At 44.6% G+C, this 287,299-nt stretch overlaps 6 protein-coding genes, 1 non-coding gene and 1 pseudogene across 22 annotated transcripts; 4 read left to right on the forward strand and 4 right to left on the reverse strand.

The window, feature by feature from the left end:
* Nucleotides 1–17,931: 17,931 nt before the first annotated feature.
* On the forward strand, nt 17,932–18,038 carry LOC115900857. The gene has a single exon (XR_004060510.1). It is a non-coding gene; the product is annotated as a U6 spliceosomal RNA (small nuclear RNA).
* Nucleotides 18,039–53,311: 35,273 nt separating this feature from the next.
* Nucleotides 53,312–100,455, forward strand: WDR48 (WD repeat domain 48). 2 transcript variants are annotated; one of them, XM_010371508.2, is made up of 19 exons: nt 53,312–53,393; nt 66,097–66,237; nt 68,840–68,918; nt 69,571–69,653; nt 69,769–69,898; nt 71,822–71,910; nt 72,688–72,789; nt 78,887–79,111; nt 81,274–81,348; nt 82,269–82,371; nt 83,519–83,616; nt 87,952–88,059; nt 88,439–88,535; nt 89,005–89,100; nt 91,927–92,032; nt 93,035–93,122; nt 95,398–95,474; nt 97,651–97,843; nt 98,430–100,455. In XM_010371508.2, the coding sequence occupies exons 1-19, from the start codon at nt 53,346–53,348 to the stop codon at nt 98,523–98,525; spliced, it is 2,034 nt and encodes a 677-aa protein (XP_010369810.2). In that variant the 5' UTR covers nt 53,312–53,345; the 3' UTR covers nt 98,526–100,455. The 2 variants fall into 2 exon arrangements, with proteins under 2 accessions (XP_010369810.2, XP_030790832.1); XM_030934972.1 differs by lacking the exon at nt 72,688–72,789 and having other exon boundaries at nt 98,430–100,451.
* GORASP1 (golgi reassembly stacking protein 1) lies at nt 100,449–111,181 on the reverse strand. 3 transcript variants are annotated; one of them, XM_010371505.2, is made up of 9 exons: nt 110,992–111,181; nt 107,540–107,620; nt 106,754–106,957; nt 105,085–105,171; nt 104,816–104,946; nt 104,374–104,572; nt 103,431–103,581; nt 102,817–102,969; nt 100,449–102,565 (listed from the first exon to the last, which is right to left on the reverse strand). In XM_010371505.2, the coding sequence occupies exons 1-9, from the start codon at nt 111,073–111,075 to the stop codon at nt 102,312–102,314; spliced, it is 1,344 nt and encodes a 447-aa protein (XP_010369807.2). In that variant the 5' UTR covers nt 111,076–111,181; the 3' UTR covers nt 100,449–102,311. The 3 variants fall into 3 exon arrangements, with proteins under 3 accessions (XP_010369807.2, XP_030790859.1, XP_030790855.1); XM_030934999.1 differs by having other exon boundaries at nt 106,754–107,027; nt 110,992–111,140; XM_030934995.1 differs by lacking the exon at nt 102,817–102,969.
* An 11-nt stretch (nt 111,182–111,192) lies between these two features.
* TTC21A (tetratricopeptide repeat domain 21A) lies at nt 111,193–142,605 on the forward strand. Of its 6 annotated transcripts, none has more exons than XM_030934949.1 (29): nt 111,193–111,376; nt 112,595–112,724; nt 113,550–113,660; nt 114,364–114,530; nt 115,972–116,094; nt 118,075–118,232; nt 121,888–121,972; nt 123,733–123,831; nt 124,823–125,015; nt 128,893–128,990; nt 129,162–129,362; nt 130,088–130,217; nt 132,049–132,206; nt 132,435–132,650; nt 132,790–133,028; nt 133,839–133,911; nt 134,008–134,118; nt 134,467–134,605; nt 134,758–134,861; nt 136,799–136,987; nt 137,962–138,072; nt 138,844–138,925; nt 140,064–140,241; nt 140,626–140,787; nt 140,922–141,114; nt 141,214–141,438; nt 141,977–142,097; nt 142,266–142,333; nt 142,417–142,605. In XM_030934949.1, the coding sequence occupies exons 1-29, from the start codon at nt 111,350–111,352 to the stop codon at nt 142,492–142,494; spliced, it is 3,969 nt and encodes a 1,322-aa protein (XP_030790809.1). In that variant the 5' UTR covers nt 111,193–111,349; the 3' UTR covers nt 142,495–142,605. The 6 variants fall into 6 exon arrangements, 5 of the variants coding, with proteins under 5 accessions (XP_030790809.1, XP_010369804.1, XP_030790815.1 ...); XM_010371502.2 differs by having other exon boundaries at nt 140,091–140,241; XM_030934955.1 differs by lacking the exon at nt 140,626–140,787.
* A 2,968-nt stretch (nt 142,606–145,573) lies between these two features.
* CSRNP1 (cysteine and serine rich nuclear protein 1) lies at nt 145,574–157,292 on the reverse strand. 3 transcript variants are annotated; one of them, XM_010371509.2, is made up of 5 exons: nt 157,124–157,292; nt 150,201–150,457; nt 148,722–148,981; nt 147,858–148,172; nt 145,574–147,761 (listed from the first exon to the last, which is right to left on the reverse strand). In XM_010371509.2, exons 2-5 carry the CDS (start codon nt 150,415–150,417, stop codon nt 146,772–146,774), a joined length of 1,782 nt encoding a protein of 593 aa, XP_010369811.1. In that variant the 5' UTR covers nt 150,418–150,457; nt 157,124–157,292; the 3' UTR covers nt 145,574–146,771. The 3 variants fall into 3 exon arrangements, with proteins under 3 accessions (XP_010369811.1, XP_010369812.1, XP_030790847.1); XM_010371510.2 differs by having other exon boundaries at nt 150,201–150,442; nt 157,124–157,256; XM_030934987.1 differs by lacking the exon at nt 150,201–150,457 and having other exon boundaries at nt 157,124–157,248.
* A 29,581-nt stretch (nt 157,293–186,873) lies between these two features.
* XIRP1 (xin actin binding repeat containing 1) lies at nt 186,874–196,246 on the reverse strand. Of its 6 annotated transcripts, none has more exons than XM_030935023.1 (3): nt 196,085–196,246; nt 189,754–193,117; nt 186,874–189,326 (listed from the first exon to the last, which is right to left on the reverse strand). In XM_030935023.1, exons 2-3 carry the CDS (start codon nt 193,111–193,113, stop codon nt 189,318–189,320), a joined length of 3,369 nt encoding a protein of 1,122 aa, XP_030790883.1. In that variant the 5' UTR covers nt 193,114–193,117; nt 196,085–196,246; the 3' UTR covers nt 186,874–189,317. The 6 variants fall into 6 exon arrangements, with proteins under 6 accessions (XP_030790883.1, XP_030790890.1, XP_010369814.1 ...); XM_030935030.1 differs by having other exon boundaries at nt 189,754–193,193; XM_010371512.2 differs by having other exon boundaries at nt 186,874–193,114.
* A 22,321-nt stretch (nt 196,247–218,567) lies between these two features.
* On the forward strand, nt 218,568–219,134 carry LOC115899023 (annotated as a pseudogene).
* Nucleotides 219,135–264,769: 45,635 nt separating this feature from the next.
* Nucleotides 264,770–281,404, reverse strand: CX3CR1 (C-X3-C motif chemokine receptor 1). Its single transcript, XM_010371514.2, has 2 exons — nt 281,296–281,404; nt 264,770–267,780 (listed from the first exon to the last, which is right to left on the reverse strand). Exon 2 carries the CDS (start codon nt 267,769–267,771, stop codon nt 266,704–266,706), a length of 1,068 nt encoding a protein of 355 aa, XP_010369816.2. The 5' UTR covers nt 267,772–267,780; nt 281,296–281,404; the 3' UTR covers nt 264,770–266,703.
* Between the last annotated feature and the right edge of the window lie 5,895 nt (nt 281,405–287,299).

Genomic DNA, 287,299 nt, shown 5'->3' on the forward strand with positions numbered 1-287,299 from the left:
GTTGGAGAGAGATGTGGATGCCCTAAACACCCAATACTTGCAACTGGCATCTGAAATTGGGGGCAGTCTTATGGGACTGAGCCCTTAATCTGTGGGGTCTGCATTAACTCTGGACAGTTAGTGTCAGAAGTGAATTAAATTGTAGGACACCCAGTTGGTGTCCAGAGAGAACTGGAGAATTGCTCGGTATGGGAAACCTACACATTTGGTGTCAAAAGTGTTTTGAGTAGAGGAACCAGTTTTTATTTTAATACTCAAAGTTCTCTGAGTGTAGAGTAACAGGATCAGTAATCACAATGGCTTTTGACTTCTCAACGGCAACATTGGAGTCTAAAAGATAATGGAGTAATGCATTCAAAATAATAATGGGAAATCATTTCCAAATTATTATATTAATTCAGCCAAACTCTCAATCAAGTATGAGAGTAGAATAAAGTCATTTTCAGACATGCAAGGTCTGAAAAAATGTGTCCCCATGCATCATTTCACAGAAAACTACTGCAGGATAAATTCCACCAGAACAAGAGAGAGGAAGCCTTAGGATATGGGAAGAGTATATAGCATAGAACAGAAATCAAGAGAATCCTCTGGATTTTGGTGAAAGGAGACACCGGGATAATTGCTGAGCACCAGATATAGAGGGAAAGTATTCCAAATGGAGCAGTCAGAAAGATCTAGAAGGAAGTCCTTTTTAAAAGATTAAATGATTAGAACATCAAATGCATCTAAATATATTTGGAGCTGGGCACCCTGGCTCATGCCAGTAATCCCAGCACTTTGGGAGGCTGAGGTGGGTGGATCTCCTGAGGTCAGAAGTTTGAGACCTGCCTGGCCAACATAGTGAAACCCCATCTCTACTAAAATACAAAAATTAGCCAGGTGTGGTGGCACGTGCCTGTAGTCCCAGCTACTCAGAAGGCTGAGGCAGGAGAATAGCTTGAACCCAGGAGGCGGAGGTTGCAGTGAGCTGAGATTGTGCCATTGCACTCCAACCTGGGCAACAGAGCAAGACTCGATCTCAAAAAAAAAAAAAAAAAAAAAAAGTGTATATATATATTTGGACCAGTAATTCCCAAAGTGAGGTCCAGTGGCCCTAGGGGTCCCTGAAACCTTATTAGATAATTTGAAAGGTCAAAGCTATTTATGTAATAATACTAGATATTATTGTTCTTTTTCAATCTCCTTCTCTCATAAGCATACAAAAAAGTTTTCCAGAAGCTACATGGCACGTGGTATCACAACAGACTGAATGAAAAAGCAGACATGAGAAGTCAGCTGTCTTCCAAGAAGCCAAACATTAAAGAGATTTGAAAATATGTAAAATAATATCATTCTTATTGTATTTGTTTTGTTTTAGAAAACATAGTTATATTTTGTGAAAAATGTTATTTATGTTAACATAAAATAGGTTTGGTATTTTAATGTATTAATAAACAGATATTTTTATTTGTAAGCTTTAATTTCAAATATGAAAAATATAGTGGATATGACCCATATAATCAAAAGCTCTTTGGTCCTCTGATCCTGCTCATGCAAAAATAAAAAGTACATATATACATATATATATATAAGCTCTTTAGGATTCTCCATCATATTAAGAGTGGAAAGGGCTCTTGAGATGAGAAAGTTTGAGAATTGCTGATTTAGACAACTAATGGAGAGTTTAGGTTGAATTTTTGTTAGGTAGACCAAAGCAAACAAACAATTACGAATTCCAGAAAAAACAGAAAGTTGAATAGAAAAGGAAAACTAAGCATAGCATACTAGATGACTCAGCTAAGAAGAGCATCTACACAGTCTTTTAAAAATATTTTTTATTTTTATTTTTTGAGACAGGGTCTTATTTTGTCACCCAGGCTGGAGTGTAGTAGCATGATTATAGCTCACTGCAGTCTTGACCTCTAGAACTCAAGTGATTCTCCCACCTCAGTCTCCTGAGTAGCTGGTACTACAGGTTTGCACCATCATGCTCAACTGATTTTTTTTTTTTTTTTTGTAAAGATAGGTATCTCATTATGTTGCCCAGGCTGATCTCAAACTCCTGGGCTCAAGCTATCCTCCTACCTCAGCATCTCAAAGTGCTGGAATTACAGGTATGAGTCACTGTGCCCAGCCAGGGCATGTACATAGCCATATTAATGTAAAATGATATTGTCTAATCAAAAGTATGACATAACTATATTAGATACTAGGGGCAAGTCTAGCTAAAGGGAAGTTGTCCAAAAAAGAGCTAAATTCTCGTCTTCCATAGTAAGAACTCAACAGGTAATAACTAATTCTAAAAAGATTTTAAAAATAAGCATGTCATTTAGAGATATAAAAATAAATCCTAAAAAACCCACAAATAAAAGTAGAAGTAGTGACCTCTAGAAGGGGGAAATGAAGAGGGAGATGGTATTTTCCCAACAAGTCCTATGGAATTATTTGATTCTAATTCTGTATAATTTTGTTAAAGATAAAAGCTGAAAATAGAAAAAAATTAGTACAAACAGAAGTTTTAGTATTTCTTTCTTTTTTTTTTTTTTGGGGGGACAGAGTCTTGCTTTGTTCCCCAGGCTGGAGTGCAGTGGCGCGATCTCTGCTCCACTATAAGCTCCGCCTCCCGGGTTCATGCCATTCTCTTGCCTCAGCCTCCCGAGTAGCTGGGACTACAGGCGCCCGTCACCACGCCCAGCTAATTTTTTGTATTTTTAGTAGAGACGGGGTTTCACCGTGTTAGCCAGGATGGTCTCTATCTCCTGACCTCATGATCCACCCGCCTCAGCCTCCCAAAGTGCTGGATTACAGGTGTGAGCCACCGCGCCCAGCCCGTGAGCCACCCTGCCCAGCCTAGTATTTCTTTTTTCTTGACTTTGCAATAGATAAATTCATGAGATAGCAGCTAAATTTTTTGATTCAGAGACCACTGCAGTAAATTTGGAATTTTAAATTTTGATTTGCGAAATGGAAGATTGTAATACATGTTTCCCAACTGGGGAATGAAACATAAGAGAATCGCAAGGGTGGGATTGCTGAGGAGGGGCGTGTGTGGTTTGAAGAAAAACTGCTGTTCATTGAGGAACCATTAATATTTATAGGAAACAGTGAATTCAGAGTCAAGAGAGCAGACTGTGGTTCCAGCTCTGCCACTTATTCCCCTTGTTTCCGAACCAAACCTAGGCCTGCTTGCCTGGCGCAGCATAGTCAAACATTCACACTGAGGTTTTGCAGCAAAAGAAAGGAGGGCATTTATTTGCAGGGTGCCAAGCAAGGAGACTCAGGCAGCTCTGCTTAAGACCTGACCTCCCTGATGGTTTACAGGAAGGGTTTTTAAAGGCAGGGGAGGAGTAAATTTCAGGAAAGTAGAAGTTACAGACAAAATTATAAATTGATACATGAAGGTTATACACTGGGTTGGCCTAAAAAGGTGGGATATCTTTAAGCCAGGGTTAAAGGCCATAGATGGATTCAAAGATTCTCTGATTTGCAATTGGTTAAGGAAGTAAAGCTTTGCCTAAAAACGGGGTTAGTAGAAAGGAATGTTAAATTCTGGCCTGTAGGCATGACCCTCTCCAGGGACCTCAGGAAGAAATTTAGAACAAAGAACAGTGGTCAGAGTTTGGTCCTCAGTTCCCTTTTCTCTGAGGTCTACGTGCCAGCAGATGGCATTTTCCATTTGGTGGGGGTCCAGGTTTCTGAAAAGCAACTGTAGGACATATGATATCATCTTTAGTTTCTATAGGGAACCAAATATCTTGTGGCTCTAACTTCCTTGGCTACTGTTTTAAGCTACCTTTTCGCTTATCAGGTTGCTCATTTATTTCTCAAGGCTAGCTAGGTGTCTGGAATTCCCCTTGAAGGAGCTCAAGATTTTCCTTTATTTCCACGCTTGGGGACGGGAGGGTCCTAAAAATGGTCCCTGCTCTGTCTCATCCTAACCAAGTCACTTGGTCTCAATTTCTTGTTAAATAAGAGGAGTGCACTTGATAGTCACTTGGATTACAATTAAGTCAAAAAATTATTGAATGTTCTACCAATAATATTCTGAATTACAAAAAACGGGTCAGACTGATCTGAACAAGGAAACTCTCTTACCTTTAAAATAGAGATAAAAACATTTTAGAAAAGAAAAATAATATTTGATTTGGGCCTTGAGATTTACAAATTAAATAATATGAAATTCTGGGGCCGGGAGCAGTGGCTTGTGCCTGTAATCCCAGCACTTTGGGAGGCCGAGGCGGGTGGATCACCTGAGGTCAGAAGTTCGAGACCAGCCTGACCAACATGGAGAAAACCCTGTCTCTACTAAAAATACAAAATTAGCCGGGCATGGTGGCTCATGCCTGTAATCCCAGCTACTCGGGAGGCTGGGGCAGGAGAATCATTTGAACCTGGGAGGCAGAGGTTGCAGTGAGTCGTGATTGCACCATTGCACTCTAGCCTAGGCAACAAGAGTGAAACTCCGTCTCAAAAAGAAAAAAAAAAAAAAAGAAAAGAAAGAAATTCTGTTGATTGAATAAACTTGGTGTACTGGATTAGCCCCTTCCCTCCCTCCCTCCCTCCGTCCCTCCCTTCCTTCCTTCCTTCCTTCCTTCCTTCCTTCCTTTCTCTCTTTCTTTCTCTTTCTTTCTCTTTCTTTCTCTTTCTTTCTCTTTCTTTCTCTTTCTTTCTCTTTCTTTCTTTCTTTCTTTCTTTCTTTCTTTCTTTTCTTTTCTTTTCTTTCTTTCTTCTCTCTTTCTCTCTTTCTTTCTCTCTTTTTTTTTTTTGACAGAATCTTGCTCTGTTGCCCAGGCTGGAGAGCTGTGATGCTATCTTGGCTTACTGAAGCCTCCACCTCCGAGGTTCAAGCAATTCTCCTGCCTCAGCCTCCCAAGCAGCTGAGACTATAGGCACGTGCCACGACACCCAGCTAATTTTTGTATTAGAAACAGGGTTTCACCATGTTGGCCAGGCTGGTCTCAAACTCCTGACTTCAAGTGATCCACCTGCCCTGGCCTCCCAAAGTGCTGGGATTACAGGCGTGAACTACTGTGCTCGGCCTGGATCATTTTCTTTACATGAAAACTCCATAGCAATTTTTCTTTGAGCTCCTTTCCAATAACTTCCTTGCTTCATAAATTCTAGTTAAGATGTTGTTTTCTCTTCCTGATCTCTATGTGGGCAGAAAAAAGGTAGCAATGCTTAAGTAATAACTGATTATGCTCATCTTTTACTTTTTCTTATGTTCATTTCTACAGTTTCTACTGCAATTATTTTTTTTAACTGAGGATGACTAAAAATGTACCTCCAGCTAGAGCTTGTAAATGCAAGATAAATGCTTGATGAACTGCTATTAGAGGTTCCTGAAAATAAATACCAGGCGATAGTTTGCACTATTCATCAAAGAGCATTAAGAGAAGTGAGAGGGTGGCATACTTTTTTATTTTAAAAACTGCCAAATGAAAAAAAGTCATCAATAATGCTACCACTTAGAGATAACAATCTTCAGCAGATTGCATCATTAATAGTGTCTTCCAATCCTTTTTCTTGGCAGAGATAACAAACTAAGTGATCCTGAGACACATTTTACAGACTTAGTTCACACAAACTTTTACATACATAAAATTTGTGTATGCCGTAGTTGGAGTTATGCAGGAGATTCGGTCCCTGCTGGAGATGATGCTAGGACAGAAAAAAAGAGGAAGAAATTCCCTAGCTTCTTCCATTCTTTTTTTTTCCAGTCTCCCAGTAATGCCTCCCATTGGCTGAACCCAGCCAGAAGTCAGCTGACAAAAGATCCTGGAAAAAGCAGCCCACAGCAGGGAAGCCCCAGAAAGTCACAGGAAGAAAGGGAGAGGCACAAACAAGCACGGGATCAGCATAGCCCACCCTTTTTGCTACTCAGCATCCATTCTAATCTTTCTGCCCATACTTAACTCTCATAAAACAACCTCACACTTCTACCTAACATAAAATGTTAGGCAGAAGATCTGTCCTACAAATAAGAATGTTCTTGCTCTCTCCCCAACAAGGGGAAACACAAAATCTCATCTGTCATGTTGTCCACATCAAACCTAAGATCTCCAAGGGATATGCAGCACCAGCAGGTCTGGTTGTATCTTCTCATACCTTGTTGTCATTGAATTAAAGTTGAGCACCATTGAAAGTCTTTGTGCAAAATCACAGGGGAAAGGTGAGGGGCAGAGGCTTGGAATTACTGGTTTAAATACACATAACACTGCAGCCTTAGTCCTCAGCTTCGTATCTGATCATGAAGCCATAGTTGATATTTATCACATCCTTTTTCCATTACCCATTTCATTAATACTCCTGCCTTCGATCAGAACCTTGGCCGGTTAGAATTCTTTACACAGTGAGGTGACCCACACCTTCATTCTTTATGGGTTTTAGTCCTTAATCGTCCTGAATTTTTGTGGTCACTCTTACCCTCCTCTTCCACACTGACCTTTTCTAGTGAACATGCTAGTATTAAGAGGTGCCCCAGGGAATTTCTGATTCCAGACATGGTCTTCTCAGTCTTCACTGAGTAGAAATGTCTCCAATTCAATGGAACTATTGTGTCTCCTGATGTAAGCATTCTTCTCTGGGGAGTTAGGACTTCTAGACCAGAAGTCAAAGTTACAGACAAAGTCAACAAACTCTTGCAAACTGGTTATTAATTGTAAAAAGGAGGCCCTCCCATTTCCATCACTTGGTTTCCAAACTGTGTGCTCTTGCCAGGAGAGAAAATGAAACATATATAAATTATTGGCTCAGAACACATCCTATAAGACAATATTCCAACTTGGTAAAGTATTGTCTTCCAATTATGTCTGCCATAATTGAGTCCTTAGCAGACCATTCTACCATTTTATCGGGCCAGCTGCTTCTAGATGGTGGGACACATAGTAAGACCAGTTGAATTCCTTGCTGTACTTATTTATGGTAAAATGACTTCTTTGGTTGGAAGTGATGTTGTGTGGGCTACCTTGGGAGTGAACAGAAATCTCATAAATCCATGGATAGTGCTGTTAGTTAAAGCAAATTCAACAGAAGCAATTATTCATATTCAGAAAAAAATTCAGAGAGATAAAAATGCTGCCCACTTAATGATGGAAGGGCTTCTGTGTAATTGATCTACCATCAGGTGGCTGGCTGGTCTCCCAAGGAAATGATATAATATGAGGGGCTCATCATCGGCCTTTGTTGTTGGCATATTGTGCTTTCAACAGCAGCAGCAGCCAAATCAGTCTTGGTGTGGGGAAGTCCATGCTGTTGAACTGAGACATGGCCTGCATTTCTCATGTCATGGCCACTGCTATGGTTTGAATATTTGTTACTCTCCACAACTCATGTTAAAATGTAATTGCCATTGTAACAATATTAAGAGGTGGAGCCTTTAAGAAGAGAGAGACTTTAAGAATCAGGACACTAGGTCTCCACCCTCATGGGTGTGATTGGTACTGTTATAAAAGGGCAAATTTAGTCTCTTCTAGGTCTTTGCTTGCCCTTCTACTTTCTGCCATGTGATAGCATAGTAAGAAAGCCCTTGACAGGTACCAGCTTCTTGATCTTGGACTTTCAGCCTCCAGAACAGTGAGCCAAATTCCACTCATTATAAATTACTCAGTCTCAGGTATTCTGTTATAGGAGCACAAATGGACTAAGACAACCACTTTGGGTTTCTATACACAAGCCCACTGAGTAAGCAACAGAACAACTGAAAAAAGAGACTGACTTATATCCACAGGATGATCATCTTGTAGCTTGGTTATTGTGAGGCTCCACTGATGTTAATGCCATCTGCTCAGTATTTACATTGGATACATTTTTATACTCTGTGCCTCTCCTAATTCAGGTTTTCCAGAAGCTGAGCCTGAAACACGGGTTCATACATACGCAAAATTTTTTTCCAGGGGTTTAAACAAATAGATGTTTATTTATTTCTCAGAGACAGTGACTACACTGAAAAGGGTTACTAAGCGCTGGATTGTTCTGGTCATCATGGGAAAGATGTAACATATATATTTTTTGAGACAGTCTTGCTCTGTCGCCCAGGCTGGAGTGCAGTAGCATGATCTTGGATCACTGTAAACTCCACCTCCAGGGCTTAAGTGATTCTCCTGCCTCAGCCTCGCAAGTAGCTGGGATTACAGGCGCTCGCCACCATGCCCAGCTAATTTTTGTATTTTTAATAGAGACAGGGTTTCGCCATTTTGGCCAGGCTGGTCTCGAACTTCTGACCTCAAGTGATCAGCCCAACTCAGCCTCCAAAGTGCTGGGATTACAGGAGTGAGCCACCAGATGTGATATATTTTTAAGGCAGTCTCAGGAGAAACTGGTAAGGGAATGAGAGAGGCAGGGTAGGGAAGGAAAAGGAGCTACATAAGAATGTGGGTTAAGGTGAAGTGTAGCTTCACATGATCCCACAGAGAACTTTGAAGTACAAATTGTGCCACAGAAACTGTCCCACTTTGAGGCTAGGAAAGGGGCTTTAGCATCCCTATCGCAGGTGGTCATTGGCCATAGGCTGCCAGGGTAGGGAAGGCAGTAAAATTCTCAGATATCTGGGGTAAGATGGCTTCAGTTGTTCAGGGGTAGTCCCCCAGAGAAAGTTGCAAGTATGAGGTATTGCCTGAAATACCTGTCGGCTCAAGCATGTGTATACAAAACTAAGGCACTGAAATTCAATTTCTGATGTTTATTCCTTTGTGTAGATCCATATTTCCATCTGGCATCATTTTCCTGCGGTCTGAAAGATATCCTTTAATAGTTCTTATAGTGCATCATGTAGTAGTGATAAATGTTTTCAGCCTTTGTTAAGTTTGGAGCATATTTATTTTGCTTTCATTTTTATTTATTTATTTAACTTTATTTCTTTATTTTTTGAGATGGAGTCTCACTCTGTCACCCAGGCTGGAGTGCAGTGGTGTGATCTTAGCTCACTGCAACCTCCGCCTCCTGGGTTCAAACAATTCTTCTGCCTCAGCCTCCCGAGTAGCTGGGATTACAGGCACCCACCAACATGCCAGGCTAATTTTTGTATTTTTTGGTAGAGATAGGGTTTCACCATGTTGGCCAGGCTGGTCTCAAACTCCTGACCTCAGGTGATCTGCCCATTTCAGCCTTTCAAAGTGTTGGGATTACAGGTGTGAGCCACTGCGCCCAGCCAGCCTTCATTTTTAAAAGATATTTTTATTGGTTATAAAATTATAGGTTGATAATATTTTTATTTTAGCACTTTAAAAATATTGCTTCACTAGTGCTATGAACTGACTGTGTTCCCCTCACATTCATATGTTGAAATCCTAACACCCAGTGTTGATGATATTGGGACGTGGGGCTTTTGGGAGGTAATTATATCATGAGAGTAAAGCCCTCAGGAATGAAATTAGTGTTCTTATAAAAATACACAAGAGAGCTTGCCTTTTCTCTCTCTGCTCTCTGCCATGTGAGAACACAATAAAAAAGATGGCCTTCTGCAAACCAGAAAGTGAGCTCTCATCAGACGTCAAGTCTTGCTCTTGAACTTTCTTGCTCTCATCAGACTGCATCTTGCTCTTGAACTTTCCAGTCTCTAGAACCGTGAAAAATGAATGTTTGTTGTTTATATCACCTAGTCTATGGTAATTTGTTATAGCAGCCCAAGCTGACTAAGATAACTATTTTCTCACTTACATTGTATTGAACAAGAAATCTAAAGTCATCCTCATCCTTGCTTTTCTGTAATGCCTTTTATTCTCTCTGGCTGCTTTTAAGAGCTTCTCTGTATCACCAGTTTTATGATGTGCCTTAGAGTTGTTTTCTTTATGTTTATGTACTTGAGTATTTTCTGAGGTTCTTGGATCTATAGATTTATAGTTCCATCAAATTTGGGAAAATTTCAACCATTATTTTTTTCAAGTATTTTTTCTGTCTCTCTCTCTCTTTCCTCTGTTTTGGAAGCTCCAACTGTATTGTTTGAAGTTATCCTACAGTTCACTTTTATTATAGTTTTCATTTAAAAGTTTTATGTCTTTTTTCTTTTACATCTTTTATATCTCTACTCAACTTTGTGAACATATGCACATATGCATATAGTTACAACTGTTTTAATGTCCTACTAATTATAATATCTGTGTCAGTTCTGCATGATTTCGATTGAACAATTTATCTCCTTATTATGGGTCGTATTTTCTTACTTCTTTGCATGCCTGGCAATTTTTGTTGGATGGCAGATATAGTGAAATTTACTTGTTAGGTGTGGGTATTTTTGTATTCCTATAAATATTCTTAAACTTTATTTTGGAACACTATTAAGTTGTTTGGAAAGAGTTTGTTTCTTTTGGGTCTTAAAGATTTGTTAGGTAGACCTACAACAGGATTTATTTGGGGGCTAATTATTTCCCATTATTAAGGCAAGACTCTTCCACAGGGACTACCCAGTGCCCTAGCTGGTGAGATTGGGCCACTATTCCTGGCTTTTTGTGAACCCTGGGCACTGCTACTTCTAATCTTTTTAGAAACTTATTTTCCTGACCTCAGGTTGGCTCCTCACACACATGTGCATGTGCACTGTGTGTACTCTGCCAAATACTAGAAAACAACTCTCTACAGATCTCTGGATTTCTTTCTGTGTGCAATTCTTTGCTTGTTGGCAGTCTGTTCTGAAAACTCCAGATGCTTTTTTTCTCCTTCAGACTCTCAGCTCCTTCTCCTCAACTCAAGGAAAGTACTGTACTCTGCTGGGTTCCCCTTCCTGTTCCAAGAACTGGAAACTCTCTAAGATAGGGTTCACCTCCTTTGTTTCCTGTGAAGGAATCTGTCTTTTGTTGTTTGATTTCGAGTGTCTTAAAAAAAAATCATTGTTTTGAAACTGCATTTACAAAAATTATGTAACAGTGATAAAATTATGGCAGTAGAGGAGATCTGATCTAGCCAACTTCTCTTGCCTTTAGCCTTCAAGCTGCCCTCCTAGGTTTAAGTAAGCTAACTTTGGGAGAAATATAGTTTATAGTTTACATGATAATAGCCCTTCCCCTAAACTCAATCACCTTTGTAACACTAATGAGAGACCACCAGGCTAGGAGGATAGAGGACCCTAAATTCTGCTAAGGTGTAGACATAGACAATTGACAGCCATTATTCTGGAGGTCACAAGATATGCAACTTCCCCAGTTATTCCTGCAGATAACATTAATATTATAGAACCTAAGACTGGCCTTTTGAGATATCTTCTCAGTTTTTTTGCGTGTCCAATAATGGATGGCTCTGCCTGGACTCACCAACCACTCCTGTGACCCCACCCAGAAGTGACTCAGCACTCAGGAGAATCATTTCCCACACCCTTTTGATTGCACCTCCAACCAATCACCAATGAGCACTCCTACTCTTTTCCCCAAACTACCTTTGAAAAACCCCGAACCTGTGAGCCTTCAGCAAGATTGACTTGAGTAATAACTCTGTCTCCTGTGTGATGTGGCCAGCCTTACATCAATTAAACTCTCTTTACTGCAATGCCATGGTCTCCATGAATTGATTTGGTTTGTGCAGTGGGCAGGAAGAGTCCATTGAGCAGTTACAGTTTCACATGTTTTGTCTATTTTTTCGTTGTTTCAGCAGGAGGATCAATCCAGTTTCTGTTATTCCATCTTTACCTGAAGTGAAAGTCCAGATTTAGTTCTGCTGTCATTTTTATGAATCCCTCACTTCCATTTTCCAAAGCTTAATTTATTCTTTTCATAACCTTTTGAGTAGAATGTTTAATTCATGTCACTCTTTCATATTTATAATGATATTCCCTTTTATCACAATTTTAACCATAACCCATACGTTTTACTTTATAGGGTTTTTCTTATCATTGCTTTCATTGTCTCATCAGATAAATTTTTTAAATCTCCAAATGGTTGGCATATTTATTGTTTGATCATTTTGTACCATTGTTATTATAAACTTCTTGGTTTTCCACATTATGAGTAAAGGCTTTGGTGAAGCATACCACATAGTGGTTAATAGTTTGAACGCTTGAGTCAGAAGGCTGGGATTTACATCCCTGCCCTGTCTTTTTCTGACTATATGTTCTTGGGCAAATTATTTAACCTAAGGCTCAATTTCTTCATTTGTACAATGGAGATGATAACAATACCGATCTCAAATGGTTGCCACAAGAGTTAAATAAAGATAATAAATACCTGGGAAGCCTTAGCGCATAGTAAGCATTCAACAAATCTTAGTTAAAGTTTCTATTTGGGAAAATGTATAGACTTCTTTGTGGTCAAATTTTGATACTCACTGATACTTGAAAGAATTAAAAAGGATATTCTCAATAGGTGTGAAGTTCAATGTTGCAGCGGATGTTACTGACCTCCAACTCCATATTCCTTTGGCCCCCCCCAGAGTTTGCCTGAAGCTGCATTGGACAATGTGCCGACGGGACAGTTCCCCTCAATAACCTGTACATTTCTCTGCTTGTCTACCTGAAGTTGCTCCAGGGACAGTCCAGCAGTGTTTGAGATTTGAAACTCTCAGAGACAATTCTCAATCAGTGAGGAACAGGAAAAACAGGATACAAACCCCAGCTTTGCTGTCCCTTGAGAGAGAAAATCTAAGGTGTGTTCTATATATTCTTCCTAGAATCCCTAGAAAGAGTGAGCTTCAGTCACCCACAGAAGAAACCCACTCATTTTTTATGCACCCTGGATGGGCTTTTTCCTCTTCCTGTCTCACAGTTCCTGCTCTTTCTCTTGAGCTTCTTGAGATTACCTCCTAAATCTCCTTTCTGGAGGAACACACACTAACACAGATATGCATATGTATTAGGTTGTCCTAGTAAATGCATTGTTCACATCCTCTAAGCAGTGGCTCTCAATTCTCATTTCATATTATAATCAACTGGTGAATGCATCAAAATTTCTGGGAATTGTGAAATAAAAAACAAATCCAGATTTAGTGATGTAAGACTTCATTAAAAAAAAATATTGCAAAGGGGAATGGGAGGAACTATTGCAATAGTGAGAGAAGAGCTGTTACAACAGGGAGAACCTTCTGACCATAAGATCTGTTTAAAAAAAAAATAAGCTTATGCACATTAAAATTTTAATAAGTTTATTTGAGCATTCAGCTATTTATGGATGGGGCAGTACCAGACCACAAGCAGTTTAGCGCTCCACCAAGAAGGTAAGGGGAAACTTTTTAAAGGTGTTCATAGCAGTAAGGCAAATTAAATATTTGCTTGGTTGAAATGGAAAATCCCTAGTTAGAGGTTAGTTGGGCATTTCTGATTGGTAAATTCTCTAGTTAGAGGTTAGTTGGCAGTTTCTGATTGGTTAAGCTTAAGTTTTGCTTTATTGTTTACATTGAGTTGGGTTTTAGTTTGCTTAGGAACTCAAGGTGCTGGAGCTGTATTAGCCTAATGGCCTCCCTATTAATGATTTTGACAGTTCTCAAGGCCAAAAAGGGATTTCTTTTATACAGAGGAGTAAACAAGACAAGAAAGACCCTGGTATGGTGACCTGGGATGAAAAGGTGGCCTGATGGAATAACAGATCAGAGAATGGTTTGCTCTGAGGCCAGCCTATTCTTGAGGGGCTGCTAAGAAGATGTTGTGGGGACCTGAGTGAAGGAGAGAATCTTAACCAAAGTTTGGTTAACAGGCATTTGTTCTGAGTCCCACCTAAGTCATATGGGAAAAGATGGTCCTTTGCAATGGGCCTTTTCCAGAACACAAAACGGGTGGGCATAGGAAGGATTCTTAGCTGTTTCTTTATTCCACAATCATAGGACTCAGGTAAAATTCTATGTTGTCTGGATGGAGCCTGAACAACAAAATTTTCTAGAAGCTTCTGTAAACTAAAAATAAAATTCTAAGCCCCTCAACTGACCGCTTGGCCAAGGAGCCCCCAGCATAACCTTGAAAACTGAGTTCTTGGCTATGATGGGATGGAGGGGTCAGACACACCTTGTTATACCCCCTCCCTGACTAACCATGATTAGGCTTTCTTCCCTCAGGGCTTTGCAGAAACTAGCCCTTTCAAAAGACTCCACCACTGATATCAATCAACCAAGTGCCTAAGGCAGTCACTCCTTTTTTGCCTGATAAGAGATCACCACTGAAGTAGTTCTGGCCAGTCTAAGGAGAAGGCACAGTAAGGGTTTGTGTGTCCTCTGCTTCATCTTTTGATATCAGAGGGCCAAAAACTCTGCCCTCAGATCATACTAACTTTGCTATGTTTTGTCCCTGGGACTCATGGAGAGGCATGAAGCTCAATTGTGCATGCACATGTTTCTCCTTTCATAAATATTCATGACTCTTCCTATAGCTTAATAAATATGTATATTTGGCCACTGTGCTCCGCATAAATTTCTGCTCCCTTTGCCCCTACCTTGAAGTGTCTGTTTCTGGCTTCTTACTGGAGGCTGTGCTTCCCAGTCTGTCAGAATGGCCATCCTGCAGGCTGCAACCCTTTATGAGACATAAAGCTTTCCTTCCCACATTTATGAACTTTGTCTTTCTTCATTTGACACTTCCTAGGTATAGATTACAATAAGAGACTTGCGAGACACACCAACTAATCAAAATGTATAGACCTTACTCAGATCCTGAGTTAAACACAGCTTTTCTCGCCAGGGGCAGTGGTTCACATGTGTAATCCCAGCACTTTGGGAAACGAGGCTGGTGGATTGCTTGATTCCAGGAGTTCGAGACCAGTCTGGGCAATATGGCAAAACCCTGTCCCTACAAGAAAAATACAACAAAAGGCCAGGCATGGTGGTGCATGCCTGTAGTCCCAGCTACTTGGGAGGCTGAGGCAAAAAGATTTTGAGCCCAGGATGCAGAGGTTGCAGTGAGCCCTGATCATGCCATTGCACTCCAGCCTGGGTGACAGAGCAAAACTCTGTCTCAAAAAACTAAAATGAAATAAACTAAAATAAAATAAACATAGCTTTTTAATAATGGCATTTGTGCAACAATTGGAAACTTTAACACTACATTTTTGATGAAGTTAAGGAATTACTGTTATTTTTAAGTGTGATAATGATACTACACTTACAAATTTTTAATTTTTAAAAAGTGATAAACGTATTGTGGTTATGCTTTTTAAAACGAGTCCTTACATTTTAGAGATACTGACTGGAGAAAATAGTTATAGATTAAGCAATATGATTTCTGCGATTTGCTTCAGTATAATTTGGAAAGGGGGAAAGTGGATGGGGACACAGTTGGCCATGAATTGATGATGGTTGATGCTGGGTGGTGGACCATGTGGGCTCATTTGGTTAGTCTATTACTTTTGCATATGTTTGAAGTTTCCATAACAAAAAAGCATTTAAAAAGAAACTTCTAAATTGTTCTTCATATACAGCCTATATCGAGAACTGCTATTCATACCCTTACTTATTTTTTGTCTGCTCAATTGTCAAAACTTGAAAGGGGTTTTTGAGAGTTCTCCTCTCATGACTTTTATATTTCTATTCATTTTTCCTGGTATTTTCTGCAATGCTTCCTTTATATCTTTTATTGCTTTATTATTTGTCACAGTAGGTTTATAAAAGATACCTTTTTTTCTTTAAAAATAATATATGCTTATGGCAAAAGCAAAGAAAAAAATCAAGCAGAATATGAAGGTAGATGATGAAAAATAGACTTGCCTTTCACCTCAGATCCCCAACTTTCCCTTTTTTTTTTTTTTTTTTTTTGAGATGGAGTCTTGCTCTGTCATCCAGGCTGGAGTGCAGTGGCAGGATCTCAGCTCACTGCAACCTCTGCCTCCCGGGTTCAAGCAATTCTCCTGCCTCAGCCTCTCGAGTAGCTGGGACTACAGGCATCTGCCACCACGCCTGGGTAATTTTTGTATTTTTAGTAGAGGCAGGGTTTCACCATGTTGGCCAGGCTGGTGTCAGACTCCTGAGCTCAGGTGATCCGCCCACCTTGGTCTCCCAAAGTTCTGGGATTACAGGCATGAGCCACCGTGCCTGGCCAAGATCCCCAACTTTCAGTCCCGCTTCCCAATCACCAGTTTTTTCTGTCTCCATGGAGAAGTATTGACTATGTTTATAAACTGTAGGGACAGAAAGGTGTGATACCTTTCCTCCCCATCACAAGTGTCACTGCAGAAACTCCTACAACAAAAGACAGGTTAACAAGAGAAGAGCATACAGATTCATTTAATCAAAGTTTTACATGACCCAGAATGCTTCAGAAATGAAGACCCAGGGACCCAGGGAAAATAGTTTGTTTTTATGCTTAGGTTCGATGAAACATGGATAGCCATGTAGAAATGTGATTAGACAAAAGGGTATGACCTAATAGTAATAGATAGACTGGGGAAGCCCAGAAAGGCCTGTCTGCTCAGAATCTTCTTGGCCTCTCTGTTGTAGCATTTATTGCTCCTGGGTACGGGGCAGGACCCTTTGGAATGAGGTAAGGTCTTATGACCTACTATTAGGCAAGAGCAGATCAGAGAACATCTTTATGACCAGTGTTGGGGCTCAGAAAACAGTACCCCAAAATGAAGGCCTCAGAAGCAGCCTTAGGAGCAAAAGTTTCTCCCCTGAGACTAGTCATACAAACTAGAATCCCTCTTCCCCAAGGCAGGTCACAGAAACCAGAACCCCTTTCCCCTAAAGCCAGCCATGAAACCTGAACATAATACTCCAACTTTTCCTCTACCTTTCTGTGTAAAACTGGCCATAAATTAAAAAGTTATCTGATCTTCCTTGTTTGACTGTAAGTCATAAGACTCCCATTTCAGAAAGCGTCCTGCCCCATACCCAGAAGGAAGGAATGCAGGCTCAGAGAGGGACAGACAGGCCTTGCTGGATTTCCCCATTTAGTCTATTAGCATTAGATCATACCCTTCTGTCTAATCACATTTCTACATGGCTGTCCATACTTTTTTGAACCTAAGCATGAAAATGGACAATTTCCCCTGTATCTCTGGGTCTTCCTTCTGAAGGTTCCTGTATATACACATTACATCAATTTATATGCCTTTTCTCCAGTTAATCTACCTTTTCCAAGTTGGTTTTTCAGCAACCCTCAAAGTGCCAAGTGGAACCCCCTGGCCTCTGCACGAGCTCTTAGACAGAAAGGTTGGAGGAACTTTGGAATAATAGCTTGCTTTGGGTAAAGGGAGTTCCAGCTTCTAAGAGCCCCCCTTCACCCTTGGGGAAGAGAAATTCTTGTTCCTGACTTATTTCAGGAGAGAAGGAGGGGTGGGAGACAGGAGGGCAGGAGGTCAGAGAGACCTTGGTTCTGAGGCTGCTTCTGAGACCTTCCAGTCTCCTTTAGTTCAAAGTACTCAGCATGCCAAAGTGCCCTCAGAGAGGGTTCTTGATCTCACATAAGAAAGGATTTGGAGCAAGTCCATAGAGTGAAGTGAAAGCAAGTTTATTAAGAAAGTAAAGGAATAAAAGAATGGCTACTCCATAGACAGAGGAGCGGCACAGGATGCTCAGCTGGCTATACGTATTGTTACTTCTTGATTATATACTAAACAAGGGGTGGATTATTCATGAGTTTTCCTGGAAAGGGATGGGAAATTCCTGGAATTAAGGGTTCCTCCCCTTTTTAGACCATATAAGGTAACTTCCTGGCATTGCCATGGCATTTGTAAACTGTCGTGGTGCTGGTGGGAGTGTCTTCTAGCATGCTAATGCATTATAATTAGTGTGTAAGGAGCAGTGAGGACAACCAGAGGTCACTTTCATCGCCACCTTAGTTTTGGTGGGTTTTGGCTGGCTTCATTACCGCAGCCTGTTTTATCAGCATGGACTTTATGACCTGTCTGTTGTGCCAACCTCCTGTCTCATCCTGTGACACAGAATGCTTAACCTCTTGGGAGTGCAGCCTAGTAGGTCTCAGCCTTATTTTACCCCTCCCCAATTCAAGATGAAGTTGCTGTGGTTCAAACGCCTCTGATAGTTCTATTGCTATTATTTCTTCTTTTATACCTAAAGCTCTAAAAAACCTTGTTGACAAAAGTACATAGAAGGGTACTTGCTTCAGCAGCACATATATTAAAATTAGAATGATACAGAGAAGATTAACATGGGCCCTACACAAGAATAACATGCGAATTCACGAAGTGTTCCATATTTTTATTACATTATGTGTCAATTAAAACTAAAACAAAACTTTAAAAAAATACATAGAAGAAAATCCTTTCAACCTTAAATATCACATTCTGATCTGTCCTTAGAGATTGTCTGCAATGATTTCTCAGCTGACAAGTCATTATACAAGGCAGATATTTATCTTTAAAATAATCCTCTGTTCTTTTTTATGTGTGAAGGTTCACTTTCTGAAAGTTCATTAAGCTCTATACTTAAGACGTGTTCACGGTTCTCTACTTGGGATATAACTTAAAAGTGTCTTCTAAACAACTCATTTGCTCACCACAAATTACCTGAACTACAACCTCACTGGGTCGTGGGGGGTCTCCCTCCTCCCATCATGATGAGTACCTTTAAGTCCAACTTCCTATGATACCAATGGTTTCCTCAGGTGAAGGGCCTTTAACATCCTGCAGACCCCTGTCAAAGAAAACCAGAGCCAGACAGAAGTTAAAGCAGTGAAGATAAATTTTATTCAGGAGCTATTGCAGTAGGGAAAGAGAGACCTCAGTTTATAATGGGCTCCCTTCTGAATACAAGGACAAGTGGGAAATTATGGCCAAGGTGCAGGGTGGGGTCAGTGGATGGAAATTACTAAAAGGGAACATCAGCAATAAGACGGATTCTAAACTGTCTCAGCGTCTAGCTGAAGGCAGCCAGGATAGTAAGATACTGAGGGAGAGGGGTTGAGAAATTTCATCAGATATCAAGGGTGGTCAGACACCAATGGTGGGGGATTCTAATGACACTAACTCAGCAGGATTCTTTCTGAAAGCAGAATAAGCAAGCCAAGGATGGAGCCCAAGGTCTGGGTCTTCAGGGCTTAAAAGAGCCTGATTAGTGTTAGGTCAAAGAGAGTCTGTTGCTACAGATGTCCCTAAAGCCCCCAGGAGTTGGAGAGCTAACTTTCCTAGGCAACTTCTGAAAACAGCTGGCACTCCAAATCAAGACTGCCTGATGCCACTTCCTCCCATGGAGGCCACTTCTAGGAATGGGTCACTTTACTAAAAAAAAAAAAAAAGTGTCCAGCAGAAGCCCTGGCCCTAGAAACAACTCACATGGAAAGATGGGTAGAATGAGGGACACTGAAGATCCCTGTCTTGTTTAAAATCCCCCTTGGCCTGGGGAGTTTTCCTTTACTCAATAAAGTCTATTCCTTAAGTCATGCTTGCAAAGCCAGTGGCAACCATAAAGGGCCTCATCTGGCAGGATAGATCCTCCTTCAATTTTATTAAACCATGAGATTTGCAAAAGGATTGTTACTGGGTTTTGGAGGTCATTCATTTACTCAAGGTTGACACCAGTTTTTCAAAAATCCCTGCTTGTTGCCCAGGGGTCAGTGCATGATAGTGAGATTCAGAACACATGACTTTCTCTTGTAAATTGGAAGGTGAGCTCGAAAGGGTAGGTAAGAAAAGAAGGACCAGCACTGGCACTCAGCTGTGGGCAAATTTCTCAAACAAATGAACTTTAGGAATAAACACTTGGCTCTGAAAGTTTAGCCCCTTAAAACTATCACTGCCCCTATCCCTTAAAACATCTCACAAACCCAACTGGGGAGGCTGTTTACCCCCATTGACAGCGGCTATTTCAGACCTTGCTACCAAAGTTGAAGCAAGGGTTTGAGAAGTAAGGAGGTAGGACAGTTCTTCCTTAGCTGGTGGCTTCTCTGGAACTAGCAGATGATTGAAGCTGGCATTTTACCTTCTAGAGCTTTCTTGGGCACTTCTGAGAGACCCAGCTCTGTGACCCAGCTTCAAGTCTCCTGAAGAGGTGACATATTCTGCTCCTTGGCCTAGCTGCATCCCTCTCGGCCCTGGGTCATGGTGATGCACCCACACATTTTTCATAGTTGAAGATTTCTCTCTCATCTCCCAGGTGGTCCTCTTGAGTTGGACTTAATACAGTTCAGCCTAGATTTTTCTCCCATCTGCCACACATCCATCTAGTCTACAGAAAACCCTCATCAAACCCTTACCCCCTCCCAAATAACTGTGGGAGTACAGTCTGTTAACTAGCACTCTTGTGGCTCTACCAGCAAAGCAACTAGTTGGCCCATCTCTAGCCCTCTAGATTTGGGAGGGTTACACCCCAGACCACCCAACTGGTCACTTACCAAGCTCTCAGATGCTCTCACTGAAGATCTACCTCATTATATTTGGGATCACAGGATACATCCCCTTGGGGGAGAAGGGATAGAGTTCACAGCACAGATTTTTTCCAAAGAAATCTTTTAATCCCTCTTCCCATGCTCCGACACTGTTAATATCCTTAAATCTTCTAGATGCTTGTAACCAGTTCTCAAGGATATTTCATTTGTCAATTGGCACATAGGATCCATCTTAAACCGATTTGAGATTTCATATTAATTATATTTCTACCTCAGGTCAAACCGAAACAATAAACACTTATGCCGTACCATTCTTTAACTGCTGTCTTGGCCTGTTTTCTGTTGTTATAACAGAATGCCTGGGACTGGGTAATTTATAAAGGAAGTTGATTTGGTTCACAGTTCTGGAGACTGGGAAGTCCAAGGGCATGATGACAGCTTCTGGTAAGGGCTTTGTACTGCATCATAACTTGGCAAAGGGCATCACATGGCGAGAGAGCAAGAGTGTGCAAAAAAGACAAAACATGAGGGGTGGCCTTGCTTTATAGCAATCCACTCTCGTGGTAACTAATTCAGTCCCGTTAGAGCAAGAACTCACTGACCCCCTGGAGAACTAACCCAGTCCCATGAAAGCAGCATTAATCCCTTCATGAAGGCAAAGCCGTCATGACCCAAACACTTCATAAAGGTCCCACGACTTTTCAGCATCATTATATTGGGAATCAAATTGCAACATGAGTTTTATAGGGGACAAGTCATATTCAAACCATTAGTAACTGCCTATGTGTGGCAGTATCAGTAACTGTCTGGATGCATCTTTATGGATGTATCAATAATTCATTTCATCTGTCATGGTCATTTGCTTCAACAATGCTTTAATCAATATCCCTTTACCTGTGTTTTTAAGTCAACTGTTAGTATACCGGTAGGATAAATTTCTAGAAAAGGAGCTAAGTCACTCTCTAAAGAGGTTATACCAATTTACCCTCCCAATCTAAGTGTAAAAAAAGATGGTTTTCCACATCCTCTGAACACAGTACCTTTTAAACTTTTAAATCTTTTCCAATGTAATAGATAAACAATTATATCCTATTTAAATATGTATTTTCTTGATTATAGATGAGGTTAAATATATTTTTATGCAATTTAAAACCACTTATTTTATTTTACTATGAGATGCCTGTGCATATCCTTTGCCCATTTTTTCCTATTGTGTTTTGGTATTTTTTCATATTAACTTGTAAACACTTCTTGTAATATTAAGGAAATTGGCCCACTGTCACGTGTGTTCCAAACAGATTTTCCCATAGTGGGAAAGGGCATAGTGGGCAGGGGCACCCATGAAGAGGTGGTTCAAGGCAAACATAGTACAACTCAGTGCATTTAGAATGTAGCTACATTTGGAACAGCATCTCTCACATCTTCTCCTGTCTTCCAGATGTTACTGAGTTGTTACCTTCTCATTCATAGCAGTTCAGCAATGAAGATCTAATTGAAGTGTAAGAAAAAGGGTCCATTGGACAGTCACCATGGCAACTGCCCCTCCCACAGTATTTACCATTCAAAGGCTTCTGCAGGCATTCATGTACAACAAATTAGCAAAGAAAGAGTTCCAGATTCACAACCCTAATTTTGAATGCAGTTTGAAGGTGCTTAGAGACATAAAGAATGCCTGTGGTTTCTACAAGATTACTATGAAAAGAATTGTCTTCAGTTCCAGCTTCTGTGGCAGGATGATTTGTTCAGACATTAGAGTATATTTTGTTTCTGGTGTAATTTTTCTTCCATTTCCACCATCTGCTGAGGGTTGCCAGCCCACAGTGCTTGCTGGTCTCAGGAGTGGTTTATATTCCTGGGCATAAAGCAGAAGCTGCTTAAAGATCATCTCTGATCTTGCCCTTAGTGAAAGCTCAAGCTTACTGAAGAGGTAAAACTATAAATCTAGGTGGGGAGGGGCATGGTGGGGACAAACCAATTCTCTTTGGAGGCAGGAAGAGGAGTGAGGGAAAGCAGGAGAGGCTCTGCAAAGATGGCAGACCTGTGACCACTGCTGAAAACATCTAACCTGGTGATAGAACCTGGTCATGATGGCTAGAGGTCTTAGGGAAGTGGAGCCCTAGGCACTGGGATTCCTGGTCCTAACAAAAAATTCCAGTCCCAATGGCAGAAAAGATCAGTGGCCCGCCCACTTCCAAGGGACCATATTTCTGATACTCTAAAGCATCTAAGCGGGGGCGGAGCAAGATGGCCGAATAGGAACAGCTCCAGTCTCCAACTCCCAGCGCGAGCGACACAGAAGACCAGTGATTTCTGCATTTTCAACTGAGGTACTGGGGTCATCTCACTAGGGAGTGCCGGACAATCGGTGCTGGTCAGCTGCTGCAGCCTGACCAGCGAGAGCTGAAGCAGGGCGAGGCATCGCCTCACCTGAGAAGCACAAGGGGGAAGGGAATCCCTTTTCCTAGCCAGGGGAACTGAGACACACAACACCTGGAAAATCGGGTAACTCCCACCCCAATACTGCGCTTTAAGCCAATTGGCACACCAGGAGAATATATCCCACACATGGCCGGGAGGGTCCCACGCCCACGGAGCCTCCCTCATTGCTAACACAGCAGTCTGCGGCGATCTATCCGCAAGGCAGCAGGGAGGCTGGGGGAGGGGCGCCCGCCATTGCTGAGGCTTAAGTAGGTAAACAAAGCCGCTGGGAAGCTCGAACTGGGTGGAGTTCACAGCAGCTCAAGGAAACCTGCCTGTCTCTGTAGACTCCACCTCTGGGGACAGGGCACAACAGGGGAAGCAGCAGAGGCCTGTGCAGATGCGAACGACTCTGTCTGACAGCTTTGAAGAGAGCAGTGGATCTCCCAACACGGAGGTTGAGATCTAAGAATGGACAGACTGCCTGCTCAAGTGGGTCCCTCACCCCTGAGTAGCCTAACTGGGAGACATCCCCCACTAGGGGCAGTCTGACACCCCACACCTCACAGGGTGGAGTACACCCCTGAGAGGAAGCTTCCAAAGTAAGAATCAGACAGGTACACTCGCTGTTCAGCAATATTCTATCTTCTGCAACCTCTGCTGCTGATACCCAGGCAAACAGGGTCGGGAGTGAACCTCAAGCAATCTCCAACAGACCTATAGCTGAGGGTCCTGACTGTCACAAGGAAAACTATCAAACAGGAAGGACACCTATACCAAAACCCCATCAGTACGTCACCATCATCAACGACCAGAGACAGATAAAACCACAAAGATGGGGAAAAAGCAGGGCAGAAAAGCTGGAAATTCAAAAAATAAGAGTGCATCTCCCCCTGCAAAGGAGCGCAGCCCATCGCCAGCAACGGATCGAAGCTGGTCAGAGAATGACTTTGACGAGATGAGAGAAGAAGGCTTCAGCCCATCAAACTTCTCAGAGCTAAAGGAGGAATTACGTACCCAGCTCAAAGAAACTAAAAATCTTGAAAAAAGAGTGGAAGAATTGACAGCTAGATTAATTAATGCAGAGAAGGTCATAAATGAAATGACAGAGATGAAAACCATGACACGAGAAATACGTGACAAATGCACAAGCTTCAGTAACCGACTCGATCAACTGGAAGAAAGAGTATCAGCGATTGAGGATCAAATGAATGAAATGAAGTGAGAAGAGAAACCAAAAGAAAAAAGAAGAAAAAGAAATGAACAAAGCCTGCAAGAAGTATGGGATTATGTAAAAAGACCAAATCTACGTCTGATTGGGGTGCCTGAAAGTGAGGGGGAAAATGGAACCAAGTTGGAAAACACTCTTCAGGATATCATCCAGGAGAACTTCCCCAACCTAGTAGGGCAGGCCAACATTCAAATTCAGGAAATACAGAGAACGCCACAAAGATACTCCTCCAGAAGAGCAACTCCAAGACACATAATAGCCAGATTCACCAAAGTTGAAATGAAGGAAAAAATCTTAAGGGCAGCCAGAGAGAAAGGTCGGGTTACCCACAAAAGGAAGCCCATCAGACTAACAGCAGATCTCTCAGCAGAAACTCTACAAGCCAGAAGAGAGTGGGGGCCAATATTCAACGTTCTTAAAGAAAAGAATTTTCAACCCAGAATTTCATATCCAGCCAAACTAAGTTTCATAAGTGAAGGAGAAATAAAAACCTTTACAGATAAGCAAATGCTTAGAGATTTTGTCACCACCAGGCCCGCCTTACAAGAGACCCTGAAGGAAGCCCTAAACATGGAAAGGAACAACCGGTACCAGCCATTGCAAAAACATGCCAAAATGTAAAGACCATCGAGGCTAGGAAGAAACTGCATCAACTAACGAGCAAAATAACCAGTTAATATCATAATGACAGGATCAAGTTCACACATAACCATATTAACCTTAAATGTTAATGGACTAAATGCTCCAATTAAAAGACACAGACTGGCAAACTGGATCAAGAGTCAAGACCCATCAGTCTGCTGTATTCAGGAGACCCATCTCACATGCAGAGACATATATAGGCTCAAAATAAAGGGATGGAGGAAGATCTACCAAGCAAATGGAGAACAAAAAACAGCAGGGGTTGCAATCCTAGTCTCTGATAAAACAGACTTTAAACCATCAAAGATCAAAAGAGACAAAGAAGGCCATTACATAATGGTAAAGGGATCAATTCAACAGGAAGAGCTAACTCTCCTAAATATATATGCACCCAATACAGGAGCACCCAGATTCATAAAGCAAGTCCTTAGAGACTTACAAAGGGACTTAGACTCCCATACAATAATAATGGGAGACTTCAACACTCCACTGTCAACATTAGACAGATCAACGAGACAGAAAGTTAACAAAGATATCCAGGAATTGAACTCATCTCTGCACCAAGCGGACCTAATAGACATCGATAGAACTCTCCACCCCAAATCAACAGAATATACATTCTTCTCAGCACCACATCGCACTTATTCCAAAATTGACCACATAATTGGAAATAAAGCACTCCTCAGCAAATGTAAAAGAACAGAAATTATAACAAACTGTCTCTCAGACCACAGTGCAATCAAACTAGAACTCAGGACTAAGAAACTCAATCAAAACCGCTTAACTACATGGAAACTGAACAACCTGCTCCTGAATGACTACTGGGTACATAACGAAATGAAAGCAGAAATAAAGATGTTCTTTGAAACCAATGAGAACAAAGATACAACATACCAGAATCTCTGGGACACATTCAAACCAGTGTGTAAAGGGAAATTTATAGCACTAAATGCCCACAAGAGAAAGCTGGAAAGATCTAAAATGGACACTCTAACATCACAATGAAAAGAACTAGAGAGGCAAGAGCAAACACATTCAAAAGCTAGCAGAAGGCAAGAAATAACTAAGATCAGAGCAGAACTGAAGGAGATAGAGACACAAAAAACCCTCCAAAAAATCAATGAATCCAGGAGTTGGTTTTTTGAAAAGATCAACAAAATTGACAGACCGCTAGCAAGACTAATAAAGAAGAAAAGAGAGAGGAATCAAATAGACGCAATAAAAAATGATAAAGGGGATATCACCACCGACCCCACAGAAATACAAACTACCATCAGAGAATACTATAAACACCTCTACGCAAATCAACTAGAAAATCTAGAAGAAATGGATAATTTCCTGGACACTTACACTCTTCCAAGACTAAACCAGGAAGAAGTTGAATCCCTGAATAGACCAATAGTAGGCTCTGAAATTGAGGCAACAATTAATAGCCTACCCACCAAAAAAAGTCCAGGACCAGATGGATTCACAGCTGAATTCTACCAGAGGTACAAGGAGGAGCTGGTACCATTCCTTCTGAAACTATTCCAATCAATTGAAAAAGAGGGAATCCTCCCTAACTCATTTTATGAGGCCAACATCATCCTGATACCAAAGCCTGGCAGAGACACAACAAAAAAAGAGAATTTTAGACCAATATCCCTGATGAACATCGATGCAAAAATTCTCAATAAAATACTGGCAAACCGAATTCAGCAGCACATCAAAAAGCTTATCCACCATGATCAAGTGGGCTTCATCCCTGGGATGCAAGGCTGGTTCAACATTCACAAATCAATAAACGTAATCCAGCATATAAACAGAACCAAAGACAAGAACCACATGATTATCTCAATAGATGCAGAAAAGGCTTTTGACAAAATTCAACAGCCCTTCATGCTAAAAATGCTCAATAAATTCGGTATTGATGGAACGTACCTCAAAATAATAAGAGCTATTTATGACAAACCCACAGCTAATATCATACTGAATGGGCAAAAACTGGAAAAATTCCCTTTGAAAACTGGCACAAGACAGGGATGCCCTCTCTCACCACTCCTATTCAACATAGTGTTGGAAGTTCTGGCTAGGGCAATCAGGCAAGAGAAAGAAATAAAGGGTATCCAGTTAGGAAAAGAAGAAGTCAAATTGTCCCTGTTTGCAGATGACATGATTGTATATTTAGAAAACCCCATTGTCTCAGCCCAAAGTCTCCTTAAGCTGATAAGCAACTTCAGCAGTCTCAGGATACAAAATTAATGTGCAAAAATCACAAGCATTCTTATATACCAGTAACAGACAAGCAGAGAGCCAAATCAGGAATGAACTTCCATTCACAATTGCTTCAAAGAGAATAAAATACCTAGGAATCCAACTTACAAGGGATGTAAAGGACCTCTTCAAGGAGAACTACAAACCACTGCTCAGTGAAATAAAAGAGGACACAAACAAATGGAAGAACATACCATGCTCATGGATAGGAAGAATCAATATCGTGAAAATGGCCATACTGCCCAAGGTTATTTATAGATTCAATGCCATCCCCATCAAGCTCCCAATGAGTTTCTTCACAGAATTGGAAAAAACTGCTTTAAAGTTCATATGGAACCAAAAAAGAGCCCGCATTGCCAGGAGAATCCTAAGTCAAAAGGACAAAGCTGGAGGCGTCATGCTACCTGACTTCAAACTATACTACAAGGCTACAGTAACCAAAACAGCATGGTACTGGTACCAAAACAGAGATATAGACCAATGGAACAGAACAGAGTCCTCGGAAATAATACCACACGTCTACAGCCATCTGATCTTTGACAAACCTGAGAGAAACAAGAAATGGGGAAAGGATTCCCTATTTAATAAATGGTGCTGGGAAAATTGGCTAGCCATAAGTAGAAAGCTGAAACTGGATCCTTTCCTTACTCCTTATACGAAGATTAATTCAAGATGGATTAGAGACTTCAATGTTAGACCTAATACCATAAAAACCCTAGAAGAAAATCTAGGTAGTACCATTCAGGACATAGGCATGGGCAAGGACTTCATGTCCAAAACACCAAAAGCAACGGCAGCAAAAGCCAAAATTGACAAATGGGATCTCATTAAACTAAAGAGCTTCTGCACAGCAAAAGAAACTACCATCAGAATGAACAGGCAACCTACAGAATGGGAGAAAATTTTTGCAACCTACTCATCTGACAAAGGGCTAATATCCAGAATCTACAAAGAACTCAAACAAATATACAAGAAAAAAACAAACAACCCCATCAAAAAGTGGGCAAAGGATATGAACAGACATTTCTCAAAAGAAGACATTCATACAGCCAACAGACACATGAAAAAATGCTCATCGTCACTCGCCATCAGAGAAATGCAAATCAAAACCACAATGAGATACCATCTCACACCAGTTAGAATGGCAATCATTACAGGAAACAACAGGTGTTGGAGAGGATGTGGAGAAATAGGAACACTTTTGCACTGTTGGTGGGATTGTAAACTAGTTCAACCATTATGGAAAACAGTATGGCAATTCCTCAAGGATCTAGAACTAGATGTACCATATGACCCAGTCATCCCACTACTGGGTATATACCCAAAGGATTATAAATTATTCTACTACAAAGACACATGCACACGTATGTTTATCGCGGCACTATTCACAATAGCAAAGACTTGGAATCAACCCAAATGTCCATCTGTGACAGACTGGATTAAGAAAATGTGGCACATATACATCATGGAATACTATGCAGCCATAAAAAAGGATGAGTTTGCGTCCTTTGTAGGGACATGGATGCAGCTGGAAACCATCATTCTTAGCAAACTATCACAAGAACAGAAAACCAAACACCGCATGTTCTCACTCATAGGTGGGAACTGAACAATGAGGAAACTTGGACTCGGGAAGAGGAACATCACACATTGGGGCCTATCATGGGGAGCGGGGAGGGGGGAGGGATTGCATTGGGGAGTTATACATGATATAAACGATGACTTGATGGGTGCTGACGAGTTGATGGGTGCAGCACACCAACATGGCACAAGTATACATATGTAACAAACCTGCACGTTATGCACATGTACCCTAGAACTTAAAGTATAATAAAAATAAATAAATAAATAAACAGCAGGCATATACAATAAAAAAAAAAAAAAAAAAAAAAAAAAAAAGCATCTAAGCCCTAACCACTGTGGCCTGAAGATTGTTGGTGCTTCCAGGCATATAACCTCTGGGATATATGAGTGACTTTATGGTCAATTAGAGTGTCAGAAGAATCTTAACAGTAACTGAAGTTACATTTTCCATCATTTTAGCTGGCCAAGAGCTTGAAATTATTTTTATTTTTAATAATGAGACATCAATTTGACACATCAGTTTATGGAGTAAAATTTACATCCAGTGCACCTTTTTAGACTAGTATTGTAAGAAGCCTCAGCCAGTTCAGCTTCTGACAAAAATCCTACCACACACACACACACACACACACAAAGCACATTTGTGACATGGTTTTTATATTGTTTTTATTTTGTCCACTTAATACTTTACAAACACTTACATTTTGCTTTATTTCTTTTAATGTATTTTCATGATCAATTATAGCACTTTTATGGGAGAAAATAGGTTTCCTGAAAAGATACTTTGGTTATGACTTTTCATCGGTGGGCAATAAGTGTTAAGTATTTTGAAGTCTGACTTGTCACATTAGCCAGTTAGCTCAAATTAGGGATGGCCTGGATGGTTCTCTACTGCCCTCCAGTGGGAAAGCTAGATGGAGGTCAAAACATTTTTGAAATGGAAAATGGATTGGTTTACGTGTCTCTAATATTGGGATGTAAAATATATGGACAGAAGGAGATAAAAGAACTGAAGGATGTTTTCTTCTCAGTGTGTTCAGAAATAAGTGAACTGTTGAACAATGAGCCATTCAGCACCATGACTTCTTACAACTTGAAAAGGATATTGTAAAGACTGTATTTAAAACTGAGGTCTTGGCCAGGCACGGAGGTTCTTGCTCACCAATAATCCCAACACTTTGGCGGGCCAAAGCAGGAGGATCACTTGAGGTCAGAAGTTGGATACCAGCCTGGCCAACATGGTGAAACCCCATCTCTACTAAAAATACAAAAATTAGCTGGGCGTGGTGGTATGTGACTGTAATCCCAGCTACCTGGGAGGCTTAGGCAGAAGAATAGCTTGAACCTGGGAGGCAGAGGTTGCAATGAGCCAAGATTGCACCACTGCATTCCAGCCTGGGTGACAGAGCGAGATTTTGTCTAAAAAAAAAAGAAAAAAGGAAGGAAAAAGAAAAAGAAAGACAAAACGGAGGTCTTTCTGCCAGGACAAAAATAGTACACAACTTTGGACATAAACATTTTAAGCATTCTGAGTCTCTATGTATACTTATATAATCTTGCTTTACTTCTGCATAATTATTTAATTATGATCTTGTAGTCTATTATATATCATAACACCCTTATTTCTTCAAAGAAGATTATTAAAGGGCTATGAAGAAATTATGCAGCTTCTCAGTTTCTCCATGAATCTGATTAATATCTGTGATAGCCTTGCATTAAAAACTTTATTAAGTTTACAGAAAAAGTTTGCCAATCCCTGCTAAGTCACAATTCCCACCACATTTGCATCCTGCTTTAACCAACTGATAGATATTTTTATAGTGAAGGAAAAACTTAGAAAAAGTACATTTTACTAACATAAAAACAAAAAAACTACAACAAACCAAACAAAAATGGTTATACAAAAGGTGTGGATTAATCTCTGAATACTGACTGACTCTTACATGCTCATTTCCTCCTATACTTCTAAAGATACTTCTAGAACTGATGTGTTTAAAACAGATTGATGTCTGTGTCCGGAGCAGGGTAATAAAATAAACTCAGTTGCTCAAAAAAAAAATAGTTTATTTAGCATCTCTGCATTATTTAAATGAGTCTTATTCTATTCTTTTAAAAATCTGTCTTTAAAATATCCAAATTAATATATTAATCACTAATACACAGTGGTGGTTATAAATAAAGGCTCTAATTATGTTGTGTTTTTAAATATATTTTCAAAATATATTAATTCCTCTTGAACAAACAAACAAAAAACATGAAAACATTCACCTCTCCCCTCTGGTAAACAAGATGCCAACTGTGGGGTATGGTGGAAAGACATACTGGATACTTTCATGGTGTTCAGCAAATGGATCGAACATGGAGCCAGAAACAGAAACACCAGGACAATCTGAAAACAACAACAACAACAAAAAAGAAAAAATAAGCTTTATCATTTCCCAAGACCTTTTCCAGGTTATAAAAGCAAGAGAGGAGGCAAGAAAAACAGAAAATTTCAAACTGACTTGAAAATTTTTAAGAAGTGATAGAGCCTATATTACATAAAACTTATGAGACAGTTGACCCTAGGAAATTATAACACTTTGCCAATGTTTCCTGGGCAAGCTGATCATTAAAATTAATATCTAATATATATTGAATATTTCCTGCATACTAAGTGCTATGCTAAGATCATCTCATTTGAATTCAGAAGACCCATATGAGGTGGGTACCATTTTCATTCCCATTTTACAGATAAAGAAACTGAAGATGAGAGAAACTGACCAGGCATGGTGGCTCATGCCTGCAATCCCAACACTTTGGGAGGCTGAGGTGGGCAGATCACTTGAGGTCAGGAGTTTGAGACCAGCCTGGCGAACATGACAAAACCCTGACTCTACTAAAAATACAAAAATCAGGCAAGCCAAGGTGGCGGGCGCCTGTAATCCCAGCTACTGGAGAGGCTGAGGCAGAAGAATTGCTTGAACCTGGTAGGTGGAGGTTGCAGTGAGCTGAGATTGTGCCACTGCACTCCAGCCTGGGTAACAGAAGGAGATTGCATCTCGAAAAAAAAGAAAAGAGAGAGAGAAAAAAAAACTAAATTAACTTGCTCAGGTAATTGGCAGAAGAAAGATCAAACTTCAGAAATGATTTAACAATAACAAGTCTGGTTTATCTGGAAGCAGAAGCCTTCCAAAACTCTTATTTACTTTTTATATTTACTACATTTTTGCTTATTATACATGTGAGGTTTCTTTCCGGATGTCAAACTTTTTTCATGTACAATCTATATTTTATTGCACAAAAATGCTTAAAACGAAGATTTGAGACTCAAAGATAACAGAACTACAATATACCTCAGAAGTACCTTGTGAGAAAAGCATTGTTATTACTATTTTACAGATTAGTTAAGACCTTGGGGGCTTGGAGAAATAATGTGAATTCTCAAATGGCAAAGGTTGACCTAGGACTCGACCCGTATTATGTGAATAACTTCAGGTGTGTAAGATTGACTTGAGAATATTCCTTAGGCCATGGCACATTGCTATCATTAGGCATTCACAGGGAATCTGAGAGATTATATGAACACAACACAGTACAATTGGCCCTCAATATCCATGGGTTCCACATCTGTGGATTCAAGCAACTGCAAATAAAAAATATTTGAAAAAAATCGCATCTGTACTGAACATGTAGAGTTTTTTCTTGTTATTGCCTAAACAATATAGTAGAACTACTATTTACATAGCATTTACATTGTATTGGGTATAAGTAATCTAGAGATGATTAAAAATATAGGCCGGGCATGGTGGCTCACACCTGTAATCCCAGCACTTTGGGAGGCCAAGGTGGGCAGATCACAAGGTCAGGAGTTTGAGATCAGCCTGGCCAACATAGTGAAATACCATTTCTACTAAAAATACAAAAATTAGCGGGCATGGTGGTGTGCACCTGCAATCCCAGCTACTTGGGAGGCTGAAGCAGGAGAATTGCTTGAACCCAGGAAGCGAAGGTTGCAGTGAGCTGAGATTGCACCAGTGCATTCAAGCCTGGGTGACAGAACGAGATTCCATCTCAAAAACAAAACAAAACAAAACAAACAAACAAAACACAAAACAAAAAAAAAACTATACAGGAGGCAACAAAATACCAGCAAATAGAATTCATCAACACATTAAAAAGATCATGCATTACGACCAAGTGGAATTCAGCCCAGAGATGCAAGGACGGTTCAATATATACAAATTAATTTAAGTGCTACAACATATTAACAGAACAAAGGACAAAAATCATATGATCATTTCAATTGATGCTGAGAAAGCATTTGATAAAATCCAACATCCCTTCATGATAAAAAAAAATCCTCAAAGAACTGGGCATAGAAGGAACATATCTCAACAAAAGCCATATACAACAGACCCACGGCAGTATCAGACTAATGCAGAGGAACTGAAAGTCTTTCCTCTAAGATCTGGAACACAACAAAGATGTCCACTTTCATCAGTTACTGAACATTTTAATAGTAGTCAGTGTCCTAGCTAGAGCAACCCAGTAAGAGAAATAAATAAAAGGCATACAAATTGGAAAGGAATAAGTCAAATTATCCTTGTTTGCAGATATGATCTCATATTGGGAAAAACTTAAAGATTCTATCAAAAAACTATTAGAACTGATAAAGTCAGTAGAGTTGCAGAATATATAAAATCAATATAAAAAATCAGTAGCATTCCTATATGTCAATAGTGAACAATCTGAAAACGAAATCAGGAAGGTAATTCCATTTACAATAACAACAAATCAAATAAAAACCAAGGAATAAACTTAATCAAAAAGTAAAAGATCTCTACAATAAAAAGTATAAAATGTTGAAAAGAAATTGAAGCGGACACACACAAAAAAGAAAGATATTCCATGTTCATGGATTGGAAGAATTAATATTGTTAAAATGTCTGTATCACCCAAAGCAATCTACAGACTCAATGCAATCACTACCAAAATAATAATAATATTCTTCACAGAAATAAAAAAAAAATCCTAAAATTTATATGGAACCATGAAAGGCCCAGAATAGCCAAAGCCATCCTAAGCAGAAAGAACAAAACTGAAGAAATCACATTACCTGACTTCAAATTATATTACAGAGCCATAGTAACCAAAATAGCATGGTACTGGCACAAAAACAGACACACCAACCAAGGGAACAGAATAGAGAACCCAGAAATAAATCCATACATCTACAATGAACTCACTTTTGACAAAGGTGCCAATTATACACACTGGGGAAAGGACAGTCTCTTCAGTAAATGGTGCTGGGAAAACTGAATATCCATATGCAAAAGAATGAAACTAGGCCCCTATCTCTTGCTGTATATAAAAATCAAATCAAAATGGATTAAAGCCTTAAATCTAAGCCCTCAAACTATGAAACAACTAAAGGAAAACACTGAGGAAACTCTCCAGGACATCAGTCTGGGCAAAATTTTTTCTTTTTCCTTTTTTTAGAGATGGGATCTCACTATGTTGCTCCAGCTGAAGTGCAGTGGCTATTCACAGGTGTGATCCTGGTACTGATCAACATGGAAGTTTTGGCTTGCTACATTTCTGACCTGGGCCAGTCCACTCCTCCTTAGGCAACCAAGTGGTCTGGTCCCCTGCTCCTGGGAGGTCACCGCATTGATGCCAAATTTAGTGCAGATGCCTGATTGCCATAGTGCATTATAGCCCAGAACTCCTGGACTTAAGCAATCCTCCTGCGTCAGCATTCTGAATTCAGCAGATTTCTTTTTCTTTTTTTTTTTTTTTTTGAGGCGGAGTCTCGCTCTGTCGCCCGGGCTGGAGTGCAGTGGCCAGATCTCAGCTCACTGCAAGCTCCGCCTCCCGGGTTCAAGTGATTCTCCTGCCTCAGCCTCCCGAGTAGCTGGGACTACAGGCGCCCACCACTCGCCCAGCTAGTTTTCTGTATTTTTTAGTAGAGACGGGGTTTCATTGTGTTAGCCAGGATGGTCTCGATCTCCTGACCTCGTGATCCGCCCGTCTCGGCCTCCCAAAGTGCTGGGATTACAGGCTTGAGCCACCGCGCCCGGCCTCTTTTTTTTTTTTTAAGAGACACCGTCTCGCTCCGTAGCCCAGGCTGGAGTGCAATGGCACAATATCGACTCACTGCAACCTCTGCCTCCTAGGTTCAAGAGATTCTCATGCCTCAGGCCCCCCAAGTAGCTGGGATTACAGGCATGCCCCACCACACCTGGCTAATTTATGTATTTTTAGAAGAGATGGGGTTTTGCCATGTTGGCCAGGCTGATCTTAAACTCCTGGCCTCAAGTGATCCGCCTGCCTCAGCCTCCCAAAGTGCTGAGATTACAGGCATGAGCCACCACGCCTGGCCAAGCAGATTTCTTGAGTAATACCCCAAAAGCACAGACAATCAAAGAAAATGGATAAGTGGGATCATCAGTTAAAAAGCTTCTGCACAGCAAAGGAAATAATCAACAAAGTGAAGAGACAACACATAGAATGGGAAAAAATATTTGTAAACTATCCATCTGTCAAGTGGTTAATAACCAGAATATATAACAAGCACAAACAACTCTGTAAGAAAATATCTAATAATCCAATTAAAAATGGGCAAAAGATCTGAATAGATATTTCTCAAAAGAAGACATATGAATGGCAAACAGGTATATGAAAAGGTGCCCAACATCACTGATCATCAAAGAAATGCATATCAAAACTATATTATCTCACCCCAGTTAAAATGGCTTTTATCCAAAAGACAGGCAATAACAAATGCTAGTGGGGATGTGGAGAAAAGGGAACCCTCATATACTGTTGGTGGGAATGTGAATTAGTACAGCCACTCTGGAGGACAGAAGTTCCCTCAAGAAACTGAAAATAGAACTACTATATGATCTAGCAATCCCACAGCTACGTATATACCCAAAAGAAAGGAAATCAATATATTGAAGAGATATCCGTACTCTCATGTTTATTGCAGCTCTACTCAACAATAGCCAAGATTTGGACCTAAGTGTTCATCAACAGACAAATGGATAAAGTAAATGTGGCACGTGTACATGATGGAGTACTATTTAACTACAAAAAGGAATGAGATAGTGTCATTTGCAACAACATGGATGGAACTGGAGGACGTTATGTTAAGTGAAATAAGCCAGGCATGGAAAAACAAACCTTGCATGTTATTACCAATTTGTGGGAACTAAAAATTAAAACAATTGAACTCATGGAGATAGAGTAAAATGATGGTTACTAAAAGCTGTGAAGGGTAGTGGTGGGGGTGGGGGAAGTGGGTGTCAAAACGGGTACAAAAATATAGTTAGATAGAATGAATAAGACCTAGTATTTGATAGCACAAGAAGGTGACTACAGTCAGTTATAATTTGTTGTATGTTTTAGAATAACTAAAGGAGTACAATTGGAATGTTTGTAACACACAGAAATATGAATGTTTCAGGTAATAGATACCCCATATACACTGATGTGATTATTGCACATTGTATGCCTCTATCAAAGTATCTCATGTACCTCATAAATATATATACACCTACTCTGTACCCATAAATTTAAAAATAAAAAAATTAAAGTGTACGGGAGGATGTGCGTAGGTTATATGCAAACACTATCCCATTTTATATCAGAGACTTGAGCATACTTACATTTTGGTATCAGAGGAGGTCCTGGAACAAATCCCCCATAGATATTGAGGGATGACTGTACTTATAATGGGGGATACAAATGAGAATGGGAGTCAAAAATAAAGAAGGATGTTACACTTTTCATATTATCTAGGAGTTTTGGCAGAAGTCTTAAGAGCTGAAAACAATATAATAGGTGTCAAGGTTTCTTACATTTTGAATAAAGAAACCAATCTTTTCATACAGAAAATGCTTAAAAAGATTGTTGAAGGAATTCTGCCAGGACAAGCCTCCTAGCAATTTTGCAAGAGAGGGCAAAGAATTAAATGGTAGATTGAAGAGGGTGATGGTAAGAATATCTTTGTGAGAGTTGTGAAGGCGCTGTGACATTTCCACTCCCCATGAAGAAGAGAAGGTGTAGGAAGAATCAATATCGTGAAAATTGCCATACTGCCCAAGGTAATTTATAGATTCAATGCCATCCCCATCAAGCTCCCAATGAGTTTCTTCACAGAATTGGAAAAAACTGCTTTAAAGTTCATATGGAACCAAAAAAGAGCCTGCATTTCCAAGACAATCCTAAGTCAAAAGAACAAAGCTGGAAGCATCACAATACCTGACTTCAAACTATACTACAAGGCTACAGTAACCAAAACAGCATGGTACTGGTACCAAAACAGAGATATAGACCAATGGAACAGAACAGAGTCCTCAGAAAAAATACCACACATCTACAGCCATCTGATCTTTGATAAACCTGAGAAAAACAAGAAATGGGGAAAGGATTCCCTATTTAATAAATGGTGCTGGGAAAACTGGCTAGCCATAAGCAGAAAGCTGAAACTGGATCCTTTCCTTACCCCTTATACGAAAATTAATTCAAGATGGATTAGAGACTTCAATGTTAGACCTAATACCATAAAAACCCTAGAAGAAAATCTAGGTAATACCATTCAGGACATAGGCATGGGCAAGGACTTCATGTCCAAAACACCAAAAGCAACGGCAGCAAAAGCCAAAATTGACAAATGGGATCTAATTAAACTAAAGAGCTTCTGCACAGCAAAAGAAACTACCATCAGAGTGAACAGGCAACCTACAGAATGGGAGAAAATTTTTGCAATCTACTCATCTGACAAAGGGCTAATATCCAGAACCTACAAAGAACTCAAATAAATTTACAAGAAAAAAACAAACAACCCCATCAAAAAGTGGGCAAAGGATATGAACAGACATTTCTCAAAAGAAGACATTCATACAGCCAACAGACACATGAAAACATGCTCATCATCACTGGCCATCAGAGAAATGCAAATCAAAACCACAATGAGATACCATCTCACACCAGTTAGAATGGCAATCATTAAAAAGTCAGGAAACAACAGGTGCTGGAGAGGATGTGGAGAAATAGGAACACTTTTACACAGTTGGTGGGATTGTAAACTAGTTCAACCATTATGGAAAACAGTATGGCAATTCCTAAAGGATCTAGAACTAGAAGTACCATATGACCCAGCCATCCCATTACTGGGTATATACCCAAAGGATTATAAATCATGCTGCTATAAAGACACATGCACACGTATGTTTATTGCGGCACTATTCACAATAGCAAAGACTTGGAATCGACCCAAATGTCCATCTGTGACAGACTGGATTAAGAAAATGTGGCACATATACATCATGGAATACTATGCAGCCATAAAAAAGGATGAGTTTGAGTCCTTTGTAGGGACATGGATGCAGCTGCAAACCATCATTCTCAGCAAACTATCGCAAGAACAGAAAACCAAACACCGCATGTTCTCACTCATAGGTGGGAACTGAACAATGAGATCACTTGGACTCGGGAAGGGGAACATCACACACCGGGGCCTATCATGGGGAGGGGGGAGGGGGGAGGGATTGCATTGGGAGTTATAACTGATGTAAATGACGAGTTGATGGGTGCTGACGAGTTGATGGGTGCAGCACACAAACATGGCACAAGTATACATATGTAACAAACCTGCACGTTATGCACATGTACCCTAGAACTTAAAGTATAATAAAAAAAAAAAAGAAGAAGAGAAGGTGTATTCATTATCTATTGTTGCATTGCAAATTATCCCACAACTTAGCCACTTAAAACAATAATAAACATATATTGTTTCACACAGTTTCTGTAGTTCAGGAATTCAGGAGCAGTTTAGGTAGTTGGTTGTATCTCAGAGTTTCATGAGATTGCAGTCAAGATGTTATCTGATTAGTCAAGCTGAGGTTACATGCACATACTTTAACTACAAAAGTGAGTAACTATCCTCATTTTCTATAGTGGGAGTATTGCTCACCACAACCAAGACACATACAGTGAGGAATTCCACACACATAGAAAGAGGGCTCAGATGATAGACAGCAGAAAATAAACCCACAAAAATGTCAAACACAAAGCCATCCCTTTTGTTGCCCAACACCAATATAACCGTTGCTTCCAATGTTTATATTTCAAAAAAGTGTTGCCACTTAATATATTGCGATGTTCCTTTATACAATCAAAGACGCACTCACATTATCACTCTCCAAGGAAGCCAATCCAATGTGTCATCAGTTACCACATCCATCAACCCAATTCCAAAGCTAGAACCATCCATCACCAAGTCTAGTTGGTGGCCATTTCTCTTCAGGTTCTGTACTGATATCACATCCACATTCTGATACTTATGGACTAAATGATGAAGTTTACAACAGTATCACACCCTATATACAATAGTGAAGTATAAAGGCTAAAGAAAGAAAAGTGAAAACACATAAAAGAATACATGAAACATTAAAAAATACATAAATAAGATGACAGCTCTCATTTCTTCCCCTGATCATAAGGCCTTCCCTCCATTTATGACTTATTTTCTCTACCAGCGATTCCATGCTCCTTTTCCTTTCAGCCAGTACCTTCATTTCTAAGGGATCCAAGCATTTGGTAGATCTATCTGTTTAAAGGTATTATATGAGCTAAACTATTTTTTTGCCTGATGATAAGTTTAATCACATCAAACAATACCATACTTTTTTCCTCTCTTTCACTTTCCTCTTCTCTTGCTTATCCAATGACAGATGACTTGGAAAATGGTCAGATGGCAGTCTCAGCTCCAAATCAAGGGAATCATTGTTTAGTTCTTGCTGGAGGAACTCCTTTCCTTAGAAACAAATCTCTAAACCACCAAAGCCCAGAATTTCAGAGAATGGAAGTCTAAAAAATTGTTTTAAGTGGGGGGTCATTAGGTATAATATCCCTTTGTTTCTAAATCTACTTATTTTGCCTATGGCAGTGTGGTGGTTTTAAAATACATCCACTATCGGAGGAACCCACCCCCAATATTTCAACGTAGGTTCTTTCTATTTTCCTTAAGTGTTGACCAGTCTGAGAAATAAAGAGAAAGAGTACAAAGCGAGGAATTTTACAGCTGGGCCTCTGGGGGTGACATCACATATCGGAAGGACCGTAATGCCCACATGAGCTGCAAAACCAAAAGGTTTTTATTAAGGACTTCAAAAGGGAAGGGGGTGTATGAACACGGAGTAGGTCACAAAGGTCACATGCTTCAAAGGGCAAAAAGGAGAACAAAGATGACATGCTTCTAAGGCCAATAAAGATCACAAGGCAAAGGCAAATCAAAAACTCCTGATAAGGGTCTACATTCAGCTGTGTACGTATTGTCTTGATAGACATCTTAAACAACAGAAAACAAGATTCGAGAGCAGAGAACCAGTCTGACCTCAAATTTAGGAAGGAACCAGGGTATGGTTCCTTCCCCACCCTAATAAGCCTGAGGGTACTACAGGAGACCAGGGCGTATTTTAGTCCTTATCTCAACCACGTAAGACAGATACTCCCAGAGCTGCAGTTTATAGACCTCCCCCCAGGAATGCATTCCTTTTCCAGGGTATTAATTATTAATATTCCTTGCTGGGAAAAAGAACTCAGCAATATCTTCCCTACTTGCATGTCTATTTATAGGCTCTCTGCAAGAAGAAAAATATGGCTGTATTCTGCCCAACCCCTCAGGCAGTTAGACCTTATGGTTGTCTTCCCTTGTTTCCTGAAAATCACTGTTATTCTGTTCGTTTCCAAGGTGCATCGATTTCATATTGTTCAAACACACCTGTTTTACAATCAATTTGTATAGTTAATGCAATCATCACAGTGGACCTGAGGTGACGTACATCCTCAGCTTACGAAGATAACAGGATTAAGAGATTAAAGTAAGACAGGCATAAGAAATTATAAGAGTATGAATTTTGGGAACTGATATATGTCCATACTAAAATGAAATCTTCACAATGTATGTTCCTCTGCTGTGGCTCCAGCCGGTTCCTGCATTCAGGGTCCCTGACTTCCTGCAACAATCCACAAACACACGATGAGCCCTCTCCCGCACACTCCCTGGGACCTAAGCTGTCATGGCATGGTACCATTTTGGGAAAGAAGCCACTGCTGAAGTATATCCTGCCCCAGGACCTAATGGCCCCTATATCTCCAATATCCCTGGGGCCCTGTGGTCATTCCACCATGCCCATACAGAAGACTCAGTGCCAACATCCCAGCCAGACCTAGCAGTAGAGCCATGACTCCAGCACTAAAGCCCACATAGCACTCTGTGATCCAAGAAGGAGATAGTCCAGCACAGTAAGGAGATCACACTCAGGAGTGAGGGAGCCAATGTGTATGCCCAGCCACCTGGTACCCACTGCTGCCAGTAACCCTATCCCCTCCAGTGATGAGGCTGCCTTATGCATGGGCACCCCTAGAGACCAAAGATCAGCCCACCTAGAGGCTGTCACCACTGGAGACCCTGCCCCCTCCAGCAGTAGAGCTACCATGTACCTCAAGCAGTCCCCAGGGGACCAAGGACCTGCCCATTTAGCACCCACTGTTGCCAGCAACCCTGCCCCATCCAGGAGTGGAGATATAGCATGTGTATGTGTCCCCCAAAGACTGAGGACTGGTTTACCTAGCACACACCACCTCTGCTAATCCCACCCCCTCCAGAGGTAGAGACATCACATGCTGTGTTCCTCAGGGACTAGTGCCCACCTGGTGCCCACGACAGCTGGCAATGGCACTCCTGTAATCAGTAAAGCTGTTGTTCCAGGTAAGCACCCTCCCATAATCCGAGAACTGACCACCAGTGGACACTTACCACCAGCAAAACTACACTACTGCCTCCACAAATGTCCACAGTCTATGCCACTGTGGCACTCAAATACTGCTGATGCTGTCAAAAATCACACAGAGACTACATAACTGTTATTGCTTCTCAGCCTTTTGTCTAAGATCGAGTGTGGAGACTATACTACTGCACCCACTCAGAACCAAAGCCAAAGCACCTTACACAGTCAACACTATAGGTCACAACTACAGGAAAAAAGTCTTTCCCAATGAAAGCTACTCCATAAAATTGGGAGAGGTGACTGTTTCATCAGATGCACAGATATCAACCTAGGAACACAAGAAACATAAGAAAACAAGGAAACACAACACTACCAAAGGAACACAATAATTCTCCAATAACACATTGCCCAAAATGAGAGCTATCAGATGCCTAAAAAGGAACTGAAACTAATGAGCCTAAGGAATCTCAGCAAGATACAGGATAAATACAGACAATTAAATGAAATCAGGTAAACATTAACACTCTGAATGAGAATTTCAACAAAGAAATACATATTAATTTTTTTAAAGAACCAAACAGAAATCTTGAAGCTAAAAAATTCCACAAAAGAAATAAAAAGTACAATAGAGAGCTTCAACAACAAACTAGATAAAGAAGAAGAAAATAATTTCTAAACTTGGAGACAGGTCTTCTGAAATAACGCAGTCAGACTAAAAAAAGAAAAAAGAATTCAAAAAGAATAAAGAAAGCCTATGGTACTTACAGGACACCATTAAGCAAACAAATATTCACATTCTGAATGTTTAAGAAGGAAATGAGATGAAAAAGGAATAGAAAACCTATTTGATGAAATAATCACTGAAACCTTTCTAAGACTTTGGAGAAATATGGACATTTATATCCAGGACACTAAAAAAATCTTCAAATACAGTCATCTCAAAAAGGTCCTCTCTGAAGCACATTATAATCAAACTGTCAAAAGTCAAACACAAGGAGAGAATTTTTAAAACAGCAAGAAAAAAGTGTCAAGTCACATGTATGAAAATCCCCATTAGACTAACAGTATTTTTCTCAGCAGAAACCTTACAGGCCAGGAGAGAATGGGATGATATATTCAAAGTGCTGTAAGAAAAAAAATTGCCAAGTAAGAATATCAAACCCAATAAAACTATCCTTCAGAAATGAAGAAGAAATAAAATTTTCCCCAAACTAAAACTGAGGAAATTCATTGCCACTAGACCATCCTTACAAGAAATACTTAAAGGAGTCCTACCCCTGGAAGCAAAAGGATGATAGCTACCATCATGAAAACACAAAAGTACAAAATTAACTGGTTGAAAAGATACACAAATGAGAAAGAAAAATAAATCAAACCTTATCACTGCAAAGATAAATGATTAGAGGAAGAAAAAAACAAAGAATTTCAAAACAACTAGAAAACAATTAACAATATGACAGGAAAAAATATCATATTTCAATAATAACCTTGAATGTAAATAGATTAAATTTCCCAATTAAATAATATAGACTGGCTGAATGGATTAAAAAAACAAGACCCAGGCCAGGCACAGTGGCTCATGCCTGTAATCCCAGCACTTTGGGAGGCTGAGGCGGGAGGATCACTTAAAGTCAGGAGTTTGAGACCAGCCTGGCCAACATGGTGAAACCTGTCCCTACCAAAAATATAAAAATTAGCTGGGCGTGGTGGTAGGCATCTGTAGTCCCAGGTACTCAGGAGGCCAAGGCAGGAAAATCAATTGAACCAGCAGATAGAGGTTGCAGTGAGCCAAGATTGTGCCACTGCACTCCAGCCTGAGAGACAGAGCAAGACTCCATCTCCAAGAAAACCCCAAACAAACCAGGAGCCACTGTATGCTGCCTATTAGAAACTCACTTCACTTGTAAAGACACACATAGACTGAAAGTGAAAAAATATAAAAAAGAAATCTCAATGAAATTTCTGCAAGAAAACATTGGGTAAACACTCCAGTACATTAATCTGGGCAAAAATTTATTGAGTAATACGTCACAAGCACAAGCAACCAAAGCAAAAATGAACAAATGGGATCACAGCAAGTTAAAAAGCTTCTGCACAGCAAAGGAAACAATCATCAAAGTGAAGAGACAACACAAAGAGTGGGAGAAAATATTAGAAAACTATCCACATAACAAGAAGTTAATAACCAGAACATATAAGGAGCTCAAACACTTCTATAGGGAAAAAATCTAATAATCTGATCAAGAAATGAGCAAAAGGTCCAGGTGCAGTGGCTCACGCCTGTAATCCCAGCACTTTGGGAGGCCGAGGCAGGACGATCACCTGAGGTCAGAAGTTCGAGACCAGCCTGACCAACATGGAGCAACCCTGTCTCTACTAAAAGTACAAAATTAGCCGGGCTTGGTGGCACATGCCTGTAATCCCAACTACTCAGGAGGCTGAGGCAGAAGAATCACTTGAACCTGGAAGGCAGAGTTTGTGGTGAGCTGAGACCATGCCATTGCACTCTATCCTGGGCAACAAGAGCAAAACTCCATCTCAGAAAAAAAAAGAAAAAAGAAAAAAGAAATGAGCAAAAGGTCTGACTAGACATTTCTCAAAACAAGACATACAAATGGCAAACAGGCATGTGAAAAAGTGCTCAACATCATTAATTATCAGAGAAATGCAAATCAAAACTACAATGAGATATTATCTCACCCCCAGTTAAAATGGCTTTTATCCAAAAGTCAGGCAATAACAAATGCTAGCAAGGATGAAGAGAAGGGAGAACCCTCGTACACTGTTGGTAAGAAGGCACATTTGTACAACCTTTATGGAGAATCATTTAGCAATCTCAAAAAACTAAAAATAGAGCTACCATATGATCCAGCAATCCCACTGGTGGGTATATATCCAAAAGAAAAGAAATCAGTATATCAAAGAGACATTTGCACTCCCATGTTTGTTGCAGCACTGTTCACAATAGCCAAGATTTGGAAGTAACCTAAGTGTCCATCAACAGATGAATGGATAAAGAAAATGTGATACTTACACACAATGAAGTACTATACAGCCCCCCCACAAAAAAAAAACAAAAAAACAAACAAACAAAAAACCCAGAATCCTGTCATTTGCAACAACATGGAACTGGAGGTCGTGATATTAAGCGAAACAAGCCAGGCACAGAAAGACAAACATCACATGTTCCCACTTACTTGTGGGATCTAAAAATCAAAGCAATCGAACTCATGGATATAGAGAATAGAAGAATGGTTACCAGAAACCGGGAAGGGTAGTTGGGGGTGAGGGGAGGCAGAGAGGGCTAATAAGTACAAAAAAAAATTAGAAAGAATGAATAAGACAGTCAGTATTTGATAGCACAATAGGGGGGCTATAATAATACTTTAATTGTACATTTAAAAATAATTAAAAGAGTATAATTAGATTGCTTGTAATAAAAAGGATAAATGCAAAAAACAAAAAGGATAACTGCTTGAGGAGATGGATACCCAATTTTTCATGATGTGATTACCATGCATTGCATGTCTGTACCAAAAGATCTCATATATCCCATAAATGAATACACCTACTATGTACCTACAAAAGTTAAAAATAAAAATAATTTTTAAACGCCAAATGTAAATTCAAACAGAAACCAAAAACAAACAAGAGCTTTTTACTTTAAGTCAAAAACTGTAAAAAGAGAAAAAGAATGTCATTATATAATAATAAAGGGATCAATTCAGTAAGAGGGTACAACAATTTTAAATATATATACACTCAGATATACAAAGCAAATATCATTAGATCTAAAGGGAAGACAGACTCCAACACAATTAAGTTGGGGATTTCAATACCTCATTCTCAGCTTTGACCAGATAATGTAGACAGAAAATCAACAAAGAAACATCAGATTTAAACGGCGATATAGACCAAATGGACCTAACAGACATTTACAGAACACTTTATCTAACAGCTGCAGAATACACATTCTTCTCATCAGCATATAGAACATCCTCCAAGATAGACCATATGTGGCCGGGCGCGGTGGCTCAAGCCTGTAATCCTAGCACTTTGGGAGGCCGAGACGGGCGGATCACGAGGTCAGGAGATCGAGACCATCCTGGCTAACACGGTGAAACCCCATCTCTACTAAAAAAAACTACAAAAAACTAGCCGGGCGAGGTGGCGGCGCCTGTAGTCCCAGCTACTCGGGAGGCTGAGGCAGGAGAATGGCGTGAACCCGGGAGGTGGAACTTGCAGTGAGCTGAGATCCGGCCACAGCACTCCAGCCTGGGTGACAGAGCGAGACTCCGTCTCAAAAAAAAAAAAAAAAAAAAAAAAAAGACCATATGTTAGCCCTAAAAACAAGTCTCAACACATTTTTTAAATTCAAAACCATATTAAATATATTTTCTGACTATAATGAAATAAAACTAGAAATCAATAATAACAGAAACTTCGGAAACTGTGCAAACACATAGAAAGTAAATAACATGTTCCTGAATCATAAATATATCAATGAAGAAATTAAGAAGGACGTTTAAAAATTTATTGAAACAAATGAAAATAGAAACACAACATACCAAAACCAATGGGACACATCAAAAGCATTACTAAGAGGAATGTTTATGACAATAAATGCCTACATCGAAAAAGCAGAAAGATTAAAAATAAACAAACTAATGATGCACGTCAGGGAACTACAGAAACAAGAACCAACAAAACTCAAAATTAGCATAAGGAAATAAATAATAAAGATGAGAGCAGAAAGAATGAAATTGAGACAAAAAAATACAAACCAACAAAACAAAAAGTTTTTTTGAAAAGATAAAATCAACAAACCACTAACTAGACTAATTTAAATAAAAGAGAGCAACAACCCAAATAAATAAAATCAGAAATGAAAAAAACAACTGTTACCACAGGAATACAAATGATCATTAGAGACTATTATGAAACAACTATATGCCAACAAGATGAAAAGCCTGGAGGAAATGAATTCCTGGACACATGCAATCTACCAAAATTGAATTGGGAAGAAATAGAAAACCTGAACAAATCAATAGCAAGTAATGAGATTGAGGGAGAAATAAAAAGTCTCCCAACCAAGAAAAGCCTAGGACCAATGGCTTCACTGCTGAATTGCACCAGGCACTTAAATAACTAATACCAATTCCTCTCAAATTATTCCAAAAAATTAAAGGGGAGGGAATTCTTCCAAACTCATTCTACAACCCCAACATTACCCTAATGCCAAAACCAGGCAAAAGCACAAGAAAAAAAAGAAAGCTACAGGCCAATATCCCTGATGAACATAGATGTAAAAATTCTCAACAAAATATTAGCAAACCAGATCCAACAACATATCAAAAGGATTACACACGATGATCAAGTGGGATTTACTACAGGAATGCAAGGATGATTCAACATATGCAAATCAATAAACAAAAGATACATCACATCAACAGAATCAAGGACAAAAACCAAATGATCATCTTAATCAATGCAGAAAAGGCATTTGATAAAATTCAACATCCTTTCATGATAAAAATTCTCAAAAAAGTAAGTACAAAAAGAACATACCTCAACACAATAAAGGCCATATATGACAAACCCACAGCTAATATCATCTTAAACAGGAGAAAGTTGAAAACTTTTCCTCTAAAAACCAGAAAAAGACAAAGATACCCACTTTCACCACTCTTATTCAACTTAGTATGGAGAATACTAGCCAGAGCATTTAGGCAAGATTAAAGAATAAAGGGCATCTAAGCTGGAAAGAAAATGTCAAATTGTCACTATTTGCAGATGGTATGATCTTATATACCGAAAACTTAAAGACTTCATCAAAAAATTCTCAGAACTAATGAACAAATTCATAAAATTGTAGTATATAAAATCAATATACAAAAATCAGTAGAGGCCAGGCACAGTGGCTCACTCCTGTAATCCCAACACTTTGGGGGGCCTAAGCAGGAGGAACACTTGAGGCCAAGAGTTCAAAATCAGCCTAGTCAACATGGCAAAACCCTGTCTGTACTAAAAATACAAAAATTAGCTGGGCGTGGTGGCATGGACCTGTAATCTCAGCTACTCAGGAAGCTGGGGCATGAGAATCACTTGAATTCGGGAAGTGGAGGTTGCAATGAGCCGAGATCATGCCACTGTACTCCGGCCTGGACAACAGAGTGAGGCTCTGTCTCAAAAAGAAAGGGAGGAAGGAAGGAAGGAAAGAAGGGAGGGAGGGAAGGAAATTATAAAATTCTGATGAAATAAATTGAAGAGGACATACACAAAAACAGAAAGACATCAATGTTCATATATTGAATTAATATTGTTAAAATGACCAAACTACCTGAAGTGATCTACAGATTAAATGCAATCCCTATCAAAATACCAATGACATTCTTCATAGAAATAGAAAAAATAATCCTAAAATTCATATGGAACTACAAACAACCCCAAATAGCCAAAGCAATCCTGAGCAAAAAGAACAAAGTTGGAGGCATCACACTAACCTCAAAATATACTATACAAAGCTATAGTAAACAAAACAGCATAGTACTGCCATTAGAAAAGACACATTGACCAATGGAACAGAATAGAGAACCCAGAAATAAATCCATGTATTTATAGCAAACTAATTGTTTTTTTGAAACAGGGTCTTGCTCTGTCACCCAGACTGAAGTGCAATGATGTGATCTCTGCTCACTGCAGTCTCAACCTCCTAGGCTCAAGCAATCCTCCCACTTTAGCCTCTCGAGTAGCTAGGACTACAGGTGTGCACCACCATCCCCGTTTAATTTTTGCATTTTTTGATAAAGACTGGGTTTTGCCATGTTGCCCTGTTTGGTCTCGAACTCCTGGGCTCAAGCAATCCACCCACGTCAGCCTCCCAAAGTTCTGGGATTATAGTTGTGAGCCATCGCACCCAGTCCCCTACCACCCCCCAACCCTTCTTTTTTTTTAAGACTGGATCTTGCTGTGTTTCCCAGGCTGGAGTGCAGTGACTACTCACAATCATAGTATACTGTAGGCCTCAAACTCCTGGGCTTAAGCAATCCTCCTATATCAACCTTCCAAGTAGCTGAGACTACAGGCATGTACCACCATGCCTGGCAATTAACTGATTTTTAACAAAGGCCCTGTAACATATTGGGAAAAGAACAGTCTCTTCAATAAATGGTGCCGGGAAAACTGACTACCCATATGAAAAGGAAAGAAACTAGACTTCCTATGTCTCACCTTATACAAAAATCAACGCGAAATGGATTAAAAACCTAAATATAAAACCCAAAACTATGAAACTGCTAAAAGATAATATAGGAGAAATGCTTCAGGACATTGGCCTGGGCAAAGATTTTATGGATAAGCCCTCAAACGCACAGGCAACAAAACCAAATATAGGCAAATTGGATTATATCAAACTAAAAAGCTTCTGCACAGAAAAGGAAACAATCAATAGAGGAATGAGACAGCCTACAGAATGAGAGAAAATATTTGCAGTGTTCATCCAACCAGGAATTCATATCCAGGAAGTACAAAAAACTCAAACAACTCAATAGCAAAAAAACTCCAATAATTTTTAAATGGGCAAATGATCTGAATACACATTTCTCAAAAGAAGACATATAAATGGCCAAGAAATACATGAAAAAAATGCTCAACATCACTAATCATCAGAGAAATACAAATCAAAACCACGATGAGATATCAAATCACTCCAGTTAGAATGGCTATTATGAAAAAGACAAAAACAAATGCAGAGGGTGAGGGTGCAGAGAAAAGGGAATTCATACACTATTGATAGGAATGTAAATTAGTTCAACCATTATGGAAAACAGTGTGTAGATTTCTCAAAAAACTAAAACTACAACTACCATATGATCCAGCAATCCCACTACTACCCAAAGAACAGGAAATCAGTATGTCAAAGAGATGTCTGTGCTCCCATAGTTACTGCAGCACTATTCACAGTGCCCAAGATATGGAGTCAACCTAAGTGTCCATCAAAAGAAGAATGGATAAAGAAAATGTAGTACATATACACAATGAAATACTATTCAGTCATAAAAAAGAATAAAATGTTGTCATTTGCAGCAACATGGACAGCACTGGAGGTCATTATCTTAAGTGAAATAAGCCAGGCACAGAAAGATAAATACTGCATGCTCTCAACAATATGTGAAAGATAAATAAGTTGATCTCAGAGAAGTAGAGAACAGAACAGTGGTAACTAGTGGCTGAGAAGGGTAAAGGAGATGATTATATAGAGAGAGGTTGGTTAACACATATACAATTACAGGTAGGCAAAAGGAATAATTTTTGGTCACTGCTGTAGGGTGACTATGGTTAACAATAACTTATTCTATATTTTCCAATAGCTAAAAGAGTGGATATTGAATTTTCCCAAAGCAATTATTACAGATTGTATACAGGTATCAAAATATCACACTGTACCCCATATATATACAATTATTACGTGTCAATTAAAAAATACATCCACAAATTTATTGATGCTTCATTAAAAAAAGGAGTCATCTGGCCAGGTGCAGTGGCTCAAGCCTGTAATCCCAGCACTTTGGGAGGCCGAGACGGGCGGATCACGAGGTCAGGAAATTGAGACCATCCTGGCTAACACAGTGAAACCCTGTCTCTATTAAAAAGTACAAAAAATTAGCCGGGCAAGGTGGCGGGCGCCTGTAGTCCCAGCTACTCCGGAGGCTGAAGCAGGAGAATGGTGTAAACCCGGGAGGCGGAGCTTGCAGTGAGCTGAGATCCGGCCACTGCACCCACTGCACTCCAGCCCGGGCGACAGAGTGAGACTCCGCCTCAAAAAAAAAACACCGACGGCCTTAGTAACTAAGTTCTAATGAATTGACTGTGGCTTAAAGTGACACTGCATGACTTCCACTGTGAGTTTAGAAAAAGCATTATAGCTTCCAACCAGATTTTTCTTCTTTGGGATGCTCATCCTTGGAACTCAGCACATTGTGAGGAACCAAACAGTGCTATGGAAAGATCATGAGTAGGTGTTCTAGCCACAGCTTCAGTTAAGGACTAGGTCGACACCAGTATCAGTCACCAGACATGTAAGAAAAGGGGTCTTCAGATGATTCCATCCTCAATCTTATAGCTGCCCCTGCTGATGTGAAGTGGATAGTGGAACAGAGACAATCCGTTCCCACCAAGCTCTGCATAAATTACAGATCTGGAAGTAAAGTAAGCATTGCAACTGTTTTAAACCATTACATTTTGCAGGTAGTTAAACAGCAATAGACAAAAGGAACAGGAAAAAAGAGTGCTGAATATTGGACAGTAGTTCAGAGCATATACTGCATCCTACAGGACAGTATCAAAAAGGGTTATCTCCCAGAAGGCACCATAACTAAGTCTTCAATATGTCTTCAATAAGACAAGATACTCCTCAGTGACTGAGTACACAATTAGGCCAATAAATTCTATGGGCAATAGCCCATTGCATTACTTCTCTCATTGTAGAGTGAATTTCTTGGTCAAAAGCAATATAGCGTTAGAGAAAATGATAGTGTCTAAAGCACCGAGTAATTCCCTAGATGGTGGTGTCAGTGGAAGTACAGTGAGCAGGGGAAGCAAATCTCAATCTAGAATAAATATATTTCAGAGAGAACAAATAATAACTCCCTCAATGATGGGAGAGGGCCAATGGCCAATGGAATGGACTTGCCTATATGTGGCTGGCTGATCCTCTTAGAGCATGGGGTATTGGTCACTGCTTCTGAACACCCAGCAGTGGCTTGGTGATCTGAACACTCAGCAGTGTTCAGTGACCTGAACACCCAGCAGTGGCTTGGTGATCCCATGCATAGCTCCAATCCTGCTGCCATTGCCATTGTCATTGCCATTTATTTCATGATTCTACTGAGCAGGCAGTGAGGCTGAGTTTCATCACAAAGCAGTTCATTTCATCCATATGATTCTTAAGGTTTATTCTGACAGGTCCATCACTATATCCCTTCCGGAGTCTTCTCTGTCACTAGTTCCCCAATCTTGCTCTTTCCATGTCTTTGACAAAGTGGCCAAAAAATTATCCTCTGACCCTGAATTGACCATTTCTCCTTTCAGCCAAAGTGAACATCAAAACATACTGGTGAAAATTCTGCCCACTGAAAGAACTTCACTACTTCAATATTCTTCACGTCCAAAGCAGGTCTACAACATAACAATCAATTTTTGGCAAGTACCAGCATATTGTCCAGAGCAACATACCTGTATGGTACTTTGCACATCATAGGTGCTCAATGGACACTCAAACAATTTTTAAAACATAGACCACATTTTTTCCCTTGCTATATTTCAACAGCTTCCCATTGGTCTAAAAGACCCTGCTGGGTATGGCCTCTGCATACTCCTTTCACTTCTCTGTACTATGAGCCTTGACCCTCAGTTCCTGTAATGTTCCATGCTCTCTCCTGCTACAAGATCTTTGCTCAGACTGTTCCCTCTCCTTGCCTAGTTAACTCTTGACTCAAGATACTTCCTGTCTTACAATCATCTTTCTTCAGAGTACTTATTTCTGTATTAATTCCTGTCTCATCCTGGGACTCTAAGTTCTATGACTATGTGCACTCACCACTGATTCCCCAACACCTAATATAGTGCCTGGCATATATGAGGTACTAAATAATATTTTGTTAAATGAATGAATACATGAATCAGTGAATGAGTGAGCCTATAATGATGCAGTAATTTACTTACAAGTTATCACTGCCAGTTTCGCTTAAGAAGCTTTCTGCCATCACAATTTTTACTCCTCTAATTCACATTTCTTTATTAATTTAAGGACAAGTATTTGTCAAGACAACTTTTCTAAGCATTACTTATATACTAGCACTATGCAACAGAAATTTGTGACCACAGATGTAATTTTAAATATTCTAATATGCACATGACAAAATTTAATAATAAATTTTATTTAGCCTAATATACCCCCAAACATCATTTCAACATGAAATCAATACAAAAAATTATTAATGAGATATTTTACATTCTTTTCTTCAAACTTTGAAATTTGGGGGTAGTTTACATTACGTATCTCAACTGGAACTACCTATATTTCAAGTGCTCAAGAGCCACAGATGACTAGCAGATACAACATCATATGCTATATCCCACAGTGTAGTTCTATAGGATTCACTTTCACTAGAGAGGGCCTGATCACCCTCAGCTCCTATAATTAGTGTCAGTGAAAACCACACTTTCACCCAGAAGGACCTAACTGTTCTAGTATAAGAGATGATTTAAACTAGAACTGGGTTTTCAGTTCAGGGTTTGGAACTGAGTTGTCTCTGGGAACAATTTTAGCTGATGCACCGTTTTCACCTTCCTGTAACATCTTTTTGTCTTCTGTTTTTTTTTTTTTTTTTTTTTGAACTTTTAAGTTCAGGGATATAAGTGCAGGTTTGTTATATAGGTGAACTTGTGTCATGGGGGTTTGTTGTACAGGCTATTTTGTCACCCAGGTTATTAAGCCTAGTACCCGTTAGTTATTTTTCCTGATCCTCACCCTCCTCCCACCCTCCACCCTCCAAAAGGCCCTAGTGTGTGTTGTCCCCCTCTTTGTGTCCATGCGTTCTCATCATTTGGCTCCTACTTACGAGAACACACGGTATCTGGTTTCCTGTTCCTTTGTTAGTTTGCTTAAGGATAATGGCCTCCAGTTCCATCATGTCCCTGCAAAGGACATGATCTCATTCCTTTTCATGGCCCCACTTTTTATCCTTTTAATTTAAATGGATTATTTGCTCTTCCTGAAGATGGAAGCAACCTCCTTTGCAAGGACTTCTATTCTTCCCCCTTTGAGGCCAAGATATAATTCTCTGCATTTTTAGGTACTTAATAGTAAATCACTTGGTTCCCCTGCTTGCCTAGGAAGGGTTAGGAGATCGTCCAGCGCCATGTCTTGCACTGTTAATTCTTTCAGTACTTTCGTTTCGCTTGGACCTCTCCGGGAGGGCCTGGAAAAGAGCACAAGCCAGGGTCTAGGGCCACATAGAAGTGGATTTGGATTGCTCACTCAGCCCTGAAAAGTGGCTCTCTCCCCATCAGCATTATACTTGCACAGTAGTTTTTTTTTTAGGTGCATCTACCTCACTACATGGCTACCGGCCATACAGCAATGAACACCACCTAGGAAACACAGACCCTGTCTACCTTCAGCCCCGCCACTAACCCTTGGCCAAAAGGAAAGGGGAGGAACATCCGCCCGGTCTGAGCCACCTCCGGAAGTGACGTTGGAGTGTCAACATGCAAGATGGCGGCCCATCACCGGCAGAACACAGCAGGGCGGAGGAAAGTGCAGGTATGGAAGCCCGGTTCCTCGGCCTTTCGGACGCGGCTGGCAGCTCCAGGCCCACTCCAGCTAGAAGGTGCCCGGGGCCACGGCTACGGCATGGGGCGAACAGGGCGGGGCGCGGCCGGCCTTGAGGGGTGGGGCCGCGGCGCTAACGGCTAGAGGAAGGGGCGGGGGTCGGCCTGCTTGGCCTCTGGGGCCCAGGCCCGGGACCCTCGCGGGCGGCGTTCTGAGCCAGGGATTGCTGGTCGCCGCTTTTCTGTAGGAATGGACTTGCGGGGTCGGGATAGGCTAGTTCCCCGCCCACTTGCCTCCCTCTTCCCCTGCCTTTCTTCGAAGCGCTCTGCCCTCGCTGCGTCGGAGCGGAGGCCTCCAGGGGTTTCCCGGGAGGGTGGGCGTAGGAGGAGTGAGCGGCCTGTGCGGGGGCGTGGCGAGGCGGCGGAGCACCAACGGCCCTGCGGGGTTTCTGCTGAGGATTCGGCACTTGGGAGCCCCTAGTCTTCTCTTATGTTGGAGCTGTACCCTGGGTAGGTAGAAGTGACACGAGAATGTGCGTGGGGAAATTATAATTTTAATTGGGAATATAAGTTCGTCTTCACCATTTCTTCACCTTCAGTGTGAATCGCTGAACCTTTCTTTATTGTTTGTATAATTTATTGTACGTGTGCTAAAGAGTTGTCTAATCTTACCGTGTGTGTCTTGTGCCTTATGCCTCTGTGAATTCACTTTTATTTGGGGTTACGCTTAAGAGTTATTGCCACTTCGGGGAACATCACACACCGTGGCCTGTGGGGGGCTGGGGGGCTGGGGGTCTGGGGGAGGGATAGCATTAGGAGAAATACCTAATGTAAATGACGAGTTGATGGGTGCAGCAAACAGCATAGCACATGTATACCTATGTAACAAACCTGCACGTTGTGCACATGTATGCACACTAGAACAAACCTGCACGTTGTGCACATATATGCACATATGTGCACTAGAACTTAAAGTATAATAATAATAAAAAAAAAGTTATTGCCATTTAATATTTTCCGTGATGCAGGGAATAAAAGCCCTCTTACAGGTGTTTGCCTGCAGGTGTATTGTATGTGGTAGTGGCAGTTTGGTGCATTTGATTTAAACATTTACCTAGCACTTAGAGTGGCCCCCAGAGGGGAAAAGGGATTGAAAGGTTGTAGGAATAATTTACACCTAGGCTTTCTTTATAAAACACAGCATTATATGGAGTTCTGCAGGTTGAAATCAAGTGTCAGATGAAGGTAGTTTGATAAAGGGGTCCTTCAGTAAGGTAATCCCAGCAGAAAGTGGTAGGCTATAAAGTCTTCTGAGTAGTTCACATCTTGGTTTTATTGATCTCATTGATCAGCACAGTGTCTTAAGCACTCACTGTATGTTTGCTGAAATGAGTGAAATTAATGAGTCTAAACTCACTCTATTAGGTGAGTTTTTCAGTGCATTAGTGATAGGATTTAAGTATCACCAGCATCCAAGGCAGGTAGTGAGAATGTCTCCTCGGGACGGAAATATAACTCAAAATTGTAACCTGATTGTGTTGTAAGTCTGTAACACTATATGGTGGTATACTTCTCAGGGGAGTAAGGGTAGTTAATCAGGCCTTTGAGTTTATTGCATTAAGACTTAAACGTGCTATTACTCGGTGTGTTCCCTGCTTGCTTCCTTCCCAGGCCTACCCACTCCCAAAATGCATGCAATAAAGTATATATATTTTAAAAAGACTTACAAGGCAATTGTACTAGTATGGGATGGAGAAAATGTAAATTAACTGCAGCAGGTTTGGAAAACCAATGTTTTAATAGGCTGAATGTGAGCCAGTGCATGTAGAATGAGACAGGTGATGGATAATTCCACTTTTCACTGGTCAGAATAAAAAATTAGAGTTTGCTGTTCAGCACTTAGGACCGTGTTCTTCATAGGTAGCAATCAGATTGGTGAACTGACTTGACATTATTTCCTATGAAGAACTTTTGAAAGAGCTGTCTAAGATTAACCTGCTGAAGAGAAGATTCAGGGAGCTTTCAGAATTTGTCCCCAAGGTACAGAAGCAGCCTGAGAAGCCACAGGGATTGATTTCATCTGAACCATCATTGTCTATGAGGTGTTATTTAAACTAATGCGTGTTCATTGTAAAAAGCCCAGCAAACAAAAGTATAGATTAGAGTTGCCCTCCATGCTTCCAAGAAAGCTACTGTGGGCAATGTCATGTTTTAATCCTAGACCAGAGTTTATCAACCTGAGCATTCTTGAAATTTTCGTCTGGATAATTCTTGGCTGTGTCTGAGGGAGGGAGCTGTCCTATGCATCACAGGGTTCTTTAGCATCATCCCTGGCTTCTGCCAACTAAATGTGGTAGCATCTCCCCAGTTGTGACAACTAAAAATGTCTCCAGACGTTTTCAAATGTCCCCTCGAGGGCAAAATTGCTGCTGGTTGAGAACCACTGTTCTGTACCTCTTCCTGCTTGTGTACCTGACTTAATGTGATTTTTTTTTGCTATAAATGGAGCCATAGTATTCACTGTTTTGTGTCTTGCTTTGTCAAATTTTTAAATAAACATTCCCTTTAGCCCAGAATTCCTTATGTAAAAATATATTCTACAGATTTGCATATGCATATATCTGTCCCTACTTATGCAAGGGTGTTGTGTGAAGCCATTCTTGAATTGCTATAAAGAAATACCTGAGACTGGCTCATTTATAAAGAAAAGAGGCATAATTGGCTCACAGTTCTACAGGCTTTACAGGAAGTATGGTGCTGGGATCTGCTTGTCTTCCAGGGAGGCCTCAGAGAGAGAGAGAGAGAGAGAGAGAGAGAGAGAGAGAGAGTGTGTCAGAAAAGCAGGTCCACATGGCATATTCCCATTTCCACAAAGGAAATACGCGCTTTAAAAGTCTGTAAGGGTAATAGCAGTGATTATCCCTTTGGGAATAGATTGTGTGATTATAGATAAGACAGAACATGGGATATCTTTCAGTTTGAAGTATACACAACTTCGTATTTTTGAACTTTTTACCACAGTATTTGCTCTTATACATCAAAAAGAAAACTTCTCGTTTTGGAAAAAGCATATATGGGTACTTGCAGTAAAATATACTTTGTCTCCGGACTGTCTCAGACCAAGAGATAGTAGCCCTGAGCTCCTTGTCAAGTTGTAGGCCAAGACAAACCATTGAGACTTAAAATATTGCTAAATAATCAGTGGAGGCCGGGCGTGGTGTCTCACGCCTGTAATCCCAGCACTTTGGGAGGCCAAGATGGACAGATCACTTGAGGTCAGGAGTTCGAGACCAGCCTGGCCAATATGGTGAAATCCTGTCTCTATTAAAAATACAAAAATTAGCTGGCATGGTGGTGCTTACCTGTAATCCCAGCTACTCGGGAGGCTGAGGCAGGAGAATCGTTTGAACCCAGGAGGCGGAGGTTGCAGTTGGCGGAGATCGTACCACTGTACTCCAGCCTGGGAGACAGAGCAAGGCTCCATCTCAAAAATAAAATAAAATGATTACTTAAAGAAAATCGGTGGAGATGGGTCCAAACATACTGCATATTAATTATCGACATAATTTTAAATGAGTCCATGTCCTACCATCTTCAGCTTCTAAGAAAACTGGAGATATGAGGGGAGAGGGATGGATTTGTGACTGTCAGAAACATAATCAAATATGTGAATTCAGATACATGATGCAGTATTTTCTCTGGTAACCAAGATATCAAAGCAAGTCTTTTCCATCCTTGGCAGTCCCTTAGTGTTACGATTTTCCAAAAACCTGAGTCTATTGATTGGCTCTCTCTGCCTCCATTTTTCCTCCTGTTATGGCCTCTTCCTTCACTGCTTCATAGTGTTTGGGGAGAAGCTAGAAAGGTTTAGTTACTCTGGTAGACAGAGTGAGCTCTCCCCAAAACGTTCATGCTCTAATCCCTTGCAAATATGCTACCTGATCATGTAACATGCTATGTTACATGCTATGTTACATGATCACGTAACATGTTAATCCCTTGCAAATGTATTATGTCATATGATAAAGGGGATTTTGTGAATGTAATGGGGTTACAGACTTGAAAATAAGGGGATTATCCTAGTGGGCCCATTCTAATCATTCTAATCATATGAGCCCTTTAAAACAGAGGGCTTTCTCTAGCTGGAGGCAGAAGCAGGGAGATGTGGTGACAGAGGATTTGAGTTGTAAGAAGGACCCAACCCTCTATTGCTGGAGAGGACCACTGGAAAGCATGAGAAGGAATGCAGGCAGCCTTTAGGAGCAAAGATGGGCCCTTGGCTGACAGTCAGCAAGGAAACAAAACAGAGACCTCAGGGCCTACAACCGCAAGAAACTGAATTTGACCAGCAACCTAAATGAGCCTGGAAGCAGACTCTTTCTAGAGCCTCGAGTAGGGAACACAGATCTGCTGACCCTTGTCAGTTTTGGCTTTGTGAGATCTTATGCAGGGGACTCATTTCAGCCGTTTGGACTTCTGACCTTCATAATTGAAATAATAAATGGGGTTATTTAAAAGCCACTAAATTTGTGGTAATTTGTTACGTCGGTAATAGAAAATCAATGTGATTACTTTCAAATAAAATGATGAACAAGGAAAGATATGTTTATCTCTTGATTTTGTCTCCCCTCTGGCACACTACCAATGACTCTAGGATTATTTAAGTGTGAAAGGCAGAAACAGATCACATGAAGTACAGTGGATTATCCTCACTATTTTTTATTTGTTTGTTTGTGGTCCCAGATAATGGTTGGAGAAACTAAACAATGCTTACTGAGCCAGCTGCAAATGTTCCACTGTAACTTAACTGGATACTTGCGCTGGGAACTATTCTGTTATTTTTCTCCCTGTTGGAGTCCCTTTGATTGACTCTTTCAAAATGCGTATTTTCTACTGAAGGCCAGACTTCCCATTCCTTCGCAAAATTCGTATAATACCCTGCTCCCATTTTTTAAAGCAAATCAAGATATTTGGATATGCATCTTCATCTTGTGTCTGCCTTAGCTTATATTCTTGACTATCTAAATGAAGTTCTCCCATGACTTTGTACACTCAGTTATTGCTTCTGTCTCTAGTACCTTCTACTTTTATCTTTCTTTTACTCCCATCTCTTCTGCCTGAAAAAGCTTGCCTGTATCTTGGGGAAAAAAAATACTTCACTTAACTTGCTGTCACTTCTAGTTACGCTCTTTCCCCAGCTAAATGCCAAGAGGACTTTCGTGCTGACTGCCACATCCTCAGCATTTAGAATAGTGCCTGGCAACAAGTGGGTGCCTAGTCAATATTCGTTGAAAGAATTAAATCCATTTTCTTCTATTTTTCTGTAGCCAGACATTTTAATTTTTTTCTCTGTACTTTAATGGATGCGGTAACAAGTTTTTAAGGTGACATGTCTTGAAACATATCAGTGTATATAGTTTTCATTATTTGATGACCACACAGAATGGATGTACCATAATTTAGCCATTTCCTTATTGAATATATTGCTTTGATTTTTTTCCACCATACTATAATTTGCTTTGAAAAAACTTCCAGAGTTATAAAATAGTAAAGGAAGTGTTGCAAAAATAAACGAAAAGACAAAGATAGATAATACAGAATGCATAAGATGAGGGATCAGTTTGAAAGTTCCAGTATCTGACTCATTTGAGTTCAAGAAAAAGCAAAGAAAACAGAGATGATTATTAATAATGGATACAAGAAAATTTCCCAGAGCTTAAGTGCCACAAATTTCTAGATTGAAAGGGCTTTCTAAATGCACAGCAAAACTCATGATAGAAAAAACAAACAAGGAAATGTCACACCGAGGAAAAAGAAAAGATCCTAAAAGCTTAGGGAAGGAGATGACGAGGGAGTGGAGGAAAGAATGAAAATAGGATCCCTTTAAAGCTGTAGGAAACAGAATGGCATTGAAATCAGTGGCAACATTGGATGCTAGAGGAACTTACAGCAATGCTTTCAAGAGCTGAGAGAATTGCTAAATCAAGTGTAAATGTGGAGGAAAGACCTTTTCAGCCATCCAGGGACTAAGTTGCCACCCGTATGCCTTTTCTTATATTACTTTCTTAAGGTATTGGGGATGTACTTCAGCAAAACTGTGGCGTGAACAAAGAAAGAAGGAGGCATTAGAATTCAAGAAACAAATACCCAGAAAAGCAGTAAAGGAAAACACCAAAGGTGACAGCTGTGCCAGCAGATCTAGAGGGCAGTCAGCCTAGATTGTAGTGAGAAGAAGGAGGGTTTGGAGGGGGAAGCCTTCTGAGAAAATAAAGGGGTGGGGGTGAGTTCTGTGGCACAACAATTAAAGAAAATTAAAGTGGAGAAAACCATTGAAGAAGGAAAGATTAAAACTCTAGGGAAAACAAAAAGGTCTTTGAGGAAGGAAATGTATTCATAATATAGTACTTAGTAGATAGCCTTACAGTCACAACAATATAGCACTGATTGTTCAATTAAAAATAGGGATATATCTATATTAGAAGAGTAGAGGGAGGAGATATTGAGGGTAGTTCCAGAGCTACATCCTAATCTACAGTAGCATGAGTAAATTGATAATGTCTAAAATGGATGAGCCAAAAAGTTATAAGATAAGCACAATATTTAGAGAAATGCAGTTAACTATCCAGTAGCAACAACTGAGTTGCAATTAGTTACCTTTAGGGATGAAGACTAGCTGTGGGAGTCTTATCCAGACAGTAGAGAGACTGTTTTTCATTACAGTCATTACTATTTGATTTTCTAAATACAGGCAAGAATTACTTGGATAACAAATGATCAAATTTTAAAAACCAAGTAATATATGTTATTTGTAAAACATTCAGACCTCATAAAAGAGACATGAATGAGTGGAAAATCACCGTAATCCCATCATTCAGAAATAACTGCTGGTTATTTAATTAATTAATTTATTCATTGAGACATTGTCTCACTCTGTCTTCGGGCTGGAGTGCAGTGGCACCATCTCGGCTCACTGCAACCTCTGCCTCCTGGGTTCAAGCGATTCTTCTGCCTCAGCCTCCTGAGTAGCTGAGACTACAGGTGCGCACCACCACACCCATCTAATTTTTGTATTTTTAGTAGAGACAGGGTTTCACCATGTTGGCCAGAATGGTCTCAATCTCCTGACCTTGTGATCTGCCCGCCTTGGCCTCCCAAAGCTGGGATTACAGGCGTGAGCCACTGCACCTGGCCCCTGGTTATTTTTATATATGTATAGTCTTCAAAACTTGTGTATTCTGAAATATTTAATATTTTGAAACATTTTTATAATAATGACTATTGTACATTGCTGTGTTGGACCACACATATTTCACTAAAAATATATCATGGCTTTCCTCCCATGTTTATTAGTCTAGACCTCCATCAACTCTTTCTTATTCTTTAGAGACAGGGGTCTCATACTGTTGCCCAGGCTGTAGTACAATGGTGCCATCATAGCTCACTGCAACCTGAAGCTCCTGGGCTTAAGCAGTCCTCCCACTTCAGCCTCCTAAAGCACAGAGATTACGGGCATGAGCCACCACAGCTGGCCTACATCAACATTTTAAGTGATTGAATAGTATTGTGTTTTACAGATGTGCGTGCTAGAATTTATCCAACTAGGATACTTCTAATTCTTTTACATTTTAAAGCACACATCTTTAGGAAATACCATTGAAGAGGTTGGCCCAGACTGGTTTTGACAGTAATTACTTTCCACCTAGAATGAGAATTCTGACATTCAGGTTCTTCTTTCACTCTTGCCTTAATCAGTCAGATAATCTCCCAGAAGTCTGGATATTAAGATTTAGATATGCTGCAGTCTCAGTTAAAGGAAATGTGAGCTAGGTAAGCAGCCCTGGGACCCCAGAGAAAGAGAGATTGAGAGAGACTGAAGTTGACATTGAAACTAGCTTGGTGCCTAGTGGCTTTGGAAAGCCAATTCATGCAATGATACTTATGTCTTTTATATGCCAGACACTATAATGGGGGCACAATGGTGGAAGAAACAAGGCAGACAAGTCTCTTGCCTTCTTGGAGCTATTATTCTAATGGAGAAGATACACCAAAAAGTATGAAGGTGGCTGGGCGTGGTAGCTCACACTTGTAATCCCAGCACTTTGGGAGGCCAATGTGGGTGGATCACAAGGTCAGGAGGTCAAGACCAGCCTGGCCAAGATGGCGAAACCCTGTCTCTACAGAAAATACAAAAATTAGCTGGGCGCCGTAGCAGGTGCCTATAATCTCAGCTACTTGGGAGGCTGAGTCAGGAGAATTGCTTGAACCTGGGCAGCAGAGGTTGCAGTGAGCCAGGATTGCACCACTGCACTCCAGCCTGGGCGATACAGTGAGACTCCGTCTCAAAAAAAATAAATAAATAAAAAATAAAAAAAAAGAATAAAGAATGTGGTAAGAACTATTAAATAAGTAGGGTAAGTAATCGGGTCATAACCCTGAGGAGAATGAGATCAGGAAAGGCCTTTCCAAGGAGACCTTTTTCCTAAGATCTGAAGAGAAAGGGTGAGTTAGACAAGATGAAAGCTGGAGAAAGAGTATTGCTATAGGGATTCGAGGGGTGGTGAATCTTCATGACACTGGCAACAGTAAATGAGAAGGTGCTGGAATGGGAAAGAGCTTGATGTGTTTACGGAACAGAAAGGAGTTTGGAGTGACTGTCATAAAAGAAGCTGGGGGCAGTCAGTTTGAAATGAGTGTGAGGATGTGGGGTTAGAACTAAGCATTTGAGGAGTTTGAACTTTAAATTTTGTGAAAAACCATTGGAAAGTTTCAGCAGAGAAGTGTCATGATTTGATTTTTTAAATGCCTCTTATAAATGATGACTGTATTTCCTGACCTGGGGCTCTGTTAAGATATCTTGTATCCTTGTGTTGAAGTCTCCTTTAAAATACAAACAAACAAACAAACAAAGCTGATTTGAGTAGATCTCAGTTACAGGTAATTGCATCCAAAAGACTGGGTTAAAACAACATCCTTGTAGCGATTTGTGTCTGCAGCCCTGGCCCTTTTTAAAGGACAAATTTCTGGAAATTGAATTTTAAAGAACATTTCAAAGAGTTTAAAACTTTTGTCAGAAAGTGTTTATTTATCCTCAGGGGAAACAAAAATGGCAGTTATTTTTAAAATTTTCCTGTATTATAGGTAAAATAATCTCATATTAATTATGTCTTTGATTATTTTATGTGGTTTTTGGCCATTTCTTTTTTTTTAAAGTTCCTTTTTGCAACTTTGTTCCTCTTTCTGTTAGAAAATTTGACTTTTTCTTATTTTGTAAGGAATCTTGTTAAGAGTAAACTTTCTTTCATATTTATTTCATTATTCTCTTAGTCTTGCTCATGTTACTTTTTGACATTCAGGTTTAGGAAAATAACATTGTGATAAAATTCACATACCATAGAGTGCACCCTTTCAAAATGTACAATTCAGTGACTTTTTTATATATTCAGAAACTTGTTTATTGGTCAGTTAACTCCAGAATGTTTAATTACTCTACGTTCATTAGCAATCACTCCCCATTTTTTAGTTTTTCCTCCTTCAATCCCCTGGCAATTACTAATCTACTTTCTCTGTGGATTTGTCTATCCTAGACATTATATATAAATAGAGTTATAGAATATGTGGCCTGCTGTAAAATATGTGGCTTCTTTCACTTAGCATATTTTCAGAGTTCATCCATGTTATAGCATGTGTCAGTACAGTATATATATGTGTGTGTGTATATGTATATCTGTATATATCTGTGTATATATATGTGTATATGTGTGTATATATATTTTGTTTGTCAGTTTTGTTTTGTTTTGTCAGTTGATGGATATTTGGGTTGTTTGTTTTGTCAGTTGATGGATATTTGGGTTGTTTACTTTTGTGGCATTATTGTGAATGGCACAATGCTGTGAACATTCTTGTACACAGAAAAGGTTTTGACTTGCATTTGGCCAGATCACCATTGTTCTTTTCCTTCGTAAAGATTACCATCTTTCTTGGCATGTTGGAAGAGTTTTCTCTGCCAAGGGACTATGTAATTATTCACCCGTCTTTCAAAAATTATTTTTATGCTGGCCAGGTGCAGTGGCTCACGCCTGTAATCCCAGCACTTTGGGAGGCTGAGGCAGGTGGACCACTTGAGGCCAGGAGTTCAAGACCAGCCTGGCCAACATGGTGAAACCGCTATCTCTACTAAACATGTAAAAATCAGCTGGGCACGGTGGCACATGCCTGTAATCCCAGCTACTCAGGAGGCTGAGGCATTGCTTGAACCCGGGAGGTAAAGGATGTAGTAAGCTAAGATCGGGCCACTGCACTCCAGCCTGGGTGACAGAGCGAGATTCTCTCAAAAAATAAATACAAAATTATTTTTATGGTTATTAAATTTCAGTCTTTAATTCATAGAAAAGTTCATTTTTGGTATAAGATGTGGAGAAAGGATATAATTGTTCCTAAAGGAATCACTATAGTTACTTTTACTTTAGATAATTTTTTTATTATTATACTTTAAGTTCTAGGGTACATGTGCACAACATGCAGGTTTGTTACATAGGTATACATGTGCCATGTTGGTTTGTTGCACCCATCAACTCGTCATTTACATTAGGTATTTCTCCTAATGCTATCCCTCCCCCAACCCTTCCCACACCCCGACATGCCCCGGTGTGTGATGTTCCCTGCCCTGTGTCCGTGTGTTCTCATTGTTCAACTCCCACTTAGGAGTGAGAAGATGTGGTGTTTGGTTTTCTGTCCTTGTGATAGTTTGCTGAGAATGATGGTTTCCAGCTTCATCCATGTCCCTGCAAAGGACATGAACTCCTCCTCTTTTATGGCTGCATAGTGTTCCATGGTGTATATGTGCCACATTTTCTTAATTCAGTCTATCATTGATGGACATTTGGGTTGGTTCCAAGTCTTTGCTATTGTGAATAGTGCTGCAATAAACATATATGTGCACGTGTCTTTATAGTAGAATGATTTATAATCCTTTGGGTATATACCCAGTAATGGGATCACTGAGTCAAATGGTATTTCTGGTTCTAGATCCTTGAGGAATCACCACACTGTCTTCCACAGTGGTTGAACTACTTTACACTCCCACCAACAGTGTAAAAGCGTTCCTATTTCTCCACATCCTCTCCAGCATCTGTTGTTTCCTGACTTTTTAATGATTGCCACTCTAACTGTCATAAGATGGTATCTTATTGTGGTTTTGATTTGCATTTCTCTGATGACCAGTGATGATGAGTGTTTTTTCATGTGTCTGTTGGCTGCATAAATGTCTTCTTTTGAGAAGCGTCTGTTCATATCCTTTGCCCACTTTTTGATGGTTTTTTTTTTTCTTGTACATTTGTTTAAGTTCTTTGTAGATTCTGGATATTAGCCCTTTGTCAGATGGGTAGATTGCAAAAATTTTCTCCCATTCTGTAGGTTGCCTATTCACTCTGATGGTAGTTTCTTTTGCTGTGCAGAAGCTCTTTAGTTTAATTAGATCCCGTTTGTCAATTTGGGCTTTTATTGTGATTGACTTTGGTGTTTTAGTGATGAAGTCCTTGCCCGTGCCTGTGTTCTGAATGATATTGCCTAGGTTTTCTTCTAGGGTTTTTATGATTTTAAGTCTTTTTTTTTTTTTTTTTTTGAGACGGAGTCTCGCTCTGCCACCCAGGCTGGAGTGCAGTGGCCGGATCTCAGCTCACTGCAAGCTCCGCCCCCCGGGTTTACGCCATTCTCCTGCCTCAGCCTCCCGAGTAGCTGGGACTACAGGCGCCCACCACCTCGCCCGGCTAGTTTTCTGTATTTTTTTTTAGTAGAGACGGGGTTTCACCGTGTTAGCCAGGAGGGTCTCGATCTCCTGACCTCGTGATCCGCCCGTCTCGGCCTCCCAAAGTGCTGGGATTACAGGCTTGAGCCACCAGCGCCCGGCCGATTTTAAGTCTTAACGTTTAAGTCTTTAATCCATCTTGAGTTAATTTTTAACTGGTGATTTCATTACATTAGAAAGTTTTACTTCTGGCTGCCAGCCAGCTTATTGACTTTTTCTTAGGAGTAATTGTTTTCAGTTGATCCTCTGTTTTCACAAGGAACAGGCAGAGGTCACCAACAGTAACAAAGTAGAGAAAAATGCCCTGAAGAAAAAGGTTATTAGTATGTGATAGGAGCTCAAAACCTCCTTTTGCTTGCCAAGTCGGGGAAGGCCTTCTAAAGGAAGTATTGTTTAAATGGAAACCTGAAGGCTGCAACAAGAGTTAGCAAAACAGGTGGGAGGAAGAGCTTCCAAACAGAGAGGACCGGCATGTGTGATGGTCTGGCAGCACAATGTGCACCAGAACCTGGAGCACAGATGAGTGGCCAGAAAGACAAACAGGGCACTTGAGACCATGTTAAGGATTTACACCCAATCATGAGTCTAGTAGTCAGGAACTGGAGGTTTTTGAGCAGAGTTAAGATACATTTTTAAATAATTACTCTAGCTGCTTTGTGAAAAATGTGTTAAAGAGTGGGAAAGGAGTTGGACTAGGCTATCATTGATAGCATCATTCTCTTCAGCCCTTTAGTCTTTAAGGAATAAAATTAAAATTAAATTTGTATTGGATTGAAAAAGTACATATTGGAAAACATAGGATTTTCTGTTTCAGATTGGCCACTAGTAGACTATATTTTATTACTGCATGGCTTCTAACTTTATAAAAAGCATATGTTGACATATTTGTCAGGTTTCCTATGTTATTCGAGATGAAGTAGAGAAGTACAACCGAAATGGAGTCAATGCCCTGCAGCTGGATCCAGCACTAAATAGACTTTTCACAGCCGGTCGAGACTCTATCATAAGAATATGGAGTGTCAATCAGCACAAGGTAATGCAGGGATTAAAATCTGTACCCAGCAAATTTTGTGCAAATGGCTTTCGCTGTGTAATACGACACCTCTTTCACAGTTTCAGATTTAATCTCTCTGAATACTGAGTTATTAGGTACACTCTATAAATACATCGCAACCAGAATTCTGTAAGTCTCTGAGAAAAACCGTACCTAGGAAAGTTTCAGAAGTGTTTTAGCTAAGACAAGGACTCCCTAAACTAAGTTTGCCTTAAGAGTTCTTTGCCACAAAGGAACAAAGTGATTTGGCTAGTAGGGGGATTACTTTCAACAATTAATTTTTCTCCTTTAAATATGTTCCCCAAAAACCTCCTGGTAACCTTACTAAAAAAAGATTGAATATTCTTTTACATTTATAATTAATCTTAAAAATATTTTATTTTCCTCATTTAAAAGTAATTAGGGTCCTCACAAACCCCACAGGGCCTAATTAGATAATACAAGGTTAGGCTGGGCACGGTGGCTCACGCCTGTAATCCCAACAATTTGGGAGGCCAAGGTGAAAGGATTCCTTGAGTCCAGGAGTTCAAGACCAGCCTGGGCAATGTGACAATACCCCATCTCTGCCAAAAAAATTTAAAAATTAGCTGGGCATGGTGGCACACACCTGTAGTTCCAGCTGCTCGGGAAGCTGAGGTGGGAGGATCACTTGATTGAGTATGGGAGGTTGAGGCTGCAGTGAGCCACGATCACACCACCGCATTCCAGCTTAGGCAACAGACCTTGTCCCAAATAAATAAAGGTAATATAAAATTGGTGTTAAAACTATGAAGACAACTTGCTGCCCTTCAAAGATTTCCCTTTCTTAAGCAGGGAACAGGATTTAAATATATATAAAGATAAATCCCCAGGCAAATGGGAAGGAGCCCTTTTAGTATTTTGTTAGAACACTTATATTGTGAATGACTTAGAAAAGAAGAAAGAGGGAAGAAAAGAAGAGCCTTTATTGATCTTCTAAGTATGTGCCAGATGCTCTTTGCATTTTCATATCCAAAGTGAGTTTAATTTTCAGTGTCCCTCAAGGTATCTATTAGGATCCATTTTTCTTTTTTTTTTTTTTTTGAGACGGAGTCTCGTCTGTCACCCAGGCTGGAGTGCAGTGGCACGATCTTGGCTCACTGCAACCTCTGCCTTCTGGGTTCAAGCAATTTTCCTGCCTCAGCCTCCCGAGTAGCTGGAACTACAGGCACATGCCACCACGTCTGGCTGCTTTTTATAATTTTAGTAGAAACAGGGTTTCACCATATTGGTCAGGCTGGTCTTGAACTCCTAGACTCAGGTGATCACCTGCCTCTGTCTCCCAAGGTGCTGGGATTGTGGGTGTGAGCCACTGCACTCAGCCAGATCCATTTTCATAGGTGGGAAAATGGGCTCAGAGGAACCCATGGTTCAGTGGCTAGTAAGTGACAGAGAATTAGCACCCAACCCAACTTGAAAACCCTAGTGCTAGGCCTTGTATTTTTAACAGTCTGTGTATTTTTAGCAAGTTTTACAAATCTGATACTCAGTTCAGAAAAAGAACCACTACTTTATGCGCGTAGAACTTCAGTCTGGCAGGCTTTGAATTCTTTAGCCAATGGAAGCAGTGGTGGCCAAATGTCAAAAGCATGAAAAGTAAGAAAACTGTGTTTGGTTTTGAAATGCTTTTTGGTACTTCCATTTGAATTGGGATGTCTCCTTTCTGAGAATTCACAGTATTTCAAACAAATTAAGAAAAATACCCATAAGAACTAACCTGAAGAATCTGGAAATCTGCCTGTCCTGCCCCAAACATCTTTTTTCTGGTCTTCCTTTTATGACAAGATTGAATAGCATTATTTGTCAAACAGACTTGTACAGAGCTGTTCTGTTTGCCCATAAAGTGTCTCAAACTTGCCTGTTTTAGGTGTAGGATGTAACTAAATACTGTTCTTTAAAAGTCTTCTGCCGATTATTAAGCCAGGTAAGAGAAGTAGAATCTTGAATTACCTAATTGAAATGGTGACATGGGTTTCTTTCTCAGCCATTGGGTTTCATTTTGTCTCTGAAGGACTATAGGTACCATGAGGAAAACATTTAATTCAGAAGGTGAACCCAACAGCAGGAAGCTGAAAGCAGAGGTGTTTATCTCCCTCTGCATTCAGACCAGGCTCCTTCCCACACTCATCAGACTCATTGCCACCCCTGCTGTCTGCTGTTGAACCTTCACCACCACTCATTCAAATCCCCACAGCCTACAGATTCCTGCAAGCCCTGTCCTTTCTAGTGAACCCTTTTTAGAGGATTTTATGTCACACACAGTGCTTAGTCCAGAGCTTGTTGCCTTCACTTTCACAAGGCAAAAAAAAAAAAAAAAAAAAAAGGGAGTATTTATCCTGGAAACCTAAGCTTTCAGTAAGAGTAAAACTATCCTGAAACAAAACTGTTTACATCTGTTATCTGGAGGCATCACCTATTTGGTGAGATTCTACTCATAATTCAGGTGTTAGTTTTAATGCCTAGAGCAGTGTGTCACATTAATTGAAGAATTTAACCATATTTATCATTCGTAATATATTTCATTCTCTCATATAAACTCTTATGATTTTTCTTTTAATTTCAGCAAGATCCATATATAGCATCTATGGAACACCATACGGATTGGGTAAACGACATTGTACTCTGTTGTAATGGGAAAACATGTAAGTATTTCTTCGGATTATTATTGGGCTTCTGATATATTTTTTATTTTTTATATAAGCTTTTTTATTGAAATATACATACAGAAAAGTACACACAGTTCGAGATGGCAGTTCAACACAATTTTAGAAAGTGAATACCCAAATCAAGAAACAGAATATTACTAGAAGCCTCCTTGTGCCACCCTTTGCCACCCTTTCAGTTATTCCCCCTTGCCCCAAGGTAACTGCTCTTCTGTCTTCTGAACACCAAAGGGTAGTTTTGCCTTGATTTGAACTGTATATAGACTCATGTATTCTTCTTTTAGCTTTATTAATACCTCTTTTTGTTCTTGTTTTGGTGAGATCCATGCCTTGGTTTTGCAGTCTGAGCTACAGGAATTTTTCTCAATCACATTAGTTGAGCCTTCAACTGGAAGATTAAAAATGTTTGCACTGCTTGTTTTAAAAATATATTTTTTCTTTAAACATATGTCTTGAGATTTTAAAAAATTGAAGCAGTATACAGTAGGTTCTAGAAAGAGCTTTTAGGTGTGTTTGTGTGTGTGAGAGAGAGAACAGGTTAGTTTGAAATAATGTTACATTGTTGTAAGATAAGTTTTCAAAGTTGTAAGTCATACTACTAAGGAGTTTGTTAATTCTTTGCTTCTTCTAGTGATATCTGCTTCTTCTGACACGACAGTAAAAGTATGGAATGCACATAAGGGATTTTGCATGTCAACATTAAGGACACATAAGGTAAAACAATACAGTTCTCAGTGTCTTTACTGTAATATTGGGATCTCAGTACTTTGTGTGGCTTATTTTATTACTGATCTACAGAAAGATCATAGTATGTCTGTTCTATTTGCAGGATTACGTAAAGGCCTTAGCATATGCCAAGGATAAAGAACTAGTAGCATCCGCTGGGTTGGACAGACAAATATTCCTTTGGGATGTGAATACTCTAACAGCACTGACTGCCTCAAATAACACTGTCACAAGTAAGGTGTTTAAAAGAAACTTCTTTGAAAGTGATCCAAGTTAACATAAATAAAGAATGGTTTATAAAACATTTTTGATAGGTTTGCATCAAGACAGTGGTTCATATTTTGAGAGTGCTTCTACCTACAGCGTTCTAGCCCCCAAGAGTATGATTGAACAACAAGGAGCTAGTTCCTCACTGCAGTCTGAAAATGGTAACTTCTCCAGGTATAACCTGGTTATTTTTTGTACATGTGCATGCCTTAGCTCCCTAGCTAAAATGTAAGTCGCTACAGGGTAGAGAAGACTGTCTTACTACTTTGTGTCTCCCACAGCATTCTCTGGTCCAAATCCATACACTCAGCAGGTATTATTGAAGGAGGTGGTGATTATCTGACAAAGTAGGCGGCTTTCTGACCTTTTAAAGTGTTAATATATATTAACAGCTTTTGAGTTAATAGCCAAGATGAAAAGTACCCAAGAGAAAGAAAGAAAAGTTTTCCAGTGCCAGTTTATTCAATTTTCTGCCTTTTAGAGCAGCCCTGAGAAATCGAGCCAATTCCAGAGGAGCCAGAAGGGTAGAGTGCTTCTAGAGGCAATCCAGAGATGTTCACAGCATGGATACTTCATCAGCTAAGAGATCTCAGACTACCAAGTCAGGCTCATACAAGTCTGGATTGAAATTGAGCTTCATGCTTGGTCCAACCTACTAGAGTCCTCCAGGCCAAGTTTCAGAAGGGACTATTAGGAGCACATTTTTGGCGAGGCCTGACCTGGAAAGTCTACATTGAAGACATGGGCCTGCACTCTCTGGATCCCTACATTATAGATCCATTTTATAATGACTCTGTGGAGTGTTCACATTGACATAGACAATACACTTGTACTAATATAGCATAGTATGTGCCAAGAAGGGCAAGTTGGGAGACTGGTGTTTATAATCTCTTGATTGTTATTTTGCCTTGTTTCCCAGGAAATATGTGAAGGTCTCAACATTCTATTTCCCTTGTTCTTGATTTTTCACCTGTACATTATCTCTGATTCATCAGCTGGTCCCTGTTAGGGGCTGTCATGATACATCATTAGATTTTAAGTCTGGCTGTAAGGCCTGCCTCAAAGAGACACTAATGGGCGGGAACAAAGCAAAAAAAAGAAGCAGATTGTCACGAGGTCAGGGCCCAGGCTTAGTGGATACAGATTCTGCTATAGATACATCTTGCTTAGAGTTGTTTAGAGAGGATATCACACTTTTTTTTTAATATGTAATAATAAAAATAACACTAATAATGGCTAACATGTATTGAGTACTTGCTACAAGTAGACATTTTTCTAAACACTACATGTATTAACTTATTTACTCCAACTTTTTAATATATTTGTTTGTAAAATTGGAATCATACTATATAGACAGTTTCACATGCAGTTTTTTTCACTTCAGTGATACTGAGAGCATGAACATAATTTTTGCTATATATTGTCTGAATTCCTTCCTGAAAGGTTGTACCACATACTTCACATAAGTAATGTATGAGAGTTCCATTGTACTGTTTTCTTTTTAGAATCAAGTATTACCTTGTTTTTTGTCTTGGTGTATGAAACAGTATTTTTGGTTTGATTTGTGTTTGAAAAAAACTGAAATTGAACTTTTTTTCGTATTTATGGCACATTTTTTGCTTTAAACATATGTCATTTAAGTGGATAGCTTTTCAGTGGCACTGCAATTTATCAGATATTTATTGAGCATTTGTGTATATTCAAATCCAGAAAATATGTACATTTTGATAATAATACTGTTTAGAATTATCTCCATTATAGGTAGATTTCTTTTACTTAGAGTACTTATAAGATTTTCTAAATTGAATAATTAAACTTGAAGTTTTTGCTGACTAGTTACTAAATGGCTGATGATCTTGTTAACATTTAGTTCCATTTATCCTCAATAGCTTCTTCTTTAAGTGGAAACAAAGATTCCATTTATAGCCTGGCCATGAATCAACTGGGAACAATCATTGTATCAGGGTCCACTGAAAAGGTAAGGAGGAGCTTATTTCTTCTTTTTTTTTTTTTTTTTTTAATTATTTTTCACATACCTTGTCTCCTATTATTTAAGCAGGTATTTTACGATTAGCTTCTTTATATTTATTTATTTAGAGACTGGGTCTCACTCTGTCACCCAGGCTGGAGTGCAGTGGCATCATGATCCTGGACTTCTGAGACTTTAGCGATCCTTCCACCTCAACCTCCTGAGTAGCTGGGACCCCAGGCACACACCATCACGCTCATCAGGCCACACCTTGCCCCATATGGCTAATTTTTGTATATTTTTGATAGAGACAGGGTTTCGCCATGTTGCCCAGGCTGGTCTCCAATTCCTTAATGCAAGCAATTCACCTGCCTCAGCCTTCCAGAGTGCTGAGATTACAGGCGTGAGAGCCCCTGTGACTGGATCAGGGGGAGCTTAAAGGGTGTTTTGAATATTAGAAAATAAAGAAACAAAAATAATTTAATCTGTGTAATTATTAAATATATAGACAGTGGTTTTGCCTAGTGGGTGCTAAACAAAAGGTTTTATTTGAATAGGTAAAACTATAACTGTTGTGTGTATAGTGACAAGATAAAGAGGCTGTGCATTTTTGATGTTTGAAAGACCCAATTCCCTGAGGTTGGGAGGCTTAGACAGTGTCCATTGGCAGAAGCAGTATTGCCTTCTCAGAACTTAATGGTTATCATTTGCCTGATGAGAGTTGTCTGTTATTTAAATTTGATACTGATATATTTAGTTTGTGTAATATTCTATTAAAATTCACAGGTGTTAAGGGTATGGGATCCAAGAACATGTGCAAAACTAATGAAGCTTAAAGGGCACACGGATAATGTGAAAGCATTGCTGTTAAACAGAGATGGCACGCAAGTATGCAGTTTCATTTGGGTGTTTATCTAATAGCCTTGTTGGAAATTTCCGCACTTTGTATACTATTGTATAGGTTGATTTGAACCAAAAGCCACACTTACTATCAATTGTGGTCTAATTAAAAAATTTTAAAATACTAAATTGCACATATAAGCTACATTTAAAAACTATTCTATTTGCATCACTTTTAAAAACCGAACAAAGAATTTCCTTAGAATAATTCTAATGCAAATGAGTATATGCATTTATGGTGCATAGAGGCTAAAATAACTAAAAATGTTACCTGTGTAAAGCAAAAGGAAGCTTTGATATCAAATGCTTTTTGCCAATGTATTAAGTGGAAAATTTTCTCAGTGGATCTGACTTTGGGGCACATTTTGTCAGTTGACTATGTAGATACAGTTGATAAATTTAGTTTTCTAAGATAATGCTCAGGGTGAACATTTCAAAGAAAAGCATTTTGGTACTGTTATACATTAGGTCTATTGGCCACGTAATTTGTGAATTATAATCACAATTCTGTTCTGTAGCAGTGGAAAATACTATTTCATCAATGTAGATAATAAAAAATAAAAGCCATCATCTTGTGGGTATGACATACATCTACCATGTACCCTTGACTCCCTCAGCCATTTTTTTTCAGAGTGCAGTGGTAAGTGAGAGATAACTGGAATTGATTGTGATAGGGTTAGAAAAGGGCTAGTAGAAAGATGATGAGGTGAGAAACACCATCAGTTTCTTTTCCTGTGGAAGTTAAGACAGAAATTGCTTTAGAGATTAATCAGAGAAACCGTTGCCTCCAGAAGTGAACAGAAGGTTTGGAAACTAGTCTAAGGTAGGAAATCATTTTTCAGAACCAGGAAAAGAAAGACTTAAAGATACCTGTGGAGGTCTTTGGAAATGTGAAGAATCTTGATGTACTGTGTGACCTTGAGGATAAGATTTCACTTTAGTCCTTAATTTGCTTATCTGCAAAGTGAGGATCATAATATATAGTTGGTGAGAGTGTGTTTGTGTGTATATACATGTGTTAATAGTAAGTACTTTCTTGACTGTAAGCCAGGGCATTTTCTAGAGCTCTCAAGTTCCTTTGTGACCTCATTTTCATGTGAGTGTAAGAAGCCCAGTGGAGTCAGCTCCTCACTGTTTTGCAGTGTAGCTGCAAGGCTGCAATTGAGATGGTTGCCCATGTGTCTTTAGTTAGCTTTGCCAGGATTGGGCTGGATCATATCATCTCCATGGTTTCCAGAAGGGGGCTGGCAGACCTTCTAAAGCTCTACCTGTCTATTCCATCTCTTGTTTTCTATCTATGCAGTTATGAATGTGCTTTTATAAAAGATGATTTAAGTATCACATGTACAGTTAGAAATGTACTTCATCTGAAGTCAGCTACATTTATTGTAAGCAGAGGCAATATTGTGGTTCTACTTTAAAAACTGCCTGTTAGTCTCAGAGTGTATACTTTATAGGTATCATTCTTCATCTAGTTTCTCTTCTATCCATTTTCCTTATTGGCAACTATGGACTAAGTGTAAAATTACCACCAACAACCTAGCATATTTACGTTAGTGAATTGATCAACAAACCGTAATAACTGCTTATTTGGGAAAAAGAGGTGAGGAAAAAAGAAACTCTTACTGATTAATGAATTGACCAGCAAAAAACTATAATTACTTATTTGGAAAAATGAGGTGCGGAAAAAGAAACTTCTACTTACAGATTCTTGAATTCTTGTAATATGGAAGAGGTGGTTATCAGTTACTGGGCCAAAGTTTATATTGCATCCTGCTAAATTGCCCTGTGAGCTTATAATATAGGGTATCTGGTGACTTTGTTGAGTCAGGAACTGGCAGTAAGATATATATGTTATAGGCCAATGAATCCCATGAACATCTGCCTGTTGCCTCATTCTTTTGTTGTAGAGTAAGATTCTTATTTACCAAATTTATTTGAGGTTCTCCCTAAGGGAGTTCTGCCTGTAAAGAGGTCAGCATTGCAGTTGCTTTGATTGGTGCTCACGTTATTGGGCAGAGCCACCTATCTTTTTATTCCTTTTACTCAGGCAGTTAATTGCTTGAGGAGCTGGGGACAGCCTGCCATCTTGATTCGAGTCAGTCATGTCCTTGTATGTCACTCACAGGGTTCTTTTGGTAATACAAGTCTGCTGATCCTAGCTTATGGGTCTGAGGGTCTCAGAGCATCAGGCCACTTATTGCCTCAACTTACCTCGTCTACTTGGCTGATCTCTGCTGGCACTTGAGATTGTGTGTTAGTGACCATCCCAGGAACACTCCTGTTGGTCGGCAGCAACTTGGCCTCAGTAATTCCTGTCTTCATTGACAGAAACAAAGAGCACCTGATTAGGGCTACAGACCCTATTCCACTAAATCTGATTTAGCAGAATCATTGAAGGACATTCTGTCCTTGTCCTAGGAGTTACCTTATAATGAACATCTTCATGTTTATCTATGTTTATCTAGTGAAGGATGGAGGCAGTGGAAATGTTTTGATGACTCCTCCAACTCCTACAAGATCTCAGGCACTAGAATTCCTATAAAACAGGACATTCTTTAATCATACTACCAAATACTGCAAAGAAGTTGGCCAACGTAATACTTTTTTTTTTTCTATTTTTGTACTTTTTTTTTTTTTTTTAAATTTAAGTTCTAGGGTACATGTTCACAACATGCAGGTTTGTTACATATGTATACATGTACCATGTTGGTGTGCTGCACCCATCAACTCATCATCTACATTAGGTATATCTCATAATGCTATCCCTCCCCACTCCCCGCGTCCCCACAATAGGACCCGGTGTGTGATGATCCCCTTCCTGTGTCCAAGTGATCTCATTGTTCACTTCTCACCTATGAGTGAGAACATGCGGTATTTGGTTTTCTGTTCTTGTGATAGTTTGCTGGGAATGATGGTTTCCAGCTGCTTCCATGTCCCTACAAAGGACACAAACGTATCCTTTTTTATGGCTGCATAGTATTCCATGGTGTATATGTGCCACATTTTCTTAATCCAGTCTGTCACTGATGGACATTTGAGTTGATTCCAAGTCTTTGCTATTATGAATAGTGCCATAATAAACATATGTGTGCATGTGTCTTTATAGCAGCATGACTTATAATCCTTTGGGTATACCCCAGTAATGGGATGGCTGGGTCAAATGGTATTTCTAGTTCTAGATCCTTGAGGAATCGCCACACTGTTTCCACAATGGTTGAACTAGTTTACAGCCCCGCTAACAGTGTAAATGTGTTCCTATTTCTCCACATCCTCTCCAGCACCTGTTGTTTCCTGACTTTTTAATGATTGCCATTCTAACTGGTTTGAGATGGTATCTCGTTGTGGTTTTGATTTGCATTTCTCTGATGGCGAGTGATGATGTATGAATGTCTTCTTTTGAGAAGTGTCTGTTCATATCCTTTGCCCACTTGTTGATGGCGTTGTTTGTTTGTTTCTTGTAAATTTGATTGAGTTCTTTATAGGTTCTGGATATTAGCCCTTTGTCAGATGAGTAGATTGCAAAAATTTTCTCCCATTCTGTAGGTTGCCTGTTCACTCTGATGATAGTTTCTTTTGCTGTGCAGAAGCTCTTTAGTTTAATTAGATCCCATTTGTCAATTTTGGCTTTTGTTGCCGTTGCTTTTGGTGTTTTAGACATGAAGTCCTTGCCCATGCCTATGTCCTGAATGGTATTACCTAGGTTTTCTTCTAGGGTTTTTATGATTTTAGGTCCAACATGTAAGTCTCTAATCCATCTTGAATTAATTTTTGTATAAGGTGTAAGGAAGGGATCCAGTTTCAGCTTTCTACATATGGCTAGCCAATTTTCCCAGCACCATTTATTAAATAGGGAATCCTTTCCCCATTTCTTGTTTTTGTCAGGTTTGTCAAAGATCAGATGGTTATAGATGTGTGGTATTATTTCTGAGGGCTCTGTTCTGTTCCATTGGTCTATATCTCTGTTTTGGTACCAGAACCATGCTGTTTTGGTTACTGTAGCTTTGTAGTGTAGTTTGAAGTCAGGTAGTGTGATGCCTCCAGCTTTGTTCTTTTGGCTTAGGATTGTCTTGGCAATGTGGGGTCTTTTTTGGTTCCATATGAACTTTAAAGCAGTTTTTTCCAATTCTGTGAAGAAAGTCATTAGTAGCTTAATGGGGATGGCATTGAATCTATAAATTACCTTAGGCAGTATGGCCATTTTCACAATATTGATTAAAGTGGTTGTTTTGTTGGGGGGCCTGCTTTTCTGTAGTCTTAGAATACTAACTACCATCAGAGATTACTTTGCGTTCTATATCAGCATTGATACAACTGTGTTTCCTTATCTGCTTCCAACTGTGCACCCTTAGTTGGGACTTATCCTTTCCTGTTACAAGTTGCCCCAGGCCACGAGGATTTCTAACCCATCATATCTTACTTTCCTTATCCTCTTTAAGTTGTCAGACCTTACTCTGTAGATGCATAGTCTAGGATCTGAGGGATCAAAGCTTTACTGAAAGTTTGCCACCTCAGAATAACACCTCTTCCTGGAATGGGGAGCCCCTCCTTGGCCCCTACGCCATCAGATTGCCATATTTCTCTCTCACGCATGTTGCAGATTTGCTTTAACCTTACTGCTGACAGTTTCTTTATTGGTTAGTTTCTTGGTTCCCTTGTAAACTAGCTGGAATAGGTTATTAAACTACTGATGCTCCTGGCATCTTGTGGGGGAGTTTCCTAATATGTGTTCATTTAATTAAACATGCTTGGAGTTCTCAGGGGCCCTTAAAGTCATGGGGCAGGCCAGTAAATTTTTATTCCTGAAGGCCTCATGTATTTGGGCACCTTCCAAATCTCTAAGACCACAACTGTCTTTCCTTCTTTGAAGCTCTTTGCTTACTTAACTTCATACTCCAGCAGCAGCAATTGCTTTTTCCTCCGGGCCATTCTTTTTCCCGAGGAAATCAAGTATTTATCCTCTTCTGCAAGTCACCACAGTAACATGCTGAGTGTGGATGCAGGGTGTCTAATTCAGTTGTTTTCCGCCACACTCACAGTGTACTCAGCCCTCATTTGTATACCAGCAGCTTCTATGTGGTTGACTCTCTTGAGCCATCAGAAATTGTCAGAATTGCCATTGTTAACTCACCTGAGGCTCCTCATATGGAAATTGTCCAGCACAAAGAGTGAATGGTAAGCCTGAGACAAGATTTTGTTTCTGACTCCTGTCAGTAGAATCCAAGAGACCTGGCCTCATCAGGAGTCCAGAGCCATGAGACAGCGGTGTAACCCAGGGCTTCAAAAAGCTTGCTGGCCTAGTGCAGTGTTTGTCAAACATAGTGAACATCAGAATCACTTGGAGAGCCTGTTAAAGCACCAATTGCTGGGTTCCAACAGAGTTTCTGCCTTGTTAGCTCTGAATGAGACCCAATAATTTATATTTTAACAAGTTCCCAGGGGACTCTGATGCTGCTGGGACCACACTTTGAGACCCATGGGCCTAGTGCAGACTACTACCTTCGTTTCCACTGCTTTCAGACTCTGTGTCTCTTATTAGTAGATTATGCAAATAGGGCTTGTCTACAGGATTGACCAGAAATCGACAAGTGGCCAGGAAGAGAGGACAAAGGCAGTTCTTGCTCAGTGATTTCTCCTGCTGGAGTATCTCTAAGCGTAATTTATAGGTATCATTCATCTAGTTTCTCTTCCATCCATTTTCCCTATTGGCAACTGTAGACTAAATGTAAAATTACCACCAACAACGTGGCATATTTACATGAGTGCATTGATCAACAAAACAACCATAACTACTTATTTAGGAAAAAGAGATGAGGAGAAAAGAAACTTTTACTTACAGATTAGTGAATTGATCAACAAAACTACCCTAATTACATATTTGGGAAAAATAAGTAATTTTCCCCAAATTAAGTGAATTAGGTCACTTTAGCCTGTGGTGCATGGTTGTCAAGCCTTTATCCGAGGCAGAAACACAGGTTATTAGAGTTGTGTGTTTGACAATGTGGACTCGGGAGAAGTCAGGTGCAAAGCACAAGAAAGCAGGAATTTTGTGGCAAGTTCTAACTTTACCTTTCTTTGTTTGTAGTGCCTTTCTGGCAGTTCTGATGGGACAATTCGCCTTTGGTCCCTTGGCCAGCAGAGATGTATAGCAACATACCGAGTCCATGATGAAGGTGTTTGGGCGCTGCAAGTCAATGATGCCTTCACACATGTGTATTCTGGTGGAAGGGACAGGAAGATTTATTGTACAGACCTAAGAAACCCTGACATTCGGGTGCTAATTTGTGAAGAAAAAGCACCAGTTCTTAAGGTATGTCATACATTAATATTTTAGTTTTATAATTAAGGTTGTTACATGTGTTAGTCAAATAGAGCAAAAGCTATATTAAAACATGACTCAACTGCCGGTGGGGGGTGGTTTATAAAAAAGATACTCCATCATGAGCAGAACTTGACAGGACAAGGAAAAGTAGGCATCTGTCTGGATGGAAGAGTGTCGGTATGAGATACTCTGGGGCAGTTTTGTGTTTTGCTTCTTTTTTTTTTTTTAAACAGTTTTGTAAGTCACCTGTAGAAGAAAGTGTGACTTCTTGGTGCATCAGTGATGCATGACTCTCCCACTGATGGATTGTAGTGAAATTGTCTCATACTTGCTCCTGAGCTTGCCTGGCTTTCCTGAGCAGTCCTTAGGAGGAGAAATATGAGGAGTTAAGGTTATCTGTGAGCAGATGACAAAGCAGAGGAAGGTCAGGAAATGTGTCCATGGTCTCAGGAGTAAGGAAGTGAAAGAGTACTCTCCTCAAAGAGAAGAGGGAGCAGGCTGCTTCATACTCCAAACCACCACTGCCTCAGAGCAGCCCTGACCATCAGGATCTGTCATGTGGGTCAAAGGGTTCTTGAGGAAGTCTTTGGACGCCATCCATATGGACACCTGCTGGAAGTGAAGCCTAGACTGAGAAATGGCCGGTCGACATGTTCAACCTCACCGATAGTCCCAGAATTTCACATTAAAACAACTGTGAGGAAGTTTCCAATTTTTTTTTTTTTTTTTTTTTTTTGAGACAGAGCCTTGCTCTGTCACCCAGGCTGGAGTACAGTGGCACAATCTCGGCTCACTGCAGGCTCTGCCTCCCGGGTTCAGGCCATTCTCCTGCCAGGCGCCCGCCACCACGCCCAGCTAATTTTTTTGGTTTTTTGTTTTTGCTTTTTTTTTTTTTTTTTTTCAGTAGAGGTGGGGTTTCACTATGTTAGCCAGGATGGTCTCCATCTCCTGACCTCATGATCCGCCCGCCTTGGCCTCCCAAAGTGCTGGGATTACAGGCATGAGCCACCACACCCAGCCGGAAGTTTCCAAATTTTAAAATGAAGGCAGAAAAATACTACTACTCCCTTTTCTCAGAAATCACCTAAAAGGAAAATGAGAAACAGAACTGCAGATACCCATTCTCTGCAAAACTAAGTGACATCTGAAACCTCAGTCCGCTGTGTAGGAGGAAGGGCTGAAAAGAGGAATGGAGGTCAAATGTGAAGGTTAGGAGGATGTCTGCAGTCTAAGAGCTCAGACAAAACTGGCCAAGTACAGTTCTTTAAAATAGATGGCATATCCTAGTGGACCAAACCAGTAATTCTTTAGAGAAGCAAAGAGAGCTGAATTAATAATCATACATATACAACATGTGTGCAGGCAGTAGGCTGATGGGGAGACAAGCTTGGAGGAGAAACACTCTGCATTATGAGTTCTGTGGCTGCCTGGATCTCTTGCCAGGATCTTGGCTGTGGGGAAAAGACTGAAAGAATTTGGCACAAACATAATTGTATGTTACGAGGAATATCATCTTAACTAAGGAGGATTGTTGCTAGCTAGGAGTCCTGCCCTGTCCCCACCACTGCAAACCTGCAGTTTCCTGATGTGGGAAGAATAGTGGATGAATGTAGAGTGATTCCACTTGTGTAATATATACATGCACATAAACATAATCTTATATGTGCCGTGTTTTACATACAGAAGAATAGACAGTAAGCTATTCCCAGGCGTCCCGTCCTTAGGCAAGGGTTATTTTCACTTTTACTATGTTGTTAGGATGTTTTTTACTTCAGACATTTTCAAAGTAAAAAGAAATTTATTTCCTTGTTATTAAAAAAAAGAACATAAAAACTGGAGTAACAAAAAGAAAAAATTATGGAAAGTCATCCTTTTGACTGTATCCATTCAAGTCCCTCAAATTGACCACACTTAAAATTATTGGCCACTGTTTTAGGTGAGAAATTACTCATTACACTTTTATAGGGCTGTGAATTTATTTAGCAAAGAAAAAGACTCATTTTTCTGTACATCCTTAGTTTTTCACACATGTCCAGGTATAGTCACACACAGTTGTTGAATGAAGGAGTTGATATTAATAACGTATCTAGTCCTGGCGGTTCAGAAGAGTTGACATTCCACAAAGCAATATTTTTGTGCTTTGTTTTCAGATGGAGCTTGATAGATCAGCTGATCCTCCTCCTGCAATTTGGGTTGCAACAACTAAGTCTACAGTAAATAAATGGGTAAGTGAGCCATTAACCTGGCAAAGGTTTATAAACATGTATTTTGTCATCACAGACCTGTAGACACTGGTTGCAAATGCTCAGTGTGGCCCTAACTCTAGCATGCTTTTGGGCAGGGGCAAAAACCTGAAAGCCCTGTGAATGCAGGTAGAATCCTAAAGATCATACTAAAATTAAGATAATAATCAAAATGACTATTCTGACTTCTTTGTCCGGAGCCAAGATACTTGTTCCATGTCCTTAGAATAGACACAGTTCCCTGATAAAACCAGTAAGTCTTAGTACATCCTCTGACCTCATGAAGCTACATTTGAAGATAGGCAGCCCAAGTACCAACAAGGCAGGGAAACTCACCAGGATTCAAATTTGTTTAAACATAAGAGAAAGCAGAAAATTGTGTTTTCAAATTAGTTTTCTTTTTCCTCATAGCATGAAGAACAGGGATAGAAATAGAGGATAAACAGAAGTCATCCAAAGCTCACTGTTAATTTGTAAATCTTAATTAAAAGACTTAAGTTTTCTTGCTTACCACACTATCTGTAGGTAACAAAAGAGAAAGTGTTTGCATTTATTCCTGTTGACATGCAGGTCAAGTGTTCTTTCTGTGTACTTATTTTTAAATGTTGTTTATCTTGTGTTAATTTCATCATGCCAATTTATGACCAACATAATTTTACCTGGAAGAGTACTCCTCCTTTCGTGCATAGTTTTCTCTCCCAAAGACAATATTCCCTTCTTAATATTTGTTTCTTTTTAAACGATGATAGATAATTGTATTGTGATCAGATATTTTTCGGTTGATGTAGTGGTTGTTGGGGTTTTCTTATTTGTTTTTTGACTTTATTTTTCTTGCCACTTTAAACAGGCTGGCAAAGCTTGTAGAGCGTAAAATGATCCAGTAATACATTTTGTTATTTTAGACTTTGAAGGGAATTCATAATTTTAGAGCCTCTGGAGATTATGACAATGACTGTACAAATCCTATAACACCTCTTTGTACACAACCTGACCAGGTTATTAAAGGTAAGAAAATGGAAGGTACTGTGCCCTTTATTGAAGTTAGCAGTGGTTACTTAGAAATTGACAAAAATGAAGACAGTGACCTTGCTTTAAATATAATTCTGATGTAAACAAAAGATAATACATTGGTTTATTTTTAATATAAGAAAAAGAGGTTTTTTGTTTTGTTTTGTTTTTGAGAAGGAGTCTTGCTCTGTCGCCCAGGCTGGACTGCAGTGACGGGATCTTGGCTCACTACAACCCCTGCCTCCTGGGTTCAAGCCATTATCTTGCCTCATCCTCCCAGGCAGTTGCGATTACAGGTGTGAGCCACCACGCCCAGCTACTTTGTATATTTTTAGTAGAGATGGGGTTTCATCTTGTTGGCCAGGCTGGTCTCGAACTCCTGACCTCAAATGATCTGCCTGCCTCAGCCTCCCAAAGTATTGGGATTATGGGCGTGAGCCACCACGCCCAGCCAGAAAAAGTTATTTTAAAAAATGCTGTTAATGACTTTTAAAGTGGACTTTTTTGAGTCAGTTTATTTGCCTAACATGAGAATAGTCATGATAAAACCAGTAGCCACTTTGTAAAATATATAGGATTTAATATTGTACTTAGGTATGAGGCAGAAAAGGACAGATGTGATCCTCAAATTCTACATGCTGCAGCTGATTATGGCAAAAAAGCAGCGTATGTTTAATGTCAGAGTTTGGGATTAGAATTTTGTGTGGCACATTCATTTGTTCATGCTGTTAAACCTTTAGAATATTCATTCAGGAAGCAAAAGATGGGAAGCAAAAGTTATTGCAAAATGAGACTAATGCAGAGACTTCCTGTCATCATTTTGACTTTTCCCAGTGGATAAAGCTGTTGTCTTTCAACAATTTTCCACTAGTACCCCCTTGACATGAAGAATCCTTTAATCCATAATGTATTATTAAAATCAGACAGTTTTTCTTTGAATGTTTATAAATGGACATAAATAATTTATGGCCCTTGAATTGCTTTAGATATAATCATATAGTCTTTTGGTTTGCCTTTTCCTTTCTGGTAGCTAGTACAGTTTGTGTTCCTGTTACATACTAGTTAACAATTGTTACCACACTGTGAATTTAAATGTAGGAGGATTGTTTTACCAATTGTGTGGTCTTTTTTTTTTTCCCATTAGGAGGTGCTAGTATTATTCAGTGCCACATTCTTAATGATAAGAGACATATATTAACCAAAGATACCAATAATAATGTGGCATATTGGGACGTATTGAAGGTGAGTATCTTTTTTGGGTTAAATATAGGTTGTTAGATTGTGTACTCCCTTTATTTTTTATTTTTTGTATGTGCTAAGATAATATAAGATGTAATTGCAGTAATACTTTATGGGGTGGGGTATACTTTCTTATGTGAATATCAGATAAGGTCATAGTTCATCTTTTTAAGTAAATAAACTGTTTAAATGGAATCATTTTCTCTGGTTAGTGTATTGCAGACAATCTTATATGCTGCCTTACCTTAAAAGTCTCATCCTTGTCACTATTGACATCTTAAGCCAGATAATTATTTGGTGGGGGGAGGGGGCAGGTAGGGGGCTATTCCATGCATTGTAGGATGTTTAGAACCTCTCTAGCCTCTATCCACTAGTTGCCAGTAATACCCCTCCCTCCCCCGAGGTGTGGCAACCACAGGTGTCTCCACATGTTGCCAGATGTTTGGAGGGAGGAAGAATGGTGTAAAATCACCCTAGACGAGACACACTGGAGTGCACAAAATAAGGTTGGCTGTTTCTTAGGATTTATAGACATCACTATGAGCATTAGTTACAACTCTGGGTCGTGTTACAATAACTCCCTGTGGGACAGTTGAAATGCATGAAGCTATTCAATCACATTCCAGATAGCACTGAAGTGTTTGTAAGCAGATTAAAAAGTTAGTCTATTTTTATCATTCTGACCAGTTTTTTAGTGTTGGTATACTTGTTCATTTGTTCAACAGATATTTCTTAGATTGAATGACTATCATGTGCAAAGAACCATGCTTAAGGGTCATAAATGATGAAAAAGTCTTTACTTTGATCCCCTTTGGTAGGAGGGACAAGTGGAATGGGAAAACCTTATAGATAAGGAACAGATTTCAGGATAGCTTATGGATGAGGGAAGTCAGGAGAGCTTTGTGGTGGAGAAATCACTTGAACAAGGACTTAAAGGTTTCTAGTAGATGGATAATGGGGGGTAGGAGGAAGAGCATTTCAGGAAAAGGAAATGAATGGCAGAGGCACAGAAGAAGGGTGGTATGTGCTTATTTGGGGCAAGGTGAGCAGTTTTGTTTATTTGGAGACCAGAGTAAATATAAGGAGGTAATAGGGGGTGTAAGGTTGAAAAATGACATATAGGTTATTTCCCAAAGAGTCTTAAGCTGCAGGATCCAAAGTTGGCCTTTCTTTTGTACTCCCAGAAGAACCTTAGATAATTTTAGAGCAGGAAAATCTCATGTTGAGAGCAGTAGTAGTTAGTGTATGTAATGGGAGACTAAAAGCTGGAAGACATCATGATTAGAGATCTAAAGGAAGAGACATGAGCACCATAGGAAAGGTTAAATAAATAAATAAATAAAAATAAAGGGCGAAACGGATGTTGAGCATATTATAAAGGAAGAATTGAAAAGAGCTGGTATTTTGGTTAAGCTCCTGGTTATAAAGAAAAGAGATTCACTTACTTAATGATCTAAAGAATAAGACAGGCAAGTTTCTTGTTAGGAAAAAGGGACTGTCTCTGAACAGAAACCTTGACTTGACTACTGGTTTTCCTCCCGGTGGGACATCTATGTGAGAAGTCCGTTATGAAACAGTTATTTGAGGCTTTAATTATGAGAGGCTTTAGTTCTTTGAGTAGAAAGTTTAGTTGCAGCAAGCTTCAAAAATCTGATTACTTTTTCTTTACAATAGAGAGATGCCTGTTGGGGGTCGGGGTAGAAACTCATGTTGATTTCAGAGAGAGTTCCCTTGGGGGACTGGGAGGATCCAGAACAGCCCTGAGGAACTGAGCAGCAGGAATTCTTGACTCTTCACTTTGATACTGTACCACAAATGTGTCCCTAACTCTGTCCTGTGGCTAGACTTCACCTCATGCTGCCCAGGACGTAATTATCTCCAGAATACCCAAGAGAATCTGATCAGGCCAGCTACTCTTTTGAGAGTTGACCTATCAGGTTTTCTGTATATGGGTCTGTTGCCCACTCTTGGTCTGGTTAACTGAGGCCTGAGTTGAGTCCTGCTGTCTGAATGGGAGGTCCTTCTACTTAGATGGGGCTAGCACACATCATGATAGGCATTTCTGTGTACCTAGCAGCTTCCCATATCCAGACCTTGAAGTTTTGATATCAAATGATCTGGTGTAATAGACATGGCTGAACAGTGTGGGACAGTCAGGAGTTTTTTAGGAACATTGGCTTGTGGGTTGGACAGAACTGCATTCTAACCTTGGCTCTGCCAAGTACTCACCAAGTGACCTAGGGAATATGCTAGGGAACATCTCTAAAATGGTTTCTTCATTCCTAAAATGTCGAGGGTGCCTATTATTGGTGATGTTGAGAAGCACAGTGTCTGGTACATAATAGGAGGCTGTTGCAGTAATACAGGTGAAAGGTGATATTTGTCTAGACTAGGGTGGGAACAAGGGAGATGGAAAAAATAGAATAGGAAAATATTTAGGCCTGTGAACAAGAGTGATAACTTTTTTTTTTTTTTTTTTTTTTTTGATACGGAGTCTCACTCTGTTGCCCAGGCTGGAGTGCAGTGGTGCGATCTTGGCTCACTGCAACCTCCGACTCCCTGGTTGGAGCAATTCTCCTGCCTCAGCCTCCTGAGTAGCTGGGACTACAGGCATGCACCACCACATCAGGCTAATTTTTGTATTTTTAGTAGAGACAGGGTTTCACCATGTTGGCCAGGATGGTCTTAATCTCCTGACCTCATGATCCACCCGCTTTGGCCTTCCAAAGTGCTGAGATTACAGGTGTGAGCCACCGTGCCTGGCCACAGGAGTGATACTTTAATGAAAGGAGTATGAGGAAAGGAAGAAGCAAGAATGAGTCCCAGGTTTCTTGATTGGACAGTTTGTTGAATAGAAGTGATGTAGGGAATGCAAGATGAAAAACGGGTTATCAGGAGAAAAGGATATGCTGAGAAAGATGTTGAATTTGAGTTTCTGTGGGATATCAGAATAGAGATGTATGTTGGGCAGACAGCTGTACAGTCTCAAGCACAGTTAAAGAACTGAGCTGGAGTAAAAGGCTCAGCAGTCATCAGCTTGTGGATTACAGTTGATGTCATAGGAAATGTCAGAGTTTCCAAGGGACATATGTAGACTCAGAAGAAACTAAGTCATCAGTTTTTCAGGGATGTTGGGAAAAGAGGAAGCCACAATAGTATATGATTTTAAAAAGTTGTGGGGGAGTAAGAAAACCAAGAGCCAATGGCAGCTCAAGAACAAATTGAGTATTTCAGGAAGGAGCTTGTGGTTAGTGGCATTAACCTGCCGTGAGTTGATTTAAGATGTGACTGTAACATGCACATGGATTTAAATAAAGAGGGTGGCCTCTGGTTAGAGTCTTAAGGGCAAAAGCCAGATAGAGTGCGTTGAGTAGTGATTTGAAGGTGAAGAAACAGAAAATTTGACTGGATAATCTTTGAAGAAATTTGATTGGAGGGGTAGGCAGGAAGAGGCAGAAGCTGGAGAAGAGGTAGGAGTCAGAGGGCCAGAGGAAGCTTTTGATTTTGTTTGGTTTTGTTTGGGTATTTGGGTATTTTTCAGATATAAGAAATTTGAGTATATTTCATTGCTCCTGGGGAGAAGCCAGTAGAGACATTCATGGGTAGATGACAATACAAGGTCATCCCAAGAAGCAAGAGGTGAGGGGGACTGGAGCACAGTCAGAAGGGATACCGTTTTCCTTGCACCAGGGAGAATGATAGAGAAAGTTAAGGGGATTCTGTCAAGGCTTTTCTTTGTTTTAAGAAAAAGAAGTCAGAATCACGTGCTGAGGGTAATGGGGAAGGTGGCAAGGTCAAAGGTAGAAGAGAGATTTAATTGAGATGGACTGTGAGACAGTGAGCCCAGGGCTCAAGTCTCCAGTAAATGAGGGGAGAGTGGCAGGTTGCTAGATGGCAGTGAAGGAAAGGTGTACAGTTTACTGCTGCTAAATGACATGGGCCTCAGAGAAGTAAGTTTTTACATGGAGATGATGGAGTAATGGTCTCCATGTAGCATCAAGGAACAATGGGATGTGGGAAAATAAACAGTCCGCCTTTGAGAAGATGGCCGACAACTGGGACCCTCGAAAGAGCCATGTTGCTGTTAAGATGAGGTGGTATATTATATCAGTATCAGCACAATTAAATTACAGTTTCTTCCCAAATAATATTTTGTGCTTTTTTAATTTAAAATTTTTATAGCAGCAGATTGTTATTTAAAAAAAGGACCACATTCTTTTTGAAATGTATTTTAGACTGTTAAAACATGTGAAAATGTGTAAAATTTTGAATAGCAAAGTCAGAATCAAGTGAATTCACCACTTAATATTGATCATTATACTTTCTTTTGATGTATAGGCATGTAAAGTTGAAGATCTGGGCAAAGTGGATTTTGAAGATGAAATTAAGAAAAGATTTAAAATGGTGTATGTGCCAAATTGGTTCTCAGTAGACTTAAAAACAGGGGTAAGTTAGCAGTTGATACTTGTATAATTTGGGATAATTGAAGATTTTCATTATAGCTCATAATTATTTTTAGTTACAGAGTCCTGTGTTTTTAAGCGTGAAAGAAAAAAAAATCTGTGTTAAAACTTACAAAATGCAAAACAGAATAAAAAAGGAAACAAACAAAAAAAAAATTTTTTTTTAAATTAAAAAGTTACAGAATGCCTTTGGTATCCCAGGAAACTAAATTGTGTAGTTGCATTGAATCACATAAAACACATTTTGGTTCCTGAATTTATGACTTAGCACTTTAATCAAATAGTACAAACAAACGAAGGTTTAGAGACTTATTTGGAGAATATATTCAAATAGAATGCCACTAAGTTTTTTCTTTTGATAGATGTTAACTATTACTTTGGATGAAAGTGACTGTTTTGCTGCCTGGGTTTCTGCAAAAGATGCTGGTTTCAGCAGCCCTGATGGGTCAGATCCAAAATGTGAGTTTAAGTGTCCTTCATTTTTTTCCTCCCTTCTAAAGAGAAGACGAATATGAGCTGTTTTTTTGCTAAGTATTTATTTTTGTAAAAGTTCTCTATATTTTGTTGACTATGTCCTAAAAATGTGGTATGTACAAATACCTGATGTATACAAATCATTTTAGTAACTTCATATGGAAATAGCCCTTTAAAGAATCTGATTCTCATTTTTGTTTTTAAATAATAGCTATATCTGAGCAACCATGTAGAATATCTCTTTGCTCCATATGATCATTGCTTTAAATGTTCTAAGATAAAATTTTAGCAGAATTGGCAAAATGACTACAGTCTTGATTTTAGACATCATTGGCATTGGGTTAAGAATTTAACATCAGAAAATGTACAAACTTAGAATTTTTATTCTCTTTTTAGGTTAAAGCCAATTAACTCTCTTTTCCATTTTATCTCTTTTTAATTAACTTCTTGGCAGTGAATTTAGGAGGACTTTTACTCCAAGCACTCCTGGAATATTGGCCTAGAACACATGTGAATCCAATGGATGAAGAGGAAAATGAAGTAAACCATGGTTAGTTTTTATATTCAGATAGTTGCATAAAAAGTTAGAGGTACTTACTTAAAAGGTACTTACTTAAACTGTTTGCTAAAATATTTGTGGTGTGCTCAATTTATTGTCCGCCCTTCCACATCTCAAAGCAGGAACATCCATCCCGTCTTAACTGAGACTGAGATTCCAAAAGAGCAGACCACCTTATGATGTGGCTTTTAGTGAGACTGCTCAAGATAAATAAAATACCCTATATTTATATTCAGATGACTTTTGTCTTAAAATGAGGCACCTTAACAGACTTATTTCCAAAATATTCTTCAAGATACCTGTGATCTTTTGGATTAACCTCCAAAGCTAGGTAGGTAGCTGCATCAGAAAGCCAGGTTTGTCATTGCATAGTCACTCTTCATGTTGGGCTGAAATGTTGGTATTTGCTAGTCTCATGGCCTACCTGATTTTGACTCTGTTTCAAAAAAAAGTCAAATTCCATCTCAGAAGTGACAGGGCATATGCTCAAGCATGTGTAAAGAATTAATGTCGGCCGGGCGCGGTGGCTCAAGCCTGTAATCCCAGCACTTTGGGAGGCCGAGACGGGCGGATCACGAGGTCAGGAGATCGAGACCATCCTGGCTAACATGGTGAAACCCCGTCTCTACTAAAAATACAAAAAACTAGCCGGGCGAGGTGGCGGGCGCCTGTAGTCCCAGCTACTCGGGAGGCTGAGGCAGGAGAATGGCGTGAACCCGGGAGGCAGAGCTTGCAGTGAGCCGAGATTGCGCCACTGCACTCCAGTCTGGGCGACAGAGCGAGACTCCGCCTAAAAAAAAAAAAAAAAAAAAAAAAAAAAGAATTAATGTCATTGAGGACATCTGAAAGGTGTGTGTGCCATAGGCAGTGGCAGTAAAGTCCTCTGAGCAGCAGAGGAGAACATGTTTGGAATATATGCATTTGACTCAGTTTGATCAAAGGAAGGGGAAACAAGAACTTAGAATTTCACATCCTCATGTGAAACCTACGGCTGGTTGAGGAATCATTGAGTCCCATCAACTGAGGCTTACTCACTCCTCTGAAGATTCTCTGCTGGCCACCAGGAGTGAGCAACAATGGCGAGTACCTCCTGCCAGGGACTTTGTTCTGGCTGTCACATTCACCCATAATGATATGTGGAATTTAAATCTCTCACATGAGGATGACATGCTTCCTTGAAAACCAGTCTTCTGATGTTCCTGTCAGAGAGAGGGTGCTGTTGTCCCACCCATGGTAGCTTTTCTTTTACATCACCTAACACACTTTGATCCCTGTCGGAATTGTACCATGGACTTTGAGTCAGAGAAACTGATGGAAAAATCTTTCCACAGAGGGTCAAGAAAGCTAGGTTCTGGGGTGGGCTCTGCAGCTTAACCGCTGTGTTAAGTGATCTGCTGTGGGCAGATCATTTCCAGTTAGATGGGATACTTTCAGCTACCCAAATAAGCAATAAGGATTAAGTTATCAAAACAGTGGTATAGTCATGCACCCTTTGGATCTAGGCTTTGGGTGAGGAGTATAAGGAAGACATCACCAGAAACCACGTCATCCTTAACATCAGACTGCACGGGGAAGGCAGGGCAGGGCATGGCCACCTCCTCATCCAGAGCTCAGACCACAGCACCTGCAGCATATACTCAGTGGACACTCTGGAGTTGTTCAGATGGTGAGCAGCTCTACTATTCAGAAGCTCTTACCAAGTTTCAGGTGGGGGTACTAAAGACACATGGGTATGGTCCCTGTCCTTCAGGAGCTGATGTTCTGGTATGGCAGAGTTACTTATGGAAAGCACTCTGAGATAGAAGAGTTGGGTGCTAGGAGAGAGGTTCCACAAATGCAGTAGGATTTCAGGGGGTCAGATGCTTCCAGTTTAATGAGGAAAGTGTAATGAATGAATTGGCCACTTGAGTTGGTGTCACCTGTGCTGGGTCAAAAGTTTATAAAGAAAGCAGAATGTAGCTAGGCGTGGTGGCCTCACACCTGTAATCCCAGTGCTTTGGGAGGCCTCTAATATTTGTTGACAGTGATTTTGACATCTGTGCTTGTTGGGTTACTTGCTACTTGATGGCTTATGTTTAGGCTGCTCTGCCAAGCAGCCTTGAACCCAGGAGTTTGAAACCATGCTGGGCAATATAGCAAGACCCTGTCCCTACAAGAAATGTAAACAATTAGCCGGCTGTGGTGGTGTGTTCCTATAGTTCCAGCTACTCAGGAGACTGAGGTGGGAGGATCACTTGAGCCAGGAGAAGGTTGAGGCTGCAATGAGCTGTGATCACGCCACTGCACTCCAGCCTGGGCAACAGAATGAGACCCTGTCTCAAAGAAAAAACAACAATGGAAAGGAAATCTGCAGAGAACAATAAAAGCAAAATTGTGGACTCCTTGAGGATTTTTTCACAAATGCTTCTGTCATTAGTCATGGCTGCCATTAAATGTAATTTTTTTTCCTCAAGAAATTTTTCTGAGCTTGGTGTTCTACAAAAAAAAAAAAACCCTAGATCATCATTTATATACAGGCTGTCCTAGACTTCCTTGTGGCTGAAGTAGCTGGTTATGTTTTTGTTCTGAATCTCAAACATTAATCTCCTCTTTTATTAAAATCCTTGAAAATACAGTCATTTTTTCCACAAAATATACCACAAGTTGCTGTGTTTCTTATTTTCAGAAATTTAACTTTTGTTTTTAACCTTTATTTCTAACTCTGGTGGACTTAGAGGACATTTGATCTTGCAATGTTTGAAGCTTATGGGAGTAAAATGTTTAGAATCTGTTTTTAGCACTAACTCTGATATTACCACCACCTGCATCTTTTCCTAGTAAATGGGGAGCAGGAGAACCGCGTGCAGAAGGGAAATGGATATTTTCAAGTGCCCCCCCACACACCTGTGATCTTTGGTGAAGCTGGAGGTCGCACACTGTTCAGGTATGGGTAAGAAAGACTAGAGGTTCTGCCTGAGAAGGTATCCCATTTGCTAAGAAGTGTCGACTCAAACTCAATATTTTGATACTAGAAATAGTTTATTATTAAATTCTAGGGATGCCAAGGATTGGAAGCATCCCATGTCCATGAGATAGTGAAATGTCTGCTGCTGTTAGACCACATTCTAATTGGGAGGAGAACCTCTACTGTTAGAATGAGGTAGAATACTTTGCCTCGAAGCAGCTTCTCTATTGGTTTCTGTAGGAAATTTTCACTTTTCTTCACTTTGCCCGTGTGACTGCAAGGGTCAAGCAACAGATGATACCACTAGAATTCCCTGCCCACAGAAGAGCTTCAGAGTACATTACTTTCCTTAGGCTGGTCTAGCCAAGATGAGCTGGGCTGCTCCTGGGAACTGTTGAGGCTGACACTGACATTGCCTGGGGTGCCAGACAGTTACGTGTGGGGCCCTTCAGGGAAGGGCTGGACTGGTTCACCTCCAGGTTGCCAGCAAGGTCCTGGTAGAGCCAGGGGGAGAGCTTACTAGTCTATAGTTGCCAGAAGAAAGAAAGAATAAGACATGCTTGTCTTATTCTTGAATGCAGGATTATCTTTCTTTCTGATAGTTTCCTGAGTGGTTACCAGAAATATTCTAACTTCTACTGCATGTGAAAGTCTCTGCCATGCACTGTGGCACTAGCTGGGGACATTTACTGAGTGCTTTGCTTGCACCCAGGTTTCCTATCATCACCCAAGGACTCCTTGGTGATGCTATAGCAGCTATAGTGTATGCCTGGCCTTGGAATCTGGGGGCCTGAGTTTTAGGGCCTGCTGTCCTTTTTAGCTGAGTGAGTCATTCTTCCAGGCTGTACTTTATTTCCTCAGCTGTCAAGTGGGGGTTAGCCTACATGAAAACCATGAGGGTTCCTTCCTCTAATATTTGTTGACAGTGATTTTGACGTCTGTGCTTGTTGGGTTACTTACTACTTGATGGCTTGTGTTTAGGCTGCTCTGCCGAGATTCTGGGGGTGAGACTGAGTCAATGCTTCTTAATGAGACAGTGCCACAATGGGTAATTGACATCACTGTGGATGTAAGTATCCTCCACTCCCACTTGGCTATTTTATTTTTTTGCAACTCATGAAATTAAGAACTGCTTTAGACAGTATAATCTTAAACCTTACTAAAAGCTAGACTCCGAAGTGGAATCCCCATCTGCTTCCTTGCAGTTCCAAAGTTGCAGAAGTAGTACTGATAATTATTTATATATCTAGCTTTGTTGGTTTTTATATATATGCTTATTCAATAAAATAATAAATGAATGAAGCCCTCATCTCTTCCCCAAGCATTCATTCTTGCCCATTCACTCCCTATCCTTCCTCCCATGCATAATAAATTAATGCATAGCCTTCAGTACTTTTTTCTTTCTATACAAGCATATATTTGTGTACATAGATGTGTCTACAGTTCATTTTGTTTTGCACAAAATCTCTTATACATACTGTTCTGCAACTTTTTTTCACCTAAAAAAATGTATCTTGGACATCTTTTCATGTCTGTACATGCGAATCATTCCTTTTTAATGACTGTGTTAAGATTCTACTGTATAAGTGTACCATAATTTATTTAATCAGTCCCCTATTAATGGACATTTAGGTTGTTTCCAATGTTTTCTATTACAAACAGTGCTGCAGTGAACATCCTTGTACATATATCTTTGTGTACTTTTTAGGATAAATTCCTAGAAGTGGAATTGCTGGATCCAAGGGTATGCACATTTTAAATTTTGATAGATACTGCCAAATTGCCCTCACAAAGGCTGTACTAGTTTACATTCTCACCAACAGTGTATGAGTGCCCATTTCCCCACACCTGCACCAACACTGGATACTTTTAATCTTTGCTAAAAAATAGGCAAACGGTATCTCATTATTTTTATGTGGATTAAAAACAAATTAATAGGTTAAGCATCTTTTCATATTGGCCATTTGTTTTTCTTCTGTGAATTACCTGTTTGTATTCTTTATCTATTTTTCTATTGGGTCATTTTTCTTACTGATTTGTGGGGTGGTTCTTTATATTGAATATTTACCCTTTAACTATTATCTGTGTCTCTCAATTAAATTTTCACTTCGTTCCTGCTGTCTTTTGCCAGGTGAAAAGTTTTACTTTTTATATAATCAAATTGATCCTTGATGGCTCTCAGTTTCATGTCTTGTTTAGGTATTTCCTACTCCAAAGTAACACAGATACTCTCCTATATTCTCTTCTAGTTCTTTTATGATACTTATGTCTAGCTCTCTAATCTATTAGAATTTATTCTTCTGTTTGGTGTGAAGTAGGATTCTGATTTTTTCCAAATGGACAGCTAGTGTGCTAGCACAATTTATTGAAAATCTGTCCTTTTTCTGCTAATCTGGAATGCTGTGTTTATCATGTACTAAATTTCTGTATACACATGGGTCTGTTTCTAGACTGTCTTATGTATTGTGGATGTATTTCATATCTTTCTAAAGCCGTATGAAAAGGAATTTAATCTTTAGAACCTTCAGAAACTTTATTTTCTGTCCCGGATATACCCCTAAGACTTAAAGCCAATGTGACACCTGATGGATATTCCATGGTCTTCTCTATGCCCGAGCACCCCATAAGCCACTAATTTCTTTGAGTGTGAAACTCACCTGGGACACATTGCTGACTTTAGGCCTGTGGCTTATTCCTGAGAGGAGACATCCAGACAGGATGTGACGTGGAGGCTCGGAGGGGATTAATACCCTGAGAAAAGATGACCACGTAATTTTATCTTTCATCTAAGAATGTGGTTTACTTCATGGTAGACATCTGGGTTCTTGGCTGAAGTTTCCATTCTTTCTTAACACCTCAGACCTCACTCTGATGTCAGAGGGAAAGAAAATGGGAGGACTTTGGCCTTTTCAGTTGGATGATGGGCCTCACCAGCACAGAATATGTGGCTTTGCTCAAAGGTGAATGCTGTGGGTATCTCTCAAGACACTTAAGTTTTTGTTTGGGCCTTTAGGTATCAGCCCCAATATTTAAATGTAGAATTGAGATTTTGGTTTGTATGGCTTAAAAAATTAAAATAAAGTTTGTTTCTCTCTAATACCTTGTACTGTTATCTAAGAAGAGCCATGCTACAATTTCATATTGCCACTAATGTTACATATATTTTTCTGATGAATTTTCTCGAAGGCTGACTTCGGTAATTTGATAGCTCACTATACATTTCATAGAAAATCACTTTTAATTGTAAGATAATTATTACTTGCAAGTCATGTTTTCCTATTAACATTATTTTCATTTATCAACTAATAGAAACTATTATACCTTTTTAACTTTTACTGTTTCAGAAAAATATGCCCAAATTCAACAAAATTCCTTTCTACCTCCAACCTCATGCATCTTCAGGAGCAAAAACCTTAAAAAAGTAAGTAAATATATGGTTTATTGATCTAATTAACTACTGGAGAGAATTCCTTTTCCTTCCTTTTATAGCAAAGGAAGCAGATACCAGATCTAAGGCTGATTTTATAATATTCATAGTTTATACAATTAAACCACTTACTAGGTACCAACTTTGGCTGACCACAGGTGTTCAAAAATAAATAAGGCCAGGCACAGTGGCTGACACCCATAATCCCAGCACTTTGGGAGGGTGAGGTGGGAGGATTAATTGAGGCCAGGAGTTTGAGACCAGTCTGAGCAACATAGTGAGACCCCCCCTCACTACAAAAGATTTAAGTAAAAAAATTAGCTGGGCATGGTAGCATACACTTGTAGTCCAAGCTAGCCAGGAAGCTAAGGCAGGAGGATCGTCAGAAGTTTGAGGCTGCAGTGAGCTAAGATCATGCTACTGCACTCCAGCTTGGGCAACAGAGAGAGACCTTGTCTCTAAGAAAAAAATGATAAATAAAACATGCATTTTGTCTGTTGCCTTAATTCACAGTTTAGGACCCAACCTGTATATAATAGTTGCTTTTATGGATACTTAAGGAATAATGAGAGTGGGAGAAAGAAATGAGCTTGTGGCTGGAGCTTCCCAGAAAGGCTTCTTGAAGGACATGGAATTTGAGTTGGACATGTAATGATTGGTAGAACTTCAAAAGATAGATATTCCAAGTCCAAGACACAGTGTGATCAGGGATGTAGAAGTGGGAGCATGCATAAGATAGTGGAAGGTAGTGGGAGCATGCATAAGATAGTGGAAGGTAGTGTGAGGAGCCATGCATCTGCAGCATGGGATGGAGGCACAGCAGGAAGATATTAGGAAGTAAATTGGAAAGGCTATTAAAGGTTTTGTTGATGTTGGATTTGAATGCCAAGCCATAGAGCATGCAGTGACTAAACACCAGAAACTTTTGAGCCAATGTGGGATATGGTCCAGGGAGACCCAAGAACTTTAGTAGTGTAGTAATGGGATGCTAAACTATGAAAAATATGTATATTCTAGCAAATAAAATCAAAAAAATTTGTAAGCCTCTTTGTTACAGAGATTTCCAAACTTATATAGAAAGAAACTAGTGAGCCCCCATTGTCCAGATAGCTTCAGTAATTAATACCTTGCTAAACATTTTGCTTCACCTATACCTCTACCTGCCCTCCCACCCACCTCCCTCCACACATACACACACACACACACACACAATTACTTTAAAGTGAGTCTTAGACATCACTTCAGATAGATTTAACAACTGCAGTTCAAATGGTTTTCAGAGCGTAAGCCTTAGTTTTTTGGTGTAATAGTTATTGACTGTTATCAGAGATACAGAGGTAGGGTGTTGATGAGTCTAGTTTGGGACATAGAGAGTTTGAAGTGCCTGTAGGACATCCAACTGAAGATACCCAACCAGCTGTTGGGTTTGTGGTTTAGAACAGAAGTTTGAGACTCAAAGTCTAGACTCAGGCATTGTCTACCCACAGGTGCTAGTTGAAGGCATGGCAGTGGGGAGGAAAGCCCAGGGAAAACTGAGCAGTGTCAGACCCTAGTAAGCATTGGGAGCTGCCTGCCTTTCCAGAATTATTTAGTTTGCCCAGGCTCTGGGAAAGTATTCAAGGGAATAAAACCCAGAAGGCTACTATGTATATATATGTAAGTGTCTTTGTTTGTTTGTTTTTCTGAGATGGAGTCTCACTCTGTTGCCCAGGCTAGAGTGCAGTGGCATGATCTTGGCTCACTGCAGCCTCTGCCTCCTGAGTAGCTGGAATTACAGGCGTGCACCATGCCCAGCTAATTTTTTGTATTTTAGTAGAGACAGGGTTTCACCATGTTGGTTAGCCAGGCTGGTCTTGAACTCCTGATCTGAAGTGATTCACCTGCCTTGGCCTCCCAAAGTGCTGGGATTATAGGCATGAGCCACCACGCCTGGCCTGTATATGTAAGTTTTAAGAACATGTATTAATCTCATTTAGTTGTACATAAACTGTGTCTTAGAAGGACACTGTAGAAAATCTTTCGGCAGCTCTAAAAATGAATTAAGGTAATGACCAAAAACATTTATTGGTTTTTCATCTTTATAAAATGTTTGCATCAAAGAAAAATAATGTGGAATAAATAATATCTAGTGATTTCCCTGATGTCACAATATGCCACTGCTTCTTTACAGAGACAGACTCTCCGCTAGTGACATGCTCCAAGTCCGAAAAGTTATGGAACATGTTTATGAAAAAATTATCAACTTGGATAATGAGTCTCAAACCACTAGCTCTTCTAATAATGAAAAACCAGGAGAACAGGAAAAAGAAGAGGATATTGCTTTGTTGGCAGAGGAGAAAATTGAACTTTTGTGCCAGGACCAGGTAAGTGGACTTGAGGACTACAGCCCCATTTTTTCCAGTGCTGGTGCTCATCAAGAGTTACATGCCTTTGGGCAGGGGGCTTCTACTTTTAGAGGGGCTCTAAGGAGCCCTGGGCCTCTCCCACCTAAAGCCCACCCTAAAGCTCCTCTTTACTGCTGGGGAGATTTTCAGAGAAGGGATACATAGACAAATGTGGATGTGCTGGTAGCTTTTTTTTCTGACAAGGAAAAGACACATGGTCTTCTTGATTTGCAAAGCAGCATGTGCCATGTTAGTTTATGATTTAGAGTGAAGGTATGCGGAGAAATGGCAGAACGGTTTTTTAAATCAAGATGCACTCAAAACGTATCCTTAGACAAATGGCCGAAAGATGGCCTGGTGTTTCTGGCATAATCATAAAAGATGTACATCTCACTAAGCTCAATTTCATTCCCACATGCATGGAAGCCGTGACAGCAAGAATTGGATACCAGGCATAGGGGAGGAGTGAGCAAGCTGGATCACCTGATGAGAGTCCCTGAGTTAATGATAAAGGTTTTAGATATTAGAGACTTTGAAATTTTTAAACTTAATTTTGGCTATTCAGGTTTTGGATCCAAATATGGACCTTCGGACAGTGAAACACTTCATATGGAAGAGCGGTGGAGACCTAACCCTCCATTACCGTCAGAAGTCCACGTGAAGGGTGGGCTAATGCTCCTGGGTATTCATTTACGACCTTCCTCTATGGCCCCAAGAGTAGTCCTAGGAAGCTCACTGAGCCCCAACCGGAGCAAGACTTCTAATGGCCGATTTGGTATGGACCGAGATTATCTTTCAATTGAAGTGACTAATCGAGATGTAATATAGAAACCAGTCTCTATGTGTAGATTAAGCTGTCCCCAGGGAAGCAGAATGCAAGAGCAGAAGAGCCCCAAGCAGACTATGTCTTTCGAGATGTACAGAAGACTGACAGCAGGCCAGTGCAGACTTTGCTTCCTCCTTGTTTCAAAGGACCTTATCTGTCTGTTAGCACTTGTTAGAGACACCTCGATCGGGCCACAACTGTCTGTTTCAACTTCAAACCCACACACTCTGTAGCTTTTCTAAAAGAGTACATTCCATTCATGCAATAGATATGAAGGCTTTTTCCAAGTTTGTCATATAAAAAAAACAAATTGTTTTCACCATTTAAGACAGTTATTTTTAATGGGAATTTGCTGTTGCACAATTTGAGAACCAGCCCATTTCATAATAAAAGATTAATGTTGGGCTTATTTTTAATATTGCATCTCAGATGTGTTCTTGTAGGAAGATCTGTTGCAATTCCAGGTGCTGGATCATAGCACTTGGACTGCTGGGCCAGAGTTTGCGCAGCCTGTGCCTAGTGATGCTGCACCCTCCCATGATGTCCTGGCTTTGTGGCAACCCCAGGGAGGTGCAGCCGTTTCACTCCTTCCTCCACTGTGTGCAGTTTTATTTACACAAAGCGAGCTGAGACCACGGGTTCTTGCTCTGGATGAGCAGCATGACACCATTAAAACTTAAGACCATGATGAAATTTCAGTTTCATTCAAATGTTACCTAAAATTTATGGTGTCACAGTAAAGGGAGATCATAGTGAGTTAATTTGATATTCATATCCTGGAAGTATACATATTTGTTTTTCCAAAGTTTTATATGCAGGTTTTTGTTGTACCTGTATCTAGATCTTCTTTTCACTGTTCTAACAATCTAACACTTTCATAGAATCATTTGGATCTTGTATAGAATGTAACTTATTGGGGACAAACACTTCAACTTTTGGCAGAAAATACTTTGGATTCTCCCCAAGGTCATTTGTATTCAGAGTGAATCAATGGTCCACCCCATGAAACTGTAAGACAAGCCTCCTGTATGAAGCCAGAAGCACAAGTGCCTTCAGAGGGCAGTTGATTCCAGTCCAGTTGCCTCCCTAGCTTGTGTGTGGCCTGCCTCCAGCATAGCAGGGACTAGGGAGGGAGGCAGGGAAGGTTTTTTCTTTTCTACATCTTCACAGGTTCGGCTGGGGGCAGCTGATGGGCCTAAGTCCATACCTTACTATTTAAGATATTCTGATCGCACAACTGCAGAGACTCACTGCTAGTCAGCTTCCTTTGGAAACTGGACAGGCCATTGCCACCTGCACTTTGAAGAAGTGAGCAAAGACGTGGCCACATTTCCAATAAGCTGAAATGGTCTTTCTCCCTTCCTCAGAGAGCAACCAGCTTTTTTTTTTTTAAAGTCCTTTCTATCTGTTGGATACAACAGTGCGCTTTTGGTGCACATTTTTTAGCAATAGTTGTGAATTAATGGCAAAAACAAAACAAAAAAAACCACCAAACTTATTTACCAGCCCTCAGTTGTGTTTGCACGAGGGGCCTTTGAGCAAAGAAATGGGTTTTGCTGGGTCATTGTGCCCTGTGTGCTAAGCCTTGGGTGGCTGCATTCCCCTCCTGTCATACATCTGAACCCCAGCATGATTGTATTTCTTTCCCCTCCAGTCAAACCGTAACACAGTTTCCAGAAAATTTGACAGTCCTGCAATGCCAAAAGGGTAAAAATCTGTATTTCACAGTTGTATAGAATAAAGGCTTTAGTTAAAATATTTCAAAGTGTAGTACACATTTATTTTCTTTTCTTTTCATTTGTCATTTTCTTTCATGGCAGATTACAGAGAAAGAAACCTCTGGTTTCACGTTCTCCCTGGAAATATTAGCATTGATACCCATTTTATCCTCCAACTTGTGGGGGAAGGGAAAGTAAAAGTGAGGGAGGGAAGAGCCAGAACATTTGGGTGAGGGCAACTTTGGGTCAGACTGCCAGGCGACAGAGTTAAGGGAAGCTGGCCCCAGAACAGTCCTGTGGCGATTCTGTTCTACTTCCTGCATTCCTGCAGACTTGACATTGGGCTCCCAGACGATCCAGGACACAATGCCTCACTGTTCTGCACACGTATCAGCTGCTCTGGTAGGCTTGACAAGGGTTTGCTTTAAATGAAGGGTTTGCTTCAAACTTAGGGTTTGCTGATTTGGGGCCCTCCCTCCATATAGTTGGTCTGTGCCCCCCAGAGCAGGCATTCCTTGTCCTGCACAGCTGACAGAGCTTGTGAGTTCCCTGAATGTACACCAGCATTACACATGATCCTGTAAAGGTGAGATTTTCAACTAGGCACAGGCTAGAAGACAAGACCAGAGGCAGCTTCCATAATAATTAGCAGTGTGGGAAGTGAGGGTCCAGTCAACACAGCAGAGGACTTCAGGTGATGAGGGGCCGTCCCCGGATGGAGTGCAGGGCCTAACCTAGCCTTAACCTGCAAAGGCACCTGGGGTGGGGAGAACAGCTTCCTCCCCTACAACAGGAAAGAAGAGAAGGGTCTTTACCTACTCTTAATCTATTCCTTTAATTCCCCCTTGGGGTTGGAAACTGTGTGTGAACAGACCTAGTGAGTTGACTGGCTTTGAGAAATTGCTTAGGGTATTGAACTTAAATTTGTGACTTTTATTCACTATTGAGGCTGGGTAGATGCCTTGTCTATTTAGAAAAGATCACTGTTTAAGTTTGGGAGCTAACAGGAGTTGCCACTGGGGATTCAGGTCTGTGGTATGTAGGCCCTGAGGAAGAAGAAATACGGTGGTCTGGGCACAAATGGGTCTCTGCTGAAGGGCCTAGAATTTCCAACCCACCTCCCTCCAGGAGAGGGGGGCAAGTACACTGCCTCTCTCTCCCTCCTGTGACTAGCATGGTGGCCAGCCTCAGCCAAGTGTGGCAGTGTAGCCTAGGGACAAGGACACATGACAGGGCTCAGTGATTGGGACTTGAAAGGGGGTGGTCCCAGGGCTTCAGGGTCCCTTCCAGTACAGATGGGGTGGGCTGAGCTGTGCAGGAAGAATCAAAGCAACAAGGCCAACACTGGACAGCAACCCCTTCCTTCCTCACCTCATCTTCACATTGGATTATGACCAGACCCTGCTGCCTCCTGGGCAGCCCCAGTGACCAGAGCAGGACCAAGCACTGGACCTGAGGGTACACGGCCAAAAGATGTCCTCCCACAAGGCCCATGGCCCCCTCTCACTACCCACTGAGGCCTTATGCCCTACCCAAGCAGCAAAGAATCCTTGCTCTCCTACCTCAGCTCCTATAAAACAATTTAGGGTGCTGCTCCCAGCCCTCTACTACCCCAGAAAGACTTGTTTGAAATCCCCAAAGCCAGGACTATCAGGCAGGATACATGCTGGGAGGTTACCTCTTGGACACTAGAAGTAGAGTCTGAGTGGACACAGAAGCCCCCTGCCAGCAGAAGTCCCTGCACATCACTTGGAGCTACAGCCTAGAAAGCTGAACACATAGGGCTGGGATCAGGCACAGGGCTAGGATCAGCTTGGAGCTGACCGCACAGTGCAGCCTGGGCTGCCTGCCCACATCTGGGCCTCATGAAATGTCACCAGGGGCCTTGTCACAGCCCAGGGTGTTATTCTGCGGTAGAGATCTGGGCCTGGCTGGCTAGCCCCTCAGCCTCCGTCCCAACATCTAGGCCCTCTGCGCTTGCTGGTTCCTCTTCAGCCTGAGCTTCAAGCAGCTCGGCGGACAGCCCATCTTCTGGTGAGGCTGCAGAGGTGAGACTGTCAGGAAGAGTCAGCTGAGGCAGGTGGTCCGCCTGGGCTTGGGCACCTGGGCTGTCCAGGAAGGGGACCTCAAACTCTGACCCAGACCATGTAGCCTCACCTGCAACACAGAAGATCAGGCTGAGGAGGCCTGCAAGAACCTAGGGCCATGGTGTTAGGGCCAGTAACCCCACTGACCACCCCCCACTGCCACTCCAGGTTTGATGGGGGATTGGAGATGAAGTATACAAATGCCTTGGTGTGACTGTGTCAACCCAATGGCCTGCTTCTGCCCAGCTGAAGAATTGAGGGCAGCCTTCCCAACAACCGGGGGTCCTTCCCAGAGGACTTCAGAAGGTGATGGCCACTCACCACCCCGTTCACGAGAACTGCTGCTGGAGCAGATGTCCTCTGGCCCTGAGGTTGAGACAGCTGTGGAGGTCAGTTCTGTGGAAGAGGGCAGACTGGGCCACACACTGGCATTGCTGCTGTCCAAGAGGGAAATTCCTGACACGTCCAGGAAGCCTAGGGGAGGGTGGTGCAGTTCTTTGCCAGCATCAAACCCTGACTGCTGGAAAGCAACACCCTGGGCTCAACTTGCCTAGGACATCTGGCCCAGCCTGTGAGACTGTAATCTCCTCAGACCCTGGTGATACCCCTCACCCAACCTCAAAGAGGTTCCCACACTGCCTGTTTCTGAGGAAAGAAAGGGACCTGGAGTTGGTCATCATGGGAATAGCACAGTGGCAGTGGGCCTAGACTCTGTTCTGTCTCCAATTTGCTGTGTGACCTGAAGAAGGCCACCTCTCTTCTCTGGACTACAGACTCCCCGTCTGTACACTAGATTGGATGGTATGCAACTATTAATATCTTGGTGTACATGAGATATGAGGCTCGGTTGGCAGGGCCTGGGGAAAGTTTTGACATTCCTGCCAAAGTCCAGCCCCAGGCCTGGGGCCCACTCCTCTCCAGGGTCTGCCCACTACCTGGGTCCATGACTCGCTGCACTGGAGGTGGGGGCTGAAGAGGAGTCTCCATGAAATGGGGAAGTCCATCAGGGTCTGGAGCACTCTGGCTGGGACTCCCAGGCCCAGGAAGGGGATCCTCCATGGAGGAGCCAGGTGCCTGCAGCAGGGCCTAGGGAAGAAGAAGAAATGGGTAGGGGACAATCAGGACAGTGCCTCAAGGTGAAGAATTTTGCAGTCCAATCTTGTCCCAGGAGCACTGCTCTGCCTGAAGGAAGGAAATGGCCTTAATAAGCCACCCCTTCTTATATTGGTGATAGGCAGTCAGGCCTGAGGGGCCTGGCCTGGCCTCCCCTGCAGTGTTGGCACTGAGAGGGCGCACTCTTTCCACTCAGATGAGGAATCCCAGGTGCCTACCTGGCCCCGACACATTCCCTTTGCCCCATCAATGACTCACAAGAAGACAGGGCCTTCCTTGAATTCAGGCATACCTGGAGAACATCCTTGAATACTCCCTGGCCCAGACCCCAGGCACCAGCCCAGTGCCCCAAGGTGCTCTCAGAGGACCCACTCATCAGCTGTAAAGGCAGGGCCAGCACTTCCCTGCAGACTTGGCCAGACAGCCATCCCAACTGTGGCTCTGGAGGCCCAGCTCTTTGTCCAGTTTTGCCACAACTCACAGGCACAGCAAGCACCCATCTCTGAGCCTCAGTTTCCCGCTCATGAAATGAAGATGACAACTTGTGCTTCACCTCCACCCTCACTTCTAGACCCAAGGGGCAGGAAAGCCAAAAGTGAGTTTCACTGCTCCAGGCATGGTTTGCCTGCTCCCACTGGGTCCCAGAAGTAGATGGGCCTCTCAGATCACAAAGGCCCCACAGGCCACGGGAGGGTTGCTGATGGCTCCCCAAGGGTAGCCTCTAGAGTCTTCTCTCTTCCCAGTTGATAGATTCTCCCCACATACCTCCATGTAGTCACTCTGCCTGGAACCTGTCTCCAGGGAAGGAGAGTCCTCGAGGGTGGGTCCAGGTGGTAGGGCATCATGCAGTGGGGCATCAGGTGGTGGAACACAAGGTGGTGGGGTGCCAGGTGGCTTCTTGTGGTAGCTGGGGGGCTGAGTTGGGATCCGGTGTAGATACCCGTAGCCAATGCCACATCCCAGACTGCCAAAGGCCAGAAACATTCAATTCAGTGGCTTGTCCCATGGCCCTCCCTACCTTTGCTATCCCCACCTACTACCAGCAATAAGGGGACTGAAAAGGGTACTTCTGAAACACTGGTCAGCCTCAGGATCCCTGGGACAAGGGCCCAACCCTCCTCCATCTCTACCATAGAACTCTGAGGTCCATGCCCAATGGTCAGGCCCCACCCACCTGGCCCTGCAGCCCTCCAACCCCATGAAGTACCTGCCCTCTCCACCCCAGGCTGCATTGGGAGTTACAGTCACCTCCCGGCAGGAGTCTGACTCGGAGTTATACACCATCAGCTTCAAGGGCTTCCCCTCATGAGACTCGATGAGCGTAAAGAAGTCCTCTGACTGTGAGAAACGCATAGCACCTGAGGCCTGCTTCCAGGGCTGAAGCCTCAACAAAACCAGACACTTCTCATGGACAGCGCCCTTCTCTTCACACCACATCCAGAGGGTCTAGGGAGGGGCAAGCCACGGGTTCCTCACCTCCTGGAGGATCTGGTCCGAACCAACCACATAGTCTGTGTAGGGGCGCAGGCCAGCAAGGGCAGCAGGTGAAGATGGTTCCACATCCTGGGGAAAGAACCGCAAGCCACTGGCCATGCTACTAGAGTTGTGGTTGGGGGATGGGAAAGGGCAGGGGGAACTGCCTTTTCAGGTAATGAGTGGGACACTTGTCCTCTGTCCCTAAGCAGGGCTTCAAGCCCATACTCCCTCATTTCACCCCTCCATTCCCGTACCTCCCCCAGGTCTACAGCCTGTCCAGCAGAGGGCAGTACCATGATAAGGCTCAGCACCAGGCTCTGGAAGCTGACCCTGGGCTCAACTTCTGGCTCCAGCTGCCCAGCTATATGACTGAAAACACATTATTGAACCTCTCCTAGCCTCAGTTTCCCCACAATTAAAAGCAAGATACACAGTACCTAACGATAGGGTTACTGAGAAAAATAAAGAAATATATGAAAAGAAGAAAAGCACACCTTGGCTACAGGAGGTACCCCACTACATTGCTGCTTCTGCTGCAAGCATGTGCCTAAAGACCCCTAGGGGTTGGAGGTGAGGACAATGAGCAAAACTGGGTACAAATAAGGATTCCTTTCTCCCTTGGAAAGTTTCACCACTCCCAATCTCCCTGGGAAATGCAAAGGAATTTGCATCATCAGTCCCCTTTCCCTCATGGGCAGATTAAAGAAGGCTGCAAAGGTTGAGAAACTTGGCCAGGCTCTCCTAAGAAGTCAGTGAGAAAAATAAGTGGCTAGAAAACAAACCAGCCAACTTCTAGTTCAGAGCATCCCCTTCCACCAGGCTACAGGACTGAGCAGTCAAGAACTTAGATACCATCAATGAGCACAGGTGTTGGGGGTGCACGTGTGTCTGTGGACAGACTAACATCTACGACAGCTTGGTCACTGAGGTTCGTTAAGATATCGATTAATCATGTAACAATATACCAGAAAAAAACAGTATATTTACAGTCACGTTGCTTATTGACAGAGATACATTCTGAGAAATGCATTGTTGATTTCATTGCTGTGCAAACATAATACAGTGAACTTAACCTACACATAGCCTATTACACACCTAGAGTATATGGTGTGGCCTATTGCTCCTAGGCTACAAACCTGCACAGCATGTTATTGTAGTGAGTACTGTAGACAGCTGTAACACAAGTATCTGTGTGGCTAAACATTCAGGCATAGAACAAGTACAGTAAAAATATGATATTATAATCTTATGGAATCAATATTGTATATGCAGTCCGTGGTTGACTGAAACGTTGTCATGCAACACATGGCCGCACACACACACACAGAGGGACACAAAATAATAAAAGCAGCAGCATTCCAGCAGTCCAACCACCATGCCAGTAGATGGTATTTCTGCCTTTCAAATTAAGTAACCTAGGTATAGAAGGTAAGAAAGTGCTCAGAGTCATGGCTAACTGGAAGCAAGGTACATTGTTCAGGTAGTAATGAGCTGCCCTCTCTGGGACACTGGAATGAGACCACATCCTGCCCTCTGTCTTCCCTGACCACTGCTCCAAGGCTCCCGCCCCACTCCTGCATGTCCCACCCTCACACCCCGCCCACATCCAGACCTGCCCCAGTAAACTCATCCTTCCGACACACCCTGCCCTACCATACCCCACACTCACCAGCACATGCCAGACCTGCTCACTGGCCCTGCGGAAGCTGCAGAAGCGCACGCTGGCACCCAGTAGGCCCTGGCCGCCCCACATGTTGCTGGGCACCACCTCCACCTCGCGCACCCTCATGGTCTTCATATTGAACACCTCCAGCTTCACGGGCTTCTCCACATTGGCTTTCAGTAGTGCCTTCAGTGTGTCATTCTCCTTGTTCTGTGGGGGCAGTGGGGCTGACTCCAAGGCCACCCCATGCCCAGGCTAGGACCCTCAGACAAGTCTGGGCCTGAGATGGGGCAAGGGCCTTAGTGGGCAGCAGCCCCCAGCAGGGTCACTGTGGGGATGGGCCAAGGTAGTGGATGGGCCAGGTTCACAGACCAGGGTTAAGCCTGTAGCCACTGACACCCCCACCTCCCCCAAGCACTGCCAAATCTTCCTCAGCCTGCCAGAAAAAGCAAGCAAAAAGCCTCTGGGATCCACAGCATTCCAGTGCTGCCCCACTCTGAGCTGCCCCTTGGCCAGGGCCCTCATATCCCTCACGCCCAGGAGGCAGGCCCCTTGGGCCTGTGGCCACCTCCAAGAGGCCATCTGTCCTCTGTCCACCCCAAGAGCTCAGAAGCTGAGCACTGGGCAGGGCCCCAGTCAGGCTCTAAGTACAACCCTGGCAGAAGGGGAGACAGGGCTGGGACTCCTTTTAGAAAAAAAGGGAGGGAAGGGTAGACTGGGGCCTGTGGGACAGATGGAGACACACAAACACACACAAGCAAGCAAAGCAGAGGCAGGGTTGGGGAACCTCACCAGCCTCGAGTGCCCAATGGTGATGATGAAGTCAAAATAGGGCTCCAGGCCCGCCTGCTGGGCTGGGGAGTTCTCCTGCACCTGTCCCACAGCAAAGACCACAGTCACTGCGCCAACCCTGGGACTCTCCAAGTAGCCCTCTCCCCCATTTCAGGAACCATCAGCACTCCCGTGTGCCAGCCAGAACACATGCCTGGCGTGAACTGTTCTGGGCATTCTGAAGATTCACTCCATGGTCTCTTGCTACCTTCCTGAGCAAAAATTTTCCTCTTAGGAAAATGGCTCCTTCCTGATTATGATCCACAGATGCTTTCAGAAATGGCTCATAGCCCAGGACATCGTTAGGAGCTCCCAGGAGGCAATATGGAGACAGGCTGGCCCAGGCCTGTGGGTATGTTGCTCTAGAGGGCTGGGCTAGGGTTGGCTGGAAAGCCAAAAGGGTTTACCAGAAAGGTTTAGACTGGACAAGGGAGGGTCCTGATGTGCAGTGGAAGTGGGCAGGCCTCAGGAGGGGTATACCCAGGGCTGTGCCCAGAAAGAGGAGTGGGAAAGGCAGCTTGCAGCCAGATCCCAGGGGTCCCCAGCCTCTGGGTTGGGAGACCCAGGCTCAGTTCAGCAGGTAATGAAAGCCACTGGCAGAGGAGCAGACCCCAGGGGTAGAACTGGGCCTGAGCCAGGGAGCCCAGTGAGTGGGCAGTGCCAATCCCCACACCCTGGCTCTGGACTGAGGAGCCTCCCACTGGCTCAGCTACCCTACCAGCCTCATAGTGTAGCCTCCATGCCTGTGCAGGACACCTCCTCCAGGAAGCATTCCCAGTCCCAGGGTGCTCCCTGCCCCTCCCTGAACTCCCCAGCTCACTGCTGTCTCCAAAAGCACAACCACCAGGCCTTGCAGGCTGCAGCAGAAATCCATCCCAAAAGCCCCATTTACAGAGCCTGGCTTAAACAATGCAGGCTTTGTCCCAAGGCCCTAGACCCGAAGATGGACCCACACCCTCAGGCCTTTGGCTATGGGCATTTGATGACCTGTTGGTGTAGACACCAGCCAGACCCAGCCCAGAGGGCACAGGACTTAGGCTCTTGCTGCCTCCTCATGGGAAAGGCCCTATGGCTCCTGCTACACACCAGCCCCTCCAGTTTTGGATTCCCCAACCTGAAGGACAGCTCATGAAGACTAGGCTGAGAACAAATCGCTGAGATTAAGGCCAGTTTGCTCCTGAAATTAGGACTCCCTTCTGGCAGCATCACCAACTGGGCCCCTCATCACCTCCAGAAGCTGCCATGGCTTCCAAAAGGAGTGAGTGCGGCCCAGAAATCAGATCTGGCCCTACTTGGCCTGGCCCAGTAGGCAAGCTGCTCCCAGGAGCACCACCTCACCTGCTTTATGTATCATTTAACTTTTTTAATAACCTCAAATGACAGATGAGACCAAGTACTCAGTAATTCAGTAATTTGACCCCAGGAAATCCAACCCAGAGCCCTCCCCCAACCACTGCCCTCTCCTAACAGCTGTTTCCTGGTGAATCTGCCACTACTATAAGCTCACTGAGGGCAGCGACTTCTCCAAAGTGTTAGGCACACAGCGAGGTGCCAATATTTCTACAATGCAGCACAGCTGTTCTTCAATGTTGTTAAATGTAAGTAGGTCATGTCACTCCTCCACTTAAAACCTCCTGATGGTTCTACATCTCAGAATACAATCTTAAATCTTCAGGACAACAGGCAAGGTCCTACATGGTCTGCTCTGGTCTCCTCCTCACACTGGTCACACCACCCAAGCACACCAGCATCACCTGGCATTTCCTCAAACACACAAGCACAACATACCTCGGGGACTCTGCACAAGCTGGTCCTTCTGCCTGGAATACTACTATTCCCCTAAATATCTGTATTGTCCACTCTTTACTTCCTTCAGAAGCATCTGTTCTAATGTGACTTGAGAAGAGGCCGTTCCTGACCACTCTATCAATAATAGCACCCACTCACCATTCTGTATCCCCTTAACCTGCTTTATTTTTATCACTAGTAATTACCACCTACCATGTATTTTTTTCATTTCCCTTCTTTCCCTACCAGCATTCCAAATGTCAGTTCCAGGAGAACAGGGACCATGTTTGTTCTGTTCACTGCTTTATCTCTAGAGCCTTAGAATTCTGCCTGCCAGAGTAGGAGCTCAAAACTATGTTTTTGTGACTGACAACCTCTGATCCCTGGTCCCTCTCCGATTTGTCCCTCTCCATCAGGCAGGTCCCTCCCATCTTCGAAGCTCCCATCATCGCCCTACCCCTCCTCTTGCCAATATCCTGAGTTCCTTTGCCTTTAATCAAACCTGTTGGAAGACGCTTCTGGCTGGATGCATTCCACTGTCAACACTTGCTGTTTGGAGCCTCACTGTAAGAAAGCCCATTACCAAGCACAAATCCTGTCAACTCTGGGTTCTCCAAGCCAGCCCGGTTTTCACGTTAAGAAGCTCTTCCTTTAGCCCTCTCATGTGGCTAGCTGGCAACAGACCTTACTTTCAAAACACACGAACCGACAAACTTGCCTGTCTCCACTCATCTCTGCATCCAGCTGCCTTTCACTAGGGAAAGGGGGGTGCAGGGACGCCTCTTCCCCGCAGCGCTCCGGGGTGAGAGACCCCCAGCCCCTCTCACCTACATTATAGCCCTTCCCTCTCCGCAGGCACAAATCTCCATCCGGCTGCGGCCCCTCTCCTCACCTTCACAGCGGCTGCGGCCCCTCTCCTCACCTTCACAGCCCACTCCATTCTAGGAACCCCACTCCGTCTCCACTTTCCGGAAGCCTGCTCGCCCAGACCTCCTTGTAGAGGCATCTAAAGGCTGGGACCCTCCCCAGCTGCAAACGCTCTCCTCGAGGATTCTGCAGCACTCTCCTGGCCCTCCCCTTCCCCACTATCCCGTGGCTGGTTTGCACCGGTCCTCTACACTCGGAAGCCCTTACGACCCTACGACTGGCGGGATGCGCGCCGACGGGCTCCCCTGCAGCTGCGTCCACTAGGTTACCCCGGCCCCCGGGACTGTCCTCTGCATGGCTGACTCTCTTCTCAGGCCCAGCACGGAGCGCGGACGCGGCAGGCGAGCGTAAATATGTGCTTAGTGCAAGAGTGCGTCCTGACTGGCAGTGGTGCATTCTTCACCCGGAAGGAGCGCCATTCCCGACGGCCGGACCGGGAAAACGCTCCGCTTCCGGCACTGCTGGCACTTGGTGCGGGCGCTGGGCCCGACCGCGGCCGCAGAGTGGCCAGGGTCCGGGAGTCCCGCGAGGCCGCCTCTCCCAGGCGGCTCCCACCGGGCAGGGGGCACCGCCCGCCACCCAGGCGAAAACACTCGGGCCGGGACCCGCCGCAGTCGCCAGCCAGCCGGCGACCGCAGGCCCGGGCGCGGGGTTGCGGGCGCCCTGCCAAGGTCACCGGCGCCGCGGCGGCGACTCACCCCGTGCAAGTGGAAGCCCTCGGCGCCGCCCGCGGGCTGCTCAGCGCTGACGCCCAGGCCCATGGCAGCGGCTCCGCTCGGCATCCAGGTCCACTCTCGCTGCGCCTACCCAGGCCGACCCGGCGCCACTAGCACGGACTGGCTCTCTCGGCGCTCGATTCCTGCGCCTTGTGACGTGAAGCGCTGTGTTCCTCCCACTCCAGACACTGACGCTCCTAGCAACCGGCTAGCAGCTCCGTTTCCAAGGACTGTAACGCCTTCAACCGCCCGCCGTGATAGAGTGCCCACGACCCTGCCTCGGGAATCCCGCTCCGCACCGCCCCACCAGACCCGGACTCGGAGCCGCTAGCGGCCCGACATGAACAGCAATGACTCCTCCCTTATGGTGCGTGGCCTGGGCGCTGTCCGACAGCTCCCTCGTGACTCCCCGCCTCTGACACAGCGACCTCGTGCCTTGCTACTCTCTTGCCACCCTTCGCCGTCCTCAGTTATATCAGGCGGTCCTGCCCTTTCTTGCCCCATTCTTCCTGACAAGCACATCTTCTCCGGTGGCTTCTGTGCTCCCTGAACCCCAAATTAGCATCCCCGGTTCTTGAGCTACCCCAAACCAGCGCATCTCATCACTATCATTATCCTTTCTTGTCATCATCCCTTCTTCCACCCAGCTCACTCTCGCCTGCGCCTCCCACCCCAGTTGATGGCATCACTATTTAATCTCCTAGCCTTAACTCATACCTCTTCCTTATACTCATCTTCTAATCCTGTCTTCAAGAAATGCCAGCTCCTCAATGTCTCCTGAGTTTTCTTTTTATCTTTTTATCTTCTAGCCCAGAACTGGCACCATCTCTCCCCCTGAGCGCCTGCAACAGCCTCCTTGCCATCTGGTTTCTCTACTCTGGCTCTCTTCAGCAGCAGTAGTCCCTGCTGCCACCACAGCACACACTCCCCACACGCAGAAGCAGCCAGAGTGGTTGTTGCAAAAATGTACATCTGAAAACATCCCTCGCCTTAAAACCATTCTGCTTTCTGTTACCCTTAGGATGGTGTCTGGGCTCTTTCGTATGGCCCATGAGGCTGTTTACAGTCCAACCACATCTGTTCCCAACCTAGCACCCACAAACCTTAGGGGAAGTGAAACTTAACTTTAAAATCTCAGCCCCTTTGTCAAGCTATAGTTTCCATGGGCTTAAGCTTCCTTAGCTGTGAAAGATACTGAGAGGGCCATGTACAGGATAGTGGATATGAAGCCCACAATAACTTGTAACTACAATTGGTATAATTTTTCTTATTATGTGTCCTCATTTTTCCCCCTTATTCCCTTCCTAAGACAAAGCCTGGGTTGAATTCCCCATCACAGTTGAACCAGAATCTGTTGGTAATCTCCCAAACAAACATCTCCAAACTTTTTCCTGGGAAAACTACATGGAGCTGCTCCCAGGGCTGTTAGAGGACAGGATGAGGCCTGAATGTTTCCTCTTTCTCTTCCCTTTGCAGAACTGAGGAGGAGCAGGGGATAGGGAAGGGAGCAGGTCTCATCCCATCTGGGACAGAACAGAGACAGAGAAGGGACTGGGCTAATGCAGCTATGTCTTCCTTCATACAGGCTGGGATCATTTACTATAGCCAGGAAAAGTACTTCCACCATGTGCAGCAGACTGCAGCTGTGGGCCTGGAAAAATTCAGCAATGACCCTGTGTTGAAGTTCTTTAAAGCCTATGGAGTCCTCAAAGAAGGTAAGGACTTGGCAGTGTTGGTCTTGTGACGCCAGGCACTAGCCCGGCCCTAACACTCTGGCTCCACCTGGATGCCTCCTTGTATCCTAGTTATGGTCCCATAAAAACAGTTTCATACTCAGCGGCTGGATTGCCACGGGAATCCACAGAAGCCTACATAATCCATATCTAGTTGACTTTTGAGACCTCAGAGTGCTTACTATCCCTGCTCTGCACCTCGGGTTCCCTCTCTGTAAAATGAGTGATTGGAGAGATAGCTGCATGATTCTTGAAGTAATTTCAGGCCTGGAAGCTGAGAACTGGTAATGCAGGCAAAGGAGGAGGAAGAGGTAGGTGTGAGGACAGGTGGGTATGGTACAGGTACAGGGAGAGGAGTGGGACCCATGCAGGTGCAGATGCGCTGACATTCAGAAGGTAGTCCTGGGCTGAGGACTGGCCGAATGGCCCATGGCCAATATCTGAGGACATGGAGGGATAAATGTAATCAGTGGCTCTTGAGCACTAGCTGGGAAAGCCCTGCCTGAAGTCCTTCTTCAGAACTGACGCAGCTAATAATTGCAGCCTCACACATATCCCCACAAGTACTCACAGGTACACCTTTCAAGTCCAAGATTTCCAACCTCCAACATCCTGGACCATGTTACCAGCAACTCTTTCCCAGAGCCCCAGTCTTCAGGGAGCTTGGGTCACTGGGGACCTTTCAGACCAGTTAGTCCTCTGACTCTGGGCAAAGGCAGGTAGTGCTGAACCATTGGGTCAGCTACAGAGTCTCATGTCCTCTAATCCTGGAGCTTGAGAGTATAACTATGTGGACTGTCTTTGCAGAGCACATCCAGGATGCCATCAGTGACCTGGAAAGCATCAGGCATCACCCAGACGTGTCCCTGTGCTCCACCATGGCCCTCATTTATGCTCACAAAAGATGTGAAATCATTGGTGAGTGCCACCATGCTCAGCTAGGCCTGACCCACCAGGGGAAAGAAAGCCCTGCCCCAGAGATACACAGTCCCTCAAGGGCTGCCAAAGGAGGTGTGTGCCCTGGTGGCTGTGCAGATGCTGTCAACCAGTGAGAAGTGAGTGCTGCTCCTCTCCCCTTGGAAGTCTGGGAGAAGACACCATGCCTGGATCCAGCTGAGTGGAAGCAGGCAGAGCCCATGACAGTGGAAGGGGTCCATGCTCCCGATCCCAAGAGTTGGGAAAACACCCTTCTTCTTTGCCAAGATCTTGTCAGAAAAACCAAGCTAATATATATAATTCTACCCCTAATCTCCACCCCTCAGGGAGAGGGTCCAAGAGAGACTACAGACTACTATTTCCCCACTCATAATAAGTTGTGGGCCTGAGGCTAAGGATTTTGGTTTGGTCTGCCTGCTCAGCACACTGCTGGGCACAGAGAAGAGAAGATAATCTCAGAGAGCACACCTGAGTCCAGGCCGGGGCAGCCCCTGCGGCATCTCAAGGGCAGGTACTGCTGATTTCTAGGCCTTGGACTGCACACGGTGTGCTGCATATGTTGAAGGAGATCCACAGTGTGTGAGAGAGACCCAGAGGTAGTTCCCTGGGCTCTCGGTGGCCCCTGCAGAACCAGGCAGACTTCTGCATCCTAACTCTCCCTCTTCCTTCGCTCTTGGATTTACAGACCGAGAAGCAATTCAGGAGCTTGAGTACAGCCTGAAGGAAATACGCAAGACAGTCAGTGGGACTGCCCTGTACTATGCTGGTGTCTTCCTCTGGCTCATAGGCCACCATGACAAGGCCAAAGAGTACATTGACCGCATGCTAAAGATCTCTAGAGGCTTCAGAGAGGTACTCACCACACCATGGGGACAACAGGCAAAGAAAGCAGCATCCAAACACGTAATAGCAGAGTGGCCCTTACTCCCACAAAGGGCCCTGAAACTGGGGGAGAGCCACACCCAGGCACTGACAAAACACCGGGTCTCACAGTTGCCCCAAGTATGTTGTCTCTGGGCTTAGCAGAGGTTACTCATTGGCGTTTGTCCATAGAGTCTGATTTCTAGATAGATTTTCTATGGCTTGCACCATATTCTTAAGAAATTTTTTTTTGAGACCTCACTGCAGCCTCAGCCTCCCAGGCACAAGCAATCCTCCCACCTCAGCCTCCCAGTAGCTGGGACCATAAGTGTGTGCCAGCACATCCAGCTAGTTTTTACATTTTTTGTAGAGACTGGGTCTTGCCATGTTGCCCAGGCTGCTCCAGACTTACTGGTTCTTTTGAGGACCCAGATGAGCTGGTCACACTGGGCCATTCCCTCCCTGTAGTGCTCTGCTGGAACTGAATGATGGCTCATGCGGTACAGCTCATATACTGTATATCTGCACTAATATGGAATTTGAAGCCTCAGTCTAGACCATGCCTTCTCAGCAGGGCTGATATCAATTTTCAAGGGTGTAGACATGGTCCCTGGGGGAGAGGATGAAAAAAATCTTATTCTTTATGTATAAAATACACATATATATATACAGTACACAATACACAGATATGGTATATCTGAGGCATTAACATTTCTTGCAGGGGAAGGGATTAATTAGGAAACAGTGTCTAAAGAGACTCCTTAGGATAGATAATAGAAAAAGAGAAATGGAAATATAATAGAGAAATACTGATCTAGGCCATCATGAGGGGTGCTTTAGGTCTGGGCTCTTCCAAGTCTGCTTCCCAGGCGTGGCCCTCCCCATCTGCCAAGAGAGGCTAGGTAAAGGCTAACAGGGAACCAGCGAGGTCCACGAGCTCAGAATGGCTCCTGCTCACCCACTCAGAGGGCATTCCTGGGCTTCCTGTGCAGGGCCAGGCCTTGTGCTGGCCTAAGGAGTGGAGAGATCAAGAGTGGCCCTGAGTAGGCCCCCATGTTGGCTACTGACCCCAGGGTAAACAGGCAATGACAGGATAGGTGAGTGTGCCTCAGTAAGGGTAATGGAGAGCTGTAAGGGTACAGGGAGGGAGGTCTCCTAAGCAGGGGCCTCTGAGGCTGAGTTGTAAGGAGTGGTAATGGACATCAGGTGCAGGGGTTTGGTTGGGAGTGGGAGGGGGTGCTGTCCAGGGCATTTCCAGACAAAGCAACAATGGGAGACCTGGCCGTGAGAGAGAGCCGGCTGCCCTGGGATCTGCATGGGGCTGTGCCTGGCGGGGCCTCAGGGTGTTGGGTGGCAAAGGGTGGATCATGTGCAGGCTGGGTTGAGGCTGTGCAGGACCAAGGACTTCATCTTTCATCTTGTTCTCATCCAGGCCTATGTGCTCAGAGGCTGGGTGGACCTCACCTCAGACAAGCCTCACACTGCGAAGAAAGCCATTGAGTACCTGGAACAAGGAATTCAGGACACCAAAGATGTGCTGGGGCTGATGGGAAAGGTGGGCAGTGGAAAACGGAGAGGTGGAAGTATTCCTGGCCAGGCCACTGGAACCAGAGACCCACCAGGTACCCCCAGGCCAAAAGCTCAGTCTCCAGATGCCTCATCTGGTAGATGAAGAGCAGAGGCCCAGAGAGGTTCAGCAACCAACCCAGGGTTACACAGCAGTCCAAGGTCCACTTTACTTCTCAAATTCTTCCTGGTTGATCTGAGCTTCTGTCTCATTTGCATGGGAGACCCCCAGGAGACTCTCAGGGTCACTATCTGAAGGTCTGTCCTTCCTTGACCCTCTCAGGCTTTCTCTCTGCCTCTGTGTTAGTTTCACTCAGTGCCCTTCTCCCTTTCTTCTTTTATTTTGACCTTCCCATTTCACCTCTTTCTACCTGTTAAATTCATTTAGTGTGCCATAAGAGAAGGGAGGTATATATTTTATATGTTCTGTATTTTCTGATCTTAAGTTTCTTTTTTTTCTTGTGAGCCTCGTGGAATTAATTTTTGAGAGAAAAAATGTCCTCGTATTTTCTTCTGTTTGTATATTTTTTATTATAAAAGAATATGTACTTATTTAAGAAAACAGAAGCCTAAAAAACGTCAACAGATGAACTAAAATGGCAGGCTTAGTCTTACCGCTCCAAGACAAGTGTTAGTATTTTAGGGCAACGTCTTCTAGTCTTCTTTCTATACTTGGGTCCAGGGTGTGTATTAAGTTGGCTTTCTGGGTGGCAGAAAGCAATGGAGATTATTGTGAGCCAGCTTATCACAGAGCACCCTTGGGGCCAGCACCTGTGGAAAGAGAAGGCTGGCTGTGAACAGTCACAGCAAAGGCCGCAGCCAACTCTGTGAGGAACTCTGGAGCCGGGAAGCCCCTTCAGTGAGCTCCCCATCAGTGCCTTGACACTGGAGGTGGGCTGCCCCAGGGACAGGTGTGACCTGGGACAAAGCAGCTCCCTTCAACCATGGGTGATCCCTGGAGGGAGACTCCATTGAGAGCCATCAGTCACCAACTCTCCTGCTCCCATGGTAGGGGTTGGGTCACAGTGTTGGTATATAATGTAGTTTTCACCCTAGGGCATATTGTCATTTACTTTGTTTTTCTTCATGTAATATTTTCTTTGTGTAGTATTCAAAATGTCAGTTTGAACATGGATGTAAAGCCAGTCTTCTATTGTATGGGCATAATGTGATTTACCAACCTGGTCCCCTATTATTTGGATATTGGGATTGTTTCTGGTTATGCACTTAAAGTTTTTCAGTGAACACATTTATACAAAAATCTTCATTATACAGAATAATCCTCTTGTTTTTAATGACAAGTCTCTTAATGGGGGTTACTGTAGGTCTGAGGGAAGCCCTCCTTTCAGAGTCCAATTTCAAGTCTTTTAGAAGCATTGCCCCCTGGACCTTAGGGCACCTGTGTCATGACTGTTTGAGGAGAACCTGGTGGCTGGTGTTTGCCTGCAGAGGCCATGACCGCAGCCCAGTAGGCCTTGACAGAACAACAACAAAAAAACTCCACAACCTTGCGATAGAAGTAGTTGCCAGAAAACCCTAACCGACTCAGAATTGCTAAACTGGGCATTGGCAAGCAATTTCAGTGATGAAATACAGAAAAGTGAATGGGAAATGAATGGAAAATTTATGGAACTGGAAAGTGCCCAGTGACCTCACCTCTCGCCTTCAGGGTAACCTCACATGGGCTTGCCCTATCCCAGGCCTGCTAAGTTTCCCAAGCTTGGGGCTTAGCTATGTCCCTAAAGCCCCTGTTCATCCTGTCCGAGAACCCAAGACTGTTGTAAACCTTGATATGTCACTCTTTCTCCCGGGGACTTTGAGGGGCTACTGGCCCAGCTGAGAGGACCCACAGTGCCCATGTGTCAGGTTCTGTTCCTGTTTTCATGGAGACACTGAGACAACCCCCCTCCAACAAACTCCCTTCATGGGCACTCCCTTCACAAAGGCTCTTCTGTCTGGCTCCCAACAGGCAATGTACTTCATGATGCAGCAGAACTACTCAGAGGCCCTGGAGGTGGTGAACCAGATCACTGTGACTTCAGGGAGCTTCCTGCCAGCCCTTGTCCTGAAGATGCAGCTGTTCTTAGCTCGGCAGGACTGGGAGCAGACAGTAGAAATGGGACATAGGTGAGTTACTGCCCAACTGTGCAGCTTCCTTTCTTTCCAAGACAAGGGTGCTAACACGTATGTTACCATCTTATAAGATGGTAAGACAGGAAAACAAGACGGAAAGGTAAATATCACCCATAGAGGAACTGGGAATTGTGCTATGGCCAAATTGGGATGAGGAGGAGAGGGGGGACGGGTGTACACCGCAAGCAAACGAAATACACATCATAACATGAGGCTAGGAGCTGTGGCCTATGATGGCTAAATCAAGAAATAGAGGGTAAAGGCTTATTGTTTAGAAGAGACAGGGAAGGACCCATCAAAAGAACTAAAGCAAGAGTTCCAGGGTAGAAAGCAGTGGCTGTGAAGACTGCAGGAGAATGAGACTAGAATATATTTCATTATTAAGTTTTTTTTTTAAACTATGAGTATGGTATACCTTAATAAAAACTTTAGGGGAAAAATGTCACTGGTGACTTTGAGAGAAGTGTTTTAGCAGCAGGCTGGGTACATAAACCAGAGAGCAGATTTCAGGAGTTATTGGGCGTGTAGAAACCAGACACCAAGTGTAGAGTGATCTGGAAGCATTGTGAAGAAAAATGAAAATGGCTTTTGGGAGGATATTTGATGCAAGGCTTTTGGCAAGCCAAAAAAAAAAAAAAATTGTCTCTTTAAACTCTAATGCGCACAGTGGCTCATGCCTGTAATCCCAACACTTTGGGAGGCTGTGGCAGAAGGATTGCTTGAGCCCAGAAGTTCAAGACCAGCCTGGGCAACATAGTGAGATCTTGTCTCTACAGAAAATAAAAAAATAAAATCAGCTGGGCATTGTGGTGTGCACCTGAAGTCCCAGCTACTAGGGAGGCTGAGGTGGGAGAATCACTTGAGCCCAGGAAGGTTGAAGCTGCAGTGAGCTGTGATTGTGTCACTGCACTCCAGCCTGGGTGACAGAATAAGACCCTGTCTCAAAAAATAATAATAATAAATAAAATAAAAATAAACTCTAACACTTTATTTTTATCACAATCATTCTAAAATGTATCATCTTCATTTTTTTCCCAGTAGGAGTTAATGGCCCATGAGTTATCACTATGACTTGTAACTGAATTATAGGGAAATATATAGCACAGGTCTAAAAGAAAAAAGCATATAATCAAACTTCTTTCTTCCCTTGGGAAGAATCCTAATTCCTCCGCGGATGGCTGGAACTTGAATCTTATAGAGAGGTGCTGGTGGCAAATCAAACATGTCTCTATCTTGCCCAGCCCACAGGCGCCACACACAAGCTGGTAATGTCTGTGTGGACCTCAGCTTCCCTTTCTCCCAGTGTAGACCTGGCCTTGGTAGGAGCTTGCTTTGGAGGCTAGGCCTCAGACCAGCAGCTCACCTGGAAACACCTGGCTGAAGCCATATGTGGGTGTTTGTGGCCTCCCTGGCCCGACTGTGCCCATGTGCAGGGAGACAGTGTTTGGGGCCAACAGATTGAATCCAGTGCCCCAGCGTGTTCCCTCATGGAAGCTTTCCCAATTAGTGGGATTCACGGAATTCCCTCAGATTTTTTTTTTTTTTTTTTTTTTTTTGAGATGGAGTCTTGCTCTGTCGCCCAGGCTGGAGTGCAGTGGTGCGATCTAGGCTCACTGCAAGCTCCACCTCCGGGTTCACACCGTTCTCCTGCCTCAGCCTCCTGAGTAGCTGGGACTACAGGTGCCTGCCACCTCGCCCGGCTAATTTTTTTGTATTTTTTAGTATAGATGGGGTTTCACCATGTTAGCCAGGATGGTCTCAATCTCCTGACCTCGTGATCCGCCCGCCTTGGCCTCCCAAAGTGCTGGGATTACAGGCGTGAGCCACCGCGCCCGGCCCCTCAGATTTTTAAAACTCTGCTCTATAAAGGTGTGTTTCTGTTTTCATCCCTAATATATTTTTTCTTTCTTGTTTTTCTTCATTAATATTAAAAGTTTGCCTCTCTTATTAGCCTTTTTAAAGAACCAGCTTTGAGTTTTGTAGCTCCTTTCTATTATATTCTAATAAAATAGAAATTTTATAAGTTCTATATTATATTCTTTGTGTATTCTAATTTATTAATTTCTGCCTCCCCTTTTTTTTTGGAGGGGGGAATGTCTTGCTCTGTTGCCTAGGCTTGAGTGCAGTGGCATAATCATAGTTCACTTCTGCCTCGAACCTCTGGGCTCAAGTGATCCTCCCATCTCAGCCTCTTGAGAAGCTAGGACTACAGGCAAGCACCACCATACCCAGCTATTTTTTTTTTATAAGTTTTTTTTTTTTTTTTATGTTGCCCAAGCAGCTGTCAAACTCCTGGGCCCAAACGATCTTCTTGCCTCTGCTTCCAAAAGTCCTGGGGTTATGGGTGTGAGTCACCACACCCAGCCTAATTTCTGTTCTTAACTTTATTATTTCCTACCAACTACTTTCTTCCGAGGTATTCTGCTATTGTATTCTAACTCTTTTTTTTTTTATTTTAGTTTTCAGTTTTATTTTTTAATTTGTAGAGATGGGATCTCACTGTGTTGCCAGGCTGGTCTTGAACACCTGGCCTTAAGCAATCCTCCCACCCCAGCATCCCAAAATGCTAGGATTACAGGTATAAGCTACTGTGCCTGGCCTGTTTTCTGACTCTTAAGTTGGATGCCTGTCTCAACTATTCTCAATTTTACTTTAGAATATAAGCATTGAAGTCTGTGGGTATCCCTCAAGGTACCATTTTTGCAGAGTCTACCCATTTGGATATGTAATATTTTTCTATATCATTTGGCTCCAAAAATTTTCTAATATCTATTCAGATTCTTCTTTGGTCTATAAGTTTTTCAAAGTATGTTGCAGTTTTTGTTAATTCTCAAATGTATGAGGTTTACAGTGCTCTCAGAAGCATCAGAAATGGTTAGAACTTTTTCAGTGCTGATTGTGCCTAATCATGTTGGAATTTAGTGCATGAATTAGACGAACCTGCTATTAAGCAGAAAGTCATTCCCTGACAGGCTGAAAAATGGGAAAGAATCTTTCTATAAAGAAATAGAATATTGAAAACCTCATAGTATGGTCAGAAGCTATAGCTTCACAATGGGACAAAATTGAAACCCAGGTTCCTTTTCCATCTTAAAGTGACTGCCCCCCAAGTACCTTTCTGGCCACCTCCAGACTCTGGCACCATGGTCATGTCTGGTTAGTTGGGTTATGAATAAGTTTCTGTGGCAAAGACCCTCAGATACACAACTTAAATAACATAAAAGGTTATTCTTCCTCCAGGTAAAGTTGTTGGTGGCTCAGGGCTGGGATGACAGCTTAACTCTGGGGAGTCCCAAGCCCCTCTGTCTTGTTGCTCTGCTATTCCTAGGATAACGCTCACATGGTCCACATTCCAGACAGTAGACAGGAGGGAAGGCCTGCTGGTGGGGCACAACTGGACCGCACACCCCTCACTTGCACTTCTATCCTGTAGGTCAGACCTTTGTCACATGGCCAAATGTAAGCTGCAAAGAGAGGCTGGGAAATGTCATCTTTATTCTGAGCAGCTTATGTCTGGCTAATTTGGGAGTTCTATTATTAAAAGAAGAGGGGAGAATAGATATTCAAAGACAATCAGAAGTTGCCAATTCACCATCCCAGCCTTGCCTATCCGTACTCTCAATTCATGTGCCTCCTCTTCTTCCTTCAGAATCCTAGAAAAAGATGAAAGCAATATTGATGCCTGCCAAATTCTAGCCATGCATGAGCTTGCAAGAGAAGGAAACATGACCACAGTAAGTTCTTTGAAGACTCAGAAGGTGAGCCTTGTAACAGAGTCAAGGAGGAACCCTTCATAACCTGTGCACCTGACCCAAAGCCTTTGTACAGAGCCCCTGAATCTCAGCTTCCTCTTTCCTACCCACCCCTATACTTGCTGCCAAGGAGGCCTGCTCTGGTTTGACTCTTTGGGTTGTGTAGCTTGGGAGTCAGGCAGCATCAGGCAGTGAGGTTGATGCTAGGCTCTGCCCTGTGCTCTCTGTGGAAGCCTTGGCAGGTGTCCCCACCTGGATAAGCCTCAGGCTTCCTGTTTGTAAAATAGACAGAATTCCACACAGGACTAAATATGATAAGAAGTGGGAGAGTTTGGAACAGTCCCTTTCACACTACAGTAATTTCATCAATGTTAACTGATAGTAGAAGTCGTGGTAGTATTTCTGAATTCAGGAAATGCCATTTTTTTAGGGGATAGTTGGAACTGCTCAGGCATTGGCCAGGCAATACCGGGCCCCAAACATGTTCCTAAGTCTTGTAGTTTTCCAAAGAAACCAAAAATAGCCCTCAAATGCAGTCAGAAACACCTAGAATTCTTAGTGAAACCTCAATAGCCAGACAGGTTCTCATTTTCAAAAAGAGGTTGTGTTTTTAGCCAAATCATTGCCTTTTAGATCAGTGAAATATATTGCCTCTGTGGAGAGCATGGCAAACCAAGAGTCTCTAAGGGGTCATGGTGGAAAGAGGAAGCTTCTGGTTCCTTCTGCACAGCTCTGAGATTGTGGATTTTGTGGGATGGGGTGAGGTAGAGGGGAGAGTCCGTGTTTGGGAGGAGCCTACAAAAAGGGCCCCAGCCCTTTTCGTCTCTGGGTAGGAATAAGAGAATAGGCCTATCCTCAGCTCCCTGTGATCCAAGATCCCTAAGCATACCTTCCTGGGCCTGGCCTGAAAGTTAATCCCAGGGGCAGACTTAGCATTTAGCTAACTGGGATTTAGCATTAGCCCCTCTTTTACTCCCTACTTCAAACCTCGGGGCCTACCTCCGACTCTGAGCTGGCTACCCGGTTCTAATTTTGTTCATGCTTACTGAACAGAGTGGACCCATACCATCCTGGATTTCGCTTTTGGCACTTCTCTGCAGCTGGGAACTAAGAATTCCTTACTCCTGGGTGGGGAGTGGGAAAGAACCTAAGCTTTGGAATCTGTCAGTGACCTAGGTGACTGGGTGACCTCAGACCAATTGCCTAACCTTTCTGACCTTTCATGTGTTGGACAGGAAAGTTTGGAAAGTTCGGATCGTTATACTGACTTACATTTGACTCATGTCAAAATGGAGCAGAGGCTTCTGGGCCAGCACAGTTAATTTGCTGCTGGCCTGGCAGGCTGCACTATGGACACAGTGAGGGCTAGCTACTGGCTCTGCCTGGGTGGGTCTGAAAAGGTAGCTTCTCTTCACAAACTTGGGAACAGGGCTACTCTATGGGTTAGCCCTGCTCCATAAGGAGCAGTCAAAAAAAAAAAAAGAAAAAAAAATTCAGTAACAGAGGGGCAGTGCCAGCTCTGGGTGAATAATGTCCCCAGGAGCTCCACCTATGGGCCTTTGAAGTAATGCTGATGCCTGGGCCACTCCAATTCACTTAAATCTGAATTTCTGGGGGGTTGTGCCTGGGCATGGGCATTTTTTAAATCTCCCAGCTGATGCTACTATGCAGCCAGGGTTTAGAACCATGGCCCAACTCTGACCTTGCACCTTGCATGTTGACATTCTGTTTTGTCCCTGCAGGCTACCAATCATGTTAGAAATCTGATTAAGGCACTAGAGACAAGGGAGCCCGAAAATCCAAGCCTCCATCTTAAAAAAATTCTTGTGGTTAGCCGACTGGTAAGAAGGTTTTCCTGGTTCTGAAATGGTGCGTCTACCTGCTTTCCTTAGAGCAGACCTGTGCTCCCCCAGGAAACTCCTTGAGTGCCTTGCCCCTCCCTTCTGGCTCAAACTTGTCCTTTCGGGGTAGTGGCTCATAGCCTGCTGCGCCTACTTGCCTCTGGCTGATAACTGTGACATGTGGGTTCTACGTCCTCAGCCTAGGTGCCCCCTCAGAGATGCCATGAAGATCAGGGAGACGGGGTCTGAAAATACTTTTGGAGTGGGCTGTGCCTTGTTTGGGGAAAGTGGGTGGTATCGCCGCTGTTATGCAGCAGAGCCACACCCAGCTCTGGCCTCCAGTGCCTGGGTGCCCGGCTCCTATATTCTTTTTTGTGGAAGTGGCCCAAGAAGGCTGGCCTGCCTAGGCCTCTCAAACATCAGGGAAGGTCCAACTAGACCAGGTTGCCAACAAATCTGTGTCTCTTTTAGACTCTTCAGCCCCAAAGCAAGATTTACTAGAAGTAGTTGCTATAAGAATGAAGGCAACTCTGGGACCTCAGGAACCAGAACTGTGAAGTTGCATAGACACCATCTCTCCCTCTGTGTGTCTGATTCTCTCTGCCTTGTTCTCCACACATGGCAGGGAGCATGGCTGATGGCAGCCTTTGGGGCCCCTTCTTATTACTGAACACAAAGAAGTTCTTTCATTCAGCTTCAATTTTTGAAAAACTTCTTGGTGACTCCTTAGACCAATTACTGTGGCCAGACAGGGGATAGGTCCCTCAGAGGACCCTGTGGCTAGAGGCAGGTTCCACAGATGTGGCCAGTGAGAGGCTCCTTGGGAGCCAGACAGCAACACAGACCCAGCTGCCTAGACACAGCGTACCTCTTGGGCTCTCCTGGGCCTACCCAGCCCTGCCTACCAAAGTGTCCCCCATTTCTGACATGACCTTGCTGATACAGGCTGGACTGACTGGTCTCCCAATTCCCACCTTCCTGTTTCTTGCAGTGTGGGAGTCACCAGGTGATTCTAGGACTAGTGTGTAGTTTCATCGAGCGTACCTTCATGGCCACCCCCTCCTACATCCATGTGGCCACAGAACTGGGCTATTTCTTCATCCTAAAGAACCAAGTGAAAGAGGCCTTGCTGTGGTACACAGAAGCCATGAAACTGGACAAGGACGGCATGGCTGGTTTGACAGGTATATGCAGGCAGGGCAGGGTTCAGGGGTGGGTGTCGGGAGCCAAAATGGGCAGCTTTCATGGGTCCAGAAGAGAGGTGCTGGAAAGCATTCTCCTTGGGGGGGTATGTGAATTTTGGGGTACGACGTATGATGGGGTATCTTTCTGGGAATCCACAAGTATGGATGTAGGAGGCACAGGAATGCTCGGAGGTATGATCAGAGTCACTCTGATCTCCACCAGACCTCCAACGCCTGTCTACACTGATTGCCCCAGAAGACTGACAGGCTGAACCTTACACTCAGTGGGCCCTGCCTCTTCTCAGGCTGCCCAGGCCGGGGTTGGAGAAGTTCTACTCACCACCAATCCGCACATGCAGAGCCTCTAGATTCACCTCTGTAGACCCTCCTCCAGGGCTCTGAGCTGAAAAACCACCAAAAAGAGTAGCTCTGAGAATTATATATTTCCCTGTCTGTCCAGGTGATTTTAAAAATCCTTTCTATAAATGACAAATGAACTTTCTATAACGCCATTTCCATTTAACACATTTTTTAAAGCCCCCTACTCCATGGTCTGTGGTGAATTCTGAAATGGCAGTGTTTGGTTTGGGTTGAGGAAGTTGTGTGATCCAGTGCTCAAGGCAGGCTGGCTCTTGCCCTGGCCCTGAGGGGCTGTGTGTTTGGGGCCAAGTCACTTCTCCTTTCTAAACTCCAGGCTCCTCGTCTGCATAGCACAGTTATCAGAGTAGTTTATCTTGACTTCTGGTTCAACATGTCAGGCTGACCCCATCAAATCCATGCTTGCCCTCTGTCCCCAGATCCCATGAAAATAATGAAAGATATCTTTAAAAGGTAATTAGCCGGGCGTGGTGGCTCATGCCTGTAATCCCAACACTTTGGGAGGCTGAGGTGGGCAGATCATTTGAGGTCAGGAATTCGAGACCAGCTCGGCCAACATGGTGAAACCCCATCTCTATTAAAAACACAAAAGTAGCCAGGCGTGGTGGAGGACATCTGTAATCCCAGCTATTCGGGATGCTGAGGCCAGAGAATCACTTGAACCCGGGAGGCAGAGGTTGATATGAGCCGAGATGGTGCCACTGCACTTCAGCCTGGGCCACAGAGTGAGACTCCACCTCAAAAAAAAAAAAAAAAAAAAAAAAAAGGAATACATTGCAGCCTTAGAAACAGAAAAATACCTTCCATGGACCAGAAACTTTGAAGAATTTCACATTTCTAGAAGATGGAAGGCAAATGGTGTCAAATACATGGGAATTCCAAGCAGATCTAGAAACCCATAAACCAACATAGGCAGAGATGGGTTAGCTAAAGAATTTAGTAGACCAGCTTTCCCCAAAGAGTTCCAGGAAAAACAAAAACTAAAAAACACGAGCTCAGGGTCACCAGAGGCTGAGTGTGAAAGCATGCCACAGGGCAGTGAGAGCGATTATAGGATTATTGGAACCGTGCCCCGGTCAGAGACTAGAATCCAGGAGGTGTGTATTGGGTGTTGGGGCAGGAGGGAGAGGAGCAGTGCTCTGGATGATTTCCCACCATAACCAGGGACATGAAGGACAAAAGGACTTGGCTGCTCAGCACAAAAGCAAAATTCCCTAGAATGTTCATCCACCAGGCTGAGTCCTTCCCTACTTCCTCATTCAAGGGGGAGAGCCCCAGTGGTTAGCCAGAGGAAAGTCCGCTGGTCAGGATGTCTGTCCTCTCTCCCAGTCCAAGCCGAGCCCACTCTTATGTCCTGGAGTCACCATATTTTCTGTCCAGTCTGGCAGAATCAGTGACGTTAACAGTGTGTGAAATGTGCCTACTTGCTGTCCTTCCTTTATAAATCTGCTAGCAGTCTGAAAGATCGGCCAAGTGGAACATATAAAGCAGTAGCCCTCTGAGGAGCAGAGTTAAGGCTAGTACAGAAAAGACTTTTCCTCCCAAAACCCCTTCAATGTTTGGAGAGGCTATTATGTCTATAAGTAAAGAACATGCTACTATGAAAAAGGTACAGGAACAAAAAAGAGTTGCCAAAAATCAAAAATATTGTTGTAAGGTAAAAAATTGTATAGGTGGGTCAAATAGTGGGATGGATATAACTGAAAACTAAGATGGTGATTAGGAAGATAGTCAAGAATAAATATGCCAAAGTAGCAAAGAAATATCTGTACAAGTAGAATAGCTTGCTTCAAACAGATGAGATTTGTCCTCACAACATCAAAACATACCACAAAACCACAGTAATTAAGTCCCTTTGAGGCCAGCACTGACTAGGATAAGCAAATAGATAAATGGGATGTAACAGGCCTTATTTCAAACTGATAGGTTGTTCAGTAACTCCTAGTTGGATACCCTGCTATCCATTATGAAAAAGAAATAAAGGTAAGTTCTCATCTTACACCATACTTAAATTTCAGGTGAATTAAGTATTAAACATAAAAATTAAATGAAACATGGGTTTCCCTGGGGCTTCTAATCCTAACTCCAAACTTGGAAGCTGCAAAGTTTGGCTTTGTGGCTCTACATGTAAAAAAAAAATAGAAGCCACAAAAGAAAATATTTTACCTATTTGACTACATAAAAGCTTAAAATTACTAGCTGACAAGATACTGTAAAAATAGTTAAAGGATAAATGGCACACTAATAGAAAACACTTGCAACAAAGGGTTAAGAAAACATGAAGAGAAAAAAAAATCACCCCCTCCAAGAAAACCAGGCAGGCTGTGAACAGAAAATTCACAGTAGAAAGGAAAAGGCTATATTGGAAATATGAACAGATGTTCATTCTCCCTAATAGTTAAAAAAAAGGTGGTGAATGAAAACTAGTTACTTTTCATGTTTCAGACTGGCAAAAATTACAGCATGTTTGAGGTTATGAAGAAAGGATATTTTAAATTCTTTATAGTAATATAAGTTCAGATATCTTTGAGGGCAAGTTGGTCTTATCTGTCAGCATTTTAAATATATGTGCTCTGTGACTCATCAGCTCTCCCTCAGGAATTTGAACGTATGTAAATGTTCATCGTAGCATTGTAGTATTTAAATACTGAAAACAAAGTAAATGTGAAATTAGATGTCCTTCAGTAGGGCAATAGTTAAATAAATTGTTACATCCACAGTAAAATATTATGTTGTCATCAAAGAGAATGGGGTAGATTTGTATGAAGAGATGGGAAAATATGATATCATATACAAAGTTAAAAAAACAGATTGTGGCCGGGCGCAGTGGCTCATGCCTGTAATCCTAGCACGTTGGGATGCTGAGGCAATTGGATCACCTGAGGTCAGGAGTTCGGGAACAGCCTGGCCAACATGGCGAAACCCTGTTTCTACTAAAAATACAAAAATTAGGCAGGCATGGTGGCCATGCCTGTAATCCCAGCTACTCAGGAGGCTGAAGCAGGAGAATTGCTTGAACCTGAGGGGTGGAGGTTGCAGTGAACCAAGATCATGCCACTTCACTCCAGCCTGGGAAAAAGAGTGAAACTCCGTCTCAAAAAAAAGCAGACTGTAGAATGGTGTATGTGAAATTTGATTCCCTTTGTGGATGTGTGTGTTTTTAAACCCATTGGTATGCTTGTGCGTACATATAAATATATATGTCTGAGGTGTCTATATAGTAGTAACATATTATACCTCACGTGTTTCCTAGTGATTATCTCTAGAGAGAGATATTGTTAAAGCCAGAACATGAGCTAGGGATGTTTTTCTGTATTGCCTTAGGATTTGAATTCTTGAGCATGAGCACGTATTTCTCTTTAAGTTTGTAGAAATGTTGGAAAAGATTCCCTATGCTGAGACACCTTCCTTCCACTGTCTTATTCATGCTCCTTGACCTGATGGGCTGCTGACTGTGCTTCAGGGCTAGCTACTCATCATTGTTTTGTCCCATTTACAGGGATCATCTTGTGTCATATCTTAGAAGGCCACCTGGAGGAAGCTGAGCACCAGCTGGAATTCCTGAAGGAGGTGCAGAAGTCCCTTGGGAAGTCTGAGGTCAGAGCTCCCTGGGGCCATGGGTTGCTCCAGGACAATGTCCTTTGCTGTCCTCCCATCCCTGATTTCCAATAGAAAGCAGCCAAGGTTACCTGGACCTTCACTTTGCCCTTGCCTACCAACTCTGCCCAGGCTGGCATTGGCACTGAGACTCGGTCCTGTCTTCCACAGGTGCTAATTTTCCTCCAAGCCCTCCTGACATCCAAGAAGCACAAGGGGGAGCAAGAGACCACAGCGCTCCTGAAGGAGGCAGTGGAGCTTCACTTCTCCGGCATGCAAGGCCTCCCTCTTGGCTCTGAGTACTTTGAAAAGCTGGACCCCTACTTCCTGGTCTGCATTGCTAAGGAGTACTTGCTCTTCTGCCCCAAACAGGTTAGGGGAAGGCCTATCTTCATGGTGGGGGTCTGGAATACAGGTTTGGATAGTGCCCACCTGAAGGACAGAGGCATCCTTACTTGTGACCTTACTTGGCCAGTCACAAGTAAGGATGGGGTGAACCTTGGGCAGTTGGGGAGCCCAGGGCTCTTCAAACTTGAACATACAGCACACAGGTCACCTGGGAGGTTGTTCCAGTACAGATTCTGACTCTATAGGGGGGTCTAAAATCCTGCATCTCTAACAAGTTCCCAAGTGATATGAATGCTGCTTGTCTAGGGACCACATTTGGAAGAACAGGGCACCAGCCCATGGCCCTGCTTTTATCCAAGACAAGAGCTTGGCTTCCTTTTCCGCAGAAGCCCCCTAAGAAGTATGTTAGTCTTTACTTGTTTGTCCTGCTCTTCCAGCCAGTCAGGATTCTTTGTGACCAAGGATCATATTTTTATATACCTTAATATCCTCCCAGTGCCTTGTAATGAGTCATTCAGCAAATATTTATTGAGTGCCAGATACCATTCTCTGTACTGGGGACACCACAGTGAACAAAACCAAGTTCCATAGTCTGGAGCTCGTGCTCTAAGCACTAGATGATACAGAGGATAATAAATAAGTGTGGAATGAAGCAAAATTCCTTCACTGAGAGCATTTTCTGAGAGCTCCAGGAGTCTCTCTTAGAATAGGGCAAACCTACTCCCACCTCCACCACCGTGTTCCCACAGCCCAGGTTACCAGGCCAGATCGTGTCTCCACTTCTTAAACAAGTCGCCGTGATCTTGAATCCTGTAGTCAAAGCAGCACCAGCTCTGATCGACCCCCTGTATTTGATGGCTCAGGTCAGGTATTACTCAGGTGAGTGGGGGTGGGGTCCTGGCAGCCAGGTGGGGCCTTGCAAACACCTGATGGAGCTTTGTGTCCACAGGCTCCTTGCCTGGGATACTGCAAACACACACACACACACACACACACACTCCTTGCTTGGGGTACTACACACACACAGAGACACTCACACGCACGCACGTACACACACACAGGCACATGCCCCTACAGGCCTGCCCACTCCCAGCCTCTATCCCCTAGTAACCCTAGTAAGCTCCCTGACCTCTCACCAGCAGGGGTCTCTCCCACCTAGGCCTTTGTGGATTTACTCACTTGATCTGTGCTGGTAATAGTTATTGAACTTCTTCTGAGATACAGTAGTACCAAAAATAGGCAAAAATTCCCTCATGGAGCTTGCATCTAGTAAGGGGAAATTGACAACTCAATGCAAGCTCCACGAGGGAGCACATCGTATTTTTTTGTTAGAACATGGTAATGCTGTAGAAGAAGCTGCAGCAGGGAAGTGATGCAGGGGTGTCAGGGTTGTAGTTTCGAAAAGCTATCCAAAAAAGCCTCATGGAGAAGTGAGAACCCTGTACCATGAGGTCTTCAGAGCCTCCAGGGGCCCTTTCACCTTCTCCCTTCTCAAGGCCCAGACCCTGGAGAGAAAGGGAAGGAGAGGGAAAACCTTCCATGGGTGCTCTATTGTCCTCTGTGATGCAGAGTCCTCCCCTGAAGTACTATCTCCCTGTGGCCTCTTACCCCATCCTGCCTGCCTGGAAACCAGGCTGATCTCTGGTGTTCTGGGAGTGTCCAAAGGGATCAGAATACTGTGGCCATTTGTCTGTCTTCTGGCATTGCATCGTGTGGGTTGCACTCCTGCTGAGAGCTTTCCTGTCTTCATCCTTGGTCCTCCCTATGTTCATTTGGATGCCAGGTTTCCCCACAGCTTCAAAGTATCCTGGATACAAGGCCAGGGTGAGAGAACTTACCCTGGGTGCTGGCATCTGCCAGCAGATTTGGGCCCAAAGCAAGGTCTCCAGCTGCGTAGGTTGCCATGGTGGCCTCTTCACATTTCCACAGCACGTAAGAAGGAGCAGGGAGCTTGGGACCCAGAAGCAGGGGCTCCCTACCCACCAGGTTATGGATCCCAAGTAGGGGTTGTTGAGAGACCTGACTGCAAGGGAAGAGAGTGCCCCTACCAACTCACTACACCCAACCCCTAGGCTGCTGCTACCACCCTGTAAGTGCCAGCCTGTCTGCAGGGAGGCCCCTGAGTCCTCAAGTGCCAGGGGGTTCAGAGCTGAAGCCCAGGAACCCAATAGGTCTGGACATATAAATGCCAAATTTGCCCCTTCCAAGCTGAGTGGCCCAGGTTCCACATCTGAAAAAACAAGAACAATAGCACCAACCTTGCAGGGCTGGGCAAGTAATAAATCAGACTTTCTAAAGTGCTTTGCAAGTGTTGAAACAGAGCAGGAGCTTCATAAATTGTAACTATTGCAGTTGCTGTTACTACTAGGTTTTGTTTGCTCTTATGTGTGGGAATTGAGGCTTAATATGTTCCCCTGAGCTTCTGGATGGAGCAGTGAAGTAACTTAGCTATCTCCCTTAGGGTTACAAAGACAAGAAGGGTGTTACACTGAGGTTTGAGTTTGCTGGCTTTTGTCTGAGTCAAGGAAACAACTGTGTAGTCTTAATTTTAGAAATGGACCCCTGAGTGAAGCAGAACAAAACTGGCTAAAATACCCAACTTTGTATATTTCTGGAGAACAGGACATGTAAAATTCATTCTGCCCTTGCATATCAGGTCCTAGGAGCCCCTTGGGAACCCTGCATGTAGAGGTTTGTGTACTATTTCTAGGAGAGCTAGAGAATGCCCAGAGCATCTTGCAGCGTTGCCTGGAGCTGGACCCCACCTCCGTGGATGCCCATCTTCTCATGTGTCAGACCTACTTGGCTCAGGGCAACTTTGGCATGTGCTTCCACTGCTTAGAGCTGGGTGTCAGCCACAACTTCCAGGTGGGTGCCCTGTCATCCTCTCAGCATCCCAACACCCAGCTAGCTGCGGCCCCTGTTTGCCTTCTGAGAGTAGCCCCAGGGGCTAGCTGTGTCCCACAGATCTTTCTGCTGGTCCAAAGGCAGGGGTAGGCTCAGTGGGCTCCTGAGGTCTTCTCTGACCTGGCTGCTGTGAGCAGCAGCAGTAGCAGCAGTGAACTGGAGCCCCACACTCTGCTGTGCTCCTCCTAGGTCCGAGATCACCCCCTCTACCACCTCATCAAGGCCAGGGCTCTCAACAAGGCTGGAGACTATCCAGAAGCCATAAAGACACTGAAAATGGTCATCAAATTGCCAGCTCTGAAGAAGGAAGAAGGCAGGAAGTTCCTTGGGCCCTCTCTGCAGACCAGCCAGCGGGCATCCATCTTACTGGAACTGGTGGAGGCCCTCCGGCTGAATGGGGAGCTAGTAAGAAATGCCATGCTCTCCTCCCTGGGGACTGGGGCACACTGCAGGCTCAGGGTAGGCCCAGGAACCAGGTTCTTTGGTTCCACCCACTGTTTCCTTGTGCACCAAGTGGAGGGTCTGTTTGATTCCCATGTTTTAGCATGAGGCCACCAAGGTCATGCAGGACACCATCAATGAGTTTGGCGGCACACCAGAAGAGAACCGCATCACCATTGCCAACGTGGACTTGGTCCTGAGCAAGGGTAACGTGGACGTGGCACTGAACATGCTAAGGAACATCTCGCCCAAGCAGTCCTGCTACATGGAAGCCAGAGAGAAGATGGCCAATGTCTACCTGCAGACCCTCAGAGACAGGCACCTCTACATCAGATGTTACCGGTAAGCCCCACAGGTAGCACAATGACAGCTTCTTCTTTGATGGTATCTTAGGGAATGTTTCCTTCAGATGTTATTTCTTCAACCTGGGTCTCCAGAATGTGTCCTTGGAGTGTAGTTGATGAATGTATGGAATTGTCCATGGGTTATAATTTTAGCATGAAAGGTCAGTAAGCCCTGTTCATGGATGAGTTCTGAGGATACACAGTTGAATTGGCCCTGAGCCCTGCTTGCACCCCCGCCCCCCCCCCCCCCCCCCCCCCCCCCCCCCCCCGCTTACCTGCTTGCACATACTGGTCGGAGACTGTAGGCCTGGTTCTCAGAGCAGACACACTGAAGCTCCAAGCTGCTGTCTCTGTATGATTTGGCATTGGGACCTCCAAGGCGCCTTCCTCATCCCTTTCTTCTGGCAGAGCTTCATCTAAGCAATTTAAAGTGGGAGGTGTGGTTGCTGAGGGAGTAGGGAAGGCTATCCAGCAGTGGGAAACCAGTGAACAATATGGAGGCATGGCCAGATTGGAGTTTTAGAAAGAGTGACATGGCTGCCTCATGGAGAGGGATCTGAAGGGATAGCGGGTAGAGTGAGAGGAACAGGTAGAGGGCCTGGCCATGGCCTAACTACAGAGATGGATGTGGAGAGCCTGACTCAGGTAGCTAGCACACTGCCTCGTGCACAGTGGACTTTCTATAAGTATTGATTGATGAATGAATGAATGTCAGCCAGAATCAGTGGGAAGGAAGTGAAGGAGATAATTTCAGGAACATGAGGTGTGTGTGAGCCTGAGATAAGCTTTTGGTTACTCTTGCTTGCAGTGAGCTCTGTGAACATCTGCCTGGCCCCCACACCAGCCTGCTACTGGGCGATGCTTTAATGAGCATTCTGGAGGTAAGTGAGAGGCCTCACAGCCTTGCCAAGTGGCCCCCCAGTCTCCCTTCTCCAGTGGGAGAGAAGAGGAAGACCCAAAGACACTTTCCCCACCAGCCCGAGAAGGCCCTGGAGGTCTATGATGAGGCCTATAGACAGAACCCGCATGATGCCTCCCTGGCCAGCAGAATTGGGCAAGCTTATGTGAAGGCCAACCAGTATACTGAGGTCAGGCTGGGCTGGGGTGTGAAGGGGCAGGGAGGGCCAGCCTAGCAGGGAAGGTGGAGGACGACGGTACATGACTGGGGAGCTCTGGATGGGAGGAGAGTGGCTGAGTTTTCACTCAGTTCCTTGATGAATGGGGTGCCAAGGGGAGAACTGAGCAACTCTTTGCTGCTGACCACACCTGCTCAAGCTGAGGCTTACACCCTGTGCCAGGTGGGAGGAGTGCTTTTTCACCTTAGGCTTCTATGTTCTGGAGGGGCACACTGGTATGATGGCTGCTGAGGGGAACATGGTGTCTGGCACTGAAGTGCAGAACCAGGCCAGAGGCTAATATTTATTGTTTGCACTAAGGCAGTTGAGTATTATGAGGCTGCCCAGAAGATTAATGGACAGGACTTTCTGTGCTGCGATCTGGCCGAACTGCTCCTAAAGTTAAAGAAGATCAATAAAGCAGAAAAAGTTTTGAAGCAGGCACTGGAACATGACATTGGTGAGGCGGCATTCTAACCTATTTCTAGCATTTGGAGCAGACATACTCCAACCCCATTCCCCATTAGCTGAAGTCCTGAACCCAGCCCTCCCCACCAACCCAGCTTCCCAGGAACCAGCAAACTAACACTAATTTGAGTTTCCGTTTAACAGTCCAAGACATCCCATCCATGATGAATGATGTTAAGTGCTTGCTTTTGCTGGCAAAGGTTTATGAGAGCCATAAAAAAGAAGCTGTGATAGAAACTTTGAACAAGGTAATTGACAAGTGGACTTAACCTCTTTATCTGCCATCTGCTGATGGGGGCTGAAGAAGGAGAAAGGAAAGAACTCCAGGTCTGTAAAGCCCCAGACCTCTTCCTCAAAAAAGGACCTAGGTTACACCTCTGACATCCACCTTCACTTATTTTCCCATTCTGGTTCATTCAGTGACGGTACACTAATGTGCTCTGAGCTAGGGTGGGCTGGGGAAGGCAGGAAGTAAGAGAGTGCCTTTGTCCTCAAGGGTGATAGTAGAGATAATAATGAGGCAATGACAATGGCTCCCCTGCAGGAAAAGCTCTGTGCTAGGTTCTGTAGGGTTTTTGCTTTCTTATTGAATGATCACAGTAGCCCTTTGTAATAAGCATTGTGACATTCCCATGTAACAGATAAGTCTCTAGGAGGTTGAGAAATGTGCCCAAAGTGGGGTTCAGTTGTGTTAGTCTATATTCTGTGGGTATATGCCAGAATACTTGAAACTGGGTAATCCATACTTTTCCTACAGTTCTAGAGGCTGAGAAGTTCAAGGTGGAAGAGCCACATCTGGTGAGATCTTTCTGCTCAGGAGAAGGGGAACTCTCTAAAGAGTGCAGTGCAGGGTATCACATGGTGGGCAGGGGGCACCGACTGTGCTAACATGCTTGCTCCGGTCTCTCATCCTCTTCTTAGGAAGCCACCAGTTCCACTCCCATGATAACCCATTAATCCATTCATCCACAAGTGGTTTAATCCATTTATGAGGGCAGATCCCTCATGATCCAATCACCTCTCAAAGGCCCTAACTTTCAATACTGCCACATTGGGGATTAAGTTTCCAGGAAAGCACATGATGTTTGGGGGGCACATTCAAACCACAGCAACGTCATATGTTGCTTATCAGCAGGAATATGATTTTGTTGTGTGAATATCAGACTCAGATGGTATAGCTGACTTCACACCTAGGCTATCTGGTGTAGCCTATTGCTCTGAGTCTATAAACCTGCACAGCATGTTACTCTACTGAATTCTCTAGGCAATTGTAGCATCATGGTAAGTATTTGTGTATTTAAACATAGCTAAACATAGAAAATGTACAGTAAAAATACAGTATTATAATCTTCAGGGACCAGCATCATATATGTGGTCTGTCATTGACTGAAATGTTATGCAGCATGTGACTGTACCAGCAAGTGGTGGAGCTGAGACCTGAGCCAGGTCTGGCCTGTCCCAACCTATGTTCTTTGCACACTGGGCTGCCCCTGATCCAAGAGCCCCCAGCCATTCCTGTCACATCTTCCTCACTTTTTTCCCCCAGGGGTGTGGCCTCAAACTTGTTTCTGGAGTATGCTCTGTGGTTCTAGAGGGAGAGCCCACACTCTGACTGTTAGAGATGATTTATCCTCTTGTTTACCACTGGATTCCCATTCCTCTTTTTGGCCCTCAGGGAGCCAAGTGCTGATTCCTACCCACGTCCTACAGCTTAACCCTGGCATCATCATTTCCTCTTGCACTGATGTTCTCTGCTTACTCACTTGATCATTTGTGTGGTAAATATTTGTGGCTGCTTCCTCAAATTCCCAGCAGGGCGGCATACAGAACAGAACAGTCTACTGTGTGCCTTGAGCACCTACTGTGTGCTAGTTCTAGCCTGTAGTGTAGCAAAGCAAATTAGACACAGAGCCTCAAGGTGTGATGGAAGCAGGTAAACAGGCAAAGTACAAAAGCGTGTTTTGTTTGAGTGCCTTTGCGTCTGCTCCTGCCCCCAGAGGCAGTGCTAGCTTGCCTCATGTGTACTCAGCCAGTGGCTTTGCCTATTCAGAGTGACCCAAATTTGCCCAAGGCACTGAAGATGTCATTTTTCATACTTCTGGATCTGAATTAAGAGCTTGGTACTTTCTGTGAACTGGTATGTCAGGCTCTGAGTTTCTGATCCTGGCTTGATTGGTTTCCCAAGGCCTTGGACCTCCAGTCTCGGATACTGAAGCGAGTTCCACTGGAGCAACCAGAAATGATCCCCTCCCAGAAGCAACTGGCAGCCTCTATCTGCATCCAGTTTGCAGAGCACTACCTGGCAGAGAAAGAGTATGACAAGGCCGTACGGTCTTATAAGGATGTCTTCTCCTACTTGCCCACTGACAATAAGGTGAGTGACCCTCAAAGCAAGAGGCTGCTTTCTCCCTCAGGGCACAATGCCTTGCTGAGCTCTCTGACCAGGTGCAGGGGCCAGTTCCTTCTCCATTCTTCCCTGAGGAGTCACAGATACGATGGGCATGGGAGGCCAGTGGCCTCTGGGGTAAGGTGCCTGCTCCTGCTGACCTGGGACCTCACCTGCTGCGGCCCTTGGAGCAAGGCTCACCTTGGATAGCCAAATGAGAAGGGTATAGTGGGAAAGACATTGCTGAAAGTCACATTAGTCTGACATTTTCAAGTCCCCCTTGGAGGTGGGGAGATGATAAGGGTTGTAGCTGCCAGGGCACTTTGGGCGTGAAGTGCAGGCTGAGCTTCCAAGAGGGCCTAGAGTTGTGAGGGAGGTGTGGCTCCAGATAAGGGAACCATAGTTGGAGTTCATGCTAACACAGTAGATGAAGAGCTTAGTGACAGATCCATTCATTCATGTAATACTCATTTAACAGACACCTAATCTAATATGTGCCAAGAACTGTGCCCGGCTCTGGAGACACAGTGGGGCAAGGCTTGGTCACTGCCCACAGATTACCCTTGGGTAAGGGCATGTAGATGAGAGCACAGGCAGCACCAATGCCAGGCAATACATGCCTGCATGGGGGTTCAGGGCACCACTTGGAGGAATGGTACCTGCCCCAGAATCTGGGGCACAGAGGACTCTCAGAGCAGTGAGGCCAGAGTTGAAGCTGAAGGATGAGTATGTGTTAGCTTGGCCCAACTTTCAGAGGTTAGTAAGACACAGGGTATGACTGGAGAACTGAGTGGGAGAAGGGGAAGGCCAGAGATGTTCACTTGGGGAATCTGAGACATATTTTGAAAGCAGAGCTGATAGAAGTGGGGTGTGAGGGTGTGAGGAGAAGAGCTGTCAAAGACGATCCCAGGGGTTTCCCATGTTGTTTACTAGTTAGTGTATTATATCCGGCCTTGTCCCAGGTGATGCTGGAGCTGGCGCAGCTCTACCTGCTCCAGGGGCACCTGGACCTGTGTGAGCAGCACTGTGCCATCCTCCTGCAGACTGAGCAGAACCATGAGACTGCTTCTGTGGTAGGAAGCCCCCAGCACCCACTCCCTCCCTCCTTTCCTCCCTTCCTCCCTTCCTAGGGTCCCTGTGACCAGATGCAGGCTACTTCCTAGCCCCATAACCTCGGATGCCTCACTGACAACACCTCTGAGGAGCTGTCAGGCAGAGAGGACTCAGTGCTGCACCTACTCTGCCCTTTAGCCGGAAGGGGTGGGCTGGCTGGCAATGGGCAGCATCAACCTCCTGGGCCAGTCTAAGGTGGGGTGAGGTTGATTCACCCCAGGGGAAAGCGCATCCACTGTAGGTGAAGGCAAGTGGGATAGGTTCCTGGGGCTTCAGGAAAAGCCCTCCGCAGTTCTGCCTCTCTCCTCCCTATCATCCAGACCTTCTCCAGGGCTGGCCCAGGAGCAGAAGCTGAGCCCTTGCAGAACAAGGAGGGGTCCTTCATCCCTACCTCTATTGCCTGGCAGTTATCAGAATGGGTGGAGAGGCTTTCCCTGTAGGCTATCAAAAAGCCCCACTGGTCTCTACCACTGGCCTTACCTTCCCATGTCCATCCTCAACCCAGCTCTTCTTGCCCCCCACCTTGGGAAGTCCTCACCTTCTGGGTGGGGGCCTGAGAAACCCTCAGGCTTCTCCTGTGGCAGCTTCTCACAAGGCCTGGGGAGGCTGCCTTGCAAGTCCTTTTCTACCTTCCCTTCTTACCACCATCACCCCCATACCCCCCGCCTCCCCTTATACCCATGCAAGCTGGCACTGTTGGGAAATCTGGAGCCTTGTGTGTTTTCTGATAGTTGATGGCTGACCTGATGTTTAGAAAACAGAAACATGAAGCGGCCATCAATCTTTACCACCAAGTCTTGGAGAAAGTGCCAGGTAATTCTGCCCATGGAGACTGCCTGCACCAGTTCCCACTGAGCAAGAGCCACTCTCCCAGAGAAGGGTGGGACCTCTCCCTCCTTCCTGACTGGGCAGAGGAAGCCCCTTCCTCCCTGATTGTTCCAGAGAAGCAGGAAACTGATAAAGACCCAATGGAACGTGCCGGCCCTTCCCGAGTCCAAGGGGCCAGTTCCTGGTCTCAAGGACTTGGCACTGGACCCAGGACAGCATGTCTGTCCCCAAATCACAGCCAGTGGGGCTCGACACAGTTCCCTTTTGAGGTCACAGCCACTTGGAGAGACTAGAAATTCTCCTCTGTTGTATAGCTTCATTCCCATTCACTGCAGCATAAAACCACCCCTTCTTGCTGGGGAAAGGGGCCAGACCTGAGGCTCAGGTTGGAGCCCTGGCAGGCCCATGGCAGTGTGCCCATAGGCCCAGGAGGTCACCATGGTTAGGAGTATGGGTCCTGAGGCCAGGCTGCCTGGGTCTGAGTCCTGGTCTACCACTTACTGGTTGTGCAACTTTCGGCAAATTATTTATCCATGTCTCAGTGTCCTCATCTGTAAAACAGATACAATAAGAGTACCTACCTAGGCCGGGAGCGGTGGCTTACGCCTGTAATCCCAACACTTTGGGAGACTGAGGTGGGCGGATCACGAGGTCAGGGGATTGAGACCATCCTGGCTAACACGGTGAAACTCTGTCTCTACTAAAAATATTTAAAAATCAGCCGGGCATTGTGGCGGGCACCTGTAGTCCCAGGTTCTCCAGGGGCTGAGGCAGGAGAATGGCATGAACCCGGGAGGCGGAGCTTGTAGTGAGCCAAGATCGTGCCACTGCACACCAGCCTGGGCAACAAGGCGAGACTCCGTCTCAAAAAAAAAAAAAAAAAAAAGATTAGGTACCTGCCTAATCTTGCAGTTAATGTATAGGTGAAGCACTTAATACCAGGTACAATATAAGTGCTATATAAATGTTAGCTGCTATTCTTTACTATTTTTAAGCATTAGTATTATTCTTTACTCAACCCTGGAACTGTTGGAATGTCCCCGCTCAGCCCAGATGGGCAGTATCTCTTGGCTCCTCCTAGGGGCCCAGCACCCTCATCTGATACAGCTACTGGGCATCTCAGCCTGGAGATTTCTGTCTCTTATTTTAGACAATTTTTTGGTATTGAATAAATTAATCGATCTGCTAAGAAGAAGTGGTAAACTTGAAGACATTCCTGCCTTTTTTGAATTGGCCAAGAAGGTGTCCAGCCGGGTGCCTTTGGAACCAGGGTTCAACTACTGCAGAGGTATCTACTGCTGGTGAGTTGGGTGTGGTGTGTTGAGGGGTAGCTGTGTGCAGGAAGCCCTACTGGCAGATAGGCTAGGCCCTTGTGCTGCACAAAGGGAGCAGAAATTCTGCCTCCAGGACACCCAGGCCCAGCAAGTGAGGGCCCACAGGGGCAGGGGTGGAACCCTTCAGAAGTCGGGGAGAGCCTGCAGCCTCTGGATGGAGGCCAGGTGAGGACCACTTGGGCAGGCCACTGGCCTGCATCCAACACCCAGGTCCGACTGCGTCTCCTCCAGAGGAACTGGGAAACCAGCTATCCAGCCTCTGCTTTGTGCAGACTCACAAAGTGGCCCTTGTATATCTCTGCCCTGAGCCTCAGTTTCCCTCACTGATTCTTGGTGTTTTCTCCACTACAGGCACATAGGGCAGCCCAGCGAAGCCTTAAAGTTCCTGAACAAGGCACGCAAGGACAGCACTTGGGGCCAGAGCGCCATCTACCACATGGTGCAGATCTGTCTGAATCCAGACAATGAGGTTGTGGGCGGAGAGGCTTTTGAGAACCAGGGGGCCGAGAGCAAGTAAGGGCCCGTGAAGGCAGAGGCAGAACCCTGGGGAAGTTAGAGAGAGCCTGCAGCCTCTGGGTTGAAGCCAGGTGAGGGCCACACGGGCAGGCCACCTGCCTGTGTCTGACACCCAGGTCTAACACCTGCAGCTACACAGAGAAGAAGGAGGTGGAACAGCAGGGCGTGAGCACCGCCGAGAAACTGCTGCGTGAGTTTTACCCGAATTCAGCCTCCAGCCAGACCCAGCTGCGGCTGCTGCAGGGCCTCTGCCGGCTGGCCACCAAGGAGAAGGCTAACATGGAGGCTGCGCTGGGCAGCTTCATCCAGATAGCGCAGGCTGAGGTGTGGCTGGTGGGGACTGGCGGGCATGGGCAGGTGGCAGGGCCGAGCCTGACTAGGCGGCCAAGGCGTGCTGACGTCCATTTCCCACCCGGTGTGTAGAAGGACAGTGTCCCTGCCTTGCTGGCCTTGGCACAAGCCTACGTGTTCCTGAAGCAGATCCCCAAGGCGCGTATGCAGTTGAAGCGCCTGGCCAAGGCCCCCTGGGTACTGAGTGAGGCTGAGGACCTGGAGAAGAGCTGGCTCCTGCTGGCCGACATTTACTGCCAGGGCAGCAAGTTTGACCTCGCCTTAGAACTGCTGCGGCGCTGTGTGCAGTACAACAAGGCAAGGGGCCACACACACATTGGGGCTGCAGGGTGGCAGAAAGGGTTCCAGGCATTCCAGGAAGGTGAAGCAGGCTTTGCAGGCAGAGGTCATATGGAATAACAACTAGTCGGGAAGAGGCAGGCTGAGAGGGGCACATGGGCAACAGACCAGAATAGGAATGAGGATCAAGGGCGATGGACCAGGTAAGAGGAGGTACACAGGGTCGTGTCATGTCCAGAGGAGGGAACACTAAATGACAGAAAAAGATGGGAAAGTTTCAAGGGTTCCAACCTGGAGGGACTTTTGCAGGTCAGAGCAGGCCAGGAATGGGAGTGGCGGAACAGGAGGGCTGCAGGGAAAGGGGTTATACCAGTGTCTGGGGTAGCTGAGAAGAAGGCACACAGTTGGCTTCTTGCAAAGGTTGGGGTACCCCTGAGGTCCCTTGGCAGTTTGGTTTATGGCAGCTCACTTCTGTCCCTTGCCTGCTTCTGGTTCTGGTCCTAGTCCCACCCTGGCCCAGGGAACCAGCAGAGGCTCTAACTGGCTTTCCCTGCAGTCCTGCTACAAGGCCTATGAGTACATGGGCTTCATCATGGAGAAGGAGCAGTCCTACAAGGATGCAGTCACCAACTACAAACTGGCCTGGAAGTACAGTCATCACGCCAACCCTGCCATTGGTAAGGCAACCAGCCAGGGTGCACATGAATGGACATGGAAGGGAGGTGGGCAGGAGGATCCCCACCATGACCCCAGAACGCAAGGCCTGTACCCTGGCTGTTATGAGAACCATAGGGGTTCTCAGGTCATCAGGGTGCCACCATCTATGCTCTCCATGCCCCTGGTAGGCTTCAGACTTGCTTTCAACTACCTGAAGGACAAGAAATTTGTGGAGGCCATCGAAATCTGCCACGATGTAAGCCAGCAGCCTTGGCGGGGAGGGCCTGGTGTAGTGGTAGGGAACCCTGCCTGATACTGCATACCCATTCTCTGTTCCAGGTCCTCAGGGAGCACCCCAACTACCCCAAGATCAGGGAGGAAATTTTGGAAAAGGCCCGAAGGTCCCTGAGGCCCTAGCTGGGGTCAAGGGGCCTGCAGTAGAAGACATCAACCTTCTGAAGTTGTGTGGAGGGATGAAAAGTGGGTCAGTGGAGAAGGGATTCAGAAAATGACACATTCTTCCCCATTTCTATAGTGTATGTGGTTTATTTTGAATCATGTTTCATCTGACCTAAGGGTCACCCCGAAGCTTTATGTTTTTAAGGCACAAGAAATGTTGCTCTGGGAAGAAAGACATCAACTGGCTTAACTTTTGCTAGGCTCGTTGGGTGCTTTCTAACAGACCTCGCTTTTATCCCAGACTCTTTGAGGGGGCAGAGGGGAGCAAAGAGGGGGCTTCTAGTGGAATGGTGGTCGAAAAGGATCCCCCTCAGCTATTTTTCAATGGTTGTTGCCCTTCTCCTGTCTGGTCTCCAGGATCCTGGAGCTAGAGAAGCAATTACTCTTGCTTTCCATGCTACCCTCTGAGTCTGCCTGGCGGTGGGCCCAGGATGCTATGGGCAGTGGGCCCAGACAGGAGGATCAGCTGCAAAAGGTCCTGTGTGAGAGGGCCTGCAGGGTGCAAGGGCCATTGTCCCACCCTGTCCATGCATTGTTTCCCTTTCCCCTGCCACATCCCCCCCACTCCCCACCAAGTCCAGCTGGGTTCTTCTGGTCCTTACCAGTTTGGGACAAACCTGACTACCCTCGCCTGGCACAAGGAAATACATTCCAAGAAAAAATAGTTCCCACTTCAGCTTTTGCAAAAGACACTGGCCATCTAACATCCTACAGAAACCCTTTTAATGTCTATGGGGGCAAATGCAGTGGTTCCTATTTAGATGAATAATGTTAACTGCAACTGGCAAGAGGGTGACAGAGGGCACCTTTGCTGTGCTCCCAATACCACTCTTCCTTGATGTCATTAAGGATGCCAATAATGGGACAGTCTGGCCTCAGGACAGTCAGGAAGCCTAGGATCTCTGAATGTGGACTTCCCAGGTCCCTTCCCCTTTCTGGGTCTTAGTGTCCCCATTTGTGGCAGGAAATTAGATGTCTCCCAAATCATGGCACAACTCTCTACCAGTGATATACAGCAAACATTTTAAAGTTTAATAACTGTGTGCTTACACATCATTTTTACATAGAAAACCAAGTAGCACAGCAAAGTCAGGAATTTACGGGTGCTGTTCCATGGGATGGGTTTAACTTTTAAGCATACTGATATAATTGATTTAAAGAAAAATTATTTAGAGTAAGTAGAATGCAGATATGGGCAGAGTTTTCAAGAGCAGTTGTCCAGTGACTAAGGTTTGGGAACAGTGGACAGATAAGGGTCCCTTTGGAACAGTGTAACTCGGATGGCTGCTGAGCCTCATTTTTATAACACACTGCTGATCACATATATGGTTTGTTGATATAAGCTGGGGATCTGGAATGCTTTCCCCAGGTTACTACCATCTTTCCTATGAGAAAACCCAGTCCCCTTTCTGTGATCTCCTTTACAACCCAGTTTTGTTGGGACAGGTTTGTTGACAGGTCTATCTATATGGAGAATGATCCTGTAAAGGGATTGTGTATTAATCATGTTTTTGCTGTAAAACCTAGATTGTCTTCATTTATCTAAAAACAAAGAAACAAAAACTAAGAACCCTGTGGCCCTAGATGGGACTAGGCAGGCCTCAGTCCAGCCATGGGCTGAGTCCATGGGGCGGAAGCCTGTTGGGGCTTCCTGCCAGAGTACTGGAGCTGAGGGCTGCCACCCAGACCACCAGGCCAGTCAGAGTGACCCTGAGAGCCCTTGGAAGAACCCAGGTTTTGGATTGTGCATGCTGAAGTAATCTCTACAAAAGGGTCTCCAGGCACCAGTGAAGAAGAGACAGGACAACTCAGTGTACCGGGGCACTTTACCCTGAGAAGACAAAGGCCTAGCTATTCCTAGCTAAGCTGGTTACAGGGACATACTGCCCCACCACAGGCCAGATTCCAAAGCATGAGTCCTCTAATGGCACTGATACGGCCATGTGGTCATGTCCATGCATGTCCAAAGGCAAGAGACAGATACCTAAAGGGTGGCAGGACAGGCAAAAAAGAAAGGATTAAACACACAGAGAAAGAATGGCAGAAACATGAAAATTGATGCAAGTTGCAAACGTACACAGGACTTGCATGTTCCAGGCACTCTTTAAGGGCTTTGTAAATATGAACTAAACAAGCTTATGAGGTGAGTAGTGTTAGTATTTTCATGCAGTATCGAGGACACCCAGGCACAGAGGGAGTAATTCACATAAATCACCTCACTAGGTAGTAGAAAATCCAAGATTCAAGCCCAGCATTCTGGCTCTGTGCTCTTACCAGTCAAGCCAAAGAGATGAGTGAGCCCAGTACAGACCAAGGCAGGGAATTAGAGCAAGGAAACCCAAATCAATTCTCCTCTGGCAGTTCCTCCTTCCAGCTCTTGTACAAATCACTATCATTCCTAAGGGGGAAGTCAACCTTTCTCAGGTCCCCGGACTGGGGCTCCCCAGAGCAGGGTGTGGCCTACTCCTCTGGCCTGCAGCCCAGCTGAGCTGCCAGGGACAGGTCAGACAGGTCTGGCTGGTGCAGATGGATGAGGTTCTGCAGCTTCCCCCCGCCCTTCCCGCTGCCCCCCTGGCTCAAGTCCTCACGGACCACAGCTGCTATGTAAGGCCATCACCAGGCCTTGACCAGGCACATCCCCTTGCCCTGCCTCCATCCAGTTGGTGAATTCACCCTCAGGACAAGGCCTGAACTCAGTGTGGGTGTGTAGGAAGGAGGGTGCCCTCACCCATCCCCAGCAGATAGCCCCATGTCAGAAGACCCTGCTGCTGCTCCTCCCCACCACCCCAGGTCACCACTGTAGAGGAACAGGTTAATCCAAAGGAAAAAGTGCTCTATCTGCCTGGTCAGCCTCAGCTGGCTTCCTGCCTCCAACTTGACTGGCTTGCCTGGAAAGAGGCCCAATATGCTGGGTGTGCCTACTCCTACCAGCCAACACAGCCTGTGTCCATACTGCCCTCTGCAGGGTTTGTCCCCCAACCCCAATTCCCCTGAGGGTGTACCCCTGCTTCCCACCCCAGAAATACAGACCGCATTGTTAAAAATAAAGCCTCTTTATTGGTACCTGTAAGCTCAGGTACAAAGTGTTCCCATAAGCACACAGGCTGGCAAGGCCTCCTGGGCAAGGGGGCAGGCCCAGAGCCTGCGTTTCTTGGCACAGACACAGAGAGAAATGGAATAAATTATAGTTTTGACACTCAGGGACAATGTAGAAATTAGGATGCAAAATTAAACATTAGCAAACAAAGGGTATAAAAGCCCTCAGGAGCCACCCCTCACCAACTGGCCTCAGGGCATGGGCAGGTGGGCCAGGCCAAAGTGCAGTGCCCAGAAAGCCCTGAGATAATAGTCTGGGGCATGGTTTGTGCCCGAGGTAGGCCCTTTGCCTTCTCTGGGCCTCCTGTTTCCTCCTTCCCCCTCCTACATCCCTGGGCCTGGAATAAAGGCTACAGCCTTTGGGGAAGGGGAAGATGGAACAAAGGGCAGGAAGTGGAGGGGGCAGGGTGGGGCAGAAGGGAGTTTTGGTCACAGCTGGTTAGCCCAGCCTCTCCCCCTGCCTAGATGATGTCTTTGGCCAGCACCTGCCTGCATAGCCATCCAGGAGCCAGGCAGCAGACATAGATCATAGAGCTCAAATCCACACCCAGTCTGCACCAAAGCCCAGGCAGGGCAAGGTGTAGGACTACAAGGCAAAAGGGGCTCCTTGAGGGCCTGTGCCCACCCCACCCCTGGCACTACCCACCAGCCAGAGAGGTGCAACCAAAGCCGCCTCAATCTCCAAATAAATTATGGAAATAAATTATAGTCTTCACAGTCCAGAGGATTTAGCTACCCATGGGTCTAGGGCTCAGCATGGCAGAAGCCACCTGATTTCAGCCGTCTCACCGTCTTTGGGCTAAGGAACATCATGCAAAGACCGAAAAGTGGTCTGCCAAGCTCCAGAGGAGCCACATTTTCTCCTCTTCCAGGCTCACATTGTGGAGATGGAAGAGCAAACTGTGGGTGCTGGGGTCCAGGCAGCTGAAACGGGAAGCCCCTCCCCCCAGTCCTCTCTTCAGCACAGAAAAGTTAAAACAAATAAATAAATCCAGAGAACTGTATGAAAACCAGGAGTGTGCGCATGGCACCTGTGAGTGAGCCAGCCAGTGGGAGACTGTTACACAGAGACTCTGGGGAGCCCCACAATTACAAGAAAGCAACAGGTCCCTTGGGGCTGGGAAAAGGCATCCTGGTCCTCACACCAGCACAGGCTCCATTAGAGATGCTGGGACAGTGTCCTCAAACTGGCTGTCGATAAAGGGATCCAGGCCTTCGGCAACTGGCTCGGAGAAGCCCATGAGGGACTCCAGGAAGCAATTGCTAGCATCCCCGGGTGGAGAGAGGCCAGGCAGGGGGAAGTGAGGTGCCTCAATGTGGTCCAGGCTGTCAGACAACTTCTGTGATGTGTAGTGAGGCCCCAGACTATAATCTGGCAGAGCCTGGAGTAACTCAAAGGAGTCACAAGAAGACAAGCTGAGATCCACTGAGCTGCTCTGGCCAGCGTCCATGCTGGGTGGCACTAAGTTGCCAGGAAGGCTGCCTTCTCTTGACCCTTCAAGGCCACCATTTAGGAAGCAGCTGGCATCGAGGTTGGCATTTTCATCCAGGATGCCCGATGTGAAGCTACAGCCAGAATAGCTATGGGTCCAGCTGGCCAGGCCACCAGGGTCACTAGTACCAAAGATGTCAGCTGGATGGAAGCAGCTGAGGTTGTCCAGGTTCCCCACACTCCCTTCCTCCTCTTCCTCCTCCTCCCCGCCGAGGTCAGAGTCACTGAAACTCAGGATCCGTGCCAGGCTGTCATCATCAACGCCAGGCTGGAAGCCAGGGCCAGGCAGGCCTGGGTGGGTGGGGCCGTCAGGAGCCTCACTACTGCCCGATGCTGAGGAAGATGCCGTGGAAGAATCAGTCATGTCGCTGCTGCAGCTGTTGTCTCCCAGCTCATTGTTCATCAGGGGCTTGGCCAGTGGGAAAGTAGGGACCAGCGCCTGCTCACCAGAGCTGGGTGGGCTGCCCTGGGCAGGGGCCTCTAGCTCCCTAAAGCTCTCAGCCTCCTGTTCCAACTGCAGGCGGGTGAGTGTGTGGATGAAATGGGTCTGAACTCTCGCCTGATTAAATTCCACACGGCCCATGGGGTTCTCACAGCCCTCCCTGCAGCAGCCACAGGGGAATGCTGTGTGGTCCATCTGCAGAGAAAGTAGAGGTACAAGTGAGGATTACTGTGGAGTGCAAAGAAGTCCCCACATCAGGTTCCACATCCCAGCCCAGTCCAGCCACCACACCTGACACTTGATGCCTGCCAGGCTGCAGCTGCAGGTCTCAGGGTCGCAGATCCTATCGCAGTGACAGCCACAATCCTCCCGGGATTGGCGCAGTGCCTGCAGCTCCCGCTTCTCCTCCCGATCGATCCTTCGCACGCCCGAAGCCCTCAGCAGAGCTCGACGTCGCCGGGCTGGGTAGGGCTGTAGGAAGTTCACTTCTTCCAACCGGCCACCTGCCACAGCGACTGCCAAGTCCTCCTCCACAGAGGCGTCATCAATAGCATCCACCGCAGGTGGTAGCCCTGCCTCTGCCTTGGGTACCCCGGCTGCCGAAAGCTGCATCCACAGGAAAGAGGTATGTGAGAGGCACAGACATGGACATGGGCTTAGCCCTACTGTCACTAGACAAACCCTCCCATGTGCTTACCCTCCCACTACTCATGCTTAATCTGCGATGGGCACTGTGTGTATGACAGTGAACAGGACAGCCAAGAATATGGTCCTCAGGGCATTTGGAAAAAAAAGACAGAGATATCCTACTCATGGCATTCCCTAGATCATGGACAGACTCCCTTTCCTAACCAGACAGATACGCACCCCCCTAATTCCTATCAGCTTCACATCCCCCTCTCCAAAAAGTTCAAGTTCAGATTCAGGTATCATGCCCCCAGCCCCTGCAGCAAACAGACACAAGCCCTCCTCTGTGCCTCCTGTTTGCAGACGACCCAGGCAACAGACTCCAATCAAGCCAATCACTAGGCCCACAGGCCTGTTTCCCCATATACATAATGAGCAAGTCAGCACCCACCCCTGGTACACCCACCCCTCAAGGTTAGGACTCCAGGAACTGCCTTAGGAGGTGGGCCACGAGAGGGCTCTCTCTACCTTCCACTGCAGCATCTCCAACTTTTCCTCTTTCAAGCGCTGGCGGAGCTTCTCGTGCCGTGCACGGGCTTGCTCCTGTGCAAACTCAGCCAAAGAGAAGCGGCGGCAGGCACTGTGGCGAGGGGCCATACCCAGAGTACAGCCACCACGGCTGGGCACACTGGTGAAGCCCTGGCAACGGGGGAAGTAGAAGACGGTGATCCCATCAAAGGCTACACGACCTGGGCGCTCCCGGCGAGCCCGCTTCAGGATAGACAGGGCTGGAAAGCAGGCAAAGATGCTAGGAATTAGTTTTCAGTGAGGCACAACACACCTCCAGGAAGATCATGCCAGACTGCCCTCTCGCCTCCCACCTTCCCCCTCCTCCCTCTCCGCCCACTTTGAAAAAAGAAATGTGAATTTAGGAGCCTGTGTGGCTGGGACTGGAGCAGCTGAAACTGAACACCACACCCATGTCAGCACTGGCTTATCGTTATTTTCCAGTTTAAATGACAGTATTTGTAAGATTAAACATCTTTCCTATGTTTATTAGCCATGTACAGGTCCTTTGTACAGTTTTCTATTGTTTTTTATTGATTTGTAGGATTTCTGTGTTCTGCAACAGGCTTAAAAGGCTTTCCCTTTACAAGTTAATGTTTATTGATTAGTAAGCTACGTACTGGTATTTTCATTAGGTTGAACCGTAATAAATTACCATGTAATGGTGAAATATTGGAAATTCCATATATTTCAACTTACTGTATTAATTTTATACCCAGCTACCAGAGGGAATTCCCTTCTAAAAGGTTTTCTGTTTATACTGTTAGATTCCATGTGCTAAAAATTATATTCTTTTTATGTGTAATGCACAGATATATACACAGTACATAAAAAGGTAAACAGTACATCTATTGTATTAAAATTTCATGGTGGGGGGGAAAATTAAGGAGAAAATGTCTTAATAGGCTTCCTGGGGAACAATAATGAAAAATAAGGCCCAGAAACACTGCTCTAGGGCCATGTTCGTCAGTCTGGAATCACAATTATACAAGCTTGAAAATAACCAGGAAAAACCCCTTTTCACTATGTTCAGGCAAAATGGGCAGCATTTTGACAGGAGAGGGACCGGCTTGACAGGCCCCATGGCAGAGAAGCATGGGGCGGGCGGGGAACTCCAGCAGTTCCCTTTGTAGGAGGGTAGGGTGCTCATTGGAGAAACGAAACTGGAACAGAAGGGAGGGGCCAGACGGGGAAGGCCCTGAGGGCACTCTGCAGAGCTGCATCCTGGATGTCATTACTCCCAAGGTCAAAGGTGAATTAGCTGGGCTCAGGTGCCCCTGGACAGTGGGCACTGAGTAACCACTATATCACAGCTCGTGAGAGCTACCTTCATGGGGACATGACCTCCAGAGGCCAAAGGCATTTTGTCAAGGACCTCTAAATTTCATCTTTCAGGAAGGAAGGCAGGTGATGGGAGTTCCCAGGGGAGGGAGGACTCACGGGTGAAACTTCTGGGGCCACAGAAGTCACGATCAGGCAGGGGCTTCTGATCCCAGGGGCCTTCCTCCTCTGAGTCCCAGGCACGGGAGACAGAAGAGCTTGAGCTTGGGGAGCAGGAGCGAGACTGGCACCCAGAGGAAGAGGAAGAGGAGGAGGAGGAGACCAAGGAGTTGTCCTCATCCAGCTGGTCAAATTTCCTCTTCAACAGCCCAGTCATGGTGGTGCCAGAGGTACTCTGGGGTCTGGGGACAGACAGCCTGGAGTGAGAATGAGAAAGCTCTAAGTGGCAGGCAGGAAACAGCAGGTGGGCTTCCAGCCAGGGTCATCATCCCTCCCACTGACCCTCCAAGGCATCCCAGAAACTGGCCTCTGCCCTCTCCAGCCCTGCCTGTGGAGCTCTGTGTGGGGGAGGGCAGTCTCCAGGAGGATCTCTGCACAAGACACAGCACCTCCCTCCCTCCAAACTAATGTTCAAATCCACGGCCTGATGCTTCAAACTCCCACCTCTGCCCAAAGCCTTCCCAAGCACTAGGTACCTTCCCCACCACCTCCTACAACACACACACACACACACACACACACACACACACACACACACGCATCCACACCAACAGGGGAAGGAGGCAGACAGACCAACAGATGGACTGACAGACCTCAGCCTGGTCTCACTCATTCCCCGACAGGAATCCTGGGGGCTGACTCATAGGCTGGGTGATTCACACAGCTCGCATCTGTGTGCCTGTGTGTGTGTATGCGTGTGTGTATGCGTGTGTGTGTGTGTGTACGCCCTACAGCCCGCACAGCCCGCATGGCCATGGTACGGTGGCTCTGCTTCCTCCTCCTCCTCCTCCAGCACACCCACACAGGCACGCCACCCTGCACATAGGCAGGGCTGCGGGCCCTTGCTCCAGGCTAGCCAGGCATTCTGGGGAACAGGCTGGCTTTGACGTTGGCCTCCACTCCTAGACGGAGTAGTTTCTGAGCCCTTCCCCTCCCGGTGTGGGAGCTTCTCAGACTTTCCCTTAGAAAGCCCCGCTCCACTGTCAAGAAGTCTCCTGCCTCCAGGCCTATGTGACCACAGCCACTCAGGCTGTCTCTTTAACATCTCATTTGATCCTAATGTCCAAAGTTTCTCCTGTCTGTGGCTTCGTGACATGGAGCACCCCACAACACAACACTGTCTCCATGTGAGAGTCTCAGCCTTCAGCAGAAGTATAACCAGAGACTCCCACAGCTGGCTGGCCTTATCCAAGTAGAGAGACTTGGGGCTCCTTCCCTGGAAGGCTTCAGCGAATAATGGCCCTTCCCAAGGTTTGGCAAGCCCCAGAAGACTCAATCCCAAACGCTGAGTACAGCTACCTTGTGTCTGTTGCTCCAGCTGGGTCTTCGGGGAGGTCACCAGGGGGAAAGGGAAAGGAAGTTGAAGCTGAGGCCGAGGCCCCAGTGCTGGGGAACCCTTCCCCCACTGCCATCACAGGAAATGAGAGAGAACAGGAAAAACCAACCAGAAGGCTGTCTTGGTCTCCTCTACTCAGGTGTCCTTTCCAAGCACTCCTTTCCCCTCTTCCCAGCCACCTACAAAGTCCCCGAATCCTGTAGGGTTTGCTGTCAACCTTACTAACTGGATAATGTTTACCCCAGGGACAGCCTCCCCTAGGCAAGCGTGAGAGAAGCAAGAAAATCTCCCTCCCTGGCCAATCCCCCACCCTGGGCCTGGGGGAAGAAGACTCACAGATGTTTCCGGGGGCTTCTCCCTGGGTAGTTTCTCAGGCTTGGCACCCCCTCGCAGGGTCAAACCACAAACAAAAACAACCCAGCTCCCATCTGACCTGCAGGCTCTCCCAGGAGGTGGGGGATTCATGACCCAGAGGCAGGCATACACACATGTACACACGTGCACAGACCACACGGAAACACACATATGGACAGACAACACCCACACATCCTGTCCCCATTGCATCCTGCCAAGAGACCCCATCCTTTCCCAGGTTCCAAATGCCATCTACAGGGCCCTGAATGCCTCCTTCACCACACATCCAGCCTGAGATCCCCCAGGACCCACTGCCCACTTGGTGTCTCTGCCCAGACATCCCCTAGAAACATAAAATTCTGCAGGCCCCAAATCGAACCCCTTGTCTCTGTTCCCCACCCCCCATGCCATCTGTTCCTCTTCCTGTGTTCCCTATCTTAGTAACAGCCCCACCACCCACCCAGTCACTCAAGCCAGAAACCTGCAGTCATCCTCAACTCCTTCCTCTCTCTCCCTCCATCTACATCCAGGCACCCCATGCCTGGGAGTTCACGTAAATTCATTTAATCCACACAAAGCCAGGGACAGACCCAGTAGGTATAATGGAGGCCACGTGGCATAGTGTTAAGAACTTCGGCTCCAGAACCAGACTACCTGCTTTTGAACTGTGGCTCCACTATTAACTGACTGGGTAATCCTGGGCAAGTTCCTTAACCTCTCTGTGCCTCCAATTCTTTGTCTTAAGACCTCATAGGGTTGGGAGGTTTAGAAGAATCAATACGTGTCACATGTTCTTAGATTAGTGATAAGTGGTCAGTGAATGTGTTATTCCACACTGAAAAAAAAAAAAGAGCTCCAGCTCCTGGATGCACACGACACAGATGCATCTCACAGACATCATGCTGAGTGAAAGAAGCCAGACACAAGATATATGCAAATGTTCAAAAAAAGGGCAGAACTACTCCGTGATGATGTAAGTCAGAGCAGTGGTTCCCCAGGGGAGGGAGAAGGACACCCTGGAGAGAGTCATGAGGGAAATTTTCTGGGGTCGGGGGTAGGAAGGGCTGGGGGACCTGTAAAAGTTCTATGTTCATCTGCATAGTGGTTACATGGAACTCTAAAATTGTAAATATTCATCTTATGGACACATAAAATTTATATACTTACACATTTTATTTAGGTTACTATCAATTTAAAACGTTCACTAACCTTAACATGTCTCTGTTCCCACAGTGGCTACCCCATGTCCCTCTGCTCCTGCCCTCTTTCCCCAGCCATTCTTGATCCTACAGCCAGAATGACCCTCTTAAACCACACATTTACCTGCCACTGCCACACCTAGAACCACTCTATAGCCTCTACAGCTCCCTTTGAGGAAGCTTGACATTAGGATCAAGTCCAGAATTCAAGAAGCTGAAGCTGACCCGGCCACTGCTTCCCTCTCCCCACCTTGCTCTCTATACTCCAGCTGAACTTGCAGTTCCCATAATGGCCATGTCCCCGCTCACCTCCTGGCCTCTGCAAAGCTGGAACAACCCAGCCTCATTCCCTTTCAGAAAGTCATCTTTCCAGGGGCCTCCCGAATCCCCTACTCCTTCCTCCTGCCTCTCTGCGCTCCTGCTAGGGACTGAATATTTGTATCCTATCAAAATTCTTATGTTGAGACTGAATCCCCAGTGTGACGGGATTTGGAGGTGGGCCTTTGGGGGGTAATCAGGCCATGAATGACACCTTATTAGCACCTTTATAAGAAGTGACACAAAAGAGATGGTCTCTCTCTCCAACATGTGAGCTCAGACCCAGCAAGAAGGTGTGCATCTGCAAGCCAAGAAGAGGGACTTCATCAGGCTGACTGGAGCCTTGATCTTGGATTTTGCAACCTCCCAAGGTGTGAAAAATAAATCTTTTGTTTAAGCCACCCAGTCTGTGGACTTTCTATTACAGCAGCCCAAAGTAAGACAGTTCACAAAAACCCTGGTATTTCCCCATCACAGACGTTATCTGATCAGACTGCAGGGGCCTCATTGCTCATCTGCCTCGCGCTGAGGGCATCTCTGTCTGGCTGCCCCTGTGCCCATGTCTAGGACAGAGTCTGGCATAGAGAGGGCACCTGATAATACCAGAGGTAAGCAGACTAGCCCTGCATATCGGGTATAGACCCAATTGCACAGGCAATCTTACGCACATGAGGTTGCTGAGGGCGACTGGTCAGTGTGACCTTCTCCTGCTCCTGTCACAGTTAATTTAAGAGGGGCAGGAGGAGAATCACATGTCTATCCCCCAGCTGTGCCAGAGGGTACAAGCAAGAATGGTGCTCAAAAAGGGTGGCTCTGAGGGCAGGAGAGGGAAGCTCAGGCTGCAGGCAGGTGCCAATGTACGCAATCCCAGGAGGCTCCCCAGTTCCCCAAGAGGAAACAGATGGAAAGAGATGTCAGGAAAGCAGGCTCAGCCACACACTGAGGCTCTGCCTAAGGGATGTCCACAGAAAGAGAACTTAAGGTGAGGAGGTTATGACCTCCAAGCCTACAGACAGGGAAACAGAGACACAGGGAAGCTACAGTCATGCTGCAGGTTCTAGTGATGAACAATCCCTTCCAAATCTGCAGCACGGGAATGAAATGAGAAATTACCTCCTCCCTGATACTCCTCTGGAGAGGCGGGGGAAGTGCCCTTGGTTCTCGTGTTCCTCTGTTCCACGTGGGAATCCAGAGGCTAAGAGGCAGAGGCAGGAGATGAGACAAAAAGACTGAGCCAGATACAAGGAGAGGCCAAGAGGGAATGAAAGATAGTGAGAATCTAAGAAAAGTGTCAGACAGTGAGTCAGAGGTGGGGGGAGGGGCCCTCAGCAGCTACCCAGGAATCAAGATTCTGACCATGGCAGTGTTCCCAGGGTGAGCACAGCCCCCTCCCTAGGGTCCTGGAGGAAGAAAAAGCAGTTCCCAGGAGCTGGCTCAGACAGAAATACCACACCGCCGAGGAACCCCAGAGACAGGCCCTGAATCAGAGAGCCAGGCTTCTTCTGGGATCTGAGCCCTGACAATCGGGCAGCCCTCCTGCCACCACACACAGGCACTGACAACCCCCCACTCAACTGGCCACAGTTATCTACACACTCAGGTCACACTATGCGAATCCAGGAAAGGCCACCTCACCCCGGGCACCAAGCAATCAAGGGCTGTTTTCGAGAAGTGGGGGCGGGGCTTGAAAAAGTCACAGCAACTCCTCTGTCCACCTCGGCAGTCCCACCAGTGCCCCAGGCCTCAGCCCAAGCCAGTCTTAGGGAGGGGGCACCTTTAGCTGCCTCCATCCCCCTTCAGGAATCTGAAGAATGTGTCCTTTAACCTGAGCCCCAGGCCTTGGCCAGTCCCCCCAAAACACTTGGGGTCACATGACCCCTGTCCCTCAGGAACAGCTTCCTGGGAGAAGGGGAAGGCACCTCCCAGCACCTCTAGTCCCCACTGAAAAACGAGCCTGGGTGGCCCAGAGAGGACAGACCGAAAGCCTTGGCACCTCCTCCCCAAGCATCCCTCTGAAGGAGAGCTGGGGGAGGGGATGGCTCCTCGGCTTTGGCCTTCAGGACCTGGCACTGGATAGGTGCCAAATGTATGCTGGCTACCGGAGGCACTTGTTCCTGTAGAAGGGACATTGCACCTGACAATGACTGCTTCCTCCACCTAAGAGGGGCCTTCTTCCCTCTCTCATTCATTCAACAAATACGCACCAAGCTCACATACGTGCCAAGCGCTGTGGCAGGCACTCGCGCGTGCAGGGAGCAAGACTCACACAGCTGCTGCCCTCTTGAAGCTCTGAGTTGAGCAGGAAGGACAGAGTGGGGTGCTGGGATGGAGGGTCTGAAGGGTGGGACAGGGCACGGCTGGGGTGAAAGTAGGTCTCTTTGAGGAAGGAAAGTAGACAGAGTTCCAGTTAGGGGATCCGCATGGGTATGGAACAGGAGGAGGGACCAGGAGAGTGTGATCGGAGGAGGGGCAGCCCGCGAGGCTGATCCTGGGCTCCAGGGCAGGCTTTAGCTCGAGGGCACGGCAAGCCACAGAGGGCTTAACTAGGGAGTGACAATGCCAGATTTGCATTTTAAAAACGTGGCTCAGCACCGGGAGTGGAGGGGGTGTGACCGGTTGGAGGTGCTGCCAGGGCCAGATGAGAGGACAGGTCAAGGGCATAGGAGAAAGGCAGATACCGGGATGTGGAGAAAGAAGAGGGCACGGCTGTCAAGGATTTGGGTAGGGGGAGGTGATGAGTTACTCTCCAAAAGGATTGAGACTTCTGGGTGGAGGCGCTGGGTGGGCAGCAGGAGACGGGGAGGGACTCTCTGGTGTCAGGAGTGTGGGCTACGGCTGTGTGTGATTGTGCCAGGAGCGGGAGTGACTAAGTGTGTGACTATGGCTGTGGTGTGGGCATCTCCACAGTGCGTGCCTGTGAATGAGCCCCGGGGAGGAGAAACTGAGGAAGGGGAGGAAGTACGTGCTGCAGAAGGAGGAGAAGTGCGTGGGAGAGAGTCTACGTGTGCCTGCGGGTGGCCAGTGTAGCTGCGCCCGTGACTCACAGCAGTGGCCTCTGAGAGTGACGGCGACTGACAAACAGGTGAGCCTACGACACAATCCCTCCCTCCCTCCCTCCCGGGGTCCGTGACTCACCGCGCTTCCCTGTTCGCTCATCCCTCCACTCCCTCCCTGACCCCCGCCGGCCGGGGGCGCCCGGCACACGCCGCAGCTCCCGCAGCCTCCCCGAGGGGGGAGCCCGAGGAGGAAGGCGACAAATGTCACCTGCTCCGGCCACGCGAGGAACTTCTGAAAAGTTCTCAGGCAACTGGGTCAAAAAGAAACTCGCCCGCGGACGCACGCCCCCGTCAACTCGCCGCTCGCGCGCAAGCCCGGCTCTGTCCCCACTCGCGCAGAGCTCGGGGAGCCGTGACTTCTCTCGGGGTTACCGCGGCGGGCGGGGGAGGGGAGCAGAAAACCTGCGACTCCCGCCGGCCGGACCCCCGGACCCCGACTCCGGCCGCGGCACGCCGTCAGAGCCGGGCAGCTCCCGCCCCCGCGCCCGCTCAGGGTGCCGAGGAGAGAACGACAGGAGGCAGGAGCGGCAGTGCCACTCGCGCTGAACGCCCCCTCCCCAAAGTCCCGTCCTTCTGGACCCAAGGCCCCTCGGCGCTCACCTGCAATCCGGACGCTCGCGGAGGACAACGACGCGACCCGCGTCCCGGCGGGGGACGCCCCCAGCGCCGCGACTCTGTGCGCTCGGCCCGGCAGCCGTCGGTCCAGCCGCCCCTAGCTCTGCGCGTCCGGCAGCGGCGGCGGCGGCGGGAGACTGGCTGCGCCCAGCCCCGCCCGCCGCTCCGCCCTCCTCGTCAGTGGAAAACTCCGGGGCTCACTGCGCTGACGCACGCCGGGCCTCCAGCCAGGCCGCCCGGCAGCCCCGCCCCGGAGGCGCCGCCTCCTCCCCCGCCTGGAGCCTGGCGCAGCGGCCTAGGGGCCTCCCTGCGGACTCTGACCCGGCTACTGCGCCTCCGCCGCTCTCCGCCCCCAGCCCTCTCCCGCCAGCGCCCTCCCCGCCCCGCTTCCAGCACCGTCCCTAAAGGCTCGGACGACTCAAGCCGGCAGAGCCGGGAGTAGAGATCCCCCCCTCGCCCCACCGCCCCAGTTTACAGATGGGTAGATTGAGGCCAGGGGCGAGACAGTGGCATAGCCGACGTCTCCCGTACGCTCTCCACCCCCACCCCTCTAGAGGGAGTTTATTATATTCCAATCTAAACGTTCCCTCCTCCGCCCCCAACCTACCACCCACCCCCAGATCCGTCGGAAAAGTAAACTGTGGCTGGAGAGGAATCTGGGGTGTGTGGGGAGCGAGGAGGCGGGGAGCGGGAAGGATGGATGTAATCAGTGGGCCTGAACTTCACCGCTGCCCATGGGCCAAGAGACCCTTCCCTGCAGAAGTTCCAAACTAGGGGTTCTTGGAACTAGCTTCCCCACTCCCACCTCAACCTTCCCTTAAAAAAATAAAAAGTCTGGTTTCTTCCGGGCCAGATCTTGGCCACTTAAAATGGCCCACTGCCTTCTCTGCTCCCGCCAAGGCCTTTCCTGACTCGGGGCCAACCCGCCCGGTACGACTTGCCCCGGCAACCAAGTCCTGGCCTGGGAGCCCACCCTCAGCCCCACTTCCCAACTGCAGGTACGGGTCTACCCACACCTCGAGCGTTTCCACCCTCACGCTTTTGCTGCAGCCGGTCTTCTCGACTGGAATGCTCTCCTGCCCTCTCTCTGCTTACCAGAATCCCAACGCCTTTAAGGGCTCAGCTTGCACTGCCTCCTCCAGGGAGCCTTCGTGGGAGCCTGACCCTCCCCCTCCCAGTCCTGCTCCCGCTGCATTCTGGGTTCTTCTGACTGTCCTAGATGAATGCTGTCAGCCACTAGCCCAGCCCTCAGGATTCCATTCTACCTGCCTCCAGGTTGGGGGTGGGGGTGACCTCCTGGCCTGTTTGAATGGTATCTGGGGTGGAGACGATGGTGAGAGCCCCTCTTCAGCCTCAGATGTGTATGTAGAATGGCAGGGGTCTGCTCCACTTTACCTTTCCTGGAAGAACAATAGGAGGAAAGCAGGTTGGGGGAAGATAAAGGCCCCTGTCCTTCCGGATGCGTTGAGTGTGTACCTGGGGGCCTGCAGGGGGAGGTGTCTGGGCAGCTGGAGTCAAGCTTCCAGTGGCTTCTCGGTACCCTCCTGATGAAGTCTCAACTCCTTGGGACCTACAAAGCCGGAATAATCTGGCCCTTTCTCACTTTCGCAGTCCAACCTCTCTTCATACCCTCATTTCCCACTCCCTCCCCCGCGACCATTTAAATGCCATTAATGTGTGAATGTGTCGTTTTGTTGGTTCATGTACTTTTTTTTTTTTCCCCTCGAGATGGAGTCTCACTCTGTTGCCCAGGCAGGAGTGCAGTGGCTCCATCTTGGTTCACTGCAACCTCCGCCTCCTGGATTCAAGCGATTCTCCTGCCTCAGCCTCCCAAGTAGCTGGGATTACAGGCATGTGGCACCACCTCCGGCTAGTTTTTTTGTATTTTTAGTAGAGATGGGGTTTCACCACGTTGGCAAGGCTGGTCTCGATCTCTTGACCTCAGGTGATCCGCCCTCCTCGGCCTCCCAAAGTGCTGGAATTACAGGTGTGAGCCACCGCGCCTGGCCAATTCATGTGCTTGTAACATTAGTCCTTCTGCATTCGGTTTTATTTTACACATGAGGTATGATTCTGTCCCAGCCTCACCTGTACATTTCCACCTCACACCCCTGATGACTGCTCTCCAGCCCTGTTGGCCAGTGGTCAGTTCTCAGAGTATGTCCTGTTTTAAACTTTCAAGGATGCTGATCCCACCTCGCACCTGCCTTGCACCCACTTAGTTTTGTGGTTTCCTTGTGCATTTCCTTTTCCGTTGTCTGTGAGCAGTGGGAGGGCGGGAGCAATGTTGGACTTGATCACTGCTCTATCTCCAATGCTTGATAAGAACTTGTTGAGTAAACTAAACGTGCCTAGTAAATGGGTAAAGTTGCTAGGGCTCAAGGAGAGGGCAGGGCTGGAGGTGGCAGTGGATGGATACACAGCTAGCACACTGAAGCTATGGTGTAGCTGAGAATGCTCAGGAAGGACCTTAAAGGCTACAAAGCTGGGTGTCTGTTGCTAGAGGTGACTCCACTCTCAGGGCTTTGAGGGGTAACCCCCCAGGCCACCCATCCTCCACCAACCACCTCAGACCTCAGCTGTGCTTTCACTGTGGCTGCCGGCTGCAGACGTTGCTGATCCCAAGTTCCACTGCCTGCCTTCCTGCCTGCTTCTAATCTCCAGGCCAAGTTTCCAGCAGAAGAGGGGTTTCTATGATACCCAGAAGTGATGTTCTAGTTTGGTTTCTGTCCCTGACTCTCCCTTCCCCTCTCTCTCTGGCCTTTAGCTTTTCAATCTGTAAAAGGGAGGCATTGGACAAGAGAACCCTCACCAGCTTCAACATTCCTTGACTCAGTTTCTAGAAGATACTGCCTGCTTATCAGGGAACTGGGCAGGGTTGGGCACTAGAATTAATGAGGGTCTCTCATGCTGCCTATGTTTGCATTCTGTTGGGTTGTATATTGGGGAAACCAGACAAGATAGAAATCAGGCTAGGGAGTTGGCTGGTGAGGGCTGGAGTGGTGCTTAGAGTGGGGAGCCCAGTGGAAGAGAAAAAGAGAACAAGGGAAAATACAGGAGAATAAAAAGAATCAAATAAGTGCTGTGTGTTCTCCAGAAAAGCATCTCCCTATCCTGGGATGGACTCGCCAGATGTTCCCCAGATGTTGCTGATGATGGGAAACATCTCCCTCTGGGATCCCAAGTAAACTCTTCTTATTCATGGGGAAAAGAAAGCTCTGTTCCAAAGCAATAAGGGTGGGGTCTGGAGCAGCAGCCATCTGTGGCTATGGCATATATATAGGCAGAAACACACTCACACATCCTCAAGGAATTTCTGAATACTTGGAAGAGTCCTAACAGTTTCTCCAACATTCAGCATCCATGAACCACCAATTTTAGGTAAATAAAAATTATCACAAGTTTTAAACAAAATTTTTTAAAATTAAAAATTAATGCTTTATTCTCATTAGTAAAGCTAATATCAAAGGAACTAACAACATTAAATATGACAAAATTGAGAATTGACCAGATCCGTTGTAAATTGTTCAGGCTGGAGTGTAGTGGTGTGACTCAGGTCACTGCAACCTCTGCCTCCCGGGTTCAAGCAATTTTCCTGCCTCAGCCTCCCGAGTAGCTGGGACTACAGACACATGCCATCACACCCAGCTAATTTTTGTAGTTTTAGTAGAGACGGGGTTTCACCATGTTGGCCAGGCTGGTTTCGAATTCCTAACTTCAAGTGATCTGCCCGCCTTGCCCTCCCAAAGTGGTGGGATTTCAGGCATGAGCCACCACACCTGGTCCATCGTACATTGTTGATGAGGGGTGAATTGACACAACCAGGGAACTGGGCAGGTTCAGGCACTTGAGTTAATGAGGGTTATAATTGGAAACAGTTGGAAATATTTCCACTGTTGGAAATAATTCCACTATTAAGTATATACCCAGAAGAAACAAGGCACTTATACACACCAAGAGACATTTAAAAGAATGTTATAGAGGTTTTATGTATGTTTTCAGCCCATAACTGAAAACAATGCAAATTCCACTAATAGGTAAGTGAAAATTAATTGTTATCATATAATGGGATATTACACAACAATGAAAAATAACAAGCTATTGCTTCATACAATACTATGGTTTGAATGTCCCCGCGAAAACTCAGATTGAAATTTAATTGCCATTGTGTCAGTATTGGGAGGTGCGACCTTTAAAAGAGGAGTAACTATAATTCCACTTATTTATATTAAATGTTAAAACAGGCGAATTAAAGCACAGTGATAGATAATGTTGCCTTGGGGATATTGACTGGGAAGGGGCACAAGAGCCTTCTGGGGTGATAGAGATGTTCTGTATCTTGATCTGTGTAGCAGTTGGACAGGTATATACATATGTAAAGATTCAAGTTCCTTACTGAAGATTTGTTCACTTTAAGTTTTACCCTGATTTTTTTTTTTTTTTAAAGAGGAGAGAAGTTAATGACAATCATAGTGCCATTACTGTGAAAAAGGAGCCAGTGTTTTCAGCCTTTCACCAATAATCTATCTCTAGACCAGTGAGGTATATCTGGAGTCCACAGGTCAGGTTCAACTGTTTGGTTTCTCTTCATCTAAATTAGCATGATGGTCTGGAGAGTTTTCCAACACCTACAGCCAGTTATCTGATTCTCCAGACACCAGCTGGGTGTTCAACAATTCAACTTGAACACTAACTTCCCAGCATTAGTGCAGACCCCACAGCTTGAGGGCTCAGTCCCACAAGACTAACCATTCCTCTCAGACCCCAGTCACAAGGTCCAAGCCTATTGTACTTCTGACCAACCAGCTATAAAGCTGGAGTTCCCACAACCCCCTCCTAAGGTTCAATAATTTGCTGGAATGGCTCACAGAACTCAGGGAGGTGCTTTACTTACCAGTTTATTATAAAGAATACAAACGAAGAGCCAGACGACCAGAAACAGATGGTAAGGTTCAGAAGTGTCTGGAGCCCTGGGGTGTGCTTCCCTCTTGGTATGTGGAAGTGTTCACCAGCATGGAAGCTCATTCCGTCTTATCATTCAGGAGTTTCTGTAGAGCTTAATCTCTAGACCCCTTCCCCCTCCTGGAGGTTGATGGGTAGAGTTGAAATTTCTAGCCTTCTAATCCCTTGGTCTTTCTGGTGACCAACCTCATTCTGAGGCTAAGGGCCCCACCCTTAATCACTTTATTATAATAGCATAGACTCAGGTGTGATTGTAAGGGGCTCCTGAAGGATAAATCCTATCACTCAGGAAACTCCAAGGGAAATTCCAAAGGAACTCTGAGCAAGAAAGTAGGGACGAAGACCAAATACATTTCTTATTTTGTCGCAGATGGGTAAGAATTTTATTCCATTCATGACTCTCAAGTGCAAGGAGCTTCAAGTTATTTTTCATCTAAGAGTTTCATAGTTTTAGCTCTTATGTTTAGGTCTTTAATCCATTTATAAATTTTGTATGATAATAAGGTAAGGGTCCAACTTCATTATTTTGCATATGAATATCTAGTTTTTCCAACATGATTTGTTAAAAAGAAATCCGCCCTCCGCAATCAAATCCGAGCAGCTGAGTCTCAAGGGGAGCTTCCCCTTCAGTCAGCAGAGACACTCTCCTGTGTGCCATCCCAACCCCACCCCTCTGAGGTCAATGTGAAGAATGGGGATGCCTTCACCTGTCTAGGATGACCTAGCTGTCTGATTTTCAGTCCATACTGTCTGCTTGTGGCTAATATTCTCCTCCAAGCCCGTGGATCCACTGAGCATAGACGATGGGTCCTCCTGTTTCTGAGCCATCCTTGTTTGTGCAGAAGGAAGGGAAGACTCTTTGATGAGGCTGCAAATAGGAACTAAGGTCCTGGCTCCTTAGGGGGCTCAAACATTCCTCTCTGGACAACCCCACCCCAACTACCTCCTCCTCTCCATAGTCCTGAGGGGAATTCTGCTCCTCTCCACCTTGCCTTTTACTCTTCCTCCTCCTCAAAGGAACTCCCCTCTTTAGGCTTTCTTCTTGGTTGGAGACCGACCCTGGCCCTCTCAACAGGCTAAGGCAATTGTTCTCAAGTTCTAACCCCTGATCATCAGCATCAGCATCACTGGAGAAGCTATTAGAAATGCAGATTCTTGGGTCTTTCCTAGACCTACTGAATCAGAAATTCTGCAAGTGGGGCCCAGCAACCTGGGTTTTAACAAACCCTCCAATTGATTCTTATGCACATCAAATTTTGAGGCCCACTGAGCATTGCATTGGAAAGCAAAAATGAGGAAAGGAGACTGTCTTAAAGCACATTTCTTGAACATTCTTATTTATCTAAATTGGAAGACTTCTGTGCATAGATCTGTAGGTTAAAAATCCAAGCGGTTGAGTTCTGGGTCAAAGGAGTTTGAAAGACATTGCCAAATCACCATCCCAAAAATTGCACCAATTTCACTCTCAACCAATAATGTCTGAGGGTGACTGTTTCCCAACACCCTCCCTGGCACTGGGTGCTATCAAACTGTGAATTTCTGCCAATGTGATAGGAGAAATAAATCTTACTATTTCAATCGGCATTTTTCTTTTTACGAGTGAAGTTGAGGCTTTTAAAAGCCATTGCTGTTTCTCTGTAAACTGCTGGTTTATATTCCTTACTCATTTTGTATTGAGTTGCTTTATGTCTTTGAGGATGAAGGAGGTGAGCTTGTCTGTCTGTCACACAGTAGCACTTACTATTGGTTTGTCTTTCACCTTGCTTTATAGAATGCTTTACCGTACAGAAGTCTTTTTTTTTTTTTTTTTTTTTTTTTTGAGACGGAGTCTTGCTCTGTCACCCAGGCTGGCTGGAATACAGTGGCATAATCTCAGCTCACTGCATCCTCAACCTCAAGGGTTCAAGCAATCCTCCCACCTCAGCCTCCCAGGTAGCTGGGACCACAGATGCATACCACCACTCTCAACTCTTTTTTTTTTCTTTAATTACTTGTAGAGACCAGGTCTTGCTATATTGCCTAGGCTGGTCTTGAACTCCTTGGCTCAAGCAATCTTCCCACCTCAGCCTCTCAAAGTGTCAGTATTACATGCATGAGCCTAAATTTTTATATAGCCACATTTCACAAATGTTTACTTTAGGGATCCTGGATTTTATTTGCTGAATTCTCTATCATAATCTTATAAATACATTTACTTATTTTTTCTCTATGGTCTTATGGTTTTATTTTTAATATATGTCCTTTATCCATCTGTAATTTATTTTGATTTAGGGAATAGTGTTCCCATTATATTTTCCCCCAAATGGGTAGTAAATTTTACTACCACCTTTCTCTACTAATTAATGTCACCTTAAACATAAACTGAATTCTGATATGTGTTGGGATCTATTTCTGATTTTCTATTCTGGTTTACTGAGTTGTCTATTTCACCTTTGGGTACCAAATTTCTTTACAAATTATAATTTCATAATATTTTTTATCATCTGATAGGTCTAGCCTCATCTCATTGCTTTTCTTTTTCAGGGCTTTCCTGGCTCTTATTTATTTCCTCATTTGGTTGTCGTATAATTTTTGACAAGTTCCTCACCTAATGAACAAATCTGATGGGTATTTTGATTAGAGTCACAGTAAATAAATGGATTAATTGAGAAAGCACCGACATTTTTTATTTTTAAATTTTTAAAATATGGAGTTGAGGTCTCACTATGTTGCTCAGGCTGGTCTCGAATTCCTGTCCTCAAGTGATCCTCCCTAAATTCTGGGATTACAGGAATAACCCACTGTGTCCAGCCAGCACTGACATTTTTATAATATTGAGTCTTTCTATTCAAAAGCACAGAATAGGCTGGGCACAGCGGCTCATACCTGTAATCCCAGCACTTTGGGAGGCTGAGGCAGGCGGATCGCCTGAGGTCAGGAGTTCGAGACCAGCCTGGGCAACATGGTGAAACGCTGTCTCTACTAAAAATACAAAAATTAGCTGGGTATGGTGGCAGGCCCCTGTAATCCCAGCTACTCAGGAGGCTGAGGCAGGAGAATCGCTTGAACCCGGGGGCAGAGGTTGCAGTGAGCCGAGATTGCACCATTGCACTCCAGCCTGGGGGACAAGAGTGAGATTCCATCTAAAAAAAAACAAAAAAAATTAGCCAGGCATGGTGGTGGGTGCCTGTAATCCCAGCTACTTGGGAGGCTGAGGCAGGAGAACCTGCTTGAACCTCGGAGGCAGAGGTTGCAGTGAACTGAAATCACACCACTGCACTCCAGCCTGGGTGACAAGAGGAAGACTCTATCTCAAAAGAAAAGAAAAAAAAAAGAAGCACAGAATAGTCTGGGTACAGTGGCTCACACCTGTAATCCCAGCACTTTGGGAGGCCAAGGTAGGAGGATCACATTCATCCAGGAGTTTGAGACCAGCCTAGACAACATAGGGAGCACCTGTCTCTATCAAAATTCCAAACTTTTTGGGGTGTAGTGGCATGTGCCTGTAGTTCCAGCTACTCGGGAGGCTACTCAGGAGGCTGAGGTGGGAGGATCGCTTGAGTCCAGAAGGTTGAGGCTGCAGTGAGCCGTTATCATGCCACTGCACTCCGGCCTGGGAGACAGAGTGAGACCCTGTCTCAAAACAAAACAAAATGAAACAAAACAAAATAAAATGAAACAAAAAACAAAAGCCCAGAATAGAATATTCTCTGTATTATTTTATTTATTTTTATTTTTAGAGACGGGATCTCACTTTGTTGCCCAGGCTGCAGTGCAGTGGCGGGTCATAGCTCACTGCAGACTCAAACTCCTGGGCTCAAGCAATCCTCTTACTTTAGCTTCCCAAGTAGCTGGGACTACTGGCGTGCACCATCACATTTGGCTAATTTTGTTTATTTTTAGTAGTGGTGAGGCCTCACTATGTTGCCCAGGCTGGTCTTGAATTCCTGAGCTCAAGCCATCCTCCCGCTTTGGCCTCCCAAAGTTCTGGGAGCACTTTGTCCAGCCTGCTGTATAATTTTAATATTATCTTTGTAAAGGCCCTTCTATGTCTTTTAAATATTTTTCTAAATATTTTATCTTTTTGATTGCCATTGTAACTGTAATTTCTATTATATATTTCTGATAGATTATATATATATACATCTATATTTTTTATATATATATAAAGTAAAGGAGAGCTACTGGGTTTTGTATATGAACCTTGGAAACTGCCATCATCTTGATTTTTTTTTTTTTTTTTTTTTTGAGATGGGGCCTTGCTCTGTTGCCCGGTGGCACAATCTCGGCTCACTGCAACCTCTGTCTCCTGGGCTCAAGTGATCCTCCCACCTCAGCATCCCTAGTACCTGGCACCACAGGTGCTCACCATCATGCCTAGCTAATTTTTGTGTTTTTTGAAGAGACAGAGTTTTGCCATGTTTCCAAGGCTGGTTTTGAACTTTTGGGCTCAAGAAATCCACCTGCCTCAACTTCCCAAAGTGCTGGGATTACAGGCGTGAGCCACCGCGCCCAAGGCATCCTGAATTACTGTCTCTCTAATAGTTGTGCATTTTCCAATCACATCATCTACATATAAATTTGCTTCCTCTTTCCAGTATTTACATCACATTTCTCTTTTTTGTCTAATTATACTGGCTTGAACTGCTACAGCCATGTTAAATGATAATGATCATGATGGCTGCTTTCACCTTGCTTTTTATTTTTTATTTTTTGGCTTAAAACAATATAAATTTATTCGCTCACAGTTCTGGAGGCCAGAAATCTGAAGTCAAGGCGTTGGCACTGCTCTTTCCTTCTGGACACTCCGAGGGAGAAACGTTCCCTGCCTCTTTTGCAGTTTCTGGTGGCTGCCGGCCATCCTCAGCATTCCTTGGCTTGTGGCCGCGTCCCTCTGGGCTCTGCTCTGTCTTCATGTTGCCTTCTCCTCTGTGGACATTTTATCCTCTTCTCTTCTGAAGACACTTATCATTGGATTTAGGGCCCACCTCAATCCATGATGATGCCATCAAGATTGTTAACAGAATTATACCCACAAAACTCCTTTCATTCATTCACAATTTCCAGGAGGACATTATATTTGGAGGTGCCACCTTCAACCTGGTGCTTTTTCCTGAAATGACTTGTTTCTTTTTACATTTGGCTACTATGGTATAAACTGTTGTCCCATCCGAATGACCTGACATGCACTTGAAACATGTTTGAAAACACAACGTTTGTTAGTGCAGTCAGCTCTCCTCTGGAGCCTTTCAGCTAATCTGTCACCTTACAGCTCTTTGTCTGATCCTTCTCTTACCTTATAGGATGTGCCCACAATGTCAGGCCTTTTTGTTCTCTTTATATATACAATTTTTTATTTCAATAGCTTGTGGGGTACCAGGGGGTTTTGGTTTCATGGACGAATTGTATAGCGGGGAAGTCTGAGATTTTAGTGCATCTCTCACCCAAGTAGTGTATATTGTACCCAATATCTCTCACCCCTTTTCCACCCCCCCACTTCTGAGTCTCCAAAGTTTATTACACCATGCTGTATGCCTTCGTGTACCCACAGCTTAGCTCTCACTTATAAGTAAGAATATGTAGTATTTGGTTTTCCATTCCTGAGTTACTTCACTTAGAATAATGGCCTCCAGCTTCATCCAAGTTGCTGCAAAAGACATTATTTCATTCTTTTTTATAGCTGAGTAGTATTCTATGGTATATATGCCACATTTTCTCTATCCACTCATTAGTTGATGGACATTTAGGTTGGTTCCATATATTTGCAATTGTGAATTGTGCTGCTATAAACATGCATGTGCAGGTGTCTTTTTCATATAATGACTTCTCTGCCTTTGTGTGGATACCCAGTAATGGGACTGTTGGATCAAATGGTAGATTTAGTTCTTTAAGAAATCTCCATACTGTTTTCCATAGACATTGTACTAATTTACATTCCCACCAACAGTGTATAAGCATTCCCATCTTACCACATCCACACCATCATCTGTCATTTTTTAGCTTTTTAATAATGGCCATTCTGGCTAGGGTAAGGTGGTGTCTTACTGTGGTTTTATTTATTTCATTGTTATTATTATTTTTTGAGACAGGGTCTCACTCTGTCACCCAGGCAGGAATATGGTTACATAATCACGGCTTACTGCAGCCTTGACCTCCCTGGCTCAAGTGATCCTCCCACCTCAGCTTCCTGACTAGCTGGAACTACAGGCACATGCCACCATGCCCCACAAATTTTTGAATTTTTGTAGAGACAGGGGGTCTCCCTGTGTTGTCCAGGCTGGTCTTGAACTCCTAGATGCAAGCGATCCCAAACTGCTGGGATTACAGGCATGAGCCACTGCACCCTGCCTAAACTAGATTCTTCAGGTGGATACCACTGTTGCTCCTGTTTAACTTTTTTTTTTTTTGGTCACGTTTCACATTTTTATATTTAATTTAACTTTGGCTAATGGTAACATTGCAGCCTCAACTTAGTATTTTCTGGTATACCTCGGTTTGTATTTTATTTTTAACCTTTCTGAGCTATTTTGGCAAAGATGCACCTCTTGCACACATCATACACTTTTTAAGACACTTTTATCATTCATTGTGAGAATCATTTTTCTATCATGAGTAGTTTTATCCCATTTACATGTGCTGATGTAACTGACATATTCGCCTTAATTGTGTCTTCTTGTCTTGTTTTCTATTTTAATACTGCTTATGTTTTCTATGTTTTACTATGTGTATTTTTGTCTTCTTTGGTATGCACGTGTGTGTGCACATATGTTTGTATTTTCTCTGATTATTTGAAGGTTTATAAGTCTGTTTTTAATATTTCTAGTGGTTGCTTTTATATTGATTTATTTCTCTGCCAAGAGAAGAAAACATTTGGATGTAGGAAGAGAGTTATATTCTCAAAGGCTAAGCTTTGGCACCACAGTTCTGTCTTCAACATCTTTATGTCTATTTCTCAGTATGAAAGAGGTTGATAGCCTTTCCCAGAAGCCAGAAGTTCAGGGTAATCAAGATACTGAATGTGCCACTGAGATGCTGCTTGAACTAGCCACCTACATCAAAGAGCTATCAGTACCACAAAGGGATGCTGTATCTCCTCTCTTCTTTCAAAACCTCATGTGAATATCTTTCCTTCAGCAGCCAGCATACTTTGTTCAACAGTGTCTTTGACTTACTGTCCATTTCTCTACACAGTATTCTGAGAAGACATAATAGGAGAGGCCATGAATTGAAAGCATTGACTCTTCTTGCTATTTGTTTCTATATATATCGAGATTAGGAGCCAGATTGTTGCCTGACAGCTGGTCTTTGTGAATACAGTGGTGTATGGTGGATATTCAGCTGCAAGTTTTTTTGTTTTTGTTTTTGTTTTTTTTTTTAATCTGTGAATTGATGCTGGTTGGTCAGTCAGTAAACCGAAAGATAGTAGCACACTTAAAGCCAGGATGAGGCTGCTCTGCCTATGGAGTAGCCATTCTTTTATTCCTTTACTTTCTTAATAAACTTGTTTTCACTTAAAAAAAAAAAAAAAAAAAAAGACTTGTTTTAGGAAGCCTGATTTTAGGAAGGCTTGTTTACAAGGGGACTATTTACAGTCCTGCAGATTTAGACGTATGCCAAGAGATGGTACAATAAACTGGAGAAGCAGTAGCAAAATTGTTACCACCAACAGGCCTGAAGAAAAAATAGGTGGAAGTTGTCATTAGAAGGGAGAGAACCGATAGAATGGGCTGTCTTGGGAGGACCAGTGGCCTCCTATTGAAGGATGCATCCAACCCATGTTGACTCACAGGCAGGAAACCAGGGGATTAAGTGCCCTGATCTCACTCTCTTCCTTCTCCATTTCCTGCTGGGGATTGCCATTGCCGAACCCAACTGGGAGCCAGAAGCTCATTCCTCTAATCTTGCAAAGGAATTCGGTGATAAACAGCATAAAAAGTTAACAAGTACATTTCCTTCATGTGTCTTGAAAATATGTGAGGAGCTGACTCATACTCCACACACCAGTGGTGTACCCATTAGCAAAATTTGCAACTATCAGTGATGGAAAACAAGTTACAGTGGCTTTAAACATAGAGGGGTTGACTTCTATACTATAGCAGGAAGTCTTGAAGTAGGCAACCACTGACATTCAGTGGCTCAGTAATGGCAGTGCTAATGTGCTTAAAATTATTTCAGCCTTTACCTTGTACTGGTTGTTTCATACTTGCAAGATGGCTGCCCAGCCCCAGGCATGGTCAACTTAGGAAGAAGGAGGGAGAGAAAAATTTTCAATAAGTACCCTCAGCAGATTTCCCATCATATTTCATTGATCAGAACGGGGTTTCATGGTCTCCTACAGTAGCAAGGAAGACTGGAAAAGTGGGAAATGGGTTGATCATGCCTGATTTAGACCATTGTAATTAATTGCTTGAGACTGGAGACTTTGGTGCATGGATCAAAATCAGGGATTTGTCATCAAGAAGGAAGGAATGGGATGAATTCTTAACAATGAATGAGGCTTACCACAAGTGGTTTTATTCAACAATGAAGCCAATTGTCTGCTAGTACTCACTCAGGACAGCTCTTTCACACTGTGTGCCATTGATTTTCTGTGACATCCAAAAGTGTTGTTTGATCCAGTAATTTCATCAAGAGCTTGCTCTGCTTTTTCTCTAATCATCATATTCCCTGGTAGCCTATGACTCAATTTAAAAGCCATGGTGTGAATTGTGTTGATTTTCACTATAAATTGGACAAGTTTAATGATGCCTCTGTGGTTTCAATCTTTTCTCTGTCTTCAATGAGAAAATGCATCCCTATCACACTAGACTTTATTTTACTGATATTCAGGAAAAGCTTGATTGGTCTTCTAACTAGTTTACAGGGTCTGATGCAAACAAATATGATGCAGAGGCCTCACTGGGCATCATGCCACTATCTGACAAGTTTCACAATAGACGATGCCTCAAGAGGAAATGCATTACCAGCTAACAAAATCCTATTTTTGGATATTCATTTCCATACCCTTATTTCTGATTCATACTTTATTTTTCCTACTCGTATAAAATAATCTGATTCAGCCACTCATCTGCCCAAATATACATAATCACTCTTTATATTGCAGTATTTTTGTTACCATTTTCAATAATACTTTTATTATTTAATGAACCTTTTTTGAATGATGGATCTATCTTTATGATTTGGGGCCATACTGCCATTATTATATGACATAATATAATAACAATAATAGTAACAATAAAATGGAAATATAACAAATATAAACAATACCATGAAAACAGTATGAAAATGTTTTAGCAAGTTAGACTACAGCTAATGGTATTCTCTTTACTAAATACCAGCTGAGCTAAACTGCTTAATGCAGCTCTGATGGCACAGGTGCATGCTACAAGACCGTGATAATTATTACAAAGGTAATGAGATTTCTATGGAAATTATCGTTGATCTCACATTTATGAAATGTATGTGAACAAAATTTCTTGTCTGTGTAGCAACCTCTGCCATGCCCTGCTTTTATCCCCTTGGCCCTCATAGTTCTCATACCTCCTGATGGTTTCTCACTGCAAACACAGGTGACTCTCTGCCTGAGTGATGTTTCTGGTCACAGGACCATGCTCCATAGGCACACAGGGCAGGCTGGAAGTGCACCCTGAATACAGCCCTTAGCTGACAATGGGTTAGGGTAGACACTGAGGGGTGTTCCAGACAGCATCCCAGAGGTCCCAGGGAGATTGAGCCGCAGTTGCCCACTCCGGTAATTTACTCATCAACACACCCTGTGTTGGTTTCCTTCCCTTCCCTGCCCACCTTCCTTTCTTTCTGTGAGTGCTTCCTGGGATCCAAGTGAAACACTCAAATCTTTGTCTCTGGGTTTGCTTCTGAGGGAAATGAGCTCGAGGCAGTTTTTTCTTTGAAATATCCCTGCCGGCTCTGAGATACATGAAACACACCTTAGGAAAAACTATTCTAGACAACTCTGCTTATTTCATCAATGAGCAGATTGTGGCCCAGAGTCAGGGCCCTGAAGTGCCTAGGGTTACTCTATGGTGAGGGACAGACCCAGCGGCCCTGGTGTTCCCTGTGATGGAACCAGCATAGACTGACATCCTGATGCCCTTGGGGGTTGCCTTGGAGGTATGACCTGAACTCCCCCAACCAGGCATGACACACAGGGGCCTCAGCCCTTCTTAGACTTACCTGGAAGACCCACTGAGGACAGGGAGCTCCTGACATAAGCTGGGGCAGGAGGGGAATAAGAGAAGAGGAAACCAAGGCTGGAAGGGGTCTCCAGCCAGTGGAGGGCTGGGCCTGACCACTCTTTACCTCCTGTCTCCCCTGAGCCCCTTTCACCTCGCTTTCCCAGCTCTTGTGTTTTTCTGCTTCTACTCCTGCTCTCACCATTGAAATGAAGGGTTTTCTGGGCCCTTCCTTCCTGGATCTTTCCTAAAGAAGTCCCCACACAAACATCCCACATAGAGATCTCTTCGACTTATGATGGAGTTAAGTCCTGATAAACCCATCATAAGTTGAAAATATCCTAAGTCAAAAATGCATTTAATACACCTAACCTACTAAACAACATAGCTTAGCCTCTCCTATTTTAAATGTGTTCAGAACATTTATACTAGCCTACAGCTGGGCAAAATCATCTAACACTTTTAAGACTATTTTACGATAAAGTGTTGCATATGTCATGTAATTTATTGAATACTGAAAGTGAAAAATAGAATAGTTGTATGGGTACTTGAAGTACGGTTTCTACTAAATGTGTATAGCTTTCACACCATAGTGAAGTAGAAAAATTGTAAGTGGAACCATAGTAAATAGGAGATCATCTGTGTACACACTCATGCTTCTCTCTGGGATTAGATCCTGGCTCTGTGTATCTCAAAGGAACTGAGAGGGGGTTGGGCATGGTGGCTCACACCTATAATCCCAGCACTTTGGGAGGCCAAGGAGGGTGAATCAACTGAGATCAGGAGTTCAAGACCAGCCTGGCCAACATGGTGAAACCCCGTCTCTATTAAAAATACAAAAATTAGCCAGGCGTGGTGGGGCATGCCTGTAATCCCAGCTACTCGGGAAGCTGAGGCAGGAGAATTGCTTGGACCCAGGAGGCGGAGGTTGTAGTGAGCCGAGATTGCACCACTGCACTCCAGCCTGGACAACAAGAGCGAAATTCTGTCTGAAAAAAAAAGAAAGAAAGAAAAAGAAACAGATGGAGTCATGTCCCACAGAACAAGTCATTTTTCTCTGTGCTTCATCTTTTCCTATTTCTTATGAGAAAAGCTTGTGACCCTGTCAACCATTTCCAGAAGAAGAAATTGGCCTCTAACCTGGTTTTCTAAATAATCTATTAGAAATGTCTAACCTATGGACTTTTTCTTATTTCCAGTTGACAGACTAAGGTCAAGAAAGAGGTTATATCATGAACCCATTACCTGACTCCCAGACAACGATCTTGCCATTCCAACTTCAGAAGAAGCTTTGGAGGGAGTTTAAACCATAAGCTTACCCTCTCAATCATCCACTACCCCAAGGTAAGTAGGGTTTGTTAGAATCATGGCCCTGCTGGTAAAATCAACTGCTCTCCTAGCTGTGTCCTATCCAGATCCCTCACCTCAGGTTTTGTTTTTGTTTGTTTGTTTGTTTTTTAAGACAGAGTCTCACCCTGTCACCCAGGCTGGAGTGCAATGGCACAATCTCAGCTCACTGCAACCTCTGCTTCCCGGGTTCAAGCGATTCTCCTGCCTCAACCTCCCGAGTAGCTGGGACTACAGGCGCCCACCACCATGCCTGGCTAATTTTTGTATTTTTAGTAGAGACAGGGTTTCATCATGTTGGCTAGGCTGGTCTCGAACTCCTGACCTCAGATGATCCACCTGTCTTGGCCTCTCAAAGTGCTGGGATTACAGGCATGAGCCACCACACCTGGCCCTCACCTTAGTTCTTATGGGGCCAAATGGGATGTCATCCTAAGGAACTGGAGCATAAATGTCCAGGGCCAACTCTTGAAAGAGGAAATTCATTTATATAACAGTTACTGAATCCTGCAGGGCCCTACGCTCACATGCAGAATGATGGCGGGTTCAGGAGATGAACCTTAAAGAATCTAATGCATTCCTGCCCTCCCGCGGAGAGTGCATAGGCTAAGAAGTGGGATAATTCCCATACTACAGGCTAGAGTATACTAAAGGCAACAACAATAATAATGGCTGTGATGGTTTAAAAACATGCCTACACATTCTTTCATGCTTTTTTTTTTTTTTTTTTTTTTGCGATGGAGTCTTTTTTTTTTTTTTTGCCAGGCTGGAGTACGGTTGCACAATCTTGCCTCACTGCAACCTCCACCTCCCGGGTTGAAGTGATTCTCCTGCCTCAGTCTCCCAAGTAGCTGAGATTACAGGTGTGTATCACCATGCCCAACAAATTTTGTGTTTTTAGTGGAAATGGTCACCATGGTGCCCAGGCTGGTTTTGAACTCCTGACCTCAAGTGATCCAACCGCCTCGGCCTTCCAAAGTGCTGAGATTATAGGCATGAGCCACTGAGCCTGGCCACATGTTCCTCTTATCAAAATGGAAATCTAACATACCTGTCCTTGAAAATGGGCCAGGCAGCTGGGCACAGTGGCTCACACCTGTAATCCCAGCACTTTGGGAGGCTGAGGCGGGCAGACCACAAGGTCAGGAGTTCGAGACCAGTTTGACCAACAGGGTCTCTACTAAAAATACAAAAATTAGCCAGGCGTGGTGGCAGGTGCCTGTAATCCCAGCCACTTGGGAGGCTGAGGCAGGAGAAGAACTTGAACCCAGGAGGCAGATGTTGCAGTGAACCAAGATTGTGCCATCGCACTCCAGCCTGGGCAACAGAGTAAGACTCCATCTCAATAAAAAGAAAGAAAATGGGCCAGACTTTGTGATTTGCTTCTAATAAATAGAACGTGAAAGAAGTGATAGTGTGTGATTTCTAAGGCTAAGTTAGAAATGGTGATATAGCTTCTACCTAGCTTTTTCTTGAATACTCACCTTTGAAACTCAGCCACCATATTGTGAGGAAGCCTGGGCTACCTGGCACACACCTCACATGTAGGTGTCCTGGCCAATGGCCCCAGCTGACAGCCAGCATCAACTGCCAGATTTGTAAGTGAACATAGTTTCAGATGATTCTCATCTCTAGCCTTCATGTCTTTCCAGTTACGAGTTATTCTCATCAAGTTCTGCCCAAATTACAGATTTATTAGCAAAATAAATGTATTAAGTCACTACATTTGTGAATTGGTTATGCAGCAATAGATAACTGGAACCATACTAAAGTGTATTGAGTATCTACTACAAGCCAGTGTGCTAAACACATTACAGGGTTATAATCACATTTAATCCTCCCAACAATTCTATAGGTAGATACTATGGGGTGTCTACCTTACGGAGAACTGGAGCTCAGATCAAGTAAGTGACTTGACAGAATCACAGAGCTTGTAAGTGACAAAACAGGACTGGAGGCAGTAGTGTACTGGTAAATGATTAGCAACCAATTCTCTGGGTTGGGGCAGGGGTTGGGGGAGGAAGGAAGTCGTGATCTATAGCTTTTCTAATTTCTGTGGTATAAATTATTCCATGATGGCTGATTTCAAGCTACTGGCACAGAAAGTGAAATTGGGTAGAGACGTGCACAATCACCTCTCTGAGGCTATGGTACACCACTGAGTAGAGGCTGCCAACCCCAGGACCTATGTATATGGGGTTATAAAAATGGATGGTTGGAAGATTTCTGAGGGGGTGATGGAGAAGCTGGTCTAGGGAGTTTCTCTTGAAATGTAGTCTGAGCTGCAGAAAAGGCATTTTGGCCATTCATTCATCCTGTGTACTCAACTGAGTGCCAGACAGGATTCTAGTCATTGATCATTAGCAGAAAATGATACACACAAACTCCTTGCTCTCATGGAGTTTTCTTTTTATCAGGACAGAGGTAGGGAGACTCAAAGGCACAGGCTATACTGAGAAGTTTGAGCAATGGAGAAGAAAGTGGAGCTCTGACTGAACTTAGCCAGCCACAGTCAGGCTCCAAGAAGGGAGATGACCTGTGCTGATGGCTCCCTTTCCTCTGTTGGCCCTTCCCTTTTGGGAGAACTCTTATGTCAGAAAAGTCTGAAGTCTGTTAGATTGGGAGTCCCTGACTCCCAACCCAAGGAAGCAGCCCTAGGAAAGGAGAGGATGCAATTTCCCAAAGCTACCTCTTACCGCTTCCCTCCCCCAATCTCATCCCTCCATCTATTGGTGAGAAGCCTCCTAAAGTTGGCCTGAGGCTCCTGAGGGACTGGTTCCACCAGAGTCTTTAACGAGGACCCCATCCTCCTTGGGACCTGCAATCGAGATAAGAATCAGAGCACAATCCTCAAATAATTCCCACAAATTTGGAACTGATTCTTACTAAAAAAAAAAAAAAAAAAAAAAAAAGATAGCTTTCTATCCAAAGGATTCTGTGCTCTGCAAGAAAGAAATACCTTGTCTAAGGGTTAGCTTCTTCAGAAAGAGAACTAGGAGGAATCTGCCTTCCAAGAGGACATCAGCCAAGCTTGTGTGATTTCATCTAAGGAGGGGGATTTATTTTTGATATACAAGACTGAAAATACTTAAAGCATGACATGTAAAATTATTTAAAAGATATTAAGACATGACGAATTAAGCTTTCTTGAAGTCTTGAGTTGGAAGAAGTGGAGTGAGGGGCAGGTCATGAAGCACATAGCAGGACACAATTTAAACCAGATGTCAGAGGTCACTGCTCCTAAAGCCATTGGCTGGACTGACACGTGGAGAAGATGCTTCCAGCCATTCTCTTCTCAGCCCTGCGTGTCCCAGACTCTATCAACTCTCTTTCTCAAATTCTAGGGTTACCCCCAAGCCTGCCTTTCTTTCTTTTTTTTTTTTTTAACTTTTATTTTAGGGTCAGGGGTACATTTGCAGGTTTGTTATATAGATAAATTTGTGTCACAAGGGTTTGTTGTACAGATTATTTCATTATCCACGTACTCTTAGTATCCACTAGTTATTTTTCCTGATTCTCTCCTTCCTCCCACCCTTCACCCTCAAGTAGGCCCCAGTGTCTGTTCTCCTCTGCGTGTCCATGTCCACCATTTAGCTGGTCTTGAACTCCTGAGATCATGTGGTATTTGGTTTTCTGTTCTTGCATTAGTTTGCTAAGGATAATAGCCTCCAACTTGATCCATGTTCTGGCAAAAGGCATGATCTCATTCTTTTTTATGGCTGCATAGTATTCCATCGTGCATATGTACCACATTTTCTTTATGCTATCTGTCATTGATGGGCATTTAGGTTGATTCCATGTTTTTGCCATTGTGAACAGTGCTGCAGTGAACAGAGGCATGCATATGTCTTTATGATAGAATGATTCATATTCTTTTGGGTATATACTCAGTAATGGGATTGCTGGGTTGAATGGTACCTCTGTTTTTATGTCTTTGAGGAATTGGCACACTGCTTTCCACAATGGCTGGAGTAATTTACACTGTCACCAACAGTGTTAAGCATTCCCTTTTCTCCGCAACCTCACCAGCATCTGTTTTTTTTTTTATCTTTTAATAATCACCATTCTGACTGGTGTGAAATGGTATCTCATTGTGGTTTTGATTTGTATTTCTTTAATGATCAGTGCTATTGAGGTTTTTTTTTAAATATACTTGTTGGCCACATGTTTGTCTTCTTTTGAAAAGTGCCTATTCATGTCCTTTGCCCACTTTTTGATGGGGTTGTTTGTTTACTTCCAAGCCTGTCTTTCAACTGATTTAAAAAAACTGTGGATCTGCTTTCTTATTTTAATTTTAATTTTTTTTTTTATTTTTTGAGATGGAGTCTTGCTCTGTCGCCCAGGCTGGAGTGCAATGGTGCGATCTCAGCTCACTGCAACTTCCGCCTCCCGGGTTCAAGGGATTTTCCTGCCTCAGCCTCCTGAGTAGCTGGGATTACAGGTGCCTGCCACCATGCCGGGCTAATTTTTGTATTTTTTTGTACAGACGGGGTTTCACCATGTTGGTCAGGCTGGTCTCGAACTCCTGACCTCAGGTGATCCACTCGCCTTGGCCTCCCAAAGTGCTGGGATTACAGGCATGAGCCACTGTGCCCAGCCTGGATCTGCTTTTTCTATAAAATTATATCTTTCTTGCAGTGGGAGAGCCTTTTTAAAAAGTCCTATTTTCTTTCCTTTGATAAAATTCATACATACACATGATTGAAAACATCAAAAATGGAAGAAAATGAAAAGTTAGGTCTCCTTTCTTCTGTTTACCCTTAGGTGTCTCCGCTAGAGCCACCATTAATAGTTTTTGTTACTTTCCAGAAATATGCTATGTACATTATTTACACACACACACACCCTCATCCTACTAGACCTCTCTGGAGTCTTTATCTCAGCCCTCCCTCCTTTCCCCCTCCTAGATACACTTGTTTCCTTTGGCTTCAGGCATGGCTCGCTGTTCTCCTGTCTTACTGACTGCTCCTTTGGAGGGTCCTTTCCTGGCTCTATTTTATCTCTCAATCTCTAAATATTGGAGGGTCCCAGCACAGTGACCTGGGTCCACTTTTCTATCTGCTTCACTTCCTAAGAGATCTCTTCTCCAGCCTTATGGCTTTACGGATCACCTTCACTGCTGGCTACTGTGTCCCTGGCCTCCATGCGCCGCTCCAGATCCACTTGCAATCCTTTTACTCCCTGCTCTGGGTTGGGGACTGACCCGTATGTGCTGCATCCATGGGCTTCTTTGCCCTCTGGCTTCCCATGGCCTTTGGAGGTGGGGTGGAGAGTGAGGTCAGGATATTTGTTCTCCCTGTAGGGTTGCCATGGAGTGGCTGCATTTTTCCACCAAAGGCCTCAGCTCCTGTCAGTTGGCAACATACAAACTTGTCTACTAAAAGATAAATCCCAGGCTGGTGTGGTGGCTCACACCTGTAATCCCAGCACTTTGGGAGGCCAAGGTGGGTGGATCACCTGAGGTCAGGAGTTCAAGACTGGCCTGGCCAACATGGTAAAATGCTGTCTCTACTAAAAATACAAAAATTAGCCAGGCGTGGTGGCGCACACCTGTAATCCCAGCTACTCGGGAGGCTGAGGCAGGAGAATCACTTGAACCTGGGAGGCAGAGGTTGCAGTGAGCCGAGATTGTGCCACCGCACCCCAGCCTGGGCGACAGAGCAAGACTCCATCTCAAAAAAAAAAAAAAGATAAATTCCCTTCCTTGGATGAAATCACATGAATTTGGATGTTGTCTTCTCCACTCAGCTATCTTTCAGTTATCTTTGTCCCCAGGTTCCAGCAACTCCCTCTTCTCACTCCTTCAGAACTATGGATAGTTAAGGACCCACTCTTACTAGCCCTGGGGGCCTACACCACCCTCCTGGTTTCTCTACATCCTGCTACTCTTTTCTAAAGGCTCCTTTTATTAAACCCTCCTCAAATTTCTCAATTCCAGGGTGCCAGCTGTCTCTCCCTGGGACCCTCTGTGCTACAAATTCGAAACAACTCTCATGTTTCCATCACTCCGGAATTCCCAATCCATGTGAACAGTTCAGACTGATTCTTCACCCCGGTTCCCCAAAATCTTGCTCCTCCCACCAGCTTCCCTCTCCTGATGAAAGATAACTCCATACTTAGAGTTACACACACCTCTTTCTCTCATACTTAGATCTGGGGCTATCAGCAAATCCTATCAGCTCTACTATCAGAATTCACCCAGAAGCAGATCATTGGGTGACATCTCCTACCACCCTGGTCCAGCCCCGCTGTATCTCCCATGGTTGCAGCAGCCTCCTTCCTGGGCTCCCAGATTCTACCCTTGCCCCTCTGTAGTAGTCTCCCCTCAGCAGCCAGACAGATCCTTTAAAACCTAAGTCGAGTCACGTCACCTCTTTGTGCAGGAACCTCCAATGGCTATGAAAGCCAAAATCCTCACAAAAGCCTAGGAAGTCCTACCTGATCTTCCTCCTCCCCTCCTTCAAGACCGTTCCTTCCACCACTGTGACCCTGCCCGCTCCTCTTCAGCTTCGCTGGCCTCCTGGCTGGTCTTCGTGTCCAAGTAAAATCTTGTGCACAGGCTAGGCCCTACACCGGGCGGATAGGTGACGTTCTCTCCCATCATTCTGGTCTCTGCTCCAAAATCAACTTGTCCCAGAGGCCTTCCCTGACCACCCACTCTAACATAGCACAACCCCGACATTTTCTGTACCCCTTGCTCTGACTGAGTCTCCTCCATAGCACTTATCACCACTTGATGCATTTTTTTGTTTTTCCCCATCCCCATAAGCTGTTTTGTTCTCTATTTCCAGTATCTGCAATGTGCCATGCACTTTGTAGGTGCTCAATACATGTCTGTTGAATGAATATATACCTTTAAGAAATGACCAGGCCAGGTGTGGTGACTCACGCCTGTAATCCCAGCACTTTGGGAGGCTGAGGGGGGGTGGATCTCTTGAGCCCAGGAGTTCAAGACCTGCTTGGGCAACATAGTGAGACCCCCCCCCCCATCTCTACAAAAAATTGAAAAATATTATCTAGGCATGGTGGCGTGCACCTGTGGTCCCAGCTACTTTGAAGGTTGAGGTGGGAGGATCACTTAAGCCCAAGAGGTCAAGGGTGCAGTGAGCTGTGATTGCGCCACTGCACTCCTGCCCAGGCGACAGAACAAGACCCTCACACACACACACACACACACACACACACACACACACCCCATAATGGGGAACACAGAGCTGGCTCATAAACAGCTGCCTCATTCTTGTTCACAGCACATAGTATTCCACGGCATTTTTTAGATTAATTTCCTATGATGGACATCTAGGTGGGTTCTGACCTTCAGTATTTCAAACAATGCAGCTGAAACGATGTGCTGCTAACATAGCACAAGCATTTATCCTTGTGTTTCTCAGTAGGATAAGTCCCTAGATGTGTGATTGTTAGGTCAAAAGGTACGCTCATTTAAAATTCTGATCATATTTCCAAGTTGTTCTCCAAACTGGCAGACCCAGCCAGTTCTCTCTCCCTGACAACAGTGAATAAACACTGCTGTTTCCCCATCTGCTCCAACATCATGCAGTATCAGACTTTTTGATCTTGGTCAATAGGGATCGGTATTTCTGTGTTCAGTCGGCATTTCTCTAATATGGTAGTGAAGCCTAGTTTCCTTTGGAACTTTTCCAGGGGTCACACCGGCCAAGGCCTGATTGGAGATGCCTGGGACCCTGCTGAGCTAGCCGTCCCCCCAACGCTGGCCGCAGCCACGACTCCGAGCGCTGCTCCTTGTTTTTCTGCGCTTTCCTTTCTCCCCCACAAGCTTCTGATTCTTGGAACCAGGCTTGGTGACCTCACGCGAGTGACTTCATATCCGGGACTTTCTGGGAATTCTCAGCAGCACTTTTTCGTAAGAAACGTAACGCGGGGGGGGCGGGGGACGGGGAGCGGGGGGGGGGGGCGGGGGGGAGGCGGCGTGGGGGAGGGGTGGTGGGCGGAGCTTTTGAGGAAGAAGGGAGAGAACAGCTCAGGGCCTGTTTCCTTCTTCCGATTAGGTCGGGTGGAGCTGGCAGGCGGGCGGGCCAGCTGCAGCCAGCGATACCCGAGTACCGCCCCCTTGGCCCGCAGCAGGGCACCCGCGCGCCTGCCTTCCGGGACGCAGGTGGGGGTTGGGGCGCGGACCTCAGTCCTCATAGCGCCTGATTTGGGGCCAGGGAGTGGTTCCTGAGGGTTCCCAAGCAGAGCCTCTGCTAGAGTTTTCTTCGGAAGTTAGCTGGGCATCTAACTAGGCAGCTCTGCCACAGGTTGCGGGGAGGGACAGCATAACCAAAACCAGAGCCCCATTATGATTTTTGTGGACCCTAAGTACTTTTGCCTTAATGGGCTCCTTTTCCATAAAAAAAAAATTTAAAAGTATATTTTACGACTGTGGTGGTATAAAGTCCAATATGTTAATGTTATATATTCAAACAATGTCTTTGGCCTGAGAGTTTGTTTTTCCCTTCTGATAGTAAAATAAATTAAAACATTTTCATGAGTTTCTGAAAGTATTGTGGACCCTAGGCACTGTTGCCCCCTGTGCTGGATGGGTGAGTTGGCCCTGGGTAAAATCAGGGCGATGTGACACAGCCTGTAAAGAACATGAAAGGATCTAGAAGATAGAATTCTCCCCTCCCGGAGGAGGCCATAAACACAGTAACAGCTGCACAGGAAGGGCCTTGAATGACCTAAGAAGCGTGGATTTTAAGGTGACAGAGGTGGTGAGAAACTGCTGCAAGGCTGGATTGGAGGACTGATGGTTTGGGGGTGGCTCTGGTGGTGGGGAGAGACATGAGGAGGCTGTTGCTGCGGTACAGTTGGATGTTGGAGCTCACAGATCAACGTAGAAATGAAGCAGGGGGCAAGGGGAAGACATACTTGGGAAGCCAAAGCCCACTGATATGAGGCGGTAATGCAGGGAGAAGCCTGGGCTATCTTCTCTGGCTTCGATGAATGGCAGATGCTGCTACCCCTCTTGGAAAATAGGAAGACAGGAGGAGAACCTGTATGTGCTCCAGGACTTCGGGAAGATCAAATGGAAGGTCTTTCACAAATAACAAAGCAAGGAGACTTCAAGTAACTTCACAGGCTTGTGGGCAGCTTCAGGGCCACCTCTTGCCCAGATCCTGCGATTGTTCTTAACATGCATTCTAACCCCACCCCTGCTGCCTGAGCTGCCTCCCCAAAGCTCCATTCTTGTTGGGCCACTTTCCTGCTCCCTATGGCCTGGAGGACAAAACCACCTCACTTGGACATTTCCAGGATAAAGAATGGGGAAAAGCAGACTAAGTTTTCAATACCCTTTCAGTAGAAAACTGTCCCAGAAACTCATTGGCTACCTACTTCTTAATCCCCAGTAACTGTTTTTATGTGCACATCCCCACCCCCATAATAGTCTTGACTCCCACCCTCAAGTACGAACACTGGGCTTTCTCCAGAGCAGATCAGGCCAAAATCAAGGGCTGGGACAGGAAATACACTTGCAGGGAGAAGAGCTGGGCTTGAATGACTCCTTGAAAGATAATCCTTCATGTATTCACTCTAAAACATGAATTTAGCACTTACTATGTGTTCTGGCACCATTCTAGCACTGGGGATGCAATAAAAATCAAATGAGACGTGGTTCCTCATGGAAATGCTACTTCAGTGGGGGGAAGACTGACTGTGGAGATGTCACTTTCCAAAGATGTATGCATATTCTAGAATTTTGCCTTTCGCCTACCAAAAGGTGATGTCTAATAACCGCTTCCTTTCAATCTGGGCAGACTTGTGACTCACTTGTGACCAACGGGATGTAGAGATGTGATTTTTCATGACTTCTGAGACTAGGTCATAAGAGGCGATACAGCTTCTGCCTTGTTAGATGGGACATGTCTTTGGAGCCCTGAACTACAACTTATGAAGTTCGACAACCCAGAGATTGCCATGTTGTGGGGACGCCCAGGCCACATGGAGAGGCCACACGTGTGTGTTCTGGCTGACATCCCTGCTGACATCCCAAACATTGTGGCACAGAAACAAGCCATGCCAACTGTGCTCTGTCCCAAATTCCTGTTTGGGGTGGTTTGCTATGCAGAAATAATATCTAGAACACTAAGAAACAAGGGAATAAGTGAGCAAGATAATTTCATATTGTGAGAGGAAAATATGGGAAAACATAAAGCAGCATGAAAACAAGGGCCTCTTTAGATGGGGGAAGCGGGGAGGACTGATCAGGAAAGGCCTCTCTGGAGAGACACTGGAACTGAGACCTGAGTGAGAAGGAGCTCAACCACTAACCATCTGGGAGAAGAGATTTTCAGCCAGAGGGTTCATTAAGTACAGAGGTCCGGAGGCAGGAATCAGCTTGGTATGTTCTGAGAAGGGCAAGAAAGACAGTGTGACTAGGGTGATGTGGGTGAGGAGGAGAGTGGGGCCTACGAAGTTGGAGAGGAAGGCAGAGAGGCAAGTCATTCTGGTCCTACAGGTCACTGAGAGGAGTTTGGATTTAAAACTGAGTGAGCTGGGGAGCCGGTGGAGGGTATTATGCAGGAGTGTCTGGATCTGGTAAACTCTTATTAATAAGAGTTCCGGCTGCCTGGTGGAGGACAGAGTGTAAGGACACACAGGGCAAAGGGAGGAGGATCATTGGGGAGGCTATGGCAGTGCCTCATCCCCCAGGGAAGGGAGGATGCACGGTGGCTTGAGACATGGTGATGGCGGTGAAGATGGGGACTGGTGGACAAATTCCGGACACAGAGGCAATGACAGAGAGTACCAGGGAGGGAGGAGGCGCCCAGTCCTGCAGGTCCCGAGCAGGATCCAGACATGGGTGAGGACGGGAACCCGCTATCCGTCTGGAGTCTGAAGGGAGCCGCAGCGAGAGGGCTGGCCAGGATGGCGCGTCCTGGCGTCCGTCGTCTGCAGTGCAGAGCCAGTCCCTGGCTGCGCTCCTGCCGGACGTCTCCCAGCAACAGCCGCCGCCGCCTGAACGTTCTGAACTCGGCGGCCCCTTAACTCTCATCGTCGCCTCGGCGACGGCCGGTGGGAACACGCCCTGCAGGCTCCGGGGGCGGGGTCTGGGCGCTACGCGCTCCGCCTCCCGCGGGGTGCGCCTTCAGCCCCGCCCGCCCCCTCCCTTCCTCGGAGGCACGCGTGGCCGCAGGTGTGCAGGGTACCCGGAGCGGCCTTGGCGAAAAGCCGCTTCTCTCTGTGCACGCCGCCGCCGGCGCGCACCACCGGCCCAGCCACCTCTCCCCACTCTTCCCCTCAGGCCGCCATCTCCAACCAATTGGACTGAGTCTTCTGTCGTTCGGGTCACCGCCGCTGAGACGCCTTCCCTGACCACCCAAGTTGAAGGAACTGCCAACCTTTCCCTTTTGGACTTTTGTATTTCCTTCACAGTATTTCTCCCCTCTAAAATTATCTTGTCTGCTTCTACCTATATTGTCTTCCCTCTTGAAACCAAAGTTTCATAAGCTGAGGCAGAAATTCTGCCTTGTTCATCTCTGTTCTCAGCACCCTGAACAGAGCCTGGCATGAATGAGGTGCTCAATAAAAGTTACTTGGATGAATGGGCAGATTTACTCAATCATTTCATTCATTTATGCATTCATTTATTTGACATTTATGGAGTGCCTTCTAGGCACTTGTGGTAAAGAGGTACCAAGATGAACGAGACAGGGACACTCCTGGAGGTAAGAAAGAAGATATATATTTTTTAAAAATTACGATAATACTAAAAGTGAATGTCTTTGAGTTCCAGATGCCAGGCATAGCTTCAAGCTCTTTATACTTTCTAGCGTTCCATTATTGGAACGCTAAGCATGTGGGAGTTATTTATCCGATTGCTCAAGGTCATTGCCAAAGTCTGATTACAAAAATTCAAAAAATTGCGACCTCAGGCATATATGGGTTAATTTACTTAATCTTCACAATAGTAGATATTATAACTGTGCCCACTTTAGAGATGAGAACATTGAGGATAACAGTCATGCTATATAGGCTGCTGGGCCCTGTAATCAAGTGAGATCCTGCAGAAGGCAGGGGATCAACAAGATTTGTGTACCAGGCCCAAGCAGGTGGATTTGGTACCTTGATTATTCTCGACACAGCACAGTCTCCCACAGGGCACAGGCTCTTTCCAGATCAGAGCTGTGTTGTCCCAGGGGAACCCTACGCATATTGGCTGAGCAGGCAATGAGGGGCCTGTGAGGGTTGTGGAGGGTTAGGCCCTGGGCTAGGGATAGGATAGGGCCCATCTCTTCCATTGAAGCAAAGTGTGGGTAACTTTCCACATAAACTTGGTGTGAGGCAATCCTAGTTTCAAACGCCTGGGTATCCAGGAAACCCAGGAACTAAATTTATTCCACCTTGGGGTCTTTGCAAGTGCTGTTCCCTCTACCTAGCATGCTTCCTCCCCCGATTTGCATATAGTTGCTCTTTGTCATTTAGATCTCAGCTGAGGTGTTTTTTTCCTTAGAGAGCCCTGCCTTGGCCACGCCGCCGTCTAAGGCGATCACCTGCCATTGTTGCATGACCATATTTTAAGACTCTTATCCCAAAGTGGGAGAGTGGCCTAGTCAGATCACCCTATTCCTGATCTAATTTTTCATATTTATTGTCTCTGTCTCCTCATTCTAAAAAGTTCCCTGAAAGCAGGACCCCATTGGACCTCACCTCTGTATCCCCATTGCCCAGAACAGGCCTGGAATACAGAAGATGCTTAGTGATTTTTGAAAGACAGCTTGAAAAGGGCCGTTAACCAAAACATCCTGACTTTCTAGGCCAGGATCTGTGCACTCCATTTCCCAGGAACCCCTGCTTGGCACACGACACCTGGGCTGAACAGGCAGAAGTGACCCAGACGTCTTGGGCAGAGGAATTCTCCTGGCATGAGTTCCTCCCGCTTCCCAGGCCTGAATGGGCTGCTCTCCAACTCTGGGGCAGGATTCTAGAACCCCTCCAGGATGGTGTTCAAGAACATCCAAGAGGAGAGATCGAGATAGAGAGGGCAGCGCTGTGTGTGTGTGTGTGTGTGTGTGTGTGTGCGTGCGTGTAATGAGAATAGGGGCAAGGAGACTAGAAGTGTGGGCAGGGCATTTCTGGTTGCCAGCCAAGATGGAGGAGAAGGGGTGGCTTTTAGAGCCTTCCCACACTACTGTTGCTAGGAAGACGAGGCACCTGGAGGTTGTGGCTGTTTTCTCCCCCTGCAGTGGGAACACAGACTGGAACAGATGTACACACAGTCAGACATGCACAGAATAGAGAATAAAACTTGGATTTATTCAGACCGTATGCTTCCCATTTGGGGTGCAGAGTGGGGGACAGTTGTGGGGACAGAGAAAGGCAGTGCATTTGGCTTCTAGGGATATGCTGATTGTTGACTCTTTGTGTGACCCTTGGGCCACCAGATGACCAGCTGAATGGTGGAGATGGTGATGAAGGGGCTGGCGGCCAGGTCCTTCTGGAGACCTCACAGTGATTCCAAACAGAGACCAACGCTGTGTCCAGTTGGCTCTGTTCCTCTCCAGAGATTAAAGAGCAGATGGCTGGGAGCATTCGGACTAACAAAAAAAATTAAAACTCTGGGTAGAGGGACACTCTGGGGGACTCCAACTCAGGCAGTGGTGTGCAGATTCACACATGTCCATGCATGGGCCAGGCCTGTGTGAGAAACAGGTGTGTGTCTTGTACATATTACATCCTCCACAATGATGTAGCTGGGAGCCCCCGTCCTACCCTCACGCCTGTGCTACTCAGTGGGCCTCTTCCAGACCTTTCTTTTTCCGTTTGGAAGAACTGGGCCTATTGAAAGAACTGATGAAAGGGAAATGGCCCACAGTAATCCTCTGAAGATGCCCTTTCCTCTTGGTCCTTGCTCCATTGTGCAGGAGGCAGGCACCCACCTCAGTCCTGAGGCAGTGGAGGCCAGGAACAGGTGGCAGGTGTGGTGGGAGGCGGTGGGCCTCACTGGGTAGCTGGCTGGGAGTAGCTGCAGGACACCTGCACCATCTCAGCTCCTGTCAGGTCACTGCTGAACCCAGCTGGGCTGTGCAGGAACTGCCTCAGCAAGGGGGAGGCGTGGAGCCCGAGGTGGGAGCCTGGGCTCCTGGGTGGTTCTGCCTGCTCGGTGACTGTGGTGGAAGACATGAGGACTGTGTTCCCAAACTGGTCCACCTCCTCATACTGCTCAGTCACGGTTCTCATGGCTCCATAGTGCTGTGAGCTCCCTGGCCCAGTCTGTAGCTCCAGAACACTCTTTTGCCGCCCTCTGGGCAGGGGACTTGCTGAGGGAGGGGCAGGCTCAGGTTGCACAGAGCACTGGGTGATGTCCTTCTTCCCAGCCTTGTCTTGAACACCTTTCTGGTGGAGCAGGGCCTGGCCTATGTCCTGAGCCGCTTGTGTGCTTTTCACTGAGACATCAGGGTTACCCTTAAAGCTAGAAGTCTCTAGCGGCTTCCTTGTGGCTGACTGGATGGAGATAAATGTTGGGGAGGAGGGCGAATCTCGACTGGAAGGTAAGACCCGAGGGAGGCACAAATTTTCTCTTGATGTCTCCTGCCTCCTGGTGGAAGGGGCAGTTGAGGCTGCGTGACCTCTGGCCTCTGTGTGATTTCTGATCTTGACTTGACTCTGGGCCTCAGTGTGGCATCCAACCTTGGTTTGGTTCTTGACTGCAGTTTGACCTCCGACCTCCTGGCCTGAGCCACTGGGCCTGGCACTACTGCTGACTGTGACACTGATCTTGTGGGCACTGTGGTCTTTTGGAGGCCCCTGGAAATGGCCTCTGGCGCTGGCCTCAGGCTGGAGGCTAGACATGGAGCTGAGTGCCTTGTGCACAGCCTCTTCAATGTCCAGCAGCCTTGCCAAGGTCTGTTCCTTCAGTCGAGCGACCTCCGTGCTGACCCGTGTCAGTTCCCCAAATGCCTGCTCCACTGAGGCCTCAGGTTTTTGGTGGGCAGCAGAAGCCTGAGGAGCAGCCCCTCCCAGCTGGGGCACAGCCTCAAACAGCCTCCTCAGGGCCTGCACATCCACACTGCTTGCGGCCTCCTTCTCAAGGGCTTGCACCTGGTTCAGGAGGCCCTGGAGCTCTTTCTGGTTTCTTTGCAGACTCTCAGGGCTCTCAGGGGCCCCTTGGTGGGAACCTTCCATGGGCTGGTCTCCTGAGGTGCTGGGGCCCCACTGCGGTGAGGTGGGATCACGGTTGAGGGCATTGAGCTCGGGGGGCTCAGAGCTCTGGGCATTGCTGCCTGTAGCTTGATTGTTGGTGGGCCTGGGTGCCGTGGTGCTGAAACCATGTTGGGGACTGGGCTGGCTATGTCCACTGGGGCATCTGGCCAGAGGTATGTGGCCCTGGCCTACAGTGGTGAGAACCTTGACTGGCTGAGGGATGGCTGCATCTGTCTCACCTCGTTGGTGTTCTCTTTGCCCCACCTCTGAGGAAAAGCTGGGAGATACAGGCAAGGGCTTGGGCAGCCTCTGAGGAGGGTGGCTCTGGGTTAGGTGTGCAGGTTTAGGGGGCACCTGCGGCTTCTTCTTTGGGGGCATGGTGGGCTCCAGTTTTGAGGTCTTTTTCTGTGACCCTCCAGGGGTTTTCTGGCCAGCAGGGCTGCTGTGGGGGTGAAGAAGGGGGTCCTTCAGGGGCTCAGAGGCCTGCTGGATGGAGTCCTCGTCACGGCGGGCTCTGGCTGGAAAGTCAGGTCCTGTCACAGCAGCTGGGAGAGTAGGAGGAGGAGGAACAAAGGCATTATGGGGGTGTGGGCTGGCACATGCGGCTTGGGGCCCAGAGGCCAGATTGTGGCGGCCTAGAGGGGCAGTCTTCAGGGTGGTCTCTGCAGCTTGGAGGTCCCCTGGGCAGACTTCTGCCATCAACTTCCCTGGAGGCCCCCAGGCCATCTGTGTGCGGCCCCCAGGCTCCTCCCGCCCTGGCCCAGTACTCTGACTTGGGCCTCCCTGGAGTGGGCGGGGAGCCTGGACTGAGAGGGCAGTCTCCCTGCGCCTTGACTGGGGTTCCCTCTCAGAAGGCTGGACACCCCCTGGTGGGTCAAATGTCCTCACGGGATGAGCGGTGTAGATGCCGTCCTGAATTGTCACCCACCCCCCAGGCAGCCCTCTGGGTAGTGCTTGCTCTTCCCCACTGACCTTTCTGGGGGCTGCTGGGATCCGGGGATCAATTCCACCCCCAGGCCTGATGTTGCTTTGGGTAGCCCCAGCTTTCCGAAGACCGTCCTGGATGGGGTTGGAAGTGGCTGCGGGGGTGGGGCCCTGCTTGTGCTTGTTCAGAACTTGCTGGTGCAGGCTCTGGGCTTCAGCTGTTGCCATACGCAGACTCTGCATGGCGGCCAGGAGGTCTGGGGCCCCAGGCCCCGGAGAGGTAGTAGTGGCTCCTTCTGACTTTCCCAAGACTGCCATCCCTTTCTGTCCAGAGTGACTGTCTTCCTGCTTTTCTGTGTTTTGCAATCGGGCTGGTGCTGCAGCTTCCCCAGCCAGGGGGACTGCCTTTCCAATGGACTGAGGAGGGCAAGGGATAGCTTGCCCTGAAGCACTCAGATGCCCCATCCCCATGCTGGGATCCAGTGGGGGAACATGGATGATGCTGTCAGTTGGGGGCAGGCTCTGGGCCCCCTCGCTGGCTGGCACTGGACTCGGGTCAGCTGGGGGCTCCCACCGCAGACTGTGCAGGCCACTCAGGTCTCCTTTGTCTATGCAGCTGGCCAACAGCTGCACGCTGCTCCTCTCGGAGGCCTTGCTAGTTAGCCGAGGCTGCAGAGAGTAGGCAGTCAGTGCGACCAGGCCCTGCTCTGTCTCCTGCATCACCAGCCCAGTTCTTGCCACGGAGGCCCTGAGACCACAAGCCAGCAGCTGCTGGAGCTCGGGGTCCATGTCTTCAATACTCCCACTGCTGCCTGGAGTTGGCAGCCTCAGTGGCTTGAGTTGGAGCTGGCCTGTTGGGTCTTCCTGCACCAGCAGCCCCTGCTGGTCCACATCTGACCGGCGCAGGACTTGGCGGATGATCCTGGGAAGTTCACCTGACACCAGCTCCTCCTTTTGTATATAGGGGTGTCCCTGCCCTGTGCCTGAGAGCACATACTTGGCAAGACAGAGCTCCCCTGGCCCTCGGGCCTCCATGAGGATGCCTCCATGGTGCAGGATGCCAGGTGTGGCATGCAGAGTCCGCAGGGTCCCCTCAGCTGCAGTCTCCTGGCTCTCTTGCATCCTGTTGCCTGAGGGGCTCATGGGCTGCTCTTCCAGGAGGTTGCCCCCTCGGATGCTCTCAGCTGCCAGGGAGCCCATGGGGCAGTTCTCAAAAAGCCAAGTGAACTTGTGGACAGAACCCGTGGGGATGGACCCAGCGATTACCCGGGGCTGCTGTTCTTCCTTCTTGCCTGCCTCCAGGGCCTGGAAAACCTCCTTCTGACGAGACACCTGCCCTGAAGGGATCTCCACACGGCTGCAGTATCTCACAGGCCCTCTTCCGCAGGGACGACCTGAGGCCTGAAGAGGCTCGGTCTCAAAGACATGTCTGTCTGTCTGTCTTTCCCCAGCCGGGACCTGGCTAACCTGCAGGTGCTGCTCCCTGGAGCCCACTGGCCTGTCCACGGGTTGGGGCTTGAACATCCAGGTGCAGGACTGTGCCTCAGCCTTGGCTGTGGGATCTGTGACCTCTGACCCCTGCTTTTCGGCCAACTCACTCATTGGGCAAGTCTCGAACAACCACCGGATGGTCTGCACATCACCTTTGGAGGGTGCCACAGGCTGGGGGTCTCCCTGACTCTTCCCCTCTTCTTTCTGTCGTTCCTGCTGCTCCCGCTGGTGGATCATCTCCAGGGGCTGGGTCTCAAAAAGCCACCGAGCAGTGCCAACATCTCCAGCCACCACTTCCTGCCGGGTAATGCCCCGCACCACGTCGATGGTGCTGGGGCTTCGGCCGAGCTGGGCTAGGGGCTGTGTCTCAAACATCCACCTGTAGCCTTGGACATCACCTCCGACTATCTGCTCTCTGCTAACAGAGGTCAGGGCATGGAGGCGGCCCTTGCTGTCCTGCATGGCATACACTGGGGACCCTATGCCCTGGGCCTGCCCAGCAGTATCAGTTCCTTCTTCTCTGCTTGGACTCCCATGGGCCAGAACCTCACCCTGTCCAATGCTGTCCAAGGGAAGGGTCTCAAAAAGGTTCTTAAAAGTCTTCACGTCCCCCTTTAGCCCATCCCTCTGGGGGGCACTCTGAGAGAAGGGCAGTGCTGAGGAGTTGTCACTGGATAGATGCCCCTCACCGTCCTGGGGATCCACTCGCTGTAGGTGACCCACTTGGACCTTGTCTCTGAAAGCATCCAGGGGCTTTGTTTCAAATAGCCACAAGGTGGAGCGGACATCACCAGGGACCACTTCCTCCTTGGGTGGGGCCTCTGCTCCAGCCTCCTCATCCCCCTTCAGAGTGTCCAGCGCTCGGGTCTCAAACAGATGCCGCTGCTGCTGAACATCTGGACCAGGTGGGATAAGGTCTGGGGATGGCTGGAAGTCCTTCTCATCTACTAAGATCTCCCGGATGGCATCCAGGGGCTGCGTCTCAAAGATCCAGCGAGTTGCACTGACGTCGGGCCGGGACCCCTCCTCCAGGGAAATACCCCGGATCACCCGCACCTGGCTGGGGTCCTGGTTGATGGCGTCCAGAGGCCGGGTCTCAAAGAGCCAGCGGGCAGACCTCACCGCGTTGCTTTGGATCTCCTCCCGGCATGCCGCCTTGACCTCATGGATGGCACCCTCTGCATCCTGGATGGCACACAGGGGCTCCGTTTGGAAGAGCTTCACTGTCTTTTTCACATCACCCTTCAGCTCCTGGATCTCTGAGCGCAGTTCCAAGGGGCTCTGCTCCTGCAGGGAGGGGCGGGAGCCCAGGCGGTCCAGTGGCCGCGTCTCAAAGAGCATCCTGGTACCCTGCACATCTCCGCTGGCTGCAGGCTCCCTCACAGTGGCCTCCAGGTCCTTGGCCTGCCCTGTCAGCTCGTCCAGTGGCTTTGTCTCAAATAGCCAGCGGGCTGCACGAACGTCTCCTCCACTTGGCTGGGGCCTGGTTGGCTCCTGGTCTGTGCTGTTGGCAAAGGAGCCTTCCTCAAACTTGCGGGAAGTGGCCTGGACGTCACCACCTGGCACAGGCTCCTTGGCAGCTGGCCTCTCGTGATCTCCAATAGCATCCAGTCGCCAGTTCTCAAAGATCCATCGCATGCACTGAACGTCACCCTCAGTGGGTTCCTCAGAGCCCAGGACCTCGGCCAGATCCTCGGCCACAGCCTCGGCTAGATTCTTGCGGAGCTCAGGGTGGATGTGCCTGTAGAGGCGGCGGAGTTCACTAGCTTGCCGCTGCTGGTGGAACTTGGAGAAGGACTCCTTGGGTGGTGGCAGTGGCAGGTCGTCTGGGGCTGGGGGTGGAGGGAGGGGCAGGTCCTCTGCAGTTGCCATCCTCATGGTTGGTGTGGGGGCCACCTGTGTCTGGGCGTCGGCCATCCTTCTGAGAAGAAGGGGCAGAGATAAGGATGGGATGGGGGGCCTTAGATCTAGATGTTCAGCAGGTTAGAGGCTGGATGCTGGGAGAAATGGCAGTAAACAGGGCTCAGGGTCAGAGTAGCTCTGGGTGACTTACACTTAGAGACTCCTTGCCTCTCTTTATGTGCCTGGCCTGGGTTTCACTTTGCTGCCTGTTGTGGGCAACAGGTCTTGAACTTAGGACATATGGACCCATTAATCACAGTGGCTTCCTGCTTTCCCTACATCTCCTGGGTTGCTAGGGAGCAACCATGGGACAACTGGACATGAGACTCTTTCCTTTAGCTCCATAAGGGATGCCTAAACCTCCAGTGGGCAAACTGGACATGTCCCATCCTCGCCTTCCTTTGTTAAAAATCAGTGTTGCCCTAGAAGACTCCCAGGAGAGTGGACTGGGGGAATCCTGACTTTTGGAGTCCCAGCCTTGGAGGGACAGGTCTCTAACCTGGTGACTGATTTCCCATGGAGACGAGATTCCTTTGCAGAACACCAGAGGGCAGACTTGCCATGTTGACCTGGAGTGCTGCCTAAATTTTATCTCTTGGCTGTCAACGCACTCCAACTTTTCCCAGGCCCAAGGAGGCAAGCAGAGGCCAACAGCCCATGCTAGAGCAAAAGCAGTTGAGGATCAGGGCTGGGAAGCTGCTCGTCAGATATCTCGTGGTTAGGCCAGATCCAAATTCTGAATCTCTGGTCAGGGTTTTCTGCACTATACTCCAAGACTGAGAATGTCTGAGCTAGGGGGATCTCAAAGGTCTTTTAGCACAACCATTTATAAATAAAGACAAGGGAACTTAGGCCCAGAGTCAGATCTTGGTGAATAAGTGGAAGTCCCTAGACTCCATTTAGGGCATGGGCCCAAGAAATAAGAGGGTAGGAGGTATAAAGCTTTCTTATTGGCCATAGGACCAGTCTATTCCCCAGCAGACACCCCTCGGAGGATATGAGGGTGACACCTACCAGGGAGAGGACCATGGGACCAGGGTCCTTTCTGCAGAGACAGCTTTGCCCCTTGCTCCTGGAGACCGCTCTCCAAGCAAGCAAGCACAGCTTCAGGGGCTCAGACTCAGGAGGGCTTCAGGCTAAGCCTTGCCCCTGCAGGCCTCATGGCCACCCCAGCTCAGCCTCTCCCCGGCTCCACCCCTGCCCCTCAATGGCCTCCCACCCCTCAAGCCCTTCTCTGGTCTCTGTCCATGTATGTCTTATCTGTCTTGTGACAGGTGTACTAACCGTTCCAGAGGCCAGTAGGGAAAGAATGGGAAGCATGTGCCCCCTCCCGCTGCCCCTGACCCACTGCTCTGCACCACACAGGGTGCTAAATATAGCTGAGGTTCTGGCCTCAGAACAGCAGCCCTGGGCTCAGAGGGAGGCTGAGGCCCAGCCAGTGGGGATCCTCAGTGCCCTTGGCTCACCTCATCTCCTTCGTTACCCTGGGCTCACCTATCCTGCCTCCTGGGCTGGTGTCAGGCCCCTGGGCTGCAGTCCAACCAGGTGCTAGAACCTGGACACCTTCCCTGGCCAAAGGAGTCTACGCTGGAGGGAAGTACTGGCAGCAAGTGGGGCAGGACTTCCTCCCTATGGCTACCTCAGAAGGAGGAGAGAGGAAACCGAGACCTGCTGACCCCATGCCCACCCTGGCATGTCTACCAAAGACATCAGAACCTTTGGGGAGTGTGAGCTCTGAAACTTGTAACCTGAGTCTCATCAAAGCTCTGGGTGGTTTTCTTTCATTTCTGAGCTCCAACAAGGATCCCCTGCCCAAGGCAAACCTGTGCCTGTCTCCACCTCCACTCCATCCTGTCACCAGCAGGGTGACCTGAGCAGATGGCATGGGCAGACCATCAGCTTCACCCCACCCCCACCCCCAGGAATTTCCAGAATCTCTGCTAAGGCCACATATAGTTATTATCATGGAGTCCAGGGATGTCAGGCCTAAGGACCCTCAGAGGTCACTCAATCTAAACCCCTTATTGTTCAAATAGGGAAACAGAGGGCCAAAGAGGGGAAAGGGGCTGTCCAAGGAGGCTCTGCAAGGCAGTAGCAAAGCCTGAAGCATGCCTCCTGACTCCTGGCCTTCCTGCCACCATCCTTGCCTGGCTTGAGACTCCTGGGGCAAGTGTCGAGTCAGGACAGAATTCATAACCGGGACCAGACTTAGGTGGGGTGACCCCAAGAATTGTCCTAAAGCTTGGTCTCCTAGGGCTGGGCCAACCTCTCAGGATGGTCCCACTGCTGTCCTCAGGTTACCTCCTCCTTGGCCCAGCTGGCTCCATATGTCTTTACATCTGGGCAAATTCAGATCCGGTCTCCCTCCCCTGAGCGCCCCAGATCTGCCCTGGGGGCTTTCCCACTGGTCAAGACCATGGGCAGAGTCCAAATTCCACCCCAGGTTTTAGGCTATGATACATAGGGAGCTGGGCTCCGGCCAGCCCCTGGGAGCTATCCCTGGGCCAGATATGCCAAGAGTGTCATCCACAGCAACTAGGCATGGGGCTTGTTCTAGCAATGCACACTCAGGCCTTCCTACAGCCCCCTGCTCCCGCCTCTCTTCTGTTCCTCCTTCCTCCAGACCCTGGGCCTGCCTGAGGCTTCCCTGGGAGGAAGCCCTGAAGCCTGAGGCATTCCATACCTGTATTTTAAAAATCACAACCCCAGGGCTTTCTGGATCATGCCAGCCTGGCAGGAGCCTGTCCTTTCTGCTAGCTTCAGGCCTGTGGCAGCCACTCTGAGAGCTCCCATGGGGCTCACACTGTCTTTACCTCTTTTGTGGGTTCTTTATATCTGAGACTTCCACTCACCTCCTCCCATGCATGCCCCTCAATCTCCTTCCCCCACTCAGAGCCACCCCTAATACATCCATTTCAGAAGGGCAGGGGATCCCAGCTGTGAACGCCAGCCCTGCCGTGGAAGGACAGAGAGGTAGGTTACTCACCGAGGGTCTCTCTTGGCTGATGGGGTGTTTAGGGTCTGTAGCAGCTGTGGTCTCAGGGTTCGTCGTTCCTCTGCAGGTTCTTGTTCAAATTGGTTCTGTTCTGCTGGCTCCAACAGACACCTTCTTGCTGCCCTGGCTCCGGGTCTCTGTCCCCTGCCAGCCCCAGCAGCTGCCTTTATCTTGCTGGCTAGTGGGTGGGCTGTGGTGGGGGCGGGCGGGAGAGGCTATGTTCAGAGTATTAAGTGGTTTGGTTATTTTTAGGTCTTGTGGAAGTCACTCTTCCATCCTGGGGAATCAGTTACATGTCCTTTGGGCTGGGGAGGGGAAACAGAGGGGGAGAAGCTTCATTCATCCAAAGTCTGATCTGGGGATTGGGGTCAGTGACTCAGCTGGGTTGTGGGGTTGGGGGTGTCCCAGACTATTTTGAGAGAGTGAATAAGAAGGGGCATCTGACACCTTGGACAGCTTGCCCCCGTCTTGTGAGCCCCCATCACTCTACTCTGGTCTTGCCTCTGACTCTTCCTGACGTGTCTCCACCCACCGTGCCAGGAGACTGGAGGTCTCCTGAGGGCAGGCTGGGCCCCTCCTCCTCTGTTCTGAGCCTGAATACCTCTGAGTGTGAGGCTTAGCTCTTTTTCTTCCCCATTCCCTTCTGCACTAAAGAGTTCCTTCTTTCTTATCCATTCCTCCCCGTGCCCCACAGCACAGGTCAACACGGCCCTGATAAAGCTGGATTTGGGGGGAAGACATCTGAATGACGAGGCACAGCTCTTCACTGGGCCAAGATTGGCCAGGTCCAGCTCCTCCTTTGCGCCACCACACCCAGTTAATTTTTGTATTTTTAGTAGAGATGGGGTTTCACCATGTTGGCCAGGCTGGTCTTGAACTCCAGACCTCAGGTGATCTGCCTGCCTCGGCCTCCCAATGAATGAATTCCACAGCAGGACTCCGTGGTTTTCATCCCAGATTATCTGAGTCCTTTCTATCTTCTTGACTCTTCCCTCTGACTCAGGGCCCAGGCTTTCTGGGAACAGAGGGGAGGAGAAGGGCGGCATGCAGGCAGCTGACCGTGGGGTTATTTCTGACCCTGGAGTCATCAGCTTCCCAGTCACAGATGGAGTGGCAGCGGGGAGGGGGGTCACACCTGCCTCCTCCTTTGCTTACCAGGGTCTGAGGGGCCCAGCAGGCCCAAGAGATCCTGGCAGTCAGACCAGTGTGGTGAAGGATATCAGGGGACCACCCACAGAAAACTTGAAAGAGGTGTTTTGTCCTAGGTGGGCCTGGCCCAGGCTCCATGCCTGTGGGTATGCAGGTGCATTCTGTGGCCTGGCACATGAAGTCTTCCTTCTGACTCCCCAAATGCCCTCTGGTACCAGGATGATGCCAGACATTGCTCACTTTTTCCATGTGGTCAACATCAGTCCTGCAGTGGCAGCTGGGATGGGGGTGAGGACATCTGGGAACCCCTCTTCCTGGTCTCCCTCCCTCTTGTCTCTTCCCCTGCTCTTTTCTAGCCCTCTATCTGTCCCCCAGGCTCCTGGCTCTCTCTAGGAAGGGCAGGGAGACCAATGAACCAGTGTTTCAGGGAAGGGGCAGCCTTAGGTCTCTCAGGTTTTCTCCCAGGAGGAGCTTTCTCCCTGTGGAGGCTGAAAGTTCCTACTTTCTAGGTTAGTTTTGAGAATTGAAGGAATTATTATATGAAAAGAGTGCCTCCAGCCAGGCACGGTGGCTCACACCTGTAATCTCAGCACAGTTTGGCAGGCTGAGGCTGGTGGATCACTTGAGGTCAGGAGTTCGAGACCAGCCTGACCAACATGGTGAAACCCTGTCTCCACTAAAAATATAAAAAATTAGCTGGGCATGGTGGCACACGCCTGTAATCCCAACTACTTGGGAGGCTGAGGCAGGAAAATTGAACCTGGGAGGCAGAAGATGCAGTGAGCTGGGATCGCACCCCTGTACTCCAGCCTGGGTGATAGAGCGAGACTCTGTCTCCAAAAAAAAAAGTGCCTGAGAGCACTTAGCACATAGCCTATGTTTTAGAAGCGCCAGCTATTATACTGTATATAATACAAAAAAGAAAAGCCGCTAGGTGGAACTAACTTTTGTATTCACCTCCTGTGATAATCATGGGAGAAATTCCTCAGGCCTCAGTATTAAGAAAGAGGCTCTCCCTGAACACTTGGTTTCTTTGTATCTAGTACAGCTGTGCTGTCCAATACAGTCGCCACTAGCCAAATGAGGCTATTTAAATTTAAGTACATTAAAATGAAATAAAATAAAAACTCAGTTATTTCACTACACTAGCCATATTTGAAGTGCTCCATAGAGACAAGTGGCTAGTAACTATTATATTGATTTTGTTTGTTTGTTTTTGAGATGGAGTTTCGCTCTGTCACCCAGGCTGGAGTGCAGTGGTGCGATCTCGGCTCACTGCACCCTCTGCCTCCCGGGTTCAAGTGATTCTCCTGCCTTAGCCACCCGAGTAGCTGGGATTACAGGTGTGTGCCACTGTGCCCAGCTAATTTTTGTATTTTTAGTAGAGATGGGGTTTCATCACGTTGCCCACGCTGGTCTCAAACTCCTGACCTCAGCTGTTTCGCCTGCCTTGGCCTCCCAAAGTGCTGGGATTACAGGCATGAGCCACCATGCCCGACCTGAAACTATTATATTGAATAGTGCAGAATGTTTCCATTATTGCAGAAAGTTCTACCGGATAGTGCTGTTATAGATGTTAAAATAAATAAGAAAATAATTTTTTCTGGAAGGAGAATTGTCAATAAAATAAACAATTTTTATAACATATGGTGTTTCTCTTTGCCTTGGCTGCCTGGAAACTCAGAGCTAAATTTTTAAACTAGCAGGTAGATTTTATGGTTCAAATTCTGTGTAATGAGGGTGATCAACTTTTTGTTGTCTGTCTCTGAGGAGTTTTGCAAGACAAGGGACTTTCAGTTTTAAAACTGGAAGAGTTCTAACAAAGCCAGGACAAGCTAGTCACTGTATGTGTAATGATCTAATGATATCACATCATCATGGTATTAATTATGAGGCTGTCAAGGTAGTAAACTAGGCATTATTTACTGGAGTATCTTTAGTGGCATTAAGAAGGTAAACTGAGGCATAATACATTTTTTAAGAGTTTATGTGTGCAAACAACAATTTTTGAACCAGGCAGTCCCAAACCAGAAGTGGCTTGGGAGATCTACTGAGGGAACACAAGCGGGAGGTTTTTATAAGACAGATACAGAAATAAAGCAAAGATAATATTTGATTGGTTACAGTTATACAGTTGTCTTATTTGGTCTATCCCATTGGAAAGTCCCTGGTTATATAATTATTTGTGCTAGCTGCTTCTCATTAGTTGCACTTAAGTTTTATTTTTCTTTAATAGAAGCATTTACAAGAAATAGCTCAAGGGCTGGCATGGTGACTCACACCTGTTATCTGAGCACTTTGGGAGGCTGAGGTGGGAGGATCACTTGAGCCCAGGAGCTGGAGACCAGCTTGGGCAACATAGCAAGACCTCGTCTCTACAAAAAGTAAAAGAAAATATTAGCTGAGTGTGGTGGCGTGCACTTGTTGTCCCAGTTACTTGGGAGGCTGAAGTGGGAGAATCGCTTAAGCCAGAGAGGTGGAGGCTGCAGTGAGCCGTGATTGTGCCACTGCATTCCAGGCTAGGTGGCAAAGTGAGATCCTGTCTCCAAAAAAAAGAAAAGAAAAGAAGGAAGGAAGGAAGGAAGGAAGGAAGGAAGGAAGGAAGGAAGGAAGGAAGGAAGGAAGGAAGGCAGGCAGGAAGGGCTCCAGTTTTGCATTATGTCTGCAAATCAAGCAAGGTTAAGGTCCCTTACGAGACCTAACTTGTTTTGCCTGCTCAGGGATACTTCAGGTCTGAGCCCCGTTTTAACTTACTTTAACAGTGGAGATGCTGTGCCTCTATTTCTTCAAGCTCTCTCAAATCATTTTGGGAATGAGGCTGGAAATAAATAAATATACTGAGGTTGAACAGCTGATCTTTGTCAACAGGCAGAGAGGTGCTCGTGGAGGGTGTGTGAGGGAAGGGTGGTTCCCTTCCAGCTATCACAGTCCTCTCTTTCGGAGCCTACTGGTTCTTAGGGTCCAAGGCATCGTCTCCTACCAGCCCCTCCCTCCAAGTGGGGTCCATTGAAGTTGGGTTTGGGCAGAAATTCACACATAAATCATGAAGGAGCTGATAAGTAGCTGGCAGTTGACTCACTTCAAGTTTCAGGAGAGATGGGATTCAAGAATGATAGGAGCCAGACTGCTTGAGGCTGAATCCTACCCGTGACACTTAATAGCTGTGCAACTCCTGGCTACCCTGGCAGTGGCTGGCAGTGGCTGGCAGTCCTGGCTTCCTGCTGGCTGGGAAGCAGGCATTGGTGCCAGGGGGACAGCTTGGGCAGCCAGGCTGGCTGTATTCCAAGCCTGCAGGGGAGGGGTCTGCTCAGCCTCTTGATACCAGAGAGAATCATCTGAAGCTAGAGAAGGGATTTTTTTGCTCTGGGGTCAGCAGAGTTGAGGGGAGAGTCTCCACCCTCCTGCCATGGCAATATCATGGCTACCGTGTGAGAGGAAACAGAGCATGGTGTTTGAGAGAGTGGGAGCTGGTGTCAGATGGCCTCAGATCAAATTGCCAGTCTGTCTCTTAGTATTTATTTGACCTCTGAGAGTCTTTCAGCTCTCTGTACCTTAATGTCTGTATTTAGGTTCCTCCAAGAGCGGAATCCGAGACAAGCATTTGAGTGCAAGTGATTTAACTGGGAGAGGATCCCAGGAATGTAGTGAGGGTAGAGAAGTGAGTAAGGGAAGGGATGAAAGCGGGTTGCCTCTGTAAACAAGTGGGGCTTAATCTCCTAATTTCCTTTTCAGGTAGTTCATCATTAGAGTATAGAAACACAACTGATTTTCATATGTTGATTTTGTATCCCGCGACTTTACTGAGTTTTTGTCATTAGTTCTAACAGTTTTTAAAATGGAGTCTTTAAGAGTTTTCTATATATAAGAATCTGCAAATAGGGACAGTTTTACTTTTCTGATTTGATTAACTTTTATTCTTTTTCTTGCCTAATTGTTTTGGCTAGGACTTCGGTACTATGTTTACTCAATATAGAAGTGGTGAGAGGGAGCGTACCTGCCTTGTTACTGAATTTAGAGGAAAAGTTTTCAGTTTTTCACTTATGAGTATGAAGTTAGTTGTGGGCTTTTCATATACAGCTATTAGTATGTTGATGTTCCTTCCTTCTATTCCTAGTTAGGATGTACCTTCCTTCTATTCCTAGTTTATTGACAGCTTAAGCAGTCAAATTTTGTCAAATGCCTTTTCTTTTCTTCCTCTTTTCTTTTCTTGTTTTCTTTTATCGAGTCTCGCTCTGTCACCCCGGCTGGAGTGCAGTGGCATGATCTTGGCTCACTGCAGCCTCTGAGCCTCCACCTCCCAGGTTCAAGCAATTCTCCTGCCTCAGCCTCCCAAGTAGCTGGGATTACAGGTGCACTCCATCATGCCTGGCTAAGTTTTCTATTTTTTTCAGTAGAGATGGGGTTTCACCATGCTGGCCGGGCTGGTCTCAAACTCCTGGCTTCAAGTGATCCACCAGCCTCCCCCTCCCAAAGTACTGGGATTACAGGGGTGAGCCACCAGGCTCGGCTGTCAAATGCATTTTCTAAGTCAAATGAGATGATCATGTGATTTTATCGTTTATTATGTTAAAGTGGCATATAATATTAATTGATTTTTGTGTGTTGAACCATTCTTGTATCCTAGGGATAGATTCCACTTCGTCATGAAACTGAGTTTAATCTCACTGGAGACCCTCTGAGAGATGGGGGATAGTGCATGCCTCACTTGGGGTGAGGAAAGTGAGTGCTATGGTTTGAATATTTGTCCTCTCTAAAATTCAAGTTGAAATTTAAGCCCTAATGTGGCAGTATTGAAACATGACAGCCTTTAAGAGATGATTGGGTCATAAGGGTTCTGCCATTCATGGATTAATAGATTATATTAATAGATTAATGGATTAATGGATTAATGGGTTATCATGGGAGTGGGACTGATGGCTTTATTAGAAGAGAAGGGCAAGAGACACCTAAGCAAGCACTCTCAGCCCGCTGGCCATATGATGCCCTGAGCTGCCTTGGGATTCTGCAGAGAGTCCCCACCAGCAAGAAGGTCCTCACCAAATGCCATCCTTCAACCTTTGACTGCTCGGCTTCCATAACTATAGGAAGTGAATTTTTTTTTCTTTTTTTTCTTCTTTTTTTTGTTTGAGACAGAGTCTCGCTCTATTGCTCAGGCTGGATGGAGTGCAGTGGTGCAATCTTGGCTCACTGCAAGCTCCGCCTCCTGGGTTCACAGCATTCTCCTGCCTCAGCCTCCCAAGTAGCTGGGACTACAGGCACTCGCCACCACGCCTGGCTAATTTTTTGTATTTTCAGTAGAGACGGGGTTTCACTGTGTTAGCCAGGATGGTCTCGGTCTCCTGACCTTGTGATCCTCCCATCTTGGCCTCCCAAAGGCGTGAGCTACTGTGCCCGGCCAGAAATGAATTTCTTTTCTCCATAAATGACCCAGTTTCAGTTATTCTGTTATAAGCAACAGAAAATGGACTAAGACAGTCGGGTATTTTCTACCAACCCTCACCTCCCATTAACTGGGTGCTGTTTCAGGAAGTGCTATCTTTTTTCTCTTCCCCTGTACTTCTTGCTTGCTCCTCAAGCAGAGAGAAGATGCAAGTATTTGAAGTAGGAAACTCTTATAGGAACTATCTATGGAAGTTACAGGTGACCCCAAGTGGGGCAAGGTAGTATGGGGCATGGGCAGCATATGCTACGTTAGGGTCCCCTGTCTGTGAGATGAGGGTGATAATAACAGACCCATGTCATGGAGTTGCTTTGAAGATTTGGGCCAGTGCTATTGGGTAGAAAAATAATGCAATTTGTCTAAATAACATAAGCCAAATAGTGTGAGAGAGAGCCATATAAGTCATTTAAAATTTTCTAGTCACCACATTTAAAAAAGTAAATAAAAGAGATGAAATGAATTTTAATATTTTATTTGACCTAGATTTCCAAATTATCATTTGCACATAAATTAATATAAAATTATTAATAAGATATTTTGAATTATCTTTGAAATCCAGTGTATATTTTACATTTATAGTAGTGTATCTTAATTCAGAAACTAAATTTTCATCAGAAACACTTTATCTGGCCAGGCATGGTGGTACATGCTTGTAATCCCAGCACTTTGTGAGGCCTAGGTTGGTGGATCTCTTGAGCACAGAGTTTGAGACGAGCCTGGACAATGTGGCAAAACTCTGTCTCTACAAAAATTAGCCAGGAGTGGTGGCACACACTTGTAATCCCAGCTCCTTGGGAGGCTGAGGTGGGAGGATCACTTGAGCCTGGGAGGTCAAGGCTGTAGTGAGCCGAGATGGCACCACTGTACTCCAGTCTGGGTGACAGTGAGACCCTGTCTCAAACAACAATAACAACAATGAGAAAAACCACGTGATCTATGTTTAATAAAATGTATTGCTGAAAAGTAGATTCTCAAGTTGTTCAAGCACACTTAAAATTTTCTAGTAACTTAAATATCAGTTTTAAAATTTGAGTGAATTAAATAAAACTAAAGAAGCCATTTGTGCATGTTGCATTTTGTTACCCTTGTTATAATTCAAGTGCTCAGTAGCCACATATGGTGAGTGGCGACTATATTGGATAGCACAGATGTAGAGGATTAATCCCAGTAAGGTGTTTAAGGCAGGTAGTCAGCTTGTATCAGGTCTGGCTGGCTCTGCACACTGGGAGAGGCTGAAAGGTGCTGGGGCAAGCGCTGGCCTGGAAGTCAGAAGTCCTCACTCGTAGCCCCACTACTGCCCTGACAACCCCTCTTCATTTTCCCCATCTGTGAAATGTATAAGTTAACAGTCAAAGTCCTCTCCAGGTCAAAAATCTCAGTGACAGGGAAAGATTGAATCCAAATTCCTATTTTCCAATTGAAAAACCTAAGGCCCAGCAAAGGAAAGGGATTTATTTATGGTTAACAGCCACAGGGAAGGTAAAAGTACTAACATTTAGTTCACTTTCCTTGGCTTAGAACACCTTTTCCAGAACTGCGAATGTTCAAATCCCCCACTCCTTTAATATCCAGTTCTAGTGTTCTGAGCCAGTGTTCTGAGCTCCTTTTGTATATGCTTGACCTCATGCAATCCTCACAGAAGCCCTATGAGAAAATTATTTGTGTGCCCATTTTACAGGTGAGGAAACAAAGGCTCAGAGAAGTTACGTTGAAATGTTAAAGTGACACAATAAGCGAGAGGCACATCAAGGACTAGAACTCAGGTTTCCTGAGCCCTTGATCAGGATGGCACGTATACTTCTATAGCACCCAGGGATACGTTGTGAGGAGGGATGTAATGGGGGATGAGACAGGCCTAAGTCTCTCTAAGGACCTGGTCCAACTCTGTCTGGGTGGGGCTGCAGAAGGCTGAGAGATGGCTGCCCCCTAGTCCTTGGGCTTGCAGAACTGTCATCAGCCATGCAGCGCACAGTCTTGGGGACCCAGAACACTTTTCGCGAGGAAGATGTGTGGTTGGCAGCCTTCGTCAGTTCTCCTGGAGCTGGAGGCCCTGTTGCTTGACCTTGTTAGCATCCCCTGCTCTTCTGTTCCTCCCCAACACTTATTGATGCCCTACTGGGAGCAGGCCTCTGCTGGAGGATTCCCAGGACACACCAGCTTGTCAGCTGTGGAGCCTTCCCTAGAACCTCCCAGTCTAGTGGGAAACTGACATGGTGGGAACAGAAGTACCAACTGGGTGTTGGGGAGCCCAGTGAGACACAAACTCCATCTATGCAAGAGGCAGCCTGTGAACTGAGCCCCCCAGATGAGATACTTGATGGGTGGAGATGGTAGGTATTGTGGACTAAATTCTTTTCCCCTCCCCCAATTCATATGTGGAAGCCCCACTACCTTGAAATGTGACTTTATTTGGAGATAGACCCTTTAAAGAGGTAATTAAGGTTAAATGAAGTCATAAAAGTGTGACTGTTGCCCTATCGGTGTCCTTATAAGAAGAGGAAGAAACACCAGGGATGTACATGCACAAAGTGAGGGCAATGTGGGAACACAGTGAGAAGGCTGCTGTCTGCAGGCCAGGGAGAGAGACCTCACCAGAAACCAACCCTGCTGACACCTTGATCTTGGACTTTCAGCCTCCAGAACTGTGAGAACAGAAATGTCTGTTTAAAAGCCATCCAGTCTGTGGTATTTTGTTACAGCAGCTTTGGCCAATGAATACAGTGGGGAACAGCATTTAGGTAACAGGTATGGCCTAAGTATGGACAGGTAGGTGGAAAATCTGGGTAAGCACAGGATGAATAGAGGGGTATTGAGACAGGAGTCCCAGAGGCCATGCAATCAAATTTTGTTCATTTCTGCCCCCCAGCACTGCTGAGTACAGGTTAGGTGTGGAGCAGATAGCAAATGCCTGATGAATGAGGGTCTAGTCAGACTTCTAAAGATGGCCCCTCAAAAGTTTTCCCAAGCTGATGGCAGAAGAGAAATGCGAAGAGAGATTTGAAGCATGAGGGGAATTTGCTGCACCCTTGCTGACTTGAACTTGTAGGGATCACATGAGAAGGACTGTGGGTGGCTGCAAGGAGCCAGGAAAGGCTAACAGCCTCAAGAAAGCAGGAACCTCAGTCCTGGAAACTCGGGGAATTGAATCCTTTCCCCAACATGAATGAGCCTGGAAGACTTCTCTTCAGTTTCCAGATGAGAACTCAGCCCAGGTTCAGCCTTGGAAACCTTGAGCAGAGAACCCAGCCATGTCTATAGGACCTCTGAGCTTCAGAACTGGGAGTGGAAGCATCCTTTTAAACTGATAATTTTGTGATATTTTGCTACACAGCAATAGATAAGGAACACAGACTGGAAACTGGAGAACTTGAGGGCAGGCAGAAGGCCACGCCGCCCACTGGTCATAGTGTTCTTAGTGGAAAGCACTCACAGGTCACGCAGGCGGTCCCTGAGGAGGGTCTGACCTGAGCACTGTCCACTCAGTGGCTGGCTAGGGGCCTTAGGCAGCTGTGCTCGGTGCCCCCAGGTCACCAGGGAACTTCAGAGCATCTCAGAATGAAGAAATCCTGATCAGGCAAAGTGGGAACAGGAAGACCCCTTTGTTTTTTTATTTCCCCCTTTTACACATGGGGAAGCCAAGGCTTGGAATAAAGTCTGGACCCTGCAGAGCACTGAAAAGAGCTGGTTTCAGGCAGTCTTCCTTTGGGACCCCAGCTCCACTACTTCCCAAGCTGTACAAACTTGGGCAACTGTGTCAGCTCTCTGAGCCTGTTTCTGGCCAGGTGTTTCTGGCCAGGTGCAGTGGCTCATGCCTATAATCCCAGCACTTTGAGAGGCAGAGGCGGGCGGATCACCTGAGGTCAGGAGTTTGAGACTAGCCTGGTCAACATGGTGAAACCCCATCTCTACGAAAAATACAAAAATTAGCTGGGCATGGTGGCAGGCACCTGTAATCCCAGCTACTTGGGAGGCTAAGGCAGGAGAATTGCTTGAGCCGGGGAGGTGGAGGTTTCAGTGAGCTGAGATCATACCAATGCACTCCAGCCTGGGTGAAAGAGCAAGACTCTGTCTCAAAAAAATAAAAATAATAAAATGAATTTGTTTCTTTGTCTGTACAGTGGGGATGAGACACTTTGGACATGAGAAGATGAGGGAAGGAGGTTCTGGGCAAAGGGAAGAGAGTGGGCAAAGGCACAGAGGCTTGGATGGTGTGACATGTGCAGTGTGCCTTGAAGGCAGGATGTGTGGGCAGAGGTGGAGCATGGTCTTGGACAGCATGGAGCCAAGTTGTGAAAACTGAATGGCAGGCATGGAGTTTGGGTCCCATCCTGAAGGGTTTTAATCAGGGGCAAGTTGGAGTGTAGAGTCGGTTAGAGTCAGGCCACAGGGGAGGAGACAGGGCACGGAATCTGTCCCAGCAGTCCAGGTTCCATGTGATGAGGATCTGATGGTGGCAGATGAGGGAGAGGAGGGACTATCTGAGGGCTGCCCAGGAGTCAGAGTCGACAGAACCTAAAAGAGCTAAAATATGCCAAACTGCTTGGTGTACTGTTTGATGTTACTTCTGAAAACCATTTAGTGACCCGGGAGGTGAGGAAGGGAAAACTCTGGGCTGATACCTGGTTGTCTGGATAAGTGAGTGGGGGGACGCATAAGTGGGGGCAGTGGGAGTGGGAGAAGGGGCAGGGTGGTTGGGGGTGTGGGGAAACCACAGGCTGACTTTAGACAAGGTACACATTAAATGTCGGGCTGTCCCAGTCAGAGCTAGCTTTCTGGGGACCAGGCAATCAGATGTGGAGCTCAAGAGAGAAGACTGGGCTGGCAGGTGTTTGTGTGCAGATGGGGATTGAGGCTGTGACGGGAGCAGCATTCGCAGGGGTCTGTGAAGAGAAGTGGGCTTAGAGTCAGATGTGGGAGAAGGCGGACTTGAGAGAAGCAGCAGCCAGAGAGGGAGAGAGAAAACCTGGAGAAGAGTTGATCATGGAGGAGGTTAAGGGAAGACCGTATTTGAGTGGGGAGGACAGCACCACTGTCTGGGGCTACACAGAATTGTGATAAGATAAGCAGGCAGGATGGGCTGCTGGTTCAGCAAGGCCTCCCCTGAGCACTTTGGCAGAACAGTGACAGTGAGGAGGCACAGCCAGGCGGCGGGGGCTGAGGAGAGCTGGGTGAGGCCGTAGAGATACCAGGAGGGAGGCTTCTGTTCAGCAGCTCTGGTCCTCAGAGCTCTCATTGGTCAAATAGGAATCAACACAGGGGTTGGAATTCCTGTTAAAAAGAAAAAAATCAATCTGCCATTAGGGATCCGGGCAAGGTGGCTCACCCACGTAATCACAGCGCTTTGGGAGACTGAAGATCACTTGAGCCCAGGAGTTCGAGACCAGCCTGGGCAACAAAGCGAGACCCCCATTTCTACAAAATAAATAAAATTAGCTGGGCCTGGTGTCACATGCCTGTGGTCCCAGCTACTCTGGAGGCTGAAGCGTGAGGATAGCTTGAGCCCGGGAGGTCAAGGCTGCAGTGAGCTGAGATTGCACTACTGCACTGCACCCTGGGCAACAGAGCGAGACCCTGTTTCAAATTAAATAAATAAATACTTACATACATAAAAAATCAGCCACTGGGAGAGTGCCTTGTAAACTGAGAGTGGCTTGGGGCAAGGAGTGCATAGTTAGTTGCAAAGACATGGTGCCGTTGAAATGGCTAGCAATACCTCAGTTCCCAGAAGGTGGCAGCACCTCATCAAGCCATACTTCATCTAGCGGGACTAAGCAGGTATTTAATTTATTCTACAAGATTTCTTTGTACTCTTTGTACAGCTGCTATGTGTTAGACTCTGGGCTGAGCACTGGAGATTATTGTATATGTACATACCTAATAGAAAATCTAATATATTAATATAAAATATGTATAAAATTATATAACATAACAAAACTTTCTTAGGAAGCCTACATTTTAGTTGAAGAGGCAGTTAGCACAAATAAGTGAATTATCTTCATAACTGTCAATTAACTCTCCAAACTCCAAGGCTTTATATTTTCCAGGTTAGAGAGAAGTCCTTCTAGAATGTGTGACATATATCCCCTCCTCCTAGAACAAAATGTACTGAGCAGAACTTGAGTTCAAATACTGGGTCCACCAGGAAGTGATCGTGTTTGCCTATCCATGGGACAGATTAGATGAATTTTCCGAAGATGGTCACTGCAATATCTCCTACCTCATATGTTATGCGCATAATGTGACTTTGATACTCTTTTAATTGAGAGAAAGAGGTCTTTGTGCCATCCCCTTGAATCCAGGCTGACTTATCACTTCAGTGGCAGGACACTTTGTGACTTCTGAGGCTGGGTCATAGAAGTCAATACAGCCTCCATCTCTGATGACATTGGAACACAGCCACCATGCTATGAGGAAGCCTAAGTGTCCTGTGGAGAGATTATATGGAAGGGAACCAAGGCCCCCAGGCCACAGCATTGGCTGAGCTCCCAGCCAACAGCCAGCATCAACTTGTGGATATTCTTGGAAGCAGATATTCCAGTCTCAAGATGAATTGTCCCAGCTGATACCACATTGAGCAGAAATGAGTTGTTCCTGTTTGTCCAACTGTAAGCAAAAGAAATGATTTTCATTATTTTAAGCCATTTAAGTTTTAGAGTGGTTTGTTATGCTGCAATAGATAGAGATAATTCATTAATTAATATTTATGAGTGCCCACTCTATGCTGGGCTCTTTGCTAAGAGCTGGGGATATATGGTAAACAGGACAGACAGTCTGTGCTATTATGGAATTTACTGCCTGGGTGGGAAAATGGATTGCCATCAAAGTAAACTAATTTGCTGGCTAACCTAAACTTGAGGCTGTGACAAGGTTCCCAGGCTCCAGGCCCTTGTCCTTTTTGACGTTATCTCCAATATGTTGCATATACAAATACCCTCCCTTTCCTCAGAGTCATTGTGATTCTCCAATGGGATAATAGCTATTAAGACCACACAAAGAGAAGCATGGGACTAAGGGTGAAGATAGACAGAGGATTTCTTAAAGGAAAGGGTTATTCTTCCCCTCCCCTCAAGTCTGATAGGGGTCTTCAAGAGAGCCATTGGCAGAGCTTGGCCTGAGTCGCTCGAGCTGACTGGGGTGCAAGAGTGAAGAGAACTGCCAAGATCTCCTGTGAACCCACTCGAGAGGATGCTGGCAGGGCAAGGACCTGTGTGGGTGGGGAAGCCATCATAAGCAATTGGCTGGAGGTTGTGTTGTTCTTATCAGGGAATGGTGCACCTGTGGGATGGTGTCTACAGTGCACCCACCAGAGCACCCCACAAGAGAAAGAGCCAGCATTTGGACATCTGACCCACCCAGAGGGCATCAGCAACACTTTTCTGCCACTGTATCTCTCCTCTTTCTCCTTACCCAACTCTACATGAGTCAGGAGTGGCATCATGAGTAGGCAAAGAGGAATGAGGAGTAAGGGAAGAAATAGTGAGGAAGCCAGCTACACTTCCTTTCCTCACCAGGTTTCCAAGCTGAGCCAGGGTACCTTCCATGTACCCACCTTGTCCATCTCCCCAGCCTGCCCAGCTTGTACTCCAGCTTTTTTGACCTCTCCAGGTCAAAACTCAAGGGATGGGGCAGGGAGACAGGTAAAGGGCAGGAAAGAGATTGAATGCCTGGGACTTCCCTAACACATTGCTCCTGGAGTTGGCAGGTGGCTCTTTTTATTATTATTATTATTTTTTGAGGTGGAGTCTTGCTCTGTCGCCCAGGCTGGAGTGCAGTGGTGCAATCTTGGCTGACTGCACGCTTTGCCTCCCGGGTTCACAGCATTCTCCTGCCTCAGTCTCCCGAGTAGCAGGGACTACAGGCGACCGCCACCATGCCCAGTTAATTTTTTATATTTTTAGTAGAGACAGGGTTTCACCATGTTAGTCAGGATGGTCTTGATCTCCTGACCTTGTGATCCACCTGCCTCGGCCTCCCAAAGTGCTGGGATTACAGGCATGAGCCACCGTGCCTGGTCAGCAAGTGGCTCTTTCTATCATGGGTGTTTTGAAGGTTCTTTGGGGATGTCCATGCCCCATACCCCCTGCAGTTACTGACACAGGTGATGTACTTTCCAGCCTTCTCCTGACAACTCCCATTCAACCCCTGGTCCTAGGAGAACATCTATGCAAATCAGTTGGGCTCCTATTGGCCCTCCAGGCAGCCCATGAGCAAATCCTTTTAAGACATCTCTCTCCATCTCAACGTACCTGGGACCAAGTATTCTCAATTCAAACATTCCACCTCACTTCCAGGGCCTGTGTGGTCCTCTTTTCTAGGTTCATCCACTGAGGGCAGACTATTATGCTAAACCATACACCTTTAGGCCTGGGAGGGTGGCCAAAGAGAGGGGAGTTTATGGACGTTCCTTGGATCTGCAGTCTGGGATGTTCACATATATGCACTTCATGGTGCGGAACAGAACCAGGGACGAGAGCAAAAGAGGGATGAGGCCAGGGATCCATTTATTCTCTTGCCTCTGTCTGTAAATGTTACAGATAGGTGAGATAGGAGAGGAGGCTAAGATGTCCCCAGCAGCCCAGCAGAGGAAACAGCAGGTGCTAAGACCCTGAAGTGAGAGAGAACATTGTGCATTCTGGGGACAGGAAAGGGAGGGAAGGAGAGAGTGCTATCAGTCTCAGTAGGGGATGAAGGTGGACCGGTGGGGTAGGTGCATCACACAGAGCTCTGTGAGCTTCGGCAAATACTTCGATCTTATCCCAGAGTAGTAGGAAGTCTTGGAGTGGTTTAAACAGGTTAATAGTATAAACAGACTGCATTTTAGACAGACCTCTTTTGCTGCTTTGCGACTTGGTGGTGGGGGTGTTGGGGGGAACACACAAAGAGTAGATGCTTGAGGAAGAGTTGGGGTATTGATGTCATAGTGAGACATAAGAAGTGATGACCTGAGCTAGGGCAGGGCTTCTGGAGATGGTATCATGGACCATCAGCCACCTCAGGCTGCCTCTGGGCCCATGCCAGCTTCCCCAAATATAGCCTGGTGGCAGGTGGTGAACTAAAAAGTGAGAACCAATTCAGTCACCATTTTTCTGCAATTGCCACTTCATTTCAGAGTGTATGGCACTTGAATGCATCTTTCTTACTTCTGGAGCTTAGACCAAAATCTCTGAGACAGGAAGAGACCCTGAAAAGTCACGTTACATGAAGAATTATTCTGCACCTGCAGGGATCCGAAATGCACTTCAGTGGCATAAAGATTATTTTAAGCTAAAAACATCTGAACAAACAGCAGCTGCAGAAACAAATAAACAAAAAGTTCCTAAACTTTGCTGACTTAAGCAGGACCTCCTAAACACTGCTGCCATAAATCCCCTCTCTAGGAAGTTTACAGCCAGAGAAGGCACTAATCATTGTCACCATAATGAGTAATTGCTTAAACAAATGTTATCTGAAACTTCTTACCTTCCATTTGTTCTTCCATGGAAGTCCTCTCTCCACCTCCCTTTCTCCTTGTTAAGTGGGTATATAAACTCCTATTTTGGGCTGTTTAGACAGCCATATTTATCTGAAGACTCCTTTGAATAAATAAACTTCATCTTTTTTCCCTTAATCTGTCTGTGGTTGGTTAATCTGTAGACTCTGAACATAAATAGGTAAAGAGAAAGTGTTTTCTCCCAACACACTTTCCTTTTGCCAACAAGAGTACGGGAGACTGGCAAAGATTTTCTATCTGGTACTGGATTTTATCTTCCTGCCCTGCCAAAGTTGCTGAATAGCAGAGGGTTTGCTTATTGTCTCTTTCTCTCTCTCATGCATGTTAACTGGATTAGAAGAGATGGAGGGAAAGAGACCATATAGGAGACTGCACTGCCAAATGTACTACTAAAGGGTAGCAGAATACTCCACCCTAAAATATGCTACACTGGCATAAGGATTGTTTTAAACTGAAGGTAATTGAGAAAAGGCAGACACAAGAAAAGTTATTTGCCCTCCCCATTTGCCTAAAAACAGGATATAACTTTACAAAGGAGTTCTTCCTCCTCTGTCAGGAAGAACAAAGACCGACGACAACTTTAGGCCCTCATCAGCCTGAAGGTGGCACCAGAGGAGTAGACATAACAGACTTCACTGACTAGCCCTTATCTACCACAAATTTCCCATATGTTTGCTTTCCCACATTTTCTCCACCTGGAGACTCAAGCTCTTTTTCTTCTGTCTTGACACTTCTCTAAGAATGTATTGTTCCTTGTTGAAGATGCTACATAATTGAAATTCTAAGCCACTTGTTTGAGAATTAATCTTTCCCTGAGTATTTTCCATATATATATAAAATATACATGTTAATACATTTCTCTTTGTTTTTCTCTTGTTAATCTGTCTGTTGTTACAGAGGGTCCCACACCAACTAGGAAGGTTAGAGGGGGTCAGGCACGGTAACTCATGACTGTAATCCCAGCACTTTGGGAGGCTGAGGCAGGTGGATCACCTGAGGTCAAGAGTTTGAGACCAGCCTGACCAACATGGCAAAACCCTGTCTCTACTAAAAATACAAAAACTAGCCAGGTGTGGTGGCGGGAGCCTGTAATCCCAGCTACTCAGGAGGTTGAGGCAGGAGAATTGTTTGAACGTGGGAGGTGGAGGTTGCAGTGAGCCAAGATCACCCCCCTTCACTCACTCCAGCCTGGGCTACAGAGCAAGACTCTATCTCAAAAAAAAAAAAAAAAAAAGAAAAGAAAAGAAAAGAAAAGAAAAAAGAAAAAGAAGGGTAGAGGGAAAATTATTTTTTGTTCCCTACCTTATTTATATAAATCATTGTACTTCCAATTTAGCCACAGACAACGAAGGGCTGGTGTATGCTGTAGAATGGCTGAACAAAAGGAATGCTTTTTTTGTTTTCAAAGTGATAATGGCCAGAAGGGTAGATAAGTTATGCTGGTTTACATTTAGTCTGGTTTAATTGCACTTAAGTAGAATGTTAAATGTCACCAAGTGGCTGATTATACGTTGATTGGACCAAAAACAGATTAATAGCTTCTGCATTAGTCTGCTAGAGTTGTCATAACAAAATCCCATAGACTGGGTGGCTAAAACAGCAGACATTTAGTTCTCACAGTTCTAGAGGCTGGGAAGTGCAAGATCAAGGTGCTGACAGATTCAGTTCCTGGTAACAGTGACCACCATCTCACTGTGGGCTCACAGAACCTCATCGTTATGTGCATGCAGACAGTGAGCTGTGGTCTCTCTTCTTCTTCTTATGAGGACACTAATCCCATCATGGGGCCCCACCCTTCATGACCTCATCTAAACCTAATTAGTTCCCAAGGGCTCTACCTCCTAATACCATCACTTGGAGGGGCTGGGGGGAGGGTGGCATTCGGGTTTCAACATATGAGTTTTGGGTGGTCACAAACTATGAGTCCATAACACCTTCTCTATAAATAAAGACTAGTTAAAAAGTATTGTAATGAATACAATACCAAATGTTCATGTTAATATGTGTTGTTGTTGTTGTTGTTATTTTTCTGCCAGTCTTTTGTTAGATCTTGCCTGGAGACATCAAACCCTCCTTCTTGTTCCTTGCCTTCCAGAAACTCAATCTGCCCTTGACAGGACTTAAACATGGAGTACTTCTTTTTTTTTTTTTTTTTTTTTTTTTTTTTTTGAGGCAGAGTCTTGCTCTGTAGCCCGGGCTGGAGTGCAGTGGCCGGACCTCAGCTCACTGCAAGCTCCGCCTCCTGGGTTTGCGCCATTCTCCTGCCTCAGCCTCCGAAGTAGCTGGGACTACAGGCGCCCGCCACCTCGCCCGGCTAGTTTTTTGTATTTTTAGTAGAGACGGGGTTTCACCATGTTAGCCAGGATGGTCTTGATCTCCTGACCTCGTGATCCACCCGTCTCGGCCTCCCAAAGTGCTGGGATTACAGGCTTGAGCCACCGCGCCCGGCCAGAACATGGAGTACTTCTGTCAGAAAAATCAAGTGTAGGAAAAAATCTTTGTATTTCAATAGAAAACAATGCACCATCTGTAGCACACCTTCCTGCGTTATAAGATTCTAGGTCTGTACATTGTCTGAGCTATTTTGAAACTCTTTGTAAGTTATAACTGGTATATAAATGCTGTGCTGTCTGGTAGTGATTTTAAATGACTTTCTCCTCACTGTGGAAAACTCAGTTTTGACCTCATTTGCAATTTATCTTAACATTCCTTTACTCCATATAAATTTGTGCTGTTTTGAGCTTTCCTTTAAACTGATTGTAACACCTGCCTGCTTTTCTTAGATCATATAAGTGAAGTAAATTCTTCAACATGTGCTAATTTTTACATCTGTATGAGAGTCATGATTTTACCTTTTTCTGAAAATTATCATTTAACACAGGAAAGCCTTTGGGGGGAAGTGGCAGGACTTGGCTTCCAAAGAAGAATGGACTGAATCGCTGAGCCCTGTGTCTCCCCCATCTAGGTTAGTGGCCACGCATTCCCCAATTGCTCAGACCCCGAAGCATTCAGGTCATTCTTGGCTCCTCCCTTTCTTGCACCCCCATCTCCAACCATGTATGGGCTAAATAATGTCTCCCCAAAGCTGTCTACATCCAAACCCTGGAACCTGTGAATATGTTTGTTATCTTACACAGCAAAAGGGACTTTGCAGATATGGTTAAATGAAGGATTTTGAGATAGGGATGGATTATCCAGGCAGACCAATTGTACCACAGGGAGGCAGAAGCATGATAGTCAGAAAAAGGAGATGTGAGGATCGAAGCAGGGTTGGAGAGATGTACTTTGAAAATGGAGAAAGTGGGCACATGCTAAGGAATGCAGGTGGCCTCTAGAAGCTAGAAGAGTTGGGGGAATTCTCCCCTCAGAGCCTCGAGAAGGAACTAGTCCTGCTGCTCGCTCTTAGCCCCATAAGACTATTTTCAGATTTCCTACCTCCAAAATGGTAAAGGAATAAATTTATGTTGTTTTAAACCAGTAACTTTGCATCATGTGTTACAACAGCAATGGAAACCAATACAAATGCCATAGCAAATTATGTTGGCTTCATCTTCAAAATGTAGCCAGGATCCGACCACTTTTCCCCAGTGCTGCTGTTAGCATTGGGGCCAAGCCAGTTACATTCCTTGCCTAGGCTGTTGCAATGGCCTGCATACAGGTCTCCTTGTTTACCCTGACCACCCAGCCTTTTCTGCTCCCTGGATGCAGTATTTGAGTCTCTCGATATGCTGCCTAGGAGGCCCTCTGGCTTTCACACCTGACACTTTCTCCAATGCTTCAGTAGCTCCCAGGCAATGGCCATCCAATTCCATTGTCTTTATGATGACTACTTGATAGTTCACACAGGCCTGGTACATTCCACCCACCAGGGCATTCCTTCCCTCCATATGCCATCCTAGTTCACCATGCGCGACAGCTTTGACAATTGCACTACTCATTTTGCTGGGGCTACTTGTACTTTACCTACAATCAGCATTGCTTTCTTGGACCACTGCTGGTATAAGCTGTTGCAGGTCAGGTTCTCTGGGTTCTGACTCTGAGATGCAGATTTGCATGCAGGCAGGTTTTTGGGGAGTGCTCATGACATCAACATCTGTGAAAGAGGGATGGAAGCAGATGAACTCCCGTGGGGAGTGAGGTGGACTGTGGAAATGCCATGCAGCCACAACCAAGGTCACTGCTCGCAATCCCAGAGGGAGCTCTGGAGCTGGAGCAGTGCTTTGGAACTGTCTGCACAGGGTGCAAGAAGGTCAGACTTTTATGCCATACATTAGTGAGTCATTGAATGTGGGTTAATTTCGAGAAAGGAGTGCTACTTTTTTTGTGTTTGTTTGTTTTTGTTTTTTTCTTGAGACGGAGTCTTGCTCTGTCGCCCAGGTTGGAGTGCAGTGGTGTAATCTCCATTCAATGCAACCTCCGCCTCCCGGGTTCAATCAATTCTCCTGCCTCAGCCTCCCATGTAGCTGGAACTACAGGTGCACACCACCATGCCCGGCTAATTTTTTGTATATTTAGTAGAGATGGGGTTTCTCCATATTGGCCAGGCTGGTCTCCAACTTTTGACCTCAGGTGATCCACCCACCTTGGCCTCCCAAAGTGCTGGGATTACAGGCGTGAGCCACCATGCCCGACCAGGAGTGCTACTTTGAACAAGGCAGTGCTCTTCAACCATGAGCAACCCTTGGAGAGGGACTCACCTGAGAGCTTTTGGCCGCCAACCTTCAGGATGAGTTCTGAAAGGGGTGGGAGAGCAGCATGTCTGAGTGCCAAACTGTAGCATCTATCACAGTGAACTTTGATAGAAGTTACATTAGATTTTACCACTATCCTCCTTAACTTCCTCCAGTGGCTTAAAATGAAATCCGTGGGTAACAGATGCTACACACTCTGGCCACTGATTAACTTCAGAAGTATCTTACCATTCTCCTCCTGGCTTATGTGCTGCAGCTATATTAGCCTTCTCTCTTGCCATTTGCTCAACAAGTATTTTTTGAATATTGACTATGGATCAATGTTCTAGATTGGGGCTGAACTGTGGACCATAAGATAAATTGTGGGACTGCTTTTGTAAATAAAGTTTTATTGGAACACAGCAACACCTATCTGTTTAAGTCTTTTCTATGGCTGCTTTTGTGTTACAACAACAGAGTTGAGTAGAGGCCATACAGCCCCAAAGCCTAAGATATTTACTACTTGATCTTTTACAGAAAAAGTTTACTGACATTTCTTTTAGATCAGTGCTGCCTGATACACACAGACACACACACACACACACACATTGCAGATTACAATTTAAGTTTATAAAAGAGAGAAATACATTTTAATAATATATTTTATATAACCCAATATCTACCAAATATTTTAACATATAACCAGTATAATAAATTATCAGTGAGTTATTTTACTTTTTTCTTTTAATACTAAGCCCTTAAAATTCCGTGTATATTTTACACTTATGGTGTATCTTGAGGTGGGACAGCCATTTTTCAAGTGCTCACTACCCACAAGTGGCTAGTAGCTACAGTATTGGATGGTGCAGTTCTAGAAGTAACACAGCAGTGAGTAAAGCTGACCAAATTCCCTGCCGTCATAAAGCTCACATTCCTATGGGAGAAAGAGGCAATACACAAATAGGTAAAGTGGATTTTATGCCCGCTGGTGATAAGCGGTGCCCATGATGTCACAGAGAACAAATGGAAGTGTTATATTTAGACAGACTCTCCTGGACTCTGCCTTGGCTGATCTCATCCCTCCCCTTGGCAGATTTTAATCTGTATGGCTTCCCTGTAATAAAACACAACTATGAATAGAACAGCTTTCTGTGAGTTCTGTGAGCCCTGCCAGCAAGTTATGTAACCTGAGGGTGGTTTTAGGTGGTTGTGCACCCTAAATTGCGTTTGGTGTCAGAAGCGAGGGTGGTCTCTTGTGGGGACTGTTCTCTCTAACTGCACAATTGGCTTAAACTCTTTGCAGAAGGTGGTGTGTGAGTAAAGACCAGAAGAAAATGAGGGGACTGGCCAGGGGCTGTGGGCTGGGGCAGAGTGAGCAAAGGGAAGTGGAAGGAGATGCCTTCTTTACTCACTGCCTTGGATAAACCACTTTATGCATAGACCAAATGCTCATGCTTTAAAATTGTAGCATCAGGATTAAGGTTTAGGTTAACACTGAGGTTAGGGCAAGGGGCTGAAGATTAAGGTGAGTTTTAGTGTTTTGTTTGGTCTAGGATTAGAGTCGGGATGTGGCCAGGGTTTAGGCTTTATTGTTTAATACTCAGTGTTCAGACGTTTCTAGTTAAGAGCAGTGCGGTCTGTTGGTCTGCAGCTGTGAAAAGAACACTCCACAGACTTGTGCCCGCCGGCGGCCTCCCCTGTGTCCCTGTGACCGCAGCAGCAAAGATGGACTCAGGAGCGCAAGTGGCTGATGAAGTATGTCACATTTTTCATGACATGAAAGTTCATAAATGCTCCACACCAGAAGAAATCAAGAAAAGAAAGAAGACTGTCATTTTTTGTCTCAGTGCAGACAAAAAGTGCATCATTGTAGAAGAGGGCAAAGAGATCTCGGCTGGAGATACTGGTGTAACCATAACTGGTCCTTTCAAGCACTTCGTGGGAATGCTTCCTGAAAATGATTGCTGCTATGCTTTATATGATGCAAGCTTTGAAACAAAGAAATTCAGAAGAATATTGTTTGTTTGTTTGTTTGTTTTTGTGGGCACCAGAACTACCACCTCTGAAAAGTAAAATGATCTACACAAACTCTAAGGATGGAATAAAAAAGAAATTTCAAGCAAATGAACCAGAAGATCTCAATTGGGTTTGTACTGCTGAAAAGTTAGATGGGTGGGTACTTGATTGCAGCTTTTGAAGGATCCTCTGTGTAGGCCATCATTCAGTGCCACAAATGGAAAGCTTTCATGTTTAATGTTATCCACTTGCTAAATAAATAAAGCAACCATATGTTTTTAAAGAAGAGAAAACAAGAGTAGTGCTCAGATAGAATGTGTAGCTCATGGAATTCAGTACTGGGATCATGTTTACTTCCTGGTGTGTGCATTTGCTAAACAGGATTCTACTAAACAGCCAAGGATACATACCCTCTTTTAATTAAATAATAGAAGCCAATTGAGCATTGTCTTAGAGTTTGTGGAGTAAATGTGTAACCCTAGAAATTATGCCCATTTGTGTATTATCAGTGTGTACAAGTCACAGAAAGACATTTTGGAAAGTATACTGCCCAGGAACTTTTTCTGAAAAGGGTAATATGGCTGAAAAGATTCAGCCAAAAGAAAACTAAATTCAAATAAAATAAATTAAAAATAAATTAAAATGAAGACAGCTTCTGTAATAAAGAGGCATTTTTATGTGAAGAGGCATTTTATGTAACTATTGATAACAGTGAAACCAGTTATAAATAATTAAATCTAAATATTTCTGATAATATGAAAAAGAAAGAGGTTTGATGTGAAAAATTAGTAAGGAATTAAGCTTATGTATTTTTCCAACACTTTGAGTCATGTGAGGGGAGAAGTTACAGTGTCCAGAATTTTGACGATCTGAGAGGTAAAAAGTGAAGAGTTATTTAAACAAAAATAGTTGTTAGTCTGGGTGCAGTGGCTCACGCCTGTAATTCCAGCACTTTGGGAGGTTGAGGTGGGAGGATCACTTGAGATCAGGAGTTCGAGACCACCCTGGCCAACATGGCGAAACCTCGCCTCTACTGAAAACACAAAAATTAGCCAGACATGGTGGTACATATAATACCAGCTACTCAGGTGGCTGAGGGATGAGAATCACTTGAATGCGGGAGGTGGAGGTTGCAGTGAGCAGAGATTGCATCACTGCACTCCAGCCTGGGTGACTGAGCAAGACTCTATTTCAAAAGAAACAGTTGTGAAAGTGATAGATGCACAACATAAAGACATTTGAACCTGAGGAAAGGCGTGCAACTAAGAGTGATGAAAGGTAAACCTTCCTCCTGGGCTTTCCCTTCATTGCTCTTCTGAGATGGATTCACTCTTTCCTGCCCTTGTCTTTCTTTGATTTCCTTATTTTGTTGGAACACATCATAAGTACGATGAAAGGTATGTTTATTCTACCATTTTGCTGTATTGGTGATTGAGCTAGGTCTAGAATTCTAGAACTTTGAAGGCTTGCTTTTTGTCTTCTAGCCCCTAGGATAGCTGATGGCATTCTGATACCTTATTATTTTTATTTTTGCAGGTGACAATTTTACTGCTGTTATCATTTTTGTGTGTGTACCTGAAGACTTTAAGATTGCCTCTTCATTTTTGGTGTTCTGAAACTTGACAATGATGTGTCTAGTTGTAGGTCTTTTTTTCATTCAGCATATTTAGTAACTGGGGAGGGGAACTTTGAGTGTCTTCAGTCACCTACATGAATTAACCTAGCCCTTTACTTCAAATATAAATGGGCCACCGTGGACCACCAGACATTTCTGCAAAACCAACAGTAAAATTGAGAAGGACTAAGATGAACAAATAGGAAAAAAAAAAAGAAACCCAGATAGCATTCAGGGAACTGAAAGTTGTAAAGTGCTGACTGGTCTCTCTCTCTGAATCCATGACCACTGAAACCTCAAGTAGCTCAGAGTGCTGCTCAGCAAGTGTCCTTCTTTTCCCCATTCCATCCGCTTCCCTAGGTGATGACTTTATAGCTTACCTCTTTCAGACCTCCAGTGCAGCCTCCCCATCCCACCTCAGCTGATTACCTTGCTCCTGACTTTCTTGAGAATTAGAAGTGTCAGAAGAGAATTTTCATGAGCTCCCATTGCCAGATCCACCCAGTCTCCTGACACAGTACTCACATGCCTTGTCTTCCTTCCTATTAGTGTGCAGTAATTGTCTCTACTCTTAGGTCAGGCTGGCTCCTTCCCTGAAGGCTTAGATCCTATCCTCTCTCTGCTTCTTAAGGACATGACTTCACCATTCTCTGCCTTCTCTCCTGAATCATCATTTCTCCCCTCTCTACTGTATTATTCCCATCTGCAAACATGCTGTTATTTTTCACATCTTAAAAACAACAAAGAGCATTTCCACTTCCCCCTCCAGCTACTGCCTTTCATCTTCCATTCTCTCTCTTTTTTTTTTTTTTTTTTGAGACCGAGTCTCACTCTGTCACCCACTGTCACCCAGGCTGGAGTGCAGTGGCGCGACCTTGGCTCACTGCAATCTCTGCCCCCCGGGTTCAAGCGATTCTCTTCCCTCAGCCTCCTAAGTAGTTGGGACTACAGGCACGTGCCACCATGCTCAGTTAATTTTTGTATTTTTAGTAGAGACAGAGTTTCGCCGTGTTGGCCAGGCTGGTCTTGAACTCCTGACCTCAAGTGATCTGCCCGCCTTGGCCTCCTAGAGTGCTGAGATTACACGCATGAGCCATAGCGTCCACCTCCATTCTCCCTTAATCAAGATTTTGTCCCCACCACTCTACCCAAACAAATCTTGTCAAGTTCAACAATGATCTCCCTATAACTAAACCCAAAGGTCAATTTGCAGGCCCCAGATTCCACTGAATGCAGGGAATCATGCCACCTACCTTGAAGCACCCGTCTTTACTTGGCTTCCAGGACCCCTGCACTCTCCTGGTTTGCCTCTGAGCTCACTGGCAGCTCCTTCTCACTCTCTATTGGTGGTTCTCCCTCTATTGTCCGCCCTTCTAATATGGGGATCTCCAGGACTCAGTTCTTAACCTCTTCTCTTCTTTATCTACACTTTATGAATTTCTTTTTAAAGTCCATCTATATATAATATTTACAATCCTGACTTATTTCCTCTGATCTCAAGGCTCATGTATTTCACTGCCTTGTAACATCTCCTTTTGGATCATAGGCATCTCATGCTTAGAAAGTCCAAAATTGAGCTTTTGACCTACCCCTCACCTCCAACATGGCTTCTTCCACAGTCCCCTTCATCCCTCAGTAAATGCTAATTCAGGTCTCCTAGTACTCAATCTGAGAACACAGGAATCTTCTCTTTTCCTCACATGACACATCCCATGCATGATGTATTATATAAAACATACACATTATATATCCAGAATCTGACATCTCATGATTATGAGACATAATCATAATCATAAATGATTATGATTATCTCCATTTAACAGGTCCAACCTATCATCATTTCACACCAGAACCTTCTCAAATAGTCTCCTAACTAGAGTAGCCAGCTTGTCTCAGTTTGCCTGGCACTTTCACAGTTTTTGCACTGAAAGTCCAGTCTCAGGAAATCCCTCAGCCCCGCACAAACCAGGATTATTTGCCATCCTACTTATAACTGGAGTCTTCTCTTCTTCTGTTGCCTCTTACAGTCCATTTTCAATACAGCTAGGGTGATTCTTTTAAAATGCAAATTTTATTATGTCACTTCTCTGTTCAAAACCCTTCAATGGCTCCCTACCCAACTTAGAAAGAAAGCTATTGCTTTCAGTGGCCCACAAGACTATAGGATCCACAGGCTTGTAGGAAAAGAAGGGAAGTTCAGTTTTGATCAGGCTGATATTGCAGTACTGTGGAATGTTCAACTGGCAAGGTCCAAAATTGAATGGAGTATCGAGAATATATTCTGTTTGTAAAACAAAAATAGATTACTATGGAAAAACTTGCAAGAAAGAATTCTAGGAAATTAGAAATATTTGTTAAAATGAAAAAAGTCAATGGTAGGCCTGAAAGACAAAATTATAGAAGCTCTGTCTTGTGATACTAATGATATATTCATAAGTAATGTGCATATGATATAGTTATATATTATATAAGATAAAAATATATAAAATAAAGACATATAAATACATACATTAAAAAATACATTTGCAACATGATGCACCAAATTCCCAAAATCTTCAGTGTGCACCTTTCCAAACCAAGGACACTCTTCTACATAACCAGCATACAACTCTTCCAGTCAGGAAATAAGAAATCAGCTCTAACACTAACATCTAATCCAAAGAATGTATTCATATTTCGCCAGCTGTCCTAACAATGTCTCTTTCCTGTCCAGGCTAGGATCACACTTTGCACTTCATACTCAAGTCTCTTTAGTCTCTTTCAATCTGGAATAATTCCTTGGTCTCTCCCTGTTTTTCATGATCTCAATAGTTTGAAAGAGTGCAGACCTTTCAGTCTGTAGGATGAAGCTCAGCCTGGTTCCACCAATGTTTCCTCAGGACTGGATTCACACTTGTGTTCTGGGAGTGCCGAAGCTCAGCCTGGTTCCACCAGTGTTTCCTGGTTCACATGTATGTTCTGGGAGTGCTATGTGGAAGGGAGGCTGTCATCTTCTCACTGCATCACACGAGGGGGCATACAATGTGGGCTCGTCCCCACACTGGGGATGGCCATCTTTAGCACCTGGTCAATTTGTGTCAGGTTTCTCCACATTAACTCATCATTTTTCTATTTGTAATTGATGAACATTTTGTGGGAAGATATTCTCAAACTATGCCAATGTCCTGTATCCCATTAAATCTCCACTAACTCGATTTAGTAGCTATTGATTACTTTTGCTTGAATTAACCACTGTTAGGGCGGTTGTAAATGGTGGTTTATCTATTATCATCATTCCTACGATATATATTAGCTGCTGTGCTACTATAAGGAAGACATTTCCCTTTTCCTCCACTTACTTTTTTCCTTTTAAAAAAAATTACTCATAGTCAATCCTCTACTTATTTTTATTGATATAGGCTCAGGGATTCCTATTTTATTCAGCAGATTTAATCCATTATCATCAGTATTTATTTTAATATCAAATTATTCCAGATTTGGCTAGATGATAACCTTTGACATTTGTACCCGTGAGCTATAGACATGTCCCCATTGTTCTTTGAGTAATTCTTTACTTGCTGGCACAAGAAAATGTTTCAGGTTCATCTTGCAATTTCCCTGCCTTGGCCTTGGAATTACTTATTTCTGCAAAAGTGCTAAAGTTGAGAATGATATTTGGAGACTGTAATCTAGGTACTTGGTTGCTTATTGCTTCTGGGCCTTCCTGCCTCATGTTGGCATAGGATGGGAAAGTCAGGAGCTGGGGACACTCTCCCTCTCTCAAGAGCAAAGTAATTTCTCAACTTTCATAGGCCACAAGACTTACTCATCACTGCGTCTGTCTGCATCTTCCTTCTTTTAATCAGCTTCTTTGCCTGCAGGTGGGTCTCTGTGCCCATCCGCCTTGAGTCTGACCTGACCGCTGAACTGCCCACCATTATCAGCTACGGAGTCTGAAATGCCCAAACTGTGAGAGCAATAACTTGCTTGTCCCTGTCCAGTCTATAGATTGGTTAATCTTGGGTTTGGGTTCTACCTCTAGTCTAATCACTTTTGGTCAGGGCAGTTAGTGATGTTACAATAGTGGCTGGGACAGCCCTGACTGGGCTGTAGAGAAGATGGTGCAGTTTCTTTAGGGAGGAATGAGTCCTGTGGAGGACCCTGACTCCATTTGCCACATTCTATAGTCGTACATTAGGTTCTTATAGAGAAGTTTTTAGATTTTCAGAAGTGAGGACATTTGGTAAAGGTTCTGTGAATCTGAACATTAAGGATAATTTTGGGTTCGTGGATCAGTTACTGGGAAACACTGATCTAACTCCAGCACTTCAATTTCTCAGATGAGTAAACTGAGGCCCAGAGAGAACAAGAGACTTGTCCTCATGTACATGGCCTGTCAACAGCAGATCTGGGATTAGAACCAGGGCTGGCCATCCAGTGAGGCAAGAGAAACATCTAAGATGCAAAATATAAGGCAGCCCTCACCCTCAGGGTCATGCAAGTGCCCTAGGGGCTTCCCTTGACTCACCCTAGGCCCAGCCCAGATTAGAACTCTAGGGTCCTGCTTGCCAGGAGGGAGAGATATCACATCTGGCTTGAAGTATATGGGTAAGAGGGACTGATGGGGAGTTTTCCTGTGTTGCCACCTTCAGGGAGAAGGAAGTTCTTGAGGAACGCTGGTTAAGCTAGTGTCCCCAAAGTGAAGGATCCAGTAGCTTGGGATGGCTGCTCACTGGAGAAGCTTGAATTATCCTGCATGCACAGAGCACTGAGGCCCCTTCAGTCTGGGTGCAGAGTTCCTGGCCTGAGTTATCTTTAGCTGATTGCTGAGAGTTGCAGCATTTCTCAGCCCTGGTGATGGACACTTCTCTTTTTCCCCGTCTCGTAAAAATAGACCTTCCCTCCAGCCAGACCTGCCTTGTTAGATCTGTTGTTACATAGACAGGACGTGTAGGGTTTGTGCTTTTCTAGCCTCCAGTCTGGTGTCTGCTTCCTTCATGTGGAACTGCTTACTAAGAATTTAACCACAGGAGGAGTTTAAGAAAGTAAATGTTGGCTTTGTTGTTGGTTGAGGTTAAAAACAAAACAAAACAACAACAACAACAAAAAACCATCAAGATAGTCAAAAATAATAAAGGAGAGAAGAACAAAAGAGAAACATCCGAACCATTTTGTGACCCTTTTTCTGCTGCTGCCCTGGTACAAGGCGCAATCCGTTCTCACTTGGATTCCTGCTGCACTCTCACCTGGATTTGGTGTATGCTCAACAAGGTAGCTGTTTGCTAATGTACAGATTAGGGAAGAAAATGGAAATGAAATAAAAGGCTTTCATATTGGAAAGGAAGAAGTAAAACTACCTCTATTCACAGATTATATGATGATGTGTATCCACTAAATCCACTGAGAAACTATCAGAATTAATTAATGAGTTTAACAAGGTTGTAGGATATGCAGTCAATATGTAACAATCAATTTCGATACCTTTGCAATGAACAATCCAGAAATGAAATTAAGGAAACAATATTTATAGTAGCATCAACTAGAATAAAACACTTAGGAATAAGGTTAAAAGAAGTGCAAAACTCATACTCTAAAAACTACAAAACAGTATTGAGAGAAATTAAACTAAATAAATGGGAAGACATCCCACGTTCATAATCAGAAGAAAATAAATATTGTCTCAGATAGTTAATAAATATTAAGCATTGAAATAGCAATATCCCCCACACTGATCTTTAGATTCAATACAGTTCCTATCAGTATCCCAGCTGGGTTTTTAATAGAAACTGACAAGCTGATCCTAAAAATTATATGGAAACTCAAGGAACCAGAAAAGCCAAAAACAATCATAAAAAAGAAGAAAAAATTAGGACTCATACTTCCTAATTACAAAACAATAATCAAGACAATGTGGTACTTACTTAAGGATAGACACACAGATTAACAAAACAGAATTCATAGTTCAGAAATAACCCCATTTATCTATAGTTAGGTGAATTTTGACAAGGCAAGTCAAGACTATTCGATGGGGAAAAATGAGTCTTTTCAACAAATGGTGTTGGGATAACTGTATAGCCTCATACAAAAGGATGAAATTGGACTCTTACATTGTGTATAAAGATTAAACCAAAGTGCATCAAAAACCAAAATATAAGAGCCAGAATTATAAACTCTTAAAAGAAAATACTGGTATAAGTTTTCATGACCTTGAATTTGGCAATGGATTCTTAGATATGACACCAAAGGCACAAGCAATAAAAGAAAAAAAAAATTGGAGTTCATAAAAATTAAAAACTTTTGTGCTTCCAAGGATACGACCAAGAAAGCAAAAAGACAACTGATAGAATGGGAGAAAAGATTTGTAAATCTAGAAGATATAAAGACCACACACAACTCAATTTTAAAAGGATACACAGCCCAATTATTGGGCAAAGGATCTGAATAGCCATTTCTCCTAAGACACGCAAGTGACCCCTAAGCACATAAAAAGGTGCTCAACATCAGTAGTCATCAGGAAAATGTAAACCAAAACCACTGTGAGATAATACTTCACACCCACCATGAGGACTGCAGTAAAAATAATCAGATAAGTGTTAGCAAGGATGTGGAGAAAGAACCTTCAAGTACTGCTGGTAGAAGTGTAAAATGGTTTAGCCACTTTGGAAAACAGTGACAGTTCAGCAAATTTTACACATAGTTACTGTTTGATCCACCAATTCACTCCTATGTGTATACACAAGAGAAATGAAAACGTGCTTCCACTCAAAGATTTTTACATAAATGATCATAACAGCATTCATAAAAGCCCAAAAGTCCATTAACTGATACATAGATAGATGTAGTATATTCATACAATGAAATGTTATTTGGCCATAAAAGGGAATGAAGTACTAATACATGCTACAACACAGATAAACCTTGAAAACATTATTCCAAGTGAAAGCAGACAGTCGCAAAAGACCACATATTATATGACTCCACCTGTAGGAAATGTCAAGAATAGGCAAATATGTAGAAACAAACAGAAAGTAGACTCTTAGTTACTTAGACCTAGCAGGGGGAAGGGGTTAATGAGAATACTGTGAAGTGCTGGCTAAGGGGTAGGGTGTTTCTTTTTGAGGTGACGAAAATATTTAAAAATTCACTGTGATGATGATGCCAAGGCTGTGGAGAAATAGGAATGCTTTTACACTATTGGTGGCAGTGTAAATTAGTTCAACCATTGTGGAAGACAGTGTGGCGATTCCTCAAGGACCTAGAGCCAGAAATACCATTTGACCCAGCAATCCCATTACTGGGTATATACCCAAAGGATTATAAATCGTTCTACTATAAAGACACATGCTCACGTATGTTTATTGCAGCACTATTCACAATAGCAAAGACTTGGAACCAACCCAAATGCCCATCAACGATAGACTGGATAAAGAAAATGTGACACATATACACCATGGAATACTATGCAACCGTAAAAAAGAATGAGTTCATGTCCTTTGCAGGGACATGGATGAAGCTGGAAACCATCATTATCAGCAAACTAACGCAGGAACAGAAAACGAAACACCGCATATTCCCACTTATAAGTGGGAGCTGAACAATGAGAACACATGGAACAGGGAGGGAAACATCACACACTGGGGCCTGTCAGGGGGGATGAGGAGCAAGGGGAGGAGGAGTATTAGGACAAATACCTAATGCAAGCAGGGCTTAAGACCTAGATGACAGGTTGATAGGTGCAGCAAACCACCATGGCTATGTAACAAACACTATGTAACAAACCTACACGTTCTGCACATATATCCCAGAACCTAAAGTAAAATAATAAAGAAAAAATCACTGTTGTGATGGTGGCACAATTCTGAGAATGTACAATTAAGCATATTATACTTTGTAAATGAGTGTATTGTATGGAATATAAATTCTATCTCATTAAAGTTGTCTGTATCTATACAAATTGGATCATATCTTGCCTCTCCTGAGCATCCTTCAAGAGCTCCCCTTTCCTTTAGAAGAGTAATTTCCAAGTCCTCCTAATGTCCTACAAGGCCCCACAGGATCCAGAACCCTCATCACTACCTCCTGGTCTCATCTCCTATTCCTGCACTCTTTCTCTTTGCTATCCCTCTAACTGGACTGCTTTCCTCCCTTATAACTGCATGGCTCATACCCTTCCTTCTTCCAACTCTTTATTCAAATGTCACTTTCTCGACTAATTGACTCTGACCATTCTATTTAAAATTGTAGTTCTGACCCTACTGCCTTGTTCCATTTTTCTTTTCCATAGCACTTATCATCTTAGCAGGTGTGATAGTCAAAATACTTAACAGTCCATCCAATAGGGTAGAGAACTATAGGGTACGAAACAAGGTAGGGATTCTAGAGACCCCTGCTGGGCTGAGCATGAACCCTGTAGTTACTGGATCATAAAGAGATCAGGGTGGTGGTGTTCCTGGAAAGGGGCAAGGAAGCTAGGGGGCACTCAGGCCTTAGGGCAGAGGTACAGAAATATTTCCACTGGACTGGCAGACTAGCACCTGATAAACATCTGATCTACTTGTATTATATTACATAAGTTTCTTGTTATGCTTATTATCAGCTTCCCCTATTAGGACATAAGTGCCACAAATGCAGGAGCTTTGTCTATTTTGTTTACAGTTATATTCCCAGCCCCAAGAGAAGCACATAGCAGGCTTTAAAAAACATTTGTTGAGTTTAAGAGATAACAGCATGTGGATTTTGGAAATAGACACCAAATCTATACAACCTGGACCTTTGATGTTAAGATTTTCCAGCTGCCACACATGTTGAGAAGGTCTGTTCGTTGACAGCCCAAGACAAGCACCCTGGTTTTATCAGTTACTGGAAATGCCATACAAATAAGAAGGGGACTAAGTTCCTGGGCATATAGAGGTGGGGAGGGAGTGGATTAGTCAGGATTCTTGGTTGCAAGATACAGAAACTAAATTCATACTGTAAGGACAGGAAGGAGTTAATGGCTCACATAACTGAAAAGTTCAGGGTTTTATCTGGCTTCAGATGCAGCTGGATCCAGAAATTCCAACACTGTCATCAGAAAATTATCTCTTCATTCCTTTGCCCTGCTTTCTTCTAAATCACCTTCATTCACAGACCAGATCTCCCCAAGTTGTAGCAAAAAAATCACAGGCAGCTCTAGATTTAGTTCTAGCAGCTGAGTACATTTCTTTGGGAAGACAGGACCCTTTGCTGCATAGTTGGCCCAGGTTGAATGACAGGCAATCCAGAAGAGAATCTGCCTGTGATTCAGACAGACCCATGTCCAGGAGGATGGAAGTCCAGTTACCCACAAGGAGGAAGGAGGCCCACTGGGTTCACACCAAATCCTTTGTGGCTTTCAATTACTCTTGGCTAAGGGTCATGATATAGTATTGGATTCTTGACATATTTCGATGGTAGAGTGGGCAAGATTTGCTGATGGATTAAATGTAAGGAGTTGGAGAGGAGTCCAGGATGATCCAAGATTACACATCTGGGCAACTAAATATATCAAAATGCCATAATCCAAGAGGGAACACTGAGAAGGAGATGTTTTGGGTGGAAGTCAGTAGGTCAGACTTACTCACATAACTTTAAGACATTTATTAACACACAACTAGAGGAAGATGTTAGGGAAACCACTTGATGTACAATCTATAGTTTGGGAAGGTGCCCAGGTGGGAAATATAAATTTCAGGGTCATCAGAAATGGATTATATTTAAATCCATGAGCCTGGCTGAGCATGTAGGGAGCAAATATAGACAGAACAATGGAAGGATAAAGAAGTGAGTCTTATGGCCGGGCGCGGTGGCTCAAGCCTGTAATCCCAGCACTTTGGGAGGCCGAGACGGGCCGATCACGAGGTCAGGAGATCGAGACCACCCTGGCTAACACGGTGAAACCCCGTCTCTACTAAAAAAAAAAAAAATACAAAAAACCAGCTGGGCGAGGTGGCGGGCGCCTGTAGTCCTAGCTACTCGGGAGGCTGAGGCAAGAGAATGGCGTGAACCCGGGAGGCAGAGCTTGCAGTGAGCTGAGATCCGGCCACTGCACTCCAGCCTGGGCGACAGAGCGAGACTCCGTCTCAAAAAAAAAAAAAAAAAAAAATAAAAGAAGTTAGTCTTGAGATGCTAAAACATTAAGAGGTGGGGAGATGAACCAGAAAGGAAGACTGAGAAAGAGATCCAGCAAAGTAAGAGGAAAACCAAAAGAGGAGGAAGAGGGAATTGACTAATTGTGCCAAATGTGTAAAATGCTGTTTATAACTCAAGAAAGATGAGAAATAGGATTGACTATACGAGTTAGCAATGTTATAAATGACCTTGGCCAGAGCTGACTTTGGCCAGAGCTATTATGGTGAAATGAAGTGGACAAAAGTTTGATTGGAGCACATTTAAGAAAGACTGGAAGGAGAGGAATTGGAGTCAGTAAGCAGAGAAGAAAACTTATTTTTTAAAGACTTGCTCTGTGAAGGAGAACAGAGAAATCGAGCTGTGGTATAAAAGGGGAAGTGGTGTTGAGAGGCATTTTAAAAGTTAATTCTTTATAATTTTTTGTGTAAGTTTTCTTTTTTATTATTTTTAATTAAAGTTTTTATTTGGATTAAAGTTTTTACTTGGAGGTAATAGTGGATTCACATTCAACTGTGAGAAATAACACAGAGACATTCCATGTTCCTTTTACCCTGTTTCCCCAAATGGTAACACCTTGTAAACCATGGTACAATACCACAACCAGGATATTGACATTGACAGTGTCAAAATACAAAACATTTTCACCACTGCAAGGATCTCTCACATTGCCCTTTAAGAGACACACCCCCCTCCCTAATCCCCAACAACTGCTAACCTCTTACTCATGTCTATAATTTTGTCATTTCAAGAATATTATATAAATAGAATCATACAGTATGTACCATTTGGGATGGCTTTAAGAAAACTCAGCATAGGCCGGGCGCGGTGGCTCAAGCCTGTAATCCCAGCACTTTGGGAGGCCGAGACGGGCCAATCACTGGGTCAGGAGATCGAGACCATCCTGGCTAACACGGTGAAACCCCGTCTCTACTAAAAAATACAAAAAACTAGCCGGGTGAGGTGGCCGGCGCCTGTAGCTACTCGGGAGGCTGAGGCAGGAGAATGGCATAAACCCGGGAGGCGGAGCTTGCAGTGAGCCGAGATCCGGCCACTACACTCCAGCCTGGGTGACAGAGCGAGACTCCATTTCAAAAAACAAAACAAAACAAAACAAAAACAAAAACAAAAACAAAAACTCAACATAATTCTCTGGAGATTCATCCAGGTTGCTCCATGTATCAATAGTTCATTTCTTTTTATTTATGAACAGTATTCCATGGTGCTGACATACCGCAGTTTGACCATTCATTTGTTGAAGAATATCTGAGTCATTTTTAGTTTTGGGTTATAAATAAAGCTGCTGTAAGTATTTGTGTACAGGTTTTCTTGTGTGAACATAAGCTTTCATTTCTGGGACAAATTTCCTGAAATACAATTTTACTGAACCATATGGTAGTTGCAGGTTCAGTTTTAAAGAACCTGCAAACTGTTTTCCAGAGTGTCTGCAGCATCAGTAACGTATCAATGACCTAGTTTCTCTACATCCTCGCCAGCATTGGTGATGTCACTATTTTTTTTAAGTTATTGATAGTTTTTTAGTTTTAGTTTAGATAGTTTTGGTTATAGTTTTTTAGTTATTGTGGTACCTCACTATGGTTTTAATCTGCATGTTCCTAATGGCTAACGATGTCGAATATTTTTTCATGTGTTTATTTGCCTTCTATACATCTCTTCGGTTAAATATTTCTTCATGTCTTTTACCCATTTTCTAATTGGATTGTTTGCTTTTTTAACTGTTTAGTTTTGAGAGTTTTAAGAAATATATTCTTGATATTACTCTTTTGTTGGATACATGGTTTGCAAATATTTTCTCACTCTGTAGCTTGTCTTTTTATCCTCCTAAAAGAGTCTTTTGCGTGGAAAACATATTTTAACTTTGGTAATGTCAAATTTATCAATTTTTAAATTTTATGGGTTGTAATTTTGATGTCAAGTCTCTTTGCCTAGTTCTAGTCATGAAGATATTTTACTAGGCTTTTTTCCTCTTATTTATTTATTTATTTTTATGTTTTTTTTTCCTCCAGAAGTTTTATAGTTTTACATTTTACAATTAGGTTTGTGATCATTCTAAGTTTGTGTAAGGTGTGAGATTTAGGTTATATTTAAAGTGAGGTTTTTGTAGAGAGCTTATAATTTGGTTATGTTTTCAAATGTCTTCTGCCAAGCTTCATATTTTAATTCATGTATTTAGACTATCACATTTGAGGCAATTATACATATATTAGGGCTTAAGTCTGCTATTTTATCTTTTGTTTTTCTTTTCTTCTTTATCTGTTTTCTTTTGCTGTCTCCTATGGGTTACTTGAACATTTTTTAGAAAGCAGTTTTGATTTATCCATAATGTTTTTGAGCTTATTTTTTGTATAGTATTTTTCAGTGATTGCTGTAGGTGTTACCTTAAATATATCTACCATCACAATCTACTGATGTTGACATTTTATGAGTTTGAATGAAATATAGAGAACTTGCTCCCTTTACATCTTTTTGCCTTCCCTCACTTATAATTTAATTTTCTTAAATATTTATTTTATATACATGTGGAATCACATGAGACAGTGTCATAATTTCATTTCAATTATCAAACATAGTTTTAAAAACTTGAGAGGATAAGGAAAATGTATTATTTTCACCCATATTTTTCCCGCTATATTCTTTCTTCCATCCTGACATTCCAAAATTCCTTCTTTTATTGTTTCTTTTCTGTTTAGAGAACTTCCTTTAGTCATTCTTCAAGGCAAGTCTGTAGGCAATATATTCCCTTAGGTTACCCTTATTTGAGAATGTCTTGATTTCCCCTTCATTTCTGAAGGATACTTTCAATGGATATAGGATTCTAGATATGAGAGTTTCTGTTTTTCTCTGCACTTGAAAGAACTGAAAAAAGCACTTGAAAAATGCTGAAAAAACTTCCTTCAGGCCTTTCTGGTTTATGATGAGAAATCCACTGTTATTTGGATTATTTTTCCCTTGCATGTATATTGTGATTTCTCTTTTGCTGCTTTTGAGATTTTCTCTTCGTTTTAGTTTTCAGAAGTTTTACTGTTATATATTCAGGTATAAATTTTGCTGAAATTTTAGATTTCGGCTTTACTCAGCTTCTTGAATCTGTAGATTTATGTCTTTTGCAAAATTTGAGAAGTTTTCAACCATTATTTCTTTGAGTACTTTTTCAGGCTTGCCTTTTTTCTTCTTTCCTTCCAGGGTGCCAATGACATTAATGCAGGTTCTCTAATTATAATCCTGATATCCTTGAGATTCTGTTTATTATTTTTTTCTAGTCTATTTTCTCTCTGTTATTCTATCTTCAAGTTCACTGATTCTTTCCTTTGTCCCCTCCATTCTGCTGTTCAGCCCATCCACTGAGTTTTAAAATTTTGGTTATTACATTTTTTCGTTCTAAAATTTCCCTTTAATTCTTTTTAATATCTATTATCTATCTGATGAGACTTTGTGTTTTCTTACTAAGACCTTCCATTTTTTCATTTGTTTTGAGCATGTTTGTAATTGCTGTTGAAACATCTTTGTGATGGTTGTTCTGAAATCTTTGTCAGATAATTCTAACATTTTTGACATCTCAGTGCTATCATCTGTTGATAGTCTTTTAAAATTCAGTTTGAGATTTTCCTGGTTCTTGGTATAATGAATGATTTTCTATTGAAATCTGTATATTTTGGCTACTATATTATGAGACTCTGGTCTTACTTCAACTTGCTGTTTTAGCTGGCTTTTTTTGACACCAGTCCAGTAGAGGAAGGGGTGCTGCTGCCTCATTACTGCAGGTGAAGGTAGAAGTCCAGGTTCTCCACTTGGCCTTTGTTTACATCTGAGGAGGGAAACTCCTTACTACTGTTGGGTGGGAATGGGGGTTCTGGTCCACTAGGCCTCCACTGATACCTCCTTGGCTGAAAGGGGTAGGGGTGCTTTGTTACTACTCTCCATGTGGCCTTCATTATCACTAAGCAGTGGTAAAAGTCCTGACTCTTCAGCAGGCCTCCTCTGATGTTACCGCAGTGGAGAGTTAGAGGGGTGTCTCATTATTGCCTGGCATGAGTGAAAGTTCAGGGCCTCAAGGAGTCTCTACTAACACCATACAGGGTGGGAGTTGGAGGGGAGGGCTTGTTACAGCTGCAGGAAGGTCAAAGTGTGGAGTCCCCACTCTGCATTTGCTGGCATGAGTTGGGGTGAGACCTCTGTGTTTTCTGTGGTGTTTGGCTGGAGTAGAGCAGTTGTCTAAAAGTTTTCTGTCTTGCTAGGCCGCCTCTTTACTGTTCCTTTGGCTGGAGACAAAAGTCTTTTATTGGGCTTAAAAAAATTTTGTTTTGTCTGTGCCCATTGGTGTTTTTGGGTTTGCAGCTTTTTCCGCTCTGAGCCAGGATATATGAAGCAAAATGAAAAAGCCAGAGGACTCACTGCCATGTCCTGCCTTGGGTCCTGAGATTCCTAGCCAGTCTGCCTTATTCTTCTCCAACTTCCAGGGTTTCTTATGCTTGTTTTATATGTCCAGTATTTATATAAAGATAATGCAAAGATAAAGTTTGCATGCTCATGGGAACAGTAGGAAAAATAATAATGTAGGGAAGGAGGAGAGCAATGCTGGTAAGATGTCCTTGAGGAAGAGGCAAGAGGGATGACATCAAGCACACTGTTAGCTATAAGGAGAAGAATGGACAATGCATCTAGTAATGTGTGTGAAGGCAGAGAATGCAATTAGTTGAGTTCAGTGAAGAAAAATGAAAGAAGAAAAGAGAATAAAGAATGTATTAGAAGTTATTTTACACAGATGGTTTCTCTGAGCAGATAACCTTTGATCCCAAACCTGTATGAAGCAAGGAGTAAACTAGGTAAATATGTGGTGGGACTGTCAATTGGAAATGGGTTTATCATGTTCCAGAAACAGAAAGAGGACCTCCTCTTCTGTGCAGCTCTGCTAGACCACTCTGCCCCTCCCCCTACCTAGCCAACCTTCCTAGGTGGACCATTTGGCTTACCTCTATTATTTACACTGGTGATTCTGTCTGTATTGCAATCAACTTCTTCCAGCTTTCTAATGTCTCTCCCATTAAGCCTTCTGAGGACAGGGACTACACCTGTTTTATCTTGGTAACTTTAGCACTTTGCACCATGCCTGACACAGAGGAGGTGTTTTAAAACTGTCTTTCAATGGATTACCACAGAAAAAAGTTGCTCACCTCTAGAAGATGCTAGAGCAGGTACAGTGGAAAGAGCATGGACTTGGAGGGCAAAGACATGGACTTCATGTTGGACTGCGGGCTTGAGCCAAGGAATGACGAGGTGTGTTTGGATGGGCTGCTTTCCTGCTTCTGCCAAGAGAATATGCACAGCATTGTGCATTTTTTATTTTGGATTTCCAGAGATGGAATGGAAACCATACAAAGTGGGAATTGTGCTCTTCATTTAATTTCTCCTGGTCCCACTTGTCAGACCTTCATGTATTACTGAGACAGGCAACCTGGTTGGTTCCCTATGTTAAGATGGTTTCAGTGGGGACGAAGAATAAAAGCCCTTCGCTTAAGCTCTAGCTTATCTAACGTTTAACCAATTAGTAACAAAAGACTCAAGAAGCTGTTAGGTGTCATGTTTCTATTTCAGGGGGCTGGCTGCTTCCTCAGAGCCCCATGTGTGCAGTTAGACTTAAACTCCAACCTATAGTTACCCTTCCTCATTTTAATGCTAAAAATCATGCCCAGGGGTGGAGATTTAAAATGCTAATGCTACACACGATGTACAAAGAAGCATGTTGAGCCACTGTGCAAGCACTAGAAAAACCCCTCCTATATGTGCCCTGACGTAAACCTTCCCTATAGAAAGACCCTATAACACTAACCCACATGTTGCCCTTGGGGAGCAGCCTATTCCTTTACCTTTCTTAGTGCCAGCTCCCGTGTGCACAAGCCAATATAATTTTCTCTTTGCTGCTATACCTTCTAGTCTCTTCTCATGCAGGAGAAAATGAGCAAAAATAAATAGAAAAACTGTCAACCTTTAGGGGGTACTGAGAGAGAACTCAATGGTACTACAGGGCAATGCCCTCTGTCTCGAAGTGTCTAGGTTTGCATTTCTTTGAAAAGGAGCTGAGAAAGGGAGTGGTTCTATTTCCTGCTAACGGCAGCAGATCTGCTGAGACCCCAGCAGCAAGTGGGTGTCTCCTTCAGCTTAGAGGTGAGAAGATCACACCCAGAGAGCTGCTGTTTGCCCCTCCCCTCCTGCATTAGTGTGGCGACCTGGGTGAGGCAGTCCTTGCTTCCGGATGCAAAGACTCCTAGCTGGAAGTCTAGGAAAAATGACCTAGGAAAAAAGGCTTTAATTGTAACTGATAAATTAGAGAAAGTCGACATTTAAGGATTAGCTCCATAGATGACTTCAGGGCATTAAATTTGGAGCATTAAAAACATCACTTACCCCAGGGAAGAAGTTAAGAACTGGCAAGAAGAGAGAGCCGGGGTCATAGTGAACACCAAATGGTGATGTAATTAATGAGCTTGCTATTAATGTGGCTGTCAATAGGGAAAGTGGGGCAGACCTTAGAACGGTGAGGAAGTGGCTGAAATGGTCATAGATCCTGGGAGGAAAGATAAGGAAATGTTTACAGAAAATCTATAATCATCTTCAAGGGTTAAGCAAGAGTATGAGGCCAGGAGCGGTGGCTAATGCCTGTGATCCCAGCACTTTGGGAGGCCGAGGGGACAGATCGCTTGAGCCCAGGAGTTCGAGACCAGCCTGGGCAACATAGTGAGACCTCATCTCTATTAATAATTTTTTTAAAAAAGAAAACACATTTTTAAAAAGGAAAGAGTATAAAGAGATTTTATATAATTGTTCCCCTCTTTAGAGGGGAATCAACTTTTGTGTGTTTTCAACAAAAGTGTGTTTTTGTGTGTTTGTGTTTTCAGCAAACATGAAGGAAGATAATAGAGTTACAACTGACACATAATTAATTAAAATACACTGTGATGATGGCAAATTTTCCAAATGATTTTTAGCATTTCCCTTGGAAAGGGTTCAAAAAATTGAGTGTCATTGCTATTAAAAGATAACCCAGCTGGATACAGTTGCTCACACCCATAATCCCAGCACTTTGGTAGGCCAAGGCAGGAGAATTTCCCTCACCTAGGAGTTCGAGACCAACCTGGGCAACATAGGGAGACAGTGTCTCTTAAAAAAAGAGAAATTTTAAAAAATCAACTGAGTGTCGTGGTACACACCTATAGTCCCAGCTACTGGGGAAGCTGAAGCGGGAGAATTGTTTGAGCCTGGGAGGTTGAGGCTGCAGTGAGCTGTGATGGTGCCATTTGCACTCCAGCCTGGGCAACAGAGTGAGACCCTGTCACAAAAAGAAAAGAAAATCCTTCTGTTCCTATCTATTTATTTGTATAGTTAAAAAGACAGAAATAGAATTGATGCCAAATTCTGTCTTGTGCTGTCAATAAGTTATATTCACCTATGGAAACACGAACTAATTAGGAAAAAACCACAAGTTTCATCTCAATGAGATGCACATTCATTGGAATTTTATTTTTCATGTTTGCTATTTATCAAAATATGTTATTTTGATTCAACGTTCACCAATAAATAATTATAATAATATTCAGTCTAGAAGAAACTTTAACACTTAGAGTCTTACTGTTATAGAAAATTTTTAAAATCCCATTTCAAATAAATAGATGGTTTTCTTAATTTGTTTCTTTATTGAAAAGAAAATACATATTCATAATTAAAAATTCCAAAACTACAAAAAGAATCCAGGCTGAAAATTAATCCTCCTCCCCTCCCTGTCCCCAGCCACGTCTTGCCAGACGTACCCTCTGAAACCAGTTTCTTGGTCGTCTGGCCATAGATTCTATGTGTGAACATTTGAGCAGATAGTTGGTGCTCAGTAAGTCTGTCACTTTTTTATTTTTTGTCTTCTTCATCCAGAAAAAGAACCTTTTATGACTCCACCATGACTCTCTGAGGTGGCTGGCACAACCTGAGATTAAGTCCTGCAGTAAACAGAACACCTTCCTTCTGCAGGCACCATTGTGGTGGTTTCTGCCTTGGAGAGACTGGTGGAAATGTTGGGAAGCCCAGAGAGATCCTGCTGCATGACACCCAGAAGTGTGAGGCCATCGGCCGCCTCTGCCATACTTCACATCACTACCCACTGGCTCTGTTCAGGGCTCTCCCAGCTCAGGAATGTTGAGGGTTAAATTGCACTCCCCCCCAAAAATATATTCAAGTCCTAGCTCCTGGTACCTGTGAATGTGACTGTAGAAATAGAGTCTTTCCAGATATAATTAAGTTAAATGAGGTCACACTGGATTAGCATGGCACTGTATCTGATGACTGATGTCCTTATAAAGACACATGTGAAGACACAGAAACACAGGCACAGAGCGACGACACCATGTGACAGTGCAGGCAGAGACTGGAGTGACGTGTCTGCCAGCAAAGAAATGCCAAGGGTTGCCAGCATCCACCAGATGCTAGGAGAGAGTTGTGGAACAGATCCTCTCTCCCTCAGAGCTCCAAGAAGGAACCAATCCTGCAGTTATCTTGATTTCAGATTTCCAGCCTCCGGGACTGTGAGAGAGTAAAGTTCTGTTGTGTTAAGCCTACAGTTTGTGGTACTGTGTCATGGCAGCTGTAAGAAACCAATAAAGGTGGTCTCAAAAGCCACTCCCGTGCTCATCTCTCAGTACTTGAAGGAGGGTTCCTTCCTGCAGCAGGGGCTACCCTGCCCTGACCCCTGATCTCCGTTTTAGCAGCTAGAGCTGCTGCCAAAGGCTCCTACCAGGGACCTTCTCTGAAGGCTTGCTTTCTGGAGGATAGAGCACTGCCCCACCGGTGCCTGGGAGGTGTGCCCCCTGTGCCCATAACCAATGACATTCTGGCCCTCTGGCCTGAGGAAGACAGACTGAGTGCTCTTTATAGCCCAGAGCTCTCCAAGGCATCCGGCTGAGCCTTGACATCAGCTGGCCCCACATCCTTGCTTAACTTCTTCCCCTGCCCCATCCTGCTTCCCTCCCTCCCTCCGGAGTTTCTCCTGAGAGCATCCCTGATCCCAAATCACCTGCACCTGAACCCTGTCTCAGCTTCTGCTCCTAAGGAGCTTGATAAGACATTTTCCAGGGCCCCACTCCTCTGTTCTTGGGTTTAGGGCTGTCCTGAGGTGCTGTGGTGTGGAATGTCCATGTGGTGAATTTAGATCAGGACTGAGTGAAGCCCTGGGGCTTTGCTGGGCATCAATGCTGTTGAGTGATCTGTAAGGGGCAGACACTAATGAAGTCCTTGTGAAGGCTGGTGGAGGAAACAGCTGGCAGTCCCTGGTGTTGGTGATAGTAAGACCTTCCCCCAATGGAACCCTGAGAGTCACAGAAGGTGACTGAGCACCCCAATAGCATTCCTGTGGCCATTTGTCAGACTCACCCACCAGCTCATCCTGGATGACAGCTTCTTGGCTCCTTCTCCAAGGCTCCGAAGTCTCTCCTTTCTCAATCTCCTTGCTCTCTCTTGCCTCCCCCTCGTATATTAATTCATTCAACAAATATTTATTATCAATTTTGCATCAGGCACTATTCTGGGTGCTGGGGACAGAGCAGTGGATAAAAAAGACCAAGTCTGTTGTCTCATGGAGCTCAGAGTCAGATGGGGAGATGGAAACACATGCAGATGTGTCAGAGCAGGTCCGACCCTGGGAAGTCTCCTTAGAGGCAATGAAAGCATTTTCTTTGCCTGCCTTTGTCAAGATGCTGCAAGTCATTTCGCCTAAGGACTTAGACTATAGACTAATAATAGTAGTATTTATGAATATTATTATAGCAGCCAGCCTTCTAGGATATTTCTTTTCTCTCCTGTCCATGCTACCTGCTCATATGGGGAGAGAAGAAGGAGAAAATACAGGAAGAAAGAAGCCTACATTAATATCTCAAAATATTAACCTATATTTTGCTTGTTAAATCATATCATTAGGTGTCAGCTCATATATCCCATTAGAAAGGGGAGAGTTGAGGGACTGTTTCTGGAACATTCCATCACTATCTTTAGGGGTTGGGGAAGGTTATAGGAAGACCTTGTGTGTGACTTTGGGTGAGTCCCTTAACCTCTCTGGGCCTTATTCTGGCAAAGGATGTGTGTCACGGGGGTTTGTTATACAGATTATTTCATCACCCGGGTATTAAGCCTAGTACCCATTAGTTATTTTTCTTGATTCTCTCCCTCTTCCTACCTTTCTCCCTCCTATAGGCCCCTGTGTGGGATTCTGATATTACTTTGAGAGTTTATTTATTTATTTTCCTTGGTTTGCTAGGAATAGATATCTCAACAAAGGAACTGCTCACATAAGCTGCTGAAGTTTTAAATGGAGAGCAGAGATAGCTGGAGTCCTATGGTATGTCCTCCAGTTCTCAGCTCTCTCTTAACTGCCCAGCTGCTAGGAGCTTTTATGAGTCAAGGGATGAGGGCAGGTGGGGTGCGAGGGGTTCCCAGAGTGGTTTGGAGTAGAAGAGCAGGAAATCTAATGGGGATGGTGAGCAGGTCCCTATTTTTTCTGCCTCTGAGTTTTCCAGAGATGATCATCCTCATATCTTGTACTCAAGGAATAGGCAAATGTAGCAATTCTTGTTTCCCTGATTTTTGGCTGGATTGATCATCTATGTGTCAAGCTAATCATGGAAAGCAGGTTTTATTTTCTCTCAAACATTGGGCAGGATTATGTGAAAATGTGTGGGTTTTCTTTAGCCCTCATAATCTTTTATTTCTTTACTTATTTATTTTTATTTAACTTTTATTTTAAGTTCAGAGGTATATGTGCAGGTTTGTTGTATAAGTTCAGGGGTACATGTGTCATGGGGGTTTGTTGTACAGATTATTTCATCATCCAGGTATTAAGCCCAGTATCCATCAGCTATTTTTCCTGATCCACTCCCCCCTCCCACCCTTCACCCTCAGGTGGCCCCAGTGTGTGTGGTTCCCCTCTATGTACCCATGCGTTCTCATCATTTCGCTGCCACTTATAAGTGAAAATCTGTGGTATTTGGTTTTCTGTTCCTGCGTTGGTTTGCTAGGGATAATGGTCTCCAGCTCCATCCATGTTCCTGCAAAGGACATGCTTTCTTTATGGTTGCATAGTATTCCATGGCGTATACGTGCCACATTTTCTTTATCCAGTCTACCTTCGATAGACATTTAGGTTGATTCCATGTCTTTGCTATTGTGAATAGTGCTACAATGAACATACGCATGCATGTGTCTTCATGGTAGAATGATTTATATTCCTTTGGGTATATACCCAGTAACGGGATTGCTGGGTCAAATGGCATTTCTATTTTTAGCTCCGAGGAATCACCACATTGCTTTTCACAATGGTTGAACTAACTTATATTCCCACCAACAGTATATAAGCCTTCCTTTTTCTGTACAACCTTGCCAGCATCCGTTTTTTTTGACTTTATATAATAGCCATTCTGACTGGTGTGAGATGCTATCTCATTGTGGTTTTGATTTGCATTTCTCTAATGATCAGTGATATTGAGGTTTTTTTCATACATTTGTGGGCCACATGTATATCTTCTTTTGAAAAGTGTCCATTCATGTCCTTTGCCCACTTTTTAATGGGGTTGTTTGTTTTCTTCTTTTAAATTTGTTTTTTACTTATAGATGCTGGATAGTAGATTAGCCCTCAGAGTATTTTAAGTAACACCTTGAACTGGTTGCCAATTAATATCAGGAGATTTCACTTTTAACATTCCTATTTTCAGAAGTTAAGAGATTCTAAAACACAGGTCCTGAGCCTCCGAAAGCCAGTGTCCCAGAGATGTGCTGCTGCTGCCATCTTCTAATTCAACACTGCAATGTCAACTCTTCCTTGGATCGTCAGCCTGCCAGCCTCTCTGCAGATTTTGAACTTGCCATTTCCCATAATCTCATGAGCCAACTCCTTAAAGTCTCTCTGTCTCTCTCTTATACACAGACACACCACCACCACCACCACCACCATCACCACCACCACCACTACCACCACCAGTAGAGTATATGTCCTATTGGATCTTGGAGAACTCTGACTAATGTAGGTTCTAAGCTAAAGTATGTTTTTACATAACATAATTTACCTTATTTAATGCTCACAATATTCTTTCGGAAGTAGTTATTGTTGGCTCCGCTGTGCATTTGCTTTTGAGAGTGCTAAAGGGACTGAGAGAGATATTAAGAGATTTCTCAGGTGAGAAAAACAGATACCTAAAGGCAGGTGTATCTGGATGGAGAGTCAGCACATTGAGTCAGAACATGAAATAAGACCAAGGTGTGAATAGGAAAAATGGGCTTCTTCAACTCTTTCGGGTCTTTCTATTCTCCTCTGTCTGGCTATTTTTCTTGATCCCCCTTCAAGTGACAGTCACCAGAGACCTTCAGGGAGCCAAAATGAAGTAGGTATGAGAGTGTCTCAGGCAGGAAAAGGCAAAGCCTCTCTAGTGGGTGGGGGTGTGTGCAATTTAGACAAAGTTACTTCCAGTAAGAGATGTTTAGGGAAGTCCTAGTCTCTAAAATAATTATCTCAGGGTGAGATTCTCTTCCATGTTCTTCATTGCCCAACACTTTAGGTTGCAAGTGATAAAAACTCAGATCAAATTGAAGTAAGTAAAAAAGGGACTTTACTGGCTTACATAATGAACAGGCCACAGCCTGGGTGTGTTGGGATCCAGGTCCTTGAGCTAGGTCATTGGGATTGCTTCTCTTTCACCATCTTTTGGTTCTACTTTTGTCTCTAATGGTAGCAAGATATTTATGAGATTTTATTTTTATCTCACCAGTTGAGGAACTCCAGTAGACAGAGAGAGAGAGAGAGAGAGAGACTGCTTCCCAACAGTTCCCACAAATGTCCTGAAGTTGAAATTGACTCTCTTTGGGTCATCTCAGTACATGTGCTTAACCATGACCAATCTCTGTGGTCAGAAGTGTGGAATATGATAGGCTCCCTACTGGGATCCATTCAAGCTCTGGCCAGCTTAGAGCATATCAAAGTCCCTGATTTTAACATAAAAGAATTCATAAAGGAAGCAGTTAGTAGATTTGTCTAACTGAAAATTTAGAGCATTTGTATGTCAACATCCATCATAAACAATACGAAAGAGAAACCAGAAAATTGGACAGTAGTTTTATAATAGTCTTCATATAAAAATGGCACACACCTTCATTTAAAAAATACTGACTCTATCTATGACTTAGAAAAATGCTCATGCATGTGTATGTTCATTGCAGCACTATTCACAATAGCAAAGTCATGAAGTCAACCTAAATGCCCACCAATGATAGACTGGATAAAGAAAATGTGGTACCCAGACAACATGAAATACTATGCAGTCATAAAAATGAGTGAGATCATGTCCTATGCAGGGACATGGATAGAGCTGGAGGCCATTATCCTCAGCAAACTAACACAGGAACAGAAAACCAAATATCATGTGTTCTCACTTATAAGTGGGAGCTAAATGATGAGAACACGTGGATACATAGAGGGGAACAACACACACTGGGGCCTATTGGAGGATGGAGGGTGGGAGGAGGAAAAGGATCAGGAAAAATAACAAATGGATACTGGGCTTAATACCTAGGTGATAAAATTTGTACAACAAATCCCCATGACACACTTTTACCTATGTGACAAGCCTGCAATGTACCCCATAACCTAAAATAAAAGTTTAAAAAGAAAAGAAAATGAACAATTGGCAGCACCACTTATATATCCCATAGGTACTTCAAAATCAGCTTGCAAGGTAGACCCCCTTATTTATATCAGGTAGAATTCTCTCAGAAGTAAGTAACAGAAAATCTGACTCATATCAGCTCTAAGTATAAAAACCAGAGGTATATTGGCCTCAGATATAGTTTGATCAGAATTCTAGTTCAATTTCTCTGAAATTTCCTTTCTTCCTTTCTCCCCACATTCAACCTCCTCCTGAGGCTGACTGCTGTCATGGAGATGAAGAGGCTACAGCAACTTCAGATTTCATGGACTCAACACCACACCGTCCAGAATGTGTGTCCCTAGATTCCAATCAATACACTTTACATTGCTTGGGTTATCCTTGAAGCCACACATAGACAGAAAAATGCCATAAGCTGATTGGCTTAGACCTCGTTCTTTAACTAGTCTCTTTGTAAAGAGAAATTATTCTGTTTCCTCTGAGTCTGTCAGAATCTACCCTATGAGCTGGGAGGGGTCAAACCTACCAAACTTCATGGCTACTATAAGATGAGACGGGGGAAGAATCATTGCTGGGGAAATAGTAACAAAGTCCATGATATCACTGTTGTTTCCAAAAATGCCTCTTCTTGCATGTTCCCCATCCTTCTGCATTGCAGTCAGAGAGTTTTCTAAATCTTGCATAACTCTTGCTTAATATCTTTTTAAATTTAACTTTTAAGTTCAGGGGTTCATGTGCAGTTTGTTACACAGGTAAACTTGCATCATGGGGGTTTGCTGTACAGGTTATTTCATCACCCAGGTATTAAGCCTAGTACCCATTAGTCATTTTTTCTGATCCTCTTCCTCTTCCCACCCTCCATCCTCTGACAGGCCCCAGCATGTATTGCTATCCTCTATGTATTCATGTGTTCTCATCATTTAGCTTTCATTCTTAAGTGAAAACATGCTTTATATCTTTTAATGGTCCCACTCTACATGCACGACGAAGTCCAAATCCTTCACTATGACTTACAAAGTCCTCCAAGAACTGGCTGTTAAGAACCAAGACCTTTCTTTCCAGTCTCTCTAGGTTCATCCCTTTTGCCCTGACCTTTCCCACCTCCTACCATCCAGGCACACTAATCTTCTTTTCTTCTTTCTTTTCTCTTTCTTCCAGAACTTTATACATACTGTTTCTTTTGCCAGTAACCCTCTTCTGCTACATCTTCCCCTAAACTAGTTTCTCCTTAACTCTTAATTCCTGGGTTAAGTGTGTCTTCCCCCGGAAAGACTATCCTGACCTCTCTCTACTCTAAGGCTAGGTGAAGGGTCTCTGTATTCTCATGTGTCCTCTTTCTGCCCCTCTCCCTTGTCAGCTCTGTGATGACAGAAATGAGTTTATTTTGTTTAATGCTGTTTCTCTGGTGTTTTCCCCTACTCCTTCACACACAGAGTGTGTCCAATAAATATTTGTTGAATAAATAAGTGAAATAACAAAGGAAATATAATAATTGAGAAATCTATGTAGAATATTTATCTTTGGGAAGTGAGATAAAGCTAATTTTCAAATAGCTTTCCATAATGTTCCAAATTTTCTTCAACAAGCCTTTATTATTTATATAACAAACACTGTGCAGAAGAAGGCAAGTTCTCCCTAATGTCAATTGGAGAATTGACTCCCAGTAACCTCCCTCACTGATCCTGGCTCCAACCCTGGGCATTTGTGTCTTTTGGCCTGTCTTAAATTCTGTCTTCCCCGTTTTCTAATTCTCTATTTAGCTGTATTTATTCTACTAGTAAGTCTGTCTTTTGAGCTTTTAGTTCTATCATAATTTTTATTTCTAGGAGATATATTTGTTTTTCCTGAAGCTGTTTCTCTTTAACTAATATTTTCAAGCTTCTCTGTTACTTGTTGGAACAAATTAAATATTGTATTATCTTCTATTTCTTTAATTTCCAATATCTGAATTTATTTAGGACTAATTCTGTCAGTTTTTTTCCCTGCTAGCCTTTACTCATGGTGCTTTTTCTCCTTGTATGTTTTATTTATTTATTTTTAACTTTCAATACCTTTGAAATTTGTGGATATTCTTTCAGAATTGGGATAGGGGAGTTTCCTCCAGAGATTTGAATTTACCTTTATCCGGTACCAGGGTTGCTATCTGTTCCAGGACCACCTTAACTTATTAGGTGAGCTTTTCTGACCACTGGGAAAGAGTGAATTGAGGCTTCAAATATATGTGAGGGAATGGCTCATGGTTACAATTGCCAGGGGAGATATTTCCTGCTTCTGTTTAGCACAAAGGATCAAGACCTTTACTTCCCTGGGTTAGGATGTAGGCAGTTCATTGTTATCCTTAGCAAACTAACGCAGGAACAGAAAACCATATTCCACATGTTCTCACTTATAAGTGGGAGCTAAACATTGAGCACACATGGACACAAAGAAGGGAACAACAGACACTGGGGCCTACTTGAGGGTGGTGGGTAGGAGAAGGGTGAGTTCATTGTTTAGTTCATTGTTACAGTATGGATGCAGTCCTTTGGGGTTCCAGGTTTGGAGCATTATCCTCTTAGACTCTCTGCCTTGAGCAAGCCACGAGTTTTTTCTGTCTCTTTGGCTCCTTGAAGTAGAAAAAGTCATATTCAATTTCACAAAGTTTTAAAAATGCTGTTAAGGTTAAAGCTGGCTTCAGAGTTCTGCTTACACACACTAAATTAGTCCCTGCTGGAACATTCCTCTTTTCCCATATTAAATGTGCTTTCAAGAAGGTGGGTTTTGTATTTTTATTTATATATTTATTTATTTATTTATTTGAGATAGAGTCTCGCTCTGTCGCCCAGGATGCAGTGCAGTGGCATAATCTCAGTTCACTGCAACCTCCGCTTCCCGGGCTCAAGTGATTCTCCTGCCTCAGCCTCCTGAGTAGCTGGGATTACAGGTGCACGCCCCCACACCCAACTAATTTTTTGTATTTTTGGTACAGATGGGGCTTCACCATGTTGGCCGGGCTGGTCTCGAACTTCTGACCTCAAGAGATCCACCCACCTCAGCCTCCCAAAATCCTGAGATTACAGGTGTGAGCCACCATGCCTGGCCGAGAGTTTGATATTTTATTCAGCATTTTAAATTGTTTTTACTATGAGAGAAGAGAGCTACAAACACAGAATGGGGTATTTCCATTCTATTGTTGGATTAAAATCAGTATCAATATGGACTCATAATTTAAAAAAAGAAAGATAAGTGTGTAACGGTGTGTGTGTATCCTAACTCTGTCCATAGAAAGAGATAAGAAATAATGACATCCAGTAACATGCAGGATACTTATTCCAGATGTTAGTGTTCTTTTTTGCTTCCAACTTTATTTTAGGTTCAGAGGATACACATGTTGGTTTGTTACATGGGTAAATTGTGTGTCACTGGGGTTTGGTGTACAAATGATTTCATCACCCAGGTAGTGAGCATAGTACCTAATAGGTAGCTTTTCTATCTTCACCCTCCTCCCACCCTCCACCCTCAAGTAAGCCCCAGTGTCTGTTGTTCCCCTTTTTGTGTCCATGTGTGCTCAATGTTTAGCTCCCACTTATAAGCGAGAACATGCAGTATTTGGTTTTTCTGTTCTTGCGTTGGTTTGCTAGGGATAATGGCCTCCAGCCATTGTCAGTTGGGATGGCCCATTAAAGTTGTTCCAAGTTGGGGTGAGGGACCCACGTCTTTTTATTTCCTACCCACTCCTCCATATTGTCTAGCATGATGCATGATGCCTGTAATCATTGGAGAAGGCAGCTCCTTCCCATGGAGGATAATTCCTGGGGACAGCCTTGGCTGAGAGCCCTCAGCAGACAACACTCTGAGCAGCTGGGGAGTGAGTGCCCTGGTCTGAAGAAGAATAGGGAAAGCAACCACAGCATCTACTACAATGCCAGATAATACATGTAGAAGGAATGATAGAATTAGAAAAGCACAATTTTTCCAATTCCAGCCTAATAACTGGATTCAAGCAAGGACCACCAATGATGCTAAGATCATTAAGTGAAAGGTTTCATGGGAACAAAGTATTCATATGGTCTCAAAATTAGTCCTCAATTTTATTTATTATTTATTTTAATAAGGTGCAGTGGACAAATAATTGTGTATATTTATGGTTTGCAATGTGATGTTCCGATATGTATGTATACATTGTGAAATAGTTAAAGCAAGTGAATTAACATATTCATCATTTCACATACTTATTATCTGGCTGTGAGAACATTTAAGATCTACTCTTTTAGTAATTTTCAAGTATATAATACATTATTACTAAGTATAGTCACTATGCTGTACAATTGTTTCATTCATATGCTGTCCTCACTGTTTCATTACTTTAGTTACTTTTTAATTACAAAGGGGAAAAGTGCCTTTACAATGGAGAGATCTGACAGATACCATCTTAACCAAGAGATGAAACTTAACCTTATCAATAATGTGACAAACTAACTTCATATACCTCCTGATGTATGCTTCATCTTTCATTTTTGCCTAATATTTTAACCTCATCTAATAAGGAGAAAACAATCAGACAAACCTAGTACATATATGGGATATTCTACAAGATAGTGTGGCCTGGATTTATCAAAAATGTAAATGTCTTAAAGACAAAAAAAGACTTGGGGGAATGACTTACGTTTATTGTCAATCCATGAATATTCATGGGTTGACAAACTATAGTCTATGGGCCAAATCTGGCCCTCCACCTACTTTTGTAAATAAAATTTTATTGGAACACAGCTAGATCCTTTCATTGACTTATTGTCTATGGCTGCTTTCACACTGCAATGGCAGAGTTGAGTAGTAGAGACAGACCTATCTAACTCTTCATAGAAAATTTTGCCTGACTTCTGCCTTGAAGATGACTAAAGAGACAGGATGATCAATTGTCAATGCAATGCTGAATCTTGATTGGATCCTAGATTTTTTTAAAAAAGCAATAGGGGAAAATTTGGGTATAATTGGATTGTACATTAAGTGATATTACTGAATCAATGTTACATTTCTTGGGTGTGATAATAATATTGTGGTTATGTGGCAGGAGTCATTGTTCTTAGGACACATATGCTAATGCAATTAGGAGTAATATCATATCTGTCACTTACTCTCTGATAGTTTAGTCAAAGAAAAATCTCTTTCTGTCTCTTTTTCTTACTCTTTCTTTCTCCTTCTCTTCTCACACAGAGAGATCAAACGCAGGTGGTAGAATGTTAAAGTTGCAGAATCCAGATAAAGGTTATATGGTGTTTGTTGTAGTGCTCATTTAACTTCTTAGCTTTACCATTTTTAAAATAAAAAGTTGGGGAAAACGGTAAAAGAAACTTTCCTAATTTAATTCTTAATCTAGTTAAATATTCCAGCAGTCAGTTTTCAGGCTATTTAAAGTGGTTTGTTTAATTTTTTCCAAATCTGAAAGTCAATCCTTCTATTCCCATAGATAGAACAATAGTTCTTGTTCAAGAGGAAGAGAGCTGGGTGCTTTCAGCCTATGTGAGGCATCGGCAACACCCAACAGGCTGAAAGGAAAGCCTGCCGTGATGTAAAAACACCCAGTAATACCCAGTGAAGTTGAATTCTCTACCTTTCAGTTCCTAATTTTTAGTTTTGAATCTTAAGGAATGGACATTTCCAAATTAAAAACATCTTCATGGAAAGAGTGTGGCTGGGTAGTAATGTGGTACTATGTTCAAATCCCAGCTGGACCACTTTCTACTGCTAGGACGTATGGAATAATGATCACCGTCACTACTACCACAGTGTTCATGGAATTTGGCCCATGTGCCAGGTCCAGGTCTAAGAACTTCTCAAATACTAATTCATTTAATTCTTACACTGTGAAGTTAGCCATTATCATCACTCTCATTCTGCAGAGGAAGAAACTGAGACCAAAAAGTGTGAAGAGCTTGCCCAATGTCTCACAGCTGGCAGGTGGAATGACTGGGCATTTGCACCAGGCAGCGTCCTTGGGAGCTCCCACTTGTCCCCACTACACCACAGGCTCTTTCAGATGGACGTAGCCTGACCTTCCAGAACTGGAATCTCGTAACTTCGGTCTACTATTAAATTTCTGTCTGGATTCATCACGCACCCAACTTAGCCATCATGGCCATGCCATCAGATGTGGCGTTTAAGGATAAGAGTTATGGTAAAGGCAACTGGCTGGTGGTTGGGTTTTGAGGAGAGGCCGGTCCATGGACATGTTGATCTTTAATGCCCCCAAGCAGAGCATGTACATAGTTTACCAAGAGTGGTTACCCTTATGATTGGACCATTCCAGATATGGTATCTGTAAGGGCAACTTTTGAAGAAATCAATCCCAATCCACAAAATGAGAGATCCTTTATAAGGGATGAAATAAAGTTTCATTGAATTTAGTTCTGGGTGGCAAGTGGGTCAGCTAGCAAGTTCCAAAAGACCAGCCCTATTCTTTGAGTATATGTGCCTGAAACTCCTCCTAGTAAACATCTGAGGCTCACTCACACCTCAGTTATGAACTGCCACCCTCCTCCACTGAGAGCAGGAAGACAGCACCCGGAGTGGATACCATGACAGCTCAGCCAGACAGGCTCTCTACCAGGAGGGCTGAGGCAGTAACCAGTCACATAGACACTCTCCAGGAATGAACTCAGGAAAGATCATGCACTTGACTTGGTCAATCTGAAGTCATACCCTGCAAGTATACCCTGTAACCTTTGTTTCCCTCTTTCAGGTAACAGCCACCACAATGGTGTGACTCGAATGATGCTGTGACTAATTTCTCAGACTTTCAGGACTGCCCTGTGGTTGAGTACCTATCACCAAAAGCCATAAAGGGCTGCAGACCAACTTGCTAAGTTTACTTTAGCACAATGCCTGTATTCAGCAGACACACGCAGATGGTAGTTCCTCTCTTTGAGTCAGTTTGTGCTGGGATGCTGACATTTCCCCAGACGATGCCACTCTTTTTGGTATGCATAATTTCCTAGACTGTCTCACCCTGGGCCATGTTCCTTGAATTAGAAATTGAAGGGAGGGAGTCAGGTCATTCTTCAGGGTACATGACTCCTCTTGTGTCCCATCAAGGATAGCAGTGTCCCTACTGGAATAACCCCTCTTAGTTCTCTCCTCTTAGAGCCTTGGAAACTTAATTTCAGGATAAGTCATAGCTTATTTTATTCATTTTTAGAAAGGTGCTATTTGGATTTTGCACATAGCTGTGAAAGTAAAAACAGGATTTATAATGCTGGAGATTGAGGAAGAGTTTTGCAACTCAAACCTCAAAGGAGAAGTATTGACTTCCTCAGCTTCCCCCTGACAAAGGAGATTAATGTCATTCCACTCTGCTAGTGACTAGCCGGCAGAGGGAATTAAAATAGATCTTTGTTGTGCCAGGCAGGAGGAATGAATGTTGGAAGCTCCCAGTGCTGCTCTCTTCTCAGCTCTCTTCTCCCTTTAGGAGCAGACAGGTGAAAGCTGGATGCTGATTAGCAAGGGCTTCCTAGCCTCCCGTGGGAAGTAAGCCAGGGTGGAGGCTCAGACACAGGTCCTCTAAGTAGGGGGCGTGGCTGTGATTCTGAGGGAGACTCCTGCTTGGCCCACACTTCCTGAAGGTTCAGTGTGGGGAGGCACAGGCATAAGAAGGCGTCGGTCTTGGGCCTTCCCTCACTCATGTTTAGGGCTGCACACCGTGCCCCACCCCACCCATCGCCCACACCCCCTGCCCAGTGCCATTTCTCCCCCCACCTACCCCTCTGTGGCGTTTCCCCTTCCTGGAAGGGGACTATGGCTGGAGGGCAGATCTGAGAGGAGACCTAAAAAGAAAGAAAACAGGAAGAAGACGAGGGTAAAAGAATAAAAACAGGAGGCTTATTGAAGGAGGGAGGAGCAGGGGAGAGTGGAGGGCAGACAGATGGTTCCAGCAGGCTGGATGTTGGGAGGAACATGATGGGGGCTCAACACAGATAAGACTAGCTCTATTCTCGGCACTTCTATCAGAATTAGGCAAATCCTTAAATTTTGTGACAGCCCAATGGCAGACATAAGAAGGTGCCCTCAGAGCTCTGACTGTCAGAAGAGAACTTGACCACTGTGCTCTGCAGTTGCTCCCCGTCGAGGGACTCAGTATGGCAGGTCCAATCCCAGGAGACATCATCTGGGCTCCATGACATCTCAGTGGCCTTGCCAAACTTTCCTTCCATCTCTTCAACACAGGGGGCAGATCTGTGTCGTGGTCTGAAGGCTTCTCGGCCTCTCACAGCCTCCCTTTTTCCCTTACAGGTGTTCTCCCTAACACCTCTCATACGTCCAATTCCTTCACATCTTAGCATCTGCTTCTTGGAGAAGCCAAAACAGCAGACAACTCAACACTGGGCACCATTGTTATGTTTATTTTACAGAAGGGAAAATCAAGGCACAGAGACATTAAATGAATTGCCTCAAGTTTTGTAGTCAGTACATATATAGTGGAGCTGGGAGTTGAACCCACCTGCTTAAGCCTCATGCTGCTCTTACTACCATTTTTCACATGGAGAAGCTGAGACAAGTTCAGAAATAAACGCACTGTCCCTAGGCTATTGTGGCTCAAATGCCCCAGGATACTGATGGGGCCCAATGAGCATCAAGCCTCCATCATCTTGAGTATCCAGTCTCCCGAGTAAGGACTGCATCTCCTCACACCTTTCTGGAGTGAGAGGGCAGCTCACAGGTGTTCAGGGACAAGTCCAGGCCCTCCAGTGGCATCCTACACATTTGCCAGGCATCAAGCATCTCCTGTCTGCTATCACATCTCCTCCTGGCTCCCAGCAGAACTGTCTGTGGTACACTCCAGTGACTGCAGAGTTCCTGAGACTCCAAAATTGCCATAGCCTTGTTGGCTTTCACTCAGTTCCAGGGAATTCTCAGAGGGTCTGAAAAGTTCTGGAACAGGTTTGGGGCCAAATACCTGCTGCTTCTTTTTCTCCACACTTTTCACATCGCTGATCCCAGATACCTTTGCACAGAAGTGGCTTCCTTAGCTACATTCCAGTTGCCCCCAAGAAGACTACATTCTGCTAACCAGGGGACAGCTGCCTGGATTCAGGAGGGCTCAGATGAAACACTGCACAGCTGGGAAGTGTTGGACAGAGATTGAAGCCTGGGTCTGCCTCTGTGTGTAACAGCCCTGCTCTTCCTTATAGCAGAGGAGGAAAAACCTGAAAGAGAGGGAAGTCACAGAGTTAGGACACAAAGTGATGAATGGAGGTGGGGACAGTGATGCTCTTTCACGAGGAGAGATAAGGAGAACCGGAGAGAGGGGGCATCTCTGCGAACATCAGGCTCCCCTCACAAATGGTCCTGTGGGTGACCATGGGCCAGGAGGGCATTCAACTTGTCTGGCTGTGTGAGGGCTGTTTGGGGAAGGGTCTGTCTGAGAGCTGGGGGCTTTGCCCACATGTCAGCAGGACCTTTCCAAGTCCCTGGGATCACTGCTCTTTCAAGCAGTCACCAACCTTCTTAGCCTGGTCTCACCCACCCAGTGACTTGTGGCTTCTCCCAAAAGCTTCCTGGGTTCTCACAGGGCTTCCTTCTTATTCTCAACATTTCCACATCGTTAAGCCCAACTGCCACACCCTTCATGAAACCTGGCCCTTCTCTTGCTTCTAGGAAGGTGTGCACATGTGCGTGTGCAGGTATGTGTGTGTGTGTGTGTGTGTGCATGCACACAGACCTAGGGACTCTTCTAGCCAGGCCCATGGACTGCTGGCCAGCCCCCAGCACAGGAGGACTGATGAGCCACAATGGTGATGGAGGGGTGAAGACCCCCAGCCAGTGCTGACAGTCTTTTAAGGAGGTGACAAGATAGGAAGGAGCTCCAGCAAAGGTGATCCCATTTCCTCTCATGCTGTGGCCTTGGACGTGGAAGGCCTGGGGAGGAATGGCTGGGAGGATGCATGGTGAGAAGCTGGAGCAGGAGACTCAGGTGTGCCGGCAGTGCTGGGGAGACCGGCCTTGGTGCTGGCGGTGGAGTTAGTGGTGATAGTAGTGTGCAGAGTGAGGGCAGGGAGAGGCTATTGACAGAGGGTCTGGCTGAAGGACAACAGGGAGGGGTTGACTCTGAGGGTTGACTGTGTGAAGTGGAGTTTGAAGAGGACTTGGGGGCTACTTTTGCCTGCTGCTTCCTGTGCCTCTGTGATTTCTTCTTTCATGCCCCGTCCCCAGTTAGCACAGTGCATCTGTGGGATTCTTCCAGTCTTGTCTGGTCTCTAAGGCTCCAACCACAGCACCTGCATCATCTAATTCTTCCACCTGAAACCTTCCTCTTTGACCTCCAATGTTCAGAGGCTCTGCCATGCCCTGTGGCACACTGGCCGTCTCTTTTATCCCTTCTTTCCAATTCATTCACATTTATCTGACACTTAGTCTTTACCATGCCCTGTAGAGCAGGACAATTCACAGATAATTTTAACCTATTTTTTTCTGGTTCTACCTTTTAAATTCCTTAGGCAATGGTAAAGAGGAAGCTTTCCCCTTTCCTCTCTTTCTAGACTGTAAACAGATTTCCTGGGCAGGAGGAGGCAGGGGGTGGGCGGGGCAGTTACGAATGTATAGACTCAGGTGAGTCACAGAGAACAAGCCCTTCTCTGCCTCTTGGGCAAAGCCCTGCAGTCGCTGCAGCACCCATGATCATCTGTAAGATCCAGTGGCAACAGGGCCTGTGCCCTGCTCCCTAGGCAGAGTCCTGGGAAGGAGCAGACCCTAGAGAGAGAATAGGTCTAGGCAGATGGCCATAACCAATGTTTTGGAGAGGCCCACGATGTGCTGTGGCATGGGTGCAGCAGTGACTCTGGCCTGCCGTGTGGCATGGGAAAGTGGGCACCGTAGCTGGACCTGAGGGCCAAGGCAGACGGGAACAGGGGACCACCTATGTGGCTCAATGGCTGCGGTATAGGTGGGAAGGTGTATGTCTGGTGAACACCTGCGTGGCAAGCAGGGGATTCAGGGAAGGGTAGTTACCAGCTTATTGCAGGGGGTTGCAAGGAGCAGAAAACTCAATAGAAGGTGGTATGAACAAGTGGGAGGCTTTGTGACTCTTGTGCTGGGAAGTCCTGAGTGGACAGCCCAAAGTGGTTGCAGCACCATAACACTGCCACCTGGCACCCAGGCACCTTAGGCCTGTTTTCTTTACCATTTGCTATGGTTTGAATGTGTCCACGCTAAAATCCAGGTCTTATCAATGTGATGGTATTAAGATGTGGGGGGTCTTTAAGAGGTAATTATGCCATGAGGGCTTCTCCCTTGTAAATGGGATTAAGTCTCTTAGGAGGCTTCATGCAGCGTTTGGCTAGCTTGGTGGCTTGTCTTTCTGTCATCTGCCATGTGAGGACATGGTAAGAAGGCCCTCATCAGACCAAACGTTTGTGCCTTGATCTTGGACCTCTCAGCCTCCAGAACTGTGAGAAATAAATTTTTGCTCTTTTTAAATATTTCAGTCTATGGTGTTCTGTTACAGCAGCACAAATGGTCTAAGAAACTATTCTTTTATTAGGAAAAAAATAGCAAATTGTGGTTTTAGATTTAAGAGATAAATTTAATTCATGCAAATGATTCATCCTATAAAGATGAGTCATAAATACCAAAGAAGTGCATCCTTTTTTATACGCATTTAAATATAGTCCACAAATATCAGTGCACTGCTAACTATAGCTACTCCTACAACTTCAGGTTATCTCCTACTCAGCCAAATGTCAAGATTTTGCTAGTGAAAACTTAATCACTATTTTTCTTGCTGCATTAATTTCACCCCAACAAGCCTTTAGTACTTTAGTAATATTTTGTGCCATCTGAATAGCAGCAGCTGAATTTACCCAGCACATGCCACTAAAGCCAGAGTCATGTATTTCGAAGGGACCACTCAGGTTCATCACAGAGCAGAATGACACCTCTTGCCTCCTCAACTCTGCATCCTTCATATTCTGCTCCTGTGGAAAACTGTGTTTATGAAAAAGTACATATAACTTTAGGTCCTACTTCAGCCCCAAGACAGGTTTAAATCTGCATATGCAGCTTAGGCTGCATACCTGGGGATACCTGTGTGCATGAGGTCCCAGGCTACAAATCTTCATCTCATTCTACTCCTGAAGAGGGAAGAGAAGTGAGGAGTCCATGGGAAGGCTTCTAGACACTAGAGTTAAGGCCACCATGCTGTTTCATGTGCAAAAGACGGGAGACAAAGGCTGGAGGAGCATGAGCTCACCTCAAGGTAAGACAGGCCAGGGACATTGGGTTGCAGGCTATAGAAGGGTTAAAAATGGGGCAAGGAAAGCTTCCTGTAAAATCACCAAGAGCAAAGTTGACTTTGTGGTGTATCAGGAAAGAATGTAAACAAGCTGGTCTAGTTGACTCTGGTAGAGGGAGCAGTAGGGCCTCGGGAAGGGCCCCTTAACTTTGGGGAAGCTGGCTGTGTCCTTTGGGGCAAAAAACAGAAGAAAAGGGAAGTGAGCCTATTTAACGCCTCTGCTGTGGGCGATACACTGCTCTAGATGCTTTCACTGCACTCTCTCATTTTCTCCTCAAGTCTGAATATAGGCCTTGCCACCCCGTTTTTCTGAGTAACAAGGCAGTTAAATAATTTCCAAAGAGCAACACCCTCAGAGCGTGCATGTCTAATCTTCAAGTTCAGGCTCATCAGCTTCAGAGACAGGGTCTGAGCAGGGGCCAGGGCGGATCCTGGTAGGCAAGGAAGTAGCAAAATGGCCTTGGGGCCCTGTTGGTCTCACTGAAGGCGGTGCAGCTGGGGAGTCTGGACTCCACAGATGGCACCTGTAATAGTAGGAGGAAAAGAGTAGTCGGGGGCAGGGGTTCCCTTAGCCTGGGAGCGGCCAAAAGTGACCAGGCTAAAGGTTGATAACCTGGGCTCCTTACTTCTCTCAAGGTTGCTCTGACACTGTATTTAGGATTTACACATAGTGTTTTCAATTCTTTTTTTGCCAGTAAATGTGCAGGAGATTTCAGAGATACTCTCAACTCTTAATTGCTGCAATTACACCATCCCTAGACTGAGTGTTAAAAAAACTGCTTCCTGGTATAAGGTTTTGGTACTGTCCTAGCGGTTCGTGCCACCACAGGTAAAAATACCCAGATGTCCTTATGAAGTAGCCAAATGGAGTGTGGTCAGTACTGCAAGGAGTTGGCATGGGCATCAATTGCTTATTATTTTCTCCAGCCTATATCTATCTGCCTGCACTTGGAGTACTGATGAATTAATGCAGTGTCGTCTCTGCTGCCTCTGATAAGTTTACATTAATGACCATGATAAATATGTTGTAAATAAAAGTCATTTTCTTGACTTTCAGGTTTAAATGGCATCTGGTAACAGCTTCTGGGCAGCTCTTTCCAATATTTTATCAAAATGCTAATTAATACATAGGAAAAGATGAAAATGCTCAATAATGCCGCAGACTAAGACTGAAACAACCTTGTGAGAATTGGGGAGGAATCTGCATTCTACATGGTACAGCTTTTTTAAAAAAGAAACCACTGTGGGTTTTGCCCTACATGGAGTGCCAGTGAGAGTGGAGCATCTAGGGTGACTCCGAGGTTTTTGACCAGAGCAACTGGAAGAATAAAATTGTCATTTACTGAGACAGCACAGACTGCAGGGGAGCGGGTTTTGCCATGAGTGCCAGGAGACGCTGATTCTATATCCAAGGGAAGTTGTTAGGGAATTGAATATACACATCTGGACCTCAGAGAAGTCTGGACTGGAGAAAAGGCTTGGACCTTGTCAGTGTGGAGAGACTGGCTGAGAGAGGACAGAAGAGAAGGGAGGGGAGAAGAAGAGGGAGGCTGGAAGGGAAGAGGAGCGGATAAGTCTGGAGACTGAGCCTGAAGCCCTTGATACATAGAGGTTAGGGAGGCAAGAAGGAACTAGGGAAGGAGACTGCAGAGGAGCACTCAGTGAGGTGGTTGGAGAACACAGAGTGGCATCTCCAAAGCTGAAAGGAAAATGTGCTTCAAGAAAGAAGGAGCAACCACCTTTGCCTAATTCTGCTAATGGGTCAAGTAAGGGGAGGCCTGATTGTGGACCATCGGATTTAGCAACGTAGAGAACACTGGTGACTTCGACAAAAGTGTGTCTGGGGGAGGGGTGAGAAGAAAATTTGAGAATGGGAGACAGGGAGCTGTCTGGAGAGAACTCTTTTGAGTGCCTCTGCCTGGACAGGAGCTGGGGGAGATGTGGCATCAAGAGGAGGCTCCTAAAAATGAGAAGTATTCTGGCCTGCTTGCATACCAAGTGAGAATTATCCAGCAGAGGGGAGAGACAGATAATGCAGGAGAGAGGGGATAAATGCAGGAGCGGAAGGTAGAAGGGGCTGGGATGTAACGTTCAGGTGGCAGGTTTGGCTTTAGATAAGCACAGGGACGATTCTTCCATGATACGAGGAGGGGCAGCAGAGTGCACTGGCACAGCTGCAGGGAGATGGGAAGATGTGGTTGGGGAAGGCTGTGGAAGTTCTTTTCTGGTTCTATTTCCTCAGTAAAATAATGTGCTTTCAAAGGGAAACACATATAGTAGTTCTGGAAGCGTAAATGAGCCTTTTGCTATTAGGCTTCCCAGTCTGGCAGCTGGACATCCTCCTCCCCAAAGCAAGAGTACCTGGATATGCCAAGGGGTTCTTACAGCTGGAACTCATAGACTTCCCTGGCTGATTGGAGCATCACTGCTGCCAGTAAAGCCCAAGGTATAGAGTATCCATAAAGTCACTATGGTTTGAACTTTTAATAAATTTTACTTCCATATAAAGTATAGATAATTTGTGAAATGCAACCCAGAGATAATTTACAAAATATTTAAATAAAGTTGCTAATGTTTGATTTCGTTCTTTCTTTTATTTTGCAGGTGTGAGCTCTACGTTATGCTGAGATGGCTATGTACAAGTGTATCCAAAATGACGGTAGATACATTGAAAGTCCAATCAACTGTGCTAAATCTTGAATCAATTCTCTGTTGCCTTTTGCAGGTTGTTTATGTTTTGTATAGAAGTGGATGTTTTAAACATTCAAACTGCACAACGGCTTTAGGGTTGCTCTGCTCACCTCTATTTCTTCTTCTCCTGCTAGGAAACCCCTCTATTCCTAGAACAAGTCTCTCCACCTCCTGCTCTTGCCTGATACTGTATGGCTCTGATGGCCTCTCCTGTGTCCCCTTAGCCCAGGTGCTAAGTGGCCTCTGTTCCCTTAAAATAACTGTTTTGTGATGTTATTGGTCCCTTTTTAAAAATCCCCTCATTCCTCTTCTTTTCTCTCTGCTGAAGGGCAGCCTTACCATCTCCTTTTAAGAACAGAAGTCTTTTCTTTCTGCCTCTTAAAGTCAGTAGCTGGTTTCTTACCCAATAACAAAAGCCCACAATATCCTGACCTCAAAGACTAGGAAGGCAGGTGGTACTAAGGTCAGGGATTGGGAGTCTTAGAGAGCAAGCAACACATTGTCATCTCTCTGAAAAGTAAATTTCCAGTAGCTAGCAAGAGATTTATAAATGCTGAAATCTATTAGTCTACTAATTCTTTTCATACAATCAAAGATCTGTGCAAAGATTTATGTTCATCATAGTGTCATTCCTTGTAGTGAAAAACATGGGAGTAGCACCCATGCCTGTCAGTAGGGCTTGGATGGACAAAGTCTATTATTGAGTCCTATGCAATCATTCAAAATCATGTTTGATTATAATAGATGAGAAAATGATCATACTATAATGCTACTTGAAAAAAGAAGATATAAAACTGTATATATGTTCTGATCTCAAATTTTTAAAAAATAAAAATGTTTTATATATATATAAACATATATATATGTTTATATTTAAAAATAAAAATCTGTTTAACTCTGAAATTTGTCTTTTTGACTTAAGGCTATATTATGGACATCCTTTTAGGATCATATTTACAGAATTGACTCATTCTTTAAAATTTTTTTTTATTATACTTTAAGTTCTAGGGTACATGTGCACAATATGCAGGTTTGTTACATATGTATACATGTGCCATGTTGGTGTGCTGCACCCATTAACTCATCATTTACATTAGGTATATCTCCTAATGCTATCATTACCCCCTCCCCCTTCCCCACAATAGGGCCCGGTGTGTGATGTTCCCCTTCCTGTGTCCAAGTGATCTCATTGTTCAATTCCCACCTATGAGTGAGAACATGCGGTGTTTGCTTTTCTGTTCTTGCGATAGTTTACTGAGAATGATGGTTTCCAGCTGCATCCATGTCCCTACAAAGGACACGAACTCATCCTTTTTTATGTCATTCTTTTAAATTATACAATATTTTATTGTATGGCTGAATTGAAATTTATTGAACCATTTTCTTATTGATGAAATTTAAGTGCTTTTAGGTTTTGTTCAGTTTTTAAAATTGTAAATGGACAATTTATAATTATATAGAACTATGGGGTAAAAAGCACTGTTATGATTTATGAATACAATGTGAAATAATTAAATCAAGCTAGTTAACATACTCATCATCTCAAATAATTAACATATTTTGTGGTGAGACCATTTGACATTTACTCTCTTAGCAATTTTGAAATGTGCAATACTCTATAGATTCACCATACTGTGTAATAAAACTCCGAAAAAGAAAAAGCAACATATTCCTCCTATCTAACTGAAATTTTGTTCCCTCTAACCATTAGCTCTCTCCTTTCTCCCCACCCCCTAGCATCTGTAACCACCATTCTACTCTCTGCTTCTACAAGTTTGATTGTTTTAGATTCCACATATATGTGAGAATATGCAGTATTTGTCTTTCTGTGCCTGTCTTATTTCACTTAGCATCATGTTCTCCAATTCCATCAATGTTGTCACAGATAACAGAGTTTTCTTCTTCTTAAACGCTGAATAGTATTCTATTGTGTATATATGCCACATTTCCCTTATTCACTCCTCTGTTGATGGACACTTAGGTTGATTCTATAACTTGGCTATTATGAATAATGCTGCAATGAACATGGGGATGCAGGCATCTCTTTAACAAACTGATTTCACATCTTTTGGGTAAATACTCAGAAGTGGTATTGCTGATCATATAGTAATTCTATTTTTAGTTTTGGAGACACCTCTAAAATGCTGTCCGTAATGGCTATACTATTTCATACTTCTACCAATAGTGCACAATGATTCCCTTTTTGCCACGTTCTTGCTGACATTTATTATCTTTGTCTTTTTGATAAAAGCCATTCTGGCAAATCTGAGATGTATCTCATTGTGATTTTAACTTGCATTTTCCTAATAATTAGAAATGTTGAACATTTTTCCACTTACCTGTTGGCCATTCGTATACCTTCTTTTGAGAAATGTCTACTCTTATGTATTTTTTTTTAAAAAGTATGCTCATGGCAGAAAATAACTTCAGTGTTAAACCACAGTTGTCTCTGGGAGGTTGAATATTGTGTAATTAAAACATTTTTAATTTTAAAAAGTGTATTTTTCATGTTTTCTATAACGAGTATCTTTCTTTTAGAATCAGAAAAATATACAAATAATTTAAAACAAATGCCTTGAAAAATGAACAACCTTACCTAGTATTCAAAGAAATGCAAATTAAAATGTTATTTTTGTTTCTATCTCAGTAAATAAGGAAATATGGAGTAAAAGAGTAATCTTCCTGCTGAGCATGTTTTGCGGTTGCTAGCGCTGCTCCGCTGCCCCGGGTGTGCCTGGAGGAACTCTCCCTGTTGCCTAACAACTGCTGTAATGTAACAGAAATAGAAACATGATGCCTCACATCCCTCAGAAAACGACTTGGCCCTTGGCCCTCCTGTGGATGGAGAGTATATTGAAGAGAAACCGGATATTTCTAAATTTGCTAAAACTCACTTTTCTCACTTGTTCTCAGATCACACTACTCTTGAGTAGCCAAAAATTTTGTTGCCAACTCAGCAAGTTAAGCAAACAATATTACAAGTCATGTTGAAACTGAAGTGGTCCCCATGGGCCAGTGAGTACCGTGCAAGTGGAGAAAAAATTAGCTGCTGAGTTAGGACGAACTGCTCCAATTTTGAAGGCACAAATGGGCATCATCTTGGGCCCAAGTACTACCCAAGGTGGACCTCTCAGTCAGGCTCTTATGCTCCCAGGTGTAGTTGTTGACCTTTGAGGCCAGAGGTGAACTCTCTCCCTGGATGCTCAGGGACAGCATCTCAGAGAGAGATGAATGGAAAAACCATGAGACCCTGTACACACTCTAGGTACAATGGATTACAAGGGTTGATAGCTCTTAGTAATGAAAGCAAATATGCTCCATCTTTCTTGATGGCACGGTCCCTGGGAAGGAGACACTCTCTTAGAATGTCATTAAATGACCATAGAATAAGCATGAAGTGAGTGGAATTATGTGGAAGGGATTCAGCATTTTACGCAAGCACTGGGCAGCCCCTGGGTATGGCTGTCCCTCCACCATGGCCAGTCTGTCTAACGCTTGGCCCACCCACCCAGATCCTCTTAGAAGCCACTGATAGCATTTGCCTCTGGGAATTCTGCAGCCTTTGCTGATGAGTCTCAGTTGACACCATCTGTCATTGCAGATACAGATGTCTCCAAACGGCAATTGCCAAAGGCTGTGCCACACAGCACACACCTGTCCATGTGCAGATTGATTCTGTTAAACTCTGTAGCTACCTTGTGGGCTTCTCTTCCCTGCCTCATTATCTGCCTGCAGACCTTCCTTCTGTGTTCTCTCCTCTTAGAGGCCAGATTGATCTGTATTTTTATCAGGATGAGGAAGGAGATGGTAGACTGAATCTACCTCTCCCAGTAATTCACTGTGCTACCTTGGGCCACCTGCTGGCCTTCTCTGAGCCTCCGTTTTCTTACCCACGAAATGTGGATTTGGACCCAGTTATCTCCAACCACCCAAGAGTCTGCGATTCTGCTACTAAGAAAAGCAAAAGGAAAGGACAAGACAGCATGTGTTTAGTTGCTGGGAAAAGCTCAGTCTAATAATAAAAATAATAAGTATAAAAATAATTACCACCATTCATTCAAGCTTGCTTTGCCAGGTCTGCACTGTGATCTTTGCAGGGGTAATCTTACTGAATCCTCTGCTCCAACCCTACCAGGTGGGAACTACTTTTACCTTTATTTTTCTGATGAGGAGACTGAGCCTCAGAGATGTTAAATAACCTGCCAAAGCAGAGAGTTAATATGTTGGGATTCATCACAGACAGATCCCTCTGCTCTTGGGAAGCCCAGAGGTCAGAAGCAGGAGTGGGTCTGATTCAGGTGTGCTCTGAGGGCCAACTGTCCTTTCCAAAAATGCCTTCCTTTATTTAGACACCAACATCCTTGCTATTTTGGATTTTTCAGTGAGCTTCCTTATTTTCTTCCTATTCTGTTCTATTCAGAAAAATGAATGAATGGGCCAGGCACGGTGGCTCAAGCCTGTAACCTCAGCACTTTGGGAGGCCGAGATGGGCGGATCACGAGGTCAGGAGATGGAGACCATCCTGGTTAACACGGTGAAACCCCGTCTCTAATAAAAAAATACAAAAAACTAGCCGGGCGAGGTGGCGGGCGCCTGTAGTCCCAGCTACTCGGGAGGCTGAGGCAGGAGAATGGCGTAAACTCTGGAGGCGGAGCTTGCAGTGAGCTGAGATCCGGCCACTGCACTCCAGCCTGGGCGACAGAGCGAGACTCCGTCTCAAAAAAAAAAAAAAAAAAAAAAAAAAAAAAAAAAAAAAAAATGAATGAATGAATAAATATAGGTTCCTAATGATACAAATTTAATTTTCTTCTAGAAATGAAAGTGTTTGTTTCTCTTCTTTTATTTCTCAAGCCAAAGTAATTATTTCCTCCTTCTTGGAAGTCCAGAAATAGTTTAAACTTTAATTAAAAGTCTTAAGGTTCAACAATTGGAATGAGGATCAGGTAATAATGAAGAAACTCCGTGAACACCCCGAGGAGAACCAGCACCCCCTCCATTGGTTATTTTAGCTCAGCCCACAGCTAACAGCTCAGCTCAGAAGGTTCCTACCACCCACTCCACTTCCAACACCTTTTAATATTCACACAGAGTTTTCTCACATTGTGAGATCCTCATGCTCTCACACACTTCCTTTATACATGCCGTTTCCTCAGCCTTGAATGCCACCTCTTTCTTTACCTGGAGAACCCCTTTCCCTTAAAGACTCAGGTCAGAAGTCACATAGTACTCCTGTGCTACCACCTAATGCAAAGTGTGATTATTCCTCTACTTCTCTTCTGCATTTAAATGTTAAATTATTGAGGGAAGAGGCCTGGTCTCATCGTTTTTGGAATAGCTCTGGATCTGCATTCACATTTTGTATATAATACAACTCAGTAAAGGTTGTGTAATATTGACTTTCATATGTGTGTATCCAAAGCTAACATGTTCCCATGCCCTTTGACTCAGCTTTCCCCATGGCAATGAATTTAACCACAGGAAATAATTGAATGGGAAAAAGAAAGTTATACAGATGGAAGTTCTATAAAATATGTATTTGCTAAACATTGGAAACAAGTTAAATGTTTATCAATAGAGTAATGGCAAGTAAATTGGGGTACATGATCTTGAAGGAACATGACTTATTCTCTCATTCATTATACAAACATGAAGACTGCCAAAGAACTATCAGACACACAGCAATTTATCAGATACCACATCTGCCTTCAATGAATACACAGTCTAGTAGAGTCTTCTAAAATGATAATTACCAAACTACATAGAAAGCGAGCACTATTTGTGGTCTAATGTGAAGAAGAAAACAAATCAGATTATAAAACCATCTGTACATGACGACTGCAACTCTAAACATGTGAGAGTGTGAACAAAGTCTGGATGGGTGAATACAGGAATGACAATATTGATGTGGTTAGATTGGATGACATTTTCTTTAGCATTATTACAATTGGTTTTCAAGCTTTAAAGCTTTAGATTGCTTCAAACGTTTCTAGGGGGGAAAAAAAGCTACTCCCATGACCCTGGCTCCCCAGGTTGGCAGTGGCATGAATGACAGGGTATTTTTCCAGATGGGCAGGGGCTTGCCACAAGGTGATTGGGAGGGGATATTCAAGTCAGTCCAGGAGAGTCGGGTTAGGGAAGGCTATCACTTTGTAGACTTGGGAGTGCTCACTGGGTGTCATCGTAAGAACCAGCCTCTTCTGTGTCTGTGCTATGCCACGCAGCAGCACCTGCAGTCTTCTCTAAGTTTTGTGAGCACCACAACTTGAGCATAGCACAGCAGTGCCAGGTGTGGGGGAAGCAGAAGTCTAGGAACCAGACAAAAGGGTTGAGACCTGCAAGAGTTGGTGGCTAGTTCCTTCTGCTGGAAAGGATGATCTCTATGTGAAAGGCTTATCCCTCTTCTATAGACAAGGAAACTGAAGCCTGATTAGTCCCAAGCTACCAGAATTGGGGTTGGAATCCATCCCTTCTTATTTTGGGGCAGGGTTTTTCTGTTTCCCCTACTGGCCTGGGAGCAGGTGGAGATGCATTAGGTCGTATGGAAGAGACAGGCTGATAGGATGGGTGGAGCCCTTTGGGAAGGAGGAGGCAACGGGGAATCTGTTGGTAGGATCCCATGATGAGAAGCCAAGCATTTGAGTTTTGACTCAATGCAGTAGGCAGTGGGGAGCCCTTATAGGTTTGAGGATGTGATGGAGGAGGGCTTAATGAAAATGAAGCTGGTGTAATCAGGGGAGAGGCTGGGTCAGGCACATGGTAAGGGTGGTGTGGGGCATTTGTTCTGTGTAATCAGAACAGTACAAATTCAACTTCTTGGAAATATGTACTTCTGCTTATCTATCAGTGAGATTGGACTGGAAGCTTCCATCTTACATACCCCTTCCCCATGGATAACAGCACTTTCCAGCGATGGGCACCTGATACAAACTTGGCCTATCAGAGCACTTCCCTGGGAATTTTGCCCTTGGGACCAGAGAAGCATGGGTGTCTGCCCCTCTCTGGTGATAAAGCTGTGTCATGTAAGTCTGGGAGATCTATAATAACTAAAAGATTTGAGTGTCAGAGAGAGGGAATTCTAGCTAGACTCAGGCCCTGGTTTCCCCTCACTTTGAGGGCTCAGACACCCTTTTGTTCTGCCACAATATGAACAATATTCACCACCCCCTTTTAACTAAACTAGGCTGAGTTGAATTTTTGTCATCTGCAAACCAAAAATTTCTGATGACATTTACAGTAAGAGAAATGTCTACTCTTTGTCAATCAAAGAGTTCAATTTGTTCATTGTTCAAATTTTGAGCACAATTCTCAACAACACTCTGGGGTGGTTTTGTGTGCATTGGGTCCACCACTTTGTGCCTGTAAGAAACAACAACAAAAATCTTTCCTCACTATTCAGCATCAGGTTCAGGAACTCCAGGTTCTCTGTAGACACAGGCTTTGGGAGTCCCTTCAGAGAAGGATGGACGCATCTCCATCACTCGTGTGGTAAGTAAAATTGCTACTCAGAACACTTCCCTGCCTGCTCCTTTGTGATTCAGATGGGGAGAAATCAACATGGACTGAGCGCCCACACAGGACAGCCAGGCATTTCCCGTACAAGTGGTAAAGGTATCTTCTGAACTTCTCCCCAGCAAATGCATAGATGAGAGGATTCAGGCAACAATGGCTAAATGCAACTGTCTCGGTCACACTGAGGGCCAGCCTCAGATCCCTCCTCATGTCACAACTGGGAAAGAAGTCGTAGAGCTTAAGCGTCTCCAGGAAAATCATAACGTTGTAGGGTGTCCAGAAGAGGAAAAACACGACGACCACCAGAAGGATCAGTTTGATGGCTTTGGCTTTTTTGTGGTTCTTGCAGGAAAACAGCGTCTGGATGATTCTGAAGTAGCAGTAACTCATAATGAGCAGGGGAAGTAGGAAGCCAAGAAAATTTGCTTCCACATTGCGGAGCACAGGCCAGATTTCCTGGAGGACCTCGGGGTAGTCACCAAGGCATTCGTTTTCTTTCTGTTTTGTGAACATGAACTGGGGTGCTGCCACCAAAATGGCTGCTGCCCAGACGCCTAGGCTGATGGTGACGCCATGCTGCACGGTCCGGTTGTTCATGGAGTTGGCGGCCAGGACGATGGCCAGGTACCTATCAATGCTGATGACGGTGATGAAGAATATGCTTCCAAAAAAGCCGATGAAGAAGAAGGCGGTAGTGAATTTGCACACGGCGTTTTGGAGGCCCTCTTCATTTATCACATAGTGAGTCCAGAAGGGCAAGGTGGCTACAAATAGCAGATCAGACAAGGCCAGGTTCAGGAGGTAAATGTCGGTGACACTCTTGGGCTTCTTGCTGTTGGTGAGGGCAAACACTACCAACAAATTTCCCACCAGGCCAATGGCAAAGACAACGGAGTAGAATATGGACAGGAACACAGTCCCAAAGGCCACGATGTCCCCAATATAACAGGCTTCAGCCGAATCATCGTACTCAAAGTTTTCTGTAACTGATTCAGGGAACGGATCCATGGGGACAGCCTGGATCAGAAAGAAAAGCAAGTAACTGAGTTAGTTCTCAGAAAAACAAAGTTGGAATTCTGTGTGGCCTCATATGTAGGCAGGCAGGAAGAAACAAATATTGGTTGGGTGCACACTACATTTCCCAGCTTCCCATTTGCTGTGTTGTTTAATCCCCACAACAGTCTTGTGATGAAGACTGCAACAGCCTCTTTTGACAGGATAGGCAGACTCCTTTGACTTGCCCAGAGCCATGCAGTAAATGGCTCCGTGAGCATTTGGCTCTAGGCTTTTTTTTAAGATGTAGTCTCGCTGTGTCACCCAGGCTGGAGCGCAGTGGTGCGATCTCAGCTCACAGAAACCTCTGCCCCCTGGGGTTCAAGCGATTCTTCTGCCTCAGCCTCCCAAATAGCTGGGATTACAGGCATGCACTACCATGCCTGGCTAATTTTTGTATTTTTAGTAGAGATGGGGTTTCATCATGTTAGCCAGGCTGGTCTCGAACTCCTGACCTCAGATGATTCACCTGCCTCAGCCTCCCAAAATGCTAGGATTACAGGCGTGAGCCACAGAGCCTGGCCGGCTCTAGGCTTTTTGAAGCTTGAGACAGATCTGTTTTTCTTTGACTGTCCAAAGTCTCTCCAAAAGCTAGCTAGTTTGACCAATGTGTGGATGAGAAAGGGAGAGCCATGAGCAGGAGGCAGGGGTGAGATGGGGTGAATTGGGGGTGCAGCTGTAATTCACACTTCCAGTCCAAACTTCCCCAAAGCAATTCTCCATCCTCTTCCTTTATTTCCACCTTTTCCACTCTCTGGCCTCTTACTTTTCCACGAAGCTAGGCCTGGAGAGAGAAGCTTCAGACCCAGAGCCTTGGGCAGAACAGCACCGGGAAGCCCTCATCTTTGTTTTTTGAGAACCATTTCACTTTTTCTTCTCCTTATAACCAACAAGTCCCTCTCTTTCTTAGCAGGTATCAGACAGTCATACACTCTAGAGTGACTACCTTGTTTTGGGTTGCCCAGGACTTTCCTGGTTTTAGCCCTGAAAGTCCCACCTATTGGGAACCCCCCACTCCCAGGCAAATCAGGACTGTTGGTCATCCTACAACCCTAAGTGAAGAGGAGGTGTTGCCATCATTCAGGGCTCTGCAGTCATAGAGGGGCTGGCTGATCCAAGATGGAGGATGGGGCTCCGATGTCTACTGGCCTAGGCTCCCCTTACCATTACCAGCCCTATACTTCACTTTGGTCTGGTCTTCCCCACTATTCTTATCTCCTGTTACCTTCTGAGCAGGAATTGAAAAAAGAAGATACTTCTGCAGGCTGCACTCCCCTTCTTTTCGCAGCCAGGACTTGGTCATTCACTCCAGAGCTGGCTGGGAGGCAGCCCCTTCATACTGCTCCTCTGGGTGTCTCCTCCTCCCTTCCTCGTGATACCACAGATGCAGATGGGTCCCTCAGAAACCCTCAAAACAGGCCTCCTGGTTGTCACCACCTACCTCTTTACCACAACTTACAGCAAAGCTCACGCTTTAACCGAGGGAGTTTCCACGCCCCACTATACCCTTTCCATGATGGTTTTACCCAGGCGGTGTCTCCCTCCCTCAAGATGAGGCCCACCCAGCCAGGGTGTCACTTCTCCCTTCCCAGCCTCTTCTTTGAGGCCTGCATCTCACCCAGAATCTCCTGGGATAAGTGGGCCGGGGCTTTACGACCCAAGCTGTCTCAGGCTGTGATGAGTTCTCAACCCCAGGGAACGTGTATGCTTTCTCTGCTTCAGGCTGCAATGGCCTTTTCTCAGAGAATAATCTCTGGTTGTGACATTAATTAATAATATTCAAGTCGAATGGTATAAAATGGCTGACATGCAGCTATTTTTGAGCCACATCCATGTCAGTTTCATATGACTCAAGCTATATGTGGGGAAACAGAAATTGCTACTTAGTGCCTGTAGCTTGTCACAGAGCATGATCTTCCCAGACACGCTGCTGCATGAGTAAAAATAGTCAAGTCCTTGGTGGTTCTATGTTAGGGACCCTGGAGCTAGCTACTTTCTCCCTCCCCTTCCCCTCCCTCCCCTTCCCCAGTGAGAAGAGCTGGCAAAGCTGACCTCAAATCCAATAAAAATTGTCCTGCATCTCTTCACGTGCCTGTGGTCGGTCCTTTAGCCCAGGAACTTCTGTGGACTCGGGCACTCCCGAGATTGAATCCTGCATCTGTCCTCTCTGGCTGAGTGATGGGTGAGCTTGAAACTTCTGAGCCTAACATTCTTTGTCTGTAAGATCAGGATTCATTCTCATGCCTGCACACAGAACTGTTTTAGGGGGAGCACCTGGCACAGTGTGTGTGTATGTGTGTCGCATACAGCAAGAACTTGATACATGTTCAATTTGCTTCCTGCATTATGTGAGGAAGCAGAAGCCCTTTGGATCTTTGGAATCATCAAGGCTGCCTGTGGACTCCCATGTTCCACCTCTACCCTGGGTATCCTGGGAATTTGATCTTTAAAGGTCACTTTATTTTATTTTCCCCCCTGAAATAAGACATGTTTTCTTTTCAGATTATTTTGTGGGAGGGGAAGTAAGCCGCCCTTTATTGAGCTTTTACTAAACTGTCAGACTTATTGCTCTACTTGGATCATTATCAATCTAATCCTTTCTGCAATTCTGAAAAAAAAAAAGTTCTATATTTAATTCACTGCCCTGCTGAATGGCTCTGGGGATATTCATGATGAGAGGAAGGAATGGGACAAATGTGGAGAAGGCAGGGAAGTTAGAAATAAGCAACTGACTTTCTGGTTGAGTGGCAGAGGGGCCCCAAATCAGGCCCTTTGCCTTACTGGGTGCCTGGGCTCAGGGCTGCCAGGTGCACAGGGACATCTCTAATTTGCACCAAGGCTCCATATAAGCCTTGGGTGGTCCTGGCTTGGCAGGAAGCTCATGAAAAGATCAGTCAAGCACAGTCTAAGCCAGAAAGGAGCTTGTCTTTTCAATGGGGAAAATTCACATAAAAACTTTGATTAAGGCAGAATGGAAGAAGTGGGTCAATGTTTCCTCTGAAGATGGTATGCAAATTCAGGTAATGCTCTGGGCGGGATGGTTTTGCCTGACACGTGGTGGTATTATGTATTGAGAGCTAAATGGCTGGTTATGGGCACCCATCTGGCTTGGGACTGCTCCCTGCCATCCAAAGGGTCTGCTCAGTACGGGCAGAAGAACACTCTGCAGCCCTCATCCTAGCTCCCTGCTGTCTCAGAGTCCCCAGTGAAGACCCTAGAATTGCCATGGCTCCCACAGGAGTCTCTTGGTGCTGGCACAGTGAGTGCATGCAGTGGGTGCTCACCCAGCATACTGTGGTCCCTGCTACGAGTCATCTGGACCATGCTACAGAGGAAAGAGTGGTACAGATACCGCTTTCTATGAGTTCCCACGTGATTCTGAGGATCAGTACTGGTCATTGAGGGACATTGTTGACCTTCATGTTCACATTTCCATTTTGCACACATCATGCCTCACAGGAGGCACAGCTGGAAGCACGGGGAGTGGGACTGAGGCCAAGACCTGTGCTCTTCCCACTCTCCCTTGAAGATGGAGGAGACTCGGGCCCTGGGCTTAGGGTTCAAATCCTGGCAGGGGAGAAGAGTCAAGGACACAATGACTACCAAACAGTTGAGTCCCAAATCCAGTGGTAAAAAGGCATCAAAACAACAGCCTTAGCTTTCTCCTCTAAAAAATAACCTCTTAGGTTTGTTGAGAGTGTAAGAATTAAATGACTTTAAATTGCTTATTGGGATTTATCATAGACACACAGATGCTCAAGCAAGTGTGTACACTGTCACTGCAGCAAGCTTCAAATATAAATGAAGGGAAACAACCCCAATGTCCATCACTAGGGACAGATCAAAGTACGATAAGTCCAATTAATGGAATACCAAGCAACTGCTTAAAAACACAGTTTCTAGCTCTTGGAAACTTGGGAAAAACAACAAAAACAGGCAAATCTATATGTTCTGTTATGGAACAATCTCTAAGATATACTGGTAAATGAGAAAAGCTAGGTGAGGTACCATGTACATAGTATTCTGTCATTTGTGGAAAATAACGATGTGTGCGTATTTTGCACAAGGTTTAAATATCTCTGAAGGAATACACTGGTGCTGGTAATAGTAATTATCCCTGGAGAGGGATTCTGAAGGACTGAGGATGTGGGAAAGGAGACAGTTTTTGTGGTAAACTTTTGGAAATGTTTTTTACCATGTACACATATTACCTATTTTGGAAAATAGTTTAATTAATTCATTTGGAATTTTAAAATAAAAATAAACAAAAATATGAGTTATATGAAAAACGAAAAATAAGTAACTTAGTACAATAACAATCATGCTGCACATAATAAGTGGTGCCAACATATAAAAGAATCATCTCTATTTTATGGGCGAGTAGATGAACTCAGAGAGGGTGAATAACTTATTGAAGGTGATGCAGTGTATGTGCAATGGGGCTGCAGTGAGGGCCCAGATGTGTTCAGCCTCAGCACTTTTTTTTAACTTCACATTACACCCCTTCCCCATTCCTCTTTCCCAAGACTAGGAGTCCCTAAGAGAAGACCTATGTCCTCTTCAGCTCTGTAGGCCAATGTTCAACAGAAGGCCTGGTACACAGTGAATGCCATATGAACATTTGCAGAAGGATAAATATTATATCCTAGATCTTTGTTCCGAAGAGTTTCATCTAGTAGTGATGATAGCACCCTATCAGTCACCCTGATCTCAGGGGTGCTCATGAGCACACAGGTGTCCTTTCTGATCATAGGCTAGGAAGCCTTGAACTCTGAGAAGTTAGTAGGTGCCTGATGTGTTAAATGAATGAATAAAGAAGTGAATGAAAGACTTCAAGCAGCAAGAAAAGAGATTCGTCAGCTCTATAATGTAGAGCCCCAGGAGGTGAGCAGAGGCTCACTAGCTCTTCACAGTCAGAAAACAACTTGGAAAACACAACCTCTCATTTCAACCATACCTCTCACATGTGGCTTTTGAACATATGTGGTCACAAAATAGATATCAGCATGGGTAACAGCAGCTCTGTTTTCTATGCAAATCTCAAGAAACAGCATGAGTCATGGGGCAACATAGGGTTTTGCCTGGTTCTGAAGGGACTTGTACTCTGTGTGCTGGAGCTAGTTCAAACCCACCCTTGGTAGCCAAATGCCCCAGAGCATGTGAAGGCACCATTTACATCAGAAAGCTGACATCAGTGAAGATGTGTCCTTCACAGAATTATTCCAGTGAACTTGATAGCTTTAGCAAGGTGCTTTTTAAGGAATACTGAGCCTGAGCTGCGTGCACCTCCTATTTGTGGATTCTCCAAGATGTTCGAGGTTTGGGAGCTGAGCCTAAAGATAGGGCCTCCTGGCAGCAGATGGGAGTGTGGCCATGCCTTGGGTGTGGCCCGCAGGGTGGTCAAAGGCCTGCCAGAGGTCTAAATAGCTTTCATCTTAGGCTGGACCATGGCTTTCCTTTGTCCCTGAGGGACAATAGAAACCAAATGGAAGAATCAAATGAGGTAAGACTTTGCAATGTCTACCCAGCTGGGTTTCATATCCACAAGGGTTATAAGACACATGCATTCTGGGATGTTGCACTAATAAAAGAACCATCAACTAAGGCTGCACTTTACAACTTAGTGTAGTAGCCAGTAAGAATTTAAACCTTCTTTGGGCCATCCTCAGGCCTCCTTACCCACTATTCAGTTAAGCCAAGGTTTTACTAAATGGCCTTGAGCTGAGAGTTTCGGTGAACCTAGACAGAGCTTTGAGTGTACACGTTTCACACCCAAGTAGAAATTTGTAAAATTCCCCACTCACATCCGTGGCTGATCCTGGTCTACTTCCTCTGGCCTACTTCCTTTTCTCATGCCTGCTTATTTATTTTTTAACTTTTTAGGGGAGGGATGCTCATCATTACCCATTGTTTCCAATCAGCTTCCCTTTTCTATACTTCCCTTCTTCTTCAGATGGCCCAAATCCATTTCTTCTTCTATCTGACATCCTTTTATGTTGCTTTCCCCTTCTCTTTTGGCTTCACATCCAGCTTACTGTTTTCTAGATCTAGTGTATCTTCTGGTAGTTTTTACTCTCCTGGTCTCTGTTTATGGCTTTTTAGTAAAAGCGAAGACTAGGTTTGAGGTTCAGTCTGGTGCCAAGAAAATTGTGAGGCTTAAATCTTTTCTTGGTACCAAATGAGAGTAGAGAATTGCTCGAGGAGCCCCAACCCAAACTTTCCTTATGAGGATGTCATTGTGCTGTTGGCGTTGCAGAATCTGAAGTTACCCTCAGAAAGTCCAAGTTTAGAAGGAGAGGAGGCTGCCATTCCTGGGTGCCTGCTAAGTGTCATGCTCCACATACAAGATCCCACCATATTCTCTTCACAATCCCACTTGAGAAATGATGATCCCCACGGTATAAATTAACCAGCTGAGGCCCAGATATTTGGTTAACTTGCTTTCAAGGAAGCAAAGGAGCCAGGATCTCAACCCCAGATGCCTCTTTCCACAAAGCCTGTGCTCCTTGCACTGCACAATGCTTTTCTCCCTGGAGGGGAAATCTGCAGGATATTGCAGGCCACTTCTCTCAAAGTAGAACTGAAAATAGCAGACCCAGGCCCCTTAAGAGAAACTGGTCCATGATGCATCTCTGAATTGGTTGGGGTTTTCCCCTCTAGGCTCATAACCCAGCAGGCTGACCCTCAGGGATTGGTGAGTGGAAAATGGAAGGTGGGGTATTATTTGCTCCTCTAGCCACCACTAGGTTGTCCACACTGCCAGAGCCCCAGGAATCTAGCTCCCATCAACGATGGTGAGGAAACTGGGGTCATTTTCTCTGGAGAGGAAAAGTCTGAAGGCTGAAGGGTTAGCCTATTTTCTGCCTTCAAATATATGATAGTGCTTTTAAGAGCCACGTGTTTCACAGGAGCCCACACATTTCTGAAGATGAATGGCTGAGAGACCCTGGACAGGTCACTCCGCTCTGCTTCAGTTTGTTGATGTATGAAATTAAAGCATTGGACCAGACCACCTCAAAGAGCCTTGCTAGCTCTGGCATGCTCAATTTTTCAGCAAGAATCAAACAGAAGGAAACTGCTTGTTTGTTTATTTGTTTGAGATAGGATCTCTCTCTGTTCCCCAGGCTGGAGAGCAGTGGTGTGATCATAGCTCACTACAGCCTTGAACTCCTGGGATCTAGCAGTCCTCCCACCTCAGCCTCCCAAGTAGCTGGGAGTATAAGTGTGCACCACCATGCCCAGCTATTTTTGGTAGATATGGGGTCTTACTATGTTGACCAGGCTGGTTTTGAACATCTGGCCTCGAGATCCTCCTGTCTGGGCCTCTCAAAGTGCCAGGATTACAGGTGTGAGCCATTATGCCTGGCCAAGGAAGCAGTCTTAAAGAGCAACATGAGTCCTAGGTCAGCAAAAGTGTGGTCTATTGTCAACAGAGAGGCTGCCCAGCAGCCTGCGCAGGGAACATGACACTTCTGGGGCAAAGCCTCTGAGCATTCAGATGAGGTTCTGTTTGGAGACAGGGAGCTGGATCAGTTGGTCAAGTCTTGGCAAATCTTGTTTACCTTGCACTAGACAGAAAGTTTCTCAGTTGGCTGCCATGCCCAGACCCCTGACTGTTTGGGAAGCCAAGTTTTACCAGGTCCTGATGGTTTTCTCATTTATGATGGCAGCTATTTTTATAACACACATCCCTTGGGATGCAGAGAGAGCAAAGGCTGATGGGGAGAGGAGTGCTGAGTTCCACGTTAAGGAGCCATGAGGAAACATTTTATACCCCATCCCCTATGCAAGTAAATTCAGTGACTATCTATTCCCATAGCAACGAGCCCACCTAGAACAGCATGGCATTGTCTACCCGCCAGGGTTTCACACAGGCCAAATGCACACCCAACCACCCCCTCCAGCCACCACCAAAAAAAAAAAAAAACCAGCAACAGGAGAATCTTATTGGGTTTGGTGAATTGCCCCTTTACAAAACCTGCCATTATTTTGTGTTTGAAGCCCCGCCCTTCCCTTTCCTCTTTAGAATACTTTATGGTATTTATTTATTTATGTCAAAGTAAACTGCAAAATTTTGAAGGCAAATACTTCATAATTTTTTTAATAATTGAGAAAGATGGACTTGTTAATTGTTTAATTATTAATTAAGTCAATATTTTTGAGCATCTGTACCATATTCTAGTCTAAGGATAAGTAAAAATTAAAAATAAAAACCTTTAATTCTTCTTGTTAAAAATGAGGACAGAGATCTCCTCACCTCCTTTTTTTCTCAGAGCATTGACTTTAGAAAACTTTTTTTTTTTTTTTTTTTTTTTTTTTGACACAGAGTTTCACTCTTGTTGCCCAGGCTGGAGTGCAATGGTGCGATCACTATAACCTCCACCTCCTGGATTCAAGTGATGCTCCTGCCTCAGGCTCCTGAGTAGCTGGGATTACAGGCACCCACCACAACGCCCAGCTAATTTTTATATTTTTAGTAGAGCCATGTTGGCCAGGCTGATCTCAAATTCCTGAACTCAGGTGATCCACCCGCCACAGGCTCTCAAATTGCTAGGAATACAGGCATGAGCCACTGTGCCCGCCTGGAAAATTGTATGTATTTTCTCCTCTCTTTGAATGTATGTAAATCCTTTTGAAAGTAGATAGGCTTTTTGTCAGCTTTATGAGCTAGGCTAGTCTTTCCCAAGGACCTGGGCGTCATCTCTTTGAAATGTAAACAAGCCTAAGGGAGATAGTGCTTCTATCTCCTAGTTTCTGTGGGAAGGTAGGAGCCTAACTGAAGAACCTTGCTCTGTGCTGCAAAATTATCCCTTGTCTTAAAGATAAATTTGATTTTCCTCTGGGTAGAGCCAGTTAGCTAACACAAGTGGTTAGCCTAATTACCAGGTAAATTTAGAGTGAACCATGTATGGCAAACGGTGCTGGCAAGACCTTTTACTTGAGGAATGTTATTGTTTGTCTTGATAACATGGGTGTAACAGATTGTATCCATTTGGCTATACAAAAGGGGGAGATTTCTTTCTGTTCTTGCAATCTCTTAGTAGAAGGCCTATAATGCTCTGCACATTTTGGTTTACTGCTTATTCCATAATAAAACGGTTCTTTCTCTACTCCTTTTGTGGAGAGAATCTCTGTGTTGAAAGAAGACTTTGTTAATTCTATTTCACCAATACTAAGCACTGTACTAAATTCTGTAGAGGCAGAAGTGTTTAAGATACAGTTCCTAGAAGTGTTTATTATTGCTTAGTAACAGAATATAAGAAAAGTTATGGGATGCCCAAGGATTGAACCTCTATATCTGTCTCCTTAAAAACTGAGGGAGAGTGATCAAGAGGATATTACGAAAAAAAAAAAAAAAAAAAAAAAAAAAAAAAAAAAAAAAAAAAAAAAAGCTGCCATTTGAGCTGATGTTTTCAGGATGGGGAAAGTCTTCCAGGTTGACCAAGATGGAGGTGGCAGTGAATAGGGGGTGGGCTTTGAAGACAAAGTCACAGAGGGTCTGAGCATAGGATGGTTTCCCAGGGCCAAGGCCAGGCAGAGGGAAATAGAAACAGAAGGCAGTGAAGATGGTGGAGCTGGGAGGGACCCACATGCTCCCGGAGTGTTCAGGAAACTCAGTTTAGGCTGAGTGCAGGGCTTCGGGGAAGGATGCAGAGAAAGCCAAGGCCAAAAAGGGAGAAGAGGGACAAAGAGAGGGGTCTCAAATCCCACACTAAGTAACTACAAGGAAAAATGATGAAAGACTTTGAAAATAGACACACACTGAATGATGAAAGGACTGGGAGTCCTTTCTAGCATACTCTTTGGGGCCACCTCCCCCTTTTACTGCCTGAGCTAATTTTACAGCACCGTAGGTTATAGCAGATAGCAGTGCAAATGACTCTTGTTCATGGAAATACAAATTGTGTCTGGTGGAGATGCACTGGATGAAGTGCCCTGTGGATATGGACCAATTGTGCCTTTATCTCTGAATTCATCTCAGTATTTCTGAAAGCATCTCACCCGTGCTGTTGGTGTGGCTGTAGACTGCTAATTCTCATTGCTGCATAGGATTCCACTGTATGAATAGTCCGTGATTTATTGCTGTTTCTGCTGCTAATGCACACGTAGGTGGCTTTCAGTTTGTTGCTAGTTTGGACAATGTTGCCATGAAAATTTTTGTGCATGTACGTCTCCTACAACATGGATGCATTTTAAAAGTTTAGTCTTGAGCCAAACCAAAAAGTATGAATCCAAACATGAAGATCGGAAATAGGCAAAGCTAAACTATATCGTTTAGGGATGATATTTAGATTCAGTCAAACTATAGGGAAAAGCAAGGAAGTAATCACCATAAAAGTCAGACTTATGGTTCTTTGTGGGAGAGGAAGAGGCTGTGGTCAGGAAGGGACATGAGAGAGGCTTCTGGGGTTCTCTCTCTCAGCCTGGATGGTGGTAATGTGGGAAATTAAATCTAATACTTTGCTAACCCAGACAGTGTTCTTTCAGTGTGTTACATTTTGCAATAAACAAAATACAACACACTGAAAGGAGACTTCGTTTTCTCCTTAAGTACACTTTAAGGGGAAAACAAAGGTGGTCTAGGAAGATGCTTAAAGACATATAATACAGCTTTTCTTCCCTACTCACAAGCTAAAATGCTGCACTTTGGCCAAACAAGATGAGAGGGCTGAAGCATCAGCTGTGGCCAGCGTGCCGTGAGAATCCCACCTGTGTAGCAGCCAGCAGATTCTAAACCCCTCAAGAGGGCAGGTGGGATCAAGGTTCAGCTAGAAGCCCCAACTTTCCCCGGGCTCTTCTGGGCAGAGTGAGTGATGCCAGAAAGCCCGACTTCTCGGAATGCCTGGGCTGCGCTGCTAGGAATCAGAACATGTCCTCGGGAAAGGCAGCCAAGATCTGGATTCTGCCATTCAGGTTCCACTCTCTCCTACGACCACGACCTGCTATGGAGCAGCAGAAGTTCCCCTCCTTGTTCATCTCCTCCATTACAGGTGCTGGTTCCAAATGTCTCTGAACTCAGGACACTGGGTCAGAGGCTGGGGCTGGGGAGGAGCAGTTGGATGCCTGGATCCCAAGCAGGAGGTTTTTTGAGGCTAGGGTCTCTGGCTAGGGAGAACCATACCTGACATTGCCACTGTGCCATAGCTGCCCGGGGCCGGGTAGGGTTCCTCCTGGGCTGGGGTGGACTGGGTCAGCTCTAACACGTTCTTTGTTCTCCTACCCCTACAGCTCTGGATTCTTCACAACCTCATTCAATAGTAGTCAGTGTTTTTCAGGTATCCAAACTTTCTGAGACTCGGTTTCCGCATGACAACAACATATATTGTTTCTTGAGCACCAAAGACGGGTCAGGCAGTGTGTTTGGGACTTTCTATATCATGCCTTTAATCCTTGTAGAAAGTCGACACATACCCATTATGTGGCTTCAAAGGCTGATGGACAATCTCCATTTTAAAAGCAGGCAACAGACTTAGCAAGCGCTGTGCACAGTCACCAAGTGCAGAGCCAGGACTTCATTCCAAAGCCAAGCTGCCTATGTCCCCATCTGTGAAGAGGGGTCAGCTGAGGAGCAGGGCTCAGGGGCAGACTTTGTGGAGACTGGCACGTGGCTGATGGATAGTAGGTGCTCCTTTCCCAAAGGTGTGGCAAGTGCCAGGTCAGCCTGAGCACTAAGAAGAACCACACTGAGTTTGGGCTGAGACTATTTCCTGCCTTGCCTTCCTTTGTGAAAATAAAGCCAAGCGAAGAGGAAGATGAAAGAATCCACCCTAACCTTCCTGAGCCCATTTCTCATTCTCAGGGGTTTTGAACCCCAATCCACTGCCCCCATTCCCAACCCACGGTGGTCCTCACGGCCCTGCAGCACAGGTCTGTTGCCCACCCTGCCTCCTTTCAGGAAACCCAGGTCCCTCCAAAGCGCCCTCGGGGCTTGGGATGAACTGTGCCCCGAGCAATGCAAGCTTTCTTGCCTGCTTTCACATGGTTCAATTTTCCTTTTTTTGGGCTCAGTTTTTTTCTGCCTCAAGTTTTCTACCTCAAGTATTTCAAAAATTAATTTTGTGTGTGTGTGGGGGGGGAAGGGGGTATTGAAAGAATCCTAAAATTGCTTAGCCTTTCTCTGGACTGAGCAATAAACTCACAAAGCAAGGATTGCAGGCTCTGTGAGGCTGTGATTGCCAGAGGCAAGGCAAGAGAAATAACAAGCCTGGCCATTCCTCAGCTGGGGTCTCTGATGGATTTCCTCCTGTTTTGCACTCATAATTTCTTTCTGAAGACCATGTTTTCCACCCACACAAACCTGAGCCTGAGTGTCCTCACAACGGTTGTAACAGCATATATCAAAATTGAACACTAAATTTGTGCCAGGAATTTATCAATTAAAATAGCTTTTCTAAAAAACTGTATATGGGCCAGGCGCGGTGGTTCACACATGTAATCCCAGCACTTTGGGAAGCCGAGGCCAGCGGATCGTCTAAGGTCGGGAGTTTGAGACCAGCCTGACCAACATGGAGAAACCCCACCTCTAATAAAACTACAAAGTTAGCCGGGCTGTGGTGCATGCCTGTGATCCCAGCTACTTGGGAGGCTGAGGCAGGAGAATCACTTAAACCCAGGAGGCAGAGGTTGCAGTGAGCCGAGATTGTGCCATTGCACTCCAGCTTAGGCAACAAGAGCGAAACTCCGTCTCAAAAAACAAAAAACAAACAAACAAAACCCTAAAAAACAAAAAACCAAAAACCTGTAGATGGCACAAAAAGTGGAAGAAAAAGGAAAAAAAAACCATGAATCTATCTGTAATGCAGTTTCCTAGAATCAACTACAGCAATCTTTTAGCTTTTCTCTATCTACATTTTATACGTATTTTATATTTATATTAAGTGCATTTATATTTATATTAAAATGCAGATAACATTTTAAAAACTCTTTATTATTAAATTTTCAAATAAAAAGTAACTTTTCAAAAAAAGCAGCGAGAACCTCCTTGTACCCATCACCTGGCTTCAACAATTAGCAACCCATGGTCAATATTCCTCTATTCCCCACTTAATGTCTCTCCTGAATTATTTAATTTCACCCATAAACACTTGTGTGCATCTCTAAAAGATAAGGACTCTTTTTTAAAGAAGACTTTAATGCAATTTCTCATCTCAAAAAATTAGCAATAATTCCTCAACAGCATCCAGATGCAATTTTTCATGCTTTTTTCAGTTAGTATAAAATCATGAGCTTTTCTCTACGTCTCTAAAGTATAATTACTAACGTTTCTAATCTTATTCCACCAGGTTGAGTGTAATTATAAATGATCTGATCACTCCTTGCCTCCCCCACTCTTCCATCCCTTTGGACATATTTAGGCTACAACATCCCCAGGAAAATGGTTTCCATTGTGTGCACGTAAGGCAAACAAACATTATGAACCTGTTAGCTGTCCACTGCTCCACCCCACCCACAGGTACCCAACTAGTCCTCTGCACCTACCTGGCGTGGACTGCCAAGGGAACCTCTGGATCTGCCAATCAGCCACCCTGTCCTGCACAGACTCTACCAGAGACGAGTATTTCCCTTTCCTTCCCTCTAAGAGCATTTTATTTGCAGAGTTAGCCAATAGTATCTTGTTTCCTGTGAGGGAGACTATCTTTAGATGCTGCAACAGGCAAGCTCAGACACTCCAGGGTGGAGGCCAGCTGCCGACAGGAGGGCCTGACTTTATAAACCTGGAAGACCTAAACCTCGGGGAAGACTGTGGAGCTGGAGGGAGAGAGGTGCCACTTACCCCAACCTGGAGATAGGGGGCAAGGAGCAGGCCCTGCGGTCAGCAAAGCACAGCACAGTCAGCTCTCATCAATGGGGTGCCTTCAGGAAGCTGGGAGAGCTCATGGGGCCCTCAGCTTCCCTGCCCATGAGAGGGACCCCAGAGTACTCACTGGACCACATTGGGGCACACACAGCTCTTCTCCTCAAAGTGTGGTCCCAGGTGCTGGGAGGTTATTAAAGACAGCACCTCAAGCCCTGCCCTATATCTGCTGAATTAGAATCTGCATTTTAGTGAAATTCTTAGAAGATTGATACGCACACTGAGTTTGAGAAGCTCTGGTGTGGAAGGCATCTAGTGAGTACCTTGCACTGGTAGATGCTCAATAAATATTTTTTTCCTCACCTCTCTGCCCCAAGGCATTTAGTGGCTCCCTATACCCATCAGTCAAGCCTCAGGACACAGCTTTCACCCAGGACCTGGCCTAGGCTCCTTTCACAGTCTCTCCCCCTGCCACTCCTGCCCTGCAGTGGGGAACCTGGTGGGCTCCAGCATCCAGTCGTGCTTCTGCTCCCTGGCCTGGCCAGCTTGGGGTGACTACAACGTGAATCTCAACCGCTACTGCCTCACCACCTTCCCATCACTTCATTACCTGCCTGACTCCTGGCACATACTATATAATTCCAATCCATCCCTAGCCAGGGTCTGGCCCCGCGGTAGGCCTTCAATACACCTTCATTAAATGGTCCTTGACTCCTTCGAGGCCCCTCTGGCCCCTTGCTGCCCACATCCCAGTCGCACCCGGTGCTCCCTTAGCTCTAGTCACTGTGGTATTCTGAGGACAGGGAGTGCTCTGTGCGCTCCCCACCTTGCCCCTCCTCACCTCCCCCAACCCCAGGACAGAGCTGGGGGCTGCAGTGCAGTGCTGCGGGCTTGGTGGCCCTCTCATGGTGGAGGAAGTTCACCAGCAGTTTTCTTTCTTTGTTCCTGATCTCAGTGTTTGGCCACCTTTCCCTACCTTTGGCCAGAAGGCCGAAGGACAAAAGCAGAGTCAGGCCGCTCCCCGTCCACTTTCTGACACTGGCCTCTCCCCACCCCACACCACTGCATGATACATCTCCTGGGGTCCACTCAGCAGGGCCGGCTGCCTCAGCCCCTTCCCTGCCTCTGACTCCCCTCCTCTTCTGAGGGCTCCTTTCTTGGACCTGGCCAAGACTCTCCCTCTCTTCCCGTCCCACACTCTTGAGGACAGTCTCATCCACCCCACATCAGTAATCCCCTCTGTGTTCATGAGCCCACATCTCTACCTCCATCCAGGGCCTGGATAATTTCTCAAGCCCATCCAACCTTCTCTGTTCTCTGTCTTTCCTCTCACCATTTACCCCACTGGCCATTCTCTACCCGGAAGCCAGAGAGCTCTTCCTGAAATCCAAGTCTGCCAACTTAAATGCCTCCAGGGGTTCTCTCATTCCTAGTTTAAGTCCACAGCCTGGTAAGCACTGCCTGCCCCTTCTCACTTCCTACTGTGTTCTTACCACTTCCACTTCCCCCAACACGCTTGTGCCCATGGCGGGCTGTCTTCCCTTCCCAACTCACCTGGCTATCCTGTCCAGGACGCGACTTTACCCGCTTTGAAAGCAAATAGATATGTTCCACAGCTGCTAGCAGCACAGGGCTTCATGCTTGGCAAGCATGGGCACCAGCGTCCAGTGTCAGTTCCCTTGCCCCCAAGCCCCACAGAGCTTTGCCATGGCTTAGATAGATACCTGTGCATGTGTGAGGGATGGGGAAGTTATAGGAAGGGAACTCTGAGCTTGGGGAACGTACCATTTTATAGCAAGCAGTAAGCAAGTCGGTTATTTGGCCCTGAGCGAGATGTCAGCTCACCCCTCAAGGTTGCTCACTGCAAACTCAACCCCACAAAATGGACCAAGTGAAGAGCATTAGCGCTTTGCATTCTTGACACACTCATGGATATGGAAAGAGCTGTGGCAGCCTTCCCCCTCCCTCCACGCCTCCTTGGGCCTCTGTAAAGCAGTCTCTGGCTCTGCGCTGGGAACTCTCTCCTTCCTGAACTCTTGTTCACTGCCTCCCCCATGCTCCCACCCTGGTGCAGCCTTATTCCTTAGACCCCCGTCTTCCTCTCTCTGCCCAGCCCCTTTGGCTTAACTCCTGTTGGAGCTGACCCTTGTTCACGAGTTCTTTGTCATTCTCCATTTCTCTTCCAGTTGAGACAGTAAATGCAGAGGACAGTTTGATTTCTACTGGGCAGAGAAATGAGAGTACGGTGGGCTGGCTCAAAGACAGGAGGCCAGACAGAGAGGCTGTGAGGATGGCGGGGGACACCCTGGACAGTGATGGGCTCACACAACGCAGGCAAGGACCAGAGACTTGGTGTGAATAAAGCTTTGTGGGAATGTGGGGTAGAGATGCAGAAAAGGAGCGTGAGAGTGTGATTCACCTTAATTGCCAAGCCAAGATACTGCCATGTTCTTCTGTGGGCCCTGGAGAACTTTGGGAATAATCACATAAGCAATTGTGCAGCACTGGGTCTGCCTGAGGCAATGTCCTAAGTCCTTCATGTACATGAACTCATGTAGTGCCCCCAGTGATCCCATGATGCAGATGCTAATTTTTTTTTTTCTTTTTTCTTTCAGACAGGGTCTGGCTCTGTTTTTCAGGCTAGAGTGCAGCCACATGATCATAGCTCACTACAGCCTTGACCTTCTGGACTCGAACAATCCTCTCACCTCAGCCTCCTAAGTAGCTGGAACTACAGGCACACGTCACCATACCCAGCTAATTTTTGTATTTTTTGTAGAGACAGAGTTTCGCCATGTACCCAGGCTGCTCATGAACTCCTGAGTTTGAGTGATCCTTCTGTCCCAGCCTCCCAAAGTGCTGGGATTACAGGCGTGAGCCACTGTGTCTGGCTGCAGGTACTATTACTATCCTCATCTTACGTGTGAGGAGTCTGAGACAAGGAGGAGAAGTTATGTAACTTGCACAAGACCACACAGCTCATGTGCGGTAGGGCCAAGATTTGAACTTAGCATTGAGGTTGTAAGGTCTATGCTGTACATTCTCAGTGGAGGTGGTATTACTTCCAAGGCAGCAAAAATTGGTTCTGGAAGGTTCTTGTACTTTATGTATAAAATACAGATATACATATAGTAGCTAAACCAATAGCATATCTGTGGAATAAAATTCCATGGTAAGAGGAGATGAATAAGAATGTAATGTGGGCCAGGTACGGTGGCTCACACCTGTAATTCCAGCACTTTGGGAGGCCAAGGCGGGCGGATCATGAGGTCAGGGGTTCGAGACCAGCCTGGCAAAAATGATGAAACCCTGTCTCTACTAAAAATACAAAAATTAGCCAGGCGTGGTGGCGGTGCCTGTAATCCCAATTACTTGGGACACTGAGGCAGGAGAATCTCTTGAAACCAGAAGGCGGAAGTTGCAGTGAGCCGAGATAGCACCACTGCACTCCAGCCTGGGCGACAGAGCAAAGCTCCATCAAAAAAAAAGAATATAATGTGGTTAATGGGTACAAAAAATACTTAGAATAAATAAGACCTAGCATTTGTAAGCACAACAGGGGCACTATAGTAAAAAAATTTTAATTTACATTTAAAAATAACAAAAAGAGTATAATTGGATTGTTTGTAACAGAAAGGATAAATGCTTGAGGTGATGCAGACCCCATTTCCCCTGATGTGATTATTACGAGTTGCATGCTTGTATCAAAACATTTCATGTAACCCACAAACATATACACATGCTATGTACCCTGCCACACACAAAAGAATATAATATCTAAAAGGACTTGTTGGAGAGTGATAAAGAAAAAAAGCTGAGAAACCATTGTCTACAACTCTTTTTTTTTTTTTTTTTTTTTTTTTGAGACAGGATTTCACTCCCATCACCCGGGCAGAAGTGCAGAGGTCCGCCTCCTGGGTTCAAGCGATTCTTCCACCTCAGCCTCCCGAGTAGCTGGGATTACAGGCGCCTGCCACCACACCTGGCTAATTTTTGTATTTTTAGTGGAGATGGGGTTTCACCATGTTGGCCAGGCTGGTCGCCAACTCCTGACCTCAAGTGATCCGCCTGTCTTGGCCTCCCAAAGTTCTGGGATTACAGGCGTGAGGCACCGCACCCGGGCAAGAAACCGTTGTCTAAGGTCTTAATCAGACCACTCTGCTACCTCCCAGTTTAAAGTCTGGGGATTACAGGGTAACTTGACAAAAGTAGTCTCTTCAGAAAAATCCATCAAGTGGGTGGGTGTGAGGGAAACTGCTGGATAAAAGGGAAGGAAAAGACGTACATCAAGGACTTCTCCATGCCAGGCCCTGTGCGAAGCACATTGTCTATTATATCTCTTTTGGACTTTCACCTTCTAGTCAGGTATTATTTTTTCCATTTTCAGATGATGAAATGGGGAGAAAAGAGCAATGAGTCCTAGGCCACACAGCTGAAAAAGGGTCAAGTCAGGATTTGAACTTCCTGCCCAAATTCAGGCAGGGAACAGCAAGAGGGGAGCCAAAGCAGTGGGTGGTGGAAGACAGAGAAGGGATCTCACTAAAGGAAAATGCATAGAATTGTAAAGGACCAGACATGCTGAGGGTCAAGTGAGAATCCAAAGGCTGTGTTGCCATTGACAAGTCAAAAGCCGTATGCTGGGAGATTTCAGAAGCAGAAAAGAAGTCCCTTTCCGGGCCAGGCACAGTGGCTCACGTCTGTAATCCCAGCACTTTGGAAGGCTGAGGTGGGCGGATCACGAGGTCAGGAGATCGAGACTATCCTGGCGAACACGGTGAAACCCCGTCTCTACTAAAAATACAAAACATTAGCCAGGCGAGGTGGCGGGCACCTGTAGTCCCAGCTACTTGGGAGGCTGAGGCAGGAGAATGGCATGAACCCGGCCGGTAGAGCTTTCAGTGAGCTGAGATCGTACCACTGCACTCCAGCCTGGGCAACAGAGTGAGACTCTGTCTCAAAACAAACAAACAAACAAACAAACAAACAAACAAACAAACACAAAACAAAACAAAATCCCAAAAATCTCTTTCCCCTTCTCCCCTAAGAGGACAAAAGATATTCTCCCTCTAAGAGGAGAAAAGATCAGACTCAGAAATTGGAGGCCAATAGAAAATTGGAGGTGGCTCATGCCTGTAATTTTAGCACCATGGGAGGCCAAAGTAAAAAGATCACATGAGTCCAGGAGTTCGAGACCAGCCTGGGCAACATAAGGAGACCTCATTGGTACAGAAAAAAAAAAACTAGCTGGGCGTGGTGGTGCCGACCTGTAGTCCCAGCTATGGGAGGCTGAGATGGGAGGATTGCTTGAGCCTGGGATGCAAGGGTGCAGTGAGCAGTGATCCTGCCACTGTACTCCAACCTGGGTGAAAGAATGACTCCAACTCTTAAAAGAAAAGAAAAGAAAAATGGAAAGTTGGAGAGGAGTAAATCTAGACAAAGTAAGTGCTATTTACTACTTCCTTTGTCCTAATGTTTACATTTAACATCATCTGTTGCAATTTTCAGGTTTGTTTCATAGATTCTGCTTAACGGTGATTAAAAGCACTTCCCCTTTGGAACCACAGCAAACAGGATCTGGCAAGGAACTCCAGGAGTAATTAGGATAAATTTGTTTTAGGCATCCTTCAACTTTTCCTTTGCAATACTTAAAAATATCTGTCTGCAGACAGTATATGTCATTTTTTTTAA

Source organism: Rhinopithecus roxellana, chromosome 1 (assembly GCF_007565055.1).
Source record: "Rhinopithecus roxellana isolate Shanxi Qingling chromosome 1, ASM756505v1, whole genome shotgun sequence".
Classification (NCBI taxonomy): domain Eukaryota; kingdom Metazoa; phylum Chordata; class Mammalia; order Primates; family Cercopithecidae; genus Rhinopithecus; species Rhinopithecus roxellana.

What these genes read in the sequence shown, in the direction of transcription:
- WDR48 (XM_010371508.2), top strand. Translation starts at nt 53,346, where the DNA reads ATGGCGGCCCATCACCGGCAGAACACAGCAGGGCGGAGGAAAGTGCAG. An exon ending in CATATTGGGACGTATTGAAG is followed by an intron (nt 83,617 to 87,951) that starts GTGAGTATCTTT and finishes TTTGATGTATAG; the next exon opens with GCATGTAAAGTTGAAGATCT. An exon ending in TAATTGACATCACTGTGGAT is followed by an intron (nt 93,123 to 95,397) that starts GTAAGTATCCTC and finishes TTACTGTTTCAG; the next exon opens with AAAAATATGCCCAAATTCAA.
- GORASP1 (XM_010371505.2), bottom strand. Translation starts at nt 111,075, where the DNA reads ATGCCGAGCGGAGCCGCTGCCATGGGCCTGGGCGTCAGCGCTGAGCAG. An exon ending in CCATTGGGCACTCGAGGCTG is followed by an intron (nt 106,958 to 107,539) that starts GTGAGGTTCCCC and finishes CTGCCCCCACAG; the next exon opens with AACAAGGAGAATGACACACT. An exon ending in GCCTGGGGTGGAGAGGGCAG is followed by an intron (nt 104,573 to 104,815) that starts GTACTTCATGGG and finishes GGCCTTTGGCAG; the next exon opens with TCTGGGATGTGGCATTGGCT.
- TTC21A (XM_030934949.1), top strand. Translation starts at nt 111,350, where the DNA reads ATGAACAGCAATGACTCCTCCCTTATG. An exon ending in CGGCATGGCTGGTTTGACAG is followed by an intron (nt 125,016 to 128,892) that starts GTATATGCAGGC and finishes TCCCATTTACAG; the next exon opens with GGATCATCTTGTGTCATATC. An exon ending in ACCATGAGACTGCTTCTGTG is followed by an intron (nt 138,073 to 138,843) that starts GTAGGAAGCCCC and finishes GTTTTCTGATAG; the next exon opens with TTGATGGCTGACCTGATGTT.
- CSRNP1 (XM_010371509.2), bottom strand. Translation starts at nt 150,417, where the DNA reads ATGACTGGGCTGTTGAAGAGGAAATTTGACCAGCTGGATGAGGACAAC. An exon ending in TGGCCCCAGAAGTTTCACCC is followed by an intron (nt 148,982 to 150,200) that starts GTGAGTCCTCCC and finishes CCTGCTTTCCAG; the next exon opens with CCCTGTCTATCCTGAAGCGG. An exon ending in TGGAGATGCTGCAGTGGAAG is followed by an intron (nt 148,173 to 148,721) that starts GTAGAGAGAGCC and finishes CTGTGGATGCAG; the next exon opens with CTTTCGGCAGCCGGGGTACC.
- XIRP1 (XM_010371512.2), bottom strand. Translation starts at nt 193,113, where the DNA reads ATGGCCGACGCCCAGACACAGGTGGCCCCCACACCAACCATGAGGATG.
- CX3CR1 (XM_010371514.2), bottom strand. Translation starts at nt 267,771, where the DNA reads ATGGATCCGTTCCCTGAATCAGTTACAGAAAACTTTGAGTACGATGAT.